The following is a 275,853-nucleotide window of genomic DNA, read 5'->3' as shown; positions in this document are numbered from 1 at the left end:
CCGTTAGCTTTTAAGTCTATATTTTTAGCATCCCACACTATCTTTCTTGAGCTCTCTGGAATGAGATAGGTATTTAAATTTCTGAGATGTAAGCTTATGTCCTACAAATCACAGATAACAAGATTAAATTTTAAAAAGAAAACTTACTAATGTCAGGTCAGGCCCAGGAAAGATTTTCTCCCATTTCCCATTTCAGCCCATGGATCTTCATGGGATCCTGTTCCTGGAGGACAGAAGCCCCTGAGAAATGACATGTCGGTGGTCTGCAGCAAGAAGGGAGAGTCAGTGGAAACTGCAAATTTAATCAGTATCCAAATACAGCATTATGTTATGAATTAACCCCAATGTTAATTTATGCAGAGGACCTAGTAGCCTAGCTAGAGTTCTAAACAAAAGACCAACCTTTTGGGAGCCAAACAAACAAATGTTCAGTTCCTGAGGTTTGTGATATGGTAGAACAGCCCCACAGCACATTAGAGACACCAAACTCACCAGAGACCTGACCATCCTATACTTGTCCTCCATGTTTGGCGCAGATTGAATTTACAGGATCCAAGCTACAGCCCCCCAAAGAAGGTGCCTACAGGAAAGGGCTTTCTGGGGAAATGACAGCACCCAGACCAGGAGGTTCAAGAGTGTATAGAATGAACCCTGTGCAAGCTAGATATATCGAACTAGCAGGGGACCGCACCCTGATTCTCCTTTACATGCCCTCCAAGTTATGTGCATATTGCATTTGGCGGATCTGAGTTATGGACACCCCCAAAGAAGGTGTCCCCAGGAAAGTGCTTTTGATTAAAATGTCAGATGCAGATTCCAAAGTCTATATAATGGACCTGTTGCAAGCTACACACATGAAACATACAGAGTCACATTGCTGCCCACAATTCTATAATCATTCCAAGTTGGGGGTGGATTATAATTCTGGTGTCCCAGTTACAGACCCCCACAGAAGGCCTTCCTGAAAAAGACACCTGCAGTTACAGGAGTCTATGGAACAGCTCAGGAACGAGCCAGTGATACCAAACTCACTGGGAAACTTCACCTGGGCAGACTACCTGTATCCATGTAGCCAGACATCTCCACTATGCCTGCAGCCCCTCAAATCTCCAACAGCAGGTTCTGAAGGACAGAAAGACAGACATCTCCAGAGTTTTCCAGGAACTCCCCAAAATAACCCCACAGCATCTTGGCCACCAACCTAGCGACATAATACAAGCAACAGAAGTGCACCAACAACTCTCACAGTCCCTCCCCCTAGCTTAAATGTGCAAGTTCAGAGCACACCTATCAACCGGGGTGTATTCTTCTATGCAGCAAAGGAATGAAAACACAAGTTGATCTGGCAGAGCCACCTCCATGTCTCCAAAGGGAAAGACAGAAAGGCAGATGTCCTTGGAGTTTTGACAGGGTCTTCCCAAAGTAAACCCACCGTGGTTTGGCAGAGATCTCTTGCTAGCACTGGAACCCAGCAAGGCCCACAATGTACCCACAAACCCTTAGGCCAAAACACATAGACCCTCTGCTCATAGGCTACCCAAGGTAAAATTTCTGGCTCTTCGCTATTACCGAAAAACATTGTATATTGTACAGATAAGGGACCGCCTGTTGTAAATTGTACAAATAAAATGGAAAAGGGTATACTCAGTGAGGAAATTTCAGTGAGAAAGGGTTGGGATCCAGATGGAAATGGGGGGGGGGGCTGAGACTGTTTCCCAGGTGAGAGAACACCTGCCTCTTCTGGACACTGGTGGGAGGGCAGGAGAGGAGACTCATGGCCAAACAAAAGAAATCAGGCCAGATAACAGCCTTGTATTACCAGTACTCCAGGGGATCAGACCTAGTTGGCTGAGGGGACATTTCAAAAGCTTTGCAAGCTGATGCTGTGCAAGGCTCAATCATGAGTAAGTCCCTCCGACTTAAATGTGGCTCATTCTCAGCATGCATAGGATAGCAGTCTCACTGGATCAGATTAAAAGTCCAATGAAACTATATTCTCTTGGGGGAACCTTTTTGGGAAAACATAGCACATGATGTTGTCCTCTAGTGTTACAGTCAGGTTCTGCATATGCCCAGTGGAAGGACACAGTCATTCACTGAAAAGTAGAGCAGCCCAGAAAGAATGGCGGCATTTTGTGAAAGACTGATGTTCTCTCTGTCTTCATTAGGCACTTACCCTTTCAAAGGAGATCTCTATGTAGTCACCATTATCAATTCAAGTAGGGAATAGTCAAGATTCTGCTGCTACACAGATGCAGAGGAACTTTACATATACTATACAAGTAAATTTCGGGCACTGTAGCAATATCAGCATGTCGACATTAATTACATTGTTCCTGCATAACCCCAATGCTAGTGGGACAATAATGGGTGGCTGAGTATAGTCACTGAGGTATGGACTATAGTGGGGATGTTATGCTCAGAGATTAGTTCCACGCCCAACACATTTATGTCACTAAAGTGAGTGGAAAAATTCAACAAGTGTCCCAACACCTCCACTTCCACTACCGCAGCTGCTGCAGCAGTCAGTCATAGCACAGCACCAGGAGCCTATTAACAAGGAAAGACAACTCATGTATCAAGGCATATGGCATGCTACGTGGCTGCTTCCTTGTGGGTGTCTTATTTCTGGCATTCTAAAGCCAAGTACCTGACTATAAAGCAGCTAGGAACACACTTGCCATTCATCAAGCTATCCTGTAATTCTTGCTTGTCTTGTTTGTTTTTGGAAAATCCTCCTTTCCCCACCAATGCTCCCCATCATTTCAGATTCCAGTTGTAGGCTCCTAGTTCTCAATACACAGGGACCAAGCAATGAACTTCTGTGTTCTGTGGCTCCCCAAACGTAGACAGCAAAGGGACCGCCAGGTGAGTATACACCAAATGGAAGAGTGGGGCTCCTGGCCAAGGCAAACAGCACAGGAAAACATCAAGGTACAGGCACACCCAGGCTTCAAAATCTCCATGTGTATTTTGTCTCCCAATAAACAGGCAGGCAGCCACTCGAGACTGACAGAGGCTTGGCTGTTCCCCCCACCCCCACCCCACCACCACCATCATGCCCAGCTAGTCATGAGTGATGCCTGCAACAGTCACTAGAAGACATCTGTGTCTGCATGCAGGGGTACCACTGTTTCTCTCCCAGGGTGCCTGTGCCTTCAAAATGACGTTCAGCAGATACATCAAGAAGCTGTAGTGACAAGAAAAGCCATACCCATTTTTCCTCTGCTTCTCATGCAGCTTTAAAGATGTTGGCAGAGTCTAAATATGCAAATATGCAAGATGCTTAAAAGAATAAAAGAGTTTTATTTAGAAGAGAAACAACTTTGTATAGAAAGAGGAGAGCAAGACCTAACTGTCTAACTGTTTTGTTGTCTTCATTCCATCTGTTCTGGAGGCAAGCTGGGAGAAAATATGCTTGAAGGAGCAGGAAGTCCCCAAAAAGCCAATCAGGACACAGAAGGAGAGTATTTAAAAAATATCAGGAAGTTGCTAATCTAACTATGCTATATACAGATCTCCTCCATTGCCTCCTGCTTCTTATGCTTTTGAAGCATGCATACTACAGATCCTGCATATTCCAACTATTTCTAGATGCGGTCTGAGAGTTTCCAGGCCCAGACTGGCTCCACAGCAGGGCTTCAGTTGGTAATCCTCTTCTACAATGATTAAGAAGAACCAAAATAGATGAGGCAGAAGTAGATTCAAGACTAAAGAATGTAACATCTGTCCAAGTTCGCTGAAGTTTAGATTTAGATTAGATTAGTTTTAGATTCGAATGGATTTAGAAGAAAGAACTTCACTCAGGATTGCCCTGTAGATCTCCAGATGTGCCACTTTCCCAGTCTAAATTCCTTCATCCATTGCTACTATTTGCCCTGTGAGTGTGTATATGGGGGGGGGGGTGGTATATAGACATCATATGGGTGGATCTACAATAGCTGTTAGGGTATTTTGATCAGGGAAACGGCATGGTACAGCTGATCTAACCCAAAGCCCCAACCCCACCACTGCAGCTACCATGGTTGGTTTTAACTTTAAAAAGAACAACTGTGAGATTTGATCACAGACCTCTTTAAGTCTCATGTCAAGATCTCTTTTCCTTAAGCTGCTCTTCAGATTCTGCCTTTGCTAAATGGTGCTATCATTTCACAAGTACTTGCAAACAAAGAAGTGTAGGTATGTATCCTTAACAATGTTGTAAAATGGAGACCTGTACATCACGCATCTGTGGATGCAAGTGTTTTCCATGTAAAATATGCTTTTAATTATTTTTTCTTGGACCCCTCCCAGATCTTCCTTGAGGTCTTCACTTGATATCTTCACTCCACGGGTTTGACTATGCCTGTTTTACTCCTGCATTGTTTGATCCTGCATGTTTTAAGACTACTTTGTGTTTTAAATCTTCTGTTTTTTTTTTAATTTGAGTTTGAATCTATGAATTTTTGTTAATTGGACGATAATGTCCTTGTTCCTTGATTGCTACATTATTTATCACCTTGAATCTGAGGCGATAAGACAGGTTAGAAATGTTTAAATTAGCCAGCTCATCTAGGCAGGCTTTCTTCTGAACAATGGTGATAGTCTTAGAGTGGCATTAAGAATCTCTCAGTTTCCTTAAATGCCCACCTATGCTTAGTCATCATTTAGAAGCTTCTTCTTTTGCTGTATGCAACTTGAATGTGAAATGAATGGAAGGCCTGCCCATGCCGCATTTGGCTCAACATCTCTGCTGTGTTCTCAACTCCAAAATCCCTCCCTTTTGGCAGGCCAGTCAGTCAATGTTATTCCTTGAGGAATCTTGCTGATACAGAGTTCATGTAAGAAACGGCTTCTGTTTCAGTTCCTGGTCCAAATAATTGTATCTCTAATTACCCAGTGGCAGGCACAAATTAGATGGCTAGAGATGTAATTATTTGTGCGGATGTTGGAAGACAGTGAGCCCCTCACCTGTGCTATACCTGGTCCTGTGTGTGTTAAAGTCTATACTGCTGCCCCTGGAGGATGAGTGGAGTGTATTATATCTGTGGGTTCAGTGATCACAGACTCCAATTTTTCAGAACAGCTTTTTTTATTCAACAACTCCAGCAACAGACTACAACTACTGAACAGGGAAAAACAGGCAAACTCATGCATTTTTATACCTTTCAGGCAGCCAGCTGCTGCCTCCGATTGGCTCTAAGCAGAGCGGTCTGATTGGCCCTGGCAGAGCAATCCAAGCAATCTGATTGGCCCTTATGCAGAGCAATCTGATTGGCTCTGGCAGAGTGATCAGGTTACTTGATTGGTTAGTTCCTTGGCTAGCAGAGAACCCTCATTTGCATCTGTATCCAAATGCCCACAGACATAACAAACCGAGTAAAGAAAGAATGAGATCCAAGAGCACCTGCTGCTGAAATGCCAGGGTCATATTGCTCAGCCTGTTCAGATTCTGTTGTGAGGGGGGGAGGGACAGCATCTCCAAAACTGCAGGCTGTTGTTGCTGAATATCACATGCAGTGCAAATTTAAAAAAAAACACACACACAAACACACAAATTAAAATCAGATTTTTTAAAAAAATTGTTATAGTTAAATGTGTCTTTTAAAAAAAAATGGTATTAAATGAAATCTGAATTTAATACATGCTTAAAGCTGAACTTGTTACCTAATATAAATTGTTGCCTTTTTTCTTGCTAAAGAACTAAGTGCAAAACCTATTTTTCAGACAACGCAATTGTTCATGCATTATCTAATGACTAAACCCCAGGGAGCAGTGGTTGCAACCAGCTACAACCAGCTCTTGCTTAAGCTCTTGCTTAAGTTATGTACTTTTTCTGGGGGGAGGGATGAGGCAAGGTAGAGCAGAGCAGTTATGTGGTTAAATAGAAAGGGTAGGCAGAAAGGAGCACTAGAAAGGAGTTCTAAAGTAGTATCTGTCTACAGCAGCCTCTTACAGCTGGAAGTTGAGAAAGAAGACTGCTTTGGGATAATGAGCATTAAATCATCTAAAAATATGCAGTGCAATATTTCATTAAATAACTAAAAGATCAAGATGGCTAGGTGTGTTAGTCTGTCTGTGGCAGCAGAAAAGAGTAAGAGTCCAGTAGCAATTTAAAGGCTAACAAAATTTGTGGCAAGGTATGAGCTTTCTTGAGTCACTGCTCACTCCTCAGATTAAATACTAGAGGAACTTCTAGGGCATTTCTGCACCCGTTAAATGTAGCATCATGCCAGCTGATTGCAAGCTGAATATTCTATCCTGTGCACATGATGTCACCCACATCTAGCTGACAGCTTGCTACATCCTCCATTTTAAAGTGCTTCTTTGGGAATCGCATAAAGTGGATTCACCAACCTAAAAAGTGCTAGCTACTGGAGAGCAACTGGCAGGCAACCAGCAGAAGGAAGATATGGAGGCTCAAACACGTTAAAGTCACCTGCTTCATCCTGCCCTTGCATCCACCTCTCCCTCCCTTGTTCCTGGGGATGAGAATTTCTTTTTTAAAATGATGACATGCCTGGAGCAACGAATAGGCGGACATGCATGTAGACCATGTCAGAAATAAAAGACATTTTTATTCAACAACGAATGCCTATTGAAAGTTTTCTCCCCCCCCCAAAAAAAAATCAGGAATGATATTAATTTTCTAATTTATCAAAGGACCCGTGATCCCATAAGAGCTGGCATCCAAAAAGCACAATGCATCTATGATTCTATGCATAGGCATTGTAATGGAGAAGTATGAATTAAAAATTAATAATAAGTGGACATCGCTTTAAACTGTTAGGGAATGGGGACTGGTTGCCTGAACTGATTGACAAACAAATATAGACAAGTGGGACGGTTTGTAGTGAATACAATACAAGAGAAAAAACCTATCCCAAGGCTACTATAGATGTAGCAAAATTATACAGAATACATGAAATAAAAGGTTCTTCATTCTTGTTTATTCTTGTATAGGATCCAACCAGAACGGTATCTAGATATGTCCCATTTTCTTTTTGAATGTGAATGTTATGAATCTCCAAATTGTGAAATTCAACCTCTATTGAATAATATATATATCGGCCTTTGGCTCTTCAATATGGGTATGCTAGTAATACCAACTGCTCCCAGGTGATAGCCATCTTAGCAGAATGTTAGTGGTTCTAACCATCCTTTCATTGGTGTACAAGCTGCCCTAATACTTACACATTTAAAGTTGGGTGGGGAGGGGTTATCAGTGAGATGAGTCTTTTGATATGAGTTTATCGCTAATCTTGGGTCACTGGGAGGAATAGTGACTATGTGTGAGTGCACTTAAAAGTTTTAATAAAAGTATGCCCTCGCAAGGAGATGCCAAACAGGTGGTCAGAGAGGCAGCAGTGTCAGGAAGGAAGGGAGTGCTTTGTGCTGGTCTCCCCCTGCCCCCCGAATTCTGTGTAAGCCTGTTCCCCTCAACAGCCCCACAACAAAACTCTGGCAACTTGGTAGTCACCTGCCCTCAGGCTGGGCTCCTGCTTGACACAGGTGGCTGGGCAGTGGGCAGGGGAATTTTCCAGAGCCAATTCAGGAAGGCAGGTTCCCTAGCAAAGCAGGAGGATGCACAAGGCTGGTTGCAGTTGCTGATATTTCAGAAGGCAGCTTTCAATTGCCTTCCTGTATCTGGTCACTGCTTGTTCGATCAGGCTGAAAACTTTCATGTTCCCATCTCCACAGGGCCTGACTACCTGGGTCCAGCCAAAGCAGGCAATGACTTTCATCCTCCATGTCCTGGCCTTGAGTCTCCCCAGCTCTGCTAATGAGCCTGCCTGCCTACAGCTCCCACCCACACATCGGCTGGCCGCCCGCACCAAGCAGAAGCCTGGCCTGAGGTTAAACGTAAAGATAAAGGTACCCCCTGTGCAAGCACTGAGTCGTGTCTGACCCTTGGGGGGATGCCCTCTAGTGTTTTCTTGGCAGACTCAGTACAGGTTGGTTTGCCATTCCCTTCCCCAGTCATTACCGTTTACCCCCCAGCAATCTGGGTACTCATTTTACCAACCTCGGAAGGATGGAAGGCTGAGTCAACCTTGAGCCGGCTGCTGGGATTGAACTCCCAGCTTCATGGTCAGAGCTTCAGACAGCATGTTGTCTGCCTTACCACTTTTTGCCACAAGAGGCTCATGGCCTGAGGGTAAGTGGCTTCCAAATAGCCAGAATTCTACCATGGACTGGTGAGGGGGACAGCCTTGGGTGGTTGTTCACATCCTGGGTAAGAGGTGCAGCCAACACAATGTGCACCCAGCTGCTCCCTCCTTCCCTCCCTTCCTGGCATGGCCAACACTGCCTCTCTAGTCCCCTGTTCAATGTCTCCTCCTGAGGGCATGCATCTTTTAAAACTTTTAACTGCACACACATATACACACAGAGTCACCACTGCCCCCCACCCCCACCCCAGTAATCCAAGATTGTGGTAACTCATATTGCAAGACTCATACAGCTTGGGGAGACAATTAAAAACTATATGTGTTAGCAATAGTGAAGTTTGCACATCAATAAAGGGGGATAGCAGAAGGTTCAGAGTGGGAGGAACAACTTCTGTGTGGGTGGTGGAGTGCCTTCCGAGGAGCGAGAAAAGGCTGGAGGGGGAAGGAATCTGTATGCTTTTGAATTACCTTCAGCTTGGTAGTGAAGCAAGGGGGAAAACTGCCACAAAACCTCTCTCACAGTGACCAGAAATCAAACTGAGCTCTGAAGGGAGGAAAATCAATGCAGAATAAGAAAAGAAAACCCAATAGACATGCACGGGGAAAGTGAGGAGAAACAACTGTGCATAATAGGCCTTTGATTTAAATCAGCAACCTCTCCCAAATCACATATCTCCAATGTCCCTTCTTCCCTACAAAAAGTACTCAGTGACTGAATGTGCTGTGCTCTGTTAGTTGCAGAGAATCTGAAAGCCTCCCCATAACACAGAGCCTTTCAGTCTCAAAGTCTTAACCAACTTTCTGGTAGATAAATCACAGTGTTTTGTCCTCTCCCTCCTCCTTCTGCACAGGGCTAGGTTAAGAGAACAAAATGTACAGCCCATAAACCAGATGTGGCCCACCAATATGCCATATGGCCACCGACTCCCTTGTAACCAAGCTAGATGGGGCCTGCCATGCCTTTAGAAGAAGGAGGAGGAGGAGGAGGAGGAGGAGGAGGAGAAGGAGGAAGAGGAAGAGGAGGAGGAGGAGGAGGAGGAGGAAGAGGAAGAGGAAGAGGAAGAGGAAGAGGAAGAGGAAGAGGAAGAGGAAGAGGAAGAGGAAGAGGAAGAGGAAGAGTTGGTTCTTATATGCTGCTTTTCCCAATCCGAAGGAGGCTCATAGCGGCTTACAGTCGCCTTCCAATTCCTCTCCCCACAACTCCCCTTTAGCTCTGCTCTGAGCCTTGTAGGCTCCCATGACACTGAGGCACTGCAGTTGCCACTCTGCAGCATTCCAGCAGCTTCCCCAAACCTTGGCAGTTTCATTATCATCTCTTTTAGTGACTCTGCTGGGAAATGCAGCAATCACTGCCAAGGCTGGAGAAATCAGCTCAGACAGGGAAGCCACAGTGATTCAGGTAGGGTTGCTATCTCTGGCATGGAAAATTCCTCGAGATTTGCTTGGTATCTGGGGAGCAGGATTGCCAGCCAGCAGCTGGCACTCAGTGGAAGACTGGGGGTGGGGGGTAGGGGACATGGGGTGGGCTGCTATTTTACCATAGAGTTTTTAGTGAATGCTAGAGCATCACATCAACGGCTTGACATCATTTTCATGTTTACCAGATGTGATGGTGATTTTCAGGTCATTTTTCTCACCAGCCCCTATCAAGCTGAGATAGAGAGTGGAGGCTGCCACTGCTATAGCAGGAGAGCTGGCAGCTCTACTAGGGAGGGGAGGAAGCTCTGTAAGGATGTGATGCCATAGATCCCACCCTCTGAAGCTGCAATTCTCTTCAAGGGAATTGATCTCTGTCGTCTGGCAATAAGTTGGAAGTCTGGGAGGTCTCCACATTCCACCTTGAGGTTTGCAACTCTAGTTTCAAATCAGACTTGGGAAAACCAGAGGTCTTGTGAACATCCTGTGCTGCAGGTGGTGCAGTTGGAGCACACACAAGTGTTGAACAAGAGGGTCTGGGAGAACTGTGTTCAAATCTCTGCTCTGTCATGGCTCTCACACTATCAACCTAACACACCTCACAGGGTTATTGTTAAGAGCAGCAGTCATCAACCCCCGGTCTGGAGACCAGTACGGGTCTGTGGATCAGTTGGTACCGGGCCGCGGCTCCTCCTCGGCTGCTGCCTCTCTGCCACTCTGCCACCGGCTCACCTTTGGTGCTCTTCGGTGGCTGCCATGGCTGGGGCTCCCCCTCGGCATGGTTCTGCGCAGCTGCTGCTGGCAGCACCCCCAGTGGGCGGTAGGAAGTCAGGGGTGCCAGCGGGAAAGCAAGTGGAGCAGGGGCTCAGGCGGCGACATCCCTCGGCAAAAGACTACTCCCCCCCGGGCCTCAGTCAAATTGTCAAGCGTTGACAGGGGAATCTGCTGGTAAAGGAGTACATGCAAGATACAGTTCCAAAATATACATATACTGAGCTATTGTGAAATGGAATTTGGAGAAGTACTCTGTCTCACATTTCACTGTGCAACTTTTTTTTTTTGATAGGCAGATCTGAAATGCTGCAACCTTTCCCATTGAAAACACTGAACCGCTGAACTGCCAAACCCAAACAATTGACTCATTAGCCATAATTATTGCCAGAACATTGGTCAAATTTCAGATTTGTTGACCTGTTAAATTTATATTGTTGCTAGTTGAGTCGAGAACTATGTTTGCCGTCATTCTTTTCAATATTGCTATGTATTTATTAATAATGAAAAATTAAATAGAAATGTATTTAATGATAACTGATATGAGATTCTCAAATTGTATGATAGGGAGGGGGGAAAGCTGCATGGAGTTACTTTACAAATGGTTTCTGCAAGATAGTTTATCCCACTTCAGAAAGTTTGGGAACCACTGAAACAATTATTTGCATGGGGTTGGAGGGAGGTAAATCCATATGCTTTAATACAGTTCAGTGGTAATCAGTTTAGAATATCTAGTAGGACTTCCAAATGGAAAAAAAAAAGTTCCTCCCTGATCTAGAGGGTTTCATTCAGATCTGCACAAATTGTGACTCATCAACAGGGCATCCTAGGAGACAAAACCCATTCTGGAAAGCCCCTGCTCCCATGGAAGAGGGTGAGGGAAGGAGCAGACCCACCCCAGCCCCTGGCCAACTCACCCTCACTGTGTAGGGTGGGGGTCACCAATCTGTGTCTCCCATCTGCCAGAATTATGAGATTGTTGGCAGCAACAGCTCTCGCCCCTCACAGGAACCACTAACTGATGGCAACAGAAGCTCCTACCCACCTCAAGCTTGGCCACCGTGGTCTTTTAAACATAATTGATTCAAGCAAGAAAACCAGCCAGAAACATAAATATTAAATAATGTAATTGCTTTGTTACTTGAACGTCCCTGTTGTGAGGCCATTGGTCTGTTTTGCAGTGTGAATGACTGAAGCACTCATGTTTGGCTTGGCATTCAGCATGAACTGGCCATTAATTTTCTAGTTCTGTACAAGCAAACTCAAGTGCAGTTTTCTTCCAGTGTGAAAGTAAGGGTTGTGGAAAGATGTGAGGTTCTGCTCCTGCTGCAATATACCATGTAGGTCCTGAAGGGAGTGAAAAAAGAGACGGGGTCATGTTAACAGAGCAGTGCTATGAGCAGCCGTTTTTTCCCCCGACGCAGTGGTGTGACATAATGGGATTTGGCACTGATGCTAACAGCTAATGTGATACCCTGGGAAAATTTCCATCACTTGATAGCTGACTGTCCCTCTGTGACTTGGTGTGAGCACACGGAGCAGTACCCAAAAGCCCTCAGAAATACAATAGGCTTTTGACTGGGTGAAAGGCTTTGGCTCAGGTGTAGCCTGCTCCACCGTGGAACTATAGAAGCTTTGTCAATTATTTATTTATTAAAGATTAAAGAGAGCCACTTTAAAGAATGGATAGAATTGTGTTTACAAGTACATGCCACATGTGAGCAGTGTGGGAAGTTCTAACAGATGTGAGAATTAGATAATCAGAAGACATCCTGACCTTTTTAAAATTGGCCTGTATTGTGGCAAAAGCAAAGGAGCTGCTCATTAGAAATATCAGGGCTCTCTGAATACTACCTACAATGACTACTTACATCACAGTCACAGTTTATGGCAATTTTGTCCAGTGTGGGGTAATGGCCACCATGTCGGACTAGGGCATGAAAAACTCAGGTTCAAATCTCCAAATCTCCATAAAGCTCCTTGGGTGACCTTTGGCTAATTATTATCTTGCTGGTTAACCAACTTCACAGTGTTCTTGGGTTCCACATGATTTATTTTGAGAGCTCACACAAACAGTGATCAGAAGATTTTACTCATATATGTTCATAAGAAAACCTAAAGATTGCTCTTCTGCAATACAGTGTCCTCACTCTGGATTGGCTTCATGATATTTGATTGATTATATGACATCATGGTGTTACATAAGGCATAACTTGATGTGACAGCATTTCCAGGTCAGACACAAGTGCACTTTAATACCTAAAAGGGGCAATCAAAAATGCCACAAGAGCCCAATACGATCAAGGTGGGGCCTGGAGATCCCTTGGCATTGCAGCTCATCTCTGGACTACAAAGATCAGTTCCCCTAAAGAAAATGCCTGCTTTGGAGGTGGATTGTATGGCATTATAACCTGCTGAGATCCCTTCTCTCCTCAAGCACTACCTTCCTCACGGCTTCATCCCTGATTCACCAGTAATGTCTCAACCCAACTCTAGTGTCACTGTACTGGCTATGTGATTCCTGATTGGCTGGGAACGCAAACTGCATTCCTGCCATGCCTGTTAAGTGAATTAAAGAGTGCTGAAGCAGCAGCAGCCCACCAGTGTTGCATAAAGCATCCCAAAAACCACCGAGTGGCTGAGAAAGTTATCCCCAGATCACCTCAGAAACAGTTCCATTTTTCCAAGCTATTGCAGAAAAAGGCTTCTGTGTTTCAAAACAGTCCTGAGAAAGGTCAGAAACATGGGAGCTATCTGCCCAGTCCTCCCGTCTAGACCCCAGGCATGTATGGGAGACGTAAAAAACCAACAAATCTCATTAACAACCACCAAGTATCAAACTTGTTCAGCCCTGTTAAAGGACCTCCCTTGCAATAAAAAGTAAGGTAAAGGTAAAGGTATCCCCTGTGCAAGCACCGAGTCATGTCTGACCCTTGGGGTGACGCCCTCCAGCGTTTTCTTGGCAGACTCAATACGGGGTGGTTTGCCAGTGCCTTCCCCAGTCATGACCGTTTACCCCCCAGCAAGCTGGGTACTCATTTTACCGACCTCGGAAGGATGGAAGGCTGAGTCAACCTTGAGCCGGCTGCTGGGATTGAACTCCCAGCCTCATGAGCAAAGTTTTCAGACGGCTGCCTTACCACTCTGCGCCACAAGAGGCTCTTTAAAAAAATAAATAAAATAAAATAAAAAGTAAGACAAATAATTGTTGACTAAGTATTTTTCTTTGTCAATGAAGTATTTATTTTTCAAGATGAAATTGCTTGTAAAATATACAGAAAAGCATTTTGAGGAAAAAACCTTCCTCCATTCAATTCAAGCCATTTAATAAAGAACCATAAGAAGATCTAATGGTGAATCCTCATGTGTAAGAAACCCTAGAGACTCTATTTCAATACAAAAGTCAAAATGCAGCATGAGAGAGATAAAAGGTAGCTAAAAAGCTTACTGTTCCTCTCTGCAAGACAGCATTCCTAGTTCTAAAAGGCTACAATGCTGAGAGGCTTGGGCTTAGCTTATAGTGGGTTTCCAGACTGATGTTTATGCATGCGCATGCATGTGTGTGTGTGCGCACACACACACACACACACACACAATGCTGACATTCAACCACATCAATAATTTGCATTGTAGCAAAAATATTCATCTGCACAAATTCAGCATGCTAGTTGTAGCTTCCATGTAGCTGGCTCCAGGTTGTTCCTTCCAACTCAAGAGAAACAAAACTCTTCCTGGCACTTTCAGCACTTCCTCAAGCTACTTGGCTGCTCTTAATTGCTTACTGCTATCAAAAGGGGGGGAGGGAGAAAAAGCAGACAGCACAGCACCGGCACAACTGTGAGTGACAACCTGTAGGCACTTTCAACATATATGCACTGATACCTTCAGTTTTCCTTGTAAGTCCTGTTGAGCAAAACCCATAGAGATAGTAACACTTTTTTATTTCTCTAGATCTCCATTTTGAACACAGGAAGCCTTCCAATTAGTCACTATTTATTTGAAATATATTTATATCCTCCCTTATTTCCTCAGATTCAAGGCTGCTAACAAAGCACCAAGGGTGGCAAGAACATAAAAAGAGAGAGCAGTTCAAGTTCAAAGCTGAATTTCAAAACTAAAATTCAAATATGAGTCTCAATTGTTTGTCTACTTGTCACCCCTTTCTTTTTACTGTACAATCCACCCCTCTTTTAGCACCTATTAAATATAGCACCAGCTCAAGTGTTAAGGTGGCTTTTAAATGCGTATTTGCAAAAAGTGTCACAGAGGGAAAGAGAACAGGGACAGAGAAAGAAGACACAGGCCCATTCCGCACAAGGACCAATGTTGCTAATTGGTTTCACAAAGTAATAACGCTATTTTAAATAGTGGAATCTCGGTGTTCCGTATACCTTCATTTGTAGTGGAATCCAGTAGCGTTTTATTCGTTCCCCACGGGTTTCCGGTCTCGCAGGAATTGCTAGAAAGGAAGCAATTTTTTCTGTGCTTGTTCCCGCCCCTGGCTGTCAATCAAACGAACAGCCAATGGGCAGTTGTTACCATGCTCCCGAAAAGCCCCTTTCCCTTTAAGCACAGTTAAAACACACACACACACATTTCAACGAATATGCCTTGATTCTTTCTAACGTAGAGAACCATCTAGCTGACGTAGGAGCTGGTGAGTCATCGTTACCATGCTCCCCCGAGTGGAAAAAACTTCCCCCCCCCCGCATGGGCGTGATTTTTGGCCGAAATTAACAGGGGGCTGTGTTGTGCTTGGGGACTTAGGGGAACTTTAAAGCACTTCTGTGGAGGGACTGTAGCCGGAGAAGCCTCGCTGGGTGAATGAACCTCGCTGGTTCGTTGCTTTCCCTGCTCGCTCCGAGGAAAAAAAATGGCGATCGCTTCGCCGGAAGTTCGGAGGAGAGAGCCAGGGGGAGGGACTTTGTTGCAACCGCTACACTGAGAATGCACATGTCTTTTTCGCAGGTTGTTGCCAGGAGTGTAGCGATTTTCTGAGGGTGAATCGACTTTTCCCCATTCCCTGGAAATCGCTACAACGAAGCAATTTTCGCACTAGTATTACAGGAGTGTTGCAGATTGCTCACGATGTCATGCGGAACATAGTTTTAGTGGCGAAAACAAAATGCAAGACTAGTGCTATATTAAAGTTGTGCAGAATGGACCACAATGTCTCCTACTTTTACTTTCCTCCCCTATCAATAGGGCTGGAGAATTCTGGGGATTACAACTGATCTCCACACTACAGGAATTAGTTCCCTTAGCCATACACATTAGGGGAGCTGCCGTAGGCCCTGCACCAGGGGAGATGCACTGAGAGCCACCACCATCCAGTAGCCACTCCTAGCTGCTGCCGAGCCACTGCTGTCCTGAAGCCCCCACTGCCACAGAATCACAATGGATCCCCTGCCCTACCTATGACTCAAGCAGCAGTGGGGGGAGGGTGATGCTGTAGGGTGAAAATTCCCCCATCCTGTCGCTGATTGGCCTCCCCCCTGTGCTCCCCCTGTGCTGCCTCCCTCTGTGCCCCCTGGGACCCCATTTTGGAGTATCGCCCAGGGCTCCAAAACCACAAAGACTGAGGGGCAGCATTGGGCATAAATGGAAGGTGTGTGAATAGGCTCTTGGCACCTTTAAGCCTGAAGCTATACTGAAGTTTTTCTTCAGGGGGGGAAGTGCAGATTACCTGAAATCAGGCATCAAATCCCATAACAGCAACAGGGCCAAGGACTTCAGATCACTTCTTCTCCCCTTCATGACCTGAAGCCATTGCTGAGGCTTGAGTTAGGTTTGCCCGGGTTTTTAGACAACATGAGAGTGCTATGCATGCACAATGCTTTGCCCCAGCCCATTTGGAAGGATGGGAAGAGGCAGGTTTCCTGTATGATTATGGATTCCCCCACTTTGAGATTCTTCCTTCAGATGCTGGTACAGTGATAACATCTACAATATATTTATTTCATTTATTTATAATCAGGTTTCTATACTGCCCTCTCCCAATGGGCTCGGGGTAGTTTAAAATATAAAATATTTAGGGATATTCCTTTATATTTTACATTGTTAAGGAACTGGTCATTTGTGGACCTGCTCTAAGATCAAATGATCTGAAGGATTATTATCAGCTGTAAGTTTTAGGTGCTCTTGTTTATACCATCCTACATTCTGTGTATCCAGACATTCAGTTGAAATGCCTAAAGCATCTACCCACAAAGCATCCACTTTAATAACAAGGGAGGAACCTTTCGATTTGTTCAGGCTGATAGTTATTTGCCTGTGTATGAGGTTGCAGCTCTGTAGAAAAAAGCAGCCTACAGCAAACTACATTAAACAGATGACAAACAACAACAACTAGGTATTGCTCAAAGTAATATTTAAAGCTCAGGTTACTCTAACCCTCCAGAAACAAAGCAATAAAGAAAAAGTATGCATTGCCAAAAATATAATAGCCAGAAGTAAGGAATTCTGCCTGTTTTCAGATGCCTCTCACAGAACTGTTGTAAGGCAGTGAATATATATAAGCAATAATTCTAAAGCAAGGAAATGCATTTGGCAAACAAACAAATCAGTCAAGTTGATGGCAGAACCAGGGATATAGGGGCATGGTACCCTCTGAGAATATGGTTCCTCCTTACCCTCAAAGTGGAGCACAACTTTGGCAACAGCCATTTCTGGTTCTCCTCTTCTGCACCATAGAGCTCTCCCAAGCTGGATGACAACACTCAGTAGATTCAAAGAACAGCAGGTGACAAAAGGTTAAACAATACAAACTTGCCATAAATTCCTGCAGGATCAGCAGCCCCTGACCCCCACCCCTGTGATCAACACAGACAACTCGGAAGTGTCACAATCAGAGAACAGCACATTCCAGAAAGGTGCTTACAAGATCAATATTTGCCTGTTAGTCAGCTATTTATTAAAAAGTATGTCTTGAATTCCAAGTCAGTTAAGCATTTATATCCTGCCATTTCCTATGGCTCAATTAAAATCAATAAATAAAATTATGGACAGTAGGAGATAATAAAACAGCTGACTCAATATCAGCAAGCAATACTTAAACAAGGCCAGTAGATCATCCGGGGCAAGAACGTATAATCAATGCCAATCCTTTTAACCAAAATGGAAAGAATACCTAATGTCTAAAATGCTTACAAAGATGGAATCAGCCAAATCTCTTTGAGGAAGCCACTCCACAGACTTAAGTGTCACCACAGAAAAGAATGGTATCCTGTGGCTATTCTTAGCCAAGCAGGATATAAATTTGTTCAGGATTAACTGTTGGAATATATAAGATCTGCAGTATGCATGATTGAACAGAATATTTATTTATTTATATGAAGCATGTCCTGCAGGGGGCATCAGAGGAGGTGTGTATTTGATGATGATGATATCCATTCAGTCGTGTCTAACCCTCTGCAATTCTATAGGAAAGTCTTTGCCATGCACCCCTGTCTCTGACTGCTTCTTTTAGTTGGTTCAAGGTCATCCCTGTGTCAGCTTTGATCATTTTGAGCCAGCGGATCCTTTGGCGACCACCTTTCCTTTTGCCGCTGACCATGCTGAGCATTAATGATTTTTCTAGTGAGTTTGATTGCATGATGAGTCCAAAATAAGTGAGCTTTAGCCATAATATCTGTCCTTCTAATGACATAGTTGGTTTGCTCCTCTCTAAAACTATCTTGTTGGTAATGTGTATTTAGCATAGTTAGATAGGAACTTCCTATATATTTTCAAATAATCTCCAACATCCTAATTGGCTCCTTTGAACACACTTCCTCCTCCTTGCTTGCCTCCAGAACAGAAGAATGACTGCAGACAACAATTAGATTGTAGGGCTCTTCTTCATTCTCTTTCTATACAAAGTTGTTTATTTCTTCACAGTAAAACTATTTTATTCTTTTAACCAGCATGATGCTGCGTGACTCTTTGCCAGACAGCATAATAATATAACAATAATAAGTTTATTCTTATAACCCATCCTTCTCAATAGACTAAGGGTAAGTAACATCAGATAAAATCACAATATTGTTGTTGTTGTTGTTAAGTGCGAAGTCATATCCGACCATTGCAACCCTATAGAAAATGGTCCTCCAGGCCTTCCAGTCCTCTACAATTCCCCAGAGTCCATTTAAGTTCACACCGACTGCTTCAGTGACTCCATCTAGCCACCTCATTCTCTGTCGTCCCCTTCTTCTTTTGCCCTCAATCGCTCCCAGCATTAGGCTCCTCTCCAAGGGGTCCTTCCTTCTCATGAGGTGGCCAAAATATTTGAGTTTCATCTTCAGGATCTGGCCTTCTAAGGAGCAGTCAGGGCTGATCTCCTCTAGGACTGACCGGTGTGTTCGCCTTTATTTTATATTTATTTATTTATTAGATTTATTCCTCACCTCTCCCTGGAGGCCCGAGGCCAGTTATAGACATATAAAACCCCAATAAAAACATACAATAAAATATATAAAACATAATACCCAGATAACAGAACAAGATGTGGTAAAATTCAGTTCATATCTACTCTACCCCTTGATAACCCACTATCAAGGGGGAGGGAGAACAGAGATTTCAAGATACTCACAAGAGTCTTCTCCAGCACCAGAGTTCAAAAGCCTCAATTCTTTGACGCTCAGCCTTCCTTATCGTCCAACATTCACAGCCATACATTGCAACTGGGAATACCATAGTCTTGACTAGATGCACATTTGTTGGCAGGGTGATGTCTCTGCTTTTTAGGATGCTGTCTAGATTTGCCATAGCTTTCCTCCCCAGGAGCAAGCGTCTTCATTTCTTTGCCGCAGTCCCTATCTGCAGTGATCTTTGGAGCCCAGGAAAATAAAATCTGTCACTACTAGAAATATAGCCCATTGCAGATTGAAATGCAATGGGCGCTAGCAAGTAATCCCCCCCTCCGTGGAGCAGCCTACCTAAAGTGTAGGAGGGAGGAAGAGTGGAGAGCCATTGGGAGGCATTCTCCCTCCCTCTCCGTGTGTCGTCCTTCCGGCTGCCCTGGCCGGTCTTCGCGAGCTCCTCAGGGTCTTCTCCGAGCTTGGCTGGCTGGCTGATGGGCGGGAGGAGGAGGTTTTGGGCCAGCGGCAGCAGCAAAATGAGCGCAGAGCAAGATGTCTCCGGCGGCGCCGCTGATTAGCTCCCGCCGCCGGCGCAGCAGAAGCCGCTGGACTGTTGGGCTGACGGCCCCACCGGCTTCGGGGCGGTCAGCGACTCGGCGGCGGGCTGCGGGGCTCGTTGTTGTTTAGCATGCGGCGGTCCAGCTTCTTCTGCGTGGGCGACAGCTGATCCTGCAGGCGCCGCGTCCGCCACGTTCGACAGTCCAGGTACCGCCTCCGCATGCGGTTCACCTGCCAGCCCACCAGCACCCCCGAGCCGAAGGCCAGCAGGACGGGCAACTGCAGCGGCCGCTCCGACAGCGGCAGGAAGGGCAGAAAGCATCAGGCCGCGTCAGGCAGGGAGTCCCCGGCAGTCGCGCTCTGCGCGGCTGCCGGGGGCTCCCTCAGGCCGCGTCAGGCCGGGAGCAACTGCGAGCCGCGCTGTGCGCGGCTCTCAGTTCCTGGGGCTGGGAATCGGAGGGACCAATCGGCAGGCGCAAAGCGCCTGCCGATTGGTCCCTCCGATTGTCTGTCATGAGGAAGGGTCCAATCTGGACCCTTCCTCATCCCGGACACATCCCGCCCCAGAACCCCTTACGACTTTATTTAGTCCGTGGCGCCCGCGGCGCCATGGGCGGTTTACAGATATCCATTTCTTCCCCATCTATTTGCCAGGAATTGACAGGGGTGGATGCCATGATCTTCGTTTTCTTGATGTTGAGTTTCAAGCCAACTTTTGCACTCTCCTCTTTCACCCGCATCCACAGACTCTTTAGTTCCTCTTCGCTTTCTGCTATTAGAGTGGTATCATCTACATATCTGAGGTTGTTGATATTTCTCCATGCAATCTTGATCCCAATTTGTTACTCATCTAACCCTGCCTTTCTCATTATGTGCTCTGCATACAAGTTAATATAGGCAAGGTGACAGTATACAGCCTTGCCGAACTCCTTTCTCAATTTTGAATCAATCAGTGATTCCATGCCTGGTTCTCACTGTAGCTTCTTGACCTGCATATAGGTTTCTCAAGAGACAGATAAGATGCTCTGGTATTCCCATCTCTTTAAGAACTTGCCACAATTTGTTGTGCTCCACACAATCAAAGGCTTTAGAATAGCCAGTGAAGCAGAAGTAGGTGTTTTTCTGGAACTCCCTAGCTTTCTCCATGACACAGTATGGTACATAATAATTAAAATTAAATAACTGAGTTTTTAAATCATATGAAAGAAAGAATTAAGAAGAGGTGGAAGAGTTGTTTTTTATGTGCCACTTTTCTTTACCAGGACTGATTCTGCACTTATTTTGTTTCTTCCGTTGTGCATCTTGCTGAATTCAGATCAATTTGAACTCAGGTCTTCCTCTATCAAGTGTTTTGCACTTGATGGGGAGCTTCAGAGTGAGGAGGGGAGCCAAGTGCAGCAGAAGTCTTAAATGGGGAGGGGGAGGATTGGAGACAGCAGAGGAGGGGGGAATAAATATCAAGAGGCAAATCTCTGCTGAGTGAAGTTAGGGCTTCTGTACCACAGTCAAGACAAGCTTTGCAACCTGGTACCAGGAAGTCTTTGAACTGATGCCCTGGCCAATCTGGGAAGACTGGTTTGCTATGAGGCACAGAAAAGGAAATTAATTCACAAAAAGCAGAAGTCTGCACACTTACTGATGGCAATTTTTCAAATATTGAGTGTTATATCCAATTCTGGATAATGCGGGGGAAAGGTAGGGTCACTCAATCAATTATGCATGTTGCAGAGGGAAAATGTAAAACACCCAAAATCAAAATGGAAATCAAATTCAGTGTAGACTGGAGGGATTTATTCAAACTGGAAGTGGGTAAAAATCCCCATGCAGACTACACCCTGGAGTCTCTAAGCGGCTTATGATTGCCTTTCCTTTCGTTTCCCCTCAACAGACACCCTGTATGGTAGGTGAGGATGAGAGAACCTTGATATTACTGCTCAGTCAGAACAGCTTTATCACAGCTGTGAAGAGCCCAGGATCACCCAGCTGGCTGCATGTGGAGGAGGAGCAGAGAATCAAACCCGGCTCACCAGATTAGAAGCCGCCACTCTTAACTGCTTGGTGAACCTGCCAGAGTCCCTGCTTCTAAAGACTCTCAGCTTGCAGAAAGACCCAGATTCTGGTACCCTGGCACCTTGAAATATTATATCCTCCAGTGCAATGATCTGACTTTTTGACATAGCTCTTTTATATAGTTCCTTGACAAGCCACCTGTGGTTCTACAGAACATCACACACAAAATACTATGTGTATGTGCAAAATGAAGAGTTGGTAGGGCACCTTCTGATTGCTGTTTAAAAGAATCTATTGTCCTAGGAAGAGAGAGTTTAATGAAGATCTGTCACAGGAAGTCTACAATATTTTAAGTACAGAAAGATCTGTAGTTATTTATTTATGACATTTAAAAGCTTCCTTTTTCTAAATACAGGCCCCGAGATATATCCATAATGGCCAATGATATGACAGTAAAAAATCTCACAAAGTGTAGATGTCAAAAAGGAAAAAGTACTTTAAGTAAAAAGGATGTCAATACAAGCAGCCAAGTCAGATTCTATGAGCTATATTATAGTGAGAGGGACTATCCAGGTGTTTGGGGCAAATTATTAGACCGTGTAACTGTATTTTACAGGTGCTGCAGGAAAGATAGTTCCAAAGAGGCCACAGGCAATCAGGTCAATTTCACCTGTGCCTCACTACAGACCAGCAGGTCAAGGACCAAGAAGCAATCTGAGCACTTTTGAAAGAGCTCCTTACTCTCCTAAATCCTATACTGGGAGAGGGGCAAAATGTTCCTGAGACAAGAACACCCTTTCCTGTAACATGTGGAAGTGGTACAAGAAATAGAAGGACAAGAGTCAAGCTCCGATACTTGTCCAAGGTTATGAAATTTATAACATTAGATTGGCATATACCTCATCTGGGAAATATCTAATGCTAGAGATACCAAGTATGGTTTAGTTGTTAGAACATATTAACATGATTTAGGAGACCTACATTCAAATCCATCTTCTTTCACACAGTTCACGAGGTGATTTAGGATTAGTCAACATCTCTAAGGGCCTTGGATTGGGTCTAAATCCACCAAAAAGACTTTCAGTCCACCACACATTGCCAGTTTACTGCCTAGGGCCTGATTCAGGTTGGCACTATTGCATGTGGGAAAAGAGTCCTTAAGGATTTCCCCCGCATAATTTTCCAACATGAAAAACTGACATAGAATATTATATGATAAATAATAATTAGATTAAGAAATAAGAATAAGGAATAATAAGATTAAGGCTAAATAATAATAAGGAAACCCACATATACTCCGTCAATGCATGTGAAGAATTCTCAATGAAGTAGTGACTCTCCAGGGCTGTTTCAAATCAGAAAAATGGTATGAGAAGGCTGAAGCTCCTTCCATCTGTGATATGGTCCTGATTAGAGCATGAACTCAACCATACAGCAAAATTTATTGTGGAAAGCAGGGGTTTAGGGGGACAGAGAGTCCCTTTTATCCCTTGCTTTCAGTTCCCTGTGAAAGCAGCAAAAACAAGTGAGCAACGGAGGGCAGGCTGCTCCCTGTCCTTCAGCTGTTTTTTGGGCTTTCTGCAAATCTTGCTGAAAGGGACTGTGGTTTGCGAAGTCATGAATAGGTTCAGTTTGCAAACAACTTCCCAGTTCAATTTGGTTCATGGTTCCGTTCATGGGTTTGGCCACAAACCAACATGAACTGCTTGTTTCTGGTTTGTGCCCATTCCTCATCCTGATCTGAATCAGGCTCTGTGGGCCCTGTGGGCTATTGGAGCGGAGGATGCTCAGGGCCATTCCACACAGCTGGTAGAAATCCACAAGCAACACTGAATAGTCTATTGCTGTGTATTGTAGCGTTCCATTGTCATTTCACACCTGGCCAAAAACTCCATTTTCCTATCAGGACTGTTTCTCCTCCAACATTCCTCACCTACTTCCGGTTCTTGCCGAGGAGCAATGAAAATGCCACAAACTTCCCTTGCCCCCTCCCACCTTGAGCCTGCCAATCAACCGGACAACCAATCAGCCTTGGCTAGGCACGCAAAGCCCGCCTCCCCCTCCTTTAAAAGAAAACACTGAAGTAATCATTGCAACGCAATTTCATTTGTTCACAGAGGGATTGGTTATCTGTCAGAGCTGTCTTCAAGTTTTGATAGTTTCATAGCACAAACTTATATTTAGAGACTGCTGTGCAAATCTTCCCAAATGGCAGCCCCTTCTCAGAAGCAGAGAGGTGATGCTTTGGGGCCAAAAGATTTGTCAGTGATAGGGAAAATTTATGCCTTGGAGAGTTGATTCCAACTGTGGTCTATGCCCTTCCCTGGCAGTTAACTTGTCTGGATCTGGCAACCTAATCCCCCCCCATCCCCTTCCAGCAGCCAGAGGGGACCTGTCAACCCGGGGGGGGGGGTAACCTGTAGTTTCCAGCCATTCACAAACAAAAAATGGGGGAAGGGTATTTTGCTGGAGTTCTACATGCACCCCCCAATGAAAAAGAAGAAAAAATAAAATGTGACACACGTGCTCACATATAAAGCAAGGGGGCAGCCAGATAATTGAAAGGGTTCTGAAGAGACTTGAGAGGATGTGTTGCTATTCAGCATTCTCCATTTTAAAAAAACACCCGCCTCCCATCCCTGGAAGCCATGGAGGCGTGATCAAGGGAGGGACATCTCCCTAGTGTTACAAAAACTGAAGTCCCCTCCTGACTGTAACTTGGCGGTCGATTGCAAAATCAGTCATTATATTGCCAAAGTGAATCCCATTTTCCCGATTACACTGCTATCGCTACAAGTTGGCAGAAGTTCCTACATGAGCGCTGGTACACTGCGGGAGGCTAACGACGTCGTCTAAAACCACAAATTTAAACCATCAGCATCAGGTAACAATTGTGCTATATTTCCCTTGTGTGGAATGGCCCCCAGTCAGCATGCCTCTTTGGGATTGCATTGTCTTCCCTCCCTGTCCTCTATTGTTTCTTGGGCAGGCATGGTGTTGAGAATCTGTTGCCAGATCAGCATGAGGTGATTGGCTATGCCTGTTGGCCACACAGAGGGACATCATAGTATGCCATTGCCTGATTGATGGGTATTGCCATAGTGACTATGGACCCTGTTTGCTCTATAGTTTGCACCTCTCATAGAGGTACAAGTTGGTTTTTCCCACTCAGAGGCCTGAGAGTAGCTAGCTACCACGACCACAGCAGCTCTCAGTATCGTGTTGCCTATATGGGAACCTGAACCATCATCCTATGCCACGGCAGTGCAGATGCCTGGTGCATGTAGGTTGGATCAGGGCCCAGCTGAGGCTCACTGGCATCCCTTTGTAAGCTGCTTTGACCATTGTAAAGGAGTGGGAAAGTGGCATAATAGCGGTACCCAAGTAGCAGCTAAACAACACATGAAACAATCCAAAGAAGGCTTATTCAGAAATAAATCCCCTTGAATTCAATAGACATTATTTCCAGGTGAGCATACATAACATTGCAGTGAACATCTTTTGAAATTATTAACGCTAAGAAATAATGCTCCCTTTCTAGGAATACAAGTTCCCAGGTTAGATCTGGAATTACAGGTTATCTCCAGACTAAAGCTATCAGTTCCCCTGGAGAAAATGGCTGCTTTGGAGGGTGGACTCCACAGCATTATACAACACCAAAGTCCCCCCATGCATCAAACCCCATCCACTCCACCCACAAAGTCTCCAGGTATTTCCCAACCCAAGCCGGCAACCCTGTTTGTCATGCATCTGACACAGTGGGCTCTAGCCCATGAAAACTTTTTACCAGAAGATATTTGTTAGCATTTAAAATGCCATAAGAATCTCCATTGTAATTACATAATTAATTCTAAAGTTTTGTAATATTAACTCAGGATAAAACACACTTCCCACGGGAAATAGCTATTCCTCCTTCCCTCAAAACATGTTGCAAATCTGCTGCCATCAGCTTCTGAGAGAAGGAAGTAAAAAAGACAGGCCATTATCAAGGCACAATCAACATAGTAAAGAGATTTACGATGCTTTGGGCTGATCCTGCGTTGAGCAGGGGGCTGGACTAGATGGCCTGTATGGCCCCTTCCAACTCTATGATTCTGTGATTCTGAGATTCCCCACTGGATTTAATGGTTCCAGAAAGTTCACTTTTAAACACTTTGTGGTAAAACTAATTTTAAAAATCTGTAAGAAGAGGAATGAATCAGCTGAGCAATACCGATGGTTTTTTTTTTTAAGTCAGCTTTCCCTGAAGAGCCTAAAAAAATGTTTCCTCCTCAAAAACAGGCATAAGTTCACATATACTGAGAAAACCAAGGTTCTCCACTCCCTTGGGAGAGCTGCAGGCCCTCATCAGATGATATATTGCTTGGACATAGCAAAAAGTGCAGTGGGGGAAGTGCCACTCCTTTTAATACATCTTCAGAGAGAGGGCCCTGAAGGAACGGGAGACACCCAGATGGATGAGGAGAGTGAGCTGCATTAAAAGAAGAGAAACGGGATGCCAGCTTAACAATGATAAATGATTTTTTTCTAAAGGAGGCTTATATGTTCTCTCTCTGAGCTGTACCTCGTGATGTTTTCAGTGCCTGAGTATCCCGAGCAAACTGCTTTCATTCTTTCCCCAAAGAAACTGTCAGTTGCCTGAGGGGTAGTATGGAAAGTGTGACACACTCTGTTTCCTTTTGTGATTTGGGCCAAATCTGAAAAATGTTCCTCAAACACCAGTGTTCACCATACCTGATTGTCATTGATGGCAGTTCTGCCTCTGGGCCTCTCTGAAAAATGAGAAGAAAAAATGAAAACACATTTGAGGCAAAAAAATTAAATCCAGGTAATTAGTTTTTGAAACCTACTTCGTGGAGTTTCCTAATTAAGCATAAAGGATGTGATTATCTGAGCCACAAAGGAGGCTAATTAAGGATTTAGGAGGCACCCAGTGTCCCAAAAAATGGCCCTGGGCTGCTTTCTGACTCCCAGATGTCAATCTTGTCAACACAGCTCTTGACTTAGTAAAACAATCCTGATTCCACATAGAGTCCTTGTCCCCTTTAGAATGATCCATTATGGCATTGCTTGAGATATCCCATGTCAGAAGGAGGAATTGCGATTTGCATGTAAATTATCTGATCTTCTTTTCAAAATACTATTTCAATTACAAATAGGACAGGATTAAGTGCTAATTCCTAGAGCCATGCAATCTAAATATTAGGAAAACTTACTTGATGTTTCAGGTCAACTTTCCAAAGCAGAGATTTAAGTTTTGAAACGCACTGTGCTCATGGATACTGATCAACTAATTTTTAAACAAGACGTTCAGTAGCTTTATATACCCCATTGCAGTCTCTTTGCCTTTCTTCAAGTTTCTCCAGATGGTTCACACACTGTATCACCTTAATACTATGGAATATAATTGAAATTTAGTTAGATATAGCAGGGGATAGGGAGAGGATGGATGAAAGGAATGATAAACAGAGTGGGAATAATAAATAGATGCATCTTCTCTTGTTCCCTTGGAACATTTGAAAATATACTCATTCTCCAGGTTAAAACTTGGCAACCATCATTTCATGTGTGCCCTCCTTCATATGTCATGTTGCTTGTTAGAGTACATTACAGCATGGACTCACAAGTGGCAACTTGGCCTTTATTAACTAGCACCAAAAATACTTCAACAAGGGGAAAGACTGTGCTCCTTATGGGCTGGAGTGAATCAGGCTATACTTCATCTTTGTTGGGACAAGCATTTAGTGGCTGTGTTTTCATGGTGAAAGGGTTGAGTTGTTTGCTTTTGTAAGAATCTGCATAGTTAAATAGAATTGGGGGAATATCCAGTTCATATCAGGCATCTTCTGGCATGGCTTTGGCATTAAGCCTGCCTTGATCACTTGGGTAGGTAACCTAGGGTGTGAGGTGAACTGGGGGAGTCTAGTTGTGTTAATCCCCACTAACCACTCCGTACTTCCAGTGCTATAATTGAGATATCATCCTGGACCCCCTCTCTTGAATGGCTGCATGGTACATTTTGCCTCAGAGGGCAGATGGTTCTTGGGGGGGGGGGAGGTGTTCTGCTTCATTGGATGGTGCAAGATACTGTGGCTGTCTAACATCTATATGAATCCACTTGCAAATGTAATCTAGGGATTCACAGTATGGTGTTGTTACTATACTGATCACACTCTATTCTTTTTGATCTAGCAACGGATATGCTGAACAGATATCTGAAGCTGGTAATGGGCTGGATGAAGGCTAATAGCAAAATTTCATTCTAGGTAAGAAAGGGATACTGTCAGTAAAGAGTTTGCTTGATTATGATGCAGTTTAGCATCTGAGTTCATTCCATGATAGAAGAATACTGATTATTCATTCCATGATAGAGGTAACTGATTTCTAGCAATGTCCTCTTTCATAATTTTAATTAATAATTAGACTAATAATCCTAATAATACTCTAGGAGTGTCCAAAACATTTTATTCCATAAATTTGCCCCCCTTTTTCAGAGTCCCCCTCAAAAAAAATTTTTTTACCCTTAAACTGAAAAAAATGCCATCTGGAGGTAAATTTTAGCTTGGAATTTAGATTATAGTAGGAAAAGTAAAATTGCTGGGTGGAGGAGGATAATTCATTTCCATTCATGTTCAATTTTTTAAAACAGTTCCAAATCTTAGCTCCAACAGATTTGGACAGAGTAGCCCATGGTTTTTAAACAATTGTTTTTGATGAAATCCTGGAAGCTGATTTAATTTGAGTACTATTTTCTAATTCAAATACTGATAGGCCTTATGAAAGAAATCTTGCAAATATATCTTCAGATTTCTTTAATGTTCAGGCATGCTTCACAATGACCGATTATGCATGGGGCGGAATGCCTGAGCTGTCAGCAAAACCCCAATTATTCCTGACGACGATACCATCCTGGGCGCTGCTGAGCTCTGGCCCAACTCAGGCCCTCGGAAGGCCCTCGGTAAGGGAACACAGAGTATTCCACATTCCCGGAGGTGCTGCAGGTTCTGGTGAGGGCTAGATCGGGCTGCCCTCGTGCATAATCAGAGGAGCTGGGCCTACTGCATCCCTGCAGGGATGCCTCTTGCCCTTATCAGCTCCACGGAGCCGTGGACCTGAACAGGGCATCCCCTCACCCCCACTGGGATGGGAGGGCGGCATGCCACTCCCCTGCCAGGGAGTGGGGGGGCCATGCTCCTCTCCCCCATGCTCCTCCCCCCTGCCGCCACCGCAGCAAAGCACACCCGGTGCTTTCGGCCCTGCATTGTCTGTGTGCAGCTGTTACAGCGGGGCAGATGGCGTACTCTGGGGGAGCCCCTCCACCATGCCAATACAGGGAATGGCAGGGCATCCCACCCCACCACAATGGAACGGTGGCAGCCCATTCAAAGGTAAGCTTCATACCAATAGTCACACTTTATGTTATAATATTCAATTATTTTTCACTAATTTCTCTTTAAATTGTGTTAAATTACATCCCGGTTTGTCCTATTATCTCATGTTTTTTCTGTGATTAATATATTAGCAATTTACTTATTGAGTCTGATCTTTTTTTGTGTCCTGTTAATCTGTTTTCTACTCTCTCCACTTTAATACTGCTGGCTATCTTCAATCTTGACAAATCTTGACAAAAGTGTTCCTAAACATTACAATTTGTTCTATTACTATTCAGCATCTTCCAAAATGTTGTATTTAACCTGTTCTTACAGAATACCTTTCATGTGTTTTTTCTTTGTAGTTCTTGCATTCATTGTGGAATATAAACAAAAATTAACTTAAATGGTTACTTCTCCTTAGTCATCATCATAGTTATAAAATAACTCCTATGTCTTTAGCCTTCTGGCATTCCATGCAGTAATGAAAGTACATTTAATTCATTCACTAAATGGCTCAGTTGCACAGTACATGCAGAATGCCCCAGGTTCATTCCCCAGCACCAACTGTTAAATAGGACTGCCAGCCTCCAGGCAGTGGCTTGCGATCCCCCACTACAACTGACCACAGAGATCAGTTCCCCTGGAGAAAATAGCCACTTTGGAAGGCGAACTATATAGCATTATGCTCCACTGAAGTCCCTCCTGTCCCCCAATCCCACCATACTCAGGCTCCAACTCCAAAGATGCAGATATTTCACACCCCAGAGCTAGCAATCCTACCTGTTAAAGGAATACAAGCAGCAGTTATTGAGGGAGTCCTTTCTCTACCTGACACCTTGCAGCACTGCTGGTGGTGGTCAGAGTAAATACTGCACTAAACAGGGAGAGATGCTAAACAGGTTTACTTAGAATTATATTTAGACCAGGGGTAGTCAAACTGCAGCCCTCCTGATGTCCATTTCCTGGCAGGGGCTCATGGGAATTGTAGTCCATGGACATCAGGAGGGCTGCAGTTCGACTACCCCTGATTTAGACTCAGTATAAAAAGCATATAATAAGGCCATAGATCAGGGATCCCCAATCTGCAGACAGCTCTGGAATTCTGAAACAGCATGGTAGGCACAGCCACAAAATAACTGCTATAAGAGGAAAAGCCAGATTCAGATGACTGACATAGGTGAAAAAACCTGCCACAAGGTATCTGATGCAGCTTACTTTCATTCACACATTGAAAATCCTTGTGCTATAGTGGCAGCTACTGCTAAAGCAATATTTTTTAAAAATCTGCACAGTCAATAAAATATCCAGTCTCCAATCAGAAACCATGCTAGGCAAAAGACCCAACTAGCCCAACCCATTTCCTGAAAACAATGGGGGCACCAGATAAGGTGTGCGTGGGTGGGTGGGTGCCATAGCGCCCACAAGCAGCACATTTAGGATCCCTGCCATGGGTCATCACACAAGTTCATTCAGTAGCAATTAATGAAACTTAATCTATTTAACCATTACAAATGAATTCCCAATGATCCTACCTTAATGGTTACAAATTATTAATTGATTGTGTCAGATTCACAAGTCAAAGTAAATGCATAAATGCACATTTCCTGCCTTATCAATTAACAATTAATTATGTATATCAAAGATACATTCAAATTTCCCAAAGCTGTTGTCATTGTGATTTACACAACACAGTAAAAAAAAAGAATATAACTTTATAATGAGGGTTAACAGAAACTCTTGTCTGTCTCTGTTGAGGAATCACTAGAAGGTCCTGCATTTCAGCCTCCATACACAACAAACTGCAAACAACTAGCAGATGCATCTTGTCGCTAGGTGGGGTGGGGGTGTCTTTTAATGAAAGTTAACAGGTCTGAAGGGGCAGCAGATGCTCCAGGAGCAGATTTATACTTCACTGCTTCCTCCACTTGACATCCATGTTATGAAAGGTTTCATTTACATAATTCTGTAAATTGCATTTTTAAGGGCTAGAAAAGCACGCTGTTGCTGGGCCCACAATAATTAATTGTTATATTTAATTAATAGTTTATTTATTATGTATTCATACCATTTATGATTTCTCCACCCAAAAAAACTTGTGGCTCAAAGCAGCTTTCTAAGAAAATCATTAAAATTGAGAGCCAGAAAAACCACATGGATAAAAACTGTCAAACAGTATTCTTTCCATAACATTGCTCTTTGTTGAGAGTTGAATTTTGTTCCTTTGAGTTTTCTCTGCTCAAAGCTTCCTTCAAAAGAAAGGTACCTATCACAGAGCTGGTGAATCACGGCAACCTAGTTTGTTTCTTTTAATTTTGTACAGCCTAAAATATTTTGGTAGATGTAAATTAATGTAAATTAATACAGAAAATTAAAATAAATGAATAATAAATAATTGAATAATTCCCCCCTCCTCCAGTACTAACTATAAAATTAATTGATACAATCTGATTTTCTGAGCAAATGCCACTTTGAAAACTTTGATAAACACACAGATCAGAAGTAAATGAGCTCCTCTTGTGGATATTCTTCAGTGATCATAAAGATGTGCATAAAAATGAACTCTTAATTTCATATGCATCTGGGCCTATCGCATAATTTCCTGTTTGTGACTTTATCATTTTTGTTAAAGGGAAGGGGAACCACTGGTTTGAGATGGAGCTGATTGTGAAAGGACAAAAAACAAACAAACCAGATGAAAACATCACAGTACATAATTCATGATGAACCAAGGTGCTGTGGTCTGCCAAGACCTTAATAATCTGCATCATTTTATGAGAACAGCACAGCTTTCATAATTAAGCATAGAAATGTATCCATCAGAGCAAACAGCAGGTCCAATAGGGGCGGGCTATAAATCCCTCAACCAGAGATTCTACCTGCGTTCTTCACATGACCTTAATCCAAACCATGTGCATAATTTTATAATTTTATATTTATATTTGCATGTGTGTACCAATATAGGGCACACTTCTTACATCTGATGAGGAGGACTGTAGCCTGGTAAACATTTATATCATAATAAATCTTTACTAAGTAAATCATTAAAAACTCTATTTTAAGTTTTCCCTTGTGCCTTCATCTAGCACAAAAGCATGGGCTTGCATAACAGTGCTGGATAAGAAGTATTATAATCATTGGGCTTGGTTATGCTGACATATTTTCTTTAAAAGATTGTCATTTGTCAAATAACATGAAGCTTAATGCCTACTGTAGCAAAGTAGCATTTACAAAGGAATATTAGATGTCCCAACAATACTACTACTACAACAAAGCAGACTCTGTTACCCAAAGAGGCAGTCCCCTATTTAATTAGGTAAATTAGCTTAAAGGGACTGAGCAAGAGGCTGGTAACTGGGATCTCCACCAATGTATACCAAGATTTTTCCCCTTTAAGAGAAATTTCTAATAAATCAGGCAACTATTCAACTGGAAAGGCTTTTTATTAAAAGACAAATAAAAGGGCAAAACACAAACATACTTAAAACATCCAAGCTAGCTAAGAGAAAAACACCAACTGACAAGGATTCTCGCCCCCTTCCTCCCCCCCCCACCTCCTCGCCTTACCTGCTGGCGTGTTGCACTGGGCTGGCCCCGCCCCTGCCAGTCTTCCGAGGCTAGTTCCGCTCTCCAGAGGGCAGGAGTGTCTCGGAGGCATAGAGGAGGCGGTCCCACCCAGCGACGCACAGCACTGTGTTACACTGGGCTGGCCCCATCCCCGGCAATCTCCCAAGGATGGCCCCACACTCCAGAGGGTGGGAGCAGCCTCAGAAGACTGGCAGTGGGGGCGACAATATTGGAGCAATGAGTGCACCTCAGTACTCTGGCACCACTGCCATGGTCCATCTACTAGTGCAGTCCCTGGGGGTGGGGCTATGGATGTCATGTTCTTAGACTTCTGTTTGAGGGAGTGTACCAGTAGATGTTCCACATCAATAGGGAAGACTGGAAATAGTTTCAGGGAAAGGGGCTATAATTGCCATATCTTGTAGAGGTCCACTGAAGCAGCAGCAAAATGGTCAGTGTTTCATAATGAGAAGTGAAAGATGCATGTTGTTGGTACCAGGAACACACACACTCTGCACTGGTGGCTAGGTACTCTTTTTTTTTAAATCTTTTTATTTTGTAATAGTGTACAAAAAGAAAGAAGTAAGTATTGATTACAATATAATCACATTTCCTGTCTTCTCACAAACCCCTTGTTCTGCTTGGAACTTCATTTGGCAAGATAGTCCAGATAAAAGATCCACTGCTCCTGGAATTCTTCTATTTTGTTGACCGTGGACGTACATTTTGCCATCTTTTCAAGATCAGCGAGTATGTCTAACCAGAGCTCAATAACTGGTATCTGTGTGGATTTCCAGTTCTTGGCCAGAACTAATCTTGCTGCTGTTGTGGCATAAAAGAAAAAGATTCTAGCATGACAGGGAAGTAAGCCCAGGTACAAACTTAACATATATTCATCTCTCACAGGAAACTTAATATTAAACATCTCTTCTAAAACCATATGTATTTTTGCCCCCAGCCTGTTCACTTTCCCACATCTCCACCACATATGAAAAAAGGATCCAATTTTTTCATGATATTTCCAACACATATAGTTATACCCCCCTGGTCATCTTTGCAATTACTCTGGGTGTCACATACTATCTGTAAAACATCTTATACCAATTTTCTCTTAATATCCAACTGTTAGTTTAGGTACCTTAACCCAGATATGTTCCTAAGCTTCCAATGTAAGGTTAGTCCCAATATTCTGCATCCATTTAATCATACAAGTCTTAACTTGCTCTGATTCAGTTTCATATTTTAATAACAGTCTATATATTTGATCTTGTAGATGTGGATTAGCTTGAACTAGAATATTCTCAAATTCCAGGAATGGAGCACCGGTGGCTAGGCAAAGTGCTCCCTGGAGCAAGCTGACATATTTGCCTGAAAAACAATGATTTGGTGGACTTTCCTGAGGTGGGCAATGATTTAGAAGAGGCTTGATGACTCTGCAGGATAGAGAATTATTGGGTTTGATGAATAGAAATGATTAATTGGTTGCTTGGTTAACGTAACTGTAAGCAGAGAAAATAAGGTGGGACATTGATGGGATTGGTCCAGGTGAGTTAATAGGTTCTTGGGAGACCCATTGGCCTATAATTAATCTCTCCAGGGTGTAGTGGAGGTCTTAGTTAGCCAACTGCTCTTATTCATACTTCTAGATGACATGTTCAGGCTTGTCTCTGGCTGGCGTCCATTTTTTGCCAATTTGAGTCAGGTAGTATATTGCATTTGAGAAATTTGAGGAAGGGTATTTATAGTTACGTTAGTTATAAACTGCCTCTCAGCAAGAGGAGGGGTCTGACAGCTAACAAAAGAACAATTACGTGACACACAAAAATCCAGTATATAAACTTTCCCCGAGCACAGAAAAAGAGATAGCAAGGGGAAGTATTATTTCTCTAAGGCACAAGAGACCTACTTTTCTAAAAAGTCTACTTTCTGGATGAAGTAAGAGCTTTGAATTCAGTCTTTTATTGAATTTAAACTTGCTCAAGCAAGTTACTTAATTTGTCTACCATTCTTCAAATGAGGATAACAACATTTACCTGGCAAGAGAATTCCAAGTGACAGCTATGGCTGTCACAAACGCAGATAAAGAAACTTTCAAGCCCACAAAAGAAAACTGGAAGTGTTACTAGGCTGAAAACATATAGATTAAATGAGTTAATTGGTTTAAGCAGCTTGTATTTTCAAGGTGACTCGGCAGTCCCTTAAAAGGAGCTTTGTATGGTAATGTGACATTTTGCAGCCTGCACGCAGCCAATTATCAATAAGAAAGGGGGAAATGACTACCTTGGTTTGCTAAAAAGAGACTTGGATTGAAAGACATGCTTCTGGGAGAATTGAAATTTGAGGACATAATGCTATGCTGTGCAGGGAAGCTGAAATATAGTAAATCTGCCAGCCTTATGGTCATAACTATAAAAAATCAGTTTCTTACAGAGCTGGCTTCTCCCTAAGCCAGACTTGCCACCCAAACCATGAACACTCTGCAGGTCAGTGTGTAGGAATGGTATCATCCACTAGGCAGGCTGTATCCTGTGATCCTAAATAGCAGCCCTTTCCAGACAATTTTAATAATTATTTTTTGTTCCCATAGTGAGATTCATGATAGTCCACGTCTGGTAAACAATTCAGCATAATATCCCATCACATGTAATTATAGGCCTTTTACTGGCTCTGCTCTTCTGTCTTTGACAATGCAGAAGACAAGCAGAAAACCTGCAAGGACTTGGAGAGGACATGTGATTTCCCCCCTGCCAACAATTTCCTTCTTCTGTTTTCCATATCTTCTTCCCTTATTCTCCTTTCTTCTGTCCTTCCCACCTGCCTGCCAACCTACCTTTATCTGCACTTTACCTTGGAAAACTATGGCCCAGTGGTGCAGTGCCAGGAACCAGGCTGGGCTCAGTTGCATGATGTGGAATCTAAAAGGACTTTCAGGGCCACCTGATTTCCCCCTGTATTCCTATTCCCTACACTAATTCATCTTTTTGCCCTTCATGTCAGCCCCCATATTTCTCATCTTTCTCTACTACCTTCTCTCATTGAGACCCATCAACCAAGCTGCCTCCATCTTTGGCTATATTTATATCTTCTCTTTCTCCACAAAAGTACATAATTCCATTTTATTTTCACATCAGCCCTGTAAAGTAAGTTAGGCTGAGACAGAGTGACTGGCCCACATTTACCCAGTGAGCTTCCTTGGCAGAGTGAGGATTTGAACCTGAAATCCTAGGCTGAAACTTTCAAATGCCCTATGTGGCCATATGAAGATTCTTCTGATGGGGCATGTGGAAAGATCTGTCTTGTCTGTTCATGGCTCCTGTCTCAGTGTCCACAGAATTGGCCCCGTTGAGAATGAATAAATGTATTGCTCATACTACATGCATATGTTTCATGGCAGAAACTTGCCCTGGGATGCAGAACTTGTCACCACTGATGTAAGTTGCCTATTACATCTAATCATTTTGTATGTGCTATCACGCTTAACGGGAAAAAGTGGACAGTATATTCCCAGAAAAAAAAGATATTTTTGGTACATGAAAAACTGACATAAAACATCTGAATCTCCAGAACAACTGAACAGAACTGCATCACCACTGTGCAGGGAAACATTATACTCTCTCCCCCAGTGCCAGGGAGGGTTGCCAGGCCTGCATTGGGAAGTACCTAGAGATTTGGGGGAGTGGAGCCAAGAGTGGGTGAAGGTTGGGGTGAAGAAGGACCTCAGTGTTGTGTAATTATAAGAAGTCCACTCTCCAAAGCAGCCATTTTTTCAGGGGAACTGATCTCTGTTGCCTGAAGATGAGTTGGGGGATCCACCAAGTGTCAGGTGCAGACTTTAGATTGCTACATTCTGATCATTGCCTCCTTAAAGGAGGCTCACCTGTAATCAATGAAAGCCCGTGCTTTTTTTCTCCTACTTTATGGAATAGACCCCTTGAGAAGGTGACCTATGTTGGTGCTAAGAGAAATCTCAAATACTATGGGACTTACATTTCCCATGGTTCTTGACAACCCTTGAGGCTACCTCACCTGCACAATAGCATTCAGATCATTATAAACTATGAAAAGTATATTTACTATGGTTCCTGTCACCCTAAATACCTCTCTGCATTAGAACAGCTGTCCAAAGCACTCCAAAATAAGGAATACATTGTTCACACATGCTACATGTGTCAGAACACTAATAGTATTTTATAATAGTATTTTATAAAAAATATACAGTCCTTGGAGCATATGAAATTTCAGATCTTCACTTGCCTGAAGAAAAATATTTCATTTATTGAACAGGAAGAAATACTCATGGAAACATTGTTGAAACTGGGGCCCAAGATACAGGTATATATTCCCCCTCCCACAGGAATCCAGAAAAGCAGGAAACCATCACATAGTCAAAGGCTCCAAGAAGGGGAGGGGCGGAATGCAGGGGCTATAAACACGAGGAGCTATAAACTAGGCAGAGGAGACAGGCTGCCCCCAATTCCTACAAGACTAAATTCTACATACCTCACTACATAAACATCACAAAATAATAGCATCTCTTATTTTTCTATAATACTAAATAAAGATTGGTTCCTTAAAATAAGCAAGTGGTGGAACGCCTTCACTACGCACCCAGCAGGAGACCAAACATGGTGCCACCAAGTATTTTTAGAAAGGGGAGGAGCAACCATGGTGCCACCAAGTATTTTTAGAAAGGGGAGGAGCAACCATGGTGCCACCAAGTATTTTTAGAAAGGGGGGGGGCAACAGAGCTTTTGACTAAGTATTGGAGAACAGATTGGCTGGAACTGGTTTTGTACCTCTCTTTTTACTATGTGAAGAAGTCTCAAAGCAGCTTTCTATACCTACCCTTTCTCTCCCCACAGCAGACACCCTATGAGGTAGGTGAGGCTGAAAGAGCTCTGAGAGAATTGTGACTGGCCCAAGTTCACCCAGCAGGCTACATGTGGAGGAGTAAGAAATCAAAACCAGTTTTCCAGATTAAAGACCACCACTCTTAACCACTACACCAAGCTGGCTGTTAAAATAAAGTTGTTTTAGCAGAAGCTGCCACCAGTCTTAACTTTACCTGCTTCCCAGTGTATTTTTTAAATATTCCCTTTTTTTGTGGCTGGTGCTTCATCCGAATCAAGTCCCTTTACCTCATCTGAGTCATTAGGCAGTCACAACTGTCTTTGTCCATATTTTCAGCCCAAAGAGACTCAACTGATAAGTAATAAGTATGGGTTGACTGTGAACAGCTTTGTGTGTAGTCAAGTGTTTGTTCACACTTGCAGCTACCTTCATGCATGTACTTGGATGGAAGTTGTGGGTGCTGTTCCAAGAGTCCCAGGAAGTTCCACTCCCAGAAGAGAACAGATGGGCCATAATGGCAACCTGGGAAGAACCAGAACAATTAAAATGCATTTGTATTTGTTTTAAAACATTTTAAGTCAGTGTCCCCAAGACAGCAAACAATGAAAATATTTATAGATATAGCTATAAACAATTTGGAAAAAACATAAACCTATAAACACAAGAATGGGAGGAGGGGTCAATAAAGATCAGTGAGGGAGTGCCAGACAAAACAAAGAAGTCTTCCTCCACTAGCAGAAAATTAGTGATAGAATTAAAATGCCAATACTTCCAACATTTCTGTTTCTTAGATTGCCCTTCCCATAGGGAGCTACAGTTCGTAAAAGTTAATATTGAGTCTTATATAGGCAAGCAAACTTTCTAGGGATAAAGAAAAATGATGCAAAGAACTTTTAATAAAGGGAGACTTGCTCTTCTTATAGTAACTTAGCTTCACAGTTAAGGCAATGATTTCATAATCCTTATCCATGGTTCCTCTATATATTTGTGAAACAGCCTGTGGGGTTGGACATGTCTGGCTGTCCAAGTTGGAATAGGGCCAATCCTGATTGGCCCTGCCCCTGCAGCTCCTGCCCTCTGTCCCTGGACTCTAACCTCTTTGCTCTCTGACTTGCCTCAGTGCCTGGAGCCAGCAGCAGGTAAGGGGAGAGGACCCTGGGCAAAGGGTCATGGTGGAGGGCTTGCTAACGAGGGCCTCCCAGCTTGCTAGGCTGGGCCTGCTAACAAAAGCCTCCCAGCCTGCTGACTGCCTGCTAAGGAGCTCTGCCCCGGGTGTGCTAATGAGCTGGCCAGCCCCCACCTGCCCCACTTGATCCGGCTGCGAGCTGCAGCCCAAAGCCACCTTAAGCTGCCTGGGGAGGGGGCCCTTTCAAGGCCTGTTCTTAGGAATGGGCTTTGAAGCTAGTAATAATCATAATATTGGATTAACATTAAAAGAACTGCAAATTACAAAGCCTTTGGATGATTTGTCATGGTTAAGTAAGGAATAATGAATCAGAAAATAAAATCTATTACAAGACAAAACAAGAACTCAAACAAAGCACAAGGCAAAAAAAGGAAATTATAAGAGTAGAAAGCCATTCAAACCAAGTTATCTATTACATGGACATTAATGCCTGGATCTCCAATGCCTGGTGCATAAGTTGTTGCTGGGCACTATCTCCTATTGAAGAGGTTCTTGGCTGAGTTGTTCATTTGCTTTATTCTGTATCCAAGTCAAGCCAAATGGCTTACCAACTAACTAGTAATTTATCAAATTTGAAAAGTCAGTGTCTACCAGGCTCTGCCAATTATTTGCTAGAGTGTGCCAGGCTCCAGCCACAATCTATTAGAGAATTTGGGCATTGAGCCTGAGGAGGGAGGGGTTTGGGGAAGGGAGGGACTTCAGTGGGGTATATTGCTATAGACTCCATGTTCCAAAGCAGTCATTTTCTCTGATCTCTGCAGTCTGCAGATCAGTTGTAAAAGCAGGAGGTTTCCTGGCCCTGTCTGGAGGTTGGCAAGCCTAGATATCAATCAGGTGCTTGTCCTAGAACATTAAAATAAATCTGGTTTGGAAGTCCTTGAGTCCTCATTGCACATTCAGGACTGCCCCAAGAATGCAGGACGATTTCTGGCCACCTGACACAGTGCAAATCTTACCATCCCTGAAAAACAGTTAGGCTGATGCTAGCGCAAGTCAATAATCTCCATAATAAAACTCACAAGTGTATGATTAATATTTTACATTTTATTACATTTGGGGTTAATTATTTAAAAACAGAACATTAAAACTCTCTTAGGAAGTCCAAAGTGTCAGGTCAATTAGTAGAATTACAAGCAGGTTGGCTTGGAAACATTTGTTCAAGTTCTGTTATGTGGAATGTTGATATGTTGCAGGAACAAAATAAACTGCTGAGGAAAAGGCTAGAGAAAGCAACAAGGAACAGATCAGGGTGAAGATAGGAGAGAGACACTCTGATAGGGGTTATCCAAGGCCATTCAAACTTGCTATAATTAGTAACTCAGCTGCCTCTGGCAGCAACTCCCCCAAGACAATATGCAAACTGTGTGCAATACAGATGATCCCGCCAATAGCATAAAGGAAACCACCATTCTGCCTTTAACAACAGCATGATAGGCAGCCATGAAAGGGACAGGGAGAATCTCATCCCTATATCACGTCCCCTGCTTTACTGCAGGACTACAGGATGAACCATCATCAAGAGGGCTGACAACAGGCCAACAACTGGCCCAAATTTTTAACCAGGGTGTAGTCTGCACAGAGCTTTTTACCCACTCCCAGTATGAATAAATGCCTCCCATCTACACTAAATTCAATTTCCATTTTGATTTTGGCACTTTAAATTTTCCCTCAGCAAAATGCGTGATAGATCCGGAGTGACCCTACCTTTCTCCCTCAATATCCAGAAGTAGACATAACCCTCAATATTTGAAAAACCAACATCAGTAAGTGTGCAGATTTTTGCTATTTTGCGAATTAACTCCCTTCTCCGTGCCTCATAGCAAAGCAGTCTTCCCTGACTGGCCAGGGCGTCAGTTCAAAGACTTCCTGGTTCCCGGTTGCAAGGCTTATCCTAAAATGACTGCGCTTCAGAAGCCCTAACTTCTCTCAGCAGAGATTTGCCTCTTGGATTTATTTCCCCCTGTGAGGCTGCTATCTCCAATTCTCCCCACCCCACCCCCGTTCAATAAAAGAAAGAGACTCCTGCTGCGCTTGGCTCCCCTCCCCGTTCTGAGCATCCCCAATCAAGTGCAGAACACTTTCTGTTTCAATGGGGGAGATAAAGTTCAAATCTGAGTTCAAATCAATCTGAATTCAGCAGGATCTACAACAGAAAAACAAAGTAAGTGCAGAGTCAGCCCAGATCCTGCTGGCCCTTTAATGGTGATTTGCTCTATGGTGATCCTGACCATATCTATACTACGGAAAGCAGTGCTTGCTGAGTTTGATGGTTCCTTTTAAAAGCCCATGAACTGGTAAACACTTTTCAAGTGGCCTTAGGGATGTCAGTCCCCAGGTAGGCCCTGGGTTCCCCTGTAATTAGAGTTTATCTCCAGACTAAAAAGAGCAGTTCCCCTGGAGAAAATGGCTGTTTTGGAGGGTAGACTCCACAGCATTAGATTCTACTGAGATACCTCCCCACCCCAAAGCTCGCCCACTCCTGGGTCCATCCCAAATTCTTGGGGTGTTTCCCAGCCCAGAGTTGGCAACCCTATTTAAAGCCCCTGCCCTTGTGTCTTTAATGGCAGCCTCAAGTGCAGAAATAAAGCATTTCACCTGTGAGTCAGAAAAAGTGTCACCTTCTGCATTTCTATCCTCCTGACTGCTGCTAAAGGCAGAGAAACATAACAGCCTGGGGATTTTAGGACAATCCTATGATGAAGAATCAACCTACCACCACTGATCTGAAGTCTGTAGCAGTTCATCTCCATATGTATTGTTACTTAGACACTTGTATGTATTTCCTCCAGACTATATTTCTTCCTTCATCATCATTCCTCAGACCCTTCAGGCCTACTGGTCTTCCTGCCGGCTTCCTGTGCCCTTGACACCACAGAACCACTACGGTTGTCCCTTTGTCAACAGCTCCAACTTCTGTCTGTTATTTTAAACAAAGTCCTACAACACACAAGTGCTGCCACACCCAACAAGCTGATGCCTCCTCCAGTATTAGAGCTGCCATTTCTCATACAGGTCACCTCTTAGGCTTTTCAGACCCAGAAAGCGAGAGAAGGCAAATGTAAAGCCTTTCTGGCACTGCCAGCTTTCCCACTGGTTAAAGTAACTGTACCTTTACCAGAAATCTAAGCTGTAGCAGGTAGAACATTTTAATTCCCTGGAGAGTTGCTGCCAGTCAGGGAAGACAATACAAACATAACTAGGAGCAATCCAATGAAATCGATTGCAGTGGGTTTTGAAAGTACAACCCATAATTTTAACTGACAGCATTCACTACCACAGAATGTAGTGATGGGCATTAACTTGGATTACTTTCAAAAAAGGTTTTCATGTATAGAGGTTAGGCCTGCCAATATCTATCAGCCACAGTAGTTAAACAGAATCTCCATATCCAAAAACAATATACCTTTACTATAGATGCTTACGACGTATGATGGAGAAGGGAGTCTGATTGACTTTATGATGGAGTCTGATGACTTCGTGACCGTGTTTCTGGAAATTTAGAGACTTTGGAGCATTGCTTGCTGGAATGCAGCACTTTGTGCAATCTTAGGGATTTATGGATCTCTACTATATCCCCAACAATACCCTGCAATTATTATTCATAGGCTTGCTGCTTCTGAGTGTCAGCTAGCAGTGTATGTTACACTTTGCCTTAATAAACAAAAATATGGAATGCTTCAAGATGTCGCAGGTCATCCACGCACAAAAGTCAAGATAATATTCTCTGTGTTATTCCAGTTTTAGTAAACATGCTGCAGAAGCAAGTATGAAAAATAGTGTGATTACTGCAGGTCTTTTTGTTGGAATTGCAATCAAGAATTAATTTGGTGAACTCAGTCTTGCGGCTGTTGTCAAGCTGTTTAAACAGCTAAGCTGAACCTGTGTGTTCACTAGTGGTGCCAGTTGGTCTGTCCTGGGAATTGTACCCATAAGCAGTGGGAAATCCCCAGTATGTGCTCTGGGGATTCCTTTGTTTAAGGTGGACTCCTGCCCACTTCCTGCTTCTTTTGGAAGAAGCAGCTCAGTGTGCGTCCTTTGCTGAAGCAAGCAAGCAGCCATTTTTAGGCTTAGCTCTCTCCATCTGTTGATGTGTGGCATGTAGTCTGCCTGCAGCCTAGCCACAAGAAGCTTGCTGAGCTGTTTTATAATTACTCTTTAAGCTTTTGTACTCTGCTTCAGTAAGGAAACTGAAATAAATGAATATGATATATGTTTGAAAATAATCTTTCCCAGTAAAGATTACTCTCTTTTAAAGTTCAAAGCACTCTAAGTCTGGATCTGTGCCTTATTCACAAAGGTGGCAACCATCACTGAGAATGCATAAGAAGAGGCACATGCCTGCCACCTTTAAAAGAGTTTGTTCAGAAGAGCAAAAATTCTGTAGTGGAACTAAGTGGGAATGGTGGTCCTGCACATATGTGGGTCCAAGTCCATTATGGGATTTGTAGGTGATAACTAGCACCCAGGGCTATCAAGCCCCCCCCCCTCAATATGACACTGATCTACACAGAAACCTCAGGGGGAAAATAAGTATCTCAAATTTGGCCACCAGCTTCAGGATGATCATGGGAGTTCTAGGGCCAAAAATGAAAGAAATTGGAATATCCTGGCACAAGGTATCTCCAGACATCCATTCCCCCCACGCACCCCAGCAATCTGTTTGCAACTGAAGCTATGTGTGTAGTGAGTGGTCCAAGTGATGAACTAGGATCTGGGAAAGTCAAGTTTGAATACCCATTTTTGTCATGGAAGCTCATTAGGTGATCTTGGGTGAGTCAGACCCTCTGAGTGGTTCTGAGAATAAAACAGAGGAGAGGAGAATGATGTAACTACTTTGGGTTTCTGCCTTATGGAGGAAGGCAGAATATAAATAAAGTAAAGAAATAAATAAGTTCTAACTTGTTACCTTATCACCTGTTCTCTTTAAATAAATGAATAAGTTCTAACATCATTTGTTACACTGAGGCAAATTAACATTGATTATCATGCACGTTGGGGGGAGCATCCTTCAACAGATTACAGGGAAATATTAACTGCCCATCCCATTCATAATATTTTTTAAAAACTGCTGCTATATTACTATTAAATACATTCTAAGTTACCATCCAAGATGAATGAGAAGAAATTGAAACAAAGACTAAAAAATGGTGGGAGGATTGTGGGAGATTGTTTATGGCAAAATAAATGCCTTATCATTAAAGTGCTCCAATATTCTTTTTTGATTTTGTGAAAAAAATAAGGAATTCATCACTAGCCCTGCTGTCTGTTCCCCTGCCCTCAAAAGAAGAAGAAGAAGAGTTGGTTCTTATATGCCGCTTTTCTCTACCCGAAGGAGGCTCAAAGCAGCTTACATTCGCCTTCCCTTTCCTCTCCCCACAACAGACACCCTGCGAGGTAGGTGAGGCTGAGAGAGCCCTGATATTCCTGCTCAATCAGAACAGCTTTATCAGTGCCATGGCGAGCCCAAGGTCACCCAGCTGGCTGCTTGTGGGGGAGCAGGGAATCAAACCTGGCTTCACAGAATCATAGAATCATAGAGTCAGAAGGGGTCATTCAGGCCATCTAGTCCAACCCCCTGCTCTACGCAGGATCAGCCCTAAGCATCCTAAAGCATCCAAGAAAAGTGTGTATCCAACCTTTGCTTGAAGACTGCCAGTGAGGGGGAGCTCACCACCTCCTTAGGCAGCCTATTCCACTGCTGAATGACTCTGACTGAAATTTTTTCCCCTGATATCTAGCCCATATCATTGTACTTGTAGCTTAAACCCATTACTACACGTTCTTTCCTCTGCAGCCAACGGAAGCAGCATCTAGCATCCTGGAGGCTTGCCAGATTAGAAGTCCGCACTCCTAACCACTACACCAAGGAGCAGATTGGAACAGATACAGGGAAGGATGTGAAGCTTTCCCTCTAGCTGCCCACCACTTTTCTACCGTATCTGTCTTTCCAGATGTCATTATGCAAATTTATATGTAACACTTGGTTCTGCTTCCACACCATCATTTACCTGCCTGCCAGTTTCCTGGCTCCATGCTCAGCTCACTCCCTGGCCTGAATACAAGATCAGGCCCACCCTACTCCCTACTGTGCCAATAAGCTCACCACAGTCAATGGATAGTGCAAGCAACATGTAAGCCAATGAAAACTGTAGAGAGAAAAACCTTCAGTTTGGAAAGACCTATTGTCAGCAAGCAAAGAGTCAATCCTTTTCTCCAAGCCAGCCTTTTTCAACCTTTTGACCATAGAGGAGCCCCTGAAATAAATTTTCAGGCTTCAGGAGCTCCAAAAGTGATGTCAGCTGGCCACACCTCCGTGACATGTCACCAGAAGTGACATCACCACTTGTACCCTTCACCCTCCTTTTGCTCCTCCCCCCGTTTCTGGGTGGGAGCAGCCAGTTCCCTAGCTTGTGGCCAAGTCCATAAAAGTAATCAGGGAAAGGCTGCAGACCCCCTCTGGAGTTCCCACATACCCTGGGTGGGAATCCCTGCTCCAAGCCAACACTGTGCAAAAATAATAGGATACTTTGCAAAACAGACCCTGTTATAGAACAAACAGACACTGAAAGGAAAAAAGGACCATATCTACAATGCAAGCCATTGTGATAGGAATTGATTTAAAGTAAAGATTTGAAGTGAGCCCTACTTCTGAAAACTGAATCAGTGTGAAACAAATCACAAAATCTCACATGAACCAGAAACAAAGGCACAAGTTGGAGGGGAGGGAGAATAACATCCGAAATGCCTGCAGGGTAGTCTGAATGGATATGCAGGGATGTAGCAGAGTGCAAGGAAAAGGGACAAGGAATACTATACGGATCAGAAACACATAAAGCAAGCTTGTTGCTTTGCACGTATTTTGGGCCCTTCTCCCCTTGAGTTGTCTGTATCATAAATTCATTTCTGATTTCTTAATCTTGCAAAGAAAATACAAGAAACCAATTCAGTAGGATATTCAAAGGACTTTTTCCAGATGTCTAGTGTCTCCTTGCAGTTCTAAGTGCTTGAGACTTGTTTTCACTGATCAGCCTTGCCACATTCCCACTTATGGCAGCACATTTATTTATTTATTTATTTATTTATTTATTTATTTATTTATTTATTTATTTATTTATTTATTTATTTATTTATTTATATTTATATACCGCCCTCCCCGAAGGCTCAGGGCGGTTTACATTAAAACTAGTCAACGATACATGAAACAATACATAAAACAAAACAACAATACATCAGCCTCTCACTGCCTATGCCTCCCAACACTCAGCTGGACAGTGCAAGGAAAGTGGCTAACACAATAGGGGAAGCCTGATCATCATCCCCTATGCAATGATGCAACTTCTGGTGCTTTCCACCAATAATGTAATCATGTTGGGCAACACTCTAGCTTTTGTGCAAAACTCTGATTAAATCATAGAGCTTGGGATGACTGCTAGACCATCACTTCCAGCACAATGACATCAGACTTCCAGGTCAAGCCAGAAGTGACATCATTGTGACCAGCACCCCAACCAATCGGTAAATCCCCACCTCTTGATCTCCTGCCATTCAAGTGTAGCATGCCTTAACTGGCAGACAACCTTACTTTTACATGATCCACAACCATTTTCTGTGGTGAAATTTCACCTATTATGCAGAATTTGGTACAGAATATTGCATCTTGGGGATATCAGCTGAATTTAACTCTCACAAAGATCATTGAAAGAGTTAAGAACACCTTTTAACCTCCATCCCTCAGAAGAAGAGTGGTTTTTATGCCCTGCTTTTCACTAGCCTAAGGAGTCTGAAAGTGGCTTACAATCACCTTCCATCCCCCTCCCCACAACAGCCACCTGTGGTAGATTGGGTTCAGAGAGCTCTGACAGGACTGGTGCATGAGAACACCTCAAACAGGACTTTGACTAGTCCAAGGTTGTTCATTTGGCTGCATGTGGAGGGGAATCAAACCCAGGTTAGAGGGTGCTACTCTTAACCATGCTGGCTCTCAAAAACAATGCTGCCTCCTTGTACATTTTGTACACAAAAATGCACTCTGACAGTCATGCCATGTGTCCTGTATACATGTGTGAGCAATCTTTTCTACCCTTCCTAGGAGTGCTTACCATATTTATGTAAAATATTCATAAGCCCACATTTCTCCTCACAATTAAGACCTAAGGCAGATAACAAGGGGATTTTTTTGATCATGTTTCAGTCGTTCAGAGGTGGTTTGTCATTGCCTGTCTCTGTATATAACCTTGGTATTTCCCCATCCAAATACTGACCAAGGCAGATCTTACTTAGCTTCTGAGATCTGCCAAGATTGGGCTAGCCTTGGCTACCCAGGTCAGGGCAAAGTGAAAATGTACTACATAAACCAACAACATTATTAAACATTTAAGTGCTCCCAAATCCCTTGTGAAGGGTTCAGTTTTACAGCCCTTTGGAATGGCATCAGCAAGGCCTTCCTGAACTCGTTGGGAAGCTCTTTCCATAAATAACAGTGACTGAGAAATCCTGCAAACCAGTAGCAACTGACCACCCTGTAATGGTGGGAAGCACAGTTAAAAAGTGTAGAATGATGTTTCTGCAGGGCTTTTATTGGGAGAGACATGCCTTCAGAAATGTGGGCCCCAGGTCAAGAAATGCCTTTTTACCCTGAACCTGAAATCAGATAGACAGTCAGTGAAGGGATCCCAAAATAGGAGTGATATGGCCTAAGCAACAAATCCAGAGAACAAACAGGTTGCCACATTCTGTACTAATTGCTGTTTCAAAGTAGTCTTCAAGGCAGACCCATATAAAGCATCTAACAATAATCAGGCCTTAGGGTTACTGTAAGGCCTGATTATTGTTGGATCAGCATGCCCTGGATGTAAACTGCATGGAGATTTTATTTCAATCCCAGGTCGATTCAATCCCTGCCGTCTACACAGATTGTGATTTCCATTTTGATTTTGGGCGATTTAAATTTTCCTTCTGCAGCAAGAAGGATTGAACCGGAGTGACCCTACCTTTATTGTGTGATATCTTAGAATGCTTTTAATGCTCAATATTTTTAAAATTGAATTGAGATAGCAGGGAAGCCCTGGTTGGCCAAAACTGGTCATGTGACAAACTTGCCTTAAAGGAGAAGCCCCTAATTTCTCTCAACTTCTGTCGGTCTTAGATTTTTTTTCTCCCTCCTCTGCCTTCGTCGATCCTCTCCCCCCCTCCAAGAAAAGAAAGAAATAGGCTTGGGTCCCCCCCCCTTCTGAACTACCCTAACCACGTACAGAACACTTTTCTGTTTCAATGGGAGGGGGGGAAGAGGAAGACCCGAGTTCAAATCGATCTGAATTCAACAGAATTGACAATGGAATAAACAAAGCAAGTGCAGGCTCTGCCCAGGTCAGCAGTCTCTAAATATTAGTATGTGTGTGTGTGTGGGGGGGGTAAGATTTCAGGCTGCATATTCTATGGAAATATCAGTGTTGGTGGGCAAATCTGCCAGTAAAGACTTTTCATCATTTTTTAATTTCTCCTAGAGCTTACCAGAGTTTGATTGGATTGGTCCCTGACAGGAACTCCAGGATTCCACAGAACTCAATTTCTGATCTGATCATTTGTCTTAGGGACCATTCATTCCATTCCATTCCATTCCATTCCATTCCATTCCATTCCATTTCATTTCATTTCATTTCATTTCATTTCATATTCTTAGGATACTGCTTGACTCAATTCCAGTAGCATCTTAAGAGACTAACAAGATTTTCAGGACAAAATCAGAGTCCAATAGCACCTTTAAGACCAACAAAGATTTATTTAAGGTGTGAGCTTTTGAGTGCAAGCACTCTTCCTCAGACTATGAACTACCATCAGGGCATGAGCGTTTGAGAGTCAAAGCTCCCTTCATCAATGCTTCCTCTGAAACGATATTCTTGAGGGGTTGGTGCCCACTCTGGAATGCTATAGAGACCACCCTCCAAAGCAGACATTTTGCCAGGGGGGGGAGGGGATGGGTTGGTCTCTGACCTCTAGAGACCAATTGTAATTCCAGATTTCCAGGCCTTCCCTGGAGGATGGCAAAACTATCAGAGGGGGCATGGAGCACAAAAGCTATGAATGAGGACTGGAGTCATAGTTAAAGAGTGGGCTGATAATTTAAAATGTGACAAAATGGGGAGGGAGGTGGATTTTAAAAGCTTATACTGTGACTTACTTTATAGTTGGTCCCTTAAATGTTTATTGGCAAGTAAAATCCTTCCAGACAGCAGGTCTGGGGCAATCTTTACAAACAATCATTTTGCAACAGAATATTTAAACAATTTCCTGGAAAACATGGAACCGAAAAATCACCAAACAGTTTGAGTTATCGCTATCCTATAACCAGATTTATGGCAGAGTAAAACCGAAACTGAAACAGCTAAGGAGAGATTGAATAGAAATGTGTATAACATCTCTGTTAATCAACCCATTTAAAATACATGATTGCCCTCTGCTGGAAGGAATTCTAAGCCACCGCCCCAACACACACGTTCTCTTTGTAAGTATATGTGAGGGCCAAGAGGGAAAATGCCTTTGATTATATTTTTGAGAGTAAAGATCTTGCATGTGATATTTGCCTAACACCACACAAAACGAATCACCAGGTAAATACAGGAGACCCAGATTTAAGGTTTAAAGCTCCACTCTGGGTGATCTTGCATATATTGCAACTGGGAATATCATAGCCTTAACTAAACGCACTTTTGTTGGCAGGGTGATGTCTCTGCTTTTGAGGATGCTGTCTAGATTTGCCATAGCTTTCCTCCCCAGGAGCAAGCGTCTTTTAATTTCTTTGCTGCAGTCCCCATCTGCAGTGATCTTGGAGTCCAGGAAAATAAAATCTGTCACTATCTCCATTTCTTCCCCATCTATTTGCCAGGAATTGAGAGGGATGGATGCTATGATCTTTGTTTTCTTGATATTGAGTTTCAAGCCAACTTTTGCACTCTCCTCCTTCACCCGCATCACCCGCATCAACAGGCTCTTTAATTCCTCTTCACTTTCTGCCATTAGAGTGGTATCATCTGCATATCTGAGGTTGTTGATATTTCTCCCTGCAATCTTGATCCCAATTTGTGACTCCTCTAATCCCGCCTTTCTCATGATGTGCTCCGCATACAAGTTAAATAGGCAAGGCGACAGTATACAGCCTTGCCGAACTCCTTTCTCAATTTTGAACCAATCAGTGATTCCATGTTCAGTTCTCACTGTTGCTTCTTGATCTGCATATAAATTTCTCAAGAGACAAATAAGATGCTCTGGTATTCCCATCTCTTTAAGAACTTGCCACAATTTGTTGTGCTCCACACAATCAAGGCTTTAGCATAGTCAATGAAGCAGAAGTAGATGTTCTTCTGGAACTCCCTAGCTTTCTCCATGATCCAGTGTATGTTGGCAATTTGATCTCTAGTTCCTCTGACTCTTTGAAATCCTGCCTGTACTTCTGGAAGTTCTCAGTCCACATATTGCTGGAGCCTAGCTTGTAGTATTTTGAGCATAACTTTGCTAGCATGAGAAATTAGTGCAATGGTGCGGTAGTTTGAACATTCTTTGGCATTGCCCTTCTTTGGGATTGGAATGTAAACTGACCTTTTCCAATCCTGTGGCCATTGTTGAGTTTTCTAAATTTGCTGGCATATTGAGTGTAGCACTTTTACTGCATCATCCTTTAAGATTTTGAAAAATTCAACTGGAATGCTGTCACCACCACTAGCTTTATTGTTGCTCAGACTTCCTAAGGCCCATTTCACTTCACATTCCAGGATGTCTGGCTCCAGGTCAGTAACTACCCCATTGTGATCATCAGGGATGTTAAGCTCGCTCTTGTATAGTTCTTCTGTATAATTTTGCCACCTTTTAAAAATATCTTCTCATTCTGTGAGGTCCCTACTATTTTGGTCCCTTATCATACCCATCTTTGCATGAAATGTTCTCTTCATATCTCCAATTTTCATGAAAAGATCTCTAGTCCTCCCCATTACATACATACATACATACATACATACATACATACATACATACATACATACATACAATGACCAATAGAGGATTGCAACAGACAATCCTACTCCCCGTAACAGTATAATATCCAATGCACTGTCTGGTAGAAAAATAAAATAAATTCTCCAGCATGAAATATTGTAGTTTAGAAAACTCTGAAACTGAAATACCCTCTGGTCCAAGTGTAACTTCAAGGTGGGTTTATTTAAGGATTTGCATCAAGCACAAAACAGATGCCATGTTCTCATTTTTAAAAAGATCCTCTAGTTAGATAATTCCATTCTAACCAGGTTTATTTAACAAGAAGTAAAAATAATTTTATGGGACTTACTCTCAAACAGGCTTGTATAGGGCTGCAATATTCAAACGGTATTTAGGGTACAGGATGTCCTTGTCCCTTGTCTCCCCATTCCCACTCCCTGCTAAGGAGACAAGCGTACCTATTACCTCACAGTGTTGCCACTTCAAAAAGTTAAGTTCCAAAAATGTTGCAGGTCACATTCTAAAAACTGAATCGCTAGTTATTGAAGCAGGAACATGCAAATTTGTTCTTAATGTGTATTTGTAATTATTGTGATTGCACACAAAGCTATGTAATTCTGGGAACAAACGGCCAATTAAGTTTGGAATTGGCCCTTTGCATGTGACCTGCTTAATTGGAGCGCAGTGCAATCGTAACTGTGCATGCAAATCAGGCAGTCCATTACAAATGGCTGGCTTCGTGTGAATGGCAGGCCTTGGTGTGGCATCTTACAAAGCAGCAATGGCGGTTAAAGAAGTTCTTCATTGCAATTTTATGGTGTGTGTGTGTGTGTGTGTGTGTGTGTGTGTGTGTGTGTGTGTAGTCCAGTTTGCAAAATGCCACCACACTCTAGCATGTCCAGAACAGAAGCCAGAAAGGACCCATGCAAAGGAGATTCTGAACTGCTGAGTTCAGCAGACAGAAGCAGATTCAGCACCGCCTCTGCAGAGTCCTCAAGTGTACTCATGTGTTTTCTTACATTTAAATGAATGATTTCTGAACAATGATGTTGAAGGAAAGGGATCTCTGTGGATCAGCTGCTTGTCAGGTTGTGTGGGCAGGTCCAGTTCAAACCACTACCACCACCACCCTCAGCCCAACAGACAACCGATCCAAAGGGAGACTTTTGTCACTGGGCTCAGCTTTTTGGCAAGCTCTGGAGGCACTTAAATGTATCTAGGCCCCTTTAAATGCCTTGGAACCAAAAATTTGGCTTTCCTAAATCTTGTCAGCCCGAATCCCTGTACTGATACTGGAATTTGGGTGATTCAGGACATATTGGCTCTGCCAACGTGTCCATGCCTGTCAACAGGACCAGTGAGGGGGCACAAAGACTAGATACTATCCAAACTGGCCCTTATTCATGGTACCTGGCCTCTTGTGTAGTCTGCCCCCTTCTAGTCACCAGCCTAGAAACCCCTGCTGGTATTCTCTGCCCTTCCTTCTCTCTAACCATTCTAGTGTTCTGTGGCTTGCCTTGCTTACCTGGCTTTTGAGAATATAGCAGTTTGAATCCCAAAAATTCAACCATCTTATTTCTTATTACAGATAAGGAAGATTGCAGAAAGATCCCATGGGATTCTATCCACAAGAAGCTAAAAGTTAAAGAACAACAAAATAGGAATTCTAACTCATTTCCTTCCTGTCAGGAGCTTATTCACTTTCCCACAGGCGTAGTTATGGAGAAGCATGAACCAGTGAAATATAGGACATGGTAGATAACCCATCAATAAGATAAAAGAAAGTATTACTTCTGGGAGTTCTTTCATTTCTACAGAGGCCATATATACCTGGATCATGATGGGAGTTCTTTAGGACTCCAAATTTTAACAGGAACACTACTCATAACTTTATTGCTTCTCTACTCTTGCATAAAATGGATTGCAAACCTGGGGGAAAGTATATATTTGCAAGGGAGGCTGTTTACTCCCAAGAAAGGGGAAGGTTGGTTTTGTCTCATTCTCCTCATGGTGATCGTCTTACATTATCTCCAGAGCTGAAAAACCGATAATTAGCCAACATTCAATTTGCAGAGGTCACCCTATGCCACCTTGGCCAAGCGTGTCACAGGAAAGCTTCTCTATAAAACAACTAACTTTGGTATTGACTCCCAAAACATTCACAGAAATTTTGCCTAATTATCTCTATCACAAACTGCTTTTTGCTTTTTTGCATGTGGGTCAGAGCCCTGTAGGTGAGCAGCCTCACTGAAAGCCCCAGTAGATTTATTCACATTGTTTCGATATTCAGGGAAAACAACAACTGAACTGAGACGGCTGCTACTGTTGCAGCTGTTCCCTAACAGAGTATCTGGATATGATTATTTTTCATTGGATAGTATTAAAAAACAGACAAGCGGTAAAATTACAACCTGATAATGTAGAGCAATACAGCTATTATTTCCTGAATCACCCACAACAGTTATTTTAAGAGCAATTGATAATGATCTTCCATGTCGTGAAAAGCTGCACAAAAAAATTGAGTCCAATAGAACCTTTAAAACCAACAAAGATTTATTCGAGGCGTGAGTCTTCGTGTACATGCGCCCTTCCTCAGACAATGGCACGGGGATCATAAGAGTACAGATATAAAGAGAAATTAAAACTGTGAAAAGCTTCAGTTGGTGATTACCCTCCACTTGTATATCAGCACTGAGGCCTACATGCCAGCCCTTACCCCTCTAGCTTGCAAGGGCTCTGTCACCCATACTGTCAGCTGCATTTGCTATCCAGCTCTGCTGAAGATGGATGTGCAGCAATGGCCCTCCTAGAGGTTACAGCAGTGGCACTCCCAGCCACATAGACTACCCCGTGCCGTGAAGGAAAGATGTGCAGACAGTGTGGAAAGCTGTGGCCACAGATGGTGGGAGACTACAGCGGGTGGGAAAATGACACAGGGGGGTTGTGGGTGGCTGATCATAAGGAGTCACAAGACACAGTCTGCCTGGGACCCACCAATTCCTGCATCAGATGCCTTGCATCAGATGACTGTTAAAGAGACAGGAGTAGGAGATGACAGCTTTTTCACTGGTCATTTCATAACCATGAGCAGAAACTTAAGCAATAAAATGGATATGAGAAATCCAGTGCTGGAGGATAGTCAAGCAAAGTTGAAAGTTTTGTCCAAATTCTTGGTTTGCATTTTATGATTGTCAACTTTTTAACAGACAGAGGATCTAACAGTCATGTGACAGGCAGAAGTCCATAGGTAAGGCTTTTCCCAACGAAGCAATGCAGTAATAGAGAAAACCTCACCTACTCCACTTCTGTCATTTCATCTGTTAAAGTCACCGACCTACCATTCAGTTTAAAAGGTAGCACTACCTTGAATGGGTTTATACCTGTAGGAATGTAAAGAAAATGGGTGTGGAGGCTTGAATAAAGCTGATCATAAGAAAACTTCATGCTTCTGACAATGGTAACCACATGATTAAAACCAATCTGCCATGGGGCTGTATTAGAACTAGCTAAAATATGTCAAAATTCACCAGACTCTTCCCCCATCAAACAGGCCCATGAGCATAACACACTAAAATCTTGAGCCTGGTATTATATTAACTAGAAACATTTATGTCCTTTATCTTGTTATGGTTCATCTCATAAGTTCTGGTCACACTGAGCTCATTCAGATCCTCATTGATCCAATTATGCACCAGCATATTCCTCATTATGGCGCCCAGCTGGCCCCCAATTTCCATCTCTCCTAGACTGGAGGCAGGGTCAGGGTATCCAGGCAGCAGCCTGTGCATTTGAAAGGCAGGATACCTTAGAAATATACTAATAATGCTGGTAAAAGTGAAAATGAAAAGTGTTTGTATCAGAAATCTCTTGCTAGAAGTTGTTCATGTTAGGAACATTTCAAACTGTGCTTTACATAACTTATAATAATGGGTGAAGCAACATGCACTATTTTCATTGACTCTGAGCATTAACTAACCCACCATACCCCTGTGGTTATTTCTTTTTTACTGGAGCATATTTAAGATTCATAGGAGAACTTTTGGTCATCACACCAGATGAGTGAGAAGTTATCCTGTTGCGAGAAGGTTCATTATGGGAATTTATCTTTGATTAGCCAAGCTTTCTGTGCAACAGTCTAGGAATACCTTAGCTGCTTTTAGATGTAGCTTTTCCCACAGATTCCTGCACAGTCTCTGTGCTTTTCATTGTTGCCGAATACATGGTTGTGTCCTCAGCATGGGACCCAAGTTACGGAGAAGAATATGCATGGGAACAGAGGTAGCAGTCCTGCTTTGAGGTGGATGTTTTGCCACATATTTGCCCTCGGTAGTCTGACAGCCTGATTCATATAAACAGCAGCTGAGATAGCTGCAACTTTTTGGACGGTACCACTTTGCTCTATAGGGGTTTGTTTGTTTTGTATGTCTGGGTATCTTCTATGACAAAGGTTCCCCGAGGAATCACGTACAAAAACGAGCATATCAACAACTTCTGTTTGAAATCTAGCTTGCTATGTGTTAAGTGGTAGGCCATGGGTTGCCTTGTGATGGGGCAGACTTTCACACATAGAATATCCATTAATTATACTGCAGCACAGGTAGCCAACTGTTAAGTATGGCAGGATCCATATCTCACAGGCTGGTACTCTGTCTTTCCACAACCAGTAGTACTGCTCAATGGTCTTGTACCAAAGCCAGACCCTGTAAAAGCCTGCCAAGACACTGCTGGGAATAACTACATTTTGGACCCCCCTCTTCAGCTTGCCTTTCACTATAGGCTGGGAATCACAGATACAGCTTGACTCAGGAATTGCTTTCCTCCTTCTCCTCCTTCTCCACCTTCTCCTTTTCCTCCTTCTCCAGTCCATTGTATTGCTGATTCAATGGCCTGGCTAAAATCTGTTTTCCCAGGGGCTCCTAGGCAAATCTCTTTATCTCACACATATTACTCATGCTTGGCCCTTCTGCCAGGGGAAATCTCTCATCCAAACTCAGTCATGATGGCTCCCTTTCTTAGACCCATTAATTCCTTTGTCTAAGCACATCAACACCTATCTCCAACACCTATCTCCACTGCCCAGCATCCTGCTCCATGGAAAATTCCATCATGTGCTCACCTGGGTTGTATCATTGGAAGATCATCTTGTTCTTGCTCTGCTCCTCCCTTGGGTTGGCAGCTGCCATGCCTATGGTATTGCTTGCCCTGCTCAGATTGTTCTTCAGGTAATTGCTCCCCTGTGTTGCTGTGATCATGCTGATTACATTTGTTGCAATTAGATGTCTTTCCAGTAAGACAGAACAAAAAGGAAGGGGAGAACAAGAAGGTGCCAATCAGCAGACAGCAGTTGCTGTACACGAACATATGGGAAGGTGCAGCCCTTCAAATACACAGGGCCCTAGTCCATGAAAACCATCCCCTGCCCTGCTCTGACACACCTTCTCTGCCCACACATGGCTTTTTCAAGGCTGTACTGTTTGAGCTGCTCTCTTGGTCCAGTGACATTTTGTTTCCATAGTGCAACTCTACACGTGGTGTCCTGGTACTAGAGCAGCAAGCAAGCTCTCTGATACCTCCTGCAGAGCCAGCCTTACTTGGCTCCTGTTGATGGATTTGCATTCATTTCTTACATATGAAGTGTGGTGGGCTTTCCCCCAAAAAAACTAGAAGTCTCCTCCTGCTCTCCTCTGCATTCTTGTTATGAAGCTTGCCTTTGTTGTTTTCATCTCCCGAAAAATGATCCTGGCTGACTGGAGAGCTGCCATCTGCAAGGACAGAGCCAGCCGTGTTGCAGAAAGGTCAAGGAGAGCTTCAGGGCAAGGGGAGCAAAGCTGCACTAAGCTAATAAAGAGGAGGGAAAATTCCAGCGTAATCTTTGCCTCCTACCTGCAGCTCACTCTGTTGCTTTTCCTTTAGCAACCCCGAGAGAGAGCGACGAGCAGACGGGAGAGAGAGACTGCTCCAGGCATCACCTGACATAATTAATTTTAGATCAAACTCAGCTCAGCATCATGGACCTCTGTCCCACGGTTTCCTCAACATCAAGGCAACTTCAGTACAAAGCAGCCGAGATTTCAGGAAACAATTTTATAATAGCCTGAAACACATTGGTATGTTGGAATGGCAAGGCCTCCTGTCAAACCACGCTGCTGCTCTACAAAGCATATCCTCTGGCTCAGCATTTTGCAAGACAGCCTGGAAACCCAGTGAATAATGAAAGGGGCCAGAAATGAAAGATCAGTTTTTCGCTTTGAGACCACGTTCAGTGAAACTGTTTTGCAGATACTCTGTGTTCAGTCCTCCCAAACTGTTCACAGTTCTTCACCTTAAACAAACTTCATACCTCCACACACTCTCCTCTTATGTCCACCATCAGGACCCCTCCCCACCCCCAACATACCTACTACCTGCCTGAGCATCCTTGGCCAGCCTCCTCACAACAACTCCTCGATGGCCCTGCGAGGTGTGTGGCTGGGAGTGTCACTACTGTGACTGTGACTGTCACCATCTGCAAATGGGAATGGTGGGCAGCCCAGGCAGCTGGGAGTATAGGAGGGGGAGTTCTTGCAAGCACGTGGGCGCAGGTGGGTGGCAGAAGATGTATGTGGCCCGGGGCAGTGGCACTGAGCCCTTCCAGTTGCCTGGCCCCCAGCAGATACTCCAACTCAGTGAATGCTGATGCCTCCTGGGAGCAGCTGGGGATTCCGTGTCTCCCTTTCAGTGAGGCTGGCAGACAGAGCTATTCCAGGGCAGCCTGGGCTTGGACAAATGAGAATCTCCTACTTATGGGGCACAGAACACTTTTTAATGTACTTTTGATATATGTTGTTAAAGTGTTTATTTTATCAGAACCCCAGAACCAGCTGGAAGAGACCACAAAGAACCATCCTTTCCAGCCTTCCTGGGGACTTAAAAACACATACACTCCTGACAGGAGCTCATCCAATACCCTGTGCCCCATAAGCAGGAGATTTTCCTTTGCTCAAGCTGCCCCAAAAGCTTTCTAGTATTTAAGTGAAACCTCCTTTCCCATAATTTGACCCCATTACTCCTAGTCCTTGTCTCAAAGCTGCAGTAAACAAGTTGGCCCCATTTTCTATGTCTACCTTTTATGTAGTTAAACAAAGCTCTCATATCACCCTTTGCCCTCCTTTTCTCCAAGCAACACATACCCAGATCTCTCAATTCTTTCAACTCATACCCAACTCTCTGAGGGGTCTGGAGACCAAGACATATGAAGAAAGTTTGTGGGAGCTTGGTCTGTTTAGCCTGGAGAGGAGACGACTGAGAGGGGATCTGATAACCATCTCCAAGTATTTAAAAGGGTGCCATATAGAGGATGGGGCAGAGTTGTTCTTTCTTGCCCCAGGGGGATGGACCAGAACCAATGGGATGAAATTAATTCAAAAGAAATTCCGTCTAAAAATCAGGAAGAAGTTCCTGACAGTTAGAGCAGTTTCTCAGTGGAACAGGCTTCCTCGGGAGGTGGTGGGTTCTCCATCTTTGGAATTTTTAAAGCAGAGGCTAGATAGCTATCTGACAGAGAGGCTGATTCTGTGAAAGCTTAAGAGGGTGGCAGGTTACAGTAGATGAGCGATTAGGATGTGAGTGTCCTGCATAGTGCAGGGGGTTGGACTAGATGACTCATGAGGTCCCTTCCAAATCTATTATTCTATAAATCTATGATTCTAACCTCTCCTAATAAAGCAACCCCTCAACAGACCTAGTTGCCCTTCTCTGAATGTGCACTCAGAACTGTTTTTATCCACCGTGGTTCCTTCATTCCTGACATGATTAAGAGAAAGGAAAATATATAAACATTTAAAAATAATAGCATGTCAGGAACCAAGGTAAACTTAATTAGGAGTCAATTGCATTGAATTCAATAACATTTATGCTCGAGTAGGAATTATGTAGATTTAAGCTGTAGGTTCTATATTATCAGTTTTCCAAAAAGACTAAAATACAAAACACAGACATGTTTCTAAGGTGATACAATACATATTTTCTTTTGGCATGCTAATCTAATTAGCACCGCATTTCAGGGATGTGCGAAAATGAATTGACAAGTCAAAAATAACTTTTTAAAATGCTGTTTGGGGTTGTTACGCTAGTTTCCTGGAATGATTTTAGGAATCAAGGATTTTGAGTGAACCAAAACTAATTTTCCCCAAAAGTGTGTTGTTTTTGAGTCTGGGTACCTACCAAGCCAGCAGCAGCATGTACACATGCTCATCATGTTCTCGGATTCCACTTGCCTTCTCAAGCAATGACATGCATCCTTCCTACTATGCAGATCCTGGCAAGGAAGAAGCACAGTTCAGTGCTCTCAGCCAAACATCGTTCCAGGCAAGTTAGAGAAGGAATGCATCTTCTGCTCCTGTTGTCATTTGATTCCACTGGATTGCTGGACAATAGCCTCCTTCCTCCCAATTGGATCCTTTCACAGAGCATTTCCATAGAAGTGTATGGAGAGCTATGCATGCAGAGGAATTAATCTACTATGAGATCTGGTAAAAGAGAAGTCCTTTGTTGCTTGTGCTTAAAAATGGCAGAGGACTGTTTTCATGTCATTATATTTAACAACTGCTGCTCCACAAATTGGCTGTGCATTGAGAAGAATGGTACCAAAAATCTAGAACCCAAAAATACCCCATAGATTTTTAACCTGAACTGTTAATACCCTATCCAAAATGAAGCAATCACAGTAAATATCTGCTAAGTCATTATTTTTTCACCTCCCCTTTTATGGGGGGACATTCTGGATTGCAGTAGCTGGAAGGAGACTAGAAAGTCATGCTCTATGGGCAGAAATCGTCAGTTACATCCAATGCCAGTGAGCACAAAATATATTGGGGGCCGTTCCGCATTCGTCCAAAATAGCACAATGGTTACTAATTGAAATCGCTACAGTTTTGCCATTATGCACAACGTCGTTGACAATCTGCAACACTCCTGAAACCGATCTGCAAAAAGCGCTTCGTTGTAGCGCTTTCAGGGAAATCCCAAAAAGTGGATTCACCCTCCGGAAAGCACTACACTCCTGCAACCAATCTGCAACACTAGCGGGAAAGTTCTGTGCATTACCATTGTTGCAGTTTCTGCAAAGTCCCTCCCCCTGGCTCTCCCCTCTGATCTTCCGGCGAAGCGATCGCCATTTTTTTTTCTCCGAGCGAGCGGAGATCAACGCACCGGCAAGCCTTCGTTTACCCAGTGAGGCTTCCCTGGCTGCAGCCCCTCTGTTTAAAGTCACCAAGCACAAGCATCGCAGAGGCCCGTTTGCTGGTTTATTTTCACTTTATTTTTCACACTATTTTCGGCTGAAAATCGCGCCCGTGAGGGGGGGGATTTTTTTTTCACTCGGGGGGAGCGTGGCAACGATGAAACGGCAGCTCAAAAACCACCTGCTAGCTGGATGGGTCTCTCCGTTGCAACGAATCAATGCATATTCGTTGCAACGTGTGTGTGTGTGTGTTTTTTTTTTTTAAAAAACCTTCCTTAAAGGGAAAGGGGCTGTTTGGGAGCATGATAACGGCCGCCCATTGGCTGCTTGACGGCCAGGGGCGGGACACAGCTTAGCAATAGCGCTTCCTGGCTAGCGATTTTTGCCAAGACCGGAACCCTGTGGGAAACGATAGAAATGCAACTGGATTCCACTACAAAGGCAGGTATGCGTTATGCCAAATTCCACTATTTAAAATGGCGATTTTTCATTCAGCAAACAATTTGCTACATGGATCCCGGTGCGGAATGGCCCTGGGAGATCTTGAGGGCCTCGGGTAAAGATCTCTCAGAACACCTGTTAGCAGTCAGACCGCTCCTCTAAGAGAGCCAGTTTGGTGTAGTGGTTAGGAGTGCAGACTTCTAATCTGGCATGCCAGGTTCGATTCTGCACTCCCCCACATGCAACCAGCTGGGTGACCTTGGGCTCGCCACGGCACTGATAAAACTGTTCTAACCGAGCAGTGATATCAGGTCTCTCTCAGCCTCACCCACCCCACAGGGTGTCTGTTGTGGGGAGAGGAATGGGAAGGCGACTGTAAGCCGCTTTGAGCCTCCTTCGGGTAGGGAAAAGTGGCATATAAGAACCAACTCTTCTTCTACTTCTTCTAATTGAGGGGCAGTTTATAGCTAGAAAATCATAAATACCATATCATAAGTATAATACATTGCCTGGCCTCCAAAAAGATAAGAAATGAATGTCAGCCAGACACAAGTTGGATATATAGCTTAGAATTATGAGAAAGAGAGGCCAGCTAGCTAACAACCTCCTCCCCACTCTAGAAAGATAAAAAATCACCTTGGATTAATTTAATCCACACCCAGCCTCATTTCTCCTCACCCTAATTAAACAACACAACACTAGTCACCAAACCTGGGGTTTTTTCTTATCTGGTACTTACAGGGTCATCAAACACCATTTATAGCCATAGTCCACATCAAGTAAACTCATCAGGCTTCTCATAGATAATTTCCCATCAAGTTATTGTTTTGGGGACTAATATATGAGATTGGCCCAGGGAGCATTTTGCCTTATAAATTATGCTCTGCAGCTCTGTGTGTGTGTTCTTGGACTGTACATCACACCCTCAAATCTGTTTGAGTCATCTCTTCTTTTATCCATGAAATTCTGGTCATTTTGCTGCTGCCTCTTTGGACCTCTTTCTTCGAGACTGGTAATTCTAGTCTTTCCTGAAATTGCTTTACCCCTCTCCTACCTGATTTCTTCTTAGCTAGCCGTGTGTTTGTGTTTTCAGTGGGTTTGTGTTTTGCCATTTTATTTCTCTTTAAAAAAAAAACTTTCTGCCTGGTTTATTTTGACAGCTCTTTTAAGCGGAAAATCCCCATAAACATTGGTGGAGAATCCCAATTATGCCCTCCTCACTTTGTCTCCTGTAAAGCTAATCCCCCCCACTACTAATTAGGAAACTGCCTCTTTTGGGGACATACCTCCTTTCTGCTTCTTGGAAGTGGAGCTGTAGAGGATTGAACTTGGACATTCTGCATGCAAAGCAAGTTCTCTTCCCCTTAGCCACAGCCCCTCCCTTTCAGCAAAATAATATGGCATGATGGTATTCCTTGTCACAGGCTTCTCTTTGGCTCACATGGACTACAAAACTCCACATAACTTCTGCTCCCTTAGCAACATCAGAGTTTCACATTCATATGTTGATTTAACTACCATAGAAGCATTCAGAGCATCAAGCTCCAAGCCTGATCTAAATTCATTTGATGCACTGTTGAAGTTCTCAATAAAAGGCTGTTTTCATTTCACAGTCATATGATCCTTCTGCATCTTGGCATACTGGACATTTGGGAAATGTTCAAACAGGGCTTTTTGAGAATGTATTCACTTCAGTAAGGGCAAGGTCAGATGATATGAAGGTAACCTGTTTTGCTACATATGGTTAGAAAGGAGTGCTTATCTAACCACTTGTTTCACCTGGCATACCTCAGTCACCTCTGATGATCCTGGCAAGGGCTTAACGTTCCAATCAGGTGTGCATACATAAAGATTTCTCAGGGTTTCCCAGGGGGAAACACAGGCAACAACACATGGTCTGGACAAACATTCCCCCAACTTGAATGCTAAGGCCCTGAGCTAGATACTCCGAAGTCAGGTAACACGAGCAGACAGATGTACCATTGCCCCCTACCATATGTAAGAAAGTACTTTCATCTCATCTAAGCAGGCCCTCATTGACTTGCAAATGTATGTGTGAACTGGCTCAAGATGAAGCATATAGTACTAAAATATACTTTATTCTTCATCTTGAGCCAATTCACACATACATTTGCCAGTCAATATATAATAACTTCTCTCACTGGAGTTAGGAGTTCTCATTCTCATGTGAATCAATTCCTAGTATGGTGGCCCAGCATGGTCAGGTCAGCCAAATCCAAAAAATCAACCTATTTATGTGCTAAATAAAAATGCACTTTTTTGCTATAATATCTCCCTTATTGGTTGGTAAAACAGCAGGATACAACAAGATTTCAACACCCCTAGCAATCTGATAGGGATAATTTGATCCTATCCAAGGAAGGAAGAAGAGTACCCTTAAGAAGATAAGCTTTGCCAGCCAGCCTCACCTCAGTCTTGTCTGGATTTAACTTCTGCTGGTTCTTAACCATTTGACTACAGCAGATAAATGGCCTGAAACAGAGATAGCCAGTTTTTAAAGAAGAGTGGTATATAGCTGTCATCAACATATTGCTGATACCCAACTCCCAAGCTCAGGACAAATTCATTTTAAAGGTTTCACATAAATTAAGGTGACCAGATTTTAACATTGGTAAAGTGGGACACCGTTGAACAGGGGGGTTCTTGATTAAAAATTTGGTCTATATAGAGCAACAAAAATTTTCGTAGAACGCATAGAACGCAAAATTAGTATTGTAATATGGATTTTTTAAAATTTCAACATAAGTACAATTTGCCAGGTGCCCCCAGATGTCCCTCCAAAAGTGGGACAATCTGGTCACCTTAACATAAATATTGAATAGCACAAAGCCCTGTAAAGCTATGCAGGATAAATGCCCTGAAGAAGACTCAGGCTGCAACACTAATAACATTTTCCTAGAAGCAAGCCTCAGTGAATAAGTAGACTCACTTCAGGCTGGCTACTTTAATTTCCACAATCACAACACCATGAGGAACTAAATTACCCTGATCCAAAGCCAGGACTGAAGCCAGACTGAAAGGAGTTGACCGCAGATGTGTCATCCAGAAAACCCTGCAATTTGCTCTGCCCTCACCCTTTTGATCACCTTCCCTTTTAAAAAGACGACTGAGAGTGCTCTATAATTAGTCACAACCACCAAGAAGCCTTCCTTAATAAGGAAGGGTGACAGTTTCCTTCAAGGGTTTGGAAAGATCGCCCTCAGATTACAAAGTACTAATGATTTCCATATGTGGCTGTCTTAAGTTATCTTTGCATGGTTTAACCAGCCAGAACAAACCAATATCTCTGTTATAGCATGAAAATGTACTTCTCAATATGACCTTCTCCAAAATAAAATACAAAATCAGATTTGAGGAAGAACATATGGGGAAAAAGAGAAGAACAATTAGACCACTATTAGGTACTCCTAATAGTCTCATAGATTCTCAAAAAAAAATTAACTGTTACAGTCTGAATGCCAAAGTGAAGAAACACCTATGTGTGGAAGCACCTGCCATCGAATTTGCCTTTTTTCACTGCTGCCGCAACAGAGTCAACATTTTATTGAGCCGCCCAAGATATCTTTCCTGGTCAGTACCACCCTTTTAGACCCAGTTATTTGCCTGTTGCTGCCCATTCACCCAATTTGAAGGGATTCTCTTGGGAGCTTTTTAAAATTCACTTTGTTTTTCCACTGTCCTAAATAATGTGGTATTATCTGCACACTTGGCTACTCTGCCACTCTCCACTGATTCTATATCATTTATGGAAAAAAATGAAATGGTGTCATGTCCCAGGGGGGGGACCCCAAAACCTTTTTCTCCCATTATAATATCTATCAACATGTACTCAGCTTCCTATTGGTTACCCTGTTTCTAACCCCAAGGTAGACCTCTTCTCTTATTCCATGACTGCTTAGGTGACTCACTCAGTATCCTTTGATGAAGGATTTTGTCAAAAGAATCTGTAACAAAAATTCCAAATGAGTTACAGCAAGGATAGTTTGGGACAATCATATGTATTTTGTACAACAATTCCAAGCAAAGCCCAGTATTTTCTACCCGATCCCTTTGTCTTTGCTGAACATTAATCTGGCCCTGCTGTATTCTCAAAAGAACAAGCTTTGCATGGAATGGCTGAAGGGTGAGCAACAGCTTTCGTGAAACCTCAGACAAAATGAGAATAAATTAAAGCACTAACATAAGCTCTTATCCTTTTGGCATATGAAGCTGAAAATCCAGGCACTTCATGAAATGCTCCTCATTATCTTTCCACAAAGATGTTGTTTAACTCTCTCACTGTGGTGAAAAAAGCACAGGATTCCCACTGCTTTGATGAGAGAGAAAATCCGAAAGTGAACAGGAGGGATGTAGAATTGTGACATTTTAATGATGGTTTCAAAGTAGCAGAATGCCTGTGCTGGAGATGGTCTCCTATTCATTACTTTTCAATATGAATAGCTGTCTGCTATCAAGTTCAGAACCATGTGGTGAAATTAGTACATTAGCATTTCAGCCTTGGTGTCCTGGGCATACATTCTGCTGCAGGACAGACATTATTATTCTGTTTTTAAAAAGCATTAGGTGGCTGGTTTCTCTCTTTGGGGCATTTGTGATTATATTAATGATTACATTTTCCCATAGCGTAAGGCAACTTCATGACTATCACAACCTTGAGCAAAAGGTCACAGACTGTCAGTTGTGGTTCATTATGTGGCCATTTTACATCTAAACTACAGGCAAAGGAGCTACACATAGCAACTTCCTTATATGCAACACTTGCTATACATCTGTTCAGGTTTTATCACATTAGTATGTTTCTTTATTAAAAATTAGTTATGCTGTGTTAAAAGCAGTGAACTTGAAGGTAGATGCTGTGCAAAAACTGCTATGCAATCTGAATTTAAAATAGTCACCATACACCTAGTTGTGTTTGTGCCTTAGTTAAATTTGTTGTGATAGTTAACGGAGAAGAAGCCATCTTCCTAGTACTACTCTGTCAGACATCCTCTCCCCCAGTCCTAAGCTGTTGACCCCTAACAGCTGTTCTCCAACTGGTCTCCTTCTTCCAGAATTCCATAAGTTCTCATTGGTCTGTCATACACTTCTTCTGTTTGTGGGATCTGGAGAAGCTCCATCCGTCAAAACCCACAGGAGACTAAAAACTATGCTAGTCTGGGGAATTTTTAGGGCTTTTTTATCTATAACCTATTAGAATCATAGAATCTGTAAACCGCGGGCTCCGCAGTATAAATAAAATGCTAAGGGGGGTGGAGGTGGGCCAAGTCCGGTATCAAAACCCTGGATTGGCCCCTTAGCCCCTCCTGGATGACAGAGGGGCCAATAGGAAAGCGTGAAGCACCTTCTGATTGGCCCCTCCAACATTCGCCATGGTCGGGCCTGCTCCGAGAGCCGTGCCAAAGTAGGGAACTCGCCAGGGGGTGGGGCAGCCGGAGCAGATGGGGAGGCTTAGGTGCGGCCCTCAGAGCAGGCCCGTGCCGAGGTAGGGAACTCGCCGGGGGGGCAGGGTGGCTGGGAGCCCTGGCCGGCCAGGGGAGGCTTCGTCGCAGCCCTCGGAGTAGGCCCGCACCAAAGTTGGGAACGCACCATGGGGTGGGGCAGCCAGGGCAGCTGGGAGGGGCTTCGGCGCGGCCCTCGAAGCCTCTGGTCAAACACTGGATTGACCTTGGGCATCAAGAGAACCAGCTACGCTTCTGGGTGTTGGAACAGGTCCAACCTCCTATTTTTCACCAGATCAGGTGCCTAAAAATGAGAGAAGCCTTCTCAATCAATAAATTGAAAACACTTCAGCCATTTGGATTGAATGAAGATATGGAGTGGAAGAGTGTACAATAGTGTTTATGTTCTCACTTTATAACAGTTTCTATGTTCTATTTATTCTTTTTGGATATATCTTTCTTTCTTCCCTTTACCCTCCTCCTTCCACACTGAGATTTTTCTCCTCCCTCAATTGGGAACAATGCCTGATTGCATCATTCTTGTATTTTATGTATGCTGCTTTATTTATATACTAGGGGCAAAGCCCATTGTATCCAAGAATACAATGGGCGCTAGACCTTAACAGTGGGAAGAGGAGTCCAGTCTGTAAGGGTATGGGGTTAAATGTGTGTGTTGTGTGGGAGGTTATGGTGGCATGGTGGCAAATGAGGACATGGGTGTGGAGATATGGCTGTCAAGAACCTGTGGTTTGGAATGTTCATTGGACTAACCTTTGGGAATTGTGGCATAGTGGTTACAGATGAGCTTTCCAGAGCTATGTCCTCAGATATGTGAAGGGAAAATCAGACTGGGGAAGATTACATGTCAACCAATTGCTCCCAGTTCTGCGTCATTTCCCTTCTTGTGTGAATTAGGTCGCAGACACCGAAATGCCCCTCTGCCCTAATACTATCCATCAGAAAGACTGCGGACCCCATCTGGAATGGGGCTTCTGCACTATATGCTGTTTTGTTTGCTCTGCCTGAGAAAATATGCCCATCCTTAATGTTTCAAAATCATGGAAGCTGAACCAGGCTCCCTTCCAAGGCTTTATTTTTGTATTTCTCCCTGTATGGGCAAAGACATCTTTAACCGCTCCTGCGGTTAAATCTTTAACCGCTCCTGCGGTTAAATCTTTAACCGCTCCTGCGGTTAAATAAAGCCCTAAGGGCTACTGGGGAGGAGTTAGGGCAGGCTCTGTCCATGATAAAACTCAGAGGGGTGAATCAGGAGCTGCAAAGTGGCTCCTGATTTGCCCCTCCAAGTGCCACTCAAGGGCCAATCGGCCAATGGGGAGGCGCGCGAAGTGCCTTCCCATTGGCCCCTCACCAGGACAGACCAAAATTCCATTCACCCAGCCCAGTCTGGCTGCCAGTCTGCTCCTGACCACCGCAGGGAGAGGAGGTCAGTAGGGCTGCCAAGGGGGATGAGAACAGAGGCTGCACCAGCCCTTTTTGCCCCAAGGCTGTCCTAACTGTCATGTCCAACTGCAAATTGCCTCAGAATCCTGACAGAGCTGGCAGGAGGTCCCCCACCCTTCAGGCATACTGCAAAGGAGCCTCTGACAGGCCCTGACTTAGGGGAGGGAGGCATTTTCCTTCAGAGAGCAACGCAGGGGAGACTGAGGGCCTTCCTTTTGAGGGGGGGGGACTTTCCCCTTCTGCCAAACAGTTGCCTGACAGGGAGGCCACAGAAAATCCCGTTCTCACTTAAAATACTGCTCTGCCCGGAGGTTAGACACAGCCAAGCCATATGTCTTTCTTCTTTGCAACTCACTGCAGATTTGAGGCCTACTGCACAGTGTTATTCTGCAGACAAAACTGGATGCTGTTGCAGAGTTTCCTTTTTCTCCTGTTTCATCTGCACAACAACCATTTAAATTCAGCAACAACCTTTGTGGGAGGCCTTAAATGTTTCTTCTCTACCACAACCCTGTCCAAAGTAGCCCTTTCTGCCTGGAGACCTGATCTTTATACTCTGCAGGTGAGCTGTAATTCCAGGAGCTCTCCAGGCCCCACCTGGAGGTTGGCTACCCCAGGGATGGAAATATTCCTGGAGGATTGGAGGTGGGACTTCAAAATCGTACAATGCCTCAGAGTCCAGCCTTCAAAGGAGCCATTTTTGCCTGCAGTTGGTAGGGAGTGGTGCAGGGGTGTCCCTCCTGGGCTATGGATTATGGCCAGCCCTTACCAGCAACTGTTTGTATTCTGGGGCGCAGACAGGCAGACCAGCATCAGTCCTGTGAGTCTGGAAAGTGCAGGAAGATCTAAATAAATATTTACAGCCTGAAACTGTAAATAGAGAACAAGTAAATGTCTGGAGACACATGGTAACTGAATGACTTATTGGCCTGGCAAATAACCTTGGCCTGGCAAATAAAAAAACAGTATAAAAAACCTTACTAAGGTCTAGAGTGTTGTGCACAGAGAGTTTTCCTCTTAGGGTTGCCAGCTTTCCTGTGAGGCTCGCTACCTCACCTTTGAGACACCTGAGGCCTGTTGGGTCACTGCGGCCCATTCCCAGTTCTCTCAGATCTCTCACAACCCCACATACCTCACAGGTTGACTATTGTGGAAAGACGAATGGAAAAGGTGTTTGTAAACCACTTTGAGACTCCTTTGGGTAGTAAGCAATAGGGTACAAAAATCCGTTCTTCTAAGGAACAACCATGAAAGAAGCATGTGGGCACATAACATTTTATCAACAGTGAAAAAATGGAAAAGAAGGAACAGGGTGGACACCTGTGTACTGTGACTACCCCATGTGTATTAGGGCAGAAGGGCATTTTGGTGAATGTGCCCTAATTCACACAAGGGAAATGACGCAGAACTGGGCGCAATTGGTTGACATGTAATCTTCCCCTAAGAAGAGTCTCCAGTCTGATTTTCCCTTCACATATCTGAGGACATAGCTCTGGAAAGCTCATCTGTAACCACTATGCCAAAATTCCCAAAGGTCATTCCTCTCCCACCCTCAATGAACATTCCACACCACAGGTTCTTGACACCCATATCTCCACACCCATGCCCTCATTTGCCACCATGCCACCACAACCTCCCACACAACACACACATTCAACCCCATACCCTTACAGACTGGACAACTCCTCCCCTTCCTCTTCCCACTGCCAAGCTCTAGCACCCGTTGTATCCTTTGCCCCTAGTCACTTTATAATTTCAGCAGCGGGAGCAGGGCAACATTCAGCTGTTCAGGATAACTATTTCCAGAATTCAGATGACCACTGCAAGCATCAAATTGCTACAGTGGTCAAGCACTACAGCACAAAAGTTAGAATGATTTTTTTTTAAGCCAAAATAATGAACACTGTAAAAAGGCAGAGGGAAAAACAGCACAGTCTGAAATGGGCAGAGCCCTTCAGATACAACTTATAAATGGATTTACATATGTGTCTGAGACCTGTATCCTCATGCTTCCCAAGGAATTGGGCCAGCAACAGATAACAACTGGTTTAAAAGGACTAAGTGAATAGGGACCCAAGATTCGAGAAATGGGCTCCTGAAGGCTGATCTTGCATAGTCTAAAACATAACTGCAGGGGGGACTAGAGACGGATTTGCCCCTCCCCCCTTGAAGTTAATGTCTGAAACAATTAGCTCAATATAGAGGTGAATTTGAATTGGAAAAGGCTGATTTGTAGTAATTTATCTCCCTGGCTAAAAACAAAAGAATCAAAAGTATACAGATGGTTTGGCTCTCTTATGTGCGTATTTTATTTGGTGTGACTGAAGATGTCAGTAGAACTGGGAGCTGGCATAACACAGCGATCATGAACTTTACCTATGGCTCAGAAGTCTCCTCAGATCTCAGCTCACTGCTGTAAAGGTCACCGAGATACTTATATTAAATGCTTTCTGCTCTCATGACGAATGTCATGAATATGCACTGATTATTAGGATATATATTTAATTTATTTAAATGTATTTAATTTATTTAAATATATCCCAGATTGAGCTATCAGTGTTCCACAGGGCCTGCAAGATGGAGCTCTTCTGCCAGGCTTTTAGTTGAGACTGGGGAGGAAGAGTTGTCCTGGGATTTACAAACTGGAGGTCCCACCTAGGAAAGCACTGTGATTAGATTTTCCTGGCTATATCAGAGAGTAGATGCAGTTGGTATGTGACCTACCAACTGGAATAGGGGGGAAATGTTATTCCGTCATCTGTTGGAGTTTTAGGTTGTGATACTGTATTTATTGGGGATTAATCAAAGGGGTTTTATGGAGACTATTATATTTTATTGTTTTATCTGTTGTAAGCCGCCTCGGGCTGACTGTGTCAGGAGGGGTGGGGTATAAATTAGATAGATAGATAGATAGATAGATAGATAGATAGATAGATAGATAGATAGATAGATAGATAGATAGATAGATAGATAGATAGATAGATAGATAGATAGATAGATAGATAGATAGATAGATAGATAGATAGATAGATAGATAGATAGATTTAAAACATTTCTATGCTGCCTCTTTACCCAAATAGGGCCTCAGAAACCTTAAAGCATTTAAACATTAAAATGTTTAAAATACAGTGAATATACAATATATATACTATGGGCATGTACACATATTCTATACAATTGCACCACAAGAAGCCTGAAGAACATTTCAGGGGTTTCTCTACAGCAGTGGTCCCCAACCCCCGGTCTGGGGACCGGTCCCAGTCCATGGATCAGTCTGTTCTGGGCCGCAGCTCCTCCTCATCCTCCTCCCCGGCTGCTGCCTCGGGGGCTGCCCTGCCACTCTGCTGCCAGCTCACCTTTGGTGCTCTCCAGCAGCCGCCATGGCTGGGGTTCCCCCTCAGTGTGGCACTGCACAGCTGCTGCTGGCAGTGCCCCCCAGCGGGTGGCGGGAAGTCAGGGGCACCGGCGGGAAAGCAAGTGGAGCAGAGGCTCAGGCGGTGGCGGTGACATCCCTTGGCAAAAGACTCCCCCCCCCCTCCGGGCCTCAGTAAATTTGTCAAGTGTTGACCGGTCCCCGGTGATAAAAAGGTTGGGGACCACTGCTCTACAGTAAAGAAGTTGAGAAAGCCTGGATTAAACCATCACTTAAAAAACCCCAGTCATTCATTTAACTTCTCCTTTCACAAAATGTTATTAGGTGTGTAAATATAACCTTAAAGAGGAAGCGCTAAAGCATTTAAACCAGTATACTAAACTCAATCTCATGAGCTTTGTTTCTTCATGAAAATTTGAACTCCAGACTCTCCAGTATGTTTGGGAACTGAAGAAATAGTCCCATGGGTCAGAGGACTACTGCAAAAAAGAAGGTAAAGTTGCCTCCTCTCCTCCTTATGTCCACTAGTGGAGCTGTGCTGATGGAAAATGAAGAAAAGGCAATTTCACCACCTTTTTCCTCCTTATAGCGACCGCTAGTTCATGAGGCCATACAGGTCCTACAGTTCCAACAATAAACTCTCCAGGGGTCAGAAAGATGTGCAAGAGCATAGGAATGTGGAAAAATCAGTGCTATGTTGATGTGTCATTGGATACAAGTTCAAGCATCTTATTTTCTTTTCAAAAAACTTTCTACTTTCCATTCCTTCTTTCCTCTTCACAATCATCACTTTAATTTGTAACTATTCTTTTCTTTGCTGCCCAATTCTTCTCGTATCAATAAGTCATGAACTTTTGATAAAGGGCCCTTACTGGATTTTAAAATGAGAGAAAAGATTCTCAAAAGCAATTAGGCCTCTATTCACTCCTCAGTCTCTTACTAATTGTACTAAAAAGTGTCTTAATCAGAAATCGTGGCATAACAATGGCTTCCCATATACTCACAACGTTCACCATAATTACACAGCTTTCCATTTTTAAATAAAACATTTAAAATCTTATTATAGCCACACCTTCCACATAATTGCCAATTCCCAAATAATATTCTTATCTGAAATTCTTCATTAAAGAGAACTATGTTATAGGTATCATATCAAAACTTAATTAGTATTTGACATCTTCCCAGTTCAATAATAACATTTTCACCCAGGGATTCTTATCAACAAAGCTAGACCAAGTTGTTTTGTTTTTTCCTTTATGCCATAGCAGAGCATGAAATGGCACTGGTCTTAGGCTTTCTCAAAATCGTGATTAATCAAGAAGCAAATTTGCCATTGCTGCAAAATTTGAAGCTAAATAATAGGTGTTATATACTTTTTGATTTAAGTTCCTATTAATAATAAAAGAAACATTTTGTGTTACCTGAAAGACTATGATATTTATTATGGCAACCTGATTATTAGTCTTTCATGTGCCACTTTTTGTTTTTTCTATAACTGACTGATACATCCTTCCTGTAGAACCAATGGTGAAGGTAAATAATAACAATTCTAGACAAATATAATGGAGGTTTTAAGGGGACAAATGTATAGTTCTCACTGCAATTATGGTTCCAGTCTTCCATTATGTGAGTACTAACAAAATGTATAATATTCTAAGGATTTGCTGTACACTGTCTCCATCTTCTGGACATTCCAGCAGTATGCACACAGTCATGCTGCCAGAGTAAATGCATATAACTTTTTGATCTCTTATGATTATTTCCCCCCCCCAACACACACACACACACACACACACACACACACACACACACACACACACTTCTTTGCACTGAAATTCTGGGTAGAAGAGGATTGTTGAAAATGGCTGATACATTAGATGAATCAAGAGTTTCGATGTGTCTGAGTATAAATCTGAGTTTATATGGGGGGGGGTAGCTGTGGCATAATGGTAAAACTCATACTTGACATGGAGAAGACTCTGGCCTGCCCAGTTGAATGATCTGGGACAACAGGTATTAAGAAAGATCATTCTAAGCTTAAGACCCCATAGAGCCACTATGGGACAAAACTGAGCTGGCTGTTCTAAGGCAATGTCACATGAGCAACACATTTAAAGTCAAAATACAAGAGTTCTCACCAAGGCTTGTCTTGCAATGAAATTCAAGGGGACAGAGGAGAATTCGCATAACTTATCTCTGACATCAAAAAACACAAAATTAAAAAAACCTGTAGGGGAACACTTCAACCTTCCAGGACATCCAATAAGGCAGGGGTAGTCAACCTGTGGTCCTCCAGATGTTCATGGACTACAATTCCCATGAACCCTACATTGGGCTCATGGGAATTGTAGTCCATGGACATCTGGAGGACCACAGGTTGACTACCCCTGCAATAAGAGACCTGAAAGTGGCTGTTTTATTGCAAAGGAGCTTCAAGAACAGGCTAGAAAGGGAGATTGCAGGAATGCAAGTTATTACAACATCCAAAACTATGACATACCCAGGTCTCAACAAGGACATAGATCTTTTATTGCACTATTCATGCTAACTTTGTTCAACTTGTGTATCCATATTCCTCTCAATTTATTTTATTTGTGATAATGTGACTGTAAGGTAATGGCAATGGAATGGAATTTTGAGTTTTATTCCCTGGCCTTGGAATAGATAGTTACCAGTGATTCCCTTGTAGGAATGTTTCACAGTTGTATGGAGACACATGGGGCAAGCAGCATATGGTGAGGTGAGAGCCTTTGATCACTGGTACAGGCAGTTTGATTTCTCCTTGTGTTTTTGTAAATCATGTAAGGAGTTCATAGTCTGATGAAGAGTGCTTGCACTCAGAAGCTCACACACTGAATAAATCTTTGTTGGTCTTAAAGGTGCTACTGGACTCTGATTTTATTGTGCTACTTCAGACCAACACAGCTACCCATTTGAATCTATTGCTAGGCAGAGTATGACTTCTTCTAAATATGTATTTTAAAAGATCCATGCCATTGCTACTGGGATTGTGAACATGTAAAAGGAAACAGGTCCCATAGGAAAGGAGGGGGATACCCCATATTTAATTTCTCACCATTCTAGCTAATGAATCTGCATGGCAGTCTGCCGTTCTGCTCACTCTCAAGTTAGTCCTCTCTAGTCCCAAGTGTGAATTGTCTGCTTCTACTTTCATTTCTAGGTGTGATGACTAGATGATATGATCTTGGTCCTCTTTCTTTTTGGACTTCTTTATTATTTTATTTGTAGAGAAGGACCTAGTTACATCCTGGCCTGTAAACAGGTCATGAAGAAGAAGAAGAAGAAGAAGAAGAAGAAGAAGAAGAAGAAGAAGAAGAAGAAGAAGAAGAAGAAGAAGCTGATGCTTATATGCCACTTTTCTCTACCCAAGGGAGGCTCAAAGCAGCTAACAGTCGCCTTCCCTTTCCTCTCCCCACAACAGACACCCTATGAGGTGGGTGAGGCTGAGAGAGCCCTGATATCACTGCTCGGTCAGAACAGTTTTATCAGTGCAGTGGCAAGCCCAAGGTCACCCAGCTGGCTTCATGTGGTGGAGTGCAGAATTGAACCCAGCAAGCCAGATTAGAAGTCCGCACTCCTAACCACTACACCAAACTGGCAAAGAAGAGGAAGCATGAGAACTGACATTTAAAATTCACTTACTTGGTTGTGATATCACTGGATAAAATTAATCAGAAGAAAATCAGGAAATAAAACAACTCTTCTTACCCGTTGGGGTTGCTATGGTAATTGGACTACATTGTTAATTTTTAAGAAATATAATTTGCCATGATTCATGGAATATTTTACTGTTTCCCCCTATTATCTGCTATTAACAATGGTTGGCCAGATTACAGCACATGGGAAGATCTAAAAATTAGCTGTCCCTGAGAACTAGAGGTCATGGTCATTCAAACAGCTGCTTCAGTTAATTGCAGAACTTACCTTTATCTTAAAAAGAACATTCACAGCACATATCTCATTCTGATAAGTAAACTGTGAAGCCTTAAGGCTCTTTATTAACTCCTGAACCAGTCTCACAGTGAGGAGCTGAATGAGGAAGGGACACACACATCTAGTAGCTGCAGCCAAGTCTACAGGAGGCCTTAGGAGAGGACTTGAGTCATTATCATTCCCCCAACCTTCTGTCAAGAAAGAGAACGAACAGAGAAGAGAGGAAATAGAACTGCCAGTCAACAGCTTTGCCTGGAGTGAGGTAGCTCTGTCCCTGCTCCAAACGGCATGGGGGGGGGCATCTTTTCATCAAGATTGCCACAGAGATAGTGGGGAAAGCAGCCAGAATTGCAATAGCTTTGTCAACAGGAGGCTGGGGGGGGGGTGGGAGGACTAGACTCAAAATGAGGATGAAGAGCTCCGCAGTTCTGAGCCATTGAATGACATCTCTCTTGCAAAGCCGAACTTTATAATCCCAAGAGTCAGAAAGAGTCACTTCTGCATCAACAATATTTGCCATCAGTTGTATATTATTAAGCCTTTTGTTTGTGTGCCGGGCCGGACAAATAAATAGATGGCAAAAATTTTAAACAATAATTCTGAACAGTGTCAAACAGTGTAGGCGTTTAATGGATTACTATTATAGATACCAAACAGGTGGCCATAGCCAGTGTCGTGTATCGGTTAAGAGTGCAGCTTGTAATCTGGTGAGCTGGGTATGATTCTTTGCTCCTCCACAGGCAGCCAGCTGAATGAACTTGGGCTAGTCACAGACCTGATCAGAACTCTCTCAGCACCACCTATCTCACAGGGTGCCTGTTGTGGGGAGAGGATAGAAGGTGGTTGTAAGCTGCTTTGAGACTCCTTAGGGCAGTGAAAAGTGGGGTATAAAACCAACTCTTCTTCTTTACTGTGTATCTAAATGGGTGCAATTGCCTAAGGCATCAGAGGTCTACGGCCATCAGGGACACCAAAAGGCACTTACCAGGGCAGGAGACAGACCCAAGCACCAGTGCCACCACCCAGGTCCACCCACCTTCCCCACAAAGGAGTCAAATGAAAAGAGCAAGTGGCTTCAAGATCCACTGGGCTTCTCTCCCTGTGATGTTGTAGCAAGCAGAGATGCAACAGCTTACCAAGGGTGCCATCCTTCCACACCATCCTCCCTTCATCTGGCTTTGTGGCAGCTCAGGGCATGGCAGTTCCCCCGCAGTCCTCCCCTATCCTGTCCCCATTAAGGAAGGAGTAAGAGAAGACTGCTGCCAACCTCATTGCACTCCCTCAAGTATTGTGGGGAGGAACAGCCTATGGACATGATCTTTAACCGCTCCTGCAGAGCTGATAAATAAAACAGTAAGGGCCCCGAAGGCAGGGTGTGTCTGGGATGAGGAAGGGTGCCGATTGGCCCCTTCCCCTGGACTGACAATCGGAGGGCCCAATCAGCAGGCGTGAAGTGCCTGCCGATTGGGAACTCCAATTGTCAGTCCGGTGGCAAGGGAGCATTCGTGAGCCGTGCAAAGCGCAGCTCGTGATTGGTCCCTTGCTGCTGGACTGACGAATCGGGAGGTGCTTTCCGCCTCCTGATCCACCCCCCTCCAATGTCGGCTGCATTCAGCCGCACACCATTTTCTGCCTCGCCGCCAAGAACGGAAGAGGAGGAAAAAGCCTCCCCAGGGCCCGGCCACAGCAATCGCTGGCTTGCACAGTCAACAATCGCCCTCCCTGGGCCCCGGGGAGGCTTTTTCCATCGAGGGGGGAGAGGAAAAAGCCTCCCAAGGGTCCGGGCAGGGCGATCGCCAGCTTACACACTCGGCGATCGCCATCCCCAGGCCCTGGGGAGGGTTTTTCCATCGAGGGAGGGAGGAAAAAGCCTCCCCAAGGCCCGGGGAGGGTGATCGCCAGCTTGCACAGCCGGCGATCGCCCTCCCTGGGCCCTGGGGAGGCTTTCTCCATGGGGGGGGGAGTTCGGGGGTCCCAGCCCTTCCCACCCGCCCAGGCAGCGCTGCAGTGGGCTTAATTCTACAGTGGGCTTAATTACTAGTAATAAGAATAATTCAGGTAATATGGGGCTGCCCTACACTGAATCAGGCCATTGATCCATCTCCCTCTGTACTGGCTTTTACAGGATGCAATTCTCCAAGGTCTCACAGAGATTTTAGCTCTGTGATGTGGGAGCAAAATGTTACAAGGGGGCGGGGAAGCAAAGAAACAGGGAAGAGAGGGTAAACAAAAGGACCTGATACACTGGGTGTTTATTGCCTTTAAACATTAGAAAAACCACCAAGAGTTCTAAACCAAAATAGGTATCCCAGGGGTCTCTAACTTTTTTAAACCACTTAGGAAATGAGGTAATACATGGTGGGTGCAGCCACAAAACTGCTGCTGCTGCTGAAGATGAAGCCAGCCACAAAACAGCTACCCCATTTAGCCCTCTTTTCAAAGACTAGTCATGAGAGACTGCTGAAGGCTGATGGTGATAAGTGAAGCAGACCAGGGTAAGGAATGCTGGGTTAGGATAGGTGGATGAAAACATCAGATTCAGGAATTACAGGATCCGATGGCGAAGGATTTCATGTTTCTCCTGATGGTGGTGAAACTAAGAAGGCAGAAGAGGAGCCAGGGCAGGGCCAGGTAGAGCTTGTCTGATATAATACAATAGTCAGATATCTACTGCATTGCTCACACACTCACACACACTTATTTTCCAATAAAAGCAAGGCAAGGATTATTATTAGATAGGTATTAGTTCTGTCTGTTTTTCAAGGAAAATATCCCCCAATACCGTTTGTTACTAGATTTGTTGGTTAACAACTTGCCTTATTTCCTCAGAATTTTTAAATTTTATTTTTATTTTGAACAAGAAATTCAAGAGAGGTACCTTTCTGAGGAATTACTTGACATACTACTTCAATCACAGAGGCTCATTGCCACCTCAGTTTCTCATTGAGAGCTGAAAACAATTAAAGCAAACCTACTTGGCTGTCACTGACAGGGAACACCAAGTCTCTCCTGCCATCTCTTCTGAAGTCTGGACAGCAGTTGTCATTTAAATGGTTATGGGCACATGAGCCTGAAGCTCGGCTCTATTTGTCTTCATTGCTGCTCTTCTGAAACTAATTTGCCACAATACCAGCTTCACCACTAGCAAAAAGGGAGAGGAGCCCTCACTATGAGCACTGAAAGTAAATACATGAAGAACCAGCAGAGATGAAAGAGGAGGAGGAGGAAAATGAAGGATTTACACTTTCAAACAAGGAAAATCCCAGTACATGTGACATCCAAAATATACCACTTAGAGACCCATTATGCACGGGCCAGAATGCTCGCGCTGGCGGTGGCAGGGCTTCAGAGAAAATCCCCGGTAACACTCACTGCTGCAGCCAGCACGGGTGTGTCCTGGCCCAGGGCTATGGAAGGCCCACGTTAAGCAAACGCGGGAACTTCCGCAGCTTCCTGCTTACGCCGGGCGGTGGCAGGGCTGGGGCGGGCCGGCGCTGTGCATAATTGACAGTGCCGGGCCTTTCGGCCCGCCCAGGCCCAACCCAAGTTGTCCCTGTTGGGACACCTCACGCCTCTGCGGGCTCCGCAGAGCCGTGGAGCTGGCAGGGGTGACCCCCTGCCCCACCAGAGTGTGTGGAGGGGGGCAGCAGCGCGGAGTAGCTGTCGCCGTGCATAAAGGGTCAGAAAGATGTACTACTTTTAACCTCAGTACTTCCTTCAATGGAATACTCTTTCAGAGTTCCAGATCCTATAAAGCAGGGGTAGTCAAACTGCAGCCCTCCAGATGTTCATGGATTACAATTCTCATGAGCCCCTGCCAGCGAACACATTTACGTGAACATTTTCATTGTTCATCCCATGTAAAATCTGAAAATTTTATTTTTTTTCTCCGGGAAGTTTCATTTAACTTTATTTTTTAGTATATGTGTGAAGATGACTAGGCTTAGAAGCACTCCCTCCAGTTATTTTATGGTGGAAGTTTCTCAGATTTCAAAAGCACCCATGGTCTCAACAAGGTTTCAGATCCCTATTTTAAAGGATGTTAGATGGGTGATCTACAAAAATAGTTGCTCATGTTTCTGCACTGTAACAGTTTAGACTGGATCAGGGTTATTATATAGTTGAATGTGTCCCATGGAGGACATGTCCTTAATACAGGGGGACAATACATTTTAATATCATAGTTGAAGCAAATAAATCGAATTTAGATGCTTGTTGAAAGTACTAATTTTCTGTGTAAGAATCGTAGGCTTTAATAACAGAATATTTTGTATATTTAAAATATAAACATACAACTTAAAAGAAAAAAAGTGCTTTAAAGAGAAACTATATTAGAATGAATTCCCACATGTGCAGTCTTCTTTGCATAAATTTATCTATATATATTCGTTTATAGATAGATTATATATATAATCTCCACCTGCAATGTCAACTGATAAATCCCAGTAATAATTTATGTCTGCAGTCTGTGTAGTCTAGCTCAGTTGGAGCACCATTACTCCCTTTACCATATCAGTTATGTGGTTTCTTGTTTGTGGGGAAAAACAGACCTCACCATTTTAGGGAAAAAGACTATTCATATGATGGGCTTTCAAGCAAACAAGCTTCCACATGAACACTGAGGGCAGTGTGTGGGCCAGCCTGTAAGGAATATAAGAATCTAAGTTCATTTGGGAGGGGTATAGTTCTCCATATGCTGCAATAAACGCAAGAGCAAAAAAGAAGGGAGAAAAGATTATCTGCCTAAATCAACAGTTTACATTTTAACATAAATTACCCACATTTCTCAAAACCATTTCCCTAAATATCCAGTAGGTGGTAGCAGAACATCACAAATACTTCCCAATTTTATGCACCTTTTTTTAACCTTACAGTATCCTCCCTTGTAGTATTCTAATCTAAACCACACATTTATATATACACATTTTTACTTTGCATTGTCTTTAAAATACAAATAGTGTTACTGAAACATTGCACTGAAATTGAAGTGCTCATGTTTAAGCTACCTGGGGTTCCTTTTAAGGATGTGCATTCCTGAACTGAATCTTACATAATCTGATTACTTTGAATCCTTTAAAGCAGTGGTCCCCAACCTTTTTATCACCGGGGACGGGTCAACGCTTAACAATTTTACTGTGGCCTGGGGGGGGTAGTCTTTTGCCGAGGAATGTTGCCACCACCGCCGCCTGAGCCCTTGCTCCGCTTGCTTTCCTGCTGGCGCCCCTGACTTCCCACCGCCCACTGGGGGGCGCTGCCAGCAGCAGCTGTGCAGTGCTACACTGAGGGGAAGCCCCAGCCATGGTGGCCGCTGGAAAGCACCAAAGGTGAGCTGGCAGTAGAGTGGCAGCAGCAGGGAGGAGGACGAGGAGGAGCCATGGCCCGGTACCGACTGATCCACAGACCGGTCCCAGTCCCCAGAACGGGGGTTAGGGACTGCTGCTTTAAAGCATGGACTTTAAAATACAAAGACTACCAGTAGCTATCTCAGTAAGTTGAAAGGCAGTCAGTCCTACAACAGCCTGCAAAAAAACCCTTTCTCTTCAGAATTGCTGGTTATTGGGTAAGGGATAGCCTCTCACTGTCAATGAGGCCACAGAGAATGAAAGTGGCTTCAGATATGAGCAGACGCAGCTTCCTAGACATTTAAGTTCAAATGTGAAGTCAAATGTGTGCTGAAAAAAATGCTGTGCTATCCCATCTAGCTATGCCTAGTTTTTTTAAAAAATGGGCAGGAAGATCTTCTTTTTTTTTTTTTTTGCATACCAAATAGCTCTGGTAATTATGTTATCCCTCCTGGCTACTCATAGTGACATTAATAATTACTTCAAGGGCCATGAAGTCCATCAGAAACCAGTCAAGTGGTCCTCTGGGCTCCCAAGCACAGCATGAATGTCATAAGCATCCCTTATTTTTCTTTCCAGTACCTGGTACTTGTAGATACATTGCCAACATGGGTGCTCACTGTTGTGTATGTTGTGCTGCAGAGATCAGGAGCTTGGTTCCTAGAACTAGCATAGGAGAAGTGTAATTACCATTGGCTAGCTCACAGGATCCAAACAGGAGTTGGTTGTTGTAATTACACAATCAGAGGACTCTGCTTAGGGCCAATCACAGGCTTTGGCAGGAACCTGTGAACTGTATATAAGTTCTGGGGGGGGGGGACTGTTGTTTTAGTTCAGTTGTGTGCAATCTAATAAAGAGCTGATGTTTGGCACACAAGTGACTCCGCAACTTATTGAACCCACTATTCAATACTGAGGTTAGTCTATCTAAGGGTACTACTATCTGTTCAGGTAGACTACAGCTGTCCAAGGTATCAAGTAAACTTTTTCCCCAAGATACTTTAAATTATCTGATTCTGTGCTTACTTTGTTTATTCCTGTGTGGATCCTTTTGAATTCAATTTGATTTGAACTCGGGTCTTCCTCTATTCCCCCCCAATGAAACAGAAAGTGTTCTGCACTGGATTGGGAGGCAAGCACAGCAGGAGGCTCTTTCTTTTCTTGAATGAGGGAGCAGAGAGAGAGGATTGGAGACAGCAGAGGAGGGGAAAATAAATCCAACAGGCAAATCTCTGTTGAGAGAAGTTAGGGAAGCATTGCAAACCGGAACCAGGAAGTCCTTGAACTGATGCCCTGGCCAATCAGGGAAGACTCCTTTGCTCCCTGGCAAGGAGCAGTAAATTAATTCACAAAAAGGAGCCTTCTACACTAGTGGTCCCCAACCTGTGGGCCGCGGACCACATGTGGTCCGTCGACTAATTGGAGGTGGGCTGCGAAGGACGCCTTCTCCCCCCCCCCCCGGCCCTTTACAATGCACTTCGGGTGTCATTGTCTCCCAACACTCCCAGATGGGACTATCTCGTTGCAGAGAAACAAGCTCAGGGTTCCCATTGATTTGTCATTGTCATGAGTTAAAATTTCCATGAAAATAAAATGTTCCTTATGTTCATTGTTGTGGCGTGTCTGTATCTTATTTTGAAGGGATGTTTAAACATTACCATAGCGATCAGAGAGCGTTAGGGCAGTGGTTGAGAGTACCCCACACACCAGGCCTCAGTAAAATTATCAAGCGTTGAGTGGTCCCCGGTGATAAAAAGGTTGGGGACCACTGTTCTACACATTTACTCATGGCGATCTTTCAAATATCAAGGCTTATATACACTCCAGGATATCACAAATCAATCATGCATGTTGCAGAGGGAAAATTTAAAGCACCAAAAATGAAAGTGGAAACCAAATTTAGTGTAGACTACAGGAATTCATTCGAACTGGGAGTAAGTTAAAAAGCCTCATGCAGACTACACCCTGGAACTGATGGGCAGTTTTAATTACCTGAATCTGTGATGTGATTTGTTAATACATCTCCATCAGATAGCTTCACTATGGCTATAGTCCTGACAACACTTTCTAAGTATTAAAATATATTATTGACTAAAATGGAACTTATTTTTAATACAATTATGAATACTAAGAGAAGTTAGAACTTTCCACCACAATTGTAGTGCATATGTGTGTGGGGGCATTCAGGGAGGCAACAATACCTGGTTTACTTTCATGTTTTATTATTTCTGCTCTCATTCACTGATTACAAATGCCATTTTAAAAAACACTCAGGTGTGTGCAGTATCCCCATGCATTTGTGTGGGGTTAATCTATCTAACATGATATTCCCAGCTAAAATTCCTTGGCATTTGAATAGTTGATCAATGTGTACCGTGGATTTGAACAACAATATAAGAAAAGATTTGGAGAATGAGCTGGATATAATAATAATAATAATAATAATAATAATAAGAAGAAGAAGAAGAAGAAGAAGAAGAAGAAGAAGAAGAAGAAGAAGAAGAAGAAGAAGAAGAAGAAGAAGAAGAAGAAGAGTTGGTTCTTATATGCCGCTTTTCTTGACCCGAAAGAGGCTCAAAGCAGTTTACAAGCTCCTTCCCTTTCCTCTCCCCACAACAGACACCCTGTGAGGTAGGTGAGGCTGAGAGAGCCCTGATGTTACTGTTCAGTCAGAACAGCTTGATCAGTGCTATGCCAACCTCCAGTGTGTAAACGGTCATACTGCCCAATCTTGTACCCGGGAGACAGAAACCCCCAGGAACAGCATTTCAGAGGGCATTTCTGATTATTGCAAGAGGGAGAAGGTAAGAAAGTCGCATTTCATTGGTAGAAATCCTTGGAAGAGCTCCAGTGACTTCGAGTCTATGATTAAATCTGGACAGCTATGTAAATTTAAACTTGGGTCTACGTGGCTGTCTAGATACAAATAAAATGCTGCCTATATTTAAAGTATAATTGAATGTGATGTATGTTTGTGTCCATGTGTGTGTGTGTTTGCAAGTGAATGACTATGTAGATGTGTGTGAGAGGGATTTGGCATTTGTCCTTCAACAATCTTTTTTGTGAATGCAGCTGACTTACAAAGGGAGTATCTGATAGCATGTACTCTGTGCAAATGTAGAAATGAATGCAGAGTGACATGTGCAAGCTGCAGACTTACTTAAGTGGAAAACTGGTAATACATCTGGAGTTCAACTTGCTGTGTGTTGTTCCTTAATGAAAACATAGCATCCCTGAGCAGCTTTAAGGTTCAGAGATCTTAGAGAAGAATGCTTCCAGATGAACAGATTATGACAGCAAACCTGCCTCTCTTCTGCAGTTTCCCCTAAAGCAGTGTGCAGAAGAAGGTCATGTTGGCCCATAACATATTTGTTGCAGATCTTCAGTGTAAAATAAACAACCTTTTATTCCACCTTCTTTCCTTAGGCAGAAAAACTATTTTCTGATGATTTCATTATTGGAAGCAGCTCTTTATGCTGCCATGAAACCAGGTGAAGAAATCCTCCTGAAGCTTTGCTCATACATCCTCCTGAAAAGTGCTTCTGATAATTAAGATACACCAATTTCCTGAGTGAAAATGGAAGGCACACTTCACTCTCACACCTTAGAAGTGGTCCTTTGAAATGTCCAAGTCAAAAGATCTGCCTTCTAAGGCCCTTGTGTATGTCATTCTCCTGGACATTCTCCTCACATAAAAAAGACAAGAACACGCACTTGAGAAAAGATTTAGTGGGCAGTCTTGTCCCCTAGGAAGGAGCACAATCAGCGTCCTATCAGGCAGGGTCCTTGTGAGGAGGGGGAGCATAAGGGTTTACATAAGAGTTCAGTCTTTTAATTTCTTTCCTATGGCACAGATCTTTCATGACATACTAGTGGGCTTGGGAATTACTGTTCCAGGAACAAAGAACTGTACAACAGCATGCCATTCTATGCTCTGTCTCCAGATGTTGCTACCTTCTTGAAAGCAGAAGTCCTCCCAGCTCTTAGAAGAAGAAATTTCTTTCCTGATTTAAAAAGGCTACCATAAAAGTCCCAGAGTAAACATTGTAATGTAATTCCTGTGATACAAGTATCTACTTAAAGCCTTAAGGTCTCGATAAATAGTATTTAAAGCCCCGCTGGTTTTGCCAGGCTTAATATCTCTACTGAAGTGACTGTCAAAAGTCATCTTTGCTGTCATCTTTGCTGCCATGCAATGTTGGACAGCTTCCATTTCTTTCATTTGGAGGACATGTCTAGTCTCTCTCATTTGGTTAATGAGACTGAATTTTTGCATGAATTTCTGGATCCAAGCACAAATTCTCCTTTGTGGGGTGGCCCACACCCTGCCATTTTCCTGTTATCCTTTCTAGGTGACCTAGTTACAAACTACAGGAAAAATCTGTCTAATAGTATAGTTGTTGAAAAAAAAATTGATCCAGGTTCTGTTTATAGTAAGGAAATAATATAAAAAGAAAGTGAAATTGGTGTTGCTCACTTGCTTAACTGTCTGGAATTCAAAGTGTACGCTATCCAATGCTTGCTTTAATGAAGATGATCAGACGCGATTCTCCAGAGAGCTATAATGAATGGAATTTCTATGGTGAGAGCTGATTGAAGCAGCGACAAAAACACTGCAGACTGAACTAGGTCACTTGGCTGAAAAGGAATTGATCTGTCCAGAAAAAGGGCCTTAAAAAATCAATCACATCTTTTGTCGAAATAATAATAATGACACCAATTATGGTGGTGGTTCTGCTTCTACTTCCCTCACATGCACTGCTACTTTTAAAAGCTTTCTGATATTTCTAAAATTGCATGTGCCTATCTATGACTTCCTATGGCTTTGGTTTTTAACACTACAGGACATGAGCAGTACAAGCAAGGGGCCCAAGGAATCACAGGAGGAGGAAAAAATCAAATTTACTTTTATGGGATTAAAAAAAATGAAATGTTTATACTATGCGTTTCCCTGTAGCTTATGGTGGCCTGTAAATGTAAGTTTAAAAGATAATAATAACAAAACAAGAAATATGCCCCTCCCCTCTAGAAAAAATGTGCAGTCCCCTTAAAAGTCTACTAAAGGGTCATGATAGGTGGTGTTAACTGTGTCTCCTTTGTAGAGGATCACCTATCTCAGTACAGCAAGCCCCACTGTCCCAAGGCAGGCAGTGAAGAGGTATGGAAGTAGGGTAGGAAGTGCCACACTTGGCCCAGATTGTTTGGTTATACCTAAGGAATTAAAAAAGACTAAGGAGGACTAAGTAATCAAGAGAGGGATGACCGTTTAGAACAGTGGTCCCCAACCTTTTTATCACCGGGGACCGGTCAATGCTTGACAATTGTATTGATGCCTGGGGGGGTAGTCTTTTGCCAAGGGACGTCACCACCACATGAGCCCCTGCTCCACTTGCTTTCCTGCCGGCGCCCCGGACTTCCCATCACCCACTGGGGGGCGCTGCTAGCAGCTGCCAGCACAGTGCCATGCCAAGGGGGAGCCCCAGCTATGGTGGCCGCTAAAGAGCACCAAAGGTGAGCCGGTGGCAGAGTGGCAGGGCAGCACCCGAGGCAGCAGCCGGGGAGGAGGACAAGAAGGATCCGCGGCCTGGTACTGACTGATCCATGGACTGGTACCGGTCCCTGGACTGGGGGTTGGGGACCACTGGTTTAGAAGTTAGATATGAAACTGGAGTTCAGGGCAACAAATTTAATTGGAAACGTTGATGCTGTTGATAGAAAGTTCAAGAAATGCAGGCAAAAGGTTAACTATTTTGAGAGAAAATTAGAAGAGTTGGAATATCAACTATCAACATTAGAAAAAAAAATAACAGGAGAAGCAAAGAATCTAAAATCAGGGAACTGGTGCGTAGAATTAGCAAAAAGAAGCTAGATGGAGCATACTCAAAATGAAAACAGAAGGCATGCCCAGACATTTCAGAAGAATCCAGAAAATATAGATCATAAAGATTTGATAGAAAATATTTAAAGGATATATTTGAGAAGAGAGACATGTGCTGCAGTTGGAACTGAAACTGATCATCAAGGTGAGCTGAATACTGGTGCTTAAAACAGGAAAAGAGGCTAGGCAATGGCCAGAATCACCTGAAAGTGCCACAGCGCAAAAGACTTCTCCCCAACAAAAAGATTCTTAAATGGATTATATTCTTTCCAGTGTGTCTATTTCTGTATCTCTCTTTCTGCATATATCTGTATCTGTTTATAGCTGTATACCTTGGAAAATAGAGTAGATGATTATTTTTTTTTTAAAAAACCTCTATATGTCAGTGTCTCAGATCTGCTAGACTCATGAGGAATGAACATAAGCATTTTTCTTGCAAAAAACTCACTTGAAATAAGGAGATAAAATCTTTTAGAGTATATTACTCTGGGTATGCATTTTGCGTCTTCTTGTTCAGTTAAAAGAGATTGAATAGCAATTATACTATGTAATCCTTATATAACTGTTGCCTCAATTGAGATGAATTGTGAAGAAAGATATCTGATGTTAAAATGTTTAGGAAATAATGAGATGTACACCTTTATCGGTATCTAGGGCCCACATCAAACACAGGCCAAGTTCTGCAGGGTTTTGATTAATAAGATGGCAGCTTTGTAAAAGGTCATATTATTCCTGTTTTTTAATGTAGTTATGGAGTAGACGCTATGATCAATTATACACGGGCAGGAATGATGGTGGTGACGAGGCTTCGGAGAAAATCCCTGATTATTCATGATGTTGCTGCCATCCAAGGCCTGGACCAATCCAGACCCACATTAACAAAATGCAGATTCTTCCGGAGGCCTGGGTCTCCCAGTGGCACAGGCGAGAGCTAGATCAGGCTTGCCCTGTGCATAATCATTGAAGCCAGACTTTGGCCTGGCTTTTCTCCCAACCTGCAGGGACACCTCTCACCCCTGCCCCCACCATGGTGGGAGAGCAGCTAGTACATAGACTAGTACAGAGAATACACATGTACGGGCATTTGTTAATCTTGCATGTTTGCAAAATGGCACCTGTAGAAGGCCCTGTTTGGATGAGCAGAATATAAGGGGAGAGGCAGTCTTGCAGATATTAGCGGCCAAGACCCTGAAGGGCTTTGTATGTGATGGTCATCACCTTGGATTAAACCTAGTAACTAATGGGCAGCCAATGTAATGACTGCAGTCTATTTACTGATAAGAACTGAGCTGCAGCATTTTGCATTAACTAGAGTTTCTGAGTTGGCTAAATCAACTGAGTCAAGGTGCAGGGTGATCTTCCAGGCTAAACTAAGTTGGATGCCAACACATTTTAGAGTCCAGTGGCACCTTTAAGACCAACAATGTTTTATTCAAGGTACAAGCTTTTGTGTGCATGCACACTTCATACAATGTATCTGAGGAAGTGTGTGTGCACAGGAAAGCTCTTACCTTGAATAAAACTTTGTTGGTCTTAAATTTGGACTCTAAATTTGTTCTGATGCTTCAGACCAACATGGCTACCCACTTGAAGTTGGAAGAAAGGAAGGGAAGGTGTTTGTAAACTGCTTTGAGACTCCTCCTGGTAGTGAAAAGTGGAGTATAAGAACCAAGTCTTCTTAACTTTCTGACCTGCCTGGCTGACAATTTCATTTATCAAATGGTAGATGAACCCACAAGAGGTTCAGCCATACTGGACTTAATACTGACCAACAGGCAAGAGTTGGTGGATGAGGTGAAGGAGGTGGGGACCCTAGGGGGAAGTGACCATGTCCTCATAGAATTCCTTTTGAGATGGGGAGCCAAGGAAGCTTGTAGCCAGACGCGGATGTTGGATTTTCGTAGGGCAAACTTTAATAAACTCAGAGACATGATGAGTGTCATACCATGGATGAGAATGCTGGAAGGGAAGGGAGCATGTGAAGGGTGGGCGCTACTCAAACAGGAGCTATTGCATGATCAATAAATGACTATCCCAGAAAGACGAAAACACTGCAGGAGCTCTAAGAAGCCTATTTGGATGAACAGAGAACTTCAAGAGGAACTAAGAAAGAAAAGGAAAATGTTCAGGAAATGGAGGGAAGGACAGAGCTCTAAAGAAGAGTACCTACAGGTTACTAGGCACTGTAGATCAATCATCAGAAAGGCCAAAGCTGAGAGTGAGCTAAGATTGGCCAGGGAAGCCCATTGTAACAAGAAAAGATTTTTCAGTTATGTGAGGAGCAAACATAAAGTAAAGGAGGCAATAGGCCCACTGTTGGGTGCGGATGGACAAACTCTAATGGAAGATGCAGAGAAAGCAGAAAGGCTTAGTGCCTATTTTACATCTGTTTTTTCCCACAGGTCAAAGTGTTTAGGCACATCTAGAGATGGCCATAGCCAAAGGACAGTGTCTGGGTGGCAGGCTAACATGGATAGAGAGGTTGTCGAGAGGCATTTAGCTGCACTGGATGAGTTCAAATCCCCTGGTCCGGATGAAATGCACCCGAGAGTACTCAAAGAACTTTCCAGAGAACTTGCACAGCCCTTGTCCATCATCTTCGGAACCTCTTTAAGGACTGGAGATGTCCCGGAGGACTGGAAGAGAGCAAATGTTATTCCGATCTTCAAAAAAGGGAGGAAGGATGACCCGGGAAACTACAGACCAGTGAGTCTGACCTCTGTTGTGGGGAAGATAATGGAGCAGATATTAAAGGGAGCGATCTGCAAACATCTGGAGGACAATTTGGTGATCCAAGGAAGTCAGCATGGATTTGTCTCCTACAGGTCCTGCCAGACCAACCTGGTTTCCTTTTTTGACCAAGTAATAGGTTTGCTGGATCGGGGAAATTCGGTTGATGTCATTTACTTGGATTTTAGTAAAGCTTTTGACAAGGTTCCCCATGATGTTCTGATGGATAAATTGAAGGACTGCAATCTGGATTTTCAGATAGTCAGGTGGATAGGGAATTGGTTAGAGAACCGCACTCAAAGAGTTGTTGTCAATGGTGTTTCATCAGATTGGAGAGAGGTGAGTAGCGGGGTACCACAGGGCTCGGTGCTTGGCCCGGTACTTTTTAACATATTTATTAATGATCTAGATGAGGGGGTGGAGGGACTACTCATCAAGTTTGCAGATGACACCAAATTGGGAGGACTGGCAAATACTCCGGAAGATAGAGACAGAGTTCAACGAGATCTGAACACAATGGAAAAATGGGCAAATGAGAACAAGATGCAATTTAATAAAGGTAAGTGTAAAGTTCTGCATCTGGGTCAGAAAAATGAAAAGCATGCCTAGTGGATGGGGGATACGCTTCTAGGTAGCACTGTGTGTGAACGAGACCTTGGAGTACTTGTGGATTGTAAACTAAACATGAGCAGGCAGTGTGATGCAGCAGTAAAAAAGGCAAATGCCATTTTAGGCTGTATCAACAGAGGCATCACATCAAAATCACAAGATGTCATAGTCCCATTGTATACGGCACTGGTCAGACCACACCTGGAGTACTGTGTGCAGTTCTGGAGGCCTCGCTTCAAGAAGGACGTCGATAAAATTGAAAGGGTACAGAGGAGAGCGACGAAGATGATCTGGGGCCAAGGGACCAAGCCCTATGAAGATAGGTTGAGGGACTTGGGAATGTTCAGCCTGGAGAAAAGGAGGTTGAGAGGGGACATGATAGCCCTCTTTAAGTATTTGAAAGGTTGTCACTTGGAGGAGGGCAGGATGCTGTTTCTGTTGGCTGCAGAGGAGAGGACACACAGTAATGGGTTTAAACTTCAAGTACAACGATTTAGGCTAGATATCAGGAAAAAGTTTTTCACAGTCAGAGTAGTTCAGCAGTGGAATAGGCTGCCTAAGGAGGTGGTGAGCTCCCCCTCACTGGCAGTCTTCAAGCAAAGGTTGGATACACACTTTTCTTGGATGCTTTAGGATGCTTAGGGCTAATCCTGCGTTGAGCAGGGGGTTGGACTAGATGGCCTGTATGGCCCCTTCCAACTCTATGATTCTATGATTCTATGATTCTAATTTGCTACTTCAATAATAATGCTGGGTACAGTATAACCACTAGGCTCTTTACCAAATCAGTAAGGGTTAGCAAAATCTCATCATAAGTGGGAAGCATGATATTCTTCAAGACTTCAATCTTCCCAGTCAACATTACCCACACTGAGGTAAACTTTCCCTCCAAAATGAGGCTCACTGTCCTCCCTTTCACTGGTAGAACTCTTTGGGCTTCACTCAGCCACCAGGAGTTTCCGGGAAGGTAAAGAGCTGCCTTTTCTTAATAAACCTTTTGTAAGAATGGCACTGAGAGACTTTTACTAATAAACTTCTATTTTCAAAAGAGAGGAAAGGTAGTTGGAATGAAGGAATCACAAGACTGTTTTTTACAAATCAGTCATTGTTTAGATACTAATTCTCAGTTACAGGCTTTTCATTCAGATGTTAAGGTTTCCTTTTAACTGAGCTGTTTCCTTGGTCTAACTTTTATCTTTGTCTTCTATAGCGGGGGTCATCAACCCCCAGGCCTCAGCCCGGCCGCAAAAGCCTCGGCAGCAGGCAGTGGGTGCCGCGCCTCCATCTCCCCCCCCCTCCGCAGCAAGAAACTCGCCATGCCGCGAGCTTCTTGCTGTGGGAGTGGGGGAAGAGGGAGGCACAGCCGCCGGCATGCCAGCGGGCGCAAACAAGCATGCATGGAGCTGGCGCATATGTGCGTTTGCACCCTGACGGGAGCACAAATGCGCATACACAGCAGCTCCGCATGTGCATGCATGCACGTAAGTATCACGTGTTCGCATTTGAGACTTGCTGGGGGTGGGAATGTGCATGTGTGGCAGTTCCACGCATGCACGTTTGCTCAGGGCTGCCGCCCTCTCCCCCCACCCCTCCTAGAGGTCCGCAATGGGGAAAAGGTTGTGGACCACTGTTCTATAAAGTTCTCCTAAATGCTCCCTGATCCCTAGAAAGTGGGCACTCTCAGATCGTGCCACCACTTTCTCCCTTCCTGGACGGACCACAACTTTCTCACTTTCTGAAGTGAATAGAGCTCTACCCAATTCACACATACCTTGGGACATGCACCCCTGATTTCCCCTTACAGTTAAGCAGGGTTCCACTTTCTCTTCCCTAGGTTTTACCTCACATTTGTCAGGCTGACAGAATAGCAACAAAACTTCTGGATTAATAGAAAGCCTTTATTGCAAAGCAGTTCAGATACCTAGGCCTATTCTGCATCTCTTGATTTTCCCGCTTTTATTCTTGCCGATCTCCACCCGATTCGGGCTCGGGCATTATGAGTGATCTGGAACAAACATTATTTCCGAAACGAAACAGCTTTAACATACTTGCGTCATCTGCAGCACGTTAGTTTAAATCGATTCCTGACGTTCTGACGTACTTCCCACCAGAGTGCGCCTGGATATGTTTTTTTTATTACCGTATTTGTACACTTTTCCATTTCTGTGCTGTCTCAAACATTCTAAGCTCTCAAAACAGAGCTGAACAGCATATTTACCCATGAAACAATTATTCCCCCTTTCTTTCGACTCCGCGAGTCGACCAATCAACAGGAGATAAACACGTTCAGTCAGCATTGGAAGGGGGGGGGTTGTCGACCAATCAGCAAGAGAGAACCACGCAGCGTCAGCATTGGAAACGCGGGGGTTGGTTGACCAATCAGCAAAAGACAGCTCCATAACGTCACCATTGGGGAGGAGCGGGGGGAGGAATGCCGGTTAATCCGAGTGCTGAGGACATCTACACGTGGATCCTTTGGTGCATCCGGCGCGAATTGGGGGATATTCCGGAAAATAAGTGCTCCCTGATATTCCGAGGGAAAGGTACGGTGAATGCGGGTCGAGGCATGGCGGTTGCAGATGGAAAATTTACATCGATGGAAATCAAACTGGAAATCGATTTCAGTGTAGACGGGAGGGACTGAATCGACCTGGGAGTGGAATAAAAGCTCCGTGCAGTTTACACCCTAGACTTGAAAAGTCAAATCTGATCAATACTTGAAATACATCCCCTTTTACAGGTTCAATCTCGCACCCAAAACCAGACAATTTCCCAGAGGCTGAAAGCCCCCTCCTGCAGGTGCCTTCCTGGGCCTCCAGCCAAAGATGATAACAGGCCCGTCTTTAGCCTTGAGTTTTTCACAGCTACCATTCTCAGAGATAACACAGTCTGAAATAATTGTTACAGTTACTAAATCACTACACAAGCATTTCAGGGTTACACAGCAAAGGAGACATGAACACAGAGATACAAGATGGAACCGCTCAGGTCAACCATAAATCATGCCAGTAATCATGTGATTCTGACAACGCTTTGGCTTAATTTGGGAGTCTTCACCTGACACCCCAAATTCTCTCTGCTGCTAAATGACTGTTCTAGTTTCCATTTACTATGTGTGGATTAGCTCTTTATTGAAAACCTACAGAATTTCCACACATCAGAAAAAATAGTGTTACGCCAGCTGAATAGTGTAGCGCTAAATATTATCATACCTCCAAGCCCCTCCTCAACTTTTTGCTGTCTCGCTTTCATCTGCTGCCTTTTCATACTTTCCACCCTTCACAAGGGCTGTTGGAAATGGTGGATCAATGCATTTTACACTTTACTCTCTTCAGCCTGTCAATCAGTCCAGGCAACCAATCCCTTTCTCCGTGTTTTAAAGGTCCCATGATGCCCACTAATTTTTTTTAATTCATAGTTTTCCATTTAAATGCTTATGCATATAACTTTTAAAAATTAATCTTGTTCCTGATTGGGGGGTGGGGCTTTAGAGGGGTATGCTTTGTGTAACAACTTAGTGGGGGGGGGATTTTTTCTGGCATCGCCTGCAGGCTTGTTCGCCTATTTTGTTGCTCCAGGAAGTTAACCATTTTTAAAAAGAAATACCCATTCCTGGGAACAAGGGAGAGAGAGGTGGATGCGAGGGCAAGACAAGGCAGGCACCTTTAGCATGTTTTATCCTCCATAACTTCCCTCTCCTGGTTGCCTGCTTGTTGCTCTCCTGTAGCTTGCGCTAAATAGGTTAAGGCAGTGGTCCCCAACCTTTTTATCACCGGGGACCGGTCAATGCTTGACAATTTTACGGAGGCCCAAGGGGTAGTCTTTTGCCAAGGGACTTCGTCGCCGCCTGAGCCCCTGCTTCACTTGCTTTCCCGCCTGCGCCCCTGACTTCCTGCTGCTCACTGGAGGGTGCTGCCAGCAGCAGCTGCGCAGTGCCATGCCGAGGGGAAGCCCCAGCCATGGTGTCCGCTGGAGAGCACCAAAGGTGAGCTGGCTTCCGAGTGGCAGAGCAGACCCTGAGGCAATAGCCAGGGAGGAGAACGAGGAGGAGCCGCAGCCCAGTACCGACTGATCTATGAACCGGTACCGGGTCCTCGAACCAGTCCTCAAACCGGGGGTTGGGGACCACTGGGTTAGGGAATCTACTTTATGTGATTCCCCAACTTGCACTTTAAAATGGAGTATGTAGCCAGCTGGTTACTGCCCAGACGCTGGATGTTGGTGATGTCATATGGAATATAACAACTACATTATGGAATATAGCAACTACATACATTTAATGGGTACGGAAATACCCCATGTATTCTCACTAGAATTTCTCCTCAGAGGAGTCCTCCAGTTAAGGTTTTGAACCAGCCCTCTCTTTGACTAGTCTCAGACTGAATTAACTTCCTTCCAGCCCACAGCTAGTATATCAACTTCCACTCTCAGCTGTGGCTGGCCAGTCACAGGGCTCAGAGCAGGGGTAGTCAAACTGCGGCCCTCCAGATGTCCGTGGACTACAATTCCCAGAAATTGTACTCCTGGGAATTGTAGTCCACGGACATCTGGAGGGCCGCAGTTTGACTACCCCTGACTCAGAGTCTGTTGCCCTGGCTCTTACAGTCTTGTGAGGATTTTTAACCCCTCACTAATCGTAGCTATTGTTACAGCACTCAGAACTTCATTTTTTGGGTGCCATCCATCACAGTTTTACATACAAATTGAATAGTATGGGGGATAACATTGAACCCAGCGGAACCTTAGTGAACAAAACTCACATTAATGATAACTAGTCTTCAGTAACAAACCTTTGATTCTGGCCTGTAGGGAATGATTTAAATTAATCCCAAGCACATCTATCATATGTACTTCTGCTCGTAACATTTCATCTACGTAGTTTGCTCTATTATCTGTTGCCGGTAGAAGCAACAAAGAGACATGACTTTTGTCTACATTCAGATGGAGTTTGGAGATAATTAGCTAAAGCCACCACCACCATAGCTGCTCCATAGCCTGACCTGAAGCCAGATGGGAAAGGATCCAGAGCACCTGAGTTATCTGAGAAGGCCTTGAGTTGGTCAGCTCTCAGTTGCCTTGGTCTGCTTTCTCCATTACTTTGCCCAGAACGGGCAAATTAGAGGCAGAGTGAAAACTAGCCCCATCACTTTTCCAGAGGGATGTTTTATTATGTAGGAAAGATGCCCTAAATCAGTTATTGATTTAAGATAGGCATTCAAAACTGATTTATGTGGTCCTTAATTTCAGCAACAAAAAAGCATGAGTGGTAGTCTTCACAGTTCCCAGGATCTTGTCAACATCCATCCATCATGGTAACTGGGTCAAAATGTTCCATAAACAGTCTAGACAATAGACAGATATTTCTTCTGTCTGATTCATGTTCAGTATCCAAGTCAGAGTATATTTGACAGATTTTGTCAGCAAAAAAATTTGAAAGGGCATTACAACTAATTTGTTGTTCCATGAGACAATAAAGGCTCAGATTCAGGCATCAGTTTAAAGAATTGAGATAGCCATAAATTGGCTGATACAGTGATAGCAGAGAAGTTACACTTCTTTGCTGTTTTCATGCTTTCTCATAATTCTTCCAGTAAGTTCTGACAAGGTGGTGTCCAGTTTACAGGTCAAAGCCAAAAAGGGAACCAAAATCCAACCTCACTAGACAAGTTAGGTACTCAAAGGTTGAACAACAAGGATAATTTAAAAATTCAAATATTTATTACAATAAAGTGCACGTTAAAAATTAAAAGCAGAAATAAATTACAATGGTATATTGTATATCATTTCACAATTACACATGGAACTGAGACCAAATTTGTTTCAACCCAAATGGTCTTTCTCAGTGATGGTTATTTTAAAATGCATGAATACATAAAATGTTGGGGTTTGCAGGGTAGTAAAGAAAGTCCTGGAAAAAATAATTTTTCAAAAGACATTTTATACATTTTAGTTAGTAAGGCTGACACAGGGATTCAGACAGGAACCTATAGAAAACCGACAAAGGTTAACTTCTGCTTAGCTTTAGATAGTTCCCATTCCTTCCATTCAAAAAAAAAAAAACTTGCCTTTCTAATTATAGTTGAGGCTCAGGAGGAACTGCAGCCTGGACTCTAACTTCATAAGGGAGGCTAACACAATATTAAAACAACTATCTGACAAAGGCTACTCAGCAAAAAAATTAAAACATGCCTTCTAGAGAGCTAAAAATACAACTAGAGAGTCCCTTCTGACCCCTAAGACATGAAAACAGGGTTGTGATAGAATTGTTGCAGTTTTTACAACTGATCATATAATTATATCCTGAAATGTGAAGTCAAATGGGCCTTAGGAAGTCTGAGCAACAATAAAGCTAGTGGAGGTGACAGCATTCCAGTTGAACTATTCAAAATCTTAAAAGACAATGCAGTAAAAGCGCTACACTCAATATGCCAGCAAATTTGGAAAACTCAGCACTGGCCACAGGATTGGAAAAGGTCAGCTTACATTCTAATCCCAAAGAAGGGCAATGCCAAAGAATGTTCAAACTACTGCACCATTGCACTCATTTCTCATGCTAGCAAAGTTATGCTCAAAATCCTACAAGCTAGGCTCCAGCAATATGTGGACCGAGAACTTCCAGAAGTACAGGCAGGATTTCAAAGAGGTAGAGGAACTAGAGATCAAATTGCCAACATACACTGGATCATACACTGGATCATGGATCATGGATCATGGAGAAAGTTAGGGAGTTCCAGAAGAACACCTACTTCTGCTTCATTGACTATGCTAAAGTCTTTGATTGTGTGGAGCACAACAAACTGTTTAATCTATGTAATTGAATGTCCATGTAAAAATATTTATGTAGAGAACCATCTGGACACAGATTTGTGAACACAGGAGTAACATCAGATGAAAAAAGTTAATGGCCCCTTTGGTAAAACACTATGCGAAATCTGGGCACACAGAGATGCAGCTGAAGTTTTGGATGACTAAACAAGTGTACATACTCTCAAGACTTAAGGAAAAGAGAGTTATTTTGGATATACCAGCTGGATTCTGTCTCACATGGATTTAATGAGGAGATGGACTGGATGTTTGCATTTTAAGTAGAACAAAATTAGAGTGCAGAGGCACCTTTCAGACTAATAAAGTTTTATTAGAGCTTTCATGTGCATGCACACTTCCTCAGATACAATGATATGGAATGGAAGTAATCAGTTCAAACATATAGGGGTAGAGTATGAGAGTAAATTAACATGCAGCATAGCAGATATCAGCAGATTCCAGAGATAAACTGCAATTTGGAGGAGTTTAACAAAGTAGCTTATCTTTGTTTGCACCAACTGCTTCAGTGACTCCATCCAGCCACCTCATTCTCTGTCATCCCCTTCTTCTTTTGCCCTCGATCGCTCCCAGCATCAGGCTCTTCTCCAGGGGAAAAAAAATATATATATATATATATATATATATATATATATATATATATATATATATATATATATATATATATATATATATATATATATATATATATATATATATAGTTTATATATATATATATAGTTTATATATATATATATAGTTTATATATAGGCTCTTCTCCAGGGAATATATATATATATATATATATATATATATATATATATATATATATATATATATATATATATATATATATATATATATATATATATATATATAGTTTATATATATATAGGAAAAAAATTCAGGAATTTCTTTACCAACCAACAAGCCCCCAAATATTATCATAGAATCATAGAGTTGGAAGGGGCCATACAGGCCATCTAGTCCAACCCCCTGCTCAACGCAGGACTAGCCCTAAGCATCCTAAAGCATCCAAGAAAAGTGTGTATCCAACCTTTGCTTGAAGACTTCCAGTGAGGGGGAGCTCACCACCTCCTTAGGCAGCCTATTCCACTGCTGAACTACTCTGACTGTGAAAAACGTTTTCCTGATATCTAGCCTATATCGTTGTACTTGAAGTTTAAACCCATTACTGCGTGTCCTCTCCGCTGCAGCCAGCAGAAACAGCATCCTGCCCTCCTCCAAGTGACAACCTTTCAAATACTTAAAGAGGGCTATCATGTCCCCTCTCAACCTCCTTTTCTCCAGGCTGAACATTCCCAAGTCCCTCAACCTATCTTCATAGGGCTTGGTCCCTTGGCCCCAGATCATCTTCGTCGCTCTCCTCTGTACCCTTTCAATTTTATCGACGTCTTTCTTGAAGTGAGGCCTCCAGAACTGCACACAGTACTCCAGGTGTGGTCTGACCAGTGCCGTATACAATGGGACTATGACATCTTGTGATTTTGATGTGATGCCCCTGTTGATACAGCCCAAAATGGCATTTGCCTTTTTTACCGCTGCATCACACTGCCTGCTCATGTTTAGTTTACAGTCCACAAGTACCCCAAGGTCTCGTTCATACACAGTGCTACCTAGAAGCGTATCCCCCATCCAGTAGGCATGCTTTTCATTTTTCTGACCCAGATGCAGAACTTTACACTTATCTTTATTAATTTGCATCTTGTTCTCATTTGCCCATTTTTCCATTGTGTTCAGATCTCGTTGAACTCTGTCTCTATCTTCCGGAGTATTTGCCAGTCCTCCCAATTTGGTGTCATCTGCAAACTTGATGAGTAGTCCCTCCACCCCCTCATCTAGATCATTAATAAATATGTCAAAAAGTACCGGGCCGAGCACCGAGCCCTGAGGATTATGGATTATGGATTCGTGCATTTTAAAATGACCACTGAGGAAGACCCTTTGGGCCGAAACAAATTTGGTCTCAGTTCCATGTGTCATTGTGAAATGATATACAGTATACCATTGCAATTTATTGCTGCTTTTAATTTTTAACTTGTGCACTTTATTGTAATAAATATTTGAATTTTTAAATTATCCTTGTCATTCAGCCTTTGGGTACCTAACTTGTCCAGTTTATACCTGGCCAAGTGGCCAAGTGGGACCAGGGGATCCCCTGGAATTACAGCTCATCTCCAGATAACAGAGATCAGTCCTCCTGAAGAAAATGGATGTTTTGGAGGTTGCACTCTATGTTGTTGTATCCCACTCCATCCCCAGGCTCCAGGTTCTCCAGGCTCCATCCCCAAATTTCAAGTAGTTTCCCAGCCTGGATCTGGCAACCTCATCCCCTGCCTTTGGCCAGGGCAGACCTGGAAACCCTAGTCCAATTCAGTATGAGTTTTCTACCAGCATTGTTCTGGAAATACCTTGGTCCTTTGAAGATCACCCAGCTCCATGGTAAACCACAGGGCCAGATGAGAACTGAAGCACAGCCTGTAAGAATTGCTTCCCCAGTGGTTTGCCCTTTTCTGGCTGCTTTTATCAGGAATCATTCAAGGCCAAGTGCAACTCATCAATCTGCTGAGTCACCTAGAGACAGGGACAAGTCACCAATGCCTGAGCAGTCAACAGGGCTGACAGCCCTAATCTATAGTGATGCCAACATATTTGACCAGTGATGGGTTACCAACTGCGTACTACTCCGCTGCTCCTGTACCTCTCTTGAGGCCCACTCTCTCCAGGAGGAAGGCTGGTGGCTGCTTCAGATCCTGGGCTGCAGGACTGAGGGCATGGCACACTGACTTCAACCTGAGACCTCCCCTCTGCACCTGATGGAGTTTCTACCTTATCTGGTGGGTCTTCCTGCAGCATCCAAGGGATGGGACTGGCTTCCACCATCTCTTCCTCATCCAAGGAGGTGTTGGCAAGCAGACCCATGACATAATGTTACACAAGGTAAAGAAATATTTGACAGAATTATTCTCTCATGAGTTCATAGAGAAGGTATCTGATTACAGTGTATTTGCAATTTGGAAATGAATGTTATTCTCCTGAAAATAATTCAGAGGGGACATAGGAATTAAAAGAATTCCACAGTATACCAATTAACAGAGTACAAATATAACAGAAGTTAACCTTTAAGAATGGTGAATCAGTGGGCAACATCCAAAGTCACAGTCCCTCTGCAAGATTCTACCAATGCAAGTGAGCAGTGAATCATCATCCCTAAGTAATATAATACAGTGGTCCCCAACCCGCGGGCCACAGCCCGCTGCCGGGCTGCGAAGGCCTTGGCACTGGGCCGCGGCTCCGTCTTCCCTCCCACCCCCCCGAAGCGAGAAGCTCGCCAGGCCGTGAGCAAATCGGCCACCAAAGTGGCCGATTAGTTCACGGCCCAGCAAGTTTCTTGTTTCGGGAGGGGGGGGAAGAGAAGCTTGCCGAGCCACAAGCTAATCGTCCGCTTTGGCAGCCGATTTGCTGGTGGCCCGGAGGGGCCGGGAGGGGGAGCCGTGGCCGCCGGCATGGCGGCGGCGCAAACGCGCATGCGCGGCAGCCCGCACATGCGCATTTGCGCTGGGGCTGCCGCGCGTGCACGGGCCCCCGGGCCGCCCTATCCCCCCACTCCAGAGCAGTGGTCCGCGGCAGCCGAAAGGTTGCGGACCGCTGATATAATACATACAGACTTGGGGGGGCGGGGAGGGTAGTTTCATGCTCTGAATTATAATGCTCTGAATTTCATGCTCTGCAAATTATAATTGTATTAGAAGATACTGGCCAGATCATTGAAAACATTACTTATGACAGAAATTCCCAGCCTTTCTCACCTACAGAACTGAAGTTAGACAAAAATAAAACAGCGGCTGCACTTTCACAAACATCAAGGGCCATTTCGCACGGCTTCAAAGTAGCAGAATGGTTGCTATTTGGAAACGCTACTAATTTGCCATAACCCACGACGTCGTAGACAATCTGCAACAATCCTGAAACCAATCAGCAAAAAGCGCTTCGTTGTGGCGCTTTCAGGGGAATCCAGAAAAGTGGATTCACCCTCCGGATAGCGATACACTCCTGCAACCAATCTGCAACAGTAGCGCTAAAGACCTGTGCGTTACCATTGTTGCTGGTTCTTCAAAGTCCCTCCCCCTGGCTCTCTCCTCCAAACTTCCGGCGAAGCGATCGCCATTTTTTTTTCTCCGAGCGAGCGGGGATAAACGCACCGGCGAGCCTCTTTCTGTTTAGAGGCTTCCCTGGCTTCAGTCCTTCACCTTTAGTCACTAAGCACAAACCACTGAAAAGCCCGTTTGCTGAAATAAAGTCCCTTTATTTTTTACAAATAAATTCAGCCAAAAATCGGGCCCGTGAGGGGGGGGGGGGATTTTTTTTTATCACTCGAGGCAGCGTGCAAACGATCATACAATCAAGCGACAGCTCACATTAGGCAGCTGGATGGGTCTCTCCGTAGCAACGAATCTACCTAGATTCGTTGCTATGGGTTGTTTTTTTTTTTAAAAAAACCTTTCTTAAAGGGAAAGGGGCTGTTTGGGAGCATGCTAACGGCTGCCCATTGGCTGCTTGATGGCCAGGGGCGGGACGAGCTTGGCAATAGCGCTTCCTTTCTAGCGATTTCTGCCGAGACCGGAAGCCTGTGGGAAATGCTAAAAAACGCAACTGATTCCACTACAAAGGCAGGTATGCATAACGACGAATTCCACTATTTTAAATGGCGATTTTTCATTCCGCAAACAATTTGCAACAAAGATCCCTGTGCGAAAAGGCCCCAAGTTTTGCCTCTCTTTCCCAAACATCCTTTTTGAGGGCTCCCTCATTCTTCCTTGTAACACAGCACTCGGAATGCAAGGACCTGACTGCAAGGGGGGAAGATACAGGGTGGTCTTCTTTATATCCTTCAGCTGGCGACTGGTGGAGCAGGTTGTCCTCTCAGCCAATATGCTGCTGTAGGTGCCGCTGTATTTTTTGCCTTGTTTATAATATAAACCAGGAGTTTCCACTCTTGGTGATTCCTGGCTGGCTGGCTGGCGGGCGGGCGGGCAGACGGGCAGGAGGGAGGGATGGATAGTGCTGGAGAAGTGCTAAGAGCCCTCACTAGTTAGAGGATGATCAGGAAAGTCATAGCCCTAAATGGTCAATGTTTCATGGGAAGTTAATTGACTTATTTTGCTTGTTAACTGATAGAGAGGCACCATTACAAGGTCTGAATTATAGTTGTCTTAATTAGCTTAAAATCAGTGAAATGTACTTGGTTTTGGTTTCCATGGAATTGTTTCTTTGCTGGATGCTGATGACTAAATTAAGAATTTGAACCCTAGAGCAAAACATGACTTTTCACCTGCCTCATTTATATCTGAATCCTAACTGAAAGTCTGACTTGACCATTTCCCCATAAGAATGAGAAAAAAAATAGTATATGCATTGTGAATTAATATCAGCCTGTTCTATGCCACATTCTGATCTAAAGGGCTTTTTCTTCAGCATCCTAGGCTGCGATCAAATATATCTACATACATTTTACACATCTATAGGACAGACAGAGAAACAAAGAAGAATAAAAATGAGCCATTCAATAAAGTGGAAAAGGAGGTAGGGAACATCATAAGCACTGTGAGATCCAGGCTCATTGCTGTCTCTGCTATCCAGCCAATAAGAGCATAACCACTTGGGTAAGGAACCAAGTCAAGTACAACAGAGTAGATTTGGAGTCATCCCCTCTCTGTCCCTAAGTCCCCACTTCTAACCTGGATGGGCTCTTCTTGGATGCATGTTAATAACATCTTTATAATGCATGAAAAGGGTACTTCAGGGAAGTGAAGTGAAGGGGTCTCCCATTGCATTGCAGCAACAAAGGATCTCAGATATCTACTACAAAAGCATTATAGAGGCCTAGTTGTGCCCTGTAAATTGAGAAAGTAAATAGCAGCCAGACTAAGATGCCAGGCTCTCAGTGTTTTGAATCTGTTGTACAATTTAAATGCTAAGCAGGCTCCAGGGATTCCATTCTACTATCCATTATGATTAGCTGAGCAGATAGGAACAATGGAAAAAACAGGTTTCACTTGCATGATCTTTCTGTCTTTGAACAATGGTTGATTGACTCCTGTACCTTTTGCCTCTGGCAATATTATCCATTTATTATGGGGATACCATTGTTCGACATCATTCATTGATGCTGGTAGTGGATCAAGGTGACTATTTAAATGTGCAATTATCATTAGAAGTGGATTGAGAATCAAGAAATGACATTAATGTTTCAGTAAGCAATGGCACCTGTATCAAACACACTAGGTTTGATAAATGGGTGAAAACCTCCACAAGCCAATTTTTAAGTAAAAATATGGTTAAAACCCCTCCTCCAAACCAAACAGCGAGTGGTTTAATGTGTCAGCAACTGACTCCTGTGTCATGTGTTATGCTGAATCACAGCTCTTCTCTTTTTACCCAGACTGGTAAATGTTTCAGGCCTGGAACATGGGAAACATCCTCTACACATGTAGGGACAGACTATACTTGCCAGCTCCAAGTTTGGAAATACTGGAGAATTTAGGGGTGGAGCCTGAGAAGGGTATGGGTTGAGGCATAATACCATAGAATCCAACTTCCGAAGTAGCCATTTTCTCCAGGTGATTCACTTACCATTTCCACATGAGGAATATGTTCTTGGGTAGCCTTTGAATATTGGCAGTTTTTAAAGCCCCCTCCACATGACATTGCCTGCATCCCAAGGTTGCCCAGTAGCTGGGTCAAGATTTTGCGATTTTGGGAATCGCCAAAACTGGATTTACCACCCTAAATCATGCATCCTATTGGTGAGCAACCAGGGATAAGACCATATGAAGGAGGAAATGTGTGAGAGTCTCAGCAGCTTTGTCCCACCCTGGCACCCACCCTCCCCTCTCCATTTCCTGCTCCAAGTAATTTTTTTTTAATGGCACAGTCTGTATTGTAGTGCAACCACAAAGCTACATTGTCAGAGGTGAAATAAAATCTTCTTTAAAGTGTCCACAGTCTTTTTGGGATCAGGCAGGCAAAACACAACCCCTTTTCTGTTTTCTGGAGTTGCGGGATAAACTGAGAAAGAAGGGGGGCAGGTGATCATGCAGGGATCTGAGCACTTTGCTTTTCATCCAATTATTTACACAAAATGTCTTTTTGGGCTCTGGGAACCATGTTCATCATCTCAGAAATCCAGAAATTTGAGTCCAGTGGCACTTCTGAGAATAACAAAGTCCAATTCTGAGTATAAGTGAGAACTGTACATGAAAGCTTATACCTTGAATAAAACTTTGTTGGCGTAGAAGGTGCTGCTGTACTCAAACATAGATATGTACCATGCAGAAGAATTAATGTACTTTGTAGAACTGCCAACTGTGTGCTTTCACTGATCATGGGAAACATACTTCTGGTTATCTACTTAAGTCATATGCAGGGTTAAACCCTGAATTTCAGCACCAGCACCAGCACTGCATGGATGGTGAACCTGTCAAACAAAATCAGATCAACTGACCAGAGTAACTGCTCTTAGCTAGAATATTAAAAGGCAAGCTCAAACAAGTAGCCCCCACAGGACAAAGGCATGTCAGGGCAAAGGGCAAGCAATGTCCAACTTTGTTCTGTATGGAGAGCAGGAGATGTAGTGACACATTTACAAGGAAAGGGCAAGAAGAGAATAAGATAGATGTGGCCAGCCTTTTTACTATTGAGAAACCTCTGAAACACTATTCAGGCTTCAAGAAACCCCAGAAGTGGTGTGATTGTGCAGAATATGGTTGGGAAGCATAGCTGTGTACATGCCCATCCAGGGACCCACCCCTTCCTACCCTCTCCAGCCCCATCATTGGACATTTGGGGAGGGGAGGGGGTCAACATGCCCACATACGGCCATATCACCCAATAAATGCTTAACAATTTTTAAAAATATGTTAGAAATTAATTAACTCCCACCCATTCGGGAAACCTTTCCAGGGCTGTCAAGAAACCCCAGCACTTCACAAAACCTTGGCTGAGAAAGCCTGGGTGTGGCATTTGCCAAATGCAAGACTTCTTGTCCCTCATTCTCCTAACAGAATTCAAGCAGATCAGCAAGATCAGTAGGTCTCTTAAGACATCTCTACGTAAAGAACCCCAACTCTTGCACTCTTGCTTGGAATAGCTCAGGAACATGAAAGAAGTGGCCCTATCAGTGGTATTGGGCAATGTGCAAACTAAGCAAAAACTGTTGAGGCTAAGGTGCATCATAGGGGAACGAATGTTGTGCTAGAGACCTATCCTACTCCATGGGGTCTTTGTGGGTTTCAAAAATGCCAGTTTCCTAATCCAAGTGGCCCCAGCTGGGGTGGAGTAGCCATTAACATGACAGTGAATCATGCTGCCCTGGAGAGCCAATGATGGCCAAGAGTGAGCAGAGCCCAGCAGTTCTGCCAGCCCCAGGGGAGCCCTTAACCTTAGTTCAATCAGAAGCAATGTTGCTTTGTTGCCTCCCCCTGCACTGCTATCAGATGTCCATGTAGACTTCTTTATATAGGTTCTTCACCTCTGAAAGTAAGAGTAGTGGAACATATTTCCCGAATCAAAAATGATATTATTGAAGCCCCCCTCATAGGGGACTAGGAATACACTGGACATTCTTTAGATGATTTGCAATTTTGGGGTTTAGAACAAATCTCTAAGAAACCGCATCAGAACATTCATTGACCTGCAACGCAAGCTACTTCAAAGGGAATGCTTTTGGACATTTTCACATGATATTATGTCTCCAAATGGTTTAAATTCATCCTGGGAATTGTCTTGTTTTCTATGATTTGGTACCAGTTAAACTTTGGTAACAGCCTGTCATATTCTCTAAACCGTTCCAACTAGTGATAATTAGCTACAGACGCACTGCACCTGCTAGACTTTTGGAAATGTTTTTATTGGGATACTATGAGCATGTCTATGGGGTCCCATAACCGTGATGATTATTACTGGGACCTCCATTATTGTGATGAGCCTGTGGCCAAGAGGTTACTAAAAGGTAATTTTTGTGAGTTATAATCTTTAACTGCTCCTGCGGTTAAATAAAAGGGTAAGGCCACCTGGGGAAGAGTTAGGGCGGGCCCTGTCCAGGATAAAAACTCAGAGGGCCCAATCAGGAGCCGCAAAGCTTTGGAGAAATAATGATTCACTTAATTTTAAAGGAGTATTAGTAAGTCACATTTTTTCTTGGATAGCCAATGTGCTTGAAAATGTGAGGCTCTGGATCGATGTAGAAAAACCTCATTAAGTATTAACAGCATCTTAACTGTTCTCATCATCCTGTATTGTCACCGTGACAAGTTGGCTGGAAGCCCCCTACAACGTTTTACATGGTAATGCTATAGTAGTGGGGGACTCACAAAGAGTGGGGTTCACTGTGCGTCAGTCTAGTCATACTCCCAGCCTCATATTCAATGGGATCTAGATGTACAGTGCATGTGAGTTTCCATTTTCTACATGCGCACTTAAAGATATTGCTTAACTTCCATATCCCACTTTTCACAGTTGTTAATTTTTTTTCACCTTTGTCTTTGTATCTTCCTGTTGTATGTGCTTATCTCATTTCATCATGTGCTTTGCCTTTCTAACAAGTTGGGAGTGTCTCACATATACCCAGAGTGAAATAATTACTGTTTGGATTAGATCTTGTTTTGAACTGGTCTCTTTTTAGCATGTCCCCACTTACCCAGCCTTTCTTTATATATAAAATTGGTCTTTTGGACATATACTTCTATGCATCTGATGAAGTGAGCTCTGATTCACAAAAGCTTATGTGGGAATAAATTTTGTTAGTCTTGAATGTGACACTAGACTCCTTGTTTTGTTTTGCTTCACTTACAGATAATGTGGGCAGTTTTGCAGAACTGAATCCCAGGGTCTATCCATGAGGGTATCTTGAATGTTTGCCCTGTAGGCTGCAGCCTACTTTTGCATAGCCCACACTGAGTGCCCCACATCCCTGACCAATGAAAATAACTACAGGTTTTGCACAGTCCACAGGGAGGAACTGTTGATGCCCATTCCTGTTTTGACATTAAAATTGTGACCTGTAGGAAACCTCTTTGTGTAGATGTAGCGTTGGCCTCCAATCTCCATCTTATGTGATCTCTAGGAACTGGTTATTTACATACTTGCATTTGCATTATTGCTTTCCACTTTTTGACTGAGAGGTCGCTAAAGCAGGATGGGTTTTTCAAGAATATTACAAAGGAGTGAGTCCTGAGCAAGTGTGGCACCACCCACCTTCAACGGGTCTTTTATTTTACTTCCCTCTTAATTTTCTGTCATCTCCACTGCCAAGCAACCCACTTCTCTCTGCACTTAATGGCTGCACTGACAGGAATTTGCAAGGCTCTACAGGGGGAGACTGTATTGCTTGGTTTCAGTTGTCATACTCTTATATAAACCCCTGAACATCTATCAAGCAGAAGAGTGGAAATTCAAAGTGTGAACAAACCAGAAATACACACCAACTTGGGCAAAGTGGTCCCCTTAACCTGGACTGTGGAAATGGACCAGCCTGAGACCAAGGTATGAAAAAAGTACTCTTTCATGCTCCTGCCCATCAGTTAAGATAATCAGCAGAAGCCATCTCAGTGTCCTTCCTTGTTAGAGGTCAGGGGAAGGGTAACAGAGGCAGGGTTTTTTCAGATGTGGAATTCCCTGCCCACAGCCACTCACTTGGCATCTATCTCAAGTAGACTTTAGTGTCAAATGAAGATTATTTTATTCTCTGATGTGTTTGGTTGTTTTTTTTCCCCTGCTGATGTTTAGGCTGGTTATTTTGGTAATGTTGGGATATCCTAATGATTTAAACTACCTCAGAAGCCTATCTACTGATACAATTTTTAAATAAATAAATATTCTTCCCCTTCCATAAGGGCTAGTCCAAAGGTACTCAGCGGATGTGGCTCTATGACATGCCACCTGCAGCTCTTTGGAACATTGTTCCCCAAAACAGCACTTTGTCCAGGTTTCAAAGTGGGAAAAGACCCTTGTCTAATGGAGCCTGTGGCTGCTAGGTGGGTTCCACCTTGAAGCAGCTGTCCCCAGAAAAACAGGTAAAGTACAAACCTCCCTGGGGCCCCATACCAGGGATGGAAATACGCATGGTCCTCTGGGTTGACATTAACATGGACATGGCTCTCCACTCAGTGGAGTGAGGACCACTGATCTAGTCACCTTGCGGCAAGCCTGTAAGCTTCCTTCCTTCCTCCCAGCAAAGGGCCTGTGTTTCTGATAATTGCATAAGGAGGCAGCAGTTCAGGAGGTGCAGTTTCCTCTCTCTCACACACACACACATTGCATCTCCCTGCCCAGGAAAGCTGCACCTGTTGAATTTCTCCACCTCTTGCAGTTAGCAAGCAAAAGGTGTGATCACAGCTATGGGAAGACGCAACCCTGTCCCACAGGTATAGCATCCCCCCCCCCTCCGCCTACAAATCATACCCACCCCCGACCCCCCTTCTTGCGCTGTCTTCCGGCTCCTCCTTCGGCCACTGATTTTGCGCCGGAGCCCGGCGCGTCTGCGCTCCCCCTGCCCACTTACCCCCCTTCTCACGGCGGCGGCGGCGGCGTCTCCAGAGCTGTCAGTGCGGCGGACGCGGCGGCAGCTCTTCCAGGCGGCTCCCTCCTGCTTCCCCTGCGCCTGGCGACGACGGCGACGACTTCAGCAGCAGGTAGAGCCCCAGCCCCAGCCGCGCCCCGAGCCTCCTCCATTCCCCTCCCCAGCCAGGAATAAAGGATGCTTCGCATTGCCCAGCTGGCTCGTCCCCGCCCGCCCGTCGGCTTTGGATCAAGTGGTTTCTTCCTTCAGCGAAGGATGCCTGTCTGTGGTGGGGGGGCGGCGGCGGGGGGGAATGAAGGACAAGGGCTTGCAGCACTGCCCTCGGGGGAGACCCCTGTTGGAGGAGCCGGGAAAGGGTGGGCTGTCAACTGGATGCCTGCCTGTTCTTTATGGGGCTTTGTTCTGGGCTGGCGGAATCCTCCTGACAAGGACACAGGCTGCAGCTTCGGCTGCTGGGGCTTGGGTCAGCATCACCTGTCCCCTCTCCTGCCGCCGCGGCCCCAGAGGCCCCTGGCAGGTAACCCTTCCCCAGCTATCTCCTCTGGAGCCTTCAGAAAAGACCAGAGCGAAGGATCCCAAATAAGGGATGGTGAAGAGGCAGGCAGGCAGGTAGGGGGGCGGGTGGAAGATGGAAGGTCTATGGTAGCATGGAGAACACAAGCAGCTCCATTTACTTCAATGGAACTAAAAAGCAACCTTTACAAAATGAAGGACAGCACTTAAAATATAAAATATCTGACTACCCAGGATTCCACACCTAACATTGCTAACCCATCTTCTACAACATCCATGTGGAGTCAATTCTGTCCCAATAGATTCTCTGCCCCCCCCCCCAGTCTGTAGAGTTCCAGGTTGTAACAGGACTCTTTGTAGACACTGGTGGGTTATAATGAAAAGAGCTGAAAGGAATAATTTCTGTTTATAAAAGCAAAAAATTATGGGAAGGCACTGCAGGATATTTTTCCTGTTTGGAGAGATGAGCTCTGAGAAGCCCTCCACTGGGACAATTTAATCAAGCAGGTAGCAAGTGGAAGGAGAGGTTAAGCCCAAAGGATGTTTCAGAAGTAGATTTTTGGTTGGTTGGTTGGTTTTTTAACTGACGCGTGTTGGCCACCCTCTCTGTCTTTTTCCTGAAGAAGTGCTGGCTGAATCCCACACAGCATTTTGTGACAGTTTTTTGCTGTGACCTCTTCCCCTGCTCCTTGGAAAGTAGACCAGCTTCTCCTGAGAAATATATTCTGCTCTCTGGCACTTTCTTGATGGGTTTGTGCACTGCCAGTTGCTTAGGAGGCTGCATTCTGGCTTTTGTGTTATGCACATATGGAGCATGCCTTGCTTCAATTATTCATCTTGGTGTCCCTGTAGTTTCCCGCAGTTGCTCTTCTCAAGGGAGTTCCTGGGTAACATGATTTTAATATTTGCTGCATTTGCAAGGGTGGCCCTATTTAGTTATGTGACTTTATCTAGTTCTTTACCAAAATATTTATCTAGCTACTCATTATCAGGGAAATAAGGGCTCACCAATAACAGGAAAATTCATCTGGGCCATTCTAAATACACTATAAACACTCTCATAAATAAAAAACAAAATGGGGGTGTGCATCAGTGCAAAGCTTTCAGGAAGGTACATAATAGCTAGCTAACCTTTTGAAGGTTCAGGGCTCACATTTTGTAACCTGCAATAGCCTTTCAAACCACCTGTTTTTCCAAATGCTCTCACTGTCTCCAGTGATTTCACATACAGCAGTGATGTTTTCATAAAATGACAATTTGTCCACTCTGAGAAGTATTCTTGAGACTATATTTCCAAACAATGCCTACATATCACTTGGCCTTGTTGGAAATCCGTTCAGTTTGTGATCATTTGTAATTGTATGGTCCAAAGGCAGATGAATGTTTGTTTGCAAAATAATGTTTTATTTGCCTAGCTCAGAAGATTTGTTTCCTGTTTTCTGTTACATGGAAGACTGTTTGGTGCACCATGGCTGAAGAGAAGATTGGGAGCCGGCTTATAAAATTAATGCCTGTTTTCTATCCGGTACCTCATATAACTATTATGATTTCTGGCTCTAATTGTCATGTACTTATTTTTAGGTCTTTTGTGTTTATGATGTGTTGTTTTCATTGATGTTGGAGAGGAGTGGAGATTGTGAAGACCTTTAGCTATAACAAAACTGATGGACTGGCAGCTTAATGGCTAGTTATGACCATAACTACCAGCAACTTCTATTTGCTTTGATTGCAGTTTTAAAACACAAATCACCAGCTTTGACACTTTGGAGATCAGTAGATAAGTAGCAAATTGCATAACATCATTAATGTTCATGTATGTCATCTCACTTGCTTGTATGGTATCTTAGCCATATAAATTAGCACCTGTCAGAGTGAAACCAAAAAGTGTTCACATTTTATTGTCTTCTTATCATTAAACCGCCCGTGGCGCCGCGGGCACCACGGACTAAATAAAAGGCTAAGGGGTTCTAGGGCGGGATGTGTCCGTGATGAGGAAGGGTCTGGATTGGACCCTTCCTCCGGACAGACAATCGGAGGGACCAATGGGCAGGCGCGCAGTGCCTACCGATTGGTGCCTCCGATTCCTAGCCCCAGCAACTGCGAGCCGCTCGTAGCATGGCTTGCAGTTGTTCCCTTTGGCGCTGGCCTGGCGCGTCGGAGGCGCGAAGTGCCTCTGACGCATCAGGTCGGCCGCAAGGGAGCCCCTGGCAGCCGCGCAGAGTGCGGCTGCCGGGGGCTCCCTGCCTGGCGGCCTGACGTGGCCAGAGGGCAGGCTTCGCACCTCTCACCGCGTCAGGCCACCGCCCAAGCGAGCCCCCGGCAGTCGCGCGGAGCGTGGCTGCCGGGGTCTCCCCGCAAGAAGGCTGCGCGAACGTCCGCCGCTGTCCAGAGCGGCCTGCGCGCCTGCCCAACGGCCTGGCCTCTGCAAGCTCCGGACCCACCCGGACAACCAGGTAAGCTGCCGCGGCCAGGGGCCCTCCTCTCTCCTTTCCCCTTCCCCCTTCGCCCCTTTCAAGGCCCATTTTTAGAAATGGGCTTTGAAACTAGTTTGTTATATTTATATACCACCTTCCCCTGAGGCTCAGTGCGGTTTACATAAAACAGGGAAACAATACAGATAACTCAGTAGTTATAAACAGTAACAATACAGTGAAAACAATAGAACAGTATAATAGAACAATGGTGAGAACATCAATTCAACTACAGCATACTGACGGTCCCTTGGATTGGGTGAATTGGCAGTGGATGTCATGGGAGGAAGGCTAGGTCGCCAAAGATTCAGGTCAACCTCAACCAAATGCCTGGCAGGGGAACTCCCTTTTGCAGTCCCTGCAGATCTGTTCAAGTTCTGTTAGGGCCCTGATCTTCTCTGGGAGTGCATTCCACCAGGTGGGGGCTAGGATGGAGAAAGCTGTGGCCCTGGTTGAGGTCAAGCGAACATCCTTGGGGCCAGGGATCACCATGCAGTTGGAGGTAGCGAAGCATAATGCTCTTTGAGTGGTGTTGGCAGAAAGGTGGTCCCTCAGGTACACTGGGCCCAGACCACATATGGCCTTAAAGATGATTACCAGAACCTTAAGCCTGATCCAGAATTTGACTGGAAGCCAACACAGCTGTTGGGAGGATGGACTGAATGTGGGACCTCCATGGTGTTGCTGTGAGAACCCTGGCTGCTGCATTCTGGACCAGCTGTAGTTTCTAGATGAAAATTAAGGGTAGGCCCGCATAGACTGAGTTGCAGAAGTCCAGTCTAGAGGTGACTGTCATGTGGATCACTGTGGCTAGGTGTTCCGGGGCCAAGTAGGGTGCTAGTAGTTTGGCTTGATGAAGGTTAATGCCAGCTGCGCTATTTTCATGACCTGAGCCTCAATTGAAAGGGAGGCATCGAGAATCACAACCGCGTTCCTGGCAGAGTGAGCCACTGGTAGCTGCATTCCATCCAGGTTGAGTAGGCATGCTTCCTCGCTTGGACCCTTTTTGCCCAGCCACAAGACCTCCATCTTTGAAGGGTTGCACTTCAGATGACTCTGCTTGAGCCACCTTGTCACTGCTTCCAGGCAGCTGGCTAATGCTTCTGGGTGACTAGTGTTGTTTCTACCCCATGGCCAGGCCAGACACCTGACTGGGATGGGTCTATGACTGAAGCTTCGTCCCAAAATGCTGAAAGTTGGTCTGTGATAGCCCTCTCAAGCATCTTCCCCATAAACGCTAAGTGTGAGATGGGACGATAGTTGATAGTTTTTTGCAGGTCCAGGGATGGTTTTTTTGAGCAGGGGCAAACCACTTTTATCATTAAGTCTCAAATTTCTGCATGTCATATCCTTTGCTCTCAGAAAGATGCATATAGACTAAATTCTAGCATCCAAATTTGATGTCCTGGATAAATTTCCAAGTGTAATTAAATAGATGCAACTATACTATGCTTCCTAAATTCTGATGTTTGACCCTCTTAGATTTTTTTTCCTAAGGAAGGAAGAAGTGACAGGGATGAGAATGTGAGGAGGGGAAGGAAGGCAAAGCGATTAAAGGTCAGAGTCCAAGCAAAAGCAGAGAATAGAATTTATAGCTGGGATACGACAGAAGGGACTGAAGCCCCACACTCAGTTCAATGGAAGTCAGTCACTACAATTATGTTCTAGTTTCTGAGGGCTGTGTTAATAATAGGAGTTGTGAGGAGGAGCAAAATGGAGGAAGAATTGGGGGAAAAGTGTAAAATTTTTAAACATTTGCAGCTCACAGACGTTTATAGCTTCATAGGAAGAACTTCTGATGCATTGTGCTGATGACACAGGCACCATGCAGTAGCTGCTCAACACAGTAGTAAAACCACTGCAGATTAACATAGAACAAGATTATTAATTTATATTCAGTATGTTAAGAGGTTTGCCCTTCCTTTATGTACAGATGACATACTCCTATACCACTGTAGGCTTCATGGTAGAACTTGTGAAAAGCTCAAATCAAACTGTACAGGATTCAAAGCTTAAGTGTTTGTTGATCAATACAGCAATAGTGTTAGAAATATGTCACAAATATTAATTTTATTTTTTTACATACCACTGATTAATTTAATTTCACCACCAGTCACACTAAGAGTAGTTGGTAAACAAAGGATTTGAGGAAACAGAATATAAGAGTCTTGCCTTCCATCCTAGTTTTATCCTATTGTATTACCTGACCTATAGCCCAGGCTAGCCTTGGAAGCTAAGCAGGGTCAGCCCTGGGTAATATTTGGATGGGATTCCTTCAAGGAATACCAGGATAATGACACAGAGCTGGGCAATGGTAAGCCACCCCTCAATGTCTCTTGCCTTGGAAACCTTATGACATTGCCCTAAAAGACTTGATGACATTTTCCACCACCATACGCTTTGTGGTGCAAGAGCCTCTTGTGGCGCAGAGTGGTAAGGCAGCAGACATGCAGTCTGAAAGCTCTGCCATTGAGGCTGGGAGTTCAATACCATCAGGCGGCTCAAGGTTGACTCAGCCTTCCATCCTTCCGAGGTCGGTAAAATGAGTACCCAGCTTGCTGGGGGGTGAATGGTAATAACTGGGGAAGGCACTGGCAAACCACCCCGTATTGAGTCTGCCATGAAAACGCTAGAGGGCGTCACCCCAAGGGTCAGACATGACTCGGTGCTTGCACAGGGGATACCTTTACACTTTGTTAGTAAAAGACCAATGGAAACATTGGAACCAAGTTTTTCTTCTGATTACAGAGTCAATCCAACAAGCTTAAACACCAGACTTGTTTTCTGAAAGATCAGTTCTTCCTAGTATGTGTTTCAAAATATCTTTAAGTCTCAGGTTAAATCTTTTATATTACTTCCTACTTCTTCATTGGAACTATATCTGTTTTGGTTTCTGTTTGGTGTGAAGTCACCATCTATAGGAAACATTCTCCAGGTGAACCAGAGTTCTGTTTGAAGGTGTTATGTGGCACTCTGCTTTATTCCACAACAAAAAGGAGAAAATATCCTGACCAGATCAAGAACCTATCCCCAAAAAGGGTCAAAATAAGGAAAGTATGCTCAAGCCTCTGTAGGGTAAAATGTGTAGTAAAATTAAATATTAATATTTAAACCCAGGGCTTGAAATATAGCCTCATTAAAATCCAAATATACGTTCATGCTAATGCCACCACTGACCAGATATATTTCAGCATCCCTGCCTTTATCAGTGGTCAGGCATCTTAACACAGCAGACTAAATAAAGCCGTAAGGGCTTAGGGGGAGGAGTTAGGGCGGGCTCTGTCCGGGATGAGGAAGGGTGCCGATTGGCCCCTTCCTCCGGACAGACAATTGGCCCGGACGATTCCCGCCCGGCTGACAAGGGAGCAACTGCAAGCCGCACAGAGCGCGGCTCGCAGTTGCTCCCTTGCCAGCGGCCTGACGTGTCGGGAGGCGCAAAGTGCCTCCAACGCGTCAGGCCGCCGGCCAAGGGAGCCCCCGCCAGCCACGCCGCGCGCGACTGCCGAGGGCTCCCTTGCCTAGCGCCCGCTGTATTTTTATTACAGCGGACTTGATTACTAGTAAATAAATAAAGCAGCATACATAAAATACAAGAACAGCTATGTTAAATATACAATTGGCTCTTTTCCATGCAGTGATTTAATATGTTAACTATGTAGGACACTAAGGGCCTTAATCAGTTCTATGGACCAGAAGGCCAGATAAAATTCTTCGAGGCCTCTTCTGTTTCTAAAGCAGGCCCTGGTCCAGATGAGCACTTCCAGTGTCCAATGAGTGTTCTTTCTCCAAAGTATACTGAGCTGCTATTCTGTTACTATTTTGACTACTTTCCAGTTTCCCTCATTTCCAACACCACCTGCTCTTATTGCTTCCTGAGAAACTAGTGGAGCTCTCAAACTTCTCTTTGATTCATTAGAAGCTCACCACTACTAAAAGCCAGATCCAGTTGTTCCACAACAGGTGTAACATTCTGTCCGTCTAGTCAGCTCTCCTAAAGGGAGAACAGAATTTCACTGGCTCAGCTACCACTTGGGAGAGCCATAAAATGCTATGCAAGGCAGTTAGAGAAGACCAGGTCAACTTTCCCTTCTAATTACATGCCATTCTTTTTCTATCAGGGTACCAGCTCTGGGTTGGGAAATACCTGGAGACTTTGGGGGTGCAGTTGGGACTGTGCAGGATTTGGCGTGGGAAGGGATTCCAGTGGAGTATAAAGCAGTCTCTAAAGCAGCCATTTTCTCCAGATGAGCTAAAATCCCAGGGGATCCCTAAATCCCACCTGAGGATTGGCATCCCTAGTGCCCCGGGGGGGGGGGGCTGCTAGCCACTGCAGTATAGCCAGGTACTGCTGGAACTATGGACAAGTCCTAGCACCAGCACATTTTTTGAATTGTGCTCTTGTATTGCCAGCCCAGCCCTATAACTCTTGAATCAAGATCTATGTCATGGTATGCCAGTTGGCTTTTTGCATTGTACCTAGAAATCTTTTCAGTGCCATATCTGGTACATCAAATGTCCTATAATGTCGCCAATCTGCCCTTTCTAAGCTACTCACATGCGACAATCAGACTGAAACACAGGAGTGGAATCCTTGCTGTGCCTGATCAAAGGATTGAAGTTTCCGGTAGGAAAAACCCAGCCAGGGGCAGGAACTGATCACAGAGCTGCACACTAGAAAGATCCATCTGGAGCATCATAATTGATTGCAAGAGCAAAGAGAGAAAAGAGAGGCAAGAAAGGTTTACAACTAATCTCATGGTGACCCTACTATCAAATGTTTGTAAAGCACTGCAGCACTGTTTCTCAGTGCTGCATATATCACTGGTGGGATGCAGAAGGAGTCTAGATGGGATATGGAATTTGCTGTTCCTCAGTCCCCATGCAAGTGTGTCATGCCAACACCATCTTTCTATACCTCTCGCGGAAGATTCATCTGTGGTCTTTCAACATGCTAGCTGTAATCTTGGAAACTAGGTGTCTCACCTAATCCCACACCATCTCTCCCCACCAGCAAGTGTTTGATGTACCATTTCCCACTGACTCTACCTGCCAGGGATTATCCATTTTGCTCTATAATGTATTATGTCCTTAACTCTTACCATTAATATAGTAGCAAAAATATCAAAATAAATACAAGAACAAAATTCCTTGTAAAGTTATAAATATTATTTTAGGAAGATGTTGGCTTTTTGTTTCTATCATGGCAGGGCCCAGCTTTTTTGATTGCATAATTGGAGGGGATGGAAAATACAAAAAATAGAGAACCACTGCACTAGAGTACCTGCTCCAGTATGGGATGAAAATACGTCTTATAAACAATTGTAAGGATGTCCGCATTGGGCAGCCACGAATTAGACTCCACATGAAAAGATTAAATCTGGTTTTCTGGGGATTTCCTTTGCTGCAGGGCAAGTGAGGGGCAATTCAGGACTGCACCTGAAGAAGCAAATTTTAGTGTGGAAATGGATGACAAAGTCAACCCTTTAAAAATGCAAATCTGAACAATATCGCTAGTGTAGAAACAGTCTGAATTAGTGGGTCTGAAATGTATAATCCAAACTCAATACTTGCTAGTTTCCATGGTGATTTTTCCTAAACCAAATGGACAAGCAGAATCAAAATCCTAATTATTAACTATAGTATCAAAATCTTGTGTCAGCAAGACTTTCTGCAGATGCTCCTCTCCCCTCACACACACACAGGTCTCTTGCAAGGGAAGCTATTGTTTGATCATAGACACTGTGGCAAAATGCTCCCCCCCCCCCCCGCTATTCCAAGGGCACAGGGTTTTTTCCCCTCAGTATTGCAGAGAGAAGGGAGAAGCAGCTAATCCCTTGCATACCTCCTTTCAAATGTTAATTGGCTTGGCCAGGAGACAGGCACCTGGAGTGAGGGTTGGGGGTTTCTTGTTCCGAGACTTCCCTAGGAGAAAAGATCTTCCTGTAGGAGAGGTCAGGGAGATATATATGATGCTGACCACAGGAGGGAGGGCTTTTTCACCTGCTGACCTTCCAAGTAGGAGCTTGCACGTAGGAGAAGAGGTCAGCAATTATCTTGGATCAGGTGGCTGCTAGGTGAGCTGACCGTGCAATTAGAACTTAGACCCTCTTAAGCAAAGGCACCTACCCGGTATTTAACATCGGGTATGGTAAAAGAGAGAGATAGGACTCCAAACACAGCATTAGCATTACAAAATTTGCAAGGCAAAAGCCTGTAGTTTCCATCACACACACTATTCCAGTCAGTGGGTCAGTGGTAGAGTACTTGCTTGGCACATAGAAGGTTCCAGATACAATACCTGGAACATACAAGGGTAGGCTTTGTTTTCATTTTTTGAAAGATCAGTTAGTAGGCAGCATGCAATACAGAAAGTCCCAGGTTTAATCTCTAGCATCTCCAGGTTTGTTTGTTTGTTTGTTTTAAAGGATCCATCAATAGTAGAAATGACCCTGGAGAACTGCTGCCAGTCACAATACTGACCTTGATGGATTGATGCTCTGACTCAGAATAAAGCAACTTGTGATCAGATGCTGTTATTTAAAATGCTGGGGAATAATTTTTGTGGCTTAGGTTGTCAGGCCAGAGTTGTTGTTGTTGTTGTTTTTTAACAGAAAAATTAAAGAAAATTTTATGTTGCATTCTAGAATTTTTTTTCTATCTGTATTTGCTGCCCTTTGGAACAAAACCCCCAAAAACTCTGGTAATGTTAATGCTGTGTTTTGATTATAAATCAGTCTTGTAGATAAAACAGTCTTGTAGATAAATCTTGTAGATAATTTTTTGATTATAAATCAGTCTTGTGACATGATTGCCTTCCTCCCAGAAGACAAGATGGACTACATCTGCCCCAAGTGTAAGCTGGTAAGACTTTTGGAGGAAAGGATTAGGGGATTAGAAGACAGCATTATTACTCTGACCCAAAGTAAGAAAGGGGAGGAGCTCATAGACCAGAGCCGTGCAACTCGGAATAAAGAGGATACAACCAGTCCTGAAGAGGATAAGGAGATTGACCTCACTACGGAGCCTCTGCCGACAGTTTGGAAAAAGACTCAACGGCGAAGAGCGAGACAGTTCTCGGGGCCTTTGGAGCTCCAGAATATATTTCAGGCCCTTGCAGAGGAGGTGCAAGGGTCAACAAGGGAAGAGGTCCCAAAACAAAGTCTAAGACAAAGGGAAGAGGCCACGGGGATAGAAGGAAATGGAGTTGAGAAGAAAAAAAAAAGGAGAGTACTGGTAATTGGAGACTCCCTGCTAAGAGGAATGTATTGCCATGTGGCTGGGCCCGACCCCCTAACCCGAGTGGTGTGTTGCTTGGCAGGGGCGAAAATTAAAGATGTTTCAGAACGGCTGCCCAAACTCCTCAAGTCTACAGATCGGTACCCATTTGTGATGGTCCATGTGGGAACGAATGACATGTCCCTGAATACCATCGCTCCTATTAAAAAAGACTATCAAGATCTGGGGAGGAAGCTCAAGCAAATGGGGGCACAAGTGGTATTCTCTTCAATCTTGCCTGTGAAGGGAAGAGGATTGCGTCGGGAGAGGAAGATAATGGAGGTGAATCAGTGGCTGCGTAGTTGGTGCCGGCAGGAGATATTTGGTTTCTGGGACCATGTGATAGGCTTTCTTGAGGAAGACCTACTAGCACCTGATGGACTGCACTTATCGAAGCTGGGGAAGAATGTGTTTGGCAGGAACCTGGGGAGATTCATCAGGAGAGCTTTAAACTGAAGCCACAAGGGGAAGGAGACGGGAGTGTAAGGAAGGAGAACGATTGGGGGCAGCCCAACCGGCAAGACCAGCTCATAGGGAACCAAAAGTAAAAGGATTCAGATGTCTTTATACTAACGCCCGAAGCATGGGCAATAAGAAGAAGGAGCTAGAACTTCTCATGCTGATGGCACCTATGGTGGAAGTGCCTCCACAGCACTAGCTGACAGCTCCTCCAGCTGGGTCCCCACTGGGCTTCGGTGCTGAAGTTGGGGTCATGCGGTGATGAAAAGGTTGAGAAGCACTGATCTAGTACTGGCAATTTGGCCATAGAGCTTGTACTTTAGACCATCAATATGTTGGTTCTTTCATTGACACACAAATCTATGACCATCTGAGAAATAGGTGACAATAAACTGGAAAAAGTACTAATCCTTATGAGGACCCTGGTGGACTAAGGCAGGAGGAAACACAATCTCTTTCAGATCATTTAACGATATGCAAGCTGTAACAGCCAGAAGGGGTTAGACAAAAAAAAAAAAAACTCTGAATACAAACTGGTTTGCTTTTTAAAAGGTTCTCCTAGGGGAAATGGCAGTTTTACTCCTGAGATATTAGTCTTTCCAGGCAGACAAAATAATAGCTCTGGGAGAAGGTAAAGATCATCAGGTACCAGAAAAAGTAGGTGATTTTCTTAGACCAACGAAGCAGCCATGAAAAAAATCTCTAATTCTCTCAGGGATTACAAAACTGCAGAGAGCACTGGAAAACATTTGTATTGAATGCAAAAAACGCAACAAAAAGAAAGATGAGGAATTAGGTTCTGATGCTTAAGACTTCCCATTAAGGCTTTGTTTGTTCAACTTGAACATATTAATAGTATACACTGTGTCGCTCATGCATTTCTGCCAAAGACAGATTGGAAGGGGATAGTCCTACTTTAATATTCTGTTAAATCCATAGGCTAAACATATGAGGACAAAAAGGACATTAAAGAGAGGGCATTAAGGGACTCATAAATCTAATCCACACAGTCACTAGAACCATTAAATCACTTTCTGACACTCCTAGATCATGTTGTGATATAATTGGTCAGGAACCAGGGGAAATGCCTTCTGTCCCTAAAGCAAAGACTTAGTCTCTGTCTTTTGCAATTGTGGTGCAAAAGTGTGAGTGCGAAATTACAGTCCCCATGGTGCTTCCCGCCGGAGCAGAGGCAGATGGTCTTCCTCCAGTATAAAACTCTTAGTAGCCTAGTATGCTGGCAAACAACATCTTCTGCCAGGACCAGATCCTTATTTTCAGACATCAAGGACTTTAAGTGTACAGTTGTTGTTGTTGTGAGAATAAATTATTAATGGCATCAGCACCTGGTTATTGTTACGAGTGGCTAATGAATGGCGCAGGCAGTGTGTGGTATCTGCACAAATCAAAGCGAAAGAAGCTTGATCGTATCCTTGCCAACCAGAGGGCAGGCAGGCAGGCAGACTGCTCATGGCACAGGCTTTTGATGATTCATATAATTGAAACACTTGCAGCTGTCCTTAGACATTAGGGTGAAAGAAATGTGTTAGAGGGTAGCCAACTAGAAAGTACTAAGATTTTTTAATGCAGCTCACAAGATCTTGAGAAGCATTTATAGTACTCCATTTGGCCTCACTGTTTCATGGTAGAATGCATTCATAGGTCCAAACCATTAACCATTTGTCTGAAGGCCTTCTGCTAGTGCAACATCTGCACAGTTCATCTTATTCAAATTCAGATGGGGGGCGTTCTAATAAGGTTTGGCCCACATCATTAGAAAAGGCTCATAACTACAGGAGTCATTGGACACCACCTGCCGTTTTTAAGCCTGTAGTCATCAGTGCAAGGATGACCTCTTTCCCCTATAGTATTGATTTTGCTAAATGTCAGAAAAACCCCTCCTAGCTAGCATGAGATTATTGATATTTTCTTTCCCTCAAGCAAAGTAATGGGTGAAATGTCCAATTTCACAAACAGGCTGAAACTACTGACTCAATATGTGAGCTGTTATGTTTTGACTTCTACTTTCCAGGCTGTTAATTTAATAGCAATAGGATGAATCATGTGTGGGAAGCATCTGGTTGCTTCACCAACCACATAAAATTCACCATCTGTTACCTACCGATAGTAGCTAACTTGGATTCATTAATATATAACATTTATGGAGGAATCACAATCCAGTCTAATTTCTGGTAATTTCTAATTTCTCCCACATATTTTGAACAATTCCTGTTTATTATTATTATTATTATTATTATTATTATTATTATTATTATTATTATTATTATGTTTAGATTTCTAGCCTGCCAATCATAGAAATTGAGCACAAAAAAAAATGCTGGCTGAGAGTCATCCTGGGCCTTGGATGAAGATTCCACCTGGGGCCCCATACTACTCTGATTCAAACTATGATGGTTTCCACATGAGGAATCTGCCCCTGGGCAGCCTCCGGATGTTGGCAGCTTTTAGAGCCCCCTCCACATGGCGTCGCCTGCATCACAAAGCTGTCCAGGAGCTGGCTTGAGTTTTAGCCAGATTTAACTTGCAATGAGAGATGTCGGCAGAACTCGATTTGCCACCCTCGATCGTGTGTCCCATCAGTGAACAACCAGTGAGCAACCATCCCAATACAGCAGGGGGAACTCCAGGACCATCAGTGCTCAACGCTTCTAGCCGCAGATAAGCAGGGAGCCCCATGGTAGGGATTTGGGTGGCCAGATCCTTTGATGAGTGCCCGGCATCCCTATGCAGCTCCCTAGCTGCGTTGAGAGGGGACACTGAAGGCAAAGCCTCTGCCCGTCCGGTGCTCCTCCATCTCCAGCCATGTTTTTGGTCTCTGGAGACTTTCCCTCTCATGTCTCGTACTCCTCCCACCCTCTGTGTTTCCAGCTAGCAGCCCAAGGAATCTTTTCTAGGCTGCTGGCCACAACCCATGCTTTTAATTCACAACATATCCTCCTCCCAAGCCAGCACCCCCTGAATCCTAGGAGATGTCTCCTTGCAGGAAGGACTTGCAGGGCAGTGATTCATCTGCCTCAGTGGGTGCTGTTGCCCATCAGCTGGCCTTGGGAGTGGGGAGGGAAGGTCTGGTGGTGGTGCACCAGTTAGTGCACACATGCAGGCACAGAGTGCAGTGAGGTCCACAAGCCTAACTTCCAAGGATGCAGCCTGCAGCTATGGCCAGGAGGAACCTTGCTCCAGCATGCCAAGAGATGCCCGGTGGTAAGCATCCCTTGCTCTGTACCCAACAAAGCAGTGTTGGTTATTCCACTGGATCCTGCATGTGGTCACACTAGGGGCGACCATGGCCACTGTGCTTGCCTTGCCATGGAAGGGCTAGTCTCAGCAGCAGGAAGAAGCCTGCTGATGGGCAGAGGCGAGTGCTGAGTGCTGGGAGACAAGTCTGAATGGGATGCTGCTTGCCAAGTATCATAGAGCCACACCCACCCTCTTCTCCACCATGATCGGCAGGCACATGTTGGTTGCCTGGCACCGCAGCCTCCTTCTGAGCATGGAAACAATTTCCCCAAAGGTGCCTCTGGTCATCCTGAAGTTCAGGAGCCATTCATCATCACTCCAGCTGGTGTTTCTCCTGTCCACCCACACCTTTTTTGGGAAACACACCTCTGTGAGAGCGAACCACCTGAACATTGCCACTCTCCTAGACATTAGGGAGATTCTAATGTACAGGCAGTGCAGGGCACGCCCCGAGAGAGGTCTGCATGGGGTTCATGTGAGCCTTAGATGGGTCATTCTCCCATAGAAATGAGCCATGTTCCCCCTGATCTGAGCGAGGGTGGAAGAGATGACTTGGACGATAGATGCCACCTGAGCCAGCAAGGCCATAGAGAGATTCTCCATTCTCAATAGACTCCCGAAATGGCTGCTCTCAAGAAACAAAGGAAAATGGGTGAAAGGTGTGCTACTGTGGGTAGGTTTATATAGGTAGCATGGGTGGGGGTGTTCCAGGCGGGGATGTGTGCTCGCTCGAGCAGTGGGGAGAAAAAGTAAATGAAAAAGTTAATTCCTAACATAGGACAAGGCAATGCTTCAGTGTTGTGGTGTTCACGCATTGCAACACATAAATGTCCATTTTTTAAAAAAAGATTGCTACTTGGGGACACTTTTGAGACTCGCAAACCTCTGCTGAGAGGATTGGTTGCTACTGAAGATTGACAGGCCGAGTTGTGGTAAGTAAAGTTCACATTGCTGCCTCTTCTGCCTTCCCCGCCTCCTTGTACGGTGGGGAAAATGCGTAATGTGGCGGCTGAGAAATGTGGGACGGGTATACCGTTAGGAGGTCTCCAAACGTGAGGTTTACAATCCCACATTTGCGAGCCCCGGAGGCCACATGCGTTTTACCTCTAAGTGCAAAAATAGTCTTAGCATTTCATTTTGTAATTGTTTATCTATATACAGTGTGCCACCACAGGACATACTTCTTACATCTGATAAACTGGAGTAGCACACAAAAATATCACATCATAATAAACCTTCAGTGAGTAGATAAGTAAGAAATCTATTTTGGTTTACCCTCGTACTTTTATCTAGCAGAAAAGCTGGGGCAAACTGATTATGGAGTGGAGCTTGTTGAAAAATGCTGCATTCATTGGGACTGATTTTGCTCACATACGTTCTATAAAGACTGTCATTTGTTATATAACACAAAGTTTAATGCCTACCAAGTTAGAAGTGAGGAGAGAAATGAAAGCAGACCATGAAAAGAGCCAGCTTGGTATAGTGATTAGGAGTGCAGACTTCTAATCTGGCATGCTGGGTTTGATTCTGCGCTCCCCCACATGCAGCCAGCTGGGTGACCTTGGGCTCACCACTTGGGCTGATAAAACTGTTCTGACCGAGCAGGAATATCAGGGCTCTCTCAGCCTCACCCACCCCACAGGGTGTCTGTTGTGGGGAGAGGAATGGGAAGGCGACTGTAAGCTGCTTTGAGCCTCCTTCGGGTAGAGAAAAGCGGCATATAAGAACCAACTCCTTCTTCAAAAGAAGAAAGCAAATTAGGCTTCCCCTTTGCAAGATCTGGCTGATCAGATGAAACGACAGAGCTGAACAGAAGCAAAGGAGGAAGGAAACAGCCTGGTGCAAACAACAACCTTATTAGGAGGCTGAATCCTGGCAATGATTGTTGCAGCCGTGAGCTGTGCTGGCTGATCTTGCCTTATTCCAATGCTGGTTTGGTTGATGGGTTTAGCAGTACATGTAAGTATTTGCCTCCTTGTAGTAAAGATCACAGAAAGGTATGGCAAGCAGATTGTCAGAGCGACTGCTCTTCACTGTACTTCACCTTCTGTGCACCCCTCATTGCCGCAGTGCTGACTTGTGCCCCAGAATTTTATCCCCTCACTTCCCACCTTCAATATTGGATAGTTTATGGTCTTTTTGAATTTTTATGCAAACTCAGGATTCTGTCACACAGAAGTTGAATTTATGCGTATGCCAAACAAAATGCAACTGGTGATAATGTTAGAGTGGTCCTTGAATGTGTACTAGATTTGAGGTTCATTCAAATGCCTGAATTAGCAGTCTTAGTAAAGGAGAGTCTTGTCAATCCACAACATTTTTCTCAACACCATGAGATTTACAAAGTTAAGCACCTTAATTAGTTTTATTTATTTATTTTACAGTATTTCTGGCCTTCTTTCTTCCAAAGGGGCCCATGGCAAGTTACTCAGTCAGGGAATTACCCTGATAATACTATAAAAATGTCAGTAATCTGATTGTAAGATAATTCCAAAACACGTGAATAAGGTTAGCTCCAGGCTTCCAGCAGCACCAACAGGAAGAATTCTCGGTAAGAAAAATGTGACAAAATTTAGTATGGTACCAGTACACTCAGAAGACAGTGTTTTGATGAATAAGCCTTAGGCATAAATCCAGAGAGGTGGATTTAATGGCTTTCAGTGCAGTTTGTCATTGGGTCAGTTGAACTGGAGTACTAAATTCTAGGTTTCACTGGGTGCAAATATAATCCAAATTAAATTTGGTTTGGTGTTTTAGGAAATTATATATAAGGATAGATTGCTTAGCAAGGGTTTCTATAGGTGAAAGTAGGTGAAATATAATACTGCAAAAGCTGCCGGACACAAAACAGAAGATAGACAGTGTTCTAGTTATATATATTGCTGATTGGCCATGAACCAGAGATTAAATTCTGTGGACAAAATGTCAGATAGTTTAAAATAATTCCCTGGTTCAATTAGCTGAGATGTGTACTAAACCCCTAGAGATATATTGTCTCCAAAAAAAAAACCCAACCACTTTTATTCCCTTTCCTAATGCCAGCCCCCCCCCCACCCAATTGTTGGATTTCTGTAAAAGTCTGTAAGGGTCAAAAGCCAACTGAGAATGGATCTTATGTCAAGCTGACCAAGCAGCTTCAACTACAGGTGAATTCACTTTTGAATAGTTTAAATGGTTAGAGCCCAAAGCAGCCCATATAACAAAGTATAAATCTGGGTCATTTCCAAGTGTCCAATCAGGCATCTATAAACTAGAGTCCAGTATTATACATTAGAAAGCAGAAAGGTGAGATGGCATTGGTGCAGATTAGGAAGAATTTTTCTGCGTTTAGCAATAAGCCCAACAAGAAATATTGCTTATTTCCATGGTAGCAATTATAACATATGTCTGACATGGCAAGCACCCTGTCTTCTTGATACAAATCCTACTTGATTTGAGTAGAGCAATGTATGCACTACAGATCCGAGGTGAATTGCAAGACCTGTCATAAGGATTTTAAAAACATTTATTAAGAACAATAATTAGAGCAAAGAAGAGGGTCTATAACTAGAGCAAAGAAGTGGGTCTTTCCTGGGTTTGGGGGTCACTGTGATATATACTTCATACTTTGATTTTGGCAAGATGCCAGAGTTCTGAGCATCTTCTTCAACTTGAGTCAGAAATAATATCAGTTCATTACTGAAGGCATTATACCTTTCACAGGGTTCCCATCTGATGTTGGGGCCTTACCATTTTTTATATTTTTCAGTGCTGGTTCAGTCTCTGAGAATGTAAAGGGGGCTGCCAAAATTCTTCTTGCTGCTTACTGAAAGCTAGTAGTTGTAACTTAAATAGCTTCTGTAGAGAGTACGTGGTCTATAAAGTTATGAATAAAATGTCTTAAATTGTAGATTAATTTGCTTTGGGGGTGATATGAATTTGTATTTCTTTATCTTTAATTGCCACAATATAATTGCAAGAATTAATTTATTTCAAGTTTAGATGCCAGCAATTTGCTAGCTTTTTCTCATGATTCCCAATAATTTTGCTTAATACAGGCCAATGTAAATGCATCTTGCAGCTTGCAATGGGAGCAATTTTTTAATGTCATCATAGTGCTATAATTTTCAGTCAGTGGGTTGAAAGAAGGATTCGTGCTTACAATAAAAATAGAATTCTAATTACATAATTTTTAAGCCAAACATTGGAACAGTACAAATACAAAAAGGCAAGAATAAAAATAAACCAGCAAGCAAGAAATAAAACAGCATAATATATCCCATGGGATGAGTACTATATCACTGTAGGTAGCATGTATTGTCTAATTGCCCTATGTATTATTCTGCTCTCCCAGCATTGTTTTCTACTTACTTAATATAATTTGCTGCATTAACATATCCCATCTAGTACTTTATATTTAGGTTGCTATAAACTCCTATCAAACCATCAATTCCTTGTGGCATCACCAATCAAAAAAATAGGAATTGTCCAGGCTATTCCAAATCATAACGGGGGCATCACATCAAAATCAGAAGATGTCCCATTGTATACGGCACTGGTCAGACCACACCTGGAGTACTGTGTGCAGTTCTGGAGGCCTCACTTCCAGAAGGATGTAGATATAATTGAAAGGGTACAGAGGAGAGCGACGAGGATGATCTGGGGCCAAGGGACCAAGCCCTATGAAGATAGGTTGAGGGACTTGGGAATGTTCAGCCTGGAGAAAAGGAGGTTGAGAGGGGACATGATAGCCCTCTTTAAGTATTTGAAAGGTTGTCACTTGGAGGAGGGCAGAATGCTGTTTCCATTGGCTGCAGAGGAAAGAACACGCAGTAATGGGTTTAAACTACAAGTACAATGATATAGGCTAGATATCAGGAAAAAAATTTCAGTCAAAGTAGTTCAGCAGTGGAATAGGCTGCCTAAGGAGGTGGTGAGGTCCCCCTCACTGGCAGTCTTCAAGCAAAGGTTGGATACACACTTTTCTTTGATGCTTTAGGATGCTTTGGGCTGATCCTGCGTTGAGCAGGGGGTTGGACTAGATGGCCTGTATGGCCCCTCCCAACTCCATGATTCTATGATTCTATGAATGGATCTTTTTATTTCTTCTTTTTATTGTGATTCAAATCTTTGTAAATCATCCAAAATCATAATGGAAATAAATCACAACCAAAATGGGTTCCTAGGTAAATTATATCCCATTTTCCTAAACTTCCTCAGTGATTATGATCCTTCATCATGTTTTCACTGTTCCATGTTAGTTATCACTTGAGCTTTCAGCTCATAATACTTTTGGGTCCCAATTTGCTAGACCTCACCCTGGTTGAGCCCAGGCAAACCTCACAAGGATCTCCAGCTTCTTTGTGCCCACCTAGCATAAAGCCCTGTGGGGAGCATAAGGAGTCAAACGGTCCCTCAAACACATAAGGCCCAGACTACGTTTAGCCTTAAAGGTTAACACCAAAACTTTGAACTTGATCCGGTATCCAACCGCAGCAGCTGCCTTAGCACTGGCTGGATATGGGCTCTCCGTGGTGTTCGAGTGAGAACCCTAGCAGCCACATTCTGCACCAGCTGAAGCTTCTGAGTCAGGGTCAGGGCTGCATTGAGCAGATTACAGAAATCTAGTCTGGAGTACGCTTGTGTGCTTCAGCGCGCTTCAGCCAGCCGCCTCAGGCTTGAATGGCTGCCGAAGCAGCTGAAGCACACAAGCCTAGTCTGGGTATGACTGTCATATGGATCACTGTGGCACGGTGTTCTTGAGACAGATATGGTGCTGGTAGACATACTTGGCAGATATGGAAAACAACCAGCTGGGCTACTTTGGTGGGCTGGGCCTCCATTGACAGGGAGGTTTCCAGAATCACCCCAAAGTCCCTAGCTGAGTGTGAGATTTTTAATTGCATACCATCCAGAGTGGGTAAATGCACTTCCAGGTCTGTCCCCTTCCTACAGAACATCTTAGAAGTGTTGAGTTTCATCTGGCTAGAGAGACATGACAAATTGTTGTCCTTATTGGTAGCCCATGTAGGATCTTCTTTGTCCTTTAATTTTGGCTGGATAGTAAAGCTTTCTAAATACCAATTTATGGTTCTGGTAACCAGCAAAGCATTTGCTTTTTCCCTCATTCCCCTTCTTCCACATAAATTGTAATCAACTTTGTATTAATAGAAAAGCCTTATTCAGCTGTTTGCTCCCCAGAAGAAGCTATTTGCGAAACAGGCTGAGCTCCTGGATCTTGTTGGAAGTTTCCTTGACTATCCACAGAGTGGGAGTTACATTTGTTGATCATTCATATTGTACATTATCATTGAGTCTATGCAAAGAATGTAGATTGTTAATTAAAATGTGTGTATACTTTTTTCCATTGTATAATAATTTTGGCATTTGATATTTCTTTGTGGTTAGTTTATTCATTTATTTATCATTGTACTGATGGCATCCCAGCCCAAAACTCAGGGCAAATTGGGCCAGAGGGTGCATAAGATATTAAACAACATGGGGAAAAGAATCACCCCCTGAAGAGCCCCACAGAGAAGATGGGAAGGATGCAACTGTTCTTCCCCCACCACAACCCTAAGAAAGGGGATCAGCCACTGAAGGGATGTCTCCTGAATTCTGGTCTGGGCAAGAGGGTGAGCCAACAGCTCATGGTCAATAATGTTAAATGCTGCCAACAGATCTAATAGCATGTGAAGGGTCGACCTGCCTCTAGCCAACTACCCCTAGGGATCATCTGTCAGGGTCACCAGCACAGTCTCCACTCCATGGCCAGGTCAACAGGGTCAACAGCTGAAGTATCCTTCAAAAATGCTAGGAGCTGATCTGCCACTTTAAAAAGATTATATCAAAATCAAAATTTTTACACTTCTCTTAAAGGCAAAAACATATGTTAGATAAGGGAATTTCATAATCTTGTTACCACTCAACAGACCCTCTCCTAGGTGCCAGCTGCTGAACCTCAGTCTGAAAGTACAGGTCCTTGCCAGATGAAGTGTATGTTTGGGTTGTTTCATATGAAAGATGGGGACCATTCAGATATCTTGGTCCCAAACCTTTTGAGATTTTAATAGTCAACATGGGCACTTTGATACTAAGTTAAACCTGGAAACTGGGAGCTTGTGAAGCAAAACCAGGACCAGTGTAAAGTAGTCAATATGAGACAAATGAATAGCCCTATTTTAAACCAGCTGAAGTTTCTGAAAACTTTTTAAGGCAGCCCTATGATGCACCTACTCTGCCTGGAGCAGCAGCATCTCCCATATTCTTTCTGCCCTAGAAATTGCTTGGCTCTCACAGAAATAGTCTTGTGAATTCATATCCTGCCATCTGGCAGAGGGCCAGCTTTGAAGTGACAGGCAGGGCAGACAGGAGACCCCAGCTATCAAGCGCTCAGTCTGAGTGATGTTTTAATGAGCACAGAAAAGAAAGGACAGAGAAAGGAGCGTCCCATCAAGGAAATGACTGCCAAGCTGGTTCTCAGGCTGAAAGCACTAATAGATCACACTTTAGCCTCCTGCCAATGGATCGGTAAATATTGGAGAAGGAAGAAATGTAGCAGGTGTCATCTTGGCTGTGTTTCTCATGGTCTGGACCACAACAGCTTATTGTAGTCTATATTTCATTTTTTCATACTCCACAGCTGGGAAGTATTCTTTTGATTTTATTTAGTTTACTGTTAGAAATATTTTTTGTTTTATTTAATCATCAAGACACCGTTAAGTGCCGCTGTGAGCCCACCCCTCTTGTACCAGCCAAGGAAGCAACCCTACATCTTAGCTAATTTTACTAGTACTTTGCTTCAGCCTTACCAGCTAGTAGAATCCAACCTTGACATCCACAAGGTTTCTAGGTGTACTTTCCTCAATGATTCAGTCAGTTAGGGATTACATGCATAGTTGTGGCAGATGGCAAGCTTCAGGCCACAAAAATTTCCAGACCACTTAAAGCTTTTATTGCTCCTGTGCAAAATTATCTCGTAACATTGTAATTTGTTATCTTGCTCAGTTGTGTTACAGTGGATTTTGTTTTCCTATTCAATTTTATTTGAGATTTATGTAATAGTTGTATTTGCAAAATAATTTGTGATGTTTGCTGTGTCTCTTTTGGTGGTAACAAAGGGACTGAAGTCTGAATTTTGGTAAAAGTACAAAATTCTTGTGGTTGGGGAGGGATATTTCAATGTTAATTTGACACAAAAAAACAAAAAAAAGATTAAAAGAAAAAACTACTACATCTAAACTACTACTCACTTGGAGTCCTATGGTCAGTTTTGGGCACCCCAGTTGAAGAGGGATGTAGACAAACTGGAGCGTGTCCAGAGGAGGGCAACAAAGATGGTGAGGGGTTTGGAGACCAAGACATATGAAGGAAGGTTGGGGGAGCTTGGTCTGTTTAGCTTGGAGAGGAGACGACTGAGAGGGGATTTGATAACCATCTTCAAGTATTTAAAAGGGTGCCATATGGAGGGTGGAGCAGAATTGTTCTCTCTTGCCCCAGAGGTACAAACCAGAACCAATGGGATGAAATTAATTCAAAATAAATTCCGTCTAAACATCTGGGAGAAGTTCCTGACAGTTAGAGCGGTTTCTCAGTGGAACAGCCTTCCTCCGGAGGTGGTGGGTTCTCCGTCTTTGGAAATTTTTAAACAGAGGTTAGATAGCCATCTGATGGAGAGGCTGATTCTATGAAGACTCAAGGGGGCTGGCAGGTTACAGTGGATGAGCGATAGGGATGTGAGTGTCCTGCATAGTGCAGGGGGTTGGACTAGATGACCCATGAAGTCCCTCCCAACTCTATTATTCTATGATTCTAAATACTTGATATAGTAACTGGTGACATATATATGATATATATATCTTGATATAACAAGGGGTAAGGGACTCTCTTACACCTCTTAGCCTTAATCCCCCTTTTGTAGCTCCCACTTTAAATTAAATTAAAATTAAATTAAAACTCAGAGAGTGAAGGGATCCCCTCCCCCCATAAAGGCCTATCAGCTTTAATATAAATTGGATTGAAAGCAGAAGCTGTGATGGGTCACTAGGAACGGTAATTGGGCTTAAAGCTAGGAAGGGGAAGGGATTCCCCCATGAGTATCCCAGCTCCCCCCCACCTCAAGTTGCAGCTGCTAGCAAGCTCAATACAACTTCCCATCTCTACTGCAAGGCCCACCACATTGCCTCCCAAAAAAGCCTTGATACTGGCCCTCTCTGCATGGCTCTTGGCTTTAACCACCAGGCCTACTAAGGCTCCTCCAACCCCTCCAGGCCCACTAAGGCTCCTCCAACCCCTCCACCCTCACAGCAGCATTTTGGCACATTGAAAAAAATAGTGTTATGCCAGCGCCATGGTGCAATGCTATTAAATAATGCGCCTCCGGCCATTCCTCACCTCCTGGCTCTCTCCCTTCCCTCTACTCTCTTCTTGCGCTTCTTGGCACTCCACACGCCTTCCTGAAATGGCAGAAGAGAGGAACACACTATACTCGCAACTCTCCTCCACCTGTCAATCAAGCCAAGCAGCCAATCACCTTTCTCCCTGTTTTAAAGGGCCCACGGTGCAAGCTAATTTTTTAAAGTAAAACTTCTCCTTTGAGACACCTATGCATGTAATAATAAATGCATAGTAGTTTTTTTTAATGCCATCCCTTTTGGAATCATTAGCCTTGAAGCAATCTTGTTCCCGATTTTGTGGGGGGGGGGGCTAGAGAGGCATGCTTAGTGTGTTACCTGGTATGAAAAACTTTTTTTGCTTTGCATGGACTATTTAATATATATTCATTGCTCCAAGCAGTTTGCTTTAAAATGGTGGATGTAGCTGCCGTTTTGCTGCTTGGACGCTGGAAGATGGCAAAATGCCAAAAATATGGTGTCTGTAAAAGGTTAGCATTGCACTTTATATTCCAGGTGTGTAAAGAGCCTGTAATAGTTGCCATACTGAGCCTCTGGGGAAGGCAGTATATAAATAAAATAAATAAGTAAATCCTCCTCCTCCTCTACTGCCTTTGATGCTGGTGAGTCCAGCACAGTTTCTGCTCTTCACCTCTGGGCCTGCTGCAGCTCTGCCAGTCTCGCTGCTACCACGGGCAAGCTCAGCATGGCTCACCACACACACACACACACATTAATGCCAGCAAGCCCAGCACAGCTCCTGGTGGCGAAAATTGAGTCTGCCTGCAGTGGCGCCTAAACTGCCTAAGCTGCTGCCAGGAACACATTGTGACTCCCAGCCTTCCCACCAGGCCTGCCACAGCTCCAGCCCCCCTCATCACCAAGAGGACACCTACAAGTGTATGTGCATGGGAGGGGGTGTTAAAACCACACCAATGTATTTTAAAGATTTTTCTGCAAATTTGGAGAATTCCCCAAGTTTGGAGAAAAATCTTCTTTCCCTCAGTAGGGATCCAATCCACAGATCTAAGTTTCCCCAAATCTGCCCAGACTTGAGGAACAGATATATAGATTGGGCAACTACTGTTTTCTCAGGTATAGCTTTGGTGCAAAAGCAGACAAAACTACAAAGACTATTTTAAGGGGAGTTCTATATCTATTTTGCATTCTGATTTTAGATTGTAATCCTCCATGAGATTACATCATCCAGAGTGGTGGGATATAAATCAAAGCATGCATAAATAAATAAATAAATAAATAAATAAATACATACATACATACATACATACATACATACATACATACATACATACATACATAAATACATACATACATAAATACATAAATAAATAAATAAATAAATAAAAGCATAAATAAATAAATAGAAGCATAAATAAATAAATAGAAGCATAAATAAATAAATAAATAAATCAAAGCATAAAAATAAATAAACAAATAAACAAAGTTTATTGGGCATGTGCAGTTCAATTCAATCCAGCCAAAAAGTACTTGAATCAGCCTTGATTTGGGTACAAATTGGCTGAATCTAGTCCAAATCACTATTTCCCAAAGTTTAAATGGCTGGATCAACCTTGCTTGAGTCATGATTCAGCACAATTCAGTGTTTCAAGTTTAAACTTTAAAGGTGAAAAGAAAAGAAAGACGTTTCCCTTTTTGTCCCCTTTTTCTCCATCTCAGGCTCTGGGGGATGAGGGATTGGTGTGAAGGCACCAAACTTGCACGTTGTGTGCAGGAGCATCTCCTCAAAACAACCATAAAGTTCAAAGAAGATTGGACCATTGGGTTCAATTCTAGAGGCACCCAAAGTTGGTGCCCTTATTCAACCTCCATTATTCCCTATGGTGAGAACAGACCAGAGAATCTGTTTTTCTTTTCATATGAAATAATGGAGATTGGATGGGGCACACTCTTTGTGGGCTCCTAGAATTGGACCCCCTGTCCAATCTTTTTGCAGGCTGGGGCTTATTTTGAGGAGAGGATCCCTCAGTTACACTGCAAGTTTGGTACCTCTACCTTAAACCCTCACTACCCCAGAGCCCAGAAGAGATGGAAATGGGAAAATCCCCTTAGATATGAATGGTATCATTGGTTTCAATAGCACCAAATCTTCATTTGACCCCTAGCAGTCTCCCTTCTCCCCTTGCTTGTGCCTCTGCTTAGGACTGGTTCTCCACACAGTGAGTTAAGTGCACTGACACACAGCTGGGTAGGAAAGAGGAGGCAACAGGCATGACTTCTTCTTAGCTCTCTCTGGCCAAGTCCAAGACAAGCACTTAAGTGCCAGCGTGGTATGGTATGGTATGATATGGGAGAACCAAGTTCTAATCTCCACTCTGCCAAGGAAGCTCATTGGACTAGGTAACCTTAGTTCAGTAATGTTCTCTCACCTACCTCACAGGGTTGTTATGAGGGTAAAGTGGAGAAGGGGAGAATGATGCTGTAGGCTGCTTTGGATCCCCACTAGAGAGAAAAGCAGGGTATAAAAAAAAATGCAGCAAGTATGCCCTCTGGCTTGTTCCCACATAAGAAAATAGCCCACACCATACCATCCTTGATCAATAGGTATTATTCTTTGTGACTCTGTATTAACAATCTAAGTGAGACAGGAAAGTCTGTGCACAGACAAACTAATAGTGTCCAATGATGTCTGTGTTTACTCAAAAATAAATTCTGTTGTATTGAATGGTGCTTATTTCCAGGATAGATCTGCATAGAGTAGACAAAACTTAGTCTGAGCAGATTATATGGAGAAGCAGCACTGAAGTGTTCTAAAGAAGTCAGTAGACAGGCATGTGTGAAAGGCAGAAAAGCCTTCTTTGATTCAGTTTCTGCCCTGCAGGAAAGTTGGTTTTCAGTTGCATTTCAGCTTTCCTGCAGTTTGTGTCAGCTGTGAATGGAAATGTTAATTTGATGCAGATTTGTGGTCCATCGTCCACCATTGTTTATAAAGCATGGAAAGACTGATAAAACATTTGAACCTGCATGGAGGGGATCACAGGTTAGTGACTAGGGAGTCTGTTCTCCCACTGGAGGGGTGGTGGTGATACTAAAATGGCGGAAGCATTCTCTCATGTTTGATGGCATCCACATTATCCAAAGCAGAGGAAGATTCATGAATGTTGGTGATGACCATATACATTGTCTGTGTGATCTTTGGCCCTGTTCACTTCTGTTTTGTTCATGGACAGTCACAGAATCTCTTTTGTATATAGATTACCTATGATACTCAACTCATGCAGAATCTGCTCCTGTTTGACCAGAAAATCAGAAACAGTAGTTCTGATCCTATTCTCAAGTAATTTGAAAATGCTTCCATTAAAACATTGTGCATTTTCTTTTCAGATATGCTAACTCAACTGAAGGCTCAGCTTCTGTTTGGCTTCCTGGGTCTAGTAGCCTGCCCTCTCACCTATGGCTTCTCTGCTGATTCTGGAACTGAGTTCCGATCTGCTTTCTCTGTTGCTCGAACCAGCAGCATGGAAGGAAGCACAGAAATGGTGATCACTTTTGACAAGGTCTACGTGAACATTGGTGGCGATTTTGACCCCAAGGCTGGATTATTCCGGTGTCGTATCCCTGGCGCCTATTACTTCTCCTTCACAGTTGGGAAGTACCCCAAGAAAAACTTGTCAGTCATGCTGATGAGAAATAAGAATGAGGTGCAGGCAATTGTATATGATGAACATCACCGTAAAGAGCGGAAGGTGGCCAGTCAGAGCGCCATGCTCCAGTTGGATTACGGTGACACAGTCTGGCTGCGTTTACATGGAGACCCCAAATACGCCCTCTACAGCAATGTGGGCCCTTATACAACTTTTAATGGGTACCTCATCTATCCAGACACCTCTGGATATTTTCAGAACAGCCTGAGCTCCCAAGAACTAGGAGATGTTTCAGGGCCTCCCCCTCACACAATTCAGCAGCGCCTTTCTGTGAACCAGAATGAAATCTCGGAGACCCACATGCTTTCTGACCAGCCAAGCCGATTACAGGACCCTCGCTCAGCGTTTTCTGCTGCCCGTTCTGAAAGCCTCCTGGGATCTGATGAGAAGCAGACTCAGCACGAGCCCATCACATTTGACACAGAATTTGTGAACATTGGAAAAGATTTCAATTCCTCAAGTGGCATCTTCACATGCCATGTTCCAGGGGCCTACTACTTCTCCTTTACTATTGGCAAGATGCCCTTTAAGACCATGTCAGTGAAACTAATGAAGAACCACAATGAAGTGCAGGCTATGATCTATGACGACAACCACTCCAAGCGGCGTGAGATGCAGAGCCAGAGCATCATGCTGCCTCTGCAATATGGCGATACCGTCTGGCTTTACAGCCATCAGCATGATGGCTACGGAGCTTATAGCAACCATGGCAAGTACATTACCTTCACCGGGTTTTTAGTCTACCCTGAAACTAAGCCAAAGCCACCTCCCGATGCCAACATGTCTCTGGGATCAAGGAGCTAAAAACTGAATATGGAAAGAGCTTAAGAGAAGCCAAGAGAAGCAGCGGACTCTGAAGCAGGTCCTGGACAGGCATCATCCATTAAATGACAGTGTTCAGCGCATGCTATTGTATGTCCAGTGGATTTCCTTCTGCTGCACGCTTGTGTCCTGATTGCAGAGCCATTGTTGTTTCTCCCATTCATCTGCAGAATGGTTTTTGCAGGGTATGTGTTTCTTCATTATTGCTGTTCGGTTTTAACATAAAGCATGAGGTAGTTGGGGAGGGTTAGGAGTAGTAGGGGCAGAGGAAAGAGGAGTGGCTACAGAAATGCTGGAAGGGCTTAGAATGCCCTCTCTACAAGGCACTTGGGAGCTGATAACATCCTCTGCACATGCAGAGAAATGTCTTGAGAGTGGGGCACATGTAATGAAACAATGAACTCAATAAAACCCTGAGACAAAAGGTACTGGATTTGCTTGTGTATTTAATGCGGTTTTTGATCAAGAACAGCTAATCGTCTCATTTAACCAATTCAGAAGAAAGCAATATATGTGCTAGTATTAAAATTAATTATAAAATACTATTACAGCATTAATCACCAGCCTTTTAATTAATTACCAAGCCCTGGCATAAAAGGAAATACCACATTTAATGTGGTTTCATTCTCTATTAAAGTCGCACATCGGAGCCAAAGTAGAGTTAATAAATAAGTATGTTCCTAACTCACAACTTCAACAATTAAAGCTAGCCCCACAGATTCATCAACTGAAATTTTAGTATTAAAGTCTGTGATTGTATTATATACACAATGGAGAAGAATTATCACTCCCTTTGCTATTGTATGGAATGGAAAGCAGTCTTCAAACCAATGCGCCTCTGAAGAAAAAAAATCTGCCAACAAGGATTCTCGTCCCTTATGTGGAACTTCTATATAAGGGGCAAGGATCCTCATCCCCTGCTTACCCACCCCCCTCAGACACACCCTCTCTACCCACTGCCTTTCCATCCTTACCTTTGGGCCTTGGAAGGTTGGTGGCCATGGCATCTGAGCAGCGAGACCCAGCAATGCAGCCCGCTTTTCTCTTGAGTGCCATCGCTGAGCATCTTCCAAGGCTGGCTCTGCTCTCCTGAGGGCGGGAGCAACCTTGAAAGACTGGCACTGGCACCAGAGCAATGAGTACACCTCAGTGCTGGGCCTCACTGTTCTAGCACCACTGCTGCGGGCCATCCACTGCCACGCTCCCTAAGGCGGGACAACAGACGTCACCTCCGTTATCATTTCCATTATGGGGACTGCACCAGTAGATGTTCCACATCAATAATCTGTGTACATTTTAGCAGCATTGGTGCTGTGTGCTGAACAGCAGAAGCAAATGAAGCAGCAATATTCAATCTCAAGCAACCTATTACAAGAATCAGGTAATACCTCTGTGAAAGAGACCCTAAGCCAAACAACTGATTTAGTATAAGGCAACTTCATGTGATCAATCCAGTTAACCAAGGAGCTAGGTGTTTTCTGGTGTCAGATGATAAAAGCCATGCTCCTTCTGAACTGCATATCCTATTAAGGGAAACTGCAGCAGAGAGGCTTAAGCCTTGAATTGGGCATATCACTTTTTTTTTAAGCTATGAGGTCTATTAGAGAAATCTAAGAGGTATATTGAGGGGGGCAGGAAAGGTAGCCTTTCTGCATACAATCCTGAGTAATATGAAAGATATCTATATGTCTAAAATGTACAAGTTCTGTAGTACATGTATTAACTTGTGTTCTAGGATTAATATTTGACCTTTTTGCCTCAAAGTCTTTTTCTTGAGGGTCTTCAGTTAAGGGTTAGCTTGGACTGGTAGGAGTTTTTCAGTACAGTCATATAGAAAGGCATTTCCTGCCAGGGCCTTGAGGTCAGAAGCCGAGCAGAAGTCATAGATTCCACAGGACAGACTTGTTTGCAGAACTCACGGATGATTTCAGTCACTGACTGTGCAAAAAGGTTGATCCAGAGGTTTTTCTCCAGGCCTTGGATGGCACGAATCTGGTAAGCACAGTAAACACCAGTGAAAATGAGCTGCTCAAATTCCTCTGCAGTTATAGGAATATCAGATTGTGAAAGATGATCTAGGTACTCTGCAATCCCAGCCGGGTGTTTAGGAATTTCATTTTGAAAGAGCTGGAGTAATCGTTTTGCAGGACGCAGTGAGGCTACCTCTTCATCCTGAATACTGATCGAGTCGTTGCTAATGATTTGAATGCCTCCCCAAAGTAACTGGAAGAGAATGAATAAAAACATGAAAGTCAATGGATAATTCTGCTCCAAAGTGAGCATCCTGGGCAGACTAGGAGTGATCTGGGAAGGGGGTTCTATTTCACAGTAGTATGCATCTTTGCTCACTTGCTTGGGCCAGATGGATAAGTGACACTCAACAATTCATAAAACACTTTCTTTACTCCCGTTCTTTCTTCATAGACCACTGGGTGAAATTGGCTCAGGAGAACTAACAGGCATTATGAAGAGGGCTTCATGCATAGAAGATTCTGCCTCTGGCCAAGGGCTAGGCGATGTGACTTTTGGGTCCATTCTAGCCCCCTGATTATGTACCATCACTTCCTCAATCCAAACCTTTCCTTACAGTGATTTCAAAGCCTTCAACGGTCTGTGGACATGTTGTATGCATGGGGTGCATATCCAATGCACTTTTGATGTCTCCATGATTTCTGTTTCACTCATTCTGTCTATATGCTATTCCACTATCTGCACTACAGCTAGACATGGGATCATAGTAATAATGAGGTAGATCCAGAAAGATTCTTTTGTGGGATTATTTAGTGCCATAACTTTATTGTGTTCCTATTTTTGGTATCCTAAATCAAATTTAATGGGCAGGCAACTCTGATAGAGATACACTGTTTGTGTGAAAGACATCAGGATACATTAAATTCATGAGGCATTAGTAAAGGTCATTAATTAAAGCACTGAACACATGAAGGTACCTTGTACTGAATCAGATAGTTGGTCCATCAAGGTCAGGGTTGTTTACTCAGACTGGCAGCAGCTCTCCAGTGTTTAAGGCAGAAGTCTTTCACATCACCTACCCACTGAGCCTTTGAACTGGACTTGAACCTGACAACTTCTGCAGTCAAAGCAGATGCTTGACTGCTGAGCCACGCCCCTTCCTCCAAAGAGCATTGCTCTTCAACTAGTGGTTGGGAGTATATAAAATGGTTCATCCACAACATAAAGTCAGTCGCATTAACAGTAATGCCATCATTTTCGGTGTGTCTGTGTATATTTTGGAGATGTTTTAAATAAGAAAAGGATGTGAGGGAAGATAAGACATTATATACCATTAAAAGGAAAGCCCATTGCACCCAGGGAAACAACAGGTGCTAGGATGCACCTTGCACCGTGGCCTTCCTGGGGGCTGGCTACATGGAAAAAGCCCCTGCCCACTCCTGGACTCCAAACCTCAAGGAACATTCCTGGCCCAGGGGCCACCAACCTCCAGGAATTGGAGGTCACCTGCAGACCACAGAGATCAGCTCCCCAGAGGAAAATGGCTGTTTTGGAGGAGGGACTCTGCAATGACAATTCAACTCCAGGCTCCCGGAGATGAGGGGGCTTTGCTTGGGAGGGGGGAACTCTGTGGCACTGTGGCAGGATGCCAATATCCAGTTAGGACCTTTGCTGAAATGGCTGGTCACTTCCAGGCAACAGAGATCTGTCCCCCCTGGAAAAAAGGTCTACTTGGAAGCGGGGACTCTGTGGCTTTGGATCCTTTGAGGGTGCAGGGATGCCAGGCTCCAGATGGAAAACAAAGAGAAATGATGTGTGGCAGTAATTGCTATAACAATAAACATGAAATAATTCATCAGCTTGTCAAAGTTTCTTCCGTCGATTAAAATATTGAATTGATAGCAAGATTTGCCTGAAGAACTGAAAACATTTCAGTCTCTAGATTCTTCAGTTCAGTTCAATATCAAAGTAAATTAAAAACAGTTGTATGTTACAATCAAACATGAAAACATTGGTTGGCAAAGAACTTACAGAGGGTTTCTCAACTACTGCCTCTATGACGGGTCATGGGGCAGAAAGGCCAGACTGACCGAGCAGGGCAGTGGGGCTAATCCGCACATACACATAACGTCACCACCATCCTAGCCCCCTCCCAGCCCTGGTCTGAGTCAGGACCTCAGATGGCCCACAGCAAGGGAACGTGGAATGTCCCCTGTATTGCTGTCCCCTGTATTGCTGCATCAGCAATCAGCAATTGCTGCATCAACTAGCGTCAACTTGCATGTCCCCTGTATTGCTGCATCAACTAACGAGAGAGAGAGAGAGAGAGAGAGACAGAGAGAGAGAGAGAGAGCGCACAGAAGACAAAAGCATTCCTCCCATCTCAAATAGCAAGCCTTATTGACCACTCAATCACCTCTTCATGTAGGAAATACCTGAGTGTCTCCCTCCTTGGATTGCTCTGAGAAGCCATTGGTCCAAATTTAAAGGAAAAGTATCCCCCTAACACTCAATGAACGAGTCAAAAATGTCTTACACCATCCTCATGCAACAGCTTCTTCTGCCTGGGCTCTAGCTACATCTCTTTTAGGCAATGGCAATGTAGTGGTTAAGAGTAAAGGTAAAGGTAAAGGTATCCCCTGTGCAAGCACCGAGTCATGTCTGACCCTTGGGGTGACGCCCTCTAGCGTTTTCATGGCAGACTCAATACGGGATGGTTTGCCAGTGCCTTCCCCAGTCATTACCGTTTACCCCCCAGCAAGCTGGGTACTCATTTTACCGACCTCGGAAGGATGGAAGGCTGAGTCAACCTTGAGCCGGCTGCTGGGATTGAACTCCCAGCCTTATGGGCAAAGCTGTCAGACGGCTGCCTTACCACTCTGCGCCACAAGAGGCTCAAGAGTAGTGGTTAAGAGTAGTGGCTTCTAATGTGGCAAGCTAGATTTGATTCCCTGTTCCTCCACATACTGAGTGACCTTGGGCAAGCACAGAAACCATTCTCACAGAGTACTTTCTCTCAGAGCTCTCTCAGCCTCACCTACCACACAGGGTTTCTGTCGTGGGGAAAAGAAGGGAAGTCTACAATAAGCTACTCTGAGACTCCTTTGGGCAGTGAAAAGCAAGGTATAAAAAATGAACTCTTCTTCTACTGAGAAGGTGCTACTGAAAAGGTACTCCTGGGAAACAACGTCTCCTCCTTCCACATGTCGCCAGAGCCTCCTGGTACTTCTGTGCCCTGTTTACAGTTTCCCTATCTTCTATGCCATTGGTCTCAAATCTGCTTTGTTGTTATGGTCTTGGAAAGATTGTAGCAAGTCCAAGGTGGTATCCATATGTAAAAGGAAATTCTACATCTTCCTAGTCCCTCCCAGATCAGCATTATTCTCCCTGCTGCAATTGCCTGTAATGGCTACCCCCAAAACATTTCTCTCTTCTCAGATTGCAAACCTCACATGACTTACTCATGAGTAAACATTCCCAGGGCAGAGGCCTTTCCTGGTTGACCTGGGTCCCCAGAAAGCCGGTAGGGGGCCATTTATAGACCTGCCATAGCCTTCAGAAGGTGCACAGAGGCTGCGCCAGAAGGCAGCTTGCTCCTCCCCTATGTCTTCTGAGTTGAAAGATGCCAGTAGTCCAGGGCAACTTGCTGGCAGCAGGGCATGCTCTGAGGCCAGCTCCTCTTCCACCCAGCAAACTTCTGAAACTGGCAGGAAGTTGAAGGTTTTCCTGGCCAAGGTGTCCCTCCTTATTGGGGCTAAATTACCAGAATGGCTCATTCCTGTCTGAGGGCTATGAATTACTTATGAATCAACATTCCCAGGCCAGGACTGGCAAGGGGCCATTTCTGGGCCTCCTGCACCCTCTCTCCAGAAGCCATGTAGACGCTGCCCCCAGATGATCCCCCCCCCCAATGTCCTCTGAGTTGAAAGAAGCCAGGGCAACTTACTGGCAGTAGATCATGCTCTGAGGCTGCCTCTTCTTCCACCCAGCAAACTGGCAGGAAATTGGAGGCAGAGAGTTTACCCCCTATTCGCCCTTCCTCGCCCAGGATTCCCTCCTGATTGGGGCTATGCTACCAGGGCAGGCTATTTCTGGCTGAGGGCCATCTCTTATTGCGGGACTATTTCAGTGGAGGGGCAATCAGGTAGGGAGTGAGTTGTCTGCATGCAATTAGAACTGATTAGCAGAGTGCAATTTGAATGTATTTGCCTTCGCTGGCAGAGTGCTCTGTCTCTATTGCCAGCACCCCCCCATGGAGGGCCAATCAGGTAGGGAGTGAGTTATCAACTTGAGATTTATTATGTTTAGTGATTAACAAAATAAATGTGAATCCCTTTTTCCAGTGAAGGCTAAAGATAGGCTGCAGTTCTTTAAAAAAAGAGAGAGATTTACTACATTTACTAAAGTGAAATTACCACTATAGTAATGTTGAATGCCCCCAAAATAAATGCATTCTCACTCAAACACTCTACATCTCTTGTAAAACTTGCAGAAGCCTGCCAGTTGTAGGTATCAGGAGTAGATGGGTCCCACAATGCACTTTATGTAGGCTATCCTGTGATGTGTGAATGAGGCGTATGCCTTTTCTCTGTGGCTAACTTGAAGCTGTACCCACAAGGAAAATTCATGCATTTCTCAGTTCACACAAAACAAGATCACATGTATCACACTCTTGAAATGTGTGACTGGCAGAGCAGAATGGCATTGTAACACCCACAGGTATCTACAGTGAGAAGACCTGTCCTTCATTTCCACCTCCCCTTCTCCTGCCTTAAGCAAAGCCGCAGATAATTCTAGTAGTCAAAAATAGCCCAAGGGTGCCATCTTGTGGACCATCAATTAGAAAAACAGACAGTTTTGTTTCCCAGGCATTCCAATTAAAATTGCAGTGTCTAAAAATGAAAGTGAACCTGGAATCTTCTGTAAAATAGAATTTCTTTAAGTGCCAACCTGCTAATGTACTATTTTCTGTCAAAATGGAGGACTCAAGAAAAACAAGACTCAGCAAAGTTCTGCTGGCCCCTCTTCTGCGAAACATCCGATATGGGTACTGAGTCACTAGCATCAGCAAACAACCGGAGCAGGAACCCTTTGGGGATGGCCTGACCTGGGCAGCCACTCTTCTCTGGGGACCAACAACATGACTAGCTGGGATATTTATTTATTTATTACATTTGTATATCACCGTCCCCGAAGGCTCAGGGTGGTTCACATAAAACAGAAACAATACAGGTAACTTAGATTAACAATAATGAATGAAGTGAAACAACAAGCAACATGGAACAGTAGAAAAATTAAACACTGAAGTAATACCTACTGATAGCCCAGTGGGTTGGGCAGAATTATGGTGGTTGTCCTAGGAGGGAGGCTCAGGGGAAGGGCCCTCAGGAAGTGGTGGTTCAGATCGACCTCAACCAAATGCCTGGTGGAGGAGCTCCCTTTTGCAGGCCCTGCAGAACTGTTCAGGTTGCATCAGGACCCTGATCTTCTCTGGGAGCTCATTCCACCAGCTGGGGGCCAGGATGGAGAAAGCTGTGGCCCTGGTTGAGGCCAAGAGAGCTTCCCTGGGGCTAGGGATCACCAGGAAGTTGGAAGTGCTAGAGCATAAGGCTCTTTGGGGGGTATAAGCAGAGGCGATCCCTCAGGTATACTGGGCCCAAACCACGTGTGGCCTTGAAGGTGATAACCAAAACTAAGTCTGATCTGGAATTCAACTGGAAGCCAGTACAGCTGCTAGAAGTTGGGCTGAATGTGGGACCTCCGAGGTGTTGCTGTGAGGGCCCTGGTGGCTGTGTTCTAGACTAGTTGCAGTTTCCAGATCATAGTCGAGGGCAGGCCTGTGTAGAGCGAGTTGAAGAAGTCCACCTTAGAAGTGACCATCACATGGATCACTGTGACTAGCTGTTCCAGGGCCAATTAGGGCGCTAGTAGTTTGGCTTGGTGAAGGTGTTAGAAAGCCAACCGTGCTACCATCGCGATCTGAGGCTCCATTGAGAGGGAGGCATCAAGAATCACAAACAGGTTCCTGGCAGAGTGGGCCACTGATAGCTGCACTCCATCCAGGGTGGGTAAGCATGCTTCCTTGCTTGGGCCCTTCCTACCCAGCCACAGGACCTCTGTCTTTGAAGGGTTGAGCTTCAGACGACTCTGCTTGAACCATCCTGTCACTGCTTCCAGGCAGCTGGCTAATGTTTCTGGGAGATCATCAGGGCGGCCATCCATCAGGAGGAAGAGCTGGGTGCCATCCTCATATTGGTGGCTACCCAGCCCAAACCTACACACCAGTTGATCAAGAGGGCACATAAAAATATTGAATAGGACTGGAGAGAGAATTGCCCCTTGAGGGACTCCACATGCCAGTTGGTGACGGCTTGATGTGCTCTCTCCTAGTGCTACCCTCTGTCCACGATCCCGGAGGAAGGAGATTAGCCATTAAAGGGCACTTCCGCTGATCCCGGCATCGTCGAGGCGGTGAGCTAGAAGCTCATGATCGACTGTGTCAAACGCTGCTGAGAGGTCTAATAATACAAGCAGTGACGACCCGCCCCGGTCCAACTGGCAACAGAGATCATCCATCAGGGCGACTAGCGCTGTCTCTACCCCATGGCCAGGCCGGAAACCTGACTGGGATGGATCTAGGATCGAAGCTTCTTCCAAGTATGCTGACAGTTGATCCGTAACAACCTTTTCAAGCAACTTCCCCAGAAATGCTAAGTGCGATATGGGGCAGTAGTTGGAAGGCTGTTGCAGATTCAAAGATGTTTTTTTTTGTTGCTGTTGTTGTTAGGTGCGAAGTTTTATCCGACCCATCGCGACCCCATGGACAATGATCCTCCAGGCCTTCCTGTCCTCTACCATTCCCCAGAGTCCATTTAAGTTTGCTTAAGGAGCAGTCAGGGTTTTTTGAGCAGCGGGCAAACCACTGCTTCCTTTAACCCTTCCGGGAATTCTCCTGTTGAGAGGGAGAGATTGATTATCTCCCAGAGGGGGCCTGCTACTATCAGTTGTTTTTAGTAGCCATGATGGGCATGTGTCTAAGTAGCAAGTGGTTGGCTTCGCTGCATTTAATATCTTGTCCACTTTGGTCAGTGTGAGTCATCTGAAATTACTCAATGTACTCTCCAGAGACGGCCTCTAGTTCATTTTCTTTCTCCAAAGTTGAAGGGAGGTCGTGGCGGAGTGTTGAGATTTTGTCTGCAAAGTGGTTTGCAAATGCCTCACAGCTGATGTCCAATTGGTTCTTATTTTTGGCGCCCTTCCTCCAGGGTGGTAAGAGATTGAACTATCCTAAATAATTGTGCTGGGCGTGAGTTAGCAGACGTGATTTTGGTCGAGTAAAATTTGCATTTTGCTGACTTCACCGCCATCTCAAAGGCTCTTAACTGCATTCTATAAGATGTTCTCGCAACTTCGTCCCAAGTTTTCCTCCAAACTTACTCTAGTCATCTGTTCCCCTTTCAGTCTCAGCGGGTAGCTTCATGTCCAGAAGTTAGTGTGGCAGTGATATAGGCAAGAAGGGATATATTAAGCTAGGGTGGTGGATAGAGATGAGACTCAGTAAACAGCAATATTGGATGCCCTAATCCTTTCCCTCAAGGTATCACTTAAATTACCTCTAGTAGGATGCTAGCCTTCTCAGACGCATTTGATTCCGCAAGATCTCCAAGGTGATCATCTGAAAAACAGAAAGTAACAATCCATTTTACAAGCAAACAATGTCACATTTACACACATAATAGTAAGCTGTAACATTTTAATATACTGTACTATTTAGAGCAATTATGTCACTGATCAAGATCATATTACAAAGCCAAATCCAGAGCCACATTAAACTTCTCTCATTTGGCTGAAATAAGAATATGGTATTGCTGCATGCAGAGCCTCTTGTGGCGCAGAGTGGTAAGGCAGCAGACATGCAGTCTGAAGCTCTGCCCATGAGGTTGGGAGTTTGATCCCAGCAGCCGGCTCGAGGTTGACTCAGCCTTCCATCCTTCCGAGGTCGGTAAAATGAGTACCCAGCTTGCTGGGAGGTAAACGGTAATGACTGGGGAAGGCACTGGCAAACCAGCCCGTATTGAGTCTGCCAAGAAAACGCTAGAGGGCGTCACCCCAAGGGTCAGACATGACTCGGTGCTTGCACAGGGGATACCTTTACCTTTACCTTAAAGCAACCCATAAACTAAAGCAATTATTTTGGCTGAAAGTATAGATATAAAGTATCGTGATGTACTTCACATCAGTAAAATTTAATGAATGTTACGTAGTATTCATTCTGCCTGTTTCCTCCCTTGGAAATTGGTTTGCTTCTCTGTTCCCATACAACTGTGTCTATTTTTGTTTGGGGCCTGTGGAAAGTAGTAGTAGATAACATTTTGCATCCACAGATATAACACTGCCTAATTTAAAACTACTCCATTCCACCATCCCACCTATCTGTTCCTGGCCATCGACAGGTCAAATCCAGTCACAGTGGATTACTGGAAAGCCAAAAGACAAGCTGTGCAATTTATACAAAGGCTGCAGTGAGGGCTTCTGTGAATTTTGACAAAGTAAAAGGGAGAACACTGCATCCACATGGTCTGTTTAATTTTGGAAGCAGGGCTTGAAAGAAAAATTCCAAGGAATCAGAGAAAGTACAAAAAGCCAACAGCTGTTGATGGAGAAAAGTATTTTCTGAAGTTCAGCTTTGGGTCTAATAGACTGATCTCACGGGTCCACAGAATAAACAGAAAATTATGTGCTATTTCTGGATTGGCCAAATTGTAAACAACTGTCAGCTTTGTATTTTTAAGTGATTTTCCCCAGAGAATCAGATAAAACGTTTGTAGAATTAGCTTAGAAAATGAGACCATGCCTTTGACATAAAAAAGGAGAACATCTCTACCGCACTTTCAGGCTCTTTGATCAAAGCCAGATGTCTGTGCTTTTGGACTAAACTTGGATGGGAGTTGCAATTCTTTTCTCCTGGATACAAATTCCAGGAAGCCTTAAAACTCATTGTGCAAATACTGTTGCTCTTGAAATCTGCCAGCTGTTTTCTTAGGGCTGTCTGCAGAATTTCCACTGCTTCCTTTTTCAGTTAGAGTTGCAAGTGGATGACAGTGGAAGGTGATCCTGTGCTTTTCAAGAGCTACAAGGGAGATTATCACTGTGATAAGAAAACTCCCATTTTTAGAATGCCTCAGCCTCAGTGTTATGCTACCTTTAAGGCACAGAAGTACCCCCTTTCATGCTTCACATTCCAAATCTTATCAACTCACTTATGTGCCTACTATAATTTCAAAATCATACTTAGAAACAACCCAAGTATTTGAGATTCACTTTTCAAAAGAGTCACAGTTTTCCCCCCTGAAATTAAGTGCAAAAGTTTTTAAATCATTCAATCTATTGCTAGAAAGAGGATGGATAACAAAATCCAGAAATAAGAAAATAGAAAACAACCACCAGCAGTTATTCCAGAAATGGAAGTGTTTCCCAAAAGACGCTCTCGGCCAGATTTCTCATATCTACCAGCTATGTTCTAAAACTGTTGGAAAATCCACAGATGTTGCTCAAATGCTAAGAGTTCTAGCAGAGAGTGTCCTGAATGAATAGATGGTGTTTAATTTAATTATGCAGGAGATGTCAATGTGATCACTGCCTTTCTGTGGAAGCGTGTGAGAAAGAGTTGTGGAAAGACATTAGAGGCTGGTGTTGATCCGAAATGCCTACCTGCGACAAGGGTTCAGCTTCTTTTGTTCAGAGACACTTTTCTTTCCCCTGAGTAGAGGTTTGTATTATTAACAAGTGAAACAGGTGCAAATGCCACAGGTATAACATTTGGAAATCATGCCAGAAAACATCTGTTGAATTTGTCACAGTTCTATTAAAAACACAGAGCTCTGACTAAGGGAGAAACAGTCAGTTACACCTCTTCCAAATGCAAACACTGTTCCCTTCTTTGCCTTCCAAAAGGATTGCTGAGGTCTATTTGGGACCCATCTGATGTGTCTTCCATTTCAGAAGGTGCAGTTTATCAAACAGATTTACACAAACAGGGTGCTGTGCCCTTGCCAAACTTCTCCCACTAAAATAATGGGAACCCTTCTTTGTGACAGCCCAAGTAGCCAAAATCCCAAAGCTAGCTTAGCATGTAACATCCTGAACTAGCACTTAAACAATATACTATTTTTATAATTTCAGGCAGCCTTGCTAGTTTGAATTTTTATATTTTAAATCTGCATGGCTGTATAGCCCTTTTGCTTGTACAATTAATTATAAATAACGGCTATAAATGTAGACTTCAAAGATCTGATGAAGTGAGTTTCAAATCATGAAAGCAAATGCTAATCAATTTTGTTAAGTCTCTAAGGTGCCACAGACTTCTATGTAATTTTGATTGAGCTCGATATTCCTGGAAAGGTTTAATTCTTAGTTCTGTTCTCAGTTTTTCCTTTCTTGTTGCCAGCCATCTGAGAGATGTGAGCTTCTCTCTCTCTCTTTAAAAACAGAAGATATAAATATTTTAAACAAATAAATTGCAAAGCAAGAGTTTATCCAGTGCAGGTGCACTTCCCACCTGATGGCCTTACCTATCTGCTGATGAGATCCAGGAAACACCACAAGCACCAAAGCTGCCCACAGACACATTCCAGAGTGCAGCCGCAGCATTTGGGCCATGCCTGCCCTCTCCCCTGTGCCTGACACGCAACTCTGGGCAAATTAAATGCTGTTTACTGTAGCTTCTTTCCCCTCTCCTTTCAGTCCCAGAAGCCACTGCTGGAACTGTTTCCCCTTCTGTTCCAGTCTTGCTACAGTTGAATTCTCATTTCCTAACGGATATTTTCCAACATAAGGTGGAAACGTCGATGGCACAGCTTCCCTAAGCTTGCTGCCAGCACCAGTCCCATTTACTGAGAGCATTAGGGAGTTTCTTTCTCTCTCCCCCCCCCTCTTTTTTTTTGGCATTTTATACCTGATTTATTTTCCCAAAAGACAGCCAGCTCTCTTCTTCTTAAAGGAGGAACAAGTTCTTAATAGCTAAGGAGTTTTACTGAAAATGCATATCGATAAACTGGTCCTCCTTAAAAAGAGAGATTGACTGATGCCACCTGAAGACATCAGGGAGCAGGCTCCAATCTGCTTTGCTTCCTTATTTTTCACCTCTAGCATGGAAAATAACAGCAATTTATTAAATATATATTATCGGTAGCAAGCTCCAAAACATCCAGAATGGATTAATCCAGAGGAAGAAAGGGCGTTTCTTCTTAATCTGTTCAGCATCAATACTGGAAGTAGAAGTTTAGGACTACCATGATATAACAACTCATAATCCTTTGATCAGTTGGCTACCCAGTGCTATGTCAAAAATGCTAGATATATTTTTTGAAGCCCAAATCAGCAAATATCCATAAGGTTTTTCCAGAGCTTTTTCAGTATTTCAGTAACAGAGGAAATATTTTTCAATTGTTAGGAAATATAAACATTCTACAGATCTGAGAGGATAATCCAAAACTGAAATCTATAGCATACCTTTTATCAGGTCCAGCCAAACCAATGCAGGGCAAGATACAAGATTTGAGCTCCAGAATCTTAGAATCATAGAGTTGGAAGGGGCCATACAGGATATCTAGTCCAACCCCCTGCTCAATGCAGGATCAGGCCAAAGCATCCTAAAGCATCCAAGAAAAGTGTGTATCCAACCTTTGCTTGAAGACTGCCAGTGAGGGGGAGCTCACCACCTCCTTAGGCAGCCTATTCCACTGCTGAACTACCCTGACTGTGAAAAAAATTTTCCTGATATCTAGCCTATATCGTTGTACTTGTAGTTTAAACCCATTACTGCGTGTCCTTTCCTCTGCAGCCAATGGGAACAGCATCTTGCCCTCCACCAAAGGACAACCTTTCAAATACTTAAAGAGGGCTATCATGTCCCCTCTCAACCTCCTTTTCTCCAGGCTGAACATTCCCAAATCCCTCAACCTATCTTCATAGGGCTTGGTCCCTTGGCCCCAGATCATCCTCGTCGCTCTCCTCTGTATCCTTTCAATTTCACCTTCTTGAAGTGAGGCCTCCAGAACTGCACACAGTACTCCAGGTGTGGTCTGACCAGTGCCATATACAATGGGACTATGACATCTTGTGACTTTGATGTGATGCCCCTGATGATACAGCCCAAAATGGCATTCACCTTTTTTACCACTGCATCATACTGCCTGCTCATGTTTAGCTTACAATCCACAAGTACCCCAAGGTCTCATTCACAGTGTTACCTAGAAGCGTATCCACCATCCAGTAGGCATGCTTTTCATTTTTCTGACCCAGATGCAGAACTTTACACTTATCCTTATTAAATTGCACCTTGTTCTCATTTGCCCATTTTTCCATTGTGTTCAGATCTCGTTGAACTCTATCTCTATCTTCTGGAGTATTTGCCAGTCCTCCCAATTTGGTGTCATCTGCAAACTTGATGAGTAGTCCCTCCACCCCCTCATCTTTTTTTTTTATATATATATAAGATTTTTATTTTTGTTTTCCAAGATTAAAGATAATCCACCCCCTCATCTTGATCATTAATAAATATGTTAAAAAGTACCGGACCGAGCACCGAGCCCTGAGGTACCCCACTACTTACCTCCCTCCAGTCTGATGAAACACCATTGACAACAACTCTTTGAGTGCGGTTCTCTAACCAATTCCCTATCCACCCAACTATCTGAAAATCCAGATTGCAGTCCTTAGGTTGGAATACTTCATCAGGCTAGATGTTAAGTGTGCTCTGAACCATTGTTCTAACCTAGGGTTGCTAACTGTAGCTGTTGAGTCACATGCCTTCAGAGTCCCACATCGTGGGTGCCAGGGAAGGCACCAGGTTTGCCAGCCTCCAGATCTCTCAGAATTTCAACTGATCTCAAGATGACAAGAGATCTGTCCACCAGGAGAAAATGGCTACTCTGGAGGCTGGACTGTATGGCAGCATACGCTGCTGTGGACCTTACCAAACAATAAACACAACTTCTGCCTGAAACACTGAAGAAGCAGTTCTACACATCTTCACCTCCTGACATTTTCTGACTTGCTCCACCTCCTGCAGCAGCAATTTTGTGGTTATCCCCTTTGCTCCACAGCCCCCACTATGACTCACCACTTTGTGTCCAAATTCCAAAGGTTCTCAAATGTTGAGAGCTCCTGGGTTACACTAGGATCTGAGTTGATTTAGGCTGAACCTCTACTGTGCCATGAAAACTTGCTGAGGCTGTTTCCACACTAGCGATATTGTTTGGACACAGTCCCAAACTGCCCCCACACTTGCCCCACAGCAAAGGAATCTATTCAAGCAGGGTCTAACTCAGTCTAATTTGGGGCTGCCCAATGCAGAAATGCAAGCAATTGGGTTTTTCCCGCACCCACCATTTTGAGTTGTTTGGGAACACAACTTTCCTTGTCACTGTTCTCCTCTCCTCTGAACAATCTGCATTTTTTAAAAAGGGAAGGGAGCAAAGCATTATGGGAGGCTGCCTCAATTGGACTCCATGTGGAAAGCACGTTGCAAATTTCAGCCCGGGAAAAAAGGGGAGGAAAGCGCAAATGCGTAAACACTAGGTTGACTCACAGCATCCAAAGGAAATCCAAAGCAAGGCTAAACAAGGCTCATGGGAATTGTAGTCCATGGACATCTGGAGGGCCGCAGTTTGAGTACCCCTGATCTAGGGCCATCAGTACTCACTTTTCAACTAAGGATGGCCTGGCCATCCATAGTCTAAATGCTGCCCCAGAAGCCAATTGCTTGGGAAGACCCACAGCAATGCTACAAAATTCTGCTTAATGCATATGTAGAACCACAGCTCTACGGCCACTTAATTCCAGTGTGAAACCTCTCATCAAAACTGAAAAAGAATAGCTTAGCTCCTGCAGCAATCTTTGAGCTATTTTGAGTCCATCCTTACAAGAAGTTAAGGACTTTTTTATTTGCTAAGCAGAAGCCAATTCATCTGTCTCACATGGTTCATTTTCTTTTACTAATTTTTTTGGTCACCTTCCCTGTTACTCTGTGCCCTGAAAAAAATGCATTCAGATACACTTTAAAGGTAAAGGTATCCCCTGTGCAAGCACCGGGTCATGTCTGACCCTTGGGGTGACGCCCTCCAGCATTTTCATGGCAGACTCAATACGGGGTGGTTTGCCAGTGCCTTCCCCAGTCATTACCGTTTACCCCCCAGCAAGCTGGGTACTCATTTGACTGACCTCGGAAGGTTGGAAGGCTGAGTCAACCTTGAGCCAGCTGCTGGGATCGAACTCCCAGCCTCATGATCAGAGCTTCAGATAGCATGTTGCTGCCTTACCACTCTGCGCCACAAGAGGCTCATGCGAGATTCACCTTACTCGTGCTTAAAAATCAAACAGACAAAAGGCTTCACACCAAAGTTTCCTTTATTCGATATAAATATTTCATTTGATCAAAGAGGGAGGTGGAGACACGGGAACATTCACAGCCTTCCTGCTGTTATTTGGCTTCTCCTTTTTTCTCTCCTGCTTCTATCTTCAGGGTTTCAGGAGCCTGGCGATAGGCGGGGAAAGTCTCCCAGGGGCTGTTCAGATCGAACTTACGGAACTCCTGAGTCAGCTCCACGGGCTCTGCCACCACCCGCTTAACCTCGTCATCATATCTCACCTGAAGCAAATACAAACAAAGTCTGCACTTAATGCCAAAACATACCTGGGATCTTAAAATTAGTTTTCAGTTCACCAGTTCAAGCCTGCATGTTAATCTAGAGAAATACCAGTTTTCTGAAAACAGTCCCTGTGCCCATGCTAACTCCACTGCTTGGCACCTTTCTCCCGCACTCCCTTCCCATTTTGTTCTTTATCAGGCTCACCTGGGTATACTTCAGCATTTCACCTCAGGGTGGAGGTGGTGACAATGCAGACACAAACTTGGTTGAAGACCCCTGAGAGTTCCTGGCTTGATTCTGTCACAATGCCCATGTCTATTGTCCTCCTGAGCCTCTGACTGGGAGACTGCTAGATAGACCATCGACCTGCCTCAACAGGACTCTTTTTATTACAATATTCTTTTCTCATCCCAGAATGGAGTCTGTCCTGACTCTCTCTACTTATGCCTTTTGAAATGGCACTACAGAACGGAGATAACTGTGCGGCGCTTCCCCACAGCTTTTTTCTCCCATCCCAGGAAAGAGGGCTAGAAGTTCCTTGGTGTTCCTTGGTGTTCCTAGAAGTTCCTTCTCTTCACTGTGAGAAGTGGCTATGTATTTGAATGAGTGGTAAAGTTACATCGGCCATCAGTACTAGCTGAACAGGCCCAATAGTACACAACATTGGCTTCAACGGAAGTGATATAACTAAATTACTGTTGAATGCCCCAAAACGGTCAACCTAAACCATTTTGCTTGGAACCATAGGCTATGCTGTGTGGGATATGCAGGTCAAAAGTACAGAAATTACAGGCCCTTGGATCTTACAGGAAAGCTACTGTATTCTTAAGGGGAAGATGACCCCAAACATATTATACACCTTGAGCCACGAAGAAAGACATATTATGAACAGTAACATTATTTCTATACGGGGTTTGAGTCCAGTGGCACATTTATTCATTCATTTATTTTTTAATTTATAGACTGCAACACTCAGCCCAGCCAGCTCGTGGCAGTTTCCATTAAAATATTTTTTAAAACATTAAACCCGGTACAATTAATACAATCAAGACAACTGGCAATGGCAACAGTCAATACCCAACTTTCTTCTGCTTGTAGTCGTAGTGTCAGAATAGATGACCCCAGGTGATGTTGGCCGGGAGGGGGGGGGGGCAGATTACAAAAGGAAGGGAGGGATCCAATCTTACTTTCCCAGTCTCAAGTTCGGCTTCTACCCAATGCCTTTCAGAAGAGCTCCATCTTGCAGGCCCTGTGGAACCCAGAGAGCTCCGTTTGGGCTCTGAGCTCTTCTGGGAGCTCATTCCACCAGGGCCAAGAAGGTCCTGGCCCTGGTCGAGGCCAAACACTTCCTGGGGGCCCAGGACAACCAGCATATTCATACCTGCAGAGCAAAACGTTCTGCAGGGAACATAAGGAGATAAGCGGTCCTGCAGATAGGTAGGACCTATTTTTATTCAAGTTTCTGTGTGCATGCTTATACCTTGAATAAAAACTATTGTTGGCCTTAAAGGTGCTACTGGACTCCAACTTTGTTGTTCTGCTGCTTCAGACCAACATGGCTATACACATGAATCTATTATTTCTACACATAACTGCAATTTGTATGTGGTTTTTTCTTTTCTTTTGTGTGAATACAATATGAGGACTATGTGACCCATCCAGCTTTTACATACTCAAAAAGTGGGAAGTCTTTTTAGAAAGGGTGGCCCACAAACCAACAGCATGTGAAAATTTGTCTGTGTGATCCTGTCCAGTTTCTACTAGCGCTCCTACCTCCACATATCCAGAAAGTGGGAAATCTTTTCGAAAAGGGTGGCCCTCAAATCCGTAGTCTGTGAGGATTCGTCTCAAGTCCGGATGGTTAGCAAAAAATACTCCAAACATATCCCAGATCTAAAGGCATGGGAAACAGAAAGGCAGGAGGTTGAAAATTTTTTTAAGATCTTTTATAAGTAGCTTTTTACAAATCTGACATCCCCAAGATGATACACCTTTTACCAAGTGAGAGAAGAGGCATACGATGAGCAAGACAATGAGGGGAATCACCAAGTGCCAGATAATTAGTAGAATGCCTTGTCACTTGGCTGAAGTAGTTCTGCCCACTATGCTAAAAAATGCAAATATTGCCCCAGTTATTCTTGAAAGGGAGTTTACAGAATCATCCCTCTCTGCCAGATAATTCCTTTTGCCCTTCAGAAGTTTATGGTCTGGCAAACAGGGTAAACAGCAGAGAAAGGGATGGACAGCTGTATATGAGCACATGTGCATGTCCCTCCTTTAAACTCTGAAAAATGTCTGAAGAATTGTGAGTGTTCAACAGTAGAACTTGATTCAAGCACTTTCAAGTCAAGAACATGGCAGTTGTGCCTAGCACTCTTGAGGATGTTTAGAGAACCAGGCATTTCAACTGAGCATGCAGGGCTCTACAGCATTTTGAACATGGAATTCAGAGCTTTAAATCTTGATATGTCTTCTTTTAATCTTCAAAAGATTTTTTTTTCTTTCATTTACCTCAAACAGCTACAGGATACAAGGAAGTCTGTTGGCCTTTGTAATTCCAAAGGAGAGACCTGTTCTTATTTTCTTGATTAAAAGAGGATGCAACCTGACACTAAAGGCACTTGTGTATATCTCCTTCCTGCCACCATTCAGCATGGATATGCTGTTGAGAGTTCTTTAAAATCATGGCCAGAAACATCTTTCTCCCCCCACCTAAAAAAATAATATCCAGCTTTAGGAAGAATTCTTAAGAACTTGAAAGTTTGCACATTGTTTTGTATCATTACTGTAGGACCTAATAAAAGCTATTATATGGATTGTGATTTGTATCCAACCCCCACCCCTACAAACCATCTCCTAAGCCACAGTGCTAACCTCAACTGGAATTACATGCTTTCCCCTCAGTGAAATGGAAATCAGCACTGCCCCCAGTTTCTAAATATCAATGCTCTTTGTGCTCACCTCTCTTTCATACCAATTTGCTGCTTGGTGCACCGGAACTGCAGAATCAACGGGTGTCAGTTCATCTGTGTATGTTTTTACACGAATCCGGGAGTTGAAACTCAGAGACAGGAGATTGTAAACCAGCTGAGAGAGTTAAGAAACACTGACGTTACATAGTAAGACAAAGTCTTCTAATACAAGACAAAATTGTAATGTGTTTTCCAGTATGAATGTGGTACAGCAATTTCTGAAAAGATACAATGGCATGCTTCAGTCCAGCAGAACATTTGTTAGCCAAAGGACATCTGCCTGCACAGCTCATCTTAATTGCCTTACTTGGTCTACTGCAGCCAAAAATGTCCCCCAGATGCTGCTCCTGGATGATAGGGACCCCCAGGAATAGGACTGGGGGGACATCTGGACAAATAAGGCACAGTCCATGGGCAGAAATCCCTTCACCCACAGAAACATTTTATTGGATCCAAAAACCAAACCTAGCAAGGTTTACTGCCCTTGGGATGCTTATAACAACTGAGACTAAATTAGGGCTAGCTGGAATGGGAAGAGGACAGAAGATGGGGAAGTTGGCCTACTCCATCCCCCGAGAGAGATAATAGTCTCACTTATAGAGCTGTACGTTCAGGGTGAGTCCAGTTTCTCATGACTTCACATAGAGCCCCAGCTTGCAGAAGATTTATCTTAACTGATTGAGAACTTCAGGGAAGCAGAATACAGACTGCACAGTAACAGAATCTGGGACTATCTGGGCACACTGACCAATAATTTCTTTAAACTCCTTAAACACCTTTTGAAAAATTGAAAGCTGGTTACTTAAGCAGCTTTTAAAAACTAGTTTAAGCAACACTTCCTCAAGATGGGTTTCACTAACCTGACACAGTGCTTAATTCTTAAGCAACCACTGCATTACATGAAACTGTACAACTATGTCTATCACAACAGCAAAGGGATATAGTGATCCAGAAGCTGTAACTCAACAGGCCAATTGGTATGAAGCCACAGCAACAAAAGGACTATCTATTTAGATGATATCCCCACAGTTCTAATTAATGATGTGAGACTTTTTTTTTTCCTTAGAAGACTTTGCATTGCAGAATTCTCTTTGTGGAAGCTTTTACCTCAAAGCGGTTCAGTCGAGTTGGAACATCAATAGCAGTCACATCAGCTAAGGACTTGAACTGGGCATTTGTGTGGTCTTTTAGAAAGGTCAGCACTGGAATGATCCCATCTGGATGAATCAAAATTTCCAGCTCGTTGAAACATGTTACCTGGTAGAGAAAGAAATGGTAGTCCATTGAATAGATCACCTACATCAAATTGTGCAATCCTATTTACATTTACTTGGAATTAAGTCCTCTAACGACTCCACATAACTGTCTCCTAACCAATGCGTTCAAGATTATAAAAGGTTGAAACAAAAACACCTTTGAGTGCAGAATGGCAGAGCAAGGAACTGTCAGTTTACTTTCAGCTCTTCCTCGCACATATCTTCTTATGGAGCATAACTCCTGCTTCCCCCACCCCCATTCCAAGAAACAAAGGTACCTACTTGAGCTTGCTGAACATACTTGGGAAGGATCTCAGCCACATATTCTCCAAAGGCATACAGCTGCTTTTGTGTCACTTCATCCTTTGGTCTAACAGTGGCTGAAAAGAAAGTTGACAATTTCATGATATTATAAATCACAGAAAGAACTACACCGGGTCAATACGTGGAACTCAACACAGTTCCAGAGTTTAGTTCAGGTCAAATAAACATGGTCAGGAAAAGAAATATAATGAGAAGGAACAAACTCCAAGGGAATGTGAACAGATCAAAGACTAGGAAAATCACCATAATTCTTTTAGTATTAAACCCACATATCAACGGGTAACAACCCTGTAGAACCAAATATAAGAAAAATACATATGATCATGTAACAAATGGTAATTTTTCACAGGGAGCATACAATTATATGGACAGCTGATTGCCTATAATATTTGCCCTAATGTAAGCAGATTTTAACCCAACAATTTTTCCAGGGAATTAGAGATGTGGTCAACTTTTGATTGCTACATTTAAAATATTTATATGCCCAACATTTCTCCCAGGCATCACAACACCCAGAGTGGGTAACGAAAATATAAAAACAATTTGAAAAAACAATAAGCACTAAAACAACAGATGTACAAATATATTACAAACCAAACTAAAAAAAACATCTTACGGTGAGAGCTAGCTTGGTGTAGAGGTTAAGAGTGACAGCCTCTAATCTGGAGAATGGGGTTTGATTCCCCACTCCTCCACGTGCAACCAGGTGGGTAACCTTGGGGGGTAACCACAGCTCTCTCAGAGCTCTCTCAGCCTCACCTGCCTAACAGTCTGTTGTGGGGAGAGGTAGCTTAGGCAATTGTAAGCCACTTTGAGACTCCTTCAGGTCGTAAAAAGCAGGGTACAAAATGCCCAGAATGTTACCTAGCTCTCAAGGATATCTCTTGTCTTATAGCCTGCTGAAAAGTCAGGGCAGAAGCCCCCTCTCACTTTCATGAACCAGCTCTAGAGCACAAGACAACCAATGAAAGTGCCTGAGCCTGGACTGTAACAGAATGTGCCTTTGGCAAAGGGGCTCTGATAATTGAACTTGCTGGGAAGAACCAAACTGCAGTACATGCTGTGAGAAGTGGTCCTTCAAGTGTGTGGGTCCCAGATTCTGAATGGCTTTAAAGATGAGCACCACCAGCTCTCTAACCTAGACCCAGAAACTAATCAGCAGCCAGTGAAGCTCAAGATAAGTGAAATAATCTCACTGGCTAGTCCCGTGACAAACAGGCTAACACATTTTGCACCAGCTGCAGCATCCTGATTGTCTTCAGAGGCAGCCCCACACAGAACATGTTATACTAATCTAGCTCTTAGGCTGCTAAAACCCAGGTTTTATTGAATATTATGTATTTTATTGCTTAATGATGCACCTGATGTTTATGGACTGAATACTGTATACTAGCGATCCCCAACCTGTGGGCCCCGGACCACATGTGGTCCGACTAATTGGAGGTGGGCCCCGAAGGAAGCCTTCTCCCCCGCCTGTCATGAGTTAAACTGTCAGTTTAACTGTCATGAGTTAAAATTTCCATGAAAATAAAATGTTCCTTATGTTCATTGTTGTGGCATGTCTGAAGGGATGTTTAAACATTACCATAGCGATCAGAGAGCGTTAGGGCAGTGGTTGAGAGTAAAGGAGTAAACTACGCCCCCTCACCAGGCCTCAGTAAAAGGCGTTGAGTGGTCCCCGGTGAGTGGTCCCCAGCACTGAGTGGTCCCCGGTGATAAAAAGGTTGGGGACCACTGCTGCATACCACCTCAAGATGACATGTTCAAGAGTGGTGATATAAACATTGAAGAAATAAAATAAATACATGAAATAAAATAGACAAAGCATTACAGATATCTGAATTTTCACATGGCAGAAATCATAATGTGCCACTTCATATTAAGTGGGATTTAATTACAAGTCAATGTATTTATAATAGGATATTAACCACAATGCAAAGAAATATCAAAAATAGCTGAGGATATGCTCGGGCAGAACATAATAGTATACCATTAGTTTTTCTGCTTAGTCTTTGGGAGGGCTATAGTAGACCAACAATAGATCAGTATTGGAAATGTACAGTAAGGCAGTGGTCGCCAACCTGTGGGCCGCGAAGGCCATGGCGCCAGGCCGCGGCTCCCTCTCCCCGCGCCCCCGCAGTAAAAAACTTCCCGGGCCGCAAGCTTGCGGCCCGGGAAGCTTCTTACTGCGGGAGGGCGGGGAGAGGGAATCAGGGCCGGGCCATGCCCGCGCATCAGGCCGTGCCCGTGGGCTGCGCCCGCACGGGCCGCACATGCGCGAATGCATCACGCGCGGCCGAAATCGGCTGATTTCGGCCGTGCTTGGCGCATGCGCGGTCCGTGTGGGCGCGGCCCGCAGCGCCCGCGCGGATGCGGCCTGCGGGCGCGGCCCGATCCACAGGCGTGGCCCGCGCAGATGCGCCCCGAGGCCCTGCCGGTCCCCAGCATCAGAAAGGTTGGGGACCACTGCAGTAATGTATCATGTACCTAGCTGATGATAAACAAGTTTGAAAAAGATTAACTGTCAAAGATAATGACTACAGTCTTAAATTCAGGGGACAGCTAAATGTTTATATTTGCTTATAGTCCACCTTTCTCACTGTAATTAAAGGCAGATTACATAGTGCCAGTCAATACAATCAACAGGACTGGACATCCAGTAAACCAGTGGTCCCCAACCCGCGGGCCGCGGCTCCCTCTCCCCGCCCCACCCCCGCAGTAAAAAACTTCCCAGGCTGCAAGCTTGCGGCTGGGAAGCTTCTTACTGCAGGAGGGGGGGAGAGGGGATCAGGGCTGCGCCCGCGCATTGCACATGTATGGCCGAAATTGCGCATGCACAGCACTTTTGCGCATGCACGATTTTGGCCGCGCATACGCAATGCACGGGCACGGCAGTTGCCCTGCCGGTCCCCAGCCTCAAAAAGGTTGGGGACCACTGCAGTAAACAATATTGGGGTTTGTAGATGGCAGAAATCTGAACCAGAGTTGAAACAAAGCCGAAGCAAAGCATCAAGATTTAATTATGGCACATTAAGTAAAGCAGAAATTACATAGGAACGTATTTACAGCAACATTATTGTCTATGGATTTTTCATAGTTTGGAGGATATCATGAAGGAAAGAGCCTTCCTAACCTCATCAGGATGGCTGTTCCATAATGTGGAGGCCACAACAGAGAATGCACATGCGAGCAGTTGTGGATTTTGTAGGGGGGCACCTGCTCAGATGAGTGAAGTTTTCATGGGGCAGCATAGGAAGGGAGGTGATCCTGAAGATATGAGAACCCAAGGCCATGAAGGGCTTTGTATGTGATTGCTGGCAATATCTTGAATTAAGCTCAGTCACTGATGGTCAGCCAATGAATTGGCTGCAGAATGGGAGTAATATGCATGCTTCTCCAGCTCCTGATAGTAACAGAGCTGCTAGAGTTTCTGAGTTGACTTTGAGGGGAGGCCTACATAGAATGTATTAAAGTAGTATAGTATTGATATTCCTATGGCATAGTTCCAGCTGGCTGGATCAGCCATGTAAGATGAGGGAGACATCTTGTGAGTGAGTGCTCGTAACTGAATCAACAACATCCACTGGTCCTCCAGACACCCCTCGCCATGATCTGAACCCAATCTGACCTCCGATGGGATCATGGTTAGAAGTCATTGTTGTTATGTGAAATGTTATAATACTGTTATCTTCAGTTATTAATCCCACTGTTATGATTGCTATTGTTATGCTTTACAATGCATTATCACTTCATTTTATGTAAACCGCCCTTAATAGGAGGGCAGTATAGAAATAAAAAACAAAAACAATGAGATGGAACATCTTGCACACATTCTTTTAAATCTCAGATTCTGAGCGCTGACTGATAGGGTTCAAGTTCCAGACAAAGTAAAACCTAAACATAACAAAGCTGTTATTTGTACACTATTTGTACACAAATGAAGAGTGAGTCATACTTAAAATCAAGTCAGACTTACGCTGAGTCTCAGTTGTAGATTTCCCTTCAAATCGAGCCTGCAATAGCAATGCTGGGCGCCCAGCAACTATATATGAAAAAGGAGAGAGTTATAGAATTACTTGTATTTTATAGTGATATATATATATATATAGGTGCATCTGAGAAAGATTTACATTTTCACCACAATAACACCACAAATACAGCAATGACTTAAGAACACATTACACAGAGAAAGAGAAAAACAACTTGTATAACAATTTACTCCAATTCTTTGAACACTTACCTGGAAATAAGCCCCACTGAGCCTAGTAGTACTGCTGAATAAATATGAGTAAGATTGAATTTTAAGTATAATAGGGACCATTCTAGTTTTAATAGTCACTTCACACAGATGCTTCAGTTAATAATAGTAACCCATATCACAATAGCATCTAAACCGTCCTCAAGGAATATTGTAGCCAAGATGCTCTTCTTCAGTCACTCTTCAAGGTCAATGATACATAGGGGCTCATTCCATGCTACCACAGTTGTCAGCAGAAAGCATCAAGCAGTCTTCACCTCCAGTATTCTAAGATCCCTTTGTTCCAGGACTTCACAGATACCACCACAAAATAGCTCTTGAAAGCCTCTACCCAAATAATAGTTCTCTATGACTGCGCATATGATTTCACATTATATATATGTGTGTATGTATTTAATCTCACTGCAGAGAAACCTTTTAAACATATCAAGCAGCTCCCTCTGAAGGAGAGAACCATGAGGATTTCAAAATAACAAAAGTGGTTTGAAAAAACACACACCAAACGTTTATGAAGGAATCAGTCTGTCACACAGTGTTTTGTGCATATACTTAGTACCAGGAGCCTAAAAAGAACCAACCACGCATAGAAAACAGGGGGAAGACTAAAACAGAGATGGAAAGTTAACTCGTCAAAAGACGGTGCCAACTGCATTAAGAATATAACTATATTCTTTATACCCGTCGTATAATAGCATGGGGAAAGTCCCCCAAAGAATCCTGGGAACTGTAGTTTCTGAAATTGATAAACATTCTGTTGAAGACCTTTGCCTTCCCTCACAGAACTACAAATCCCATAGTACCTGAGGAAGGAAAAACGACCTGACCTTTGAAGAAAGCACCAAGTAGTCATAACTGATCCAACCACACCCCAGCGGACAAACCGCCTAACAGAAACAGACCATCCACAAGCTCACCTCTCAGGCCGCTGCGGACCGGCCCCAGCATAGCCGCCAACATCCCGCCCACTCACAACGCTACACTCAACCCGTGAACCTCACAAGGACACCGCCGGATTCCTTAAGGCGCATGCGCGCCAATGAGCTCTCTTTCCCATTGGCTCGGCAAAGAGGAGTCATTACACGAACGGCTCCGCCGACGCCCAGTAAGCTGAACCAATCCGCGCGCACGAAGGGCCAAAATGATCCGGAAATGAGGAGGACGCACGCGAATGGCGTGAGCACCCAGGGCGGCTTCCGGCAGCGCAGACCAGAGTCGGGAGGGAAGTGCAGCCCTGTCTGGTGTCCCCCGGAGCCGTTCCCGGTGTGAAGTTCCGAGCCGGAGGGATGAAGGGAGGAGCCGCAAGTAAGAGCCGGTATCCGCTGAGGCCGGGACGCTTCCCTCCGCCCGCCGCGCTCGCAGAGGGGGCGGGAAGTTTTTCCGCAGCCCTGCTGGGAGGGATACTTCTGAATGGCGGCTGGGCTTCCCACCCTCCGAAGCAGGCTGCTCGGGCCACGCGACCCGGGGAGAGCCTGTGCAGAGAGGCCGGCCTCCATCCAGTCGGCCGTAGTGGGTTTTAGGCGCGCCTGACTCGCCTTCAGCGCGGCCTGCAAGTCGAGCCGCGTTCCTTTCGCTTCGCTCTGTGTGAGTGCAAGCGCCGTCGCCCTGTCTGAAAAGGAGGCGTCCACCGACCTGTCGCAATCGGATACCTGGGAGCTTTTAAAAACAGTGGACCATCACTTTGCCTAAACCCACCTCTCTCCGCTCAGTGATCAGCGAACTCGTCTCCCCTTTCTCAGTCACCCACTGTTTGAAGCCATTTTTGGCACTATGGTGGATGAATGCGTTTTTAGACCTATTGCACGAATACTTAGCTAGCCCAACCAAACACACACCCTGTGAATAGCGACATAGGCTTGAAGTGTATTTACACTGCAGTCATAAGCATGTTTTAGAATTGTAATCAGTGGAGGCATATTTTCTATATTTGCCACTTAGGCTACTAACTAACTGCAACATCTCACTCTATACTCTCTTTCCAAACACATACTGAACAAACTACAATCTGACCAACTCCACCATCCTAAGGTACCATCCACTGATAACATACTTCAGTCACTAGTCTGTTCCCCATCATTCTTATTCTAGATCTTGTATTTTAAAACTATAGCAACATACATATAGAACCACATATTATTATTAAATCATAAGGAAAACACAAAATACTTAAATATCAAAACACCAGATGAATATGTTTAATATCAAAATGCTAGATTCAGTGCTGCATTTTACATTTACACTTCAATTTAGAAATGCTGTCTTCAAACCAGCTGAGTTCTATTGACTCAAATTCAAATGTATATCCAGTATTCATACTGCATTAATTGGGATAGATTGCACATTATGGACACAGATGTTTTCCTGACTTGTTCCATACCACTTTTCAGATTTGACTATGTAGGCTTCTTACTTGTTGCCCTTAGTGTCAGAAACATGCGGTACAAGTGTGTGATAAAGAATATTTGTTGTTTTTCAGATTGGAGATCAGATCTAGGCAACAACATGGACTCTTTGGAGGGGACTGGAGGTTCATCAACAGAGGAAACTGGAAGTTCTACAGAGAACTACTTTGTGAATTATACTTTCATTGACCGTTCCCACTCAGGCCGTGTGGCCCAGGGAATTATGAAGCTTTGCCTAGAGGATGAGCTTTTTGCAGATGTCACCATCTCTGTAGAAGGTAAAGAATTCCAACTGCACCGGCTAGTTCTGTCAGCTCAAAGTTGCTTCTTTCGTTCTATGTTCACTTCCAATCTGAAGGAGGCTCATAACCGGGTGATTGAGTTACAAGATATTAGTGAGAGTGTATTTCAGCTACTAGTAGACTATATTTATCACGGAACTGTAAAGCTGAGGGCAGAAGATTTGCAAGAGACTTATGAGGTGGCAGATATGTACCAACTAACTGCACTCTTTGAGGAGTGTTCTCGTTTCTTGGCTCGAACAGTACAAGTGAGGAACTGTTTGCAGATTATGTGGCTGGCTGATCAGCATAGTGATGTGGAGCTCTACACTGCTGCCAAGCATTGTGCCAAGTCTCATTTATCACAGCTCCAGGAAACAGAAGAGTTTCTACACCTTCCTCTCCGTCTCTTGACCGATATTCTCACAGGTTGGTAGAACAGTCACTGAAAACAGCCATGTACTATAAATGTGAAGCATAAGATAGGGTGTACATGTGAAAGGGTAAGTGGAGAGTGCTTCAGTTTAGATCCTTCAGAAGCTGTGTAGAATAACCAGATATACTTTTTAGTAAAGGAAGAGCAAGATTTTTGAGAAACAGTTGTAACCATAGCTGTACATGATGAGTCTGTACAATTAAAAACAAAAAGTACTTCTGTGGAAAGCTTTACTTTATTGGGGTTGTAAAGGACAAAATTATTATTTTGGATACCTGAAATTAATAGGTGGATCAAGCAGAAAAGCTTGCAGAATTAGTAGGCACAGTTTGTCTTTACATACCTTCATGAAGTAGCATGTTACTTGTCCCAGAAAACCTCTTCGTGACAATTAAGGTGCTACAGTGAGGGGGGACATTAGGCAGAACTAATTCCTTGGCTGCCCTAAAAGACAATTTTCAAGATGAGCAGTCAGCTTCTAGGGCAGTGTTTCTCAACCTTCCTAATGTTGTGACCCTTTAATACAGTTCCTCATGTTGTGGTGATCCCTAACCATAAAGTTCTGTGTTCTTTCACAGAAATTAAACTGAAATTGACCAATGGCGTGAAGATCCATTGTTCATGAGTGTATATAAATTAGTTATAAATTGTAAATAAATTGGCAGACGACTTCAGGAGGAGCGGCAACAGCGGTGGTCCCTTCCCCCAGCCAAGCTGCTCACCCTGCCACAACCCCTGTGAAAGGGTTGCTCGACCCCCCAAAGGGGTCCCGACCCCCAGGTTGAGAACCATTGTTCTAGGGAAAAGGAAAGGTGGTGGGTGAAGATGTACTCAGCCAACTCTTGCAAGGTTCACCAGTGGATCCATTCCAGTATTACTCAAGAGTTTGTGTTTATTTTAGATGGCTGCATATAGAGAACAAGAATTTGTGTGCTATATTTGTCCAAATTATGATAGTTACACATGTGAGATATAAGATAGTTGAGAACTTTGATTCATAATGCACTTCTAAAGCAGCAATCAGTGATTTACAAGATACTTTACCTTGTTTAAAATGAAAGCCACTGTACACCACATTGGATGTAATAATTGATTGACCAAATGCCCTAGTACAGTTCAGGTGAAATCTATTGGGTAATTCACTATGAGGAAGTGGGCTCTAGTCCGCAAATGCTTAAAAATTGTCTTTCAGGTGCCACGTGACTCTTTCAACTCTAGTTAGAGGAAGTACAAATTTCTGCCATAGGAAATGTAATATATCGGCTCTTAACCTATTATCATATCCTGAGGCTTTGAATTGCAATTTCTGTCTCTTTCTCAGATTGCAAGAACTACTCTGTGCTTACCTTTGGGACATTTTGCTTCTGGAGTACAATTTTGGGGAGCTCCACTCAGCAGGCCATAACTAGAAATTTCAAATTAAATGATACATGCAAGATTGTCTAGGAATCCATTGTGTATGCTGTTGAAAGCAATAATAATCTAATTTTACTTAGAATGTCCTGAAAAGATGAAGCACCAAAATTATTTCTCAGATCCTTCTTGAGATAGTAGAACAGATCTGTTAGTGCAAGAGCCTCTAGCATTGGTAGAAGGCTTTTTGCAGAGAGAATATGCTGCCATGAGATGAACAGGACCCCAGGAGTGATTTTTTTTTTTTAGTATTATAAAAATGTCTGCAAGAAAGCTTGGAAGCTTCTTTTTACTTCACAGAAACATGCCAAAAATGAACTGTTGTAGATTGGCTGGGACAAATTTGTGTGCAGTTGGAAAGGGCATTATGAAAAGCATGCTGGAAGAAGGGCAGAATACACCCCCCCCCAAAAAAAAAAAAACCCTACCTGGCTGCTTTTCCTTTTCCAGACTGGAGACAAGAACAAGTCCCAACAATTAAACTTTGGTCTGAGTTCCAGCTCAGACCACTGTGAATGCTAATTCTATTAGATGGAATTTTCTGAACATATTGTTTTAATATGGCTCTGAATAATGTACATTAGACAGTTCTAACCAAACATAACCTGACCTGGTGGCTCAAGCCTACCCAGTACAGTCAGATCTCAGAATCTAAGGACAGTTTGCCTTGGTTACAATTTGGGTGGAAGACCACCAAGGAAGTCCCTGGCCACTAAGCGGAAGCTGGCAATGACAAACCATCTCTGAATGTCTCTTGCCTTAAAAACCTTATGGGGTCACTGTAAGTCGGCTGTGACTAGACAGTGCTTTCCAGCACCAGTCAAACATCACAGGTTAATGTTTCTGGATTTTTAATTATATTTTTAGTTTCTGTACACAATGTATTGATGAGCCTCTTGTGGCGCAGAGTGGTAAGGCAGCCGTCTGAAAGCTTTGCCCATGAGGTTGGGAGTTCAATCCCAGCAGCCGGCTCAAAGTTGACTCAGCCTTCCATCCTTCTGAGGTCGGTAAAATGAGTACCCAGCTTGCTGGGGGCTAAACGGTAATGACTGGGGACGGCACTGGCAAACCACCCCGTATTGAGTCTGCCATGAAAACGCTAGAGGGCGTCACCCCAAGGGTCAGACATGACTCGGTGCTTGCACAGGGGATACCTTTACCTTTTTACACTATGTATTAAGGATTTCATTGATGTATTTCCAAATACTTGGACAATCTGAAATAGACATCCTGTATCCAACCAAATATTCCAGACTTAAGGGGCATGTAAATTAGGTGGCAGTGATTTTCACTAAAGTAGGGAATGGATAATCCATGGAAATGACCTTCTAAGAAATACCTTTAAATCTTTTTGAATGTGTGACTAAATATTTATTTACTTAACTTTATTTGTGTAATATTTATTTACTAGAGACAAAGCCCGTTGTATCCAGGAATACAACAGGCGCTAGAGCTTGGCAGTGGGAAGAGGAAGGGGAGGGGTTGTCCAATCTGTAAGGGCATGGGGTGAGGGCTGGCCATAGCCCAGGAGGAACACACCCGGACCAACTCCGCCCCAACCTCAGTCTGCAAGCCTCTACCATCATTTCTAGATTGCTGCTCATCTCTAGATTATAATGATCAGCTCTGCAGGCAAAAATGGCTACTTCAGAGGCTGGACACTGAGGTATTGTACCATTTTAAGGCCCTCCTCCAAACCTCCAGGAATATTTCCTACCCAGGGGTAGCCAACCTCCAGTTGGATCCTGGAATGCTCCTGGAATTACAGCTCATTTCCAGAGTGTAAAGATCAGCTTCCCAGGCAAAAATGACTACTTTGGAGGGTAGACTGTGAGGCATTGTACTATTTTGAAGTTTCACATTCAAACCTCCAGGAATATTTCCAACCCAGGGGTAGCCAACTTCCAAGTGGGGACTGAAGTGCTCCTAGAATTACAACTCTTCTACGGACTATAAATATCAACTCTCCATGCAGAAATGGCTGCTTTGGAGGGTGGACAGGGATGTTTTGCAAAAGAAACATTTGAGGCCTCCCATACAGGTTGAGATGTCCATGCATTCCCACAGATTCCCCTGTGTTGCTCTCAGAAACACCTCCCTCCCCCCAGTCTGTGGCTGAGTTTTCCTTAACAGCAAGCCTGAAGGAAGGGGGAGATGGAGCACATTCACCAGCCAGCTCCATCTGTGTTCTGAGGCAAAGTCAGTGAAGTTGTTGGGCATGATGGTCAGGGGTGGGAAACACAACCTGATTGGGTTGCCAGCCAATTGGCGACCAGCCACTCAGGCAGCAGGTTGACACAGGCAGGAGCATTCATTGGCCCTTACATTGTGTGGCCCAAGGCAGGAGCATTCATTGGCTGAGGCCAAAAAGGTCATTAGGGCTTTTATTATAGGTACAGATTCCACTTTTCTCTGTAATGGAGACCCAAAGTAGCTTAATTTAATCTTGGCAACAGCCCAGTGAGGTAGGTTAGGCAGCAAGTGTATGATAGCTAGCTTCCATGGAAGACTGGGAATTTGAAGTTGGTTATCCCAGATCCTAGGCTGACACTCTAATCAGTATACCATACTGGCTCTTTACAGGTCAGTGAAATCTGTTACTACATGTTCTCAAACTTTGTCCTTAGTGTGCCTCTACAAAGTAGAAAAGCCTCTCCAAGACTAAGGCACAATGGACATGTACCCAATGCTTGTTGTATTTCTAACTTCAAGGAGACATATTACTAGCGTTGGTCCTATAGCTAGTGTTGGTCACAGTTAATCTCTAGAACAAGAACAGTAGCACACAAGAACTCTTGATATTTAACGTAGCATGGGGTTTGCCTAAGTTATTTGACAACTCCTTGTCTTTGCAAACATACAGATGGGGTTCCATGTTCCCAGAATCCAACTGCTGCCATTGAAACCTGGATCAACTTCAATAAAGAAGAACGTTCAGGTTTCTCAGAGATACTGCAGTCAAGTTTAAAGGTACATGGTTAAATACAGTTCATTGTGCTTTTTCTCTCGCACATGCCTGTGATTACTGTGTTGAACAGAAGAGATTTTGTGCCACAGTTGAAAACTTGGGGCCCTTTCCATGGGTGCCAGACATCTAGTCAATCAATGGCAGTTGGTCTGATGACGATTCAGTCTTGAGTCAGCTGAGTTCCCTATTTAGGTATGGCTTTGCATGTCACAGATATTTCCTCTGCAACAAAGGTGTTTAAATTTATTTTCCATTAGTCATCTGTTTGTTTAATTTATCTGGAAAAGACCCATGTGAGACTGATGAAAATCTTTTATTCCTTAGGAAATTGGAGAAAACGTGCATATTTACCTGATTGGAAAGGAGTCATCACGTACACATTCCCTTGCTGTCTCTCTGCATTGTGGTGATGATGACTCCATCAGTGTTAGTGGTCAGAACAGCTTGTGCCACCAAATCACTGCAGCCTGCAAGCATGGCAGTGATCTATATGTTGTTGGAGGCTCTATCCCGCGACGCATGTGGAAATGCAACAACACTACAGTAGACTGGGAATGGTGTGCTCCCCTGCCCCGTGACAGGCTCCAACACACACTGGTCTCCGTGCTCAGTAAAGATGCAATCTATTCACTGGGTGGCAAGACACTGCAGGATGTTCTCTCTAATGCTGTCATATACTACAGAGTAAGAGACAATGTATGGACAGAGACTACCCAGCTGGAAGTGGCAATTTCTGGAGCTGCAGGTGTAAATCTAAATGGCATTATTTATTTGCTGGGTGGGGAGGAGAATGACCTTGACTTCTTTACCAAACCTTCTCGGCTAATCCAGTGCTATGACACTAATACAGAGAAATGCTATGTGAAGCCCTATGTATTACCCTTTGCAGGGCGCATGCATGCTGCTGTGCACAAGGACTTGGTGTTCATAGTAGCAGAGGGAGACTCGCTGTTGTGTTATAACCCTCGGCTGGATAGCTTCACCCGGCTCTGTCTGCCAGATGCCTGGAGTTCGGTACCCTCCCTTTGGAAAATTGCTAGTTGTAATGGTAACATTTACGTCTTCCGGGATCGCTACAAGAAAGGGGATGCCAACACCTTCAAACTCAATCCAGCCACCTCCATGGTGACTGATACCAGTGGGCTTAAAGTGCTACTTACCAATTTGCAGTTTGTGCTGGCCTGAGGGAAGAACATCTCCAATCAATGGAGCCATTCCATGAAACAGCTCAGAGATGCCTAGATACCCTTACTTCTGGTCCCTAGGACAGATCATGGTACTTCAGAAAGAGTTCTTTATCCGCTGTTCCCACCAACAGCAGCACAGTGGTTGTAAACTTGCTTCCACTAGCACTTAATTTGCCACAATCTGGGTCCCAACTGAAGTGCTGCTATCACTGTGATCCCCTGATGTTCCGCTTCTGGTGTCTCAAAGTCACATAGCTAAGAGGCTTTTTAGATGTACACCCTTAATCACCAGCAAGCTCTGTACAATATAGATGAACTCTTTTTACAAGCAGCTAGTTTCCTGTTGCAAGTTCTGCAGACAGCTATAAAGTTATAAAATCCCAGATAAGTGGTTTCTTGTGAAGGTCCCTCTCACTCGCACTGTGGAAGACAACTATTTAGCTAGAGCCACTTAACATTGCTGTTGCCTTGGTTCTAGTAAATGAGTCCACTGTTCCTTAGTATCCCAGCAAGAAAATCAAAGCTTTCCTTCATGCCAGTATGCCAAGTGGCATAGTGCCACTAGGAGGCCCCTCCTCTTATTGTGGCTTACGCAAAAGGACATGTAGAGAGGAATGATGACAATGCTACTGGTGGATGCTGTCAGTCTCTTGGATGCAAATCTTAATAAAGGTCGCTGTTGGGACAAGAGTGTAACTTAATCTTCATCTTTGTGAAAGAAGCACGACAAGCATGGCCCCGCAAGGGGCATTGTCAGCAGGCAAAGAGAGGTAAAATAAATCAGCAGTAAGGCTGACCTAGTAGACCTCTCATATTCTAATGATGTGAGAAGATTATTTATTGATAGATCAGACAATCACAGCCTGACACTAATCAACAATACATTAGGAATCTGGTGGTTTCCGAGTGAGATCTTGTATATTCAATGGTAGCTTTTGTTCTCCTTGCTGTATCCCCATTGAGCTTTTCCATCCACCTGCCAGTCCATGGAGATTCGTGCTATCCTCCTGCAGGAGTTCCAGCAGTAACACTTCTTTGAAAGTCCTCCAGTAACTGTACCTGTTTTTGGCGGATGATGATATGAGGCCGGATCTTAGCAATGGCTTCTATTGCTTCTTGAGGAGTCCACTGGTGCAGCTATAAAATTAGCAAACACATGAAAAAGAATTATCTATTGAGATGGGAATTAACATTACTGAAGTGACACAGTGGGAAAGATACTAATTAGAAGAGGAAGTTGATATATAATTCCTCCTCCCATTTCTGTGATGAATTCCAATTGTTCCCTGCCATTTGTGACAACCTCTCAACTGAAATTGCCTTAGTCTTACTGAGGTTTTAGTTTCTCAGTGGGAAAAGTCTTCATTTTCTCTGCCAATAGGTATTAAAATTTAGAGCTGCAGCAGGATTCCCTCATCACTGAAGATGGGAGCAAAACAGCATTCCCATGAAAATGTCTACACCATCCTATTCTTGAAAGCAGCATTTATGCTGTCTTGATCTCCCATAGAAGTCCTTCTTACCTGGATTAAATATGCTGCAACCATAGTGGCACTGCGAAAGCGGCCAGCTTTACAATGCACATAAACACTGTTTCCACATTCACGATGCTTCAGTAAAAACTGGACACCTTTGTGCAAGTTTTCCAATGAGGGGACTCCAGTCAGGTCCACAGTGCTAAGACGAAGGCATTCTACACCCATAGCCTGCCACTCCTGCAGTTAACCCAGAAAACACAGAGAGTCATCTATAGGACTTTAGAGGAGAAATGCATTGTACTGAGTTGATAGAGGAATATGCAACTAAGATGCACTACCATTTAAAATACAGGAAAGTTGAAACAATGACTTCAGACAGATTAAAGGGAGAACAATAACATCACCAATCCAGGCTGGGAATGTGAGATTTGCTTCCAAGTAAACATATAGATGTTAGCTATTTTATATTCCTTTCTATCTGAACAGGCTGTGTTCTGAACTTACATTTAAATATTCCCTCCTGATCCAGAGGTAGCTTTCTATCAGGTAGCTCTCTTCCTCTACACAACAGGATGAAGACTTACCTGGGGAGAAAAGCATAGGAAGCGAGTCTCATATTCTTCATTCATGGTGACCACACCTCGCACATTCTCCTCTTCTACCAACTGCAGGGGAAAAAGTCAACATGATGTTTGACTTTTGAACCCTGCCCTCCCCTCAAAAGGCCCATGTGCTATATCTAAACTATAAACTTATCATGCTAAATTAGCAGGAAGAGGGTGGAAAAAAATTTGGATGGCAAGGAAAGAGACAATGCATCTGTTTTTTAATGTTGCCAGATTGCCCCTGGCTGGGCTGGGGGGGGGGGTGCACGTCCTGTCCAAACTTTGGGCCAATTGGGAGGTGCCTGAAGTCTGGACAGGCCCCGCCCACTCTGCCCACCTACCCATTACCCTTTTATTTATACATAGATAGAAGTGTACAACACAAATTGTCCTATTAGTGGCACATCAGTTAATTTATTCCCCCAGTAGTACAGCTACTGTGGATCATTTCATAGTAATACATTTTGCACTAAGGATATGCAGTGCCTGATTTGAACCAGAGCTCAAGGGAACTTAGTCCTGGTTGCTGTTTCAGTCTCATGACTCAAAATACTATGTGTTGTAGTGAAAAGAATAACTGAAGAAATGTGATTACAAAAGAGGATTCATGTTGTGGAACTCTCAAGTCTTGTTCGCTGCCTGCCTCCAATCTCGGGAGCATCGGCAGCCCTCTTCCCCAACCACCCGAGGACTGCTGGGCCATGGCCTTGCTCTGGAGAGCACTCCGGCGCCGTCAAGTGAAGTCGCAGTCCACCACATACAATTTCGCCCCCTGCTGTCCCTCACGTCCCTCTCCCTCCCTGCCAGGGAAAAGGTTTCGCCCATCCAAACTTTGCGCCTCCGGCGGCGGCTGCAAGGCACGAGGGAGGCGCAGCCCCTGAGCATCCGCGGCAGCGCTTGCGTGCGCGTCTCTTGGCCCGGCCCGGCCCGGCCCGGGCGGCTGAGGGGCGCAGCGGGAGAGTCCCGTTACCTGGCGGCACCTCCCGCGCAGAGGCAGCGCTCCCAAGAGCACCGCGCGGTCGATGCGGCTGAACCAGGGCCGCCGCCGCCACCCCGGCAGCCGCTCCCGCGCCAGTGTGTACAGGAGCGTCGGGTAGAAGAGGAGCCGCGCCACGCCGGGCCCCAGCGCGCTCGGCATCCCCATCGCCAGGTCGCCAGGCCGGAGCCTCCGCCCGGGCGGCGGTGAGTGCGAGAGGCCGCCGTTGGGGCAGCTCATGCCGAGACGGGGGGGGTGGGGGGGGAGGCGGGACTCTGCGGACCGACCGCCTCCTGTGACAGCGCCCCGGGGGGGGGGGGCAGGCGGAGGGCGGCGGCGGCGGCGTCAGGCGCGCTCATTCGGGGGCAGAGGAGGGGGCGGGAATCTGGTGCCGCGCGCGCGCGCCTTCCTCTCCTGCCCTGCGATGGTCTCTCCCGGAAACGCAGCCATCTTGCGAAACCGGCCTGAGGCGGTGAGGGAGCGGATCGGGGCGCGGGCGGATCCCCCGGGGCAGGCGAGGGCGGTGGCCGCCAGGAGGAGCCCGGGCAGGGCAGGGAGGGAGCAGCGCGCAGCCGACGGTGAGTGCGCCCCGGCTAACTGGCTGGTGGTGCTCGTTGAGGGAGCGTCCTCCTGCCCTGGGAGGGGGACTCTGGTCCCTGGGCCTCGCGGAGATCTCCCTTGCCCGCTCGCTCGCTCGCTGCAGGGAGGGATCGTGGCCCCCGAGTTGGGCGGCGCGGCGCGGCCTGCGGGGACGGGGGCGCCTGTTGCTCGACGGGGGGGGGGGCGGCCATGAGTGTGCAGCGCGCGCTAAGGGAATCCGCAGCGTTGCTCGGGCTCTTTTCTCCCTCCTGGCTGGCTCCTCTGGGACTGCTGGGAAGGGGGGGGGGGCTTGGCAGAGCGCAGCGAGCGCCGTCGTCTCTGTCCGAGGGCGAGGGGGCGGGGTCCCTCCAGGCTGCTCCTGAGTATGTTGACGTGCGGGCGCCCAGTCTCCTCCGCCGGGGTGTCAGCTCCTCCCCCGCCCCGAAATTAACTCTGACCGGGGCCTTGTAAAATGGTCCCAAGTAGCGGGGGAGGGGAGAGAATGTGAGATGTCATTTCGAGCCCTGTGAGTTGCCCGGAGAAAGAGGAGGAGGGTCGGAATCCCCAGAAGGCTAGCCACGTGATACTATTGAAAGGGCGATCCCCCTTGACTCTTGAGAAACGCCTACTGGGTTCATAATGGGAGAGTCCTGCTCTTATCGGGCTACTTGGCTCAGTCACAGTGCGATAAGTAGTAGCCTGTTGGGGTCCGAGTAGAGTTTCTGTGGTATGGGGTGGGCGTGGGGGTGGGGGAAGTTGTTGGGTGACTTTGGGCTAGCCAGGGTTTTCAGCTGAACCAACCTCACCAGGTTATTGTGATGTAAAAATGTGGAGAGAAGTTATGTAAACCACATTGAGACCCCAGTGGGGGAGAAATACAAGGTATAAATTGAAGAAAAAGACATTAAAGGATAAAAAGAACACATTGTAATACAGAGTGTAGAAATGCATGGGAAAAGAGAATGAGGACATGTCAAATTGTAAAATACAAAGTGAGTATTTGAAGTAGTATAATGCTAAAATACATTGTTGTTTCTGATTAAGTAATTGCAGTACAGTTTCTTCCAGATAATGTATGGGCTTGTTTTTAGGATTACTGGTATCTAAGGAAACATTTTATAACATTGCTGTTCATGGGTAAGCATGTTGTGCTGATAGCCTAGTAACACAGTAGAACAATATATTTTAGTGGAGCAGGAAACACATTACTACTGGTAGACCTTTGTTTCTTATGTAGTCAGGAATGTAATTCTCCTTCGGTTTGTCAAGGCTTTGGACTGCTTTCAAATGCTGCTAGAAGTCTTCCCCTATCATTATCAGCAGTACCTAATGTTCTGGCTTTGTCATGCTCTGATTGTGGCAGGGAAACAGAATATTGTAAATGTGCTGCTGCCAAGATGGGTGGGGAGAGACAGCTATCTATTCTTTGCCTCCAAGTCACTTTCCTTTCATCCTATCTGGGCATGGTAGCAACTGCTTAATTCTAGTTCCTCTTGGGTCAGAAAAGTAAAGTTGTGAAGATGCCAGTTGATGCATGTAGGTTTTTTTTCCCTTCTCAGGCAGTGTGATATTTTTCAAAGCAAGGGGGAGAGTCCTTGCAGTATAGAGGATGATAGTGCAGGTCGGACTAGAAAAGGGAAAGAGTGAAAAGAATGCCTCATCTCTGAATGCTCAAAAATGCACTATATATTTAGCTAATATAGACTTTCTCCTATAAGTGCCACTTAGGTTCAGGTAGAATTATTTGCTTTTGCTACACCCCACTTTTCTCCTCATTGGAGACTCTCAGTGGCTGACATTATTCTATTATTTATTTTATCCTCACCACAGCCTGTGATGTAGGTTAGGATGAGAGTGTACTGTGTGAATCACCAAACGTTACCTACCTTGATGGTGCAGGATTTGAATTTAGGATTCCTAGATCCTGTTCTGACATTTTAACCACTACACCATACTGGTTCCTGGAACTGACAGATTCAGATTGCTGTATTCTGTCATTTTATGCAATTTAATGATTTGATGATGGTATTACAGTATTAAATCACATTGATGGAGCAGCAGCGTATAATGTTCCACTTTAATTCTGCCATTGTTATGAATGGTTTCCCCCATTGGCCTCATAGCTAAACAGATGAATTTGCATGCCCTGTATCCAAACCCAAAGTTTCAGCACTATATCACACTGGCACTGAGCTGGCTATGTAGAATACTAAAGGACAAAAGTGAAACCAAAAATGGTGTTAAAAATTCAAATTTAGGATCAAATAATCTGTCACATCTTTACAAAAAATCTTTGACAGTTCTGCACATCTGGGAAGAAAGAGTATAAATGAAATAATTATATGTTCACTTACAAAGAAATAAAATGGTCATGCTCCAAGAATCATGGAAACCCAAATCCACATGGAAGAGAATATTGCCAATGTGATCCTATAAAAATTACTGTGTGATTGTTAATTTCCTTCAGATCACCACCATTATTTCAGTTGGAGAGCTGATGGCAATGTGATATACCTTATACTAAAATGTTCTGCGATTACTGTGATATTGAATGCTTACGTTAAGATAAAGATTTGGAACCACTGACGCAGATTAAGAAAGCCGGATAAGAATACCTGGGACCCCGTTTTGGTTGCTGACACTAGGTAACAAAGACTATAGTGAATAAAATTAGGAGAAGAAACCACTTTTTGCCATTTGATTTTGTTTTTGATCCTGGCACTTGGCATGAGGAGGAAGAGCCAGAAGGAGATAAGCCAGGAGAGTAGGAGAGGCCATCTGGGCATGCTCCACTGCACTGCACTGCTCTCCCAGACCTCCTGAACACCAGGAGAGTGTGGGAGACCAACCAGGCACATGCCACTGCAGGTATGCTGTACTTCTTGGCCTCCAGGAGAGCCCACCTCGCTGGTTGGCCCACCCTCCTCTGCAGAAGCCCATCTGCCCTCTCTCCTCTTTTCTGCAGCCCATTTTGAAAATGGGGTTTCTTACTAGTGCCTGGAATAAAACTTTGGACTCAAACTGCTCCATAACAACATGGCTACCCACCTGGATCTGTTTCGGTGTTTGTGAGAGTTACAATAAAGCTTTGCTTAGTGCTTGAGAATACATGTGGCTTGAGCATATTTACAGCTTGCAAAGTGACTATCAAGTATGCATTATTTGAAATATGTATCAGAGTTCCTCACGAGTCTTTTTCAAGTTAAATTGAAATTATTTGGACTTACAAATAAGTGTTTAAAAATTAAAGCCTGCAGAAGCAGCTGGGCAGGGAAGAGAAAGTGCCAGCTCAGGAGCTATCAGTGAGTGTTTCTTAAAGCAGGGGTAGTCAACCTGTGGTCTTCCAGATGTTCATGTACTACAATTCCCATGAGCCCCTGCCAACAAACACTGGCAGGGGCTCATGGGGATTGTAGTCCATGAACATCTGGAGGACCAAGGTTGACTATCCCTGTCTTAAAGTGTGTGAGGGCAGTGTGTGAAGGTATATAGGTTGCAGGGAGCTGTTTGAGTGTTGTTTTTTGTCTGCTCCTTGCCTGGGGGGCAGGGGGGACTGCAGCTAATTGCTTTAGCTGATTTCCATTTATTGGCAGTTTTGCTTGGGGCTGACTGCTTGCTACACCCTCTGCTGGGTGGACCTTTATGCTATAAAAGGCTCTTGCTTGCCAGAGGCGCATGCCAAAGTACAAAAGCTAAAGAACTCTTAGCTTGTGGATCAAGTTAGAAGACTGTAAGTGTTCCAGAGTTTGCAGAAGGGGTCTGTGCCCCCCCCCCCCGTAATGGATCGAAGCAGCGTCGCTGGCGATGGACCTGAGGCTGTGACTTGCAATATATGTGGCATGTTTGTATTTTTACCTCAGAGTAACTTTAAATACACATGCACCAAGTGCAAGTTAGTAGCACTCCTGAAGGAGAAGTTACAGAAGCTAGAAGAACACACTTTATAAAGTCCACACTTTATTCTAAAAAGTAGGTGAAAAGTTCTTGGAAATAATTCATGAAGCACTTTTTGGAGGGCAATTGGAAGAGGTGGGAAAAGTCCCTCACCAGTTAGAAGACCCAATACAAGCGGACTGTAGATGGAAGAACGTTACCCAGAGGTGTAAAAAAATAAGGTGTTATTCTGCCTCTCTGACACTCAGAAATTGTTGAGAACCTGAGAAGGTTGAGAAAACTGCTACTTTATATATTAAAAACATATTTCATTTCAATTTTATTTATGGAGCTCAAACATATAAAAGTATAAAACACAATAAAAACAGCAAGAAGTGAAACAAGTCTCACATATATTAGTTATGTCCTAATATCCAAAGACCTAATACGTTTCGACCTATATAGGTCTTCCTCAGAGGTCAATATTAAGCACGCACTATTTTTTAGAAAAACACATATACGTAAAATATAGTTTTATATCATTTTGCAATCAGCAGCGTGGTAAACCGACCTCCTGTGGATGACAAAAATTACCAGGGTTAGTACAAAGATTACAAGACTTATTCTCTAAAAATACCCACATGGTTCAAGTATGTCAACTGGATTTGTTGTCTTGAGAGATATACTGTCTACCTGAAGTGGGAATCAAGGATGTCACTGAAAGGGTGGAAAGATTTGTAAAGCCCCAGGACAGATATCCCTTACTGTATGTGGGAATAAATGATACTGTCCTATGCGGTGTGGAGCATATGAAGTGAGACTACATGGCCTTGGGGGGAAAAGTGAAGGACAGGAGCAAAGTTTGTATTTTCATCAGTTCTTCCTGTTACTGTCTTAGGCTTATGAAGGGAAAGAAAAATCATGTGGATAAATGACTGGCTATGTCATTGGTAACATTAGGATGTTTTGGGTTTTTGGACCATGAATCATGCTACCATGATGTGTCTCTTCTATCAGGAGATGGTTTGCACCTCATGAATGTGGGGGAAAACATCTTTGGGAAGAGTCTTGCAGACCTGGTGAGGAGGGCTTTAAACTAAATCCAATGGGGGAGCGAGACATACATTCAAAGCCTAGTTGGCTGATGATAACTGTAGATGGGAACATTGCAGATTTAAAGGGAATGGCACATATGCAGGGAACTATTAACTTACAAGAAAGTTCTAAAACTAAAATCCTGGGGTACTCATATGAAGGATAATGATGTCTCTACACTAATGCACAGAGTATGGGAAACAAACAGGAAGAACTAGGTCCTAGTAAAGGAAGGGGGGCATGATTTAATAGGCATGACAGAAACCTGGTGGGATAACCCTCACAAATAATAGGATTGGGGGTACAACTTATTTAAAAGGGATGGACAAATGAAGGGGGGAGGAGTAGCACTATATGTTAAGAATATATATACTTGTAAGGAAATATATGTGTCTGAGCATGACAGTACAACTTGAGACTCTTTGGGTAAAAATAAAAGGAGTAGGAAATAATAGTGGTATTGTGGTGGGGGTCTGCTATAAACTGCCAACCCAGGTGGAGGTCTTGGATGACATGCTCCTAGACCAGATTACCAAGTTCTCAGAGAGACAACAACAATATTCAGCACAATTGCATCACTTCTGAGGTTTCTCAAAGCCTGAAGACTGTTTCAGGGGTTTCTCAATAAAAAAAAAACATTGAGAAAGGCTGGCCTAAATTGATTCATACATATGCTACAATTTGGCTTTTAAAGATACTTCCCTGCTGTTGTGCATAGCATCATGTGCAAGAGATAGGAGTAATCTATCCTGTGTCTCTGAGAAGGATGATTAGAAGTTTCATGAAGGGATTTTTTCCTGTATAATATGTGATACTTGAGAGTGCCTAACACCCCTGGCAGACATGAAAGCATGTGGAATCTGGTGTCTTTCATATTCAGTTGTGACGCACACACAATTTGGAGCCATGATAGGAACTGCTGAATTATAAACTATTGATGATTGATGATTTTTCTTAGACTGGACTATCTTGAAGATGTCTGCATTGCTTTCTCAAACTGTGGATGAGTTAATGTTCCTTCAGGCACATGTCATTCTACACCCCTCCCCCCATTCTCTGGATAGTACTTGTTTATAGTCTGTGCTATTGTTTTATGAGGTGATTAGAGAACTTGAAATGCAAGGATAGGTTGGCTGTCTTTCTCTTGCACAGGCCATCTCCTGATGCTCACGTGCTTCAAAACATGTTTGTCAGGGATGTTTCTGGTATAATTCTTCCTACATCTTTGTTCCTATACATCTTCTTGCCTTGCTTATCATGGCACTTTTGTTTTGGTGTTTTGGGGGGGGGGGCTGTTTGTTGGCTTTTTCAGTTTGAGCTATACGGCTTTGATAGCCTCATTCCATAACCGTTGCTTTTCCTCTTTACAGGGGAAGCAGAATGGTGCTGTAGCAGTGATCTGTGGTGGCCCAGCAAGATATGCATGATGCCACCATGCTTATTTATGTTACTCCTTTGAAACTTTTAATTTTACTATTTCTGTACTTTTACTCCGTAGCTTTGGCTTTTTTATGAATCGGTGCATGTGTTAATGTGGTATCATTGCAGTACCGTGTCTTCTTGCTCATATAAGGCTGACAAGGCTACACTTTTGTAGTTTTTTTCTGGTTTTGTGTCTTGTGCCTTTCTTTGAATTTAATTAACCATCAACTATTGTACACGGTTAACTTTCTGCAAGTATCCTAATCAAAGCTTGAAGTGTAGATGAATTTAATATTTTTCTTTCCTTGCATTTATAATGAATAACATTTTAATTTGTCTGGTTTTATGTACTGGAAATTTTCCTAACTGGAGCATATATACCTTGCTATGAACAATTTTGATAAATTTCAAAATGCAGCATCATATGTTCTATTTTACTTTATGCTGCATGGGTAGACATTAAGACTATGGTGAAGGACTGTTTTCTTTTAGCTACCATATATGGGTAAAAGCTGTTGAATTCTCTGCTTTATCCTCAGAGGGTGGAGTAGACAGTCGACTGCAGTTTTGCTGTGTTTATTGTGTTTTACTAATTCTCAGAGTGGTTGGCCTTGCATTACAGCCAGAGCTGTTTCTCCCTGTGTTTCCCCTAGCTACCCTGGTCTGTTTAATTATTATTATTTGCTTGCCTCCCCTGTCTGGAAGCACTGAAAAGTTTGATATAGTAATACAGTAGTTAGCAAGTCACCTAGTCATGGATAGCGTGTAGGACTACAGACACTTAGGTTCAAATGACTACATAGCCATCAGATTTAACTTGGTCAGTTAAATTTATCCAGCTAATCCAAGATAGATATGGGAGGAAGATGATATACACATCCATGAGTTTTTAGAGGGATGGCTGATAAAATATTATAGTGAGATTTGTGGATGTGTAGAAGATGCCGTTTTCCTTGACCAATAAAATTTAAGAATCAGAAGCCAGATTGCTTCAGTCCTTTTTTCATCTTCAGACCTCCAGAAGAGACACAAAGAACTATAGGGGTTTTCAGACCTTCATATATTACCCCAGGACACATCAGAGACTTTCAGCCCCCTTCAGGCAGAGCAAAATGCTGCCCACAAAAAAAACACTTACCCTGACTGTCTTAATGCAGGCTTTCTCAACCATGGTTTTGTGAAACCCTGGGGTTTCTTGATGGTCCTGGGTTTCCTGAATGGGTGGAAATTAATTTTGTATATATATTTTTTAATCTGTTAGACATTTATTGGGTGATATGACCATATATAGTCATGTTTACCCATGCACCCCCCCCCCATGGCCAGTGATGGTTTCTCGGTCGGTACACAGCTATGCTTCTCAACCATATTCTGCATGTTCATGCCTCTTCTGGGGTTTCTCAAAGCCTGAATAATGTTTCAGAGGTTTCTAAACTGTTAATAATTTGGGAAAGGCGGATCTAATGAGAGGTCAGCTCCAGTTCTTCTCAGAGGTATGGAGTTCCTCAGCATCAAACAATACTTCTATCAAATATTATGGAATGCTATATGATAGAGTTCATGACAACGCCCTCATGCCAGTTTACACCATCCCCAGTCCAAAGATCCCAGGAGTGACTCCACCTGCTAATAGGCACAATAGAAGTGGTACCTCCAAACCAACAGTTCAAGGGGGTCTACTCAGTAGTCTTCATGGTTCCCTAGAGATTCGGGGATGGGAAGTGCTACCAGCATATGTGTTTCTCATCAACACCCTGGAGAGCCAGATGTCCACCTTAAGGGACCTAGTATACCTAAGAGCCAGAATCCATGCTTGACTAGCCAAGGAAGCAGCAAAAAATCTGATCCATTGTGGTGGATATCAAGAGCAGTAGCTCTGCAGATCTAATGCACCTCTTAGCGCAGCAGGGTCTTATAATCGCAATCACAGACATAATCCTGTGGGTGCAGTGCCCTGCAGTGAAGTTTCCTTCAAAGTTTCCTTTCAAAAGGAAATAGCAAGATACAGGCACAAGTAGATTCCAGACAACCTAAAAAAGGAACTGAAGTGGTGGACAGTGTGCAAGAATCTGACAAGTAGGATCAACTTCACTCAACCACCTCAAATTATTGTAAGCATGGATACAAGCAACAGAGGTTGGGGAGTCCAATGCATGGGTGATGGTGACTTAGGGAAGATGGGACAGCTTAGAAAATCACACAGCATCAACTGACTGGAACTTTTCACATACAGGTTAACCCTTTAAGCCTTTCAACAACATCTGCAGGAATAAAGTATGCCATTTTTACCAGTTGCCACCTATGGATCGGCCAAATGTAAATCACTTTTTTTCTGAATAAAAATAGAACGAAGAAATGAAAACCAACCCTGACTGGAAAGAATAAGAAAACAAACTGATTGACCTTGAAACATGTAAAGGAGGGGGGGGGTCTTGCCACAATGACCTAAATTCAGTCCTGTATATATATATATCATCTGTTCAAAGATTTCCCAGCTAGACAAGCATCATACATTGCTATGATAGTAAGTATACAGTATTACCTGAAGTTTTGATCCACTAGGTGGTTGGAAAATTTTATGTTGCTTCATAGGGCTGTCACTGTTTTTGACTATGTCAAAAACTTTGTGGAAGAGCAAAGCTCCCTAGCAATAAATCTGCAAGTTGCATAAAATATGCAGTGCAAGATCCACTCATGAAGTGTAAAATTGCTGGAGATTATGAGCCATTTCAACAAAGGTTTCAAAGCCAAAAAGTATTGACACTTTTTTTTGTATGTAGAGCTTTGTGATCTAATCAGGAAGCTACTGAGTTGTTGCATAAAAAAACAAAAGCTGCAAAAATTGTCATCACATTCACAGTTAACAATTGACATGAAATTGTGTGAGAACTTGCTTTGACAGCAAAGAATCTCTTAAAAGGAACTAAAGGGAATGTCAAGTGCCAAGTTTTACCTAGCATGTAGAAACATGGTAGTAGCAATTAGTGAAAAGTTGGTGAAGAGATGTCCTTTGAAGTTTGAGATGGGTCATGGCTCCTGCCTTCATTATGCATTATGCATGGAATACACAAACTAAACAATCATAAATTCAAACAAGTTACACCACAGTTGAAAAATCAAAGTAGCAATACACTGCTTTAACTACAGGTTAACTACAGGTTAACTACTGGTGCCCACAGTGAATTCCAGGCTCAGTTTTCATGCATATGTGGGAAGAAGAGCTGGTTTTTTTGTATTCCACTTTTCACTACCAGAAGAAGTCACAAAGTGGCTTATAATCGCCTACCCTTCCCGCCCCACAGCAAACACCCTGTGAGGTAGGTGGGGCTGAGTGGGCTCTGAGAGACTGGGCCAAGGTGGCTGCATGTGGAGGATTAGGGAACCAAACCTGGTCCTCCAGATTACAGGCTGCCTCTTTTAATTACTACACCACCAGAGAGATGTCAAATTTCAGGATATTATGAAGCCAAGGGGGATAATTGCAGAAAGAAGCAGAAATTTTGGGAGAAATTAAAATACATGCAATACTTGCTGTCTTATCAAACCTAAATTAGTTTTACTGCTTTAGCAACATAGAATGTATCATTTGTAACTTAGCGTATAAATCTGAAATATTTCAAATAGTTATGACATTTAAAAAATCACCTTTATTTTCTGCAAGAAAACCACAAGCCCATGCACCCTATGCTACCTTAGTCCATATACCTTAATTTTTAGTATCTGAAAAGAAGGAAAAATAGGAATTAAATAGCATAAAACAGATTATTTTTCAGAAATGGGTCATACAAAAGGTGAGTTATATCTGCACAGCTATATGTAGTTCCAACTAGATCCTGTCAGCTTTCTATAACCTAGTTAGAGACAACTCTGTTTTGAATCAAACTTCCAGTTTTCCTCTGAGGCTTTGGTGAAGTTTCTGATCTCTTTTCCCTCCAGCAAACCACCTCCAAATGCCCCTTGTTCCAGACAATCCTGGCATCTCCTGGCTACATTACACATGCCATATGATAAATAAATAATAAATCCCTCTAGCAGGGTAGGACAATAAGTTACTTAATAGCTGATCTGTAGATAGATTTGTCAGAGTGCTTTGAAGGACAGCTGAAAAGGTTAACCACAAGAAAAGAGTCAGGTCAAAAGGGCCACAGAAGCAATAAAAAAAAATTCTAGAATAAGAAAGTAGATACATAGATACATAGAAAACCACTTATCCACTTAATAAAACTAGCTGTACTTGCAATATAATGTATGTAATATATTGAACTATGAGCTATGAACCCCTTTATTTTTATTATTGTCATTATTTAATCTTTTTAATACTTTGGCCACCTCATGAGAAAGAAGGACTCTCTGGAGAAGAGCCTAATGCTGGGAGCAATTGAGGGCAAAAGAAGAAGGGGACGACAGAGAATGAGGTGGCTGGATGGAGTCACTGAAGCAGTCGGTGCAAACATAAATGGACTCTGGGGAATGGTAGAGGACAGGAAGGCCTGGAAGATCATTGTCCATGGGGTCGCGATGGGTCAGACATGACTTCACACCTAACAACAACAAAAATCTTTTTAAAAAGATATTTGTATTCTAATTGCAATTTCAGAACTAAGTTTCATATTGTTGCTTCAGTTAAGCTATTTTGAATATTTATTGACATTTAATATACTTTTTAGTGTAGTTGTGAACAAGAACAAAATAATCTGTCATTTGTTAATATTTAGAGATTAGATAGAGCCTCTTGTGGCGCAGAGTGGTAAGGCAGCAGGTGTGCAGTCTGAAGCTCTGCCCATGAGGCTGGGAGTTCAATCCCAGCAGCCGGCTAAAGATTGACTCAGCCTTCCATCCTTCCGAGGTCGGTAAAATGAGTACCCAGCTTGCTGGGGGGTAAATGGTAATGACTGGGGAAGGCACTGGCAATTGAGTCTGCCATGAAAACGCTAGAGGGCGTCATCCCAAGGGTCAGACATGACCCGGTGCTTGCGCAGGGGATACCTTTACCTTTACCTAGAGATTAGATGTATCGAAGTTTGATCTTTGTGTAAATTTTAGTGCAGTTTTAAAAAAAGGTGTTCAGTTAACAATGTTTAAACAAGTTCATAATGATGTTTTTATTCTGACAAATATTTTTACATTTCAGTACTTGTGTAGTTTTAAGCAATTTAGTAAACTTTATTTAATGTAATGTGAGCTGCGAATTTTTAAACTTGGAGCAATTTTTCAATGGTGAGCAATGAAATTGACGAAAATTTGTCAGGGAGTCAGGGAAATGGAGAATTACATTTTAGTGGCAACCTGACAGTGGAGAGAATCTTTGTTGCTGAAGATTGCAAGTCTCTTAAGAACTTGTATGAGAATAAACTGTCCATCCTTGTGTAATACACCAAAGTACATTATTGTTTGAGAAAAGAATAGAGAGGAGTTTCTTATTTCAAAACTTATTCCCATTTTCTACACAGAACTGACAAACAGTATTTGTTTGCAGTATTTGCCCTATTAATGGCAGGTGAGTGCTGATTGTCCTAGAAAGGAAAAGATAACATTAGCACATTAGCTTGGATATAAGCCTTTTCAAAATAGAAGATACTTTTACCACCACATCCTTACTTCTGCAGCTCCTTGTTTCTGCTTCTTCCCACCCCCACCCAACCACCCACCATTGCTAATGAAGTCTTGGAGGTCTTCAGAATAAAATGTGGCACAGCATGATATGTGGAGGATTTTTCAGGAATAGGAAACTGGTAAAAATTGATGATATACATTTTTGCCTAAATAGAGCAAGCTCCACAAGCTGCAAAGCCTCATATGAATGAGGGTCTATAAAATAACAATTATGTATAAGTGCTAGCATGGAAGAAGGAACAACTCAGTATAGGGAGTTAAAATGGCAGAAGAGGCTTGTAGGAAGACAAGTTAATGAGGAGTAGGCTTAGAACAGATAAAAGGAAGTACTTCTTCATCCAGACAGTAATTAACATATGGAATTCACTGCCACAGGGAGTGATAGCGGCTGCAGGTAAGCTAGCTTCCAAAAGGGACTGGATAAACATATGGAGCAGAACAGTAGCTATTAGCCACAGTGTATAGATGGAACCCTTTGTCTGGGGCAGTGATGTTCTTGGTGCTTGGGGGGCAACAGTGGGAGGACTGCTGGCATTTTGGCTCCACTGGTAGACCTTCCGGTGGCACCTGGGGTTTGGCCATTGTGTGGCACACAGTGTTGGACTGGACAGGCCACTGGGCTGATGCGACATGGCTTCTCCCATGTCCTTAAGTTTGAATTTAGACTGCTTCTTATGGTGTGTGTTTTGACAGAGTAAAGTCATATTTCTTTGCGCAGCACAGTAAATGTGGTGCAGTTAGCTGGAATAGATTTATCAAGTTTTCAAAACAACTCTGTCATGATAATTGTGTAAACTTGAACTTCAGTATGGATAAAAAGAGGAAGTTTCAACACTATTTATTTACTTAACTATCAAGATATGTCAATTACATTTCTATTTTCATTTAAAGCATCATATTTCCTTTTTGTGTATTTTCTAGCATGCCTGTTGAACCAGAAGTTTCTGAAAGGTCAATTTTGTTCATAAGTGGAATTGTAAAACTTCTGGTACTACAGAACTGAGTAACAGTACTGAAGGCTGAAGGAAAGTCTTGTTGAAGGTTTTTCCCAGAACCAAGCTTATCAAGGCTTGATGCCTACAGTTTAAGTCAGTGTACAGTAAACCAACACTATAGCACAAAACAGCTTCCCTCAAATCAAGAACTTGGTAAACAATCCCTGGTTTAAAATTGTTCTCTCTGTAGTAGTATTTATTGTCTCATGCTGACAATTTTGGGGTAAAGAACTTAGTTGGGAGTCTGAAGCTAGTTTGTGTTCCTTCTGCTCTATTGCACACAGCTATCTTCATGGATCTGACACTCTGTTTATCTGACAGTGCACTCAGTACTGCTTCGTTAGGGAAAATTGCACAAAACAAGCCCAGTGCATCAGCATTTTCATTGTGTACTGAGCAGTCTGTCTCTTCACATGGTCACATCCCCTTTTTAATCCTGGTCCCCATCTTACTTTCCCAGTCCAGCTGTTTTGTGGTGTCTACTGCTGGTCTCCCCAAGCTTGTATTCGTGTGGCTTGAGTGTGTTCTTTGTGTGTGTGGTTCAGTGTGTTAAGACTTACAGAAATTCACTAGCAGTGTTTGGTTGGTTTGACAAAACAGTGGTCTACCATTAGTGGTTTGTGATCAGCAATGGCTGCTTTTAAGTTGGATTTCCTTCCAGAAATGATGGTGGATCACTGCTCTTTGAATGCCAGCCCTATGTAAGTACTTCGTTTTCAATAGTTTGTTTACAGGCATGCCGTCTGACTTGAATTTGTTCTTTTGCTCATAGTTTGGGGGGAAGTTTTACTTAATATTCTATCATTGAAAGGGGGGAAGCAATAACAAAAAAGAACCAGGTTCTTGAAAATGACACTTCTAAAAGATGCTTAGAGTTGATTTAATAGGAACAAGAACCTCATAAGGTCATTAGTCTAAGTTTTCTATCAGATGTTAGATTTTATCCTACATTGAACTGACTTAAAGCAGTATGTCTTGAGTCAAATAATATTAATTACTGTATATTTGGGTTTTTTAATCTCTAAAAAGATACAGTCTTTTGGCTGTCTTTAAGAACAGTAATTTACAGTACAGATTCTGCTCTAAATCTAGCACCTTGCTGCAGTCCAGGAGACAGCTGTCAATAGATTTGTGCATTTTAACTGTTACACTTTTAGAATAAAATGTTCTGATAGACTTTAAATAGAACAGGACACATGCAACAGTTATGTAGGTACTTTCACATACAAATATTTTATTAAGTTAAGGGATTAGAGTCATAAAAATAAACTGTTTTCTGAAAAATATATGAAATGTTTGTAATTGTGACTGAAGGATACATTTCTACCCACCTTCCAAAGATTTTTAAAACTGATAAGTTTCCATTGTGATCCTTAACATAAGAACTGGATCCTACAGGAAAAGTCAGCAGGAGGATCTGGTGAATGGATCTCTCCTTTCCTTTTCATTTTGCAGGCTCCAAGTCCTATATTTCAGTTTGGGAGACCATCATAACCAAAATGTAGTCCACTGCTAGGGGAGGGGGCAATGGGGAATGGAAATTGAGCAAAATGTCCTCTTGCACTGGCTTAATGCTTTTTCAGAATATCTTAGTAAAGTGCACAGAACAGCTTTTCTCAACTTTTTTACAATTGAGAAACCTCTGAAACATTCTTCAGGCTTCGAGAACCCCCAGAAGTGGTGCAATTGTGCAGAATATGGTTGGGAATAATAGCTCTGTACACATCCATCTGAGGTGCCTCCCCTTCCAAACCCCTCCAGGACCATCATGGACCATTGAGTGGGAGGTGGACATGATCATACATGGTCATATCACCCAATACATGTTTAACAAATTTTAAAAATATGTTAATATTTAATTTACTCCCACCCATTCAGGAAATCCTTCCAGAGCCATCAAGAAACCCCAGGGTTTCACAAAACCCTGGTTCAGAAAGCCTGGCATAGAGACTGCTGTAGAAAGGGGATGGTATGAAAAATCCACTCTGCCAATTCCTGACGTGAACTTTCCATAGGATCCAGCCTATTGGTGGAATTTGTAATTCAGCAAAAGTGGTTTGTGCAACTAATTCCCATTGTCAGCTATGAAAAGCAGAGGTCCTCATGCCTTTCCAGAATCAATAATCTGCCCCAGCTGCACTGTTAATACATGTTCAGTGTATCACTGGAAGTATGTATAAGTAAGCCTCTTTAATTTCAGTAGAAAAACCAGTGTAGCGTAGTGGTTATTGTTGGACTAGAGTCTAGGATACTCCAGTTTGAATAATTGCTTGGCCATGGAAACTTGCTTGGTGATCTTGTAGCAGTCACACACACTCAGCTTAATCAACTTCATAGGGTCATTGTGAGAATAAAATGGAAGAAAGGTGAACAGTGAAAGCCACTTCAGGTTCACATTGAGAAGAAAGGTAGCATATAAATGGAGTAAATAAAAATACCTGGGCTCAGGCAGACATTACCATATTAATTAATGTTAATAAAGCCCATGACCCTGTTCCCCAAGTAAATTATTTACTCTTAGCTGATTAGCTGATTTTTCAGTTTCAGGTTGTAAGAAAACATTCACCTGAGAAGAAGTCAGTACAGTACACCATAAAAATGTTTTGTTGTTGTTTGTTTTTTTGTATTGAGATGTTAAAAGTGTAGTCCTGATTAATCAAACGCCAGAGGCCAGTAATACAATAATCTTCTAAGCCTTCAAAGACCTGTTGAACTACCCTTTCTACTTTTCTCTGAATTTATCTTTTTAGAATAAGTGTATGTTATACAGACAGAATCAGCCAAGACAATAAAAGTATAACAGTAAGAAAAATTAATCTAACAAAAGGTAGTAGATAAATAAAACCAGTAAGGTACATTAAGCCAAATCATAAAATATTATTAAACTGGTATTTAGAGTAGGAGAAGACCACTGAATAATTTTTAAAAGATCGAATGCTTGAGTTTGGCCTGGGGTACATTAGCTGTACATTCTAAAGGCAGGGTTCCACCACTGAAGTGGTCTCTGCCAACAAACGGAAGTAATGCCTGCTGTACTTTGAATACAAACTCTGGGTGTTACCCATATCTTTAAGAATAATGGTCTTGCTACGTTTCACCCATTAGTGAAAGGCTGGGGGAGGCAATCCTTTTCTTTTGAGTTAAATGCAGTACAGTCACATTGACTGCTTCTCCAGAGCTATGTCAGTTTATGGCAGTCACAAATAAGTCCATGCAATTTACTGACCTACAAATAAATTGTATTGTTGTATCCACCTAACAAAAATCTGTGTTAATGAAGACTAGGATCAGGCTAGGTAAGGCACTGAAATTTCTGTGGTCCGGTATTTGTAAATAGCTACAGGGGGGGATCAGTTTGGTTCAGAACTACCAACCTATCTTGAATCTAGCATTTCTGGGGGAAATGGTGGAAAGGGCTGTGGGGGATCAAATGTCAGCATTCCTGGATGAAGCTTCAGTCCTAAACCCATCACAGTTTCAGCCTGGCCACGCAGTAGAAACAAGGCTAGTCATCCTGACGGATGACCTCCACCATCAGCTGGACCGAGGTAGGATAGCACTGCTTGTGCTACTAAACCTCACAGCAGTGTTTGACACAGTCAACCATGAACTTCTAGCTCACCACCTCGCCAATGCCAGGAGTACTGTGTGCAGTTCTGGAGGCTTCACTTCAAGAAGGACGTAGATAAAATTGAAAGGGTACAGAGGAGAGCGACGAAGTTAATCTGGGGCCAAGGGACCAAGCCCTATGAAGATAGGTTGAGGGACATGGGGATGTTCAGCCTGGAGAAAAGGAGGTTGAGAGGGGACATGATAGCCCTCTTTAAGTATTTGAAAGGTTGTCACTTGGAGGAGGGCAGGATGCTGTTTCTGTTGGCTGCAGAGGAGAGGACACGCAGTCACGGGTTTAAACTACAAGTACAATGATATAGGCTAGATATCAGGGGGGAAAAATTCACAGTCAGAGTAGTTCAGCAGTGGAATAGGCTGCCTAAGGAGGTGGTGAACTCCCCCTCACTGGCAGTCTTCAAGCAAAGGCTGGATACACATTTTTCTTGGATGCTTTAGGATGCTTAGGGCTGATCCTGCGTTGAGCAGGGGGTTGGACTAGATGGCCCCTTCCAACTCTAGGATTCTATGATTCTATGATACAAGGAACAGCCCTATGATACAAGGAACAGCCCTCTAATGGCTGATCTCCTTTCTCCAGGGTCACGGACGGGGGGTAGCAAATGAAGAGTGACAATCAAGCTGCCATCAGCTCACGTGTGGACTCTCACAGGGAGCAGTCCTCTCTCCAATCTTATGCGTCCTCTTGTCCAGCTGGTGCAGAGGTTTGGGCTGGGATATCCTCAATATATCCCAGCCCAAACTATGCTAAAGCCTTTGATTATGTGGAGCACAACAAATTGTGGCAAGTTCTTAAAGAGATGGGAATACCAGAGCATCTTATTTGTCTCTTGAGAAATTTATATGCAGGCCAAGAAGCAACAGTGAGAACTGAACATGGAATCACTGACTGGTTCAAAATTGAGAAAGGAGTTCGGCAAGGCTGTATACTGTCACCTTGCCTATTTAACTTATATGCAGAGCACATCATGAGAAATGCGGGATTAGAGGAGTCACAAATTGGGATCAAGATTGCAGGGAGAAATATCAACAACCTCAGATATGCAGATGATACCACTCTAATGGCAGAAAGCGAAGAGGAACTAAAGAGCCTGTTGATGCGGGTGAAGGAGGAGAGTGCAAAAGTTGGCTTGAAACTCAACATCAAGAAAACAAAGATCATGGCATCCGGCCCTCTCAATTCCTGGCAAATAGATGGGGAAGAAATGGAGATAGTGACAGATTTTATTTTCCTGGGCTCCAAGATCACTGCAGATGGAGACTGCAGCAAAGAAATTAAAAGACGCTTGCTCCTGGGGAGGAAAGCTATGGCAAATCTAGACAGCATCCTAAAAAGCAGAGACATCACCCTGCCGACAAAAGTGCGTTTAGTCAAGGCTATGGTATTCCCAGTTGCAATGTATGGCTGCGAAAGTTGGACCATAAGGAAGGCCGAGCGTCAAAGAATTGAGGCTTTTGAACTCTGGTGCTGGAGAAGACTCTTGCGAGTCCCTTGGACTGCAAGGCGAACAAACCGGTCAGTCCTAGAGGAGATCAACCCTGACTGCTCTTTAGAAGGCCAGATCCTGAAGATGAAACTCAAATACTTTGGCCACCTCATGAGAAGGAAGGACTCCCTGGAGAAGAGCCTAATGCTGGGAGCGATCGAGGGCAAAAGAAGAAGGGGACGACAGAGAATGAGGTGGCTGGATGGAGTCACTGAAGCAGTAGGTGCAAACTTAAATGGACTCCGGGGAATGGTAGAGGACAGGAAGGCCTGGAGGATCATTGTCCATGGGGTCGCGATGGGTCGGACACGACTTCGCACATAACAACAACAATCCTCAATATGCAGATGACATCCAATTCTTCCTCCTAATGGATGGCCACTTTGATTCACCCCCTTAGCCAGATATCTGGAAGCAGTGTCATTGTGGCTCAAGTAGTGTCATCTGAAAGTCAACTCTTCAAAGATGGAGGTCCTATGGCTGGGCAGGAAGGATCCAAGTGAGGAAGTATGACTGTCCGTCCTGGACAGGGTACAACTAGCTGTGGCTAATGCCACCACTGACCTGAACATGATCTTGGATGCCTCCTTCTTTGCAGAGGCACAGATCACAGGAGTAGTACACCTGACCTGGCCTTTTACCACCCGTGCAAAGCCAAATTACTAGTACCCTACTTGGCCCCACAACACCTAGCCACAATGATCCATGCAACAGTCACCTCTAGGCTGGATTTCTGTAACTTGCTCTACATGGGCCTACCCTTATCCCTGATCCAGAAGCTACAATTAGTCCAGAATGCAGTGGCCAGGGTTCTCACTAGAACACCATGGGGAACCGCATCTGGCCCATACATCAACAATTGCACTGGCTACTAGATGAATCCTAGATCAGGCTTAAGGTTTTGGTAATCACCTTCAAGGCCATATGTGGTCTGGGCTCAGTGTACTTGAGGGACCACCTCCCTGCCTTTGCCCCTCAAAGAGCACTATGCTCAGCCAGTACCAAAAGGCTGGTGATCCCTGGTCCCAAAGAAGCATAGATCATTCTATGTTCTGGCCCCCACATGGTAGAATGAGAACCCAGGAGAGATCTGGGCCCCGTCGGCGCTAGCATAGTACAGAATTATACTGTACTATTACTATGTTCTCCCATGTTCTATCTAAATTGCCCAAATTTGTTTCAAATTTGGTTAAGGAATAGGGCTCAAGTTCTTCCTCTAGTTCTCCCATGTTTCTTCTCCCTTCTCTATTTTCGGTTGATCAGCTATATTTACAGTGTTCAGTAGTGTAAAGTCTCTTAGCTCTCAGAGTATCTCAACTGGAGGGGTGGGGGTACCACAGTGCAGAACCGAAACTAGGGGGAGGACTTTTCTTTTTAGCTTACTCCAATAGAAAATGACCCCTCACAGTAAGTACCCGTTAGTCAATCTCTGTGATTGCTCCAGTGGGGTAAATACCAACTCCACTGTTTCAGGATGGGGAAAATAGCACAGGAAGAAAGAAGATATATGCATGTAGCAGAATGGGGTGTTAAGAGTTCTCCAGAGGTAAACAATATCCCTTTAGCTGAAGGATATGATGTTTCTAATGTTCTGCTATATATTTTTAAAATTTTCCCTGTGAGAAATAAGTATAATGGAAACTAGTTTTAGCCCAACGTTCTCCACGCTGTTCCTGCAGAGTTTTTTAAAAAAATATATCGGGAGTAATCTGGGGGCTATATTTTTCTTTGTGTTTTAAATTGGGCCTTGTGAATTGCCTTGAGCCATATTTTAATAAATGAACCTTCCACCCCTGATCCTCAGTACCATCAAAATAGGGTTGTACAAAATATATTGGGACTGTGCTTGCACAGACCGGCCGCAGAGAACTATTTCTAGCTTAAACGCTTCAAAATGGGGTGTCCCACCCCAAATTGGAGCTGTGCAAGCACAGTCCCAATGTGAATCTGCACAGAAGATGTCAATGAACAACAGCTACAGGCAAGTGCAATCCTGTTAAATTTTAGTATCCTTGTAGGAAATAGGGTGAATGATTTATCAAGGCACATGTATCAGCATTTGGAGATGTATCAGCATTTTTTCATTGCCTTGTGTAGCTCAAAGAAAATGAATGGCACACTGGATCATCCTGATCAACCAGACATTGATGCCATCAAGATGTTTGTGGGTCAGGTCCCACGGAGTTGGTCTGAGAAGGATCTGCGGGAACTATTTGAACAGTATGGTGCTGTCTATGAAATTAATGTCCTGCGGGACAGGAGCCAAAACCCTCCTCAGAGTAAAGGTGAGAGCCCTTTTTAATTAAAAAAAATGTTTCCAGCATGTACCATGTCTTATTCACGTTGAAACTGATACTGGCTTGCTTCTGCATACATTGCTCCATGTAACATGATTTGTATGATCAGCTCCATGTTATCTGATGTGGAATAGTATTAAGAATGTAAATGGTGACTGCTAGGGCTGTTGCACGCACTATACCAGGCAAATTTGAGTTTTCCACCATTTAACAGTGAGCTGCAGACAAAGCTGACTTATACCTACATATTATGAATATTTTGAAGCATGTCTTTGTTGAATTTACTCTTTCCATTTATAAGTGTATGCTTAGAAACATTATTTATGAAGTGGCCATTATTACTGGGATAACTTTGGTAGTATTCTATCTTTTTGATAGCTGTTAGAGAAAACATACAGACAAAAACCTTTGCCTGCTTAAAATTTAGTAAAACAGCTGCAAGAGTACCAAGCCTTTTTTCCTAATTAGCTTACTTGCATCTCAAAAGAGGAGAAGCAACGCTCCCAGAGAGCGGATTGAAGCTGCTAGAGCATCTGCAGGCTCTTGACCTCTCACCCTTTCTAGTTTATGATAACAGAACTAAGTGAATGACCATTGGAAAAAGCTTACCCTTAACATTGCTCTTAATTGTCTTTTAAGCCAAGAATAAAATCTGTGAAGTGTTAATTGCAGAGTTGTGCATATTGGTTAAATTAATTGTTCTACAGATGGAGACCTCTGTAGATTGAATTATGTATCCCTTCAAGCAGAGGATGCTGTAGTGTTAAAGTTCTTCCATGTTTAAAAAAGCAACAAACTCCTTGTGAGAAAGTAATATTTTAAAATGTGGTCTACTTAAAGCCTCTACAGCAGTCTTTTTCAACCTTTTGAATATGGAAGAGCCCTTGAAATACATTTTCAGGCTTCGAGGACCTCCAGAAGTGATGTCAGCTGGCCACGCCCCCTTTCCGTGCTCCTCAGAAGTGACATTTCACCAGAAGTGACATCCCCACTTGCACCCTTCACCTTCCTTTCACTCCCTCCCTCTACCTTTACTACGGTGGTGGCTCTGCCTCATGTCAGCTAGAAAGAAGGGCAGGAGATGAGAAGACAACCGGAACCTCCATACCATACCACAACTGACTCCCCTCCTTTTTGATTTTTACACCCACGTCCTATCCATTGAACCCTCTGGATGGAGGCAGGCATTTCCTTAGCTTGTGGAGGGGAAAGGCCATGGACCCCCTCCAGAGCTCCCGCAGACCCCACATGTCCATGGACTCCTGGTTGGGAATCCCAGCTCTACAGTTTGTTTTGTCGCTTCAGTCAGCCATGGACTAGATGTACAAATTGCAGTCAAGATGAGGTTAATCTTGGTAGGAAGACATAATTCATGAAAAGTATAAATATTATTCTTGAATACTTAGATTCCACAATAAAGTCACATATTTTAAAAATATATTATAAGTTATAGCATTGTAAGTTATATTCTGCAGGTTTAAAAAGGGCTGGTGGTTCCTGGTTAGTCCAAGTTCTGTCATTTACTATTTTGGGTCACTGACAGTTACTCTTTAGGTAAGTTGCTCTTAAGTGGTGCTAAAATATATTTAAAATGTGTTCTAATAGGAATCTTTCCCTTAAAAGTCTCAAAAGTCAAACACAGCTTTCATTCAATAACCTTCATCTATCAAATATTAGGAAGGCAGGTTTTTATGTAGTAATTTTTTAAAGCCCTCAATTTGCAACTGATGTGTTTGCTTTATAGGGTGCTGTTTTGTTACATTTTATACCCGTAAAGCTGCACTAGAAGCACAGAATGCCCTTCATAACATGAAGATTCTCCCAGGGGTAAGATAACAAGCACATTCTCTCCCTAGTTATTCTGTCTTCATTTCAACTTGTCCTGGGTGCCAGTTTTTCTGGGATGGATGTGTGGAATCTTTTGGTTCTGCTAACACAAACTTGGTCTTTCCTTTCCCCTCTTCATTAGTTTATAATCCAGTAATCCAGTAATTTAAAAGATGACTTTAAATGACTACAAAATTCTGATTCTGTCAAGGAGTATATCCTAACCACTTCCTTTTGTTCGCAGATGCACCATCCTATCCAAATGAAACCAGCTGACAGTGAAAAGAATAATGGTATGTGTGTGCAGAAGAGCCTCTTGTGGCGCAGGGTGGTAAGGCAGCAGAAATGCTGTCTGAAGCTGTCTGCCCATGAGTCTGGGAGTTCAATCCCAGCAACCGGCTCAAGGTTGACTCAGCCTTACATCCTTCTGAGGTCGGTAAAATGAGTACCCAGCTTGCTGGGGGGTGAACGGTAATAATTGGGGAAGACACTGGCAAACCACCCCGTATTGAATCTGCCATGAAAATGCTACAGGGCGTCACCCCACGGGACAGGCATGACCCAGTGCTTGCACCTTTTATGTGTGTGCAGTACAAGCTTTTTTAAAAATCAAGATTAGCCTGTTAAACTCAGGCAAGGGGACTTTCCTTGCCTGAGCTTAATTTAACAGAATCCTACTTTCCAGCCTCGTCTATGTGGGTATCAAGGCATCCCACATTCCTTCTACGTGCTGAATAGTCTGTGCCATTCTGATCTTCACTTTATTTATCATGACATTTATATCCTGCTCTTCCATCCAAAATTGTTCTTCGGCATAGCATATAGGTCTTAAAACATCAAATTTAGCTTTAAAAAGCATTAAACAGCCAAAATATAAACATTGTCTGCCCAACAGATAGAAACATGAATAACAGCCTTCGGGGAGGGCGGTATATAAATATAATAAATATAAATATAATAATAAATAACTACTTAAACCAGATTAACATTAACAACTTTTCATCTGTTTTTGAAAAATATGTAATCTGTGCTAAATGAGGATGAAGATATTCCTCTCTTGGGAAGGGGGTTCCATGGCTTTCCTATAGAAAAGGCTTAGCTTTAGGGATTGCTGGGATCGACTTCTGTCATTAATCTTTCTCTGCCCCACCCCCGTGTTGAAGGGTTGTTGAGCAAATGGGATAGGGGAACAAAATCTAGATCCCTGATGTAGAACTCTCTTGCTTAACTTTCATGCCCTTGAGAAAGCTGTTTCAGTTGCACCTACAGTTCTGAAAGACCTATCCCAGCTGGCAATGAGATGAAGGGGGAGCAATTACTTTTACCATGCTGTTCATATGCCAGTGTTTTGGGAAGCCGAAGAAAGGATGCTGAAGGAATTTGTGGGCCACTGATGATTCTGGAAGAAGGGAGTGGCTCAGAAAAATTCCAACCGCAGAATGATCCACTTGGGGCAGTAGATAGGAAGTTCTTCAGGTCGCAGCTGGTCTGTTGCTGGTGAAGCACCAACCTGTGCCAAAGCACCAACCTGTGCCAAAGCAGGAAGCAGCACTCTCCAGCCAGCGGCTGGATTCAACAAGGGCATGAAGTCTTAACTCCTCTCTACAAAATGTCAAGCCTTACCCCATCTCCAGAACAGTCAAGCTTTCATGGAAGAGGCAGATCTGGAAGCTAGAAGGAAAGTATTTGTCAGGCTTTCTCCACAGTTGCTACCAGATGGGAAGAAACAAATTACAAGAACAATTTTTGTTTTCACAGAGAGAGTCAAGATTAGAGCCACATCATCCCACCTAAATTCGCAGGGAGGTTCAGCTGTGTCAGAGGAAAGCGGCTTCTCCCACAAGATATCCAGGGCTCTATGTGGAGCTGACTGGGATATTGTAATTGCTGCAGTGACTGCAACACCTTTGACTCAGCCAGGAGGTAGCCTCTCCTCAGGACAAATTTTCTGAATGTGTCCCTCTCTTCTATCATCACATGGTTGGGGGGAGATTATGCTGCCTGATGCTGTGAAACATGCAGCAGGATGGCTGTTGGCTGCCTGTTGAATATTCCTAGCTTATACAAAAAGAGTCTTTGCATTCACATTTTTTGTACTGGACAGTTCCTTCTTCTAAGAATCCCCCCTCTTTTAAAGCAGAAATGAAATATGTATCATAGTTGAACTGGGGTTGATTTCTTAAATGGAAATCAATGTGTTCTATATTTTGCATTGCAGGTTTCTTAACTGTCTTGTTTCTGTGCATTTTAAAACATAGTGATATTTGTTTACAATATTTATGAACAGTTTCACTAGTAAATTGTGGAGAGATTTAAAATGAAATTCTCCAGTAAAATTATACAAAGATTTAAAGCCACAAAATACAAATTATAATAGCAAACAATAAGCATATACAAAAAGGTCTTGAATGAATATATTAGCAGATCTTCAAACTCATTAAAACCGTGTATATTCTATAAGAAGAGCCTCTTGTGGCGCAGAGTGGTAAGGCAGCAGACATGCAGTCTGAAGCTCTGCCCATGAGGCTGGGAGTTCAATCCCAGCAGCCGGCTCAAGGTTGACTCAGCCTTCCATCCTTCCGAGGTTGGTGAAATAAGTACCCAGCTTGCTGGGGGGTAAACGGTAATGACTGGTGAAGGCACTGGCAAACCACCCTGTATTGAGTCTGCCATGAAAACGCTAGAGGGCGTCACCCCAAGGGTCAGACATGACTCGGTGCTTGCACAGAGGGATACCTTTATATTCTATAAATAAAATACAAATAAAGTTTGTTACTTTTTTAAATCTTAAAAGTTCTTAATTTGGGAGATTACTTCTCCCTGATCTTGGATATTATCTAGCAAGATAAAGAAGTCTCTGAATTAATCATTTTAGTGCTGTAGATGGTGGACCTTCCATACCAATTAAGAATGGATTTTTTTGTTTTTCCTTCCTGTAGCAGTGGAAGATAGGAAACTGTTCATTGGGATGATCTCAAAGAAGTGCAATGAAAATGATATTCGAGTGATGTTTTCCCCATTTGGTCAAATTGAAGAATGCAGAATTTTACGGGGTCCAGATGGCTTAAGCCGAGGTGAGCATGGACTGCTGGTTTAAGAATGTCTCCCTTTTTACTTGCCATCTAATTGGAAATGTTGCAATTCTCTGTGATCTGTAGGATGTCCCTCTCACCTGTTTAGTTTCCATACTTGGATCAACCTGATGTGTATTTTTCCAGGTTGTGCTTTTGTGACTTTTACAACAAGAGCTATGGCACAAACAGCAATCAAAGCAATGCATCAAGCACAGACTATGGAGGTAAGAAACATCATTTTGATTGACTGGGTGGAATGTTGGACATTCACAGTCCTTTGGGATTCTGTGCACAGGTCAATGTTGGACATCTAGAATTCCTCTGTGGTTTTTGAGGTGCTGTGCTGTCCTCCCTTGGTTTGAACCACCATTTCACACCTCTTTGTAATGAGAAAATAGATAGGATATAAGAAGTACAAAATAACAAAAATTTAGAGAATTTTGGAGGCTAGGTGATTGCCTCAGGAGCATCATAGTTCTGTAAAGCAGGGGTAGTCAACCTGTGGTCCTCCATATGTCCATGGATTACAATTCCTATGAGCCCCTGCCACAGGTTGACTACCCCTGCTGTAAAGGATGGGAGGTGGGTTTCTGTAATCGGTAAGTGGCCCATAAAAATGTAATCTGTTTGAATCAATATTGCAGGGGTGCTCTTCTCCCATCGTAGTGAAGTTCGCAGATACCCAGAAAGACAAAGAACAGAAACGAATTGCACAGCAGCTCCAGCAACAGATGCAACAAATCAGTGCTGCCTCCGTTTGGGGAAACCTAGCTGGACTGAATACACTTGGACCCCAATACTTAGCAGTGAGTTTCTGAGTAGAATGTCTTCTAAAGTATTTTGCCCACCGTAGTGGTTTCTAGTGCAAGCGTTCTCCTGCTGAGGCTCCATTAGAAAACTCCAGACCTTGGATATGTTGATGAGTGTGGATGGTTAAAGTTTACCTTTACACCCAGGATTGTTTTAGCTTGATACAATTCACAAACTTGAGTTGATGAAGAATAAACCGGCAGTGTGTGCCAGTAATGGTCTTAGTTCCTAGCATAAATAAGAAAAGAAAATACTGTGGGGTTGTGGGGATAGGTAGTAGTGGGTGCAGCGTTTTTCTGTAGCATGGAGCATTTTGTCTGCAGTGCAGAATGAATTCAATACCAGACGTAATGTCATGGTGAAATCTTCTCGGAGTTGTATAGAAAAAAAAACAGCATTTTCCTTCAGTGCTACTCTTGCCACAGGATTTAATACCACTGTGCTTTTCATGCATGTGTGTGTGTGTGTGCGTGTGGAAAGGTGTCATGATGTGGCCATTAGGTTTTCTGGTTATGACGGCATTTGGCTGTGGTGTGGTGCAGTGTCTCCCATAAGTGGAGCCAGCCCTCATTCTCACTCTTGTTCTGTTTTTGGTGTAATGTCTAGCTTTATTTACAGCTCCTTCAGCAGACAGCAGCCGCCTCCTCTGGGAATCTGAACACACTGGGCAGCCTCCACCCAATGGGAGGTAAGTGGCTCCTTGCACTACCACCACACTCATACAAGGTCTGAAAGTAGGATCAGTAGCAAATGATCCTGGTAATCCATAAAGAAAGCTAATAAGGCTGTGATGTGATGTACTTATGTTAGTCATTCATAATCTCAGTTGAGTACAAGATAGGAATCTAGAGTTAACTTTTTGCTCTTTCTCCCTCTGCAGTGCCTTCTCATTCTTTTGGGGGCTTAATCGATTTGCATCAGAACTTTTCAGAAGGTGATTTAAATTCATAAAAGTAGGGAAAACAATTGTAGTCAGGTGATTTTAAATTGTGTCCCTTATTCTCAGACACATCTGATTTGTATATATATTTTATAAACTGCCCCACATTACCCTTTTAATGTTTCAAGTTTTCGTAATGGCTTTTTATTGGCTACTAGGGGGCATCACATTATAAAAGAGAAGAAGCCTTGGCTTTGAATTTTTCACACTTCAAATCCACCAAGGATTCGCAGCGGTTTACAAATATAAACAATATATCTCCTGGTTCAGCCCAAGGGCCAAGTTCTCTTCCGATGGGAGTGGGGAACCAGATGTAACCTATCTGTGGGATCCACTAATGCTAACGCCGAGACCCTGTCCTGGCCTCAACCATATGCCTGGCAGAAGAACTCCGTCTTACAGGCCCTGCGGAAAGCTAGTAACTAATTAGTAATGTCTGTGGAATTTAATTGATTTACCGCCTCTTCCCCAAAAGAGCAGGATGTGAAGCAGGCAGAAGTTCTGCACACAATGCAGATTTCACCAATACTCAAAATTATGTCCTGAGGAATTTTCCTGTCTCTTCTTGAACATTTCTTTAAAATTGTAACCTCCAGCCTGATGGAAAGTTCTAGTGAAATTGAAAGCTACCATGCTGTTCTGATCAGTAGGTTGATCCTAATGAGGTATTTTTAGGTCTTAATGGGGGGATTATTTAATTTTGGAACTGACACAACTGCTAGAAATTTCCTTCTGTATTTGACTTAGAACTTTGAAACACCACCACTATTAATATGAACTGAATCTCCCCCAATCAGTTGGGCAAAATTTGTGGACTGTTTGTGAATTGTTGATATAATATAAATTTCTGGATTTTCAAAAGCAACCACAAAATTCAGTTGGTGTAGGTCACAATTCCAGTTTGGGTAGAGTAGCTTTTCTCTGTTAAATTGTTAGCCTTAGATCTGTCTTACCATGATCTTAAGAAGACAGAAATGGCTAGTAAGCAATGTAAATTTGAAAGGGAAACTAAGGAATAAAAGTGGTAGAAAAGGTAACTTTTCTTGAACAAATTTGGAAAGCCATGGTAGAGGGTTTAAAAAAAATAAGACCAAGCATATGTGATAAGCTGCAGGACAGAGAATGGCAGCCTGCTGAACTGATCCTAAGACTGGGCAGTATTTTCCTAAATGTCCTCATCACATTGCACATTTTCCTGTCATTGCCAGCAACAGTGGCCTGTAATCACAGCTGCTCCTTTCCCAGCTAATGAGGACATTGGGTCTTCCTTTATTGTCTATCATGATATGTGGAAATTATACAGGGTATAAAATCTAATTTTGTCATTTTTGATTGTACTTAGTTCTAGGGATGTAGGTAATGAGAAATGTGGGCATAATTCTATAGCCTGTGGGTTGGATAAAAACACTTCTGTAATTGATCATTATAAAGATGATCATTACAAAGATACAAACTCCATATTTACATGGATGCCAAGTTTTATTATTTGATTTCTATACCGTCCTCCCAGCAGATGGGTTCAGGGCAATGTACAACATGTAAACTTGACAATATTAATTAAAACATACAGTAAAATAAGATTTAAACTATAATTGTGCAATTGACCATTGACCATATGGTCAGCATTGTCAGCATTGACCATATGGATATTATATCACTCAATTGTCTTAGAGCTAGATTGCAGTCCAGAGGTGCCTTTGGTAGATATTATCCAAATTCATTGGCCCCAACCAAAAGCCTGGGAGAAGAGCTCCATCTTACAGGCCCTGTGGAGTTGTGCTAGTTCTGTCAGGGCCCAGATGTGCTCTGGGAGCTCTTTCAACCAGGTGGGGGCCATGGCAGGAAATGCCCTGGACATGGTTGAGGCCCGATATACTTCCTTGGGGCCAGAGATTACCAACTGGTTGGTATTTGAAGAATCTAGAGTTCTTCGGGGGTATATATAGATAATAATGTTGATCTGGCTTGAAAAAATTCTAGTTATATGGGAGGGGCTTCGGAAAATATATACTCTTGCTGCAGGCTTGTGTGATAATAAAACTAATTATTTTCCCCATGAAATATTTGTTGGATGCTGCTGCTGAAAATATAAGGTTGTTTAGGTCACCTGTGGATAGTGGTACAGCAGCAGATATTCTATGTGTTGTTCATGTTTTACAGGACTGAATGCAATGCAGTTACAGAACTTAGCTGCATTAGCAGCTGCAGCAAGTGCAGCTCAGAATACGCCAAGTGGTACAACTGCACTCAATTCTTCCAACAGTCCTCTAAGTGTACTCACCAGTTCAGGTAAGAGAGCCCTTACTCAAGATAATAATATTGAACAAGTTGAGTACCTTCAAAAACTTGAGGGCATCTCATTTTCCCTCACTCACCATTTCCCTTTCCTCTTCCATGGCACCTCCATGGCGTTTCTATTTTCCCTGATTCCTTCTCTCCTTTCCACTCACCAGGCATCTTAATTTATCTGCCCCCATCTTCAACTTTCCCTGCCTGTGAGGAAACCTCTACCAGGGAAAACTCTGGCCAAGTTACATAGTATCCACCATGATGAACCCAGTTGCAGTGTGAGAAACCCTCAAAGATTTATGGAGATTACTTTCTCCTGAAATCCCCTCCCTACACTCCTTGTTTCCTCCTTCTGGCTGCCCCCAATATCATCACTTTTCCCTGCTTCCTTCTCTTTTTCCTACCCATCCACCAACTTGCTTTTTCTGTCCCTCATCCTCAGCTATGTATATTATTTGCTTAATTTATGTGCCATGTTTCTCCACAATGGGGACCAAAAGTAGCTTACAACATTCTCCTTGATTTAAAGGTAAAGGTATTCCCTGTGCAAGCACCAAGTCATGTCTGACTCTTGGGGTGACGCCTTCTAGCATTTTCTTGGCAGACTCAATACGGGGTGGTTTGCCATTCCCTTCCCCAGTCATAGAATCATAGAATCATAGAGTTGGAAGGGGCCAACTCTATGATTGTCAGTCCAGAGGAAGGGGCCAATCGGCACCCTTCCTCATTCCAGACAGAGCCCGCCCTAACTCCTCCCCCACAGCTCTTAGCGCATTATTTAGTCCGCGGCGCCCGCAGCACCGCGGGCAGTGTTAAGACTAGGGGCCAAGCCCGTTGCATTCAGGAATACAACAGGTGCTAGATTAGGGGGGTGGAGCGGAAGAACTCTGTGGATGGCCTCCCCCTCCCCCCAGGACCTGGAAAGGCTGCAGGCAGCTGTTGTGGAACTCACCGGCTGGGGCAGCTCTCACACAGCAGGGATCTGCAGCCTCTGAGCCTGAGAAGGAAGTGGAAGGAGGGGGTGGTCAGGGGTGGGAGACAGAAGGCGATTGGCTGGCTGCTGGACAGACAGGCAAGCCAGTTGGAGGAGGAGACACTCGGGTAGGACAACTGCCCTGAGTGGGTGTTAAGTGCTGAGTGGCGCTTAAGCTATGAGACACATTCCTCCTCCAAGGCCTTACCAGAAATATTAAGTGGAACAGATGAGTGAGCACACAATGTGGTCACTAGAAAAGACTGGAATGACAATAATGCTAGGAAAAATTGAAGGCAGCAGGAAAAGTTAAAAATTCAATAATGCATGGATAGACTCAATAAAGGAAGCCATGGCCCTCGGTCTACAAGACCTGAGCCAGGCTGTTAACAATAGGACACTTTAATTCATAGGGCAGCCATCAGTCAGAAGCGACTGGACAGCAGTTAATGGGGGGGGGGGAGAGAAACTGCCAATTTATCAGCAAACCTGGGGCTTTTCTCAGATTTTCAGAAAGATTTATCTTGTGCCTCCACTCTCTGGATTTAAGTATCCACACCTAGGTCCATGTTGAGAATTATGATGCTATTGGACCATACCACATGTGATAATAGAAATAATAACATATTACAGTGTAAAAATATGTTCTGGGATTGCATGATAGCCTGTCTCGCCAAAGTATTTTTTTGATGTGAGCACATGATGAAAAATATTCATGTTTCTTCTGTACAACTTACAGGATAGACACAAGTCTTGAGTTTACATGAAGCCAACTTACGGCAATCCTATAGGGCAGTGGTCCCCAACCTTTTTATCACCGGGGACCACTCAACGCTTGACAATTTTACTGAGGCCCAGTGGGGGGGTAGTTTACTCCTCTGCTCTCAACCACTGCCCTAACGCTCTCTGATCGCTATGGTAATGTTTAAACATCCCTTCAAAATAAGATACAGACACGCCACAACAATGAACATAAGGAACATTTTATTTTCATGGAAATTTTAACTCATGACAATGACAAATCAATGGGAACCCTGAGCTTGTTTCTCTGCAACAAGATAGTCCCATCTGGGAGTGATGGGAGACAATGACACCCGAAGTGTGTTGTAAAGGGCCGGGGGGGGGGGCTGAAGTAAAGAGCCGGGGGGGGGAGGGGGAAGACGTCCTTCGCGGCCCACTTCCAATTAGTTGACGGACCACATGTGGTCCGTAGCCCACAGGTTGGGGATCGCTACTATAGGGTTTTCAAGGCAAGAGATTTTTAGTGGTTGTTTGCCATTGCCTCCTTCCTTCTGTGTTTGCAACCCTAGACTTCATTGGTCATCTCCCATCCTAATACTAACTAGGCCTGCTTAACTTACAAGCTCTAATGAGATGGGGCTAGTCTGGGCAATTCAGGTCAGTTCTTTTTATGCATGTCTTCGGTAATCTGTGCAGTACTTCTCAGAATGAAAAACTTGGGTTCCAGTAGAAGTTGTTCTTTGTGCCAAAATGTACTTAATCTGATTTTTGTTCTTTGCATGTTCTAGTTTTTGATTGGAGATTCTTTAACATATTCTCTAGTATTTGACTTTTCAGAACAATTATTAACCAGCAGACCCATGAGACTTATATTGCTTGGAGGAAAGGGCAGGCACAGACAGACAGACAGAGAATAGCAGCTTTTTTCATGTGTTACCTGCACATACGCATATCTTTGTTCTCAGTAAAGAACAGGTTGTTGTATCAATGTACATCAATTGTTTTACTTTAATTGACTGTAGAAGTAAATGGCAGCCAATATATATTGAAAATTAAGGGAGAGATATCATGTTTTGACCCTCCACCAGTGCATTTGCACTGCATCTGGGTCTCTGCAAACATCTAGATCAGCTTACTACAATGAACTCTACAAGGGGCTGCCTTGTTGAGAGTCTGTAGTTGGTACAAAATGCTGCAGCAGAAGTGTTGTCTGTAATTGCTCAGAGGGACAATATCATTCCAGTCGTGTTTCATGTACACTGACTTCTAGGTTCAATTTAGGATGCTGATATTTACCTTTAAAGCCCTGTACAGCCTGGGACTCACATACCTAAGGGACTGCCTTCACCCATATGAACCAACCCATATACTCCAAGTCACCTCAGAGGTCCTGCTTCAGTTGCCTCTGCCATCTGAGGCTAGAGGGGTGAGGTCCGAAAAAAGGGCTTTTTCAGTTGTGCCACGAATACTTCGGAACTCCTTTTGCATGGAGGTTTGTCTGCCTCCCTTTATTGATATCTCCCACTAGTCGGTGAAGACTTTTTCATGTTGATTGACATACTCCCTGATAACAGTTATTGGCCTTTTCTTTGGTTCTTTATGTTTATGTTTTTATTAAATTATTTTATCATTTAAAATGTTTTAATTGTTCAGATGACTCAATGTCTTCATGTTTGCTGCCTTGGGGACCCCCCAATTTGATGTTAGAGTTCAGCAGAAGGATATTTTCTGTTTTTTTCCATAACATTTAATGATATGCTTTGAGAAATGTGTGCCTTTTTTCTCAATGTGATTTGCATAATTAGAGACTAGGGTTAGCATCATTAGGCTTGTCGGGGAGACAGTATATATTTCAGATATTTTCTGTGGCTGTTAAATTACTCTATCACCAAAATGAGAGCAGACTGATCTTGTTTCAGACTAACTGCTTATTACTATTATAATTATGAATCTTTCTTCAGTGAGAAAATATGGGTAGATAATATGGGTGTCAAAGAATACCATAGCCTGGTACAAATTCTTGTCCATCCCTGTACAAATTATTGTCCTTGTTTCTAGGCATAAAACACTAATGAGACAGGGTGCTAAATGTTGTCACCTCAAGAGAGTTCTCCCTCCATTATTTATGGCTCTTAAAATTGGAATTGCATGTTGGGAAAGCTCTTATTACTAGAACATATGTTGTTTGTATGCTGCTCCTAAATGGGCGAGGAAAAATCTTTTATCCATTTGAAGAGCTGCAGCTCTCCTGAAATATAAAATTACTGCTATTTATCCATATATGTAGAAGCAGTTGTTATTTGAAAATTGGCATTCAAGCAATCTTGAATGAACTCAGACTGAACAGTGTAAAATGAAGTGAAATATTAGTAGATTAGTAATCTGAATATTCTGTGGTCATACAAATGCTCTATGTGCCTCTGTTCCATCTGTTGCATCTTTGTCCCATCCATCCTCCAAGTTGATACATGTCTCCTCCTCCAACCCCCCCCCAAAAAAAAATTATCCTCACAACCGTTCTGTGAAGCAGGCTAGTAGTATTCTCAGTATAGTTGTCGAAACCATTTGAGGATGGGAGAGTTTTCCTGGGCCTTTTGTAACGTTGGTTAAAATGTATACTTAGCCCTGGAAGCTGTTAGTAGTGTTTAACTCTGCCATTTTAATAGCAGGTTCATCCCCCAGTTCCAGTAGCAGTTCATCTGTTAATCCAATGGCTTCTCTTGGAGCACTGCAAACACTGGCGGGGGCTACTGCAGGACTCAATGTTGGCTCTTTAGCAGGTAAGTTTAAGACGAAGAGACAAAGTGTTATTTTTAATATGATCCATGTTTTGGGTTTCTCCAAGGTATCTCTTCAGTAATAAAGATTTAAACAAAACCTGATTGGCAAATCAATAATTTATTAATGCCTGTTCTGTTTTTATGCATAGGAATGGCAGCCTTAAATGGTGGACTGGGCAGTAGTGGCCTTTCAAATGGCACAGGTAGCACAATGGAGGCCCTGTCTCAGGCCTACTCTGGGATTCAGCAATATGCTGCTGCTGCATTGCCCACACTCTACAACCAGAGTCTCTTAACACAGCAGAGTATTGGTGCAGCAGGAAGTCAAAAGGAAGGTAGGTGGGAGGTAGTGGTGGAAGGGTAAGTGGGGGGGTAAGGTTGGAGTAAAAGGGTATCCTTTATATATGGTGCAGGACACAGTGTTTTCTTGAACATGACTTTTGTAGAGGTATGTAAAGCATGTCACATGTGTTCTTCTTAATCAGTCCTTTAAGGCCAGTATTATTCAGGGGGGGAGGGGGGGCTTAAGGAGGAAAGCAATCCAAGGCAATTTGGTGACTTTGTGTTTGAGTAACTACAGCTTCCTGGCTTAGATTAATTGTAATGATTTTTTTCAACAGAGGTTGCTGTTATGAAGAATGTAGGTAAACTTAGGTATTGAACATTAAGGGCTAGTGATAAAAACAATATTGATTGGCTTGGGAGAATATGAAGCACAGGAACTCAGAAGCTGATTTTGTACCCATTCTTTCACTTTTCTTTCTTATTTAAATATGTGGCTTTTTTCTGGATTTAGGTACTATTATTGCCTTTACCAGTACATTAAGATTTGTTCCTGTATCTCATATTCTCCAACCAGCTACAGGCACAATGAACCAATGATGATTTAATTGGAAGACCACTGAAGAGGCATTCAAGAAAAAGCCACGTTTTGATTTATTTTGATCAAGGAGCACTGTTTAATGTTGCATTAGGACAGGAAATTGTCTGGCTTTTCACTAACAGTTGTGTTTGAATTGAGAAAACCTTAGTGGTCTCTAGAATCAAGCCCAGAGCTGTAGTGCTGTTTTTAGATGTACAAATGGGCAATGTTTGAATGGGTGAAGGCCAAGGGAATTATAATTTTATTGAACTTGTTTCTAAATGGATGTGTTAAAGGTCCAGAGGGAGCCAATCTTTTCATCTACCACCTACCCCAGGAGTTTGGGGACCAAGACCTGCTGCAGATGTTCATGCCTTTTGGGAATGTTGTCTCTGCCAAGGTTTTCATTGACAAGCAGACCAATCTGAGCAAGTGCTTTGGTATGTTGAATCAAATTGGTTTTTTTGCATAAAGGGAGAATAATAGAAACACCAGTGAAGTTAGGAGAGGAAGGTTGCCTCGGGGAATAGCTTGAATATGAGACCCTTAAATAGTGAAAGATGTGCAGAAATATTTTAGCTCCTTTCTCCCAGAAGGAGCTAGATTAATCTGGAAAGGACTTGTCCTTGAGGATGAAAATATAATAACAGTAGTAATATTTATGCATAAATACCATAGGAGATACAAGTTTGTTGTACTACCTTGTTGTACTGCCACATGGGCACTATGCACATGCAGGTTTGCTTCAGGGAGCATTTCTGAATCTCATAACACCTAGAGGTGTTCCATCTCCCTTCCACACCCTGTTTCCTGCCTTTTCTAGCATGATATAGGGGGGCAGACCACCTTTCCCTCAGTTCTATCATTACTATGACTGGGAAAGTTCTATTTATAGAAATTCCATTCCTTTTTTTCACTAGCAGTTACTGCTGATAAATCTACCTCTTCAACCTAATTACAGAATGACACAAAAAGTGCTCTTAAAAGTCCTGTGGGTCCCAAATCCACCATCCAGACAACTATGAACCATGCCTAATATGTCTTGTTGAGGAGCATGATATCATGCTGCTTCATTTTTTCTGGTGAAGAAAAAAAATCAGGAATGAAACCCATCATAGTCCTAAGAGTCCTAAACAAGTTCCAGTCTAATTAAAAAAGTTCAGAATAATTCAGTTACCAATGTCCTTCCTGTGTTACACCAGGGTGTGTGGTCTGGACTTATTCAATGTATAATTTCACATCAGAATAAGGCCAGATAATCTCAAGTACCTTCACTTCCTGGGTGTCCAGGCTGCACATCTCAAGAACCTTCCCTGCTATTCATCAATGTGGTAGAAGTAGTAGTAGCAGCTTTCCTGAGGAAACAGGGATGCAACTCAATGACTAGCTAACTGAAGTCATCTCCAAGTTACAACTCTTATAAGACATGTACCTTATACTGCAAGAGAATGCACAGCTATATATATATATATGTATTTCCTGATGATGCAGCAGAAATCCTAAAATACAGCCTGGCTGCTGTAGTTAAATGGCTAAGAGAGAACAAATTGAAATTAAGCTCTGGAAAGACAGAAATAGTGCTGGTTGGGAAGGCGAAGGCCTTGAAAGACACTTGCTTCCACCTTTCTGTGGAGTTTTGTTGACCCTTGCCAACTCAGAATCACAGAATCATAGAGTTGGAAGGGGCCATACAGACCATCTAATCCAACCCCTGCTCAATGCAGGATCAGCCCTAAGCATCCAGGGTAAGTATTGGTCCACCCGCTTCTTAAAGTCTGCCATTGAGGGGGAACTTACCCTGAGGGATTCAAAATATTTCCTCAGAGTCCCAATTTCCTACCAATTTCCTCCAGTCCCGTAATTGAACTTCTTGCTGGTGTTCACTCAGTTTATGGGCAAATAATTAGATTTTAGAAGGGCCCTCCTCTTCAAAAGTAGAACAGAATCCTTTTGAAAAGATGACAACTTATCCATTGCTTCAGTAGACCTCAATAAGAGTAAGAAAATGTCAACCCATTCTATCTTGAGAGAAGGCATTAGACTATGTCAAAAACTCGCACAAGTTGACTGCCTGCTGCCCATTCTACCCAGGTACAATCTACATGAACAGCTTTTCACTGTAATCTTTGTTGACTCTGCAAGTCTGCAGTGTGGTTCTCTGCATGTGCCTATGCAAGGCACTGCATAATGGATGTTTGTAATGTGAGAGATCTAGCAGTTGGAAGAACCCATTCTGGAAAAGGCATGGGGAGGAATAAAAATCTGATAAAAAGAAATAAGAACAATTTAAAAAAGCAATCTTGCAATTCTTGTTCAACTGAGACCACATACCCGCCTTCCTAGACTGGTAAATCTAGTTTACTAATCTCCCATATGAGACTACACAGATCCCATAACAATGAAAACAGAATTGTTCTTACCTGTAACAGTTCTTCATCAAGTGGTCCCCTGTGTAGTCAAATCTTCCCCCTGTGAGCTCTTAGTTATCTGGTAAACTCACTCAAGTAGCCAGTGGTGGCAGAGAAGAACTGGGGGAAAGGTGCTCTGCACCCTCTGTATCATTCTGAGAAAGTCAGGAAACAGTGGGGAGAGAAGGGAACTGAGTGCTTCTAGGTGTTTTGAGCTTCAAAAACGCTCTCTGCTGTAGGCCTGCATGTGTACAGGAGCCATGTGTGACTGAACTGGTGAACATGCAATTAACAATGGTTACCTGTACTACAGTTGCAGTTTAGTTGACAGAGGAGTAAAGAACATCTATTCCTATACGTCTCACTGGCATTTTGAACCTTTTCTGCAAATTGAAAGGATCTCACCTGTGGAACAGGATTTCCTCGCTTCTCCTTCCTACTGCAGTCCCAAATGTGCCACCTCTGGATGTTGCTTGTAGAGGGCTACAGCAGGAAGGGGAAATAGTCAAATGTTGCCTTCCCCATCTATTCCTTTTCTATTGGATCCAAGCCACTGTGATAACAGAGAATTTAGTCAAATCTAAAATTCAGTGGAAATACCTGACCTCCACACTTGGGAGGCTAGATCTACTGACCTTTAATTTTAAAGAGCCATTATTTCTTATGTGACCAGCCTGTTCTGCTGCCCAGAAAAGGTGTAGAACCAGCACCAGACATACCTTTCTAGTGAGATGAGTAAGCTTACCTCGCATATCCAATTTCTGAATGATCCCATGACTGCATTCCATCTCCAGGCCCTTTAAACCCTGTTCCAGCCCCTTTGGTGGCACCAGAGCTGAGTTCCACCAGTGCTGGTGGTGAGTTGCAGCTGGTGGGCTCTGTCTCCCACAGGGCTTGACTGTGCAATGGGATCCCAACCCACCAACAACAGGACTGGAAAGGGATTTAAAGCAGTGGTCCCCAATGTTTTTCAGGCCGGGAACTGGGGTGGGGGGCGGAGAGGGAGAGCAGCGCTCGCCAGAATTTGGTCTCTTTCTCACTTCTCCCAGCCTTATAGATTTACGAGCAAATTGTCAGCCTGCTGAAGAGTGAATGATCTCCCTTTTCGTTTATGTTCAGTGGGGACCAAACTTTTCATCTCAGATTCATTTTCCACAGACTGGATGCCCAGATTTCTGGGAAATAGGACCAGGCCCCTATATATATTTTTGGACCATTATCCTAACAATCTGAGAAATCCTTTTCAGTTATAGATTGTAGCTTAGAACAACATTCTTTCTTGATCTCTTTGAGTCATCTTGTAGGCAAACTGGTCTCACATGACCGTTTGAAAATTGCTTATTGTTTTACATACTTGAACTTCATAGGCAGATTATTAATTTGCAGCCTTCATAGCTGATTCTGGCTTTTTTCACAATTTGTCTTCCTTTTTTCAGGTTTTGTAAGTTACGACAATCCAGTCTCTGCACAGGCTGCCATCCAGTCAATGAATGGATTTCAAATTGGCATGAAGCGACTGAAAGTACAGCTCAAGCGCTCTAAGAATGACAGCAAGCCATACTGAGCGCCCCTCCCCTCTGGAACTGGAGTGAGAAGGATCTTCTGGTAAGTTGGGGAGGAGTGCGCTTGATGATTCAGAAACTCTTTAAGGCTGTATTTTTACAGTCATGAAAACTGATACATGTCATTCTATCTGACACATCTCCTGAAGACTCAGCTGCAGCCTCTACTGGGAATTCTTCGGATGGAGGACAAGTTTGTGCTTTTGTTTCCAGTGTTTTACTTTGGAGTTTAGGTGCCATATTGGTGATCTTTTTAAGTTTGCTGTGTTGTAACCAGTGTGTGTTGAGAAGGACCAATGCCAGCCACTGGGGTGGGGGGTAGAGAAGGGAAGGTAGTAGACGCATTCTTAACTGACAATGCATGACTCTGACACAAAGAGGACAGATTTATTGCTGATCGCCAAGTGACACTGATGAAACAGGTTGGGGAGGGATCTGAATCCACAATACTTGGTGGCTAGGCAACAGACCATCTTCACACCCCACCCACCAGAGTCTTTACCAGACTCTCATTTTCCCAGATGCCTTAGGAGTTTATACTGAATAAGCCTCTGAAGAGAGAAAAGTACTTGATCAAAAATATTCATGTGTTAAAGGAAAACTGCAGAAATTATACTAGTACGATACATTTGAATAATGCAGTGAACATGGTGGTAACTTACAAAATGAGCCATTTATATCCTTTGATGATCAAATGTTTACAGTCCAGCTACAATTAAAATTTACAGCTAGTTTCTCACTCTTTAGGAAGGTGTATGCCTTGTTTGACTCAAAAGAGTTAAATGCAGAGACATATATCTTAGTTTGTAAACTAGGAATTCCTGGATTTAATTCTCTTACTGGTTTTTGTTTCTATGACACAATCAGTATTCGGAACACAGTCCTTAGAACTAAACTGGCAGGGGGTGTTGTTTTTTTTAAAGTCTTGTTGCTCTGATTTCTGGCATTCTTCCTTTCTGCAGTGGAGAGCTGAGATATCCGAATCCTACTGTCCCAAAAGTCAATGTTTAATTTCTTTTCATTTCACAGTTACTTATCTGCAGTTTTCCTTTGAGTACAGGTGCTAGGATATAAGAGAAAGGGCTAGACATGAATTGCTGACATCGCACAGAATCTTGATTACCTTCCTTTGTTTGTAGCCCAGTGCCTAAATAACTCAGTCAAAATTCTCTTCCCTCTAATATCTACTATTTCACACACTGGTAGATTTGCCAAAGTGTTAAAGTGTTTTTTTGTACACACTGATGACATGGGACTAAAGGGAACTTTGACATTCTGGCCTGAGCCATGGTAAAAAAAAAATCACTGTAGCACTTAACCCTTGAGCCACAAAAAGCTACCACTTTCAGTGGGAAAGTTTACAGTGCTGTGTATAGATTTAGTTTGCTTCTTCTTCCTCAATTATTCTCTTCTCCATGTTCCCATTTGGTGAGCATGCTTCTTCACAGTGCACCAGCTAATCCTCCAGTTTTTGGGTTTGGGAATCAAATGATGAGAAGACTTGCCAGTGAGGAGAAGAGAGCAAGATTTTAAAAATGGCTTCCTGTCCAGTCACATAAGGAGGAGCCTAGAGGTCCATCAAGCCTGAAATGCCATGTTAAAATGTGTCAAGCACTGTGTGGCTCACTACTAGGATTGGGCATAGCCAGGGACTGGGTCCCCTGGTGTGCTAAACCACAGAAGTATAGGGCCATGCATCTCAGGTTCAAGTGATCGTTTCTAGTGAATTTGAGAGTATTGTTAGTGAATACTGTTCTGTATTCTTGTTGGACTGATTAGTAAAAGTTCAACTGTCAGTATTATAAAATGTGCATAGTGGTGGCAAAGGTTGAATGGTCAGATTGCCAAATTTCCTACCTATGCTGGCATGTGGTACCCTTCTGTGTTGATATTTTGGGTCTGTTCAGAAGTATATGCATATGCTTAGGTGAACTGTATACATTTGAATTTTGTGCACTAGAAAAAGTGTGTCCTGATATTCTGAGAAAAAAAAATGTTGGAGTGTTGAGACTTCCAGAGTTGTCATGGGGTTTTTTAAATAAATAATATACTTTTCAGGAAAAAAAAAAAGGTCATGGTTGGGAGCAGCTGCTCCAGTTGCAACCTGATATAACCAAGAATGTTGTTTCTATTTTTATAGAAGTTTTATACTGCTCCAGGGTGGAGAATATTTATTACCTAAATTATTTCACTGGAAAGGCCAGGATTTGCATAATCCTGAATATGATTGTTTTACACATACTTACTACAATGTGCATAAATAAAACTACTGACTTTCAGTGACCTATTTGCAGCTGGACAAACTGCTAAATGGGAAAAGAATTAATGCTGTGAACCAGTGAAGGAGGAAAACTGTGCTCAAGCTTCTCTACAGTCACTCCTTCCAGCATCTTCTGTCCCCCGCCCCTTCTGAATCCTTGTCTTTTTTTTTCTTTTTGGCCATCCATGGTAGCTTTTCCATACACAGTCCACTCAGTAATTCTTTTATGTAGTATCCATAATTCTCGTACTGTTTATATGTGTTCATCATGGCTACAGAGGCAAATTGCCTCTGATTAAATTAAGATTGCAATATTTGCATATACATTTTCTTATATCACATTGTGATCTGTATTAGTGCCCTCATCCAAAATGATAAAATGAAAACCTTTCCAGGTAAAATTTGAACAATCAGATCATTGATATATATTGACAAAGTTCTTGTGCCTTCAGCGGTACTTCTATGAATTACTCAAATTAGAAAACTTGAACCAAAATATGCCTTTCTTCTCAGTTTCATTCAGTTGATCTTGCTATGCTTTGCAAAACAATATTAAATCTTTGGAATTGACTTCTTCACAGAGAACCAAAGTTTGATCCAGTTTTGTCATGCTGTGTCTCCCCCACCCTATCCCCGTGTCTCTTTCCTCTCTCTCCCCCTTATTTTTCCTTTTCCAGATTTGAACAGATCCTTTGGCAGGGATCCTGGATATTATCGTATTGACTGTTGCTTTGAGGCAAATTTGAGGCAGTCATCTGTGTTTTAGCTGATAAAACAAACAGATAAAATTTAAAAGTGCACCTATTTTAGCTGCTTGGTGTTTTTAAAAAAGACTATACATCAGCCTTGAATTTAACCTTGAACAGAACATTTTAGATCCTTTAAGTAAAGTGAGTGTGTTTGCTAATATGCAAATAAAGGATGACACATTAAATTAAAAGACGTTATTTGGGACAGACTTGACAGTCAAGGGACAAATATTAAAATGTATCTCTTCCCAAAAAGCTACTAATTTTCAAGGAAAACTAATAATTCTGTTTGCACAGCTATGCATTAGCTATGTAAAATTTCCTTTTTATCTCAAGCGTGTTTTCACATAGACATACACGTACACATATTTACTAGAATCTACATGATTCAATCTATTTTTCTGATTCTGCTTGGCATGTCTCACATGGTATGAACAAATGGCTATATTTAGCCTGCACAATTTCTGTAAGCCTTGCTGTATTCTCTTACAAAATGTATTACTCCCCCCCCCCCTCCACTAAGATAATTCTAAAATTATCCACAGTATATTGGCTTAGTCCTTGTGAACAGAGCACACAGCAGGTCAACATCCTTTAAGAATTCACACATAAAAATAGAAGATTGCTTTTGGTCAGTTAGCCGTAACACCAAGTGTATGCTTAGTGCAGAATGGTGTAATATGCCTTTCACTGTAATTAATCTTCTGAAGCTCACTTACTTTTCCTACTAATGATTCCTCGCTTCGGTTTTCAGTGTTCACTGTCTCATTGACAGAATGCTTTCTGAAGATCTTAAGTATATTTACACTTGCAGATTGTCCCAGCTCTGAAATTAGTTTCAAGATGTTACAGACAAATTCTTCCCACTCAGATTGGCAACAGTGACTGTACAGTTTCTGAGAGTCCAGAATTCTTCCTCACAAAGTCAGGGAGCAGAAGTTATTTACTGAAAGAATAGCAAACATTTTCTTGCAAGTTTCATAGTATAAAAGGGCTCTAACTGGGGTCTTAGCTTTTAATCAAGTCTTAATTCCTGCTTATTTTATAGGGGTTTAATTTCCACTTAATTACCTGTATTTTTCTTGATTCTGAAATAGCAACCAGCATCCCTGTTTATTAAATAATAGCTTGAAATAAGTAGGAAGGATTTCTTGGACTGCTACTACCTAAGCATGTCCTGTGATAGGAAAGAAGAAAGTATCTCAACCATCAAACCCCATCCCACAGAGAATCATTTTGTCTCCTATCTCTTAGGAGCATAATCTCCCTGAATGGGCCTGAGCGCTGGAACCATATTTTATGGAGTCCGGTTTTACCAGCAGGAATTTACTGTTGGTGTCTTCCTCAAGCAGGGCTAGCAGGAACATGGGGTTGGGGCAGTAGTGAATGTACAGCCATCTGTGTGCCAGCCATAATCCAGTCTGTAGGCAGTGTCTCAAGGGAATCTAAGACCTCTGCTTTCATTTGGTATCTGACAGTTTAATATTTATTTTGGTGTCTTATGCACTTCAACTTTTACTTGTTCATTGTTGGCATGTGCTGCCCTTCCCTGTCAATTCCCTTCCCCAAGAGGTCTCATTGTACAGTGACCATTCCTGTTCTCTCTCTCTCTCTCTGTTTGGATGTACTGCTCTGTGTAACTCAGTGGGTCTCCTTCTTTCTGGTTTGTTTTTTTCTAGATTCCTGCCGTTTGTTCATCGTTGTGCCTAAAGCATGTCGATGTGGCGTTCAAGTACATCGTCCAAATCCTTGTCTCTTCAGCTTCTCTGATGCTTGAACTCTCGCCTTTTGACCTTGTGTTGACTTTTGATGCTGATGTGTATTTTTATTATGTTTGTTTCTTTTTGTTTCTTTCCTTTTTGTGCTGCCAAATTGGTTTTGCTAGAAAGACTGCTGAAGGGGAATATTTAAACTTGCATTTGAATATAAAAGAATTCTATTTTTCTAGAACTTCGTAAGATAACCACTTGATTTTGTGATTCTGATTCTTTGTAATTGTCTTCAGAGCAGCCTTGCTAGCATACCTTGTGGAGTATTTGTATTTCTGTGATCATACAGCCAATCACTTCTAGGCTTAGTTTTTTCTGTGTGCTTAGTTTTAAAACAGATCTTTGAAGGAAAAAGTAAAATGATGCAACTTAAAACTTTCAGGAGGCTTCTGGTCACATTTTGCTGAATCTACTTTGTGTGCTTGAGGAGACAGCATGTATTCTTTGACTTGAGTAGCCTCAGCAGAAAACACTTGAACTACATTTTCTCCTGATTGTAGCTGCATTTTTGCCCTGGCACTTACTGTTTTTTCCTTCCTGTGTGATTATCAGCCTCTGTCTGCAGTGAAAGTTTAATCAAAGTTGATGTTGTATTTCGTTAAACCCTAGCATGCTTAGTTTTTTGTAACTACAATCTCCTCAGCAAAATGTGAGATTTTGTTTTGTTTTTTGTTTTTTACAACTCAAATAATGCCCTTGTAAACGTTTTGCATGTTTCCTGCTGTGTTCTTCACAATCTCGTATATATACACCCTTCACCTCTGTTTTCTATAGTTTGTGCAAAAACTGAGCAATTTAATAGGTTTTAAAGCTATCCATTTTTGGATGCCAGACTTGTGGTCATGTGTCACGTACGGACATCTCCTGTGCATTTGGACTGCTTTACACAATAGCTGCACCTTGCTCTACCATCACAGCTATGGAAAGGTCTCAGGGGGCTTGATTGCACTGTTTCGGTGGTAGTGGAGGTGGCAGGGATAGAAGATTAGCAGGAAGGTGTGTGTTGTTTGCAGTAATATTGCTTCTAAGATCCATTGGAGCTAAAGCTCTTTTCAAGTAGCCTTAATTTGTACCTCTTGTTTAATATGTGACTTGCTGTGTGAGGTTTAACACCATCACATCTGAGTGGATGGAAGCTTAATTGGCTCTCCTGTCTTCACACTTGCAGTAGCATGATCTGTGTGTGTATCCCATAGAAGGAATCTGTAAGCCTAGGCACAGAACTGCTGGCTCTTTCCCCAAGTGACAAGCACAATATAACAGCCTACTAGCTGTTACCTGAACAGGGTACCAACCCCGGCTCCTTTTCTCAGGGGCCTTAGCTGGGGAATCTCTCTCTCTAGAGATATTTTTTGTTTGTTTTTTGTTCTTAAATTGGGTAAGGAGTCATGCAGAGTGTGTGTCCCCCCCCCTTCCTGTTTTCCTTTTAAAAATTTTTTTTACCTAATTTAAAAATAGGGCAGATTTGCCTTCTCTGGGAAACACGCTTTAGCTTTGTAGCACATATAACCTATTATAGAAACTGAGATTTAGTATGGGTTTTGCAGCACCTGCAAGAAAATCCCATGGCAGGTGCCTAATCACACAGGGGGCAAAGTGGTGTGAGGAAGCTGGGAAGGAGCTTTGACAGAAAGAAAGAGCATGAAGAGAATATTTTGAGAGTAGGACTGTATGAGAGACCTATCTCTATGCTAGGTGGAGGGCTAATTTGTTCCACTGCTTTGGACACAATTCTCTGCCATATGCTGACTCCATGCTTGTTAGATGAATATGCATAGTTAGCTTTTCCCTCAGTCTTGTGACCATCACCTTTTTGAGAAGGAAATGCTTGAAAAGGTTATGGCTGCATTACCTGGGAGTACAGCTGTGAGATGGTTGCTCTTAGGCTCAAGTCGCAATGCACAGGGATGTCTTATGGCAGGGGGAGGTCAAGACCCTGCAATGTATTGATTAATTTTGCCAATACATTTCTTTACAATGTGCATTCAGTTCCATGAGGAACTCTGGGGAATCCTGTGGAAAAAAAAAAGAAAACTCTGGAGAAAACCAAAATGCCAAACATTGGATGTTCCTTTTCTTTCTTCTTTCCTTTCTTACCTTAGTTGTTTTAATTATTCTGTGGTGGTTTTAATGGATTTGAGACAGTAAAGCAGCAGCTGCCTTTTATTTCTGGCTGCTTTTTGTGAATAATTTAAAAAAAAGAAAATTTACATTTTGGAAACAAACCTGTGGGCTTTTTTATTGGTACAAACATTGTATTTAACACTAGGGGTTTTGTACAGTTTTTTGCCTTTTCTACTAGAAAACAATGTAAAGTGATTCACAAATGTGACAAGAAAACAAATTGCCACTATGACCAAATGTAGAGTCTGTTCTGCAGTAACAGGATTTAATCAACTCAGTCGTGATTCTGTTGTAGCAAAGCTTTTCTTTACCTTGTTTGAACTGTTCCTTTTTCTTGTTTGATTTGCAAAACAAAATGTCTTTTTTGTGTGAAATTGTGTTGTACTCTGTAGAGAAATTATGGATTTTACTTTAATGGTTTAAAATAACAGAAGCATATGTTGCTTTTCTGATCACGGAATTTGTGTAGTGGATTTAAAAATGAAAGTTTTGTTACAAGTTTGAAACGAGCGAGTATGTATTAAGGAATTTTTTTCCTTTGTGTGTGATTTCTTTTTGTCCCACTGGGGAACTTAAAGCTGTTTTAATTGCACAGACACACCGACAAGAAGTCATTTTGTATATGCCAAGTGTGGTACCTCCCTTTGTTTATTTGCTATTAAACTGTTTGAGAAGAATTTCTGTGTCATCTTTGTTCTTACAAATGCACTAATAAATGGGGGAGAGGGTTTTGCCAATTAGAAATAGTAATCTCCTTAGCCAAAAGGAGCATGCAAGTGTTTGTCATATATTGTCTCTAGAACAGTTATTATTTTTTCCCACTTGCACACTAACAATGTTCCAAGTTCTTTCTGTCTGTTTTTAAGGTTTACCCCATATTTCCTATTCTAAATATTGTGTTCATTATCCTAAAGATGAATTGTGACCAACAACTTTACCAGAATTCTCATGTATCAGACGCAGTGTCACACTTGAGTTGGTTTATGAGATAATCTAATAGGTTTATGTTCAAAGACAGAAGTAGCTTCTGAGAAGATTAAGTACACACGCATATGCACACACACAAAAGAATTGCCCAGCTAATTGAATCTGATGATCCGTGGAGGTCAGTATTCTATCTTCTCACAGGACATAGATGTTAGACTAAAGGTTTATAAGCAAATGAAACATTTAAGATACTTCCGCATGATCTGTAATCTGCAATGATGTCTCTAAACACAGACATTGTGCTGCTAGTAGTAGCCAAAGATTTTATGGTTCCACCTGCAGTTAAGCAGTACTTTGAAGGAGTCATCACAACATCTGTAACAATTCGTGCCTTTTTTTTTGCACCTGGTATAACAGTGATTTCTTTTAAACTTAATGGTTATCAGTGGATTGAATATTTGAAATCTGAGGTGAGTAATGCTGTAATCATCCACAAATTAACATCTATTTATACTCATATTTGTTATTCACGTTGGAGCTCAGCCATAATTGTTCCTGGACTTGACAGTTTTTTCCTCCTTAAGAAGGACTTTTTCCTCCTTAAGGAAAGAGGCTTTACCCTTCTGATTATTTTTGTCACACCTCTCTATCAGTTCTTCATGTTTTCTCTATTTTTAATGATGATAGTCAATATTTCCACACAGTTTATAATACAATTTTTTTTCAAATCAAAAGATGATATAGTGCTGCATTCTGTTTTCAATAGTACCCACATTAGACAATGGCACTTGCTGTTTTGGTTTTGCTCCTAAACAATGTACACTTGCCTCGCTAGTTCCCTGCTGAGACATACAAAATCCTGTTACTAGCCCACATCTTTACGAAGTATCTGTAGCCAACTCAGAACCCATCACAGTGTACACATATAAAAAGAACTATCTGTTGTAATAACCTCCTACACCTGCAGCTGAGTAACTCTGTTTTGGAATGAATCTACATCTCTGGCCTTTTTATTCTGATTAATTATTGTACCTTCTGTTCATATTCCTGCACTGGTCTCAACATACTGAACATGGAAGCTAGAACAGCTAGAAGAGCTGCTGTCTTTACAAAGGTGACTTGTGCTGTTCTGAGAGCTTTATTTTGAACTGAAGTGTGTTCTCTTGGGACAAAATAATCTGTGGAAGATAAAGTAGAAATGAACTTAGAAGGCTGCTGAAGGGTTATGATTACAGCTGTGATTGAAGGGCCATGACGTTTTAGTTAACAGTGAGAATCCATTATGTTCTGCTGTCAATAGTTTGTCCTCTGATTGGGTTAACCTGTTTATAAAGCTCTAGAAAATTTTGAAGCTATGTTATTTAAATGATAGACTGAATATAATACAGTGTGCTGGTGTTCAATTTTACATTCCATCCAGTGCAGTCCTATAGGCACAGAGCAGGGTTCTTTATCACACATTGTGTGGCGCATAAAACTGAGCCGATAAATGAACAACTGTTTTGAATTCCATTTGCTCGTACAAAGGATTAATGGAATATGGAGAAAAAAACTGGATTGTCCCATCTGCAAGTGATTTTGTAACATAGCTTCGTTATGTCTTTAGCAGGTTAATAGCAAAACAAAACTCATATTGCTTGCAATAGAAGACATGTAGGCCTGTGTTGTGTTTTTCATCCTTAAGTAAATGGCTGAAAAGTCTAGATAATGTTCACACGTGTGCTGGGGCTTGAACCTAAAGCTCAGGCTTCCAACTCAATATTTTTTTGTTCAAAAAGGACTTAGAGAGAATTGTACCTTTCTTTTCTCACACACTACTCAGCCCTCTGAGAGGGACAAAACCTGATAATGTAAATAACTAGTGGCATCTGAACTGTTGAAGCATTTCACAAACTCTTCATTTCCATGTTGTCTTCCAATTTTGTTTCTTTCTCAACTGCTCAAGAGAAACTTAAGTAACAATGAATCAGCCATAGTGTGTGGTGGTTATGTGTAGCCTTTCTCCCTCTTTGTGGGTGTTGAGGTGAGAATCCTTCTCAATCCAACTGCTGCAGCTGAGCCCTTTGAATTCCTTTCCTGTGGGGAGAGAAAACACTGTTTGTTTTTCCTCTCTCCTGGGCCCCAGACCTATATGGTTGACTCCAGTGAACAGGCTATGGAAATTATACCAAAGGTATAATGATCAATAGTGAACAAGTAAAGAATTTCAAGTTATTTAAAAAAAACAACCACCTTGATTTGGAGAACCGCACTGCTTCTGCTTTCAATGGGTTTGTTAGTTTGTCAGCATGTAAATGTTTGTTCTGCATTGCATTCCAGTGTTGGATCTTATTGGTCTATTGTTTCTCAGCTCTGCCTGCTTCCAGCACCAGGGGGTCCCCCTCCCTCCTTCTAGCCTTGGGACAGGCAAATGTTTTAGCCCAGGCAAATGTTTTAGGCGGGGGGGGGGAATGTGGTACCTGCCTGTGGTGCTGCTGTTGTGCTGGCAAACTAGGAGAAGGGGTGGGCAAGGGCTGCACTTGGCCAAGCATACTTCAGCAGTGCTGCCAGTTCCTCAGTTGACTGAGCCAGTGTTTTAACCTTACATACCAAGTGAAGAATTGAGGCTTTTGAACTCTGGTGCTGGAGAAGACTCTTGCGAGTCCCTTGGACTGCAAGGCGAACAAACTGGTCAGTCCCAGGCCTGACTGCTCCTTAGAAGGCCAGATCCTGAAGATGAAACTCAAATACTTTGGCCATCTCATGAGAAGGAAGGACTCCCTGGGAGCGATTGAGGGCAAAAGAAGAAGGGGATGACAGAATGAGGTGGCTGGATGCACTGAAGCAGTAGGTGCAACTTAAATGGACTCTGGGGAATGGTAGAGGACAGGAAGGCCTGGAGGATCATTGTCCATGGGGTTGCGATGGGTTGGACATGACTTTGCACTTAACAACAACAACCAAGCAAAGTGGTCTGAATTGCCACTGTCCATACACTCGATCAAGATGGCTTATCCCTACAGCTCTCTGAGGAGGAGATTCCATCTTTTGTGATGAGCTAACAGAGCCTACTTTGTCAGATGACACACTTGGCAACCAGTTTTAGGGCCACTTCACAAACAATGTTTTTAGATAACTATTTAAATCAACATAGAATATGCAATACATTGGAGTGCATACTTATGAATCATATTTATTTACAATTGCCAGCAGTTCCCTGTTTCACACATACTCAGCAGGCTTGAGTTTAACTCTGCATCACATGTAAAAGAATTTGATATGTTAAAACTTTCTGCGTGTCTGCTCTGGCTTCTAAGAGGTGTACTCCATATCCTAAAGATGTGCAAAGTTCCCTCCTGTTTTGCTTAAGTGCCGTACATCTCACAGCTAGAATCTATTCAAGCATCACGGTGCTTTTAGTCTATTCAGTATCCCAAGGAAATAAGAAAGAATTGCCGTAGCAATAGACGATGCTCTGCCTGGTGTATTTATAAAAGCAGTATAGGAAGGAAGGAAAGCGGCTGGCTCTGGCTTGCTTTCTGACCTTGGGAGTTACCAAGACTAACATTCCAGAAGAGTCATGTGATCAAGATTGGCGGGCACAGCTGTCACCAGTGGAGGGGAGGGGACCAGGAGTGGCCATTCCGATTGAATTTCACTCCAGCCACTTAGGATTTTTCTTTCTTTCCTAGTCGCCCTTTCTCTCTTCCACTCCTTTGTTCATGGATTCGGGCTGCTGAAAGCTCTGATGGAACAGCAGCAGACAAGATGGTAGCCCTAGTGGATTAGCATGGCTGGCCTAAGATCTTGGTCGTTTCTGGTTGCCATTCCTTATTGACATTCCTACTATCCGAAGTTTTGGAGGTTCCCGTGGCTCTGAGCTTCTTAACCATGCGATCCGTTTTCCTATTTTAACACAGATTTTATTGTGTGTGTTTTGGACGGACACGCACGTGTCTGCTGTCCTGGTAGGTTGGTATATGAAGCACTTGATGACAAGAGATGGGTCAGGACCAGACAAAGCAGCAAATAGAGAAAGGACTCCAACTCTACCAGTCCAACCAGACAGAAAAGGCCCTGCAAGTCTGGCTGAGGGTTTTGGAAAAGACCACGGATGCTGCTGGCAGATTCCGAGTTCTGGGATGTCTCATCACTGCTCACTCAGAAATGGGCAGGTACAAAGATATGCTGAAGGTAACATAATCTTGGAATGAATGCATATTTTGGGAGGGGGCACTACACTACAGAGAGGATAGGAGTGAGGGTGGAAAAGAATAGGGCTTTGGATATGCTGAGTTTCTGTTTAGAAGTACAGAAACAAAATGCAGCCAGTCGTCTCTGCTTGTTAATTGAATCATGCTCCCTATCTGCCAAACCCAGATATTCTTGGTTATTTGCAGTATTGATTGTAAGGGGCAGTGTGGTCCTAGCCGTAGCATTTTCCTGTGAAGGTTGTTCGGTTTTGTTTGCATTAGTGAAATACAGCCGGGTTTATAACAGTTTGGAAGACACTGCCTTATGCAGCTATTCTTTGCTGGATAGTCTGATGCAACAATTGACTGTCTTTTTACCAACGTTTATACTTCTTTTCCAGTAAAGAGTCCAGTAAAAAGTCAAATAGTGATGAAACAAACACCTGAATGGTGCATCATCACCTGGTTGCTTAGTATTAGCAAAGTACTAATTATGCAAATTGTTTAACTTATTATTTCAGCAATCCTTACAGTAATGCATAGGCTATTACCTCTGTGTTGCAAATGTATGGGGAGGGAGCTTTAGAGAGAGAATGGCTTGTGCAGGCCAGCTAGCGATGTCAGATCTGAACGAGGGTCTTCAACATGCAGACCATTCATTACTATTATGAAACCAGCTCTTGTTCAGGCAGTACTGGGTGTTGGGATGTTATCATCAGGCTGCTTAGTATTAGCATAGTACTAATAGACAATACCAGTAGCTTGGGATTTGATGTGCATCTTGATTTGGCTATTGACAGGTGAGAAAGAGCCATGTCCACTGATAAAATGTCTGAAAAACTTGCTTCTTCTAAGAGGATAGTAATAACAGCTGCAAGGGTATACATTTTTGCTTGGTGTTCGAACACCAAAGACCAAGTTATTTTCAAACTGGAGCCTATAGTGGTATGTGTGAGGCAGATATTACTCTGGTTTCAAGCATTCACTCTCTAAATAGGTGTGCATGTAGATTCAATTAAAGGCTGAAGAGAAACAAACAGTAAGACATCCACACGGAGGTGTTTAGTGGTGTTGTCTTTCTTATAGTAAGCACATTTGCCTCTGGCAAGCCAGTGAATGAGGCAGCCCTTCATCTGAGGAACTCACAGATGGATGAGGTAAGAATGGAGGCCAACTTGGACTAGGAAGAGGGGAGCACTCTCACATATTGCAGCTTAGAAGCATTCCAGCTTGCAAATTAAAGTTGTGTGGGTCGGACTGTTTAGCACTCCTATACTTCTTTCGGTTAGCACAAGTCAAACTATTGTTGCATCACTGCAGTTGAGAGAATTGATAACCACTTTATGTTAATCGAGCAGAAAAAGATAAAAAGAACTTCCAGGTATAGAAAAAAGTTAAGGTTTATAGGGTGAGAAAAGTATGCTGGGGATTGGACAGAAAGGCAAAATCAATGGCCTTAGATACCCTGAAGGTAATAAAATTTGGAACTTGGCTTCATCCTAAAAGAAAAAGATTGTATGGATGTTCTGAAAAGGGCTGGATATATTCGGTTGAGCTTTGAAGAACTTTGAAGCAAAGGGTTTAGCAGTGCAAAATTATGAAAATGACTGAAGAAAAAATTATCTCTTGATATGTTTGGGAATAAATGCACTTCCTAACAAGCTGTGGATGCTAAATCCTGTGCTGACACAAAGCAGTAGAGAATAGGGCTCAGGAAGTACATTCATTCCCAAACATTAAAAAATGAATTGAGAAGAACCATTTATTTATTTGGAACTTTAATGGAAATACGGAAAATTGAACAATTTTGTGTATTGCTTGTGCTAATTAAACCTGACCCTTGGTATTTCCCCTCCTTGCCCTCTCCAGTAGCCCTTGTTGGGCAGCTGAAGCTTCTACTATGCAGCTCCAAGGTGTTGGTGGCCAGGCAGGCAGGCAGCAAGCCAACAAACAATGCTTCCTATGTATCTGTTATGCCACACCTGTCGCGCCATTGGGAATGCAGTCCTCAGAGTATCAGCTTTGAATTGTTGAGCATTCTGTGGACTATGTTACCCAGAGTGCAGTAGGCGTGGTGCCTCTACATCAGAAACAGCACCTGAGGCCAAGATTTTCTTCCTACTGTCCTACATGTTAGCAAGGCAGCCAGAGCCTGGTGCTGCATGTATCATTAAGGGGAAAGGAACAGGAAAAAAGACATTCCCACTGAATAAAACCAAATGAAATGGGGGAGGAGCATGTGAAATAATGATACCTATGAAAATGAGTTTTTACAGTGGGAAATGGGAAAGGAAATTGCACATCCCTGAATGGGGTACCCTTTCATACTGGTGGTTGGTAATTCATCATCAAAACAGCTCAGTAGGGTGTTCTAATTTAGCACTAGGTTGCCTAAATTACAAGCCATAAGAGTGTACAAAGCAGCTGAAATAATTGTGATGAAAAAGTAAAGTACAATTACGAGTTGCAAAGGGAGATTGGCTTTGAAAAAGAAGCTTTGAAAGGAAGTATATAAAGGATTGTATCATAACATAGAAAACTCCATCTAACACAAGAAAAACAAGCACCAGGGTTCTAGTTTAGCCTTCTCCTTGACCTGCTAATTTCCTGTGTCCAGAGCCTTTGTATTTTGAGGGAAATATTCAAACGTGCAGTTTCTCCATATGCAGTCTGAAGTGGTAGTCTTGGGAGAAGAGCATTCAGTTCTAAGCTCTGCTTCATTTGCGAAGCCACCTTTGAATGTGGGCACCTGTAGGGTGAGTTTCCCCTAGTAAATCATCATGACTTGGTTCCCTCATGGTTTGACTTCCTGTGTGAAGCAGGTGATAAAAGAAGCTATCTGTTTTGTTTTTAACACAGGAAGAAAAGTTGGGGAGTTTTGACCTAATTATTAATTTTAAAAAATTATTAAAACGTGTTTATGCCAGCTTTCTGCCTAAATAGGCTTCCCTAGGAAGCAAACATCAAATATTAAAACATTTCAACATTAAAAACATAGAAAAGTATCTACGCAAATGCTTCATTAAAAAATCTAGACATATCAGCAAAATGAGGGTAGAGACCAATAATATTGGAGTTATGCCAAACAGAACAAAAAGTTTTTGACCACTGGTAGAAGGCAATAGTAGAGGGAAACATTGAGGGAGCTCCAAAGTTTGGTGCCACAACCATGAAGGCCCTTTCTTTGGTTTACTCGTTTACTCCCGCATGGCAAAGGGCACAGAATCAGGGCCTCCAAAGATGTCTAGAGCAGATCAGTGGGTTCATATGGGAGAAGACAGGTCCTTAAGGTATGCTGGCCCCGAACCTTAAAGGAATTTAAAGGTCAGTATCAGCACCTTGAATTGGGCCCAGAAACAAATGAATTTCCTAATAAGCGCTGTCTAGCAATAAAATGCCTGCTAGGTAAATTGCAGAACTCTCCTTTGCAGATCCCAAGAAAAGGTTGGTCATGCACTTCTGGGAGCTTAAAAAAAAAAAAAGATTAAAATGCCCTAAATGAATATTCTATCTCATAAGATAAGGGACAAACCATATGATTCCATGTAACAGAAAGTCGACACTTTTAGTCCATGAATGTATCAAGAGAAGCATCAAACCTGTGGAGACTGGGAAAATAATGATGTTTAATGTAGAAATCAGCAAAAAAGAATGGATTTTGCACTCATTTTGCCTGCACATGTTCAAGACCATTATTGAAACCATATGGTCAAAGTTTAGACAAATAGGTTACATTAACTCTTGAGAAAAGAAATTATAACCTGGCCAAGATTTATTATAGTTAAGATTACCGCAGCTATAATATATGCTTTGTCAAGATGCCGAAAATGAAATGCATCTCGTCTTAAATACTTCAGAGTCTAAATTAAGAGGTCTGTACTAAGTTTGGAGAACCTTATGAAATAAACAGTTTATAAACAGAAATTGCATTGACAGGCAAATTCTGACTTTCAGAAGACTGTCTCATCCTTTGCTTAGATCTGGCATGCACTTTAATTCTAATTGGCTTAGACAGGACAATGTTGCACCTGCCTAAAGAAAGGGCCTGCAGGCGAAACGATCAGGATGAGAAAAAGGAGCACTGCAGGGATGCTTGTCGTGCATGAGATACCAGGGATCAGCCTCTAGTTGCAATTAATCCCTCTCTTAATGATGTGCAGTGAGGAATGAGTCACAGGGACTGCTTTTGACTGCAAGCAATTTCCTGCCTGGAAATGAGGCAGCACACAGGAAGAAGGTGAAACAAAGAAGTCATTACATTGGCTTGGTTTTGCTTCCTTTATGTTTGATTGGGGAGTCCATCCGCTGCTATACCATCTATCCTTTTCCACTGCCCTGTTTCTCACATGGAAGAGCCCTGGCCTCCCTCTGTCAAATTTTTTTTTGCACTTTTTTGACCCTCCCCCTTCATCTTAAAGCTTAAGCCATTTGCCCTTTACCTAGATAAATATTTTAAAAACCAGAAGTAGCACCATAAAGCAGGGGTAGTCAACCTGTGGTCTTCCAGATGTACATGGACTACATTTGCTGGCATTTGCTGGCAGGGGCTCATGGGAATTGTAGTCCATGAACATTTGGAGGACCACAGGTTGACTACTCCTGCCATAAAGCATCCAATTTTTTTTTTCCCTTCCCAAAAAGTTGTAGCAGGATTAGAGGGGAGGAGCACTGGAGAGAAGCTGTTGGCTCTAATTGTTGTTTGATGAGAAAGACAGCTATTTAATGAATTAAAAACTGTTTCATTTAGTGGGGAATAATCCAAAACAACTCACTCTCTGAATGATGAAGCATTCATTGCTGATGTGACAATTGTATTCTCAGAGGAGACAAGCTTGAGAAGATACAGAGCAGGGGTAGAAAATCTGCAGTCACGCTGTTGGAAGGACATTTAGCTGTATGGTCACTATTAAAAAACTAGTATCAGGTGCCTAGTGATCTTTCCTGAGAGCCCCTTCCTGACGAAACTCTCCGAGCAGCAACTGATTGGTAAAACCGGGATCTATACTATGTGCACCGCATGTGCTTTAGGAAGCTTCTTGATGCCCAGTCTATAACAATCTCATCTGGGCTTCCTTTACCAGAGGAGCCTAGTCCTGAAAACCTCTGTATCCTTATTCCATGGCTTGTAATATATATCAAGTGTGTATGGTTAGCTTGACTGAATGCATCACAGTGTGTTTTCTAGCAACAGAGCGAATGTTCCATAAATGTTCTGTTCTCTGCTGAAAGTTTGCCGTTGTACAGATTGACACAGCCCGGGAGCTGGAAGACCCTGACTACCTTACAGAGAGCTACCTGAATCTGGCACGGAGCAACGAGAAGCTCTGTGAATTCCAAAAAACAATATCCTATTGTAAGACGTGCCTGAACATGCAAGGTACCACAGTGGGCATGCAGCTGAATGGCCAGGTCAGTCTCAGCATGGGCAATGCCTACCTTGGCCTCAGCATCTTCCAAAAGGCACTGGAGTGTTTTGAAAAGGCCTTGCGCTACGCACACAACAATGATGACAAGATGCTCGAGTGTCGTGTCTGTTGCAGCTTAGGACATTTCTACACACACCTCAAGGTGGGTACTGCTTCGATGGGGAGAGGGGGCAGCTAATAAGGTAGAAAACCTGAATGGTGGGGAAGGGAAAAAACCAACCCTGCTTTATGTGTGTGCTTTTAATTGTTTTGGTCAAATGTCTCAGGCCCAATGCAAATATTGTACTGCCATGTGAACACCATAGCTATCAAGTGTGCACGAAAGAAGTGTCCCTGGAAAAAGATACTTTTCTCTGAGGACCCTTTGATAGTGAGTCTATGAAAACTAATCATGCAGACTGCATGAACCTCCCAAATCTCTGTAATTCTTTTGTATGGGCCAGAGGATGATGGATACCACATGTCAAGATTGCAGAAGTTAGGAATGATGACATGGCATCTTTGAAGGTAGAGTTACCTGGTTGAATTCTAGGAGAAGTTCCATATGTTACCATGTTTTTGCATGGACATTCTCTCCAACTAGAGACTAATCCATTAGTGGTCATGTCATGCATGCAGGGTTGAAGGAACTTTCTGTGAACATCTGTTCTCTCTCAGACACTAAATGTGGGGGATAGTTTTGTCCCTCTCAGAGGAACATAGAGCAATCATAATAAATGTTTGGTATGAGTAATTGCTGTCCCAAAGATGATACTTATTTGCCCGAATTGATTTACACAGCTATTCTCATCACAAAACTGTAGATACAACATGATGGCTTAGCTGTGTGGTGGTGTTGTCTGTGCTTAAACATGTCAGGCATGGATCGTGATTTCTTGGCAAGTAACTATGGTACTTACCATAAGAACGTAAGGCAGCCATGATGGATAAGGCTCACAGTTCATCTTTTAATACAGATGCCAACCAGTTGCCTATGGAAGGCCAAGGATCAGGTCACACCCTGTCCACACACAGCTATTTGAATGCTTTGCTGCCTCTGAAGATGGAGGTTCTGTAAAGTGATTGAAGCTAATAGCTCCATTAATCTGCCTAAAGCTTTTAAAAACACAATTTAACTAGTGGTCATCACTTCATCCCATGGCTGTAAATGCTGTAAATTAACCATTCTTTGAATGAAGAATATCTTTTAATCTGTTCCCAACCATCTACCTATTGACTTCATTGGGGGAAAGTCTCAGCTGTGCCCAAGACACTTTCCATGGCTATGTGGTAGCTTGCCCCATACAAGGCTTGAATCAGAGCCCTCATGCATATGAAGTCTGTACTGTATATATTTATTTAGAACATTAGCAAAAAAAAAACCTGTTGTGCTTAAAAATACAACATTAGCTTTCTCCCCCCCCCCCCCCGGGCAGGCCCGCCGAAGCCTGGAGAGGTTGTGGCGGGTTTTTTTGGGGTTGTGGGGATTGCTGCTGGGGACTCCTCTCCTCTCTCCCTCCCACCCTGGACAGGCCCACTGCAGCCTCTGCAGGCCTCAGTGGGCCTGTCCAGGGTGAGGGGGGAGTGCTGGCAGGTCTGCTGAATCCTGGAGAGGCCACAGCAGGCCTTTTCAGGGCAGAAGGGAAGGGCTGGCAGGGACTCCCTCCCCACCACACCCCAGGCAGCCTGCCAAGGCCTCACAAGGCCATGGCTGGGGCTTCCCAGGGCAGGGGTGAGTGCTGGTGGAGGCTCCCTCTCTCTTTCCTCCCCGCCACCAGGCCCGCAGTCCCAGGTCCTCCGCCCTCCCTCCCAGCTCCCACTGGCTGCCTTACTGGGCGGGGTACTTCTACATGGGGGGGTACTTCTACATGGAAGGAGTTGGAAGGGGATGCGGCCAGGGGCGGGACATGCTACCTGACTGGCCATTCATTGAACGGTCAGCCAATCAGGGATGGGACAGCCTACCTGATTGGCAGTTAGACGATGAGTCCCAACTCCTCCTTCCAGTTTTATTTATATGTTCAGATCAGATGTGCATCCTGTCTACCTGACCTGTGTGAAGCAGCCCGCAAAGTAAAAACAGTACAGAATGACCATAAACCCACCATAACCATTACCAATAATCAGCTGTAAAAGATCCATAGTGCTATGCCTTCCTCTAAATGATGCAAGGTTATCCAAACAAGTATTGTTTGATATAATTCCATGAACGAAACCCAAACTCTTGTTTCCCTACTTTGGAGAAAAGTTATTTGTTCAGAATTTTTGAGGAGGAAAATCAAACAGATTCACATTCAGAGGTTTACACCTCATCAAGTGTAAACCTGAACAACCTCTTGCAATTGCTCTCAGACTTGAAATTTTTACTGCTACTTTGGGGGAAAGTTAAGCAAACGCATAGTCACATAAATTTGGCAATTATATACTCAATTTTGAGACAATCCTCCATTGTGCAAGCAATATACTAACTAGCCTCATGTCCCTTGCAATCTGGGCCAGCTGGGGGGATTCTGCTGGCAGTACCCAAGTTTCAGTCTGCTTGCAGTCATAGCTATTCCATGACAAGTTTTTTTGCTGCACCGCAAGCATTCATGTTGCCTTATCCCCATGCTCTGCTTTTCTCTCCTGTCTTTTCAAGGACTATGAGAAAGCTCTGTTCTTTCCGTGCAAGGCAGCTGAGTTGGTGAATGATTATGGAAAGGGCTGGAGTCTAAAGTATCGTGCAATGAGTCAATATTACATGGCAGTCGCCTATCGGAAGCTGGGACACTTGGCAGATGCTATGGAATGCTGTGAGGTACAAGTGGTGGTGGTCAGACACTGAAGAGGCAGAGGTTATGCCTTTGCGTAATAGATAGAGAAGGGTTCCTGAGAAGAGTACATGTGCTGTAGCTCCATAAATATGCTCCAGCTAATACTTAGCCCTGTAAGTCTGTTGGTATGGGGGTTCTCAAGGTCTCTGGGGGCTCCAGCAGCCATGCCAGGCTCCTCCCACCCTGACCACCCACTTTGCCTTGCCTCCATCTCCAGCTTGTTGGCAATGCACTCTCTCCTTCTGGCTCTTGCGGTAGTTCTCCCAATGTCTCTCTCTCTTTCTCCTCTGTTGTCATCCCTCTGTCGCCTTCTCTGCCCCTGACCCATTCCTGTTACAGCCTTCTGCGTTTTATCCACTTCTCTTGCCTAGCTGCCCCCCCCACTTCCCCTCCCTCCAAAATGATAAAGCGTCCCCCTGTCTCCCACTTGGCTGTGGCCTCTCCCTGATTGCTCAGCATTTGTGGCCAGCTGCTGCGCAGGTGGGGCTGGGTTCCCCCAGTCAGGACCGCTGCCTTCACTCCAACCTTCACTTCAATCCAATCTGCCCTCTCTGGCCCAGGCTCCTGGCCATCAGCTTGGCGGGTTTGGCTGTCATGCTGAGTTGATGGGAGTCTCTTTGTTGAAAGGAGAAGTCTATGCCCTGTGTGATGTGCCCGTTTGTCTTGCACCAACAGTCTATGAGGGGCTCGGGTGTCTTTGTGTTGCCCAAGTGTCCCAGTGTCCTCCCACCAGTTTACCTGGGTTGATCAACTCTGGCTGCTTTCCCGGACCACCTTGTTGGAGTGCAGGATCTTTGTCTCCCTCTTGAACATCCTGAGCAGTTGGGGGGCATGCAAGTCCAGCTCTGCTGGAGGGGAGCCTGGACAATTAGGTGGAACATCCCGTATATTCAGGGGATCAGGGTGACAGCAAAGAACATATAGCTTTCTTCCTGTTGCAAACAGCAGGATCTGGAGCAGCTAGGATCTAGGGTGTGATGGGAAAAGTTCTCATTCTGACTCTGCAGGTCTTCCTTGCTAGGAGTCAATGAAGATTGCCCTTCAGCATGGAGATCGTCCTTTGCAAGCACAATGTCTACTCTGCTTTGCTGATATCCATCGCAGCCGTATGGACGTACAGGTAAGAGCAAACAAGCACCAATATTATGAAATGAGATGAGGACTTCTGAAGTGCTCTGAAGATATGGTTGTAAGGCTTAAAGAGCAATTGACAGCTTTTTTCTCCCCCTAAATATCACAGACAGCTTTCCCCCGCTATGATTCCTCAATGAGTATCATGACAGAAATTGGAAACCGACTGGGACAGATTCAAGTTCTGCTGGGGGTGGCCAAGTGCTGGGTGATTCAAAAGGAACCAGACAAGGTCAGTGATTAAGTGTTTGAAGAAGTTCAGTTGCTCTCCAATTTGAATCTGGTCTGCATAGACATGATAATTTAGCCATAGCAATCTTTTAGCAACAGTAAAACTTCCTCCTATCAGCCTGGTCCTGTGTGCTGATATTCATTGCCCAGAAAAGTGCCCTGAGACATCTGTGCTTTGAAATGAGAACTGATGGCTTGATGATGCTTTGGAAAGGGGAAAGATGGCTCAATGGTAGAGCATCCAGTTTGCCTGCAGAACCTCTCAGGTACCAGTTCAAAGGTGATGCTAAAGACCTCATCCCAAGACCCTGGAGAGCTACTGCCATTCACAGTAGACAGTACTGACCTTTACAGACCAATGGTGAATGCATGTTCATTGGATTGTTCTTTACGTGCACTGGGAAATTCACACATTATACTCAACATATGTACAGCTAAGAGTGTGACTGAAACCCCACATTTATGCAGATACCAGTCCCCAGTTTCATTTGTAAAGTACAAACACATTGACTGTTTATCCTAAACACATACATGCACATACATGCAGGCTTGTTTATTTGTCTGTCTGTTTGTTTCTTTATATACCACCCTCCCCAGAGGCTCAGGTCGGTTTACATGGAACATATGAGTAATCATGAAACATGGAACATATGAACAATACATGAAACAATCTATAACATGAATAACCGTACAATAACATTAATGATAGTTGTAACAATATAAACAGTGTAAACAATGCAACAGTGCAAACAGGTCCAGATCATTCTGGTGGAGTTCTGAGAGGGAGGGGGTCAGGAACCCTTCAGTCGCTGTTGGTTATGCCTGGTCTCAACCAAACGCCTGGCAAAACTGTTTAAGCTCCGTCAGGGCCCTGGTCTCCTCCGGGAGCTCATTCCACCAGGTGGGGGCCAGAACAGAGAACGCTGTGGCCCTGGTCGAGGCCAGGCGGACTTCTTTAGGGCTAGGGACCGTTAGCCAGTTGGTGGCGGTGGAGCGTAGAGCTCTTTTGGGGGCGTGGGCAGGGAGCAGTCCCTCAGGTAGACTGGGCCCTGACTGTGTATGAAGGTAATTATCAGAACCTTTAGTCTGATCTGGAATTCAACTGGCAACCATTGCAATTGATGGAGGATGGGCCACGGTGTCGCTGTGAGAATCCTGGCCGCTGCATTTTGGACCAGCTGTAGTTTCCAGGTCAAGGCTAAGGGCAGGCCTGCATAAAGCAAGTTACAAAAGTCCAATCTAGAGGTGACCGTCGCATGGATCACTGTGGCTAGGTGTTCCGGGGCCAGGTAGAGAGGTAGTAGCTTGGTTTGGCGGAGATGGTAAAATGCCAGCCGCGCTACCTTTGCAACCTGGGTCTCCATTGTGAGGGAAGCGTCCAGAATCACACCCAGATTCCTGGTGGAGTGAGCTGTAGAGAGCTCACATGGCCCCTTCCTACCCAGCCACAGGACCTCCGTCTTTGAAGGATTGAGCTTCAGACGATTCTGCTTGAGCCATCCTGTCACTGCTTCTAGGCAGCTGGCTAATGCTTCTGGGGGAGGGCGGCCATCCATCAGGAGGAAGAGCTGGGTGTCACCTGCATATTGATGACAACCCAGCCCAAACTTCCTACCAGTTGTGCAAGAGGGCGCATGAAGATGTTGAATAGGATAGGAGAGAGGACCGCTCCTTGTGGGACTCTGCAAGTCAGTTGTCGGCGGTCTGATGTTCTCTCTCCTATTGCAACCCTCTGTCCACGATCCTGGAGGAAGGAGGTCAGCCATTGGAGGGCTGTCCCTCGTATTCCGGCATCGATTTATAATGTAATTTATATATTGTCCCTCTCAGGCTTGCTGGTTCAGGGCGGTTAACAGCAGATTCAAAACCATATTACATTATATTCTAAATTAGGTAATAAAACAATACAAGCAATAAAGTAACACAATCGAACAATGTTAACATTTTTTTAATTGTATAGAAAATATGGATTCTCAGCACTGGGAACTAAGGAAGATCGCTCCAGAAATGTTGAACACACACAAACCAGCCCATATTTTGTAAATTGTTGGGGGATATGGAGACAATGAGATTTTTTTGTTTTTATTGTTATATACTATTATGTTAAATAATAAATAAGAGTTTGCTGTTTATTATCTACATTGAGCTGGTAGTCAAAAAATGGCATTGCATCCAAAGCCAGACACATTTTTCCAGCCACCTCCATACGATAGCTACACCCTGTGAAGCAGGCCCAGTGTCAAAGATGGACGTGACCATAGATCCCTAATGGAGGCTGAGTATTTTACACATGCTGCAAGCAAAAGCCTCTGGATCCGATGTATGCTTGGCATGCAAGATGAAAGAACGAGGCATGAAATAAAGTTATTGGTGTGTTTCCTTATCACAGTAATATGCAATGCTATTACCTGCTTCGTTTTCCCCAGGCACTGGAAAGCATTGAAAAGTCCCTTGAGCTGGCAGAAGGTCTGGGAAACAAGGTACTTTCTCTCATCTACATTCTCCTAATGCTGGTTATGTTGAGAATCTACAGGGAAGCAGAGTGATGGTTGTGGGGGCAATTTGGAAATCATGCCCTCCTCCGAAAACTGAATTTCTAATGGACTTGGGCAGTTGTTGTTTTTTTCTCCTTTACACTGTTTTTTTTCTTTTAATTCATGTTCAGTTACTTTCAATGTTTTGTCCTTCTGCAGCATACTCAACCCTCATTACCACTAGCTTAACTCTCAGCATGGTCTTATACAATGTAAGAATGCAAAGCATGCAATGTAAGTTGCACCTGAATTTATAGTTCAATCGTTATTCAGCAGCTATGGAAGAAATTCTTCCCAATTGCTCCAGCATTCTGAAATGTCTTAAGGAAGAAGGGGCAGAGCAAAATACTTTGAAAAGATGAGGCCAACAGGTGACGTGCCCTGACGTGGATAGCTCAGGTTAGCTGGATCTTATCCGATCTCGGAAGCTAAGCAGGGTTGCCCCTGGCTAGTATTTGGATGGGAAACCTCCAAAGAATACCAGGGCCATGATGTGAAGGTGGGCAATGGCAAACCATCTCTGCGGGTCTCTTGCCTTGAAAACCCTACAGGGTCACCATAAGCTGTGACTTGAAGACACACAAAAAAGGCATCCAAGGAGAAGTTCCACACGGAACAGCTAAAAAGCACCACTTCAGCACCTGGGTTAGAAATGGATAATACAGAAGCAGAGAGGAGTTGGTCAGCACAGCTTTGCTCAATTATTCTCAAGGCCATAAATCTTGAAAAGAGTGACTGTGTTGGATTCAAGCTACTTGCTGCCTTCTCTTTCCCCCAAAATAACATGGCAGAAGGGCTGGGTGATACTTGAGAACAATATGCCAGGTAGTGCAGGAGACTGCCCCAAGAAGGGAGGGTTCGACAAAATCCTACCCCAATCTTGCACCAGCTTTTTCTCCAATCATCAAACTTACTCTTCGGTTGATTCCCCTTCTTGCATATTCTGGAATGTCCTCTCACCCTCAGCAGCAGCTTTTCAAGGGTGAGGGCACTGTGGGAATCAGGTAAAAATAGTTCTGCAAACTTCATTCATGAAAATCTTAGATCTTATAATGGCATTTTGGAATGTCATTCCAAAAACTACATGGCACATGCCTACAGGAAAGGGGGGGTCACAAAAATTTCTGTTGATTCTCCCCCTCCCACTGCAAACCCACTACTCAGCTTCCTGTGCTGTTCTTGATGGTCCATTGCAGGGGTAGTCAAACTGCAGCCCTCCAGATGTCCATGAACTCCAATTCCCATGAGCCCCTGCCAGCGAATTTTGGCAGGGGCTCATGGGAATTGTAATCCATGGACATCTGGAGGGCCGCAGTTTGACTACCCCTGGTCCATTGGCTTCTACCTGGAGCAAAATTTTCAGAGAGCCCACTGGGAGAGGGAAACAGGAAAGCCCCATGGATGGTGGGACGCATGCCAGTAGATCTGTACTATTGATTAGTTTAATGGAATCTTAGGAGGTGAAGTTAGGGTGGAAGGGGTGGCCAGAGCTATTGATTTCTAACAGAACCCTCATCTCCTCACCAAAGTGCAAGTTCTAGGACTCTTAGAGAAGAGGAGTCGATCTCAGTGAATAGATAAGGGAGAAAGGAGCCTATTTCGTTTCACCCTAGAGGGAAACATGATTATTTTGATCTTTCTGCACTTCTTTAGGACAAGTGGTGATTGTAAATCAGAATTGCTATCTGGTGAAAAAGGAAAATTCTTTCCAAGAACACGATTAAATAATTAGTATGCTGTGGGTTTTCCTCCTTACAAGATCTGGGAATGTTCTGGCTCTCTACCTACAGGGGACAAACCTCCAGTTGTCAGAGGTGCACTCTTCCAGCCCCAAGAAGATTTTTTTTTAGGCAAAGTCTTGGAGGCAGGGGGAACTAGCATGGCCAGCAGTTAATGAGTTGGTGCAAAGACTAGGGAGGTACGTGAAGGGAAACAAAGAGGCAAAGATGCCATGAGCTTTAAAAGTGGAATGTGTGTAAGAACTGGCCCAGGGCCACGACAGTCCAGTCTCACAGGGAGACCTCTCAGTCCTGAACAACAGGTATGAGAGTTCTGTAAAATTTACACAAATATGCCTCTCAAAGGCTGATTCATCTCATTGGTGATGAGCAGTTGTTAAATACACATAACACATGCTGTAAAAATATAACTAACATTTATTAAAATTATTTTTAAAAAATCAAAATTTAGTCAGGATACAGTTGTCAGGCTCTACCCACACACAAAAAACCCCCACCAAACTCCTACAAACTAACTAATAAAGTTCTCCTCTTTAGCCTGGTAATGCATAAGACTTAGACCGAGACAAAAATATCGTTCTTTAATTGCCATTTCCCCACATTTGTCATCCTGGCATGCCGACAATCCAAGGGAAAGTTGGTGGTTCCATTGCCTAAGAGCTGCTTAAAGTTATAAAGGCTAAAGGCATCCTGGCCCCACAACTACAACCAACCAGAGTGTTGCTTTAATTATCACGCACCATTTCTGTTAATACAAAATCTCCCACCTGAATCCAACTCCTCACTTCTCCTCAGAATGGAGCTGACCTTGCATAGAGATAAGACAGGCCGCAGGTGTTACCACTACTGTTCTATAAGAAAGCAAGCTCTAACTATTAACCCTTTCCTGAAAAGGGATGGGAATTAGCTGCTCCTTTCAATGTGCTAACTATAACACTTGTTGTGACAAGAGATTCAGGACACTGGATTCAAAGAAACTTGAGTAGTCAGCACAGAGAAAAGAAATATACCATAATGCAGTTAATTTGAAATGATGTGTCAGAGGAGAGTTTGACATATACTGTGGACCACCAAAAAGTCAAATAAGTTGTTCTTGATCACATCAAGTCTTCCCTAGAGCCTAAAATGATGAAATGGAGGCTATCATACTACAGTCACATTATGAGAAGTCAAGACTCACTGGAAAAGACAACAATGCTCAGAAAAGAGAAAGAGCAAGGCTGTTAATAGTGTCTTGGAGGCCATTGATTCATAGGGTCACCATAATTTAGAAGCAACTTGACAGCACCTACACATACACATAATAGATTCAAAATTATTCTTTTTACAAAGGTAGGCAAGCTGAAAGCACACTTCAAACCTGTATCTTGTACATGAAGAAACTTTCCATTCTTTTCCAAAAAGGGCATTCCCATAGTTCTCAAGTCTCCCCAGAGGCCAACATTTCTTGTCAACATCACAGTCCTTTTCATTTACAGAAAACTGAATTGCAGCAACTTAATTGCTACAAGTACCAGCACTGCACTTCCAGCGCAACATCTCAATTTTCGTCTAAGATGGCCAGTTTCGTTTCTCGGCCTGTCAGGGACATACATTCCCTGTGTCATGGGCCAAAGTGCTTTAAAATGGTACTTGCTGTAAAAAAAAAAAAAAACTCAACATGCCTTTGTGGTTTGAATAGAAAACCACATTTTACCTAGTGCACATTCAACCTGGTGAACTTGCAAAGGATTCACTCCACACGAAAAAGCAAATTGAAATCCATAGATTTCAATCCATCATACATTTCACTAAGATCCTTCTGAATAAGCTTATTTTCAAATGTATGTCTTTGTAAATTGTTTCTTATATAATATGATGATATGGGCATTGTGATCGGTGTGTTTTCTGTACTGACGTCAAATGTTTCTTCGTAATTGCAGAAAAATATGTATTTAGTGTATTTTTATTCCACTGTTCTTTCAATGACCTCGCAGCAGTGGACCATGGTTCTCCCCATCTCCTTTCTATCCTCACAGCTACGCTCAAAGTTAGGTCAGACGCAGAGAGAATGAGTGGCTGAGCACCATCCATTAAGTTTCATGAGAAGTCGGAATTTGATCTGCCAGTTCCTAGTCTACCACTGCAGCAAAAAGGCTCTGCTAGGTTTTCTTGCTGTTGTGGGTCCTGAGAGAGCCTGAGTAGCCCTCAGTTTGTTTCTTTTTCCCTTGAATCTTCCTTTGTCTTTCTTCTCTGAACAGCTTGGCCTGCTGAAGATCCACTGCTTGTGTGAAGGGATCTATCGCACAAAGGGACAGCAGCGGGAGCTTCGTAACCATGTGGTGAAATTTCATGAATGCGTTGAAGAAATGGAGCTTTACTGTGGCATGTGTGGAGAATCCATTGGAGACAAGAACCATCAGCTCCAGGCATTGCCCTGCTCCCATGTCTTCCATTTGAAGTAAGGGCTAAATAGGATGCATTGGAGAGCAGGCTGAAAGGGAACAGGATAAAGCAAATGTCTGAAAAGGAAAGGTAGAAAGTATATCCCCAAAGGTATGAAAATAGAATCAGAAAGTAATGAAGCCAGGTAGGATACAGCTGGAGTTCTGTAGCAATACTAGTGATATAATATTTCTTTGTGGTCATGTCTCCTGAAAATCATTCCAGAAGACAATGTTATGTCTTCCAAATTCCTGACTGGAGCCCAAAATTCCTTACAAATTCAAATTCAATACCTTTATTGAAGAGACAATAACATTTAATCCATAAAAGAGAATGAGCCATCGAAATTCAAGCAGTCAAGAAGAGTTGTCGTGGAGTATGACTAGGGACAGATACTGAAACCTGGCAATAATTTCAGTCATCTGAGGTGGGCGATCTTGAAGAAAGTAACTAGTTAACTTCTTGGTATTGTGAGACCCATCACTTATCTCTGGCCCCAGAGAAGGTTGCCTGGCCTCAACCAGTACCAGGGCCTTTTCAGTCCTGGCCCCGACCTGGTAGAATGAGCTCCTGGAAGAGCTGTGGGCCCTGCGGGAGCTTTCGGCATTCTGCAGGGCCTGTAAGACGGAGCTCTTCCACCAGGTCTATGGATGAGGCCAGTGCAGTGTATAGATTGGATGGGCCCTCCCCTAAGGAAGACACTCTCCACCAATTTGTACATAATTGGTGGTGGCCAGCTGATTCATTACAGATGCCCTTCTGGCAGGGGTACTGCTATAGGATTGGGTTTTATTTTTACCACCATGTTTGTTTGTGCTGCTTGTGCTTTTTAGTGGGATTTTACTGGGATTTTATGTACTGGAATTGTCTTGTAACCCACCACAGGCTGGTTCGCTGGGAGTGGCAAGCAATAAGTCCAATAAATCAAAATCAAATCATTAATGGTTTCAGAACACATTCTCTGTGGTGTTTATGTCACTCACAGTAGAAGAGAACATGCCCAGTAGATTCTAGTTGTTTAGCTGAGCATGTGCAGAGTCTCTCTGAGTATGAGTCTTTTAAAATGGCCTTTTGTTAACGCTGTTGGTAATGAGTTTAAGCGGGCCAACATGAAGCAAGGTCAATGATGAAAAATAATCCAGTGTTCTTCCCACAGAACGGAAGATATCAAAGGTTATCAGGGAGCAAGTTTTACATCTTCCTGCTATGGTAGTTTGGTAATTTGGGGCAAAGGTTGTCTGGGATTGAGACTCATGTAGCCTCCTGTACATGATGGGGAGTGATGGGAAGAGACCAGTGAATACATATACATCCTACCTCTATGTGATTACATCTGATTGTAAGAAAGAGTCCAGACATGGTCTCTTTACAGATGAAACCAAGGATTAGCACCTGGTAAATGTGGGGCTTCAAACACATGTTCAGGTGTATATGTGCTGACTGTAAGATAAGAACTACTCTAGCTTGTATAAAGAAAAATCAAGTGTTACTGTACACAGATTGTACATACATTCACTGTAAAATGAATAGAGCTAATGAGGTGCCGGTAGGTAAAGCATCATCATGTTTTCTAGACGCATGGACTGAAACTAGGACAGTTGCATAGATGTGTGATTACAAACAAGGAGGGTTATGATGCCAGCCCTGGAAAGAAAATAGCCGATGAAGTCATGGATAAGTGATCTTGGCAATCCTTACTGACATGGCTAATTTTAACATGTAGTAAATAACAAAGCAAATATTTATGAAATGAAAGCAATTCTGTGGACAGGTTGGTAGCTTGGCTAATGGTTCAGTAATGGGAGCTCATAAAAACACACTGTGAGCACGTCTGTTTATTTTTTTAAGAAATGAAAAGCCTCCCTTGTATCAGATTTGGAAAATGGGAACAGCAAAACAAAACAAGGCTGGGAGATTCTGCAACATTAAATTCAGCATGGGGGAAGGGGGGTCCTAAAACATTTGAATAATCTGGCAAGCAAAACTCAATGCAAACTGCTAGATTCCAGATCCATAGCACCCGAGAAGACCAACAAGCTTTTCAGGTAGGAGCTTTCAAGATCTAAGGGGCCACCTGTCTAACTAACTCATGGCCAGAGCCTTCTCAGCTCTGGCCCCCGCCTGGTGGAATAAGCTTCCAGAAAACAACAGGGCCCTGACGGAGCTAGCAGATTTCTGCAGGGCCTGTAAGACGGAGCTATTCCACCAGGCATATGGTTGAGGGGGCCACTACACCCAGAAGAATTAGAACATTATGGGTCTCCTCTACTTGCTTGAGGTTCTCCTCCTACATCCTCCCTCTTATGGAGGATCATCAGATAATGACTCAACTTATAACACCATACTGCTAACTTTTTTAGTAGTTTTTAACTATATATATTTTTATGGTTTTATTATGTTTATCGTGTTGTATGTAGCCCTGAGATGACTGTCAGGGAGCTGAGGGATCTCTGAGTCTCAGAATCTCATGCCCCCAAAATCTTGTTGGTCTCTATGATGCTCCTGGAGTTGATGTTTAGGTGTTTTACTACAGACCTACACAGCTACCCTCGAATTCTTTCAAAGGAAACTGATAGACTTCACCACCGCCATCAAGATACGAATTTAAACAGCTGAGAAAAGGGAGCACTGAGCATTAGGGAAATGGCCTCAGGATCTTCCATCCAGGTTGGAGCAGATGTCTGCTTGTTCAGGCATGCTGCACAGGGCACGGAAGCTGGGTCCAAATATCCAGCCACATTGAGGCAGGCACTGATTTGCAGTGAAGAAGAGAGGCAAAGTGAGCCATCTGTACCTTTGTATATTAACCAAAGAAAAGCCTTCAGACATGTCTCTAATGAGGACTAAATATAATCCAGATGAAATGAAATGCTCACAGCCAGGACATATCAATTAAACTAAGGGCTGGCAGTAGAGAGGGACAGACACTCAGGCTCCTGAGATTTGGAGGTATGATGTGAAATATCCAAATTATTCTCCCTGCACCTGCAATTCTTTGTTGGCCCCAGGTGACTATATATTTCTGAAAGTTGTGCATTGTATTACTACACCTGCAGTCTCTTGCCGCATCTCCCAAGTTGCTTGTTTTTAAACTGCAATCAACATCTCAACTAAACATTACTGTCTCAATATAGAAAAACAAACTTATGAAAGCAAAGAAGCTGATTAGTTTGAAATGAGAGTCGGATATTTTATATATTGTGATGTCTATTTTGAGACTTCAGTTGTGGCTCGCTGAGATCATGCTGCTAGCAGGGGAGACAGAATATGGCATGGATATGCATTCCTAGATATTTCCCTTGGCAGGATTCAGCTAATCGTCCCAGAGCATGAGTAAAACCTCTCTCTAGCTTTTTAAAATTGGGTTCCTCCCTGCTTGCCCCCCCCCCCAAGGCCTGATTGGGGATATTTTGTATGCCCTATCATATTATTTGCTTGAATAATCAAGAGTTATTTGTTCCATGAGCATCTTTTCCTTTGGTACCATGCTGCAGTCTGGATTGTGAAGTGGGAAGATCTCTTTCCAAATTAGACAGCTAGTTCTGCCTTTTGAATCCTTTTCAGTATTTCCAGTTGTATGACGTATACTTGTTTAGATGTATTTATCTAAGTGGCTGCAATAATTCTGAATATTTAAAAGTTCTCCTTTTAATCGTTCTTTGTTAGGCATTCAGTTACTCCAGCAGAATTAGCCCTTCCCCCTTGATAAGAAATAACTGTGTCAATTTGGCTCTTCTTTGGCTTAAGATATGCTCTCCTGTTTTTTTCATTGCAGGTGTTTGCAAACCAATGGGACACGTGGTTGCCCCAACTGCCGCCGTGCGTCGGTAAAACCAGGATTTGTGTGATCTGTGAAAATTCTTGATTTAAGAGAGCTCATTTTTAGGCACCAAAGAGCCAAAAAGCTGGAACCTTTCTGGCCCACAGCTTGGAAACAAGGGGACCCACAGTTTGAATGAAGGGTGTCCCAACAGAATGGATGCAAGATATGGATCTAGACCTTTGCCACCTGGTGTTTTCACATCTCTCGGTTGTGGATGTTAGCATGGAGTTCTTTGGCACCTCCTTCCTCAAAGCCATTTACCACAACCCATCTGTCAGTTCTGTTCCTTCGAGGAGCTGTTTAGCATGGACTCCTACAATCCCAGTTCTCTCATTCTAGTAGCTTCCACAAGGGCCAGTTCTCATACCTGCTCACACCTCACACCGTGGTTGTTTTTATTCATTCCTCATGGGAAAATACAATTATCATGACAACGGGATGCTGTTTCTGGGATGACACAGCACTGCTTTCTCTGTAGCTGTACACAAGCAGCAATCTTCCTGCTGTAAAATACTTGCTCCACCTTGAGATTTGGTCTCTTTCTTGGATCTCTAGCAGCAGTTCCCTGTCTATACTCTAGAAAACTGGCAAGATATCTGTTATATAAAACTGGGTACTTTAATGGCTTGATGGAGCATCTCACAAAATGCCCATACATGCATTGTGCCCATCTGCCATTTGGCACTGTTCTTCTGTGTGCATGCCTGTGCTTTTGATGTGCAGTTGTCTTCTGGAGGTCCTTCCCTGGGAAAGGAGTTCCTGTGGCCTGAGAGCCACTGTATCAATTATGTTCCCTTAGAAGATTAATTTGCCAGATGGAACTGCATAGGGGTAGTTTTTCTGAAGATTGGGTAGGGGCAGGTCTTGGGGATGATTTCTTTGCCATGTATTGTGATGTTACGTAGGCAGACACAGTAATGTGCTTGTGATGTTGTCAGCAGTATCTTTATACTTTCTGTAAACTATTTCTACTGAAATGAATAAAGTCCCATTGGTCTATATTGTCTTTAAATGAACTTGAGGGGGGCTAACCAAAAGAAATGTAGAGGAACAGTATGGTATGAATTGCACACATTAATGTGCACAGATATAAACTAGCATTTACGTGGATCCAAGCTATCATTTGCAAACTGGATTTTTCAGATGACACCACTCTGTTTGTAGTTCACCTTTGTGCTAGCACTACTGCTATGTGTTGTGTGTGTTAAGGGCCAGACAAGTTGCTTCTGTCTTATGGCACCTCTATGACTTAACGTCCTCTAAAATGCCCTATTATTAACAGCTTTGCTCAGATCTTGTAAACTGAGGGTCGTAGTTTCCTTGATGGTGTCCATCCATCTCATGTCTATTCTTGCTGCCGCCTTTGCCTAGTGTTGTCATTGCCGGTGATATTGCCAGCAAAAGCATTGACACAATTAACATTGCAATAGCACTATAAGTATTCATCATATTTGAAGGGGAGGTGCTACCAAAGTGCTTGAGTTTTGATGTCAGACTGACCACTTCCCCACGATACTGTTATCCTTTGGTCTCATCCCCTCCCTTTTTATGTCGTATTTATTTCATGCTGCCTTTTCACAGAATCAGCATCCCCAAGGAAGCACACATTTAAACGTTTGAACACTTAACAGCAAGAGTTAAAATTATAAAATCCATTCAATAAAACACAAACAGATAATACCGGAATCAGGGAGGAGGGCCAATGGGTATGCCCAATGAACCCCCCCCCCTTCAAAAAAAACAAATATTTCCTCTTGGCAGAAAAACAAAGAGGAAGACAGACAAATCTCTGAAGGGGAGTTTTGGTGGTCGGGGCAACTGAAACCAGGCCTCTAAGGGTTCATATGAGATAAAGCAGTCCTTAAAGTATGTTGGTCCCAGGATGTATAGGGCATTATACTACTAGTATAGTACCTTGAATTTAGCCCAGAAGCCAATAAGACCTGTGTAGGTGTAACAATACTGACATGATACAGCCCCTGTGATTCACTCCGGTCAATACCTGGCCATGGCCTTCTGTACCAATTTGCAATTTCAGGTTAGGGAGGGACTTCTTTAGGGTATAATGCTATACAGTCCATTTTCTCCAGGTGAACTAATCTGCCATGGTTGATAAAGTGCAATGCAATTAAAACATTTAATAAAATCTACCAGCAAAAGAAGTGTTTTTCTTGCTCTTCTAATGGACATTAAAGAATAGGACATTGCTTGTTCACCTGACTTACGTTAGGAGTGATAAAACGATGGAGCATGTGATCAGTTTATATTTTCAAATGATTAATTTTTTGGATTTTAACTGATTTTATTGCATGGTTTTTTTTATCCGCGAGATTGTTGTAAGCTGCCCCGAGAACATTTGAAAAGGGGCGGTCTAGAAGCCCAAGAAATAAGACAGGTGCTCACAGGAGGCTATCTGCGGGTTACGTGGCTCTGTGATGTCTCTCCTGGCAACAATGGAGGGTAGGAACACCGATGTTCTGGGGAAAATGTGAATATAAATTACCTGCAAAATTGAAGGTGTTTAAAAGAAGAACAATTAAGCGATATACAACGTTTGCTATTCGCTAGCATCATCCGTGCGTCACAGCCTTTCCCGTCCAGAATATACCCGGCACATGGTAGCAGCCAAGCCCATTCTAGCAACAATGCCACAAGTAACGCTCTCTAAAGCCCTTCGCGTTCTGTTCGCCTGCATCCTGAAGTGTTCTGAAGCTAAAACCGGAAGCTAGGGGGCCTTAATAGCTCGTGATTCTATCTCTATGGTTTGCAATCCTTCCGGGTTTCCCGCCGCTGCCCCATTCTAAGATGGCGGCAGGACCTTCAGGGAGCCAAGGCTATTATTCAGCGTATTTGAGCGTGGTCACATGACAGCAAAGCAAGCGTGCCTTTCGACCTTTCCGTAGTTTCGACGATTTTGCGTGGTTCCCCGGGCGGCCGAGCAGGAGGACGAGGCAGGCCGGCGGCTGAGCTCGAGTGGGAGCCTCGTGCGGGGTGACGTCGGGACTAGTCCCTGGAGCGACCTCCTTCGCCAGTGTGGAATCGGCGGCTTCCAAGGCGCAGCCGCCCTCTTCCGCGGCGGGGGAAATGGCGTCGGTCTGGGATGAGGCGGAGGTGAGGCACGGGGGGACACCGGCGGGGGTCCTGGGGGGCGGGGCAGGGGCCCCGATGGGGGGGTCTCCGCTCCCCCCCCCACTCCCCGCCGGCCCGCCGGAGGGTCCCCGCAAAGGGGTCGGGGTGGGGCGCCAGAGCGGGGTGGGCGCCGCTGCTGCCCTGACGGTGTCTTTCTCCCCAGGATGGCATTGGCGAGGAGGTGCTGAAGATGTCCACGGAGGAGATCGTGCAGCGCACCCGCCTGCTGGACAGTGAGATTAAGGTGCCGTGGGGGCGGGCTGGCACCACGGGAGGCTGGGGACCCTTCGTGTCGGGGAGCTCTTTCCCCCTGCCCGGCCTTTCCGCCCCGGCCCGGCCCTGGGTGGACGTGTTTCTCACGTGATTGTCACGGACTGCCTACACGCCTCGCGTGTTCTGGCCCACTATGGTCAGGTAGGGGGTCACCCTCCAGGTGGCGGCTGGAGATTACAACCTCGGATTACAACCGATTTCTAGGCGGCAGAGATCCTTTCACCTGGGGAAGAAGACCACCTCAGGAAGTTGAACTCTGCGGCATTATGCCCCATTGACGTCTCTCCCCTTCACAAAAGCCTCCCTCCACAAGCTTTGTCCCTAAAATCTCCAGGCATTTCTCAGTCTGGAGCTGGCGACTTTGTGTTCAATACTCAGTTATACAGCTATGCTTTTGTATGCCCCATTTAGGAGCCTTCTGTCTAATATGTACACTTGGAGTTGTGCAAAGCACAACCTGTCCTTAAGTATGTTTTAGGTTGAGAAAATCCTGACCCTGAAAAAACACTCTGGATGGAAAAGGTGACCTGTTTTAGTGTGCTAAATCTGTAATTTGTGAATCATAAAAGACAAATCTTCCTCGTGCTTTAGGAGCCAGTTCCGTCTGTTTACTTTATGCAAGCTTTGGAAACATTGTTTGCTGGTCTGCTTTCTCAGTTGATCATCTTCCTTTTTTCTTTTAAAAGAGAATAATGGTTATATATAACGAATAATATTCAAAAGTTACTACAGAGTGCAAGGTATATAAAACAAAGAAGCAAATAAAAATTCTTCCCATCGTCATCATAATCTTCAAATCATAGTTCTTCAAATATTCTTCCATTATATATCTATTATATAGTTAAAAATAAAGAATATTACCCACATTTCAATTCTTTATAAATTTATATTCAGTTTTTGTTCCAATTCTACTTTATCATTATTTACTATATTGAATTACTTCTCATTTTGTTGGTCTCTTACGCTCACAATAAATTCTCCATCTCTTCTCAAATTTTGAAATTGATCTATTTTTCAGAGGTGATGTTAATTTTGCCATTACTGCATAGTCAGCCAGTTTATTATTCCATCCATCTAAACTTGAACAGACATTAGATTTCCATTTTGCTGCATAGATAATTCTAGCTGCTATCACCATATATTCATATATCTCTTCTAGAACTTTTGGCAGTGTCAGGCAGTATTCCTAATAACATTCTTGGCTTCCATAGAAAATTTAAATGTTACTGTATTTTGTGTTTTCCCATGTATTTCCTTCCAATATCTTTTTGCTTTTTTTTACAGGTTCACCACCTATGATAAAAGGTTCCATCTATATCTTGACATTTCCAACATTTTTCTTTATAGTTTTTCTCAATATCCTTTAGAGTAAAAAAAATTATACCAATTTTCTCTTAATGTCTGGCTGGCTGTGAACTTGATTTCTTTTTCTCATAACCATTCCCATTGTTGCATAGGTATTTGTTCTATAAAGTTCTGCATCCATCTAATAATACACTTTATTACTTGTTTTTCTTCTGTTTCAAACTGAAGTAATAACTTATAATAAATTATTATTATTAGGACATTATAGTATAGTATATAATAATTTTTTTGTTTTGTAATCAACTGTTTAGACTCAGTTTTGTTTTTAGAGCTCTATCATCCACATTAATTTCTTTAAACTTGAAACTGATTAAAACTGATTAATAATAATATTATTTTATTATTTATTACATTTTTATACCATCTAGCCTTGCGGCTTAATAACCATTGAACATTAATTCCTTCGTCTCTTATATCTTCCTAAGATTTTAATTTCCCTTGAGCATTTAACATATTACCATAGTTATAGGTTAAAAACAATTTTTCATATTCATATCATGGTAAACTTCTGTTGGGGAAATAAGTGGAGAGTATCAAGGACACATATTTCCAACATGAGAACCATATTTGCAATAACAAATCTCTAATTGTGTGACTTTTTTCTTGCATTGTAATAATTTTGATTCATTATCCATAAATGAACCGCCGTGAGACTTTTGGTGAACGGCAGTATACAAATCTAACTATAAATAAATAAATAAATGTTGGCCTTTATCTAGGTCTGCTGTTTCAAATTTTATTGTATTTTATTTATGTTTGTTTATTATTGAATTTTTATACCACCACTCCCAGGCCAGCAGCTCGTGGCGGTTCATAATTTGATAATAAAAACACTAAAATCTTGTAAGACGGCAAGCTCTATCAGCTTGCCAACAACTACAATTAGGCTTGTGTGATTCAGCTGCTTTGGCAGCCATTACCTCCGGGCACAGCCAGTGCCGTGCTGCGGGGGGGGGGGGGGACGGCGCGGGCGGTGGCGCGACAGTGGGCGCAACCACGCAGGCATGGAGTTCCGTGGTTGCACCTGCCGCCGCCCACGCCGCTCTCCCCTCCCTGCGGCACGGCGCTACCTGCGCCCGGAGGAACGGCGGCTGAATCGCACAAGCCTAACTACAGTACAATACAAGCAGTAAAACAACATAGATAGCAGTAGCAGCTACTCTTATAGACCCTACTCTTCAACTTGCCTTTTCCCAGTCATAGCAGATGTAAGTCAGGGGGCAATGATCGGCCCCCCAGGGGTCCAGATGTCACAAAGGATGGGGGAAGGACCTGATCTTATTAACCTAATATGCGGCACGGCCTCAACCGAAAGCCTGACTCAAAAGCTCTGTCTTGCAAGCCCTGCAGAACCCAGAGAGCTCCAAGAGCTCTCTTTTACTATGCTTTGTTTTGGATTTTTAATCCAGACCAGATCAAATTTTATATTTGGAACTACTAATCCTCCTCTCTTTTTCTCATCTTGAAATATTTTAAAACTTATTTGTGGTTTCTTGCCAGTCTAAATAAATTGTTTATCTGTTTGGCACTCTGTTTTTATATATAAAATCTATATATAAATCTATATATGTATGTATGTATGTATGTATGTATGTATTCTATAATTTTATATATGGATTTATATCCTGTCCCTCTCAGCTGACTCATGACAGCTTCCATCATTTTAAAATCACATAGATAACTATGTGGTATAAAAAAATCAGAGTCCAGTAGGACCAACAAAGATTTATTCAAGGTGTGAGCTTTCGAGTGCAAGCACTCTTCTTCAGACTAAGAACTCCCTACATAACAGTGGGAATATATAGCAGAAATTAATTCTGTTACATTAGTAAACTGTGTCACACATCCAAATACACCCCTATGATAATTATTTGCCGATACAGCCAATCAATCCCCTGGAATTCAGTTGTAATTCACAAAACATAGGAGAAAAAAACGAAAAAAACTATGTCAGTGATCAAAAGCTCTCACCCCACCATTTGCTGTTTGCCCCATCTGTCACCATACAAGTGTCAAACATTCCTGTAAGGGAATTGCTGGCAATGATCTCATCCCAAGACAAGGAAGTTAAACTCAAAATTCCATGACATTACCATTACCTTACAGTCACATTATCACAAATAAAATAAATTGTGAGGAATTTGGATACACGAGGTGAACAAGGTTAGCATGAATAGTGAGATAAGAAAACTATGTCCTTGTTGAGTCCAGGGTATGTCATAGTTTTGAGTGTTGTAATAATTAATCTATAAATGACATTAAAATAAAGCATTAAAACTTAGCACCTTTAAAATTGAACATAGCATCTGATACGCCATCAGACATTACTGCCTTCCATTTTTGGTTTGGGGTATGGGGGTAACCATAGAGAGGGAGCCAATCGATGTTTTAGTTCAAGTTGTCTATCATCTATTTTCTATTTAAATTTTTTAATCTGCTTGTATCAATTTTTTTTAGGATTACAATTTTGTAATTTTCTTGACTTGATAATACTTGAGAGGGACAGGATATAAATCCAAGTCTTAATATAAGTTATGGTATGTTTTTTTTTTGCAGATCATGAAGAGTGAGGTGCTGAGAGTGACCCATGAACTACAAGCCATGAAAGATAAGATCAAAGAAAACAGTGAGAAGATAAAAGTGAATAAAACCTTGCCTTACCTTGTTTCCAATGTCATAGAGGTAAGTTTTTATGCTAGTAAAATTGGAAAGTTGTTACCATAGATGACTTTTTACTGCAATATGAGAGATTCCTTTGGTATTTAGAAAAGGTGGTTGTTTCACAATAATAGTGTCAAAAGAATAGACACTGTGTATATAGAGATTATCAGCATCCTAAAAATATGCTATCTACCTTGAAGATGTGTGATACAGCAACTTTGCTAAACTTAAGTAGATATGTATCTACTTTCCATTTAAACTGTTGGGAGTCATGAATTATTGTGTTGCTAGTTTTGGCTTTCGGCTTTCGGCTTTAAATTGGGATCAAGATTGCAGGGAGAAATATCAACAACCTCAGATATGCAACCTCAGATATGCAGATGATACCACTCTAATGGCAGAAAGTGAAGAGGAACTAAAGAGCCTGTTGATGCGGGTGAAGGAGGAGAGTGCAAAAGTTGGCTTGAAACTCAACATCAAGAAAACAAAGATCATGGCAGCCGGCCCTCTCAATTCCTGGCAAATAGATGGGCAAGAAATGGAGATAGTGACAGATTTTATTTTCCTGGGCTCCAAGATCACTGCAGATGGGGACTGCAGCAAAGAAATTAAAAGACGCTTGCTCCTAGGGAGGAAAGCTATGGCAAATCTAGACAGCATCCTAAAAAGCAGAGACATCACCCTACCAACAAAAGTGCGTTTAGTCAAGGCTATGGTATTCCCAGTTGCAATGTATGGCTGCGAAAGTTGGACCATAAGGAAGGCCGAGCGTCAAAGAATTGAGGCTTTTGAACTCTGGTGCTGGAGAAGACTCTTGCGAGTCCCTTGGACTGCAAGGCGAACAAACCGGTCAGTCCTAGAGGAGATCAGCCCTGACTGCTCTTTAGAAGGCCAGATCCTGAAGATGAAACTCAAATACTTTGGCCACCTCATGAGAAGGAAGGACTCCCTGGAGAAGAGCCTAATGCTGGGAGAGATCGAGGGCAAAAGAAGAAGGGGACGACAGAGAATGAGGTGGATGGATGGAGTCACTGAAGCAGTAGGTGCAAACTTAAAAGGACTCCAGGGAATGGTAGAGGACAGGAAGGCCTGGAGGATCATTGTCCATGGGGTCGCGATGGGTCGGACACGACTTCGCACATAACAACAACAAAGTTTTGGCTATCTGATGTTCTTTGTATGAGCCATATCACCTAGCTGCTCCTGTGCCATAAATATCTTCATTGATCTACTCTTCAACTTCTTTCTAGCCTCTGCAAATGCTATATCCCTAAGATTAAGTCAAGCACTCTCCTAATAGTCCCTTTGTATCTCTAGCTGCTGGATGTTGACCCAAATGACCAGGAAGAAGATGGAGCAAACATTGATCTAGATTCTCAAAGGAAGGGCAAGTGTGCAGTCATCAAAACCTCTACTCGTCAGGTGAGAGCAACATGGAAATACAGTGTTGAATTGAAGTTGAAGTATTGCAAGTGGAGCTCTGCTCACAGAATTTTTTCCAGTCCCACCCCTTACAGTATAGATCTCCATTCCTTCCACGGTGCTGCCCTGGAGGGATGTCAGAAAACCATCCACAGTTCGACTAGCAGATTTGGGTTCCGCAAAGGGAGGGTAAAATCAGTGAAAATTGTATATGTGTGCACATGGGTTTGCATCCCAGTTAAGCCAGTCTTTATCAACTTTTTTACTGCCAAAACCCCCCCTGAAACATTCTTCAGGTATCAAGAACCCCCAGAAGTGGTGTGACCATGCAGAATATGGTTGGGAAGCATAGTTGTCTACATGACCCCCCCAGGTGCCCTCCCCTTCCCACTCCTCCAACCTGATCATTGGCCATTTTGGGAGCGGGGTCGACATGGACATATATGGTCATATCACTCAAGAAATGTTTAACAAATATTAAAATTAATTCCCACCCATTTGGAAAAGAATTTCAAGTCTGTTCGGAAACCCCAGAGTTTCACAAAGCCCTGGTTGAGAAAGCCTGCTGTAAGCAGAATAAATCTGGCAGAGAGTAAATTTTGGTTCTAACCTGTCATTTATATGGAAACAAGTGGTGCTGCCTTGTACTGAGTGAAGACTTTCAGCTATCTAGCACAGCTTTGTGTACTCCCAGCTAGCATCAGCTCTTCAAAGGTTGTGCTACCTTGAGATTATTGTAACTGAACATGTCATGGATTGTTTTTTCAAAGCACAGGCTCTATCCATCCCTTTTCCACCTGATTCACTAACCTCATTAAAGATGTACACATTTTGCCTCTCCCTGCAAATCCCTCTTTTGTCAGGGATTGAAATCCAGGACATCTTCCTAAGAAAGAATTGTACTCCTAGATCAAAATGACAGGCTTCCAAAGAGTATTTATGGACCAAGTCCAATTTTAGCATGTTGTTTCTGTTTTTTTCAACAGACCTACTTTCTGCCTGTTATTGGATTAGTTGATGCAGAGAAACTGAAGCCTGGAGATCTAGTGGTGAGCAGTTTTTGTTGTACATCAGGAAGAGTAGCAGCATGTATTTACTGGGTTGGGTTTTTAAATAATAATGCATCTCAGTTTTCCATGAAAAGTATTCACACATGACACCTTAATAATCTTAGTGGATCCCCAGTAACCTTTATGGTCTTCAAGTACCTGTCAGTTGCTTTATTAAATCCTTAGGGAGTCTTCCCAATAATTCAACCAGGGGATATGTGAAGGCTGCACAGTTATGTAGCTTGTGGTAACTTTTCAGCTTTGACTGATATATTTAAGAAATCCAAAATTTTGCGCACACCCTGAGTTACTTCACAATAAGGAATGGTGTTATAGAAAGAAGAGTTGGTTTTCATACTCCACTTTTCTCTACACAAAGGAGTCTCAAAGCGGCTTACGATCACCTCTTCTTCTCTCCACAACAGACACCCTGTGAGGTAGGTGGGGCTGAGAGAGCTCTGACAGGACTTCTCTGTGAGAACAGCTCTACCAATGCTGTGGTGAGCCCAAGGTCACCCAGCTGTCTGCATATGGAAGAGCAGGGAATCAAACCTGGCTTGCTAGATCGGAAGCCACTGCTCTTAACTACTACACGAAGCCGGTTCACTTTTAGTACTCAAATTGTAAATCAGTAGGAAATGTAGAGAGAACTTTGTTCTCAGTTTATGCCTTAAAACTAAAAATTCTTACAGTTCCATTGAATATTCTGTATCTTTCATGGAGATCAGGGACTATTGTGCTCTTTTCCCCATTTTGTAACAACTTGCCTTTGTTATATAATAAAATAATATAAATTAAATTAAATAATAAAAAGGCCATTGCTTGTTTCTCAATGCCCAATTGGATCCAAAATGAACCCATAGCAGCAACATTTGTTGACATCTTCAAATGTCTTGGAACACTATGTTACAATGTCTGCCCCCCCAATTTTTTAAATACAAATACATGCGCTAATCCAGAAGTTTAATATACAAATATTAATAAGCTTGTATGTGAATATAATATACAAATGAAACCAGATACTTTACTTTGGGGACTAATGGGAAAAGAATTTGAAAACGACACGGGACTTTGTTTTTATATATAATTATTATGACAGAGAGATTGTTATATGCTCAAATATGGAAAAAAGTTTGTTATTACCCACAATAGAAGAATGGTTGATAAAAAAAATGGTTGAACTGGCAGAGATGGTTAAACACTTTCATTAGAGAAAAGACGACTGTTGTCTTTGTTAACTGGAAACGTCTTATAGAGTTTTTGTGGGATGCGAGCAAAAATGAATTGATGGTCTGTGATTTTGAGGATTATGAGGGGGAAATACGAGTATATCAAAATAAGAGTAGTTTTAAATTGACTTACATATTAACCACAGTATAACAGATAAGTGAGATTTGTAAGCCTCACAGACATATATTATGTCTCTTCCCTTTCCTTCCATGTTATATCTTAAAATCTTTAATAAAATTATTCAAATCATATTTACATTGTCCCATTTCTCCCATGCTCCTGGAATTTCTGATTCTATCCCTATCACCCCATGTCCTTTTACACTTGCACAAGGTGTCCTGCCTTGCAGATAAGAAATTCTTGCAGCCATTAGAGCTGTAAAAAAATGTGAATCTCAAAAGAAGACCTAGCTAACAGGAATAAAGAAGGATAATTCTTGGCTTTTTACTCATAGGGTGTCAACAAAGACTCTTACCTGATTCTAGAGACTTTGCCTACAGAGTACGACTCGCGTGTGAAAGCCATGGAGGTGGATGAGAGGCCTACCGAACAGTACAGTGACATCGGGGGACTAGATAAGCAGATCCAAGAGGTGAAAGCCAAGAGGCTACTGCATGCAAAGAATATTAAGTTCTATGCAAAAGCAGAGTATGAACTTTGAGTTCTTTGAGGGGGTTGTTTTTAATCTTTTGCTGTAGCTGATGGTGGAATTCAGTGCATATGGGGACAGCATTGAGAGCAGATTTAATTCTCTTTTTGTTTTTAACAGCTGGTAGAAGCCATTGTCCTGCCAATGAATCATAAAGAGAAATTTGAAAATCTTGGTATCCAGCCTCCTAAAGGGGTTCTCATGTATGGACCTCCAGGAACAGGGAAGACCCTCTTAGCAAGAGCGTGTGCTGCACAGACAAAGGTAATTTGTTTCCCATCAGCTTCCTAAATGATCTGCCCTCCACTTCAGTTAGAGAGGAGAAAGACAGTGTTGTATATGCATTAGGGTACATCACAAGTGTTTTAATACTCCATATTTTTAATTCCTAAGATGATTTGCTTTTACCAGCTACCAGAGGCAGTGACTAGATATCCCACCTTGTGGCTGGATCCACCTCGTCCATGTGCTTGCATCTGCCACTGATGGACTCAGCAAGGAAGTAGATAGGCTCCCATCCATAGTGCCCAATACTTGCAGATTGACATTCTTTTCCACAGGGACACTTCATAGTGCGTGATGATGTTAATCTGTATTAGACTTGATTTATGTGACCTGCTTTATTAGGCAACTTGTGGCTGAAAAGTAGGATAATAAGGTATAATAAATCTGCTCTATTTTTACTTTATTTAAATGGGGACTCCCAGGATGCAGAATCTGGGTTTATTGCGTACTTTGTTTGCTAGGGTACCAAAATTATTCAGAACACTGACAGCCTTGTCTTCCTTGCCATCTATCTACCTTTTAGGCTACATTCTTGAAGCTGGCTGGTCCACAGTTGGTTCAGATGTTCATTGGTGATGGTGCCAAGTTGGTGCGAGATGCCTTTGCATTAGCCAAGGAGAAGGCACCTTCTATTATCTTTATTGATGAACTAGATGCCATTGGCACAAAGAGGTGAGACTAGAATCTGAGCTAAATGATTTCAAACCAGAAGGGAATGAGTGTGAATTTCTAAGAGAAGAAACAACTTATGAATTCCATATTCCCACAGTTCTGCATGTGAATCAAGAGAAGTTTCTACATTAGTTTGAGAGTTATTTTTATTTAGGCAAATGTTAGTGTTACTAGTTACACAAGATTAGGAACTACTTTTTCTTTGTCTGTATTCGGTAACAGAGTTTGGATGCCTCTATATGAGCCACGTTCTTTTCTCCTTTAGCAAACTCTTACTGAGTGAGAGGCATGGATCAGTGATATCTATTTGGCATGCAGAAGGTTCCAGGTTTCATCCCTGGTATCTCTAATTAAAAAGGACCAGGCGATGGGATGGAAAAGACTTCTGTCTGGGACTCTGGAGAACCACTGCTAGTGTGAGAAGACAGTACTGATTTTAACTGACACAAGTGGTCTGATTTAATATAAGGCAGCTTCCTGCGGACTTGGCTTTCAAGAATAACTCTTAACTTAGCCAGCAGTCTAACATCTTCTATTTCCCCAATTTGTAAAACAAATCAGGAGTAACTTAGAGCGACTGCCTCATGCACACTCACAGACTTCCGCGGCAGCTTAGATGTTCAGACTTTCTGTTCTATTCCTACCCTCTATAGTAGGGGAAGAGAAATAGAGGAGTATGTTTTTTTTCTGGTTGCCAAACACAGTTTTAAAATAACAGAATATTTGTGATGGCACTATAGCTGTATACTTTGGAAGTACGTGGTTAGATTTTTGTAGCCTTGTAAGGCCCAGTGACTTTGGGGGAAAACCCTGCTGTCCCAGTTATCTGACTTCCTATAGCTGCAGCAGTACATTTAAGATTGGCTTACATAGGATCACCGTAACCACATTATTTCATATGTTGGCTCCATACTGCCAACCAACCACCTATCTCATTCAGTCCACTATTGCTGGCTTGGAAAGGAATGACGTCTTTGTGGTGGCACCACTACCCCTTCCATGTACCATGTTGACATAGAAGAATGGGGGGGGGGGGTGTTGCATGACTTGCAATGCCACCATGGTAATGTTTGAATTGGATTTATACATTTATGTCAAAGGTGGAATAAATGCATTTTTGTTTTGTTTTTCAAAGTATCAGTTTGGGTAACAAAGTTGACTCTCCCCTGGAATTGTTTTCAGATTTGACAGTGAGAAAGCTGGCGATCGGGAAGTTCAGAGGACCATGTTGGAGCTGCTTAACCAACTTGATGGATTTCAGCCCAATACTCAAGTCAAGGTAATTTTCCCTTGGTAAGGAGTACAGGAAGGGATGCTACAGATACCTGCTGCATAATGACCAAAATTTCACTCATGAGGGAGGTCTTGGTAGATTCAGCTATATCCAGAATCCTGTGTTTGTTCCACCCCATAGTAATCTCCTTTATCTAGGTGATTGCTGCAACAAATCGTGTGGATATCCTGGACCCTGCTCTACTTCGCTCAGGCCGTTTGGATCGAAAGATAGAGTTCCCAATGCCCAACGAGGAAGCCAGAGCCAGGATAATGCAGATCCATTCACGCAAGATGAACGTCAGGTATTGATGCCGAAAAGGATGGAAGGCAATTTATGTGCAATGAAAATGGTCACATGTTGTAGTCCACTTGCTGGTTTCACTTCAGCATGGACCGTGGACTTTAGATATGGTTGAGTGTGTGTTCTGACTGGTAGGATGGAATGGGCCATTTATTAGTCATGCAACTGGGCTTTCTGAGAATCTTGGCTTTCATGCTGTTCCCAGCACCAGCCAGGTTCTAGCTACTATGCCTGAGAAGTTGCATCTGAATGTGTGTGCAGCACTTGCTGAAGGTAGGCAGTGGGCGAAGTGAGATTCCAGTGGTTGAGGTTGGAGCCTTACTGCCCCTGTTTTCCTGTCTCATGATTAGCAAGACTGAAATATATCCTGAGGAACAAGACATTATGGATATCGGGCACATTTGTATAATTTATAGAAAGTGTAGGATTCAATTTTTTTGTTTGATTGTATGTAAATATTTGAGCACAGAGCTTTCTTAACTCTGGCTTTTATAGTTTAAGATGTCCTCGACATACTTGTTCATTCTCAGTGGAAAGATGTCACTATAATTCTTCTCTGCAGCCCTGATGTGAATTATGAAGAGCTGGCTCGTTGCACAGATGACTTCAACGGTGCCCAATGCAAGGCTGTATGTGTAGAAGCGGTAAGTAGGCCTGACCAAGTGGCTTCCATGTTATGTTTCCTTTAAGAAATGGGAGGGGGGGATTGATTCCATTAGCCAGTGTTGGACTGGAGAAATTCATGGTTAATGGATTGTGGCCATGCCAAGTTATGTGATATGTAGCTGAGTCTCACTTCCTGGACTTTTGTTTTCTCATTGGGGCAGGGGATGATTGCACTCCGACACGGAGCTACGGAGCTGACCCACGAAGATTACATGGAGGGGATTTTGGAGGTTCAAGCCAAGAAGAAAGCCAATCTTCAGTACTATGCCTGATACCTCGAGCTGAATATGAAGGCCTAGGAAGAGAGGCTGAAATCAAAACAGCTGGAACTGAACTGTTTTATTTTACTTTATGGGGAAAAATAAATCTTTTGCTTTGACTGAGACAACTGTTATCTGGCTACAGATGAGGTAAGGGGAGTGCGCTCTACTGGATGATGTCCCAAGGAATGTATGGTGCATAGCCCATGTCACGGGTAAAATGCTGCTGTGGCCAAAAAGAAGGCCAGGGACTTGGTAAGCTGTGTGTGAGGCTAATGAATATCCCACCTGAACCCTCTACCTTTTTGAACACTGCGCCCTACATTCTGCCACTGTATTCTCCAAAGAGCTAAATGTACTGAATTCACCTAGGGTGTCATGCCCCAGCACATGGTATACCATGTATCTGCTTTGACCACTGGCACTTTGAAATAAGACTGGCTCCATAATAACACGCAGCTTAATCGCTGGGAAATGAAGAGGAGACTAGCGTCTGAAAGCCATCGCTAGTGTGGCTGCATGGAGAAAAATGTGGCCGTTCCCCATCAGTGCCAGAGGCCATGTGCTTAGGGGGTAAGAGCACAACCTGCTGTATCTGTAGAACAGAACTTCCATCTGCTCGGTGTACTCAAGCCTTTTAATTTAATGCCTGTTGAGACTTACACCTTCCATTAAAAAAAATCACACTTTCCATGAATACAATGATTTCAGCACTGAGTAATTAATTACATGCCACTTAAAAATACAATGTAAACAGCTCTCTAAAAAAAAAGGCTCCTGTGCAGTCTTTTGGGGAGACAGTAAAAGAGCACATCTCGGTGAGGCCAGGCTTGTGCTCCTCTCCTGCCCCAGCACCATTGTTGTTCCTGAGTTGGCCCAGTTCTTGTCTTTTCAGCACAGAGCGAGCTTCCTTTTCTCTGTGTTGCGAGAAGTTATCACTGAGGGGCTCTTAAGTTGTTCCATTTCTGTGCTCATCTCGAATACTCGCCGTCCAAAAATAATAATCGTGAATCAATTTGTACTTTCCACATTCAGTCTGAAGGGTTGGCAAAAGTTCCATTGGCTGCCACGGTAGTCGCAATGACTGCATCATGTGTAGGACAGTCGTCCTGGTTCATTTGCTGGGCTGATTCAATTTTATCTACTTTGCTTGCTCCTGTAAAGCATGAATTTCACAAGCAAGTGCCTTGACTTAGTTTCACACATGCCCATAGAAGTCTATGAATTGAGTCCCAGCTTCCTGTCCTCTTGTGGAAGAATTCCTCAAGCACCCTAAAGCCTAAATGCACTTTTCCCCAGCTTGTCAGCGCATGGTTGTACAAGTTATTTTACGAACAACTTCTGTCACAGGTCCTTGGCTTCCAGAACTGCCAAGTTGCAGACACTGCATAGTCCAGAAGAGGGCCTTTCCACCCTCCCTGTCTGGATGGCTAAAAGCCCCTCTCCAAAGAAGCTGGTGTTGGAAGCTGATTTGACGCAGTAGTCAGTGCTACACCTGTTACAGCAATATGCGTGTGCTGTAGAGGAGAATCAATACTGAGGCTGGGTGGATTTCCCCTTGTCCTTCGCCTCTGACTGGAACTCAGAATTCCATCAGAAATGGAGTTCTTCAATGTCAAGGGATACCAAAGGGAATTCACAGTGGCTTCTGCTTCTGGCAGAAATCTGATTCAACATAACAGTACAGAGACCCTTACAGCATCACACCCAATTGAACAGAAAACTTTTCTTTAGGCAAGCCAGGAACAAGAAACGACCCTGGCCAGGATGGTTGTATTATAGACAGAGGCAGGCTGAAGAATCCAAGAGCAATGTTCCTGCAGGCCTTTGTCAAAGCGATCTTAATCCCTTGGATGGCTCCGCAGAGGCTACCGCCCTTTGTGATTCTCCGATGCCCACCCTGCGTTGGCAGCACCCTCCTGCTGGAGCTGGACTGTGCTTGCTAGAGTCTCTTGTGCTCTTCTTGCTGTGGTTATCACACTGCACCATTTTCCTGTCTGGGTTTCTGTACAACAGTCTGAGGAGTGTTGAGGGAAGGGGCTAGTGTGCATAGGAATCCAGCCAAAAGTGTTAGTCCCAGGCCTCCCCAGGCACAGAACATGGACCAGCCATAGCCATGACTGATGTCTTCAGGAAGCCCATAGACGTAGCGGGGGTAACGAGACAGCTCAAAGTTTATTCCGGCCACACATGTGCAAAGGGAGATGATGCAACATGTACCTGCGGAAGAGGAAACGAGTAAGCAACACTAGCAGATCAAGAGAAATGGCGTTTCTCATCACCCCAGTGTACGTTTTCCCGGGGGGGGGGGTTCCCAATGCTTCCTTAGTGTTATATTCAAATACCTCACTTTACATGATGGGAATGTGGTACTAGGGAATCACTTGTTAATCTAGGCCAGCAGAAGTGCCCTTACCCTTCTATCTTTAGTATTAAAGACCATAAATGTCTTTTAAACATTACTGTCGTTACTGTTTGAACTCCTACCCTTCCGTAGCCAGTGCCACAAGAAGATGTCAGTCTTTTTATGGTTAATTAATGAATCCTAAGCAACTGCCAACCCGTTCCTGTAGTCATCAGACAGCAATGAATGTTCCTTGCGTGAACTAGCCTCGTCGATGTCAAAACCACAGCTATAACAACCCCTGTTGAAAGTAGAGGAACTGCACTGCTTCATCATGCCTGGATCCAGCTTTGAGGATTATCTTCCCAGCTACCCACTGCCGTGGTGGAAAACAGTAGAATGAGCAAATGGGCACCCCTCCCAAGGTACTTGGGCCAACCAAGCATTTTAACGGAGCTTCAAACTAGTCGTCAACTGTAAATTAATTTGGAACCCAATTTGGGGGACTGAAAAGTAGGATAAAAATGCAATCAAATAGATATGCTTTAGCAGGAATGCTCCTACAGAGCCTAAGATCCCATATCTACAGTGGAATCTCATCTCTTAACCATACCCGTCTCTGTAGCAGCCTTGATTGGAATAGCTTGCAGCACCCCTCTGGTTGTGCAGAGCACAGTTAGTAGCATAGCTTGGCCAGTTCCTGGCACAGCCCCATTTTATCTTTCTCCTTTTCCTCATCTGAAAGTAACCCCAAGTATTTTAAGAAGAAGAAGAAGAGTTGGTTCTTATATGCCGCTTTTCCCTACCCGAAGGAGGCTCAAAGCGGCTTACAGTCGCCTTCCCATTCCTCTCCCCACAACAGCCACCCTGTGAGGTAGGTGAGACTGAGAGAGCCCTGATATCACTGCCCGGTCAGAACAGCTATATCAGTGCCGTGGCGAGCCCAAGGTCACCCAGCTGGTTGCATGTGGGGGAGTGCAGAATCGAACCCGGCATGCCAGCTTAGAAGTCCGCACTCCTAACCACTACACCAAACTGGCTCTCTTAAAACAGGGGTAGTCAACCTGTGGTCCTCCAGATGTTCATGGGCCACAATTCCCATGAGCCCCTGGCAACAAACGCTGGCAGGGGCTTATGGGAATTGTAGTCCATGAACATTTGGAGGACCACAGGTTGACTACTCCTGTTTTAAACTACAATTGATCTAGCTTGTGTGGTGTCATGTTTGCTTGTATTTATTTAGATTTGTTGACTTCCACTCCTGGACCCTGCCAGCTCATGGCGGTTTACAATAAAATTCAATAAAACCAAATAAAACAGCGGCAAAATCCTATCTCATCCCCCCAGCCCCACCTGTCCGTGCCCGATAACAGCACACCCACACGCCCTCAGGAGAGGTACCCTGCCTAGATGTCCAGAGTTTAGGGGCCTCAAGCCCGATCTTACTCAGCTTGGCTTCAACCAAATGCCTGGTGGAAGAGCTCTGTTTTGCAGGCCCTGCAGAACTGTGATAGGTCTGCCAGGGCCTTCAGCTCTTCCAGGAGCTCATTCCACCAGGCTGGGGCCAGGACTGCAAGGGTCCTGGCCCTGGTTGAAGCCAGGTGTACCTCACAGGGACCACGAACAGATTTAAACCCACAGAGAGAAGAGCCCTGCAAGGGGCATAAGGTAAGGTGACCAGATTGTCCCACTTTTGGAGGGACATCTGGGAGTACCTGGCAAATTGTACTTATGTTGAAATTTTAAAAATATAAATTACAATACTGTTTTTGCGTTCTATGCATTCTATTATACTTTTTGTTGCTCCATATAGACCAAATTTTTAATCAAGAACCCCCCCCCCTCCCCGGTCAATGGTGTCCCGTTTTACCAGTGTTAAAATCTGGTCACCTTAGCATAAGGAAATAAGTGGTTCCTCATATGTGTGGGGCCCAGGCCTTGAAGGTAAGTACCAAAACCTCAAAGTTGATCTGGTAAACAATTGGTAACCAATGCAGCTGCCTCAGCACAGGCTGGGTATGGGTCCCCCAAGATGATCTTGTGAGGACCTTAACAGCCACATTTTATATCAACTGTAATTTCTGGGTCAAAGACAAAGGAAGGCCTGCATAGAGCAAGTTACAGAAATCAATTCTGGAGGTGGCCGCCGCATGGATCACTGTGGCCTGGCGCTCCGGGTACATTTAGGGCGCTAGTAGCCTAACCTGGAAAAATGCCACCTGGGCTACTCTAGTGATCTGCACCTCCATCAATAAGGAAAGCAGTGAAACCAGTGTTGCTTTGATTCATTGCCTCTCAGGCACTACACCAAATCCCCCCAAGCCCTTCATTTGCTCAGAAAATAAAAAAGAACTCTCACCTCCCATAAGGAAGAGCAGTCCGGCTACATATTGCATGAGCTCATGCTGTTTACAGCAGCCCAGCATGCCAATGATCCACCCAAAGAGGATGATGGAGACGGCCATACCAATGAAGCCAGCTGTCATTCTCCGCAGATCTGGGGGGGTTGGTGGTGCAGGGAGGAAAGAAGGTGGAGACGGGGTGGGGAGGGAGGGGGACAGAGAAAGAGAGAGAGGGAGAAAGACCATGCAGAGTAACTTGGGGGCTCTAGAGGAAATCAGAGACAGAACCTTACATTTGCAAAAGCAACTTCTCAGCTTGAATGCTCTTAGCTGTGAAATCTTAAACATTTAAGAACAAGAGCTCCAGCACTAGGGGCGTGCGTTCAGCTAATCAGAACCCCTCCAAAAAACTGAAAAATACTTTATCGGTATTTTTCAGGTATTAATTCAACCAGATACCAATTTTGTTTTGTTTCTTGTCATCTAACAAAATGTCCCAGCCTGAAAAATACCAAAAATATTTGGGATTTCTTCAGGACCACCAGATAGCTGGAATTAAGACGTCTAAAGGGACCAGGACCCCTTTATGTGCCTCAGAGTTAGTTCACTCCAAGCCTTGTCACTTCCCAATTAAATTGCTGAGGAATATATTTGGAACAGACAAAAGGAAACCTAATGAGCAATTAAACACTGGAATTAGCTGCAGGGTGAGACAATGGTGACCACAAGCATAGATAGCTTTGAAAGGGAGTTACAGTATTTGCTGGCGTATAAGACTACTTTTCCCCCCTGAAAAACATGCCTCCAAGTGGAGGGGTCGTCCTATATGCTGGGTGCACTTCAGTTGGGATAGACATAGCTGCCCATAGTGGCCCATAGTACTATAATGCAATGTAACAAACTCTATATTTTGAGTGGAAACGTTGGGGGGTCGTCTTATACGCCCAGTCGTCTTATACGCCGGCAAATACAGTAGATAGATTCATGAGGGAGAGGCCCATCAATGGGAGCCTCCATATCCAGAGGCAGCAAGTCTCTGGATACCAGTTCTGGGAGGCAGTCAGAGGGGAGGGCCTTGGCCTCTATGCCCTGTTGTCTTTCAAAGCGACTGGTTGGCTGCTGCATGAAACAGGATGTTGGATTAATGGACCACTTGTCTGATCCAGCACACTTTTCTTATGTTCTTAAAATGACTACTTAGAGCCAGATTGTGGAAACTTGTGGTGTTGGATCAGCATTGCACTTCCTTCCTTCTTTCCTTCCTTCCTTATTTTGTTTACGGCTGACTGCCAGAAAGGATTATGAATAGGTAATCTCTGTACATGTCCAGGGCATCAGGTTGTTTTACAACCAGAACCATGATGTGGTCTACATCAATGGTCCCCAAACTTTTTATCACCGGGGACCAGTCAACGCTTGACAATTTTACTGAGGCCTGGGGGGGGGGGTAGTCTTTTGCTGAGGGACGTCACCGCCTGAGCCCCTGCTCCGCTTGCTTTCCCTCTGGCACCCCTGACTTCCCGCTGCCCGCTGGGGAGCACTGCCATATAATAATAAATAAATAAAATAATAAATAATAATGTCGAGGGGGAGCCCCAGCCATGGCAGCCGCTGGAGAGCACCAAAGGTGAGCTGGTGGCAGAGTGGCAGGGCAGCCCCCAAGGCAGCAGCAGGAGGAGGATGAGGAGCAGCCGTGGCCCGGTACCAACTGATGTACGAACCGGCACTGGTCTCCGGACCTGGGGTTGGGGACCACTGGTCTACATATATTGTTGATCTATTCTAGGGTTATATTGTTATTGGTAAAAACTAGAGTACAGATTGGCACCTGTCTTCAGTGCATCCAGAAAGGGGTCCACAAAGGTGGCACAGACAGTGGAGATGACAGCTAAGGAAAGGGATTGAAAGTGCAGGGCTAGAGCTGGTGGAGCTTAGCTGGAATTGTTGCATCCCAGAAGAAAAAGACTTGGGTAGCCAATGGTTAAAAGTATTACCGTAAGTAACCAGTATAAGATCAGATGATAGAATTGTACAAGGTAAGGGGTTCCCCATCTTGAGAACAATGAAATAATGTCAGGAACACAATAATAAGGAAATAATGGTGTATTGCTGGCCAGAGAGATTCTAGCATTTTTAAAAAGATATCTGGGATAGTCCTAAGTGCATAGTGAGCATGTTTGCATGCTTCTCCAAATTAGAAAGGCCTTTTGCATGGAAAGAGCCTCTTGTGGCGCAGAGTGGTAAGGCAGCCGTCTGAAAGCTTTGCCCATGAGGCTGGGAGTTCAATCCCAGCAGCCGGCTCAAGGTTAGCCTTCCATCCTTCCGAGGTCGGTAAAATGAGTACCCAGCTTGCTGGGGGGTAAAGGGTAATGACTGGGGAAGGCACTGGCAAACCACCCCGTATTGAGTCTGCCATGAAAACGCTGGAGGGCGTCACTCCAAGGGTCAGACATGACTCGGTGCTTGCACAGGGGATACCTTTACCTTTACTTTACCTTTTGCATGGAAAACCCATATGTCAGGGAGAAGGATCAACTTGAACCTTCATGAAGTGCTAGCTTTTATGTAGCATGGCATTTTTGATGGCAAAGAGCATTTAAACGTGCAGTTTTCCAAACTCACATTGTAAGTAGTACAAGAACAGGAGGGCTGTACCATGAGATTATCATGAATGTTTTATTTGGCTCTGACAAGACCGATACTAGGCTGTTCATAAGAGCTGTGGATACTTACGGAGGGCATGCCACTCGTCCTGCCGGATGGTGTTAGTAATATTAACAGGTAAATTGCGTGGCAGGGAAGATGAGGTGTAGTGATACTTCACAGCTGTGCAGCGCTGAATAACTCCTGAAAGAGAGAAAAACACAACATGGAAATGGAAACATCCTATGAAGCTGAGCTTTAGTGGTGTTTTCCATTGATTGTGTGTTATACCATGATCAACCTCTTCTGTTTTGGGCCACTGGTTAAAATCTCATTTTTGCCATGAATTCACTAAGTGGTCTTACACAAGAGAGATTCAGGTGGGAAGCTGTGTTGGTCTGAAGCAGCAGAACAAATGTAGAGTCCATTGGCACCTTGAAGACCAACAATGTTTTATTATGGAATTATTAGTATTTATTACAGAAGCCACTCAAAGGCCTGCCACCAAACTTCAGTATGCAATACTAACCTATCTTACAGGGTTGTTTGTAAGGATAACAACATGCTCATGTAAGGGCCGTTCCTGTCTCCATCTCCCACTTCCACCACCAGAGGAATCTGCCAGCATTTTAAAAATAGTTAGTAGATATATCATCACTAATCACTAAAGTGATATAAAAGAATTCCTACCATTTTTTTTAAGCTTCAGGAAAAATGGGTCTTGGTTGGGAAATGTGAGTGATGTTGGTGGGACAGTTTGGAAAGCCAGATCTTCCTGTCTGCAATGTGAGGAAATCTGATTTGACTCTGATGTTTCCAGAAAGGTCAGAGCAGAATTTGGGAAAGCATAGAATGTGATGGCAGGAGAAACATTGTGTGGGTGCTCCAGATACCCCAGCTCTTATTTGAGAGCTGAGGCATAGCAAACCCACCATACAGAAGAAGTCTTAGCCTTCTAAAACATTAAAACATTTTAAAACATTGTCTTTTTAAAACATTGTATCACATATATAATTTTCCAGAACCAAGGTTCTGGTTATAATGGCCTATACGTCATGAATTCTGGGGAAAAAAGCAATCAGGTTAAATGGAATTTGAAATTCACCCAAAAAGAAATGTGGTAAAATAAAAATGGAACAGAAGCATTTGAACGAACATGATTTCACTGCTGGGGTTTCTTGAATCAACGTTCATAACCATTAACATGGTGTAACTTGTGTGCAGTCTGATAAAGAGGCATGTGATAAAGCAGGTTCTTGGCCAGGAAAGCTGATGCCACAAACAATCTATTAATCTCAAGAACACTTTGTCTACAATATATTTCATGATGTCATCCCATTTAAATCTGTCCACTTGTGGACTTTTCTGGGATATTTTGAGATAGAGAATGTAAGTGAACCAAACAGCAGTGAGGGCAGGGTATGATTTTAATGTGAATGTCATAATGTCAGTGCACTGCACATTCCAGTTATTCACTGAATCCATGTGACATCTCTCGTTAGCAGCTCTCCTCCTTCCAAGAACTCTGCCTCACAAGTGGAAGAGTCATGGCTCAGTGCCAGAGCATTTGCTTGGCATGCAGAAGATCCCAGATTCAATCCTCGGCATCTCCAGATGAAAAGATCAGGTGATATGAAAGGCCTCCCTCTGAGACCCTGGAGTGCAGCTGCCTGTCACAGTAGACAATACTGACCCTGACTGACTGATTCAGCATAAAGCAGTTTTATATATTTTCAGACATTCTTCCAATTATATTATCATCAGTTTTTCCAACCACTTACCAAGCCAAATACTATCATTGTTTTCCATGCACCACCATCATTTTCAGAAGACTAGGGAAGAACAGCTTCTTATATTAATTTATTTTAATACTAACAGTACAAATTCCAATTGGGCCTTTCTAATCCAACTCCATTTTCCTATTATAGACCTCTCTTTACTTTCTGAATGTTATATTAAAAGACTCATCTCAGTTTTGAAGACTTGATGAAAATTAGTGAGGAAAATGATGTTTCCCGGTTTATATATATAATAATTAAATATTACACACATATATGTATCCTGGCAAATAGATGGAGAAGAAATGGAGGTAGCGACAGATTTTATATTCCTGGGCTCCAAAACCACTGCAGATCGGGACTGCAGCAAAGAAATTAAAAGACACTTGCTCCTGGGGAGAAAAGCTATGGCAAATCTAGACAGCATCCTAAAAAGCAGAGACATCACCCTGCCAACAAAAGTGCGTTTAGTCAAGGCTATGGTCTTCCCAGTTGAAATGTATGGCTGTGAAAGTTGGACCATAAGGAAGGCCGAGCGTCAAAGAATTGAGGCTTTTGAACTCTGGTGCTGGAGAAGTCTCTTGCGAGTCCCTTGGACTGCAAGAATCAGAATTAGAGTACCTTGCAAGGCAAACAAACTGGTCAGTCCTAGAGGAGATCAGCCCTGATTGCTCCTTAGAAGGCCAGATCCTGAAGATGAAACTCAAATACTTTGGCCACCTCATGAGAAGGAAGGACTCCCTGGAGAAGAGCCTAATGCTGGGAGCGATCAAGGGCAAAAGAAGAAGGGGACGACAGAGAATGAGGTGGCTGGATGGAGTCACTGAAGCAGTAGGTGCAAACTTAAATGTACTCCGGGGAATGGTAGAGGACAGGAAGGCCTGGAGGATCATTGTCCATGGGGTCGCGATGGGTCAGACATGACATATATATGTTGTTTGCTGTCTGAAGCTCTGACCATGAGGCTGGGAGTTCAATCCCAGCAGCCGGCTCAAGGTTGACTCAGCCTTCCATCCTTCCGAGGTCTGTAAAATGAGTACCCAGCTTGCTGGGGGGTAAAACAGTAATGACTGAGGAAGGGAATGGCAAACCACCCATTGGCATTGAGTCTTAGCATTGAGTCTGCTAAGAAAACGCTAGAGCGCGTCACCCTAAGGGTCAGACATGACTCAATGCTTGCACAGGGGATACCTTTACCTATATATGTATGTGTGTGTGTATACCTGATGCATTATTTTATAATAGGAGCAGCATACAAATATGGCTGAATCTACAGTGACTATGTATACAGCTTCTAAAAAGGTATCTAAGTGGTATGCAACAGAATCAAAGGAATAGGGCCCAAATTCCCAGGGCTAGCCCAGGGACAATTCTGAACATCAAGGAGGAGGGCATGCTTGTGGGTCACAAAATAAAGAACCATCCACAGAGGCTCTATCCACTACATCTTTTGCCTTTTCCCAACCAGTTGCAATCAGTCAGTCACTCATGATGGAAGAGTACCAGCAAAATTACATGTTCTCGGAGGAGCAATGCACAGGATCCTCTAAGGGAATGTTCTTACTTTTATATAGTCTAAAACCAAAGCTTTTTAAAAAGATCTAAATGTCCATCTGCATTTAATTCTGAAAAAGTATGTGCCTGAACTGTTAGACATTTGTCAAACTGAGAAGAACACACACACACACAAACTTTAACTTGTTTATTTTTAAAATAATAGGGGAACAGAATGCAGAGAAAATTTGGGAAAACTGAACTAAAGAATCTAGAATGAATGAGCGAGATATCTGCCTGATGTTCAAATGTATCCCTGTATTGGAAGGCGTGATTATGGCAGGTTGATGAATTCTGAAACTAATGTGGCAGGAGCAACTCTACCCTGCACTGGTAGCCCACCCTCCAGTGTGTGATAAAAATGAGCCCTAGTAGAGTTTGGGACACAATAAAGCCTATTTGTTTGATGACCACCTAACTCTGCCCTGGATTGTGGTTCTGCTTTTCTGCAGAAATGAACCTTTAGCAAAGCCTCAAAAGTGGGGGTGGGGAGAAGCATCCTGAAAGCCATGCTTAGATTGAAAATATTATACTTTAAATCCATTTAGTAATATCAATGAGACCAGAGAGCTTTTGGCCTAAGGGGAGGAGGGAGAACCACAGAAATTGAAAATAACATTATGCAGTACCAATTAATAAAATGAATAAATGACATGCCCTTTAATGGAATAAAATCAACATGGAAACACTGAAGAGTAGAAAATGCATCCTACTGGATTAAATGCAAAAGGCAGCTGATTATTTTGAAATGGATTCTATAAAGAGGAGCCACAGCTATAGCTTACAAATGATGCAGAGGTAGAAACAGAATATCCACTATCTAGTGAGAAAATACAAAATACAGTAAAAGAAAACAATGGAACTAGTTTCTAGAGCTAATTTATCATCCAGATGCCCATATATGAGGGCCAGTGTTGTGTAGTGGTTAAGAGTGTCCAACTGGAAACTGGGAGACCCCAATATGACTCTCCACTCTTCTACAGAAGCTTACTGAATGATCTACTCTCAGCCTAAGATTCCTTACAGGGTTGTTGTAGATAAAATAGAGAAGAGAATGCCTAACTTCCTCCTGTGATCTACATTAGAATATTATACAACTCATTGTTATTGGGACCACTGTTTCACTTTGAACTACTGTTACGGGTAAAGAAGATCCTCCAGGAATGATCTGAACCTCAGGTCCAATAAAATAAGTTTTACACTTCTAGCATTTGGTTTGTGGTATAATGAAGACAACAGATGTCTAATCTCAGTAGCACAACTAACATGTTTTCTATTATTAGCTCCTGAACACATATCTGGAAGGCTAGCACTTCATGCCAGAAGGTGGCACAGCAGATATCAGCCATACACAAAAGTTTAGATGAAGCATCAGGAGAAGTACCCTCATAATGACCTACAGTAGAGCAGAACATTCTCCAAATGGCAGTTGTGTCATCCATCGTGGTCAACCAGGCTTGTCATAAATACACAATGTCACTGAAGACATGTCAGCATTTCCATTTTGGGACTATAATGTGTAATGCTCAAAGTGTAGGTGCTAGAAAATCCAAACAAGTTTTCATTTATGACAATAGCTAATCCAAGCCTAAGGTGCTCACTGAGCACACAGTGCAGCCCATGCCCACCATCACACAAACTGTACCCACCAGCCACAAGAGCAAAGCAAGAGACCAGCAGAGGCCTTAGCATATTTTGACTACGTCTCAGAGAATGTTTTTCTTTAAGAGAATGCATTCAACTTCATCCAGTCCGCATATGAGCGGCTCTATCCTTGTGCATTCAGAAGAACACACCCACATGAAGAGACATGTCAAGCAGCTTCTGCAATCATGGAAATCCTTGCCAGCTGCATTTTCTGTCAGCTGGCTGGTCCTACGCTAATCATGGGGATGCAGAAAGAGGATAATTGGGGTTGTTCCCATGAGTTGGCTCTCAACCCTAGAGAATCGAGATGCCAGAGAGCCCGGGGGACCCGGGAGAAGCACCATTTTACAAATGATTTCCTTCTGAAAAGCTCCTGTTGAGCCCCGATGAGAAAGGCCTCAAGGGCCTGCGCTGCCCGTGCTTCCCTCGGGGAGGGCAAACGGGGAACGAGAGCCCAGAAGGGAACGACCTGGTCTCCCAGCGGCACGGGCAGGCGGAGGGTGGGGAAGGGGCCCTGCGGGTTCAGCACCCTGGACAGAGGCGCCTCCGCGCGCGCCGCCCGCCCAGGGGGCGCCAGATCCCTCCCTCCCTCCCCGCCTCCCTCCCCGCGCACCTTTCCGGATGAGCTCGTCGCTGTCGGGCTCGAAGCCGGCGCGGTGGCAGCGGCGCCAGAGGCCGGAGACGGTGGAGTTGAAGCGGCGGCCGCAGTGCGACTCCAGGGCGAGGGCGGCGGGCGCGGCGGGGGGCGCGGCGGGCCGGGGGCTGCGGCCGGGCACGAGGGCCCGCGGCTGGCGGGCGCGCAGCGGCAGGTGCGGGCTGGGCGCCGACATGGAGCCCGGCGGGTCGTTGTTGGCGTTGCGCTTGTGGCCGAAGCCCCGGCAGCGCTCGCGGTGCCGCCGCGCGTCAGTCTCGTACCACGAGTCGGTGCCGATGGCCACGGCCAGCAGAGCCAGGGCGGCGGCGGCCAGCAGCAAGCCCGAGCAGCTCAGCGCCTGAGCCGCGGCCGCCATCTTCCCCGAGCCCCGTCGCGCCGCCCGCCCGCCCGCCACTGCTCCCCCTGCTGCTGGGCCGGGGGGGCGCAGCCAGCCGGCCAACTCGCCGGCCAGCCTCAGGAGGCCCTCGTGGCGCCCCGCGACCGGCCCGACTCGACGGGCCCGGCGCCAACCGCCTGCTGCGGTGCGGAGAGCGCCCAGCAGCGACTCTCCCGCCGGCTGCCCTCGGTGGGACCACTTGTGGAGAGGGAACCTTCGGGGCCTTTCCCTTTCGACCCTGAGTGGCAAAACCGGGCTTGGCTTGGCGCGCGTTTGAAGGAGCAATGCAGGCAAGGATGCCATGGGCATGTGCAAAGTGCGTCTGCTTCCTCCTGGAGTGGCCCTGCTTCCTCTGTCTCAGAATCGAATGCAGGCCTTGCTTTCCGGGCTGAACTGGTCGGGGATTCTTGCGATTCATTACAGCAAATTGTAGAAGCAGTAGCTAGACATGAATGTATCAGTAATTAATAACAAATAAGTCACATATATGTGACATTAGGACCACTTCTCCTTTTGCATACTAATACAGTATTTACTCAGTAAATGCATCAGGGGCAGCTGGACAAGCAGGCACAATTTGACACACGGAGGAAGAAATCTTACTTCCACTCTGATTCACTGGAACCATCTATTGTATTCCAGAGCTGCTTGTTCCTGCAAGGGGCAGAATTGGGTTCCCACCATTTTGGGAAAATGCAAAGTGATCTGCATACTTTGGCTTATGGAGATAAAAAAGCCAGCTGTGCACAGTAAAAAGTCAACGTGGTTACATGAATTACAAGAGTCAGCCTGCTGTTAGCATTCTATCTAGAGTGTCAAACCAGGCTCTGGAGGACCCAGAATTCAATCCCCATACTGCCATGGAAGCTTGCTACTGTAGGACAACCCTACCTTATAGAGTTGCCGTGAGGATAAAATGGAGAAGAGAAGGATATGAGTTGCTTTGGATCCCCACTAGGGAGAAGGGCATGGTATGAATAAATAAGAATGATATGGGAGTGCAGAGACATTTTAAATACTATTCCCCCCACCCCTCAAGATAAACTTGCAAAGAGGCAAAGCTTGCTTCATATTTATGAAGTCTATGCCTGTTACATGGGCCTTCCTAATGAATGAGCACTGCCTTTCATGGAGTCAGCTCTGACTGCTAACCCTAGCCTAAGGGAACGTAAGCTAATACTTGCATTTGACTAATATGCTGGGGGAACTGAGGCTAACACAGCTATCCCTCTGGAATGAACACACATAAATGATAGTTCCCCAGGATAATGCAGCTGCACACCACAGCCTTGTGCGTCCACCTTGGCCTAGCGTCCTCAGACTTCTCAAAGCAAGAACTGAAATGAGTTTTCGGACACACTCATCACAAACTCATTAATTTTGGTTTTTCACTAAACCCGAAAAACTCTGCTTTTCAGTAAATCAGCTGTGAAATGAGTGACTTGTCACTGTGTTACTTTTGTGCACAGATAATACACCTAAATATCTTCTGAATAAAATTAAGCTCTAACCATCTGGGAATGATGACTGCAATTGACCAAAATTAAGTGTTTGGCCTCAGTGATTTCAGTGTCAGCCACAGCACAGCTTACTTCTTCCATCAATGGGGACTCGAAAGTGCTTAACTAGCTGGATGCCACCCAACACTAATATTCCCCAAGACTCTTCAGACCCTTGCAAAATTCTGAAGACCTTAAATACTCTTATTTGTATTTAAATGTAAACATAAGACTCCTTCACTTCAGCTTGTGAGTGCCAGCTTGGTGAAGTGGTTAAGAGTGGTGGCCTCTATGGAAAACCATAGTCCCCATTCCTCCACAGCAGCCAGTTCTCTCAGAGGTCTCTCAGCCTCACCTACCTCACAGTGCACCTTGTGGGGATAGGAAGGGAAGGTGGTTGAGACTTCTTTGGTTAGTAGAAAGCAGGGTACAAAACAAAGGCTCTTCTTCCTATGCTTGCACTGCAATCTTATCGGCTTTTTAAAAAGAACAATAAAAATGGCACCCTGAGGGTACAGTGATGCCCACCAATGTATTCCTGGGCATTGCCTTCCTAATTTGTTTTGAACATTGATGTGCCACCTCGCCAAAGAACCCAGTCATGAAATTATTAACATTAACAAACTATTTGAAGCCCACAGAATATGAACTTGGGTTTTGGAGAGAAGCCAAAGGCCTTGAGTGGAACAGGAACTCCCACCCCTAATAGGTCAGAGCTTCCGGACCCTCCCTTTTAGCAGACTAGGAAACATTCAGCTCATCCCAGGCAAGTGCATCACAGGTGCCTGGTAACAGGCACGGCCTTCCGATGCACCTGGGCTTGGAAACCTTGAAACATCCCCTTTTCGCCACCTCTGTGGTGCAGGTGCTTTAGAAGCGCCCAGGATGACACTTCCCATGGAATTTCCCAGCATTTCTGTGTCACTTATGGCTATTATTATTTCCCCTGTCACTTATGGCTATTATTTTGATTGGCTTTAGCTTTGCGGTAGCCATTTTGAAGTAGCATTCATCACCTTCTCTCAAAATCCACACTCCTGAAGTTGCATTAATGGATGAATAGGCTCGAGCCCATAAGGAAAGAATAGCAGACTAATGTTCTTGAAGAAATATGTCGAGCTTTTGAATCTTTCTCTGGCTTTTCCTGATGCAAGAGCTGTCATTTCCTTTGTGGAGACTGAGTTCTTGAGCTTTTCCCCACCTTACTTGGAACGGAGAAGGTATTTTCCACAAGCTCAGAATGGTTCTAGAGCAGAGGTAGTCAACCTGTGGTCCTCCAGATGTCCATGGACTACAATTCCCATGAGCCCCTTCCACCAAATGCTAGAGGACCACAAGTTGACTATCCCTGCTTTAGAGCCTTTTTGCATGCAACTTGGCTTATCTGCACATCAGCTAAAGCCTTTTGATTTCAAAGGGTATTTGATAAATCCAGGGAAGACAGCTGATACGCCAGCTAAATAGAGCCTCCTGTCCTGTACAGCAAGTCTGCTGTCCCAGCTAACCATTGCAACTTGCAAGCTCCCAGAAAGTAGTTGCCCTGCTCTTATGATGCTCAGAAAGACCTACTTAACTTAATCCTAACCTAGCAGGATGTCTGTTGTTTAGCCTTTTTTAGACAATGGATTTGCCCCTTGCTCTAGCCACCCCTTGCAAGAGAGAAAGAAACATGCTAATAAATGAATAGTCTTGCCTTGCAGCAGGTAACTTAAAATTTGGCTCCTTTGGGCCAGAAGCAGAACAGGTTCTTTCCATAATTTGTTCTAGAGTAGCAGTCAAAAATAAGAGTTCACAGTCAGATTTCTTTTTAAAAATTTCATCTCTATTGCCTCCATGCAAAATAGATCAATACAGATGAAGGAAGATGCACAAAGAAATAGTGAAAAAATAAAGCTAGAAAATAGAATGTTCTCTGCATTGCCTGAAGTGACACTGTGGATATGTTAATTGAACTCCACACACACACACACACATACCCATCCTGGTGCCCAAATGCAGCAGTGGGGCAAAATGGCATCTCCCCTCAGACTGTGCACTGCGCCCTTTTAGGGGTACCTTCCTGAGATCTGCACTCTCAGTCCAAGTCTGGCTTGCCAGCCAACAG

General features: G+C 43.4%; 9 protein-coding genes, 1 long non-coding RNA gene and 1 other non-coding gene across 27 annotated transcripts; 5 read left to right on the top strand and 6 right to left on the bottom strand.

Moving 5' to 3' along the window:
* Window positions 1–33,015: 33,015 nt before the first annotated feature.
* Window positions 33,016–55,983, bottom strand: LOC143830248 (uncharacterized). Of its 2 annotated transcripts, none has more exons than XR_013228390.1 (3): window positions 55,539–55,983; window positions 37,678–37,773; window positions 33,016–33,222 (listed from the first exon to the last, which is right to left on the bottom strand). It is a non-coding gene; the product is annotated as an uncharacterized LOC143830248 (long non-coding RNA). The 2 variants fall into 2 exon arrangements; XR_013228391.1 differs by lacking the exon at window positions 55,539–55,983 and adding an exon at window positions 38,854–39,011.
* On the bottom strand, window positions 42,099–42,201 carry LOC143831033 (U6 spliceosomal RNA). Its single transcript, XR_013228674.1, has one exon. It is a non-coding gene; the product is annotated as a U6 spliceosomal RNA (small nuclear RNA).
* A 51,262-nt stretch (window positions 55,984–107,245) lies between the features above and the next one.
* On the top strand, window positions 107,246–135,565 carry C1QTNF4 (C1q and TNF related 4). Its single transcript, XM_077322469.1, has 2 exons — window positions 107,246–107,401; window positions 134,000–135,565. The coding sequence occupies exon 2, from the start codon at window positions 134,002–134,004 to the stop codon at window positions 135,121–135,123; it is 1,122 nt and encodes a 373-aa protein (XP_077178584.1). The 5' UTR covers window positions 107,246–107,401; window positions 134,000–134,001; the 3' UTR covers window positions 135,124–135,565.
* A 5-nt stretch (window positions 135,566–135,570) lies between these two features.
* Window positions 135,571–147,997, bottom strand: FAM180B (family with sequence similarity 180 member B). Its single transcript, XM_077322470.1, has 3 exons — window positions 147,684–147,997; window positions 144,726–144,787; window positions 135,571–137,364 (listed from the first exon to the last, which is right to left on the bottom strand). Exons 1-3 carry the CDS (start codon window positions 147,769–147,771, stop codon window positions 136,924–136,926), a joined length of 591 nt encoding a protein of 196 aa, XP_077178585.1. The 5' UTR covers window positions 147,772–147,997; the 3' UTR covers window positions 135,571–136,923.
* Window positions 147,998–151,503: 3,506 nt separating this feature from the next.
* NDUFS3 (NADH:ubiquinone oxidoreductase core subunit S3) lies at window positions 151,504–161,642 on the bottom strand. Its single transcript, XM_077322465.1, has 7 exons — window positions 161,488–161,642; window positions 160,292–160,357; window positions 156,274–156,371; window positions 155,843–155,992; window positions 154,725–154,850; window positions 153,537–153,656; window positions 151,504–151,762 (listed from the first exon to the last, which is right to left on the bottom strand). The coding sequence occupies exons 1-7, from the start codon at window positions 161,528–161,530 to the stop codon at window positions 151,595–151,597; spliced, it is 771 nt and encodes a 256-aa protein (XP_077178580.1). The 5' UTR covers window positions 161,531–161,642; the 3' UTR covers window positions 151,504–151,594.
* An 18-nt stretch (window positions 161,643–161,660) lies between these two features.
* Window positions 161,661–169,947, top strand: KBTBD4 (kelch repeat and BTB domain containing 4). The gene is made up of 4 exons (XM_077322456.1): window positions 161,661–161,875; window positions 163,047–163,682; window positions 167,966–168,072; window positions 168,395–169,947. Exons 1-4 carry the CDS (start codon window positions 161,857–161,859, stop codon window positions 169,253–169,255), a joined length of 1,623 nt encoding a protein of 540 aa, XP_077178571.1. The 5' UTR covers window positions 161,661–161,856; the 3' UTR covers window positions 169,256–169,947.
* A 130-nt stretch (window positions 169,948–170,077) lies between these two features.
* On the bottom strand, window positions 170,078–172,599 carry PTPMT1 (protein tyrosine phosphatase mitochondrial 1). Of its 2 annotated transcripts, XM_077322466.1 has the most exons (4): window positions 172,311–172,595; window positions 171,320–171,400; window positions 170,781–170,972; window positions 170,078–170,394 (listed from the first exon to the last, which is right to left on the bottom strand). In XM_077322466.1, the coding sequence occupies exons 1-4, from the start codon at window positions 172,554–172,556 to the stop codon at window positions 170,257–170,259; spliced, it is 657 nt and encodes a 218-aa protein (XP_077178581.1). In that variant the 5' UTR covers window positions 172,557–172,595; the 3' UTR covers window positions 170,078–170,256. The 2 variants fall into 2 exon arrangements, with proteins under 2 accessions (XP_077178581.1, XP_077178582.1); XM_077322467.1 differs by lacking the exon at window positions 171,320–171,400 and having other exon boundaries at window positions 172,311–172,599.
* Window positions 172,334–219,152, top strand: CELF1 (CUGBP Elav-like family member 1). 11 transcript variants are annotated; one of them, XM_077322455.1, is made up of 15 exons: window positions 172,334–172,522; window positions 193,108–193,295; window positions 195,052–195,134; window positions 195,379–195,427; window positions 196,893–197,057; window positions 198,074–198,208; window positions 198,353–198,432; window positions 198,853–199,014; window positions 199,625–199,706; window positions 202,119–202,247; window positions 206,628–206,741; window positions 206,891–207,076; window positions 207,900–208,043; window positions 211,448–211,616; window positions 216,262–219,152. In XM_077322455.1, the coding sequence occupies exons 2-14, from the start codon at window positions 193,118–193,120 to the stop codon at window positions 211,573–211,575; spliced, it is 1,635 nt and encodes a 544-aa protein (XP_077178570.1). In that variant the 5' UTR covers window positions 172,334–172,522; window positions 193,108–193,117; the 3' UTR covers window positions 211,576–211,616; window positions 216,262–219,152. The 11 variants fall into 11 exon arrangements, with proteins under 11 accessions (XP_077178570.1, XP_077178564.1, XP_077178563.1 ...); XM_077322449.1 differs by lacking the exon at window positions 172,334–172,522 and adding an exon at window positions 172,661–172,788; XM_077322448.1 differs by lacking the exon at window positions 172,334–172,522 and adding an exon at window positions 172,733–172,894.
* A 3,847-nt stretch (window positions 219,153–222,999) lies between these two features.
* Window positions 223,000–244,899, top strand: RAPSN (receptor associated protein of the synapse). 4 transcript variants are annotated; one of them, XM_077322461.1, is made up of 9 exons: window positions 223,522–223,575; window positions 224,661–224,731; window positions 228,819–229,142; window positions 231,618–231,776; window positions 232,814–232,912; window positions 233,033–233,155; window positions 235,581–235,634; window positions 239,668–239,867; window positions 243,627–244,899. In XM_077322461.1, exons 1-9 carry the CDS (start codon window positions 223,524–223,526, stop codon window positions 243,697–243,699), a joined length of 1,155 nt encoding a protein of 384 aa, XP_077178576.1. In that variant the 5' UTR covers window positions 223,522–223,523; the 3' UTR covers window positions 243,700–244,899. The 4 variants fall into 4 exon arrangements, with proteins under 4 accessions (XP_077178573.1, XP_077178575.1, XP_077178576.1 ...); XM_077322458.1 differs by lacking the exon at window positions 224,661–224,731 and having other exon boundaries at window positions 223,000–223,575; window positions 243,627–244,897; XM_077322460.1 differs by lacking the exon at window positions 224,661–224,731 and having other exon boundaries at window positions 223,360–223,575; window positions 228,804–229,142; window positions 243,627–244,896.
* A 1,640-nt stretch (window positions 244,900–246,539) lies between these two features.
* On the top strand, window positions 246,540–259,039 carry PSMC3 (proteasome 26S subunit, ATPase 3). Its single transcript, XM_077322457.1, has 12 exons — window positions 246,540–246,785; window positions 246,967–247,047; window positions 250,998–251,123; window positions 252,420–252,524; window positions 253,511–253,573; window positions 255,258–255,395; window positions 255,573–255,716; window positions 256,261–256,409; window positions 257,592–257,688; window positions 257,841–257,986; window positions 258,548–258,629; window positions 258,813–259,039. Exons 1-12 carry the CDS (start codon window positions 246,759–246,761, stop codon window positions 258,921–258,923), a joined length of 1,269 nt encoding a protein of 422 aa, XP_077178572.1. The 5' UTR covers window positions 246,540–246,758; the 3' UTR covers window positions 258,924–259,039.
* An 87-nt stretch (window positions 259,040–259,126) lies between these two features.
* LOC143830243 (transmembrane protein 178B-like) lies at window positions 259,127–274,884 on the bottom strand. Of its 2 annotated transcripts, XM_077322462.1 has the most exons (4): window positions 271,833–274,880; window positions 266,331–266,444; window positions 263,615–263,752; window positions 259,127–261,131 (listed from the first exon to the last, which is right to left on the bottom strand). In XM_077322462.1, exons 1-4 carry the CDS (start codon window positions 272,557–272,559, stop codon window positions 260,887–260,889), a joined length of 1,224 nt encoding a protein of 407 aa, XP_077178577.1. In that variant the 5' UTR covers window positions 272,560–274,880; the 3' UTR covers window positions 259,127–260,886. The 2 variants fall into 2 exon arrangements, with proteins under 2 accessions (XP_077178577.1, XP_077178578.1); XM_077322463.1 differs by lacking the exon at window positions 263,615–263,752 and having other exon boundaries at window positions 271,833–274,884.
* Window positions 274,885–275,853: the final 969 nt, after the last annotated feature.

Source organism: Paroedura picta, chromosome 2 (assembly GCF_049243985.1).
Source record: "Paroedura picta isolate Pp20150507F chromosome 2, Ppicta_v3.0, whole genome shotgun sequence".
Classification (NCBI taxonomy): domain Eukaryota; kingdom Metazoa; phylum Chordata; class Lepidosauria; order Squamata; family Gekkonidae; genus Paroedura; species Paroedura picta.
Note: the sequence above shows the minus strand (reverse complement) of the source record. Positions and strands in the feature narration are given on the sequence as shown.

What these genes read in the sequence shown, in the direction of transcription:
- LOC143830243 (XM_077322462.1), bottom strand. Translation starts at nt 272,559, where the DNA reads ATGCCCATGGCATCCTTGCCTGCATTGCTCCTTCAAACGCGCGCCAAG. An exon ending in CGACGAGCTCATCCGGAAAG is followed by an intron (nt 266,445 to 271,832) that starts GTGCGCGGGGAG and finishes TCTCTCTTTCAG; the next exon opens with GAGTTATTCAGCGCTGCACA. An exon ending in ACTGCTCTTCCTTATGGGAG is followed by an intron (nt 261,132 to 263,614) that starts GTGAGAGTTCTT and finishes CCTCTTCCGCAG; the next exon opens with GTACATGTTGCATCATCTCC.
- FAM180B (XM_077322470.1), bottom strand. Translation starts at nt 147,771, where the DNA reads ATGGCCCAAATGCTGCGGCTGCACTCTGGAATGTGTCTGTGGGCAGCT. An exon ending in TGGATCTCATCAGCAGATAG is followed by an intron (nt 144,788 to 147,683) that starts GTAAGGCCATCA and finishes TCTGTTTTTCAG; the next exon opens with ATGATCACCTTGGAGATCTT. An exon ending in AGGCTAGCATCCTACTAGAG is followed by an intron (nt 137,365 to 144,725) that starts GTAATTTAAGTG and finishes ATTCTCTTCCAG; the next exon opens with TTACTTTGGGGAGGCATTCA.
- KBTBD4 (XM_077322456.1), top strand. An exon ending in CTTGACCGATATTCTCACAG is followed by an intron (nt 163,683 to 167,965) that starts GTTGGTAGAACA and finishes GCAAACATACAG; the next exon opens with ATGGGGTTCCATGTTCCCAG. An exon ending in TACTGCAGTCAAGTTTAAAG is followed by an intron (nt 168,073 to 168,394) that starts GTACATGGTTAA and finishes TTTATTCCTTAG; the next exon opens with GAAATTGGAGAAAACGTGCA.
- RAPSN (XM_077322460.1), top strand. Translation starts at nt 223,384, where the DNA reads ATGGGTCAGGACCAGACAAAGCAGCAAATAGAGAAAGGACTCCAACTC. An exon ending in TTCAAAAGGAACCAGACAAG is followed by an intron (nt 233,156 to 235,580) that starts GTCAGTGATTAA and finishes CGTTTTCCCCAG; the next exon opens with GCACTGGAAAGCATTGAAAA. An exon ending in CAGAAGGTCTGGGAAACAAG is followed by an intron (nt 235,635 to 239,667) that starts GTACTTTCTCTC and finishes TTCTCTGAACAG; the next exon opens with CTTGGCCTGCTGAAGATCCA.
- PSMC3 (XM_077322457.1), top strand. Translation starts at nt 246,759, where the DNA reads ATGGCGTCGGTCTGGGATGAGGCGGAG. An exon ending in CGTGTGCTGCACAGACAAAG is followed by an intron (nt 255,717 to 256,260) that starts GTAATTTGTTTC and finishes TCTACCTTTTAG; the next exon opens with GCTACATTCTTGAAGCTGGC. An exon ending in AGCCCAATACTCAAGTCAAG is followed by an intron (nt 257,689 to 257,840) that starts GTAATTTTCCCT and finishes TCCTTTATCTAG; the next exon opens with GTGATTGCTGCAACAAATCG.
- PTPMT1 (XM_077322466.1), bottom strand. Translation starts at nt 172,556, where the DNA reads ATGAGCTGCCCCAACGGCGGCCTCTCGCACTCACCGCCGCCCGGGCGG. An exon ending in TCCTATGCTTTTCTCCCCAG is followed by an intron (nt 170,973 to 171,319) that starts GTAAGTCTTCAT and finishes GGTTAACTGCAG; the next exon opens with GAGTGGCAGGCTATGGGTGT. An exon ending in TTGCAGCATATTTAATCCAG is followed by an intron (nt 170,395 to 170,780) that starts GTAAGAAGGACT and finishes CTAATTTTATAG; the next exon opens with CTGCACCAGTGGACTCCTCA.
- CELF1 (XM_077322444.1), top strand. Translation starts at nt 186,524, where the DNA reads ATGGCTGCTTTTAAGTTGGATTTCCTTCCAGAAATGATGGTGGATCAC. An exon ending in AAGTGTACTCACCAGTTCAG is followed by an intron (nt 202,248 to 206,627) that starts GTAAGAGAGCCC and finishes CCATTTTAATAG; the next exon opens with CAGGTTCATCCCCCAGTTCC. An exon ending in CAATGTTGGCTCTTTAGCAG is followed by an intron (nt 206,742 to 206,890) that starts GTAAGTTTAAGA and finishes TTTTATGCATAG; the next exon opens with GAATGGCAGCCTTAAATGGT.
- NDUFS3 (XM_077322465.1), bottom strand. Translation starts at nt 161,530, where the DNA reads ATGTTGGCGGCTATGCTGGGGCCGGTCCGCAGCGGCCTGAGAG. An exon ending in AGTATGTTCAGCAAGCTCAA is followed by an intron (nt 155,993 to 156,273) that starts GTAGGTACCTTT and finishes TTTCTCTACCAG; the next exon opens with GTAACATGTTTCAACGAGCT. An exon ending in CACTTTCTGGATATGTGGAG is followed by an intron (nt 151,763 to 153,536) that starts GTAGGAGCGCTA and finishes TATTTGCTTCAG; the next exon opens with GTGAGATATGATGACGAGGT.
- C1QTNF4 (XM_077322469.1), top strand. Translation starts at nt 134,002, where the DNA reads ATGCTAACTCAACTGAAGGCTCAGCTTCTGTTTGGCTTCCTGGGTCTA.